General features: G+C 45.0%; 2 protein-coding genes across 4 annotated transcripts; one reads left to right on the forward strand and one right to left on the reverse strand.

Moving 5' to 3' along the window:
• Nucleotides 1-60,805: 60,805 nt before the first annotated feature.
• Nucleotides 60,806-173,320, reverse strand: LOC137438847 (adhesion G protein-coupled receptor F5-like). Of its 3 annotated transcripts, XM_078767330.1 has the most exons (25): nucleotides 173,191-173,320; nucleotides 168,510-168,627; nucleotides 164,801-164,846; nucleotides 144,206-144,361; nucleotides 135,732-135,953; nucleotides 135,621-135,653; nucleotides 129,362-129,424; nucleotides 129,010-129,113; nucleotides 122,695-122,753; nucleotides 113,694-113,839; nucleotides 107,843-108,013; nucleotides 102,914-103,129; nucleotides 101,901-102,053; nucleotides 100,351-100,395; nucleotides 97,373-97,573; nucleotides 88,824-89,024; nucleotides 88,445-88,582; nucleotides 87,991-88,190; nucleotides 87,510-87,698; nucleotides 85,764-86,258; nucleotides 84,787-85,644; nucleotides 81,661-81,702; nucleotides 76,977-77,027; nucleotides 74,215-74,263; nucleotides 60,808-62,667 (listed from the first exon to the last, which is right to left on the reverse strand). In XM_078767330.1, the coding sequence occupies exons 2-25, from the start codon at nucleotides 168,612-168,614 to the stop codon at nucleotides 62,618-62,620; spliced, it is 3,993 nt and encodes a 1,330-aa protein (XP_078623456.1). In that variant the 5' UTR covers nucleotides 168,615-168,627; nucleotides 173,191-173,320; the 3' UTR covers nucleotides 60,808-62,617. The 3 variants fall into 3 exon arrangements, with proteins under 3 accessions (XP_078623455.1, XP_078623454.1, XP_078623456.1); XM_078767329.1 differs by lacking the exon at nucleotides 173,191-173,320 and adding an exon at nucleotides 172,905-173,004 and having other exon boundaries at nucleotides 60,806-62,667; nucleotides 135,621-135,953; XM_078767328.1 differs by having other exon boundaries at nucleotides 60,807-62,667; nucleotides 135,621-135,953.
• LOC137430656 (uncharacterized) lies at nucleotides 116,880-118,112 on the forward strand. Its single transcript, XM_068121447.2, has 2 exons — nucleotides 116,880-116,980; nucleotides 117,119-118,112. Exons 1-2 carry the CDS (start codon nucleotides 116,924-116,926, stop codon nucleotides 117,965-117,967), a joined length of 906 nt encoding a protein of 301 aa, XP_067977548.1. The 5' UTR covers nucleotides 116,880-116,923; the 3' UTR covers nucleotides 117,968-118,112.
• Nucleotides 173,321-222,159: the final 48,839 nt, after the last annotated feature.

Here is a 222,159-nt window from a genome sequence, read left to right on the forward strand (position 1 = left end):
GTCGCCAAGGACTTGCGACACCTGTGGGGGCCCCCTCATCCCCGACACCTGTGTGTCACAAGTCCTCGCTGTCCAAATCCAGCCCGGGGCCAAAAGACCCCCCCCCCCCCCCAACTGGGTATTCAGCTTCAGAGTCTCTGGTGCCCAAATGTGGTGAGGGTCCCCTGGGTCACTTTAACCTCGTCTTGAAGATGCTTAACGGACCGACTCACCTCTTCCCTTAAGCTCTCTCGGACCCGAGGAACCTCTTCTTTGATGGTATTGTCCCAGGTCTCCAGTTGCTCCTGCATCAAATCACTCACCCTTCCATCAGTCATTTGCGGCCCACACAGGCCTCCATCAACAAACACCCGCTCCTGCTCGGTTACGCGGGCTTCCAACCCTTTTACCTCTTCGGCCAATTCACCATTCTGTTGTTTGAGGAGTCCCCATTCCTCACTCTGTTTCTGCATTATGGCATCCACCCAGCCCGATAGCCTTCCAGGTCTCCATTTGCTTTATCAATTCGGGTATTTGTGGCACTAATTCTGTCCTCCAACTTTTTCCCCATTCGGACAGCCTGGGTCATGCCCTCCTCTACTTTTAATGTTAATTCCTCCCGTTTAAGTTCAATTTCTACCCCCATGGATTTTTCTATTTCCCCTAATTTAGTCTCTACTTTAACCTCAAATTCCCCCAGTCTGTCCATAATTTGGTTCTGCACTCCCCCCTCGATGCCATCAATTCGTTCCCCCAGCTGCTGTGCCATTTCCCCAATTTTTCCTTCCAATTGTTCATTCATCCCCCTTATTTCATCCCCTTGTTCATTCATTTGCTCGTTCATTCCCTCCATCTTCCCCTCCAATCCATCACTTTTATTTTCCATTCCTTCAATTTGTCCTTTCAATCCCTCCTTTAATCCATCAATTTGCCCCTCTAATTCTCCCTTCAATCCTTCAATGTTTTTGGTTTGGGCATTCAATTCTCCCTTCAACCCATCAATTTTGTTTTCCATCCGCTCACTCCGAGCATCCATTTTGTTTTCCAGTCCCTTCATGTTTCCCCTCAATTCATTCCTTTAGGTATCCATTTTTCCCCGATATCGTTATTTTTTGCCAAAATGGATACCAAAAATGGATACCTAGACACGTAGGTTCAGGAATCCCACCATTAAAAGCACCACAAATAGCATTTAATAAAACATGACCGGAAGAACAGACCGGAAGTGGCCGCGCAGTATTACACCATGGCAATGAAACATCGAGCTGATTGCCACACCGACTGACGTGCCACACTGATTGGCCACCGGCCGATGACGTAACACCAAAGGCGGGAAGCACTCGGCCTATCAGAGAGCAGTGCGCGAAAGATGAGCAAGAAGCAACACACTGATTGGCCACCGACCGATGGCATGACACGAAGGGTGTGAAGCGCTCGGCCAATGAGAGGGGATGGACGCGAGCAGAAGATTCGAGAGGTCAACAAGCGACGCACTGATTGGGGAGAGGGAGAGCTGACGTCATGAGATGGCCAGTAAAACCACTTGCTGGCCGATATTTCCTTCCTCTCGTCTTTGGATTCCTTCCTGCCCGGACCTGTCTTCCCTTCTTGCCTTCTCTTTCCATTGGACCCTTGCTTGTTGGACGTTGGAAAGACATTGGAACGCCGATGATACTCTTACCCGGCATTTATGCACGGGACCTCGCGAGCGACCGCGCGGGGACGCGAGGCTTGCTGTGCAGCAGCGTACATGGGCCTGGTGGAGCGCGAACGAGGGCGCCTCGAGGCCTAGTTCCCACCGACCGGAGCCGCGTCCGGACTGCACGCTTGGGGCCTGGACGACCTGCACGGACCTGACGAACCCTGACACACCTCAGCTAGACGGAGATAAGCCCACACCCACAAACACAACGCTTATTTTACTTTATCCTCACCATTTGTCTGTTATGCAAGTCTGTGTGTAAGAGCGCTCACTAGGGGTTTTAGATTTTTTTATTTTATTTTTTTTCTGTACTGAATCGAGGCTCGTGAAAGAGCTGAAGCTCGTGCTCGTGAGCTCGTGAAAGCTCGTGAAAGAGATATCGTCGCGTTCTTTGTATCGGGGTTCGGCAACAAAGCCACATTTATTTTTGTATATAAAATCCGCCTCGATTTGAGTTTCTTTTCAAAGGGTGAAGACGTCACCAAGGCCGGCCAGATAAGTCGGTATTCTTTATTCCGTCTCACGTATCATTCGCCATCAATTGGATAACGCCTCAAAGTAAGCTCGATTAGCCATCCGTGGCGTAATCTCGGTTAACTGAGAGCCAGCCACAGGACAATATTTTATACCCTCATTCACCATGATTATAGTCATGGGACATCGGAAGGGTCTTTGACATCTCCGAACTCAAAGATGTGGCAGTCTCATGGCCAGGGATGTACCTCAAGTGCTGCCCTGTCCAAACACCCCCTACAGGTCGTTGATATTAATTCTGGATGTGACAGCCACAGCTATAGAACAACTACATCAGTGTTTACTGTGCAGAGAGTTACTTTGTGGAAAAATTGGCTTGCAGCACCAGTTGTGTGCAGGAGCATTTGGGTATCGTATTATTCATGGCTTTGAAGAGAAAGCTGGCTTCTATCTTGTTAATAGCTGCCCAAAACATTGGGTCTACGTGTGGCAACTATGAGCTTGTGTGTTGTAATCTGCACAGCGCATGCCTTTCCAGAAAGGCAAAGACTTCCGACATGTTGTTTTTAATGACAATAAACGTCTGCCAGTTTGTTTGGTGGGCGATTTGACCCTTCAACTCTTATTTTGACTACTTCACGCTTCCTTCTTTGTGATTTCAAGCTGTTCTCCAAATAACAATGCCACACTATATCCACTCGACTAGCCCTTTTGATTTGGTCCTGGGTTGTACGAAGAACTTCATCGCATAGACAAAGGTTTTGGCACCAGCTGGTTTCACGATGTTGACAACTACAGCCGTTCTAGTTATCTTATGTTTCCATTACACAATCAGAAATAAAAGATACAAAATAACTATATTTTGCAAATTAAGATGAAATGTGGAATTGTCATAGCTTCAACGAGCGTCGTCCACATTTTTTTTTTTTTTTAATTTTTGTTTTGTTTTGTATACAAGATCGAGGCTCGTGAAAGAGCGAACATTAATCACACAGAAAGACAAACCGAAACCGACACATAAAACATATAACATCGGGAGCGGTAGACAAGATGGGGAGAGAGGGGGAAGGACACAAACACAACATTTGAGAGCAGGGACCGAGAGACATGGAGACATCGAGAGATCTGAGAGAGGGCGAGGGCTTTGGGGGGGGGGGGGGCATGGGAAGGGGGCGGTGGGAGAGGTATAAAACATATGGACACTGCCAGGACTTCCAGGAAAGAAGTTGGAATTTCAAACAAGGTGGATCTGGGGTGAATTAGCGGGGGTAGAAAAGATCAAGGTTTTGGATGGGGGAAGATAAGAGATGGTGGTGAACAGCTGTTTTAAAGACCTGGAGGGAGGAGTGGGATTGAAGGGAGTGAGGGAGTTTGTTCCAGAGGCGGGAGAAAAGAAGAATGAAAGAGTGAAGGTGAGCAGAGAGCCGAGATTTCGGCAGTTTAACCATCAGAGGGTTGCTGGCAGATCTTGTGCGACCTGTAGGAATATTTGGGGGACAGAGCACAGAGAGAGCTGGGGGTGCAAGGCCGGAGAGGAGTCGGTAGAAGACAGAAAGACCACCTACCTGCCTGCGGTGAGTGAGTGAAAGGCCCTCAGAGATAGCTTCATCGCGGGAGATTCCAATAATTCTGAAAGCTTTGGTTTCAACAGCGTGAAGCCGAGCTAGGTGTGAGGCAGGAGCACCAGCCCATAGGGGAGAACAGTATTCCATTGAGCTGCGGATGAAAGCCTTGTATGTGGTGAGGAGCTCAGGTGTGCCGAGGAAGGACTTCGCACGACGGAGGATGCCCAGTCGGCGACTGGCTTTGGAGGCCAGCTTGGAAATGTGGTTTTCCCAAGAAAGATCATGGCAGATAGTGAGACCCAAAATCTTGAGCGACAGAACTTGGAGAGGATTGTTGAGAAAGTAGATGGGAGGGTTGTCCAGTCGATCTTTTCGGAGAGACATAGTAAGAGTGTGAGATTTGTCAGGATTGAAAGACATGTTCCACTTGTTTGACCAGTCTGTGATTTTGTCCAGGTCTTCAGAGAGTGAGGAGGCAGCAGACTGCCGATCTGAGGGAAGAGGAATGGAGCGGCAGAGAGTGGAGTCATCAGCAAAGAGATAGAGAGGATTTTCGAGAGAGTCAGAGAGATCATTGATGAAGACCAGAAAAAGCACGGGGCCCAGAACACTGCCTTGGAGAACTCCAGCCTGAACAGGAAGAGGAGATGAGAGAAACCCATTCAGGGCCACACGTTGACGACGACTAGAGAGGAAGTCCGCCAGCCATGCGTGGAGATTTCCATGGATACCAAAGGAGGAGAGTTTGGTGAGCAGAGCGGGGTGCCAGACCGTGTCGAAGGCACGTGATATGTCGAGGGAGACAGCTCTAATTTCCTGTTTGGCATTGAGGACCTCCATCCATTGTTGAGACAGCAGAAGCAGCATGTCCAGAGTAGAGTGACCTGGTCTGAAACCAAATTGATGATCAGAGATCAAGCCATTGGAGAAGAGGAAAGATTTCATATCCGAAGCAATGATGGATTCCATGACTTTGCTGATAATTGGGAGAAGGCTGATTGGTCTGTCGTTGCTAGGATCTGTTTTTGCACCTTTTTTGTGCAAAGCGGTGATGTTGGCTGATTTCCAAGCAGATGGCAGTTGACCTTGAGCAAAAGAGAGGGTGAAGAGAACAGAGAGAGGGTGAGATAGAGCGGCAGAGCAGGATTCTGCCATGAGAATTGATTGCATCCCATGTTGCTTACTTCTCCAAAGTAACGTGAGTAGTGAGGTTTCATTAGGGCTGCATATATAACTTTGCACGATTTTTTTTCTCCATTTGAGCCTCAATGAAGCATGGTGCAAGTGAAAGTACGAGACATAATTACTGAAATTATAATTTGAATAAAGTTACAAATCAGTGTCAAGAAAATGTCATGCAAAAGCAAATTATACCTTGTGTTGATATTGTGATATTGAAACCTTGGTGTGTTATACTTTTATCAGAGTGAAACGATATCTGCATGGAGTTGGAGCTTGATGTGATGATATTTCCTTCATCGGCAGATTTGCACATTGTGAATTCCTGTTGAGTTGTGCTTGTGTAGGCCACACGTAACCAATCATATGTGCAATCAGTAGAAGTTTCCAGATTCAGATTCACCACAGTCAGCACCACAACATATCCAGCAGGTGCCGTTACATCCCAAACACACTTCAATAAGTCTTTATAGTTGGAAGGGTAGCCGGGTGAGGCAAGCCAGCCTTCTGCCAAAAGGTTTCCTCCGCAGGAATCTGCATGTCAAATTAAACAGCATTATCACCATCGTAAGATGTTGAAGAAACATTCAATATCGATGAAAATGAATATTTTTCACACTAAATGTATTGGTTTTAACACAGTTGGGCGCCACTTTGGACCAAATTTCCATTGGTCTTCACGGCCTTAGAGCATGCTGCTTGAGGTTTTAAAACATGAGAATTCTTCCAGATTCTTTGTCGTGAATTAGCCCCATAAAGTCATGAGTTGATGATGATAATTTTGCTGTCTCACTTCACGACAGAAAGCTCCAGTAGAACTCAACAAAACAAGCCACACACACACACACACACACACACACACACACACACACACACACACACACACACACACACACACACACACACACACACCTCGTCCAAGAACAGTAGATTAAAAACTTAAAACTAGCACACCAGTTGTAGAGAGAGACATTTTCTGTCGTACATATATTGTGTAGATCTCATAGATTTTCCTGCGTACCTGTGGTGAGACTTATTTGGACAGGTTCACTTGTTCTTTCATTGAAGAGAGTTGTTATGTCTGCAGAATAGATTGTTCCTGGAGAGAGGTTTGTGAAGTTGAAACTTGTTGTGTTGATTGTTTTCATCACCATCACAACGCCGTCTTGAGACAATGCCACTTTGTATTCATAACTTCTGCTGTTTGTATCGTTGGGGCCTTCCCACGATAGTGTGAGATGAGTGGTGCTCTGCTGTGTGCTGGTTACATTCACAGCAGGAGAAGGATCTGAAATAAAAATATTTAATAATTGTTGAGAAAGCCACATATAAGTTGCACATTCACAATTTTTAATGAAATTCTGAGTCTCTTTCGGGATATTCTTTATGGTGATTTGCCTGATGAAAAATATATTTGAAACATTCAGATAATTTCAGGTTTTTTTTGCAAGACGGGAATTTTCATTATTTGTTGGAGTGACTTGTCGAGGTTATCTGAATAAAATAAAAGCTCTCTCAAACAAGCCAAAAATAACTAATCCTTGTTATATTTGTCAAAAGGGAACATAAAAAAATGACAAAAAAGAAAATGAGATTTTTCCTAAATTATTTGCAAAATATGTCGATTTAACGTACATGAAATTTAAACATGCACACCATTTGGAGAAACAAATTCTGTGGTACACTTGGCGTGCGGATCTCAAACATATTCTTGCATACCTGTGGTGAGACTTTTTTGTACAGGTTCACTTGTTCTCTCATTGAAGAGAGTTGTTATGTTTGCAGAATAAATTGTTCCTGGAGAGAGGTTTGTGAAGTTGAAACTTGTTGTGTTGATTGTTTTCATCACCATCACAATGCCGTCTTGAGACAATGCCACTTTGTATTCATAACTTCTGCTGTTTGTATCGTTGGGGCCTTCCCACGATAGTGTGAGATGAGTGGTGCTCTGCTGTGTGCTTGTTACATTCACAGCAGGAGAAGGATCTGAAATAAAAATATTAAAATAGGTGAGATAGCCACATATAAGTTGCACATTCACAATTTCTAAAGAAATTCTGAGTCTCTTTCGGGATATTCTTTATGGTGATTTTCCTCATGCACAACGCATTTGAAACATTCATATTATTTGAGGATTTTTTTGCGAGAGGGGAATTTTCATTATTTCTTGGAATGACTTGTTGCTGTCATCTGAGGAAAACAAAAGCTCTCTCAAACAAACCAAAAACTGAACTAATACTCATCATACTTGTCAAAAGTTGTTGTTCGCCTCTTCCCTTCATAAGGAGTGAGGTCCAACTGTACCAAATCTCCTGCCCTGCCTTGACCACAATACTCCTCCACTCCCCTCTGTCCTCAGCCAACTCTCTCCACTCCCCAACCACCCACACTTTAGGCCTCTTCACACAATCCTCACATCTCAACTGTTGTCTACCTCTTTTCCTCCTACCTACTTCCCTCAACCCATCCACTCTCTTTGCCATTCTTTTTTCTCCAATCTGCACCAAATGTCCAGTGCATCTCAGCCGGCAATTCACCAATCTCCCTTCAAGCTCATCTGCACACCAATCTCAGTTCATCCATTCTCCTTCTATGCACCAGTTTCACTCCCACAATCTTTCTGACCCAGGTGTTCTCGCAAACCTGCAGCCTTTGTTGTTGTCTCTCTGTGAGTGCCACCGTCTCCAGACCGTAAAGGTACTCCGGCGTTACACACGACATCACAACCTTCCCGTTCAATCTTCTTGAAATTTTCTGTCTGCTATTTCACCCTCCATCCTCCTCCACGCATTCGCACCCTCCTGGAACCTCCCCCGAACCTCTGCCTCGACTTACCATCCCCGTCACTGTTCCCCCCAGATACTCAAACCTATTTCCCCGTCTGATCTCCTTCCCCTCCGATCTGATATTCATTTATTTTCTCTGCTACCCAACCCATATCACCTCCATCTTCTCCAGGCTCATTTTCAGCCCATGCTTTTCAAATGCCTCCATCCACTCCCGCAATACTTCCTGCATATCCCTCCCACTCTGCACCACAACAGCCAGATCGTCCACATAAAATATCCTCCCCAGAATATCTTTCATGTTTACCTTCCTGCTTATCCTTATGAAGGCTAATAGCATATATGCTGATTATTCCTGCTTATCAGCTCCGTCACCATGATAAACATGAGTGGGCTGAGAGCGCTTCCCTGCCTCATACAGATCTTCACATTTAACTCTTCCGACATCCCAGGACAAACCAAGACTCTTCCCTTGAACATTCCTTCCACCAACCTAATTTCTGCATCCATCACTCCCATCCATATCAGTGTCGCTATCACCATCTCTCTCGGGACATTGTCGTAGGCCTTCTCCACATCCACAAGATCCACAAATCCCAATGCCATTTCACCTTTTACCTCCAACCTCTTCTTCACCAGCTGTCTCAGTGTGAACATCCCATCTGTCGTTCCCCTACCATTTCCCAATCCCTGCTGTTCTTCACCAGCCTCCTTCGCCAATATCTTCCCTATCCTCTCATCCAGAACCCTCCCCAGCACCTTCATTACAGGACTAAGCATTGTTGTGTCCCTGTCCTTTCCCGGATCTTGACCATTCCCCTTACGTATCAGCACAATTAGCCCTGTCCGCCACCCCTCTGGAATTGACCCATCTCTCATTAATACATTCAACAACCTCTTCATCCACCTGACTCTAACTTCTCCCTCTGCAATTAACATTTTTGTACTTACCTCATCAATGCCCTTCCCTTTTTCATCCTCTTCAATGCTGTCCATACTTCCTCTTCCGTAATCTCCATCAACTCCACTTTTCCCTCCACATAACTCGGTCGCTCCAGCTCGTTGTTGCTTCCTTCCCAGTTCAACAGCTGTTTGAAATATCCTTCCCACACCTTCAATACTGCACCCCTCTCTGTCAATTGCCTCCCGTCTCCATCTTTGATCACCGCCCCTACCTTCATGTCCTTACTCTCCTCATTCCTGTCACGAGCCAATTTGTTGATCATCTTCCTCCCACTATCCTCTTCAAATGTGTTGTACACCTCTTTCATATCATTCCTCACCTTATTTCAGCTCTCCTTGCTACTTTCTTCTTCTGCCATACAGGTGCAGCAACCCCGCATCCGGTTGCCTCCCTTTATCCTTGATCTTCTTTATCCTCTTCCAAACCTCCTTCTTTTCACCAACTGCCTTCGCTACTTTCTCTGTCCACCATATCTGGTTTATATCCCTTGACGCTGCATCACCTCCTGATTTCTGATGTCCTTGCAAACAACACTTCTGCAATTCCATGAAATGCCTCTCCGCACTTCTTCCATTCCTTCTCCAAACCGTCTGCTTCTTCGCTAAGTTGCTCATACATGTCCCTCACTCTCTCCTTGTACTCTTCAGTGACGTTTCCCCTGCACTTCCCCTACCTAATAACCTTCTGACCCCTGCTCTGAAGCTCACTGCTTTTCTTCATCCACACCACAAACAGCTCAAGCTTATGCTGGGTGGTAACATGCCCTCCTGCCACTGCCTTGCAATCCTTAACCCTGCACAGCTGTCGCTTCCTTGCCACCACCAAATCCAGTTATGTTCTGTGCTGTCCACTACTACAGGTAATCTTGTGGCTTTCCTGCTTTTGAAAGAATGAGTCAGCTGTGGCCATCCCATTACTTGCCATCAGCTCCACCAGCTCTTGACCCTCCAGATTCTTTTTTCCCCAACCAAAGATACCAACACATTCTTCTTCACCTGGCTCTGCTACTCCGACATGCACGATAAAGTCCCCCACAATGCACAGCATCACCTCCATCTCAAAGATTTCAATCATCCTGTCCAGTGCATTCCTGGATTCCTGCTTCTCCATCCTAGACTGTCCCATTTGTGGCCCATATACCAAATATCTATTTCACCTCTGCCTCTGACTTACCATCCCTGGTCACTGTTCCCCCCAGATATTCAAACCTATTTCCCTGTCTGATCTCCTTCCCCTCCGATCTGATATTCATTTCTTTTCTCTGCTACCCAACCCATATCACCTCCGTCTTCTCCAGGCTCATTTTCAGCCCATGCTTTTCAAATGCTTCCTTCCCCTCCCCTTGTACTTCCTGCATTTCCCATCAAAAGGGAACTTTAAAAATGACAAAAAATAAATTGAATGTTTTTTCTCAATTATTTGCAAAATATGTTAATTTAACATTTCAAATTTACACAAGCACACCACATGGAGCTCGACATTTTTCTGTTGTACATTTGTTGTGGAGATCTAATGGATTTTCTTGCATACCTGTGCTGAGACTTATTTGGACAGGTTCACTTGTTCTCCCATTGAAGAGAGTTGTTATGCCTGCAGAATAGATTGTTCCTGGAGAGAGGTTTGTGAAGTTGAAACTTGTTGTGTTGATTGTTTCCATCACAATCACAACGCCGTCTTGAGACAATGCCACTTTGTATTCGTAACTGCTGCTGTTTGTATCGTTGGGGCCTTCCCACGACAGTGTGAGATGAGTGGTGCTCTGCTGTGTGCTTGTTACATTCACAGCAGGAGAAGGATCTGAAATAAAAATATGATAATTGTTGAGAAAGCCACATATAAGTTACACATTCACAATTCTTAAAGAAATTCTGTGTCTCTTTAAGGACGTGAAAGCTTTTCTTCTTTCCAAATAATTGCAGTGTTTTAAATGCAATTGCAGAAACAAATAAACTGTATGCTAACTGGTGTATCCCTCCCTGGCCTCTCAAAATACCTCCATTTTGTTGCACTGTTTCAGATGTTGAAAAATTTCCATCATTCTGTGAAGTCAAAACAACAAAAGCAATTATATTCAGAATGATATTTGCCATTAATGGTGAGATTTATTGGCTGAAGTTGTGTTAAGAAAGGCATTTGACTCTCTCAATGAATTTCATTTTTATAATAATTTGGCATTTATTCTATTTATCTGTGTGATGTAAACACAGGTTGACTCATATATGTACGGGAAAAGGAGCCAAGTATGTATGGCACTGAATTTCAAGCAACATCACACCACTAAATGTGAACGTAAATATTTTACCATGGTTTATCGCCTGTTAAAATGACAGTAATGCAGTTAAAATTGAAATTGTTTCTTTGTCTGTATCATAACCGGAACGCCAATTCACGTGATCTAACGGAATGACGTCACGGTAACGAGAACGGATATGATGATACAGTCAGAGGGTCTGACTCGGACAGCACGGCCCGGGAGGCTAAGTTGCTTCATCAGAGGTGGCAATTACCCTGTGCTCGCGAAGCGAAAAGCACGGTTAGGCAATCGGTTACGTACATACACGCACGTCTGCATTGTAACAATTTTTTTTCTCGATAACCGTTGGTCCCATTGACACATAATTTCACCATAGGAGCGCTCCCTCCGCTAAAAAAGAGAGCTTTTTATTCATAATTATGACGTCATAGATCACGTGGTGCGGACGCCATCTTGGAAAAACGCGACACCCCTATATCTACTAAACCGCTCGAAGGAAAAAAAAAAAAATGAAACATAGCTCATTGTCAAGTACTCCCCATGGGGAATAAGATATGTTGATGATGATGTCATCGGTGCCTTCATGATGACATCATAATTCGACAAGTTTAATGTCTCTGCAACTGTTAGTCTGATGGACATGGACTTTTGACCATAGGAGCGACTCCTCCTGTATAATTTTTTAAAGGATAATTATGATGTAATAAGTCACGTGGTACTGGTGCCATCTTGGAAAAACTTCACACCTTTATAATCTCTGAAACTGCTGCATAGAAAATTGAAACATGGCTCACTGTAAAGAACTCCGCATGCGGATTAAGTGTTATTAACGATGATGTCATTGGTGCTTTAATTATGACATCATAATTCGACAGGGACAATGCTTCGTCTGATCAGTTTGAAATTTAGTGAGCATGATCTACACAACAATTATATTGGATCAGCCATATTGGATCAAAGAAAAAAAACCTTCAAAAACAGAAGAGTTCGCCCACACGAAGTTGACTGCGCAGGGTAAGTATTGCATGAATACCATCTCGTTGTTTTGCTGCAATTTGTAACTGACGTGTATTATGTTGCGCAAGTGCCACGAACAATCATACAAGCGAACTTGCGTGCGTTGTTGTAAATCGTAGATGAACATTTGTGGGGTTATTGGAATGCTTGCTTGTTGCGTTGGGGCCTTGTCTCTGTGTTCGTGAGTGACTTGTGATGACACTGTTACACCCAGCAATACCATTGTAGAGATTGCAGAGTTACGAAATGCCTACCGTATTTTCTGTGTGGATTTAATGGCCCTGTTTCCTTTTGTATTTGCAGTGCGTGTGTCACTGCCATTTTTCTTTCATAAAATAAATTGCCTGGGTGTATCTACCAACAAAGAACACGGGAGAAAGGAATTCATTTACCATTACATAAAGTTGATGCATCCGGCAATCCAATTACGGAGGTGAGGCCTGCAGGTGAAAAGGGTAAACTTTTGCACATCTTTGCTCTTTCATCTTTAATCAAATTTGAATAATTAATTGTCAATGAGCGTATTTTATGTTTACCTTTTGAGATCATCGTAGCTCTGAATTTGTTTCACGCTTTTGTTTGTGCATATTACGCCTCGTTTGCTAAGTCTTTCCAATTCTGGAATATGAGGGGCCCTCAAAAGATTCAACGGATGAGTTCCACGACTCAAAGAGAAGACGCAATCATTTTCATTTTTCAATTTAGATGTGTATATATCTTCTATTATTTTCTATCTTCTATCTATATTCTATTATAGAATTTCTATTATATTCTATTATAGTGAGTATATAAATTGTGTGAGTATATAAAAGTGAGTGAGTGAGTGAAAAAATATATATAAAAAAATGATGAAGATGAGATACAGAGGATGAGCCCTTGGAAAGCACGTGACGCACCTGAGACGAGCTGCGTGATCCAGGAGAGGAGAGAGGGATGTCCCATGAGCTTTGAACCACCGCAGCTTTAAACCACCACAGCTTTGAGCTTCGACGGCAGTTTCGACCGTGGCCGCGAAGGAACGGCGGCTGCTGAACGTGCCGATCGAGAAGGGGGCGGCGGCTGCTCACTCCCGGCCCGACCGTGCTCCGGTTCCAGTTGGACCTTCCCCTCCTTCCAGCCAATCGTTCCTGCCTTCATTCCCCAGTCGTGTAAGTGTGCTCATAGTCTGTCTTTTGTCTTGTCCTGGGGTACTAAGTAAGACTGCATAGGTAAGCTAAGGTGCACTGTGTCTGCTACTTCTTCTTCTGTTTTTATTTTATTATCCTTCCTCCTCCTTGGTTTCTTTTAATTGTGTAAATATTAGTAATAAATTATATTTGTCCTACATACCTTTTGTCTCCTTCTTCTTCACATCCTCCGTCTTTGTCTTTTGACCCCTCCTGGGTACACGTAACTCTGGCAACAGACACAATCTCGGACATCGGCCGTCCGATTAGCCCGATCCGCGAGTTTGTCCGCTTCACGTGGGCGCTTAAGGATGAACTTTAGCCAGGGCGGCATTATGTATTACACGTTACACCACCCCGGTATGATACCGCCGCCCGCGCGCAGGACACATTTACGCGCGGGAACGACGTTCCCACTGGCCTAGCGCTACTACGTTTAGGCCAGACAAAGGCACACTCCGCAGGCACCGTGCCACGATGCAATCAACGTTTTTTTTTTTTTTTTTTAAATAGTGAGTATATAAATTGTGTGAGTATATAAAAGTGAGTGAGTGAGTGAGTGAGTATATAAATATATAAATTATATTATTATATTCTATTATATTCTATTATAGAGGGTTAGAAAGCAGTATTCAGGATTGCAAAGCAGATAGCGAAAGAGAGGTGTGATGTGATGGGGGTGAGTTGCTTGAAGGATGAAGTGGGACAAATCGTTGTCGACCCAGATGGAATTAAAGGAAGATGGAAAAGATATATGGAAATGCTGTTGAATACAGAGAATGAATGGGATGGCAACATAGAGAGTAACCCAGTTTTAGGACTGGCAGAGAAGATAACTGAGAAGGAAGTTGAGGAAGCGATAAAAGCAATGAAGGGTAGAAAAGCGGGAGGGCCGACGGGAGTTGTGGGAGATATGTTGAAGGCAGCAGGAAGTTGGGGTGTGAAGAGAATGACAGAGATCTGTAATCTGGCGGTGAAAGAAGGCCGCATTCCAGTGGTTTGGGAACTGAGTACCCTCGTCCCTCTATAGAAGGGGAAAGGCGACCCTCTGGAGTGTGGCTCGTACCGAGCGATAAAGTTATTGGAGCATGGAATGAAGGTATTGGAAAGGGTGTTGGAGAGGAGGATAAGGAAGAAAGTGAAGATCGACGAAATGCAGTTTGGATTTATGCCAGGAAGAGGAACGACAGACGTGCTTTTCATTGTGAGGCAGTTGCAGGAGAAGTACATGGAGAAGAGGAAGAAGTTGTTTCTTGGGTTTGTTCATCTGGAGAAAGCATTCGATTGGGTTCCACGCAAAGTATTGACATGAGCATTGAGGAAGTTAGGAGTGCAGGAATGGTTGATCAGAGTAGTGATGGCAATGTACAAAAGAGCGCGCACAGCTGTAAGGACGAAGGACGGGAACAGTGGTGAGTTTGAGGTGAAGGTGGGAGTGCATCAGGGGTCGGTACTAAGTCCACTACTATTTGTAGCTGTGATGGAGGTGCTGGCTTAGAACGTAAAGGAGGGTTTACCATGGGAGTTGTTGTATGCAGATGATCTGGTGTTGGTTGCGGAAAGTATGGATGGACTGAAGGAAAAGATGAACAAGTGGAAGGAATGTATGGAGACAAAAGGTCTGAAGGTGAATATCGGAAAGACGAAGGTGATGGCAAGTGGTAAAGCATGTGGTGGGGTGGAAAGAACTGGGAAGTGGCCCTGTGCTGTGTGTAGGAAGGGTGTCGGAGTGAACTCCATTCAATGTACAATGTGCGCTGAGTGGGTTCATCAAAAATGTAGTGGTCTGAGAGGGTCATTAACCAGTGTGGCAGCTACATTCAAATGTAAGGTGTGCACAGAGGAGCTGCAGATGGAGGAAATGTTGAGTTGGATCTTGGAGACGGCGTGAAGCCGGAAGGTGTGAAAACATTTTGCTACCTCGGAGACATGCTGAATGGAGAAGGTGGATCAGACTCGGCAACAGTTGCTAGAGTGAGATGTGCATGGAAGAAGTTTCGGGAACTGAGTGGCATGCTGATGATGAGGGGAGTGTCATTGAAGCTGAAGGGAAAGGTGTATGCTGCATGTGTGAGAAGTGTTATGATTTATCGGACCGAGACATGGGTAATGAACGTAGAGCAGCAACAAAGGTTGGAAAGGGTGGAAATGCGAATGGTTCGACGGATGTGCGGAGTATCGTTGAGAGAGAGGAAGACAAATGATGAATTGCAAAAGATGATGGGAATAGAGCCTGTGATTGATGCTGTGAAGAGGAACAGGTTGAGATGGTTTGGTCATGTGTTGAGGAAGGATGAAAGTGACTGGTTGAGAAGAGTGATGGAAATGAATGTAGAAGGAAGTAGAGGACGGGGAAGACCGAGAAAGACTTGGCTAAAGATGGTGGAAGAAGAAATGCGAGCAAGGGGGTTAACAAGGAGAGATGCAGAAAATAGGGCAAAATGGAGAAGATGTCATGGGGACCGCAAGGCTAACCCCCGCTCTAGTAGGGAAAATGGCCTTTAAAATGCATGTTGTTGTTGTTGTTGTTTGTATCTGTATTCTATTATATACAGTCAAGTGAAAAAGTACGTACACCCCATGTAAAGTTTTGACTTTTTCAACATATTTCAACATACACCTATTTGATCTTCATTTCAACAATATTGAGAGATAAAGGCGATATAATATAACAAACATCATGAAACATTTACATTTTGTAGTCCATTGTATAATTTAAATAAACATAAATGCAAATTTCGCATGTGGAAAAAGTAAGTACACCCTTGGCTCTGATAGGTGGTATTGCCCCCTATGGCAGAAACAACCTCAAGTAGGCATTTCTTATAACTGTCTACCAGTCTCTGACATCGACTGGGAGAAATTTTTGTCCACTCCTCCATGCAGAATTCTTTCACTTGTGCAATGTTTGAGGGGTTCTTGCATGCACAGCTCGTTTCAAATCCCCCCACAACATCTCGATGGGATTTAGATCCAGGCTTTGACTTGGCCATTCCAGAAACCTCCATTTCTTTCTTTTTCGCCATTCCTTGGTGGATTTACTGGTATGTTTAGGGTCATTGTCATGTTGCAAGGTCCAGCTTCGGTTGAGCTTCAACTTTCCGACATGGCCTCACATTATCGTCAAGCACCCTCTGGTACAATGAAGAATTCATAGTGGATTCTATGAGGGTCAGCTGCCCAGGCCCTGATGCAGCAAAGCTGCCCTAAACCATAATATTTCCACCACCATGCTTTACAGTTGGTATCAGGTTCTTGTGGTCAAATGCTGTCTTTGGTTTTCGCCAAACGTGTCTTCTGGTACTGTCACCAAATAGCTCTACCGTTAACTCATCTGTCCAGAGCACATTGTTCCAGAAGTGCTGCTCTTTGCCTCGGTGTTCATTGGCAAACTTTAGTCTTGCCCTGATGTTCTTTCTGGACAGCAAAGGTTACCTCCTGGCATACCTCCCATGTCGATCAAATTTGTGCAGCCTCTTTCCAATGGTAGACTCGTGCACTTTGACATCAACAGTGGCAAGTGCTACCTGTAGGTCCCGTGATGATATTCTGGGGGTTCTTAGAGACTTCTTTCAGCATCTTGCGGTCTGCTCTCGGGCTGAACTTGCTGGGGCAGCCTGGCCTGAACAAGTTGGCCGTTGTTTAGAATCTTCTCCACTTGTAGATGATCTTCCGGACAGTCGAATGATTGATTTCAAATTGTTTGGAGATCTTTTTAAATCCCTTCCCAGACTCGTAGGCATCTATAACCTTCTTTCTGAAGGCCTCAGCGAGCTCTTTTGATCTCGGCATTGTGACGCCGGACACTTCAACAACAAAGAGCAAACCAAACTAAATGTCTGAGGTTTAAATAAGGCAGGTTCCTCCAAGATCCTCTCTGACGATGTTCTAATCATTTACACCTGAGCTGGTGCACCTGATTCTAATTTTAGGTGTTTGAAGTAGTAGTGATATATGTAGAGGTGTGCTTACTTTTTCCACATGTGAAATTTGCATTTATGTTTATTTAAATTATACAATTGACTACAAAATGTAAATGTTTCATGATATTTGTTGTATTATATCACGTTTATCTGTCAATATTGTTGAAATGAAGATCAAATAGCTGTATGTTGAAATATGTTGAAAAAGTCAAAACTTTACATGGGGTGTACTTACTTTTTCACGTGACTGTATATAAAAGAAAGTTTTTGTTTGTTACTTGCAAAATCGAAGATTTTTCAAGTGTATTGGTCGGTTGCGTTTGTGGTTCTGTCTGTCTGTCTGTCTGTTTGTTTGTCACCAGCAACATTACACTTGCACTAAACATCTACCAATGGAATAACTAGGCAATATTACTCCCATTATTCCATATAATTTTGCTGCAACGATATTTTCATTTTACATTCCGGGATTTGTAGACCTGAGAGATCAATGACTGATTTATACTCAAATATGTAAAACACTACACAAAATTTACAACACACTTTGCACTGAACTATATATTTTATGCAAGTCACCTCAACCATCACAGTTGCACACTACCTCACCTGTGAGGTCGTTTGGGCATGTGTCCAGCTGGGCCCTGAAGCCAGAAATAAGAAACCACATAAGGGCACAAGGCAGACCTTGTGCATCGTTCCTCTGGACCTGACAAACGAAAGAAAATATTGTTTATGTCAAGGAAAAAAATCTTTCAGGAAAGGAAAACAAAATAACTCCACATTATTGTTTGTTCATTCAATGCATGTGTATGTATTGTTATGAATCTGGGTAGAGGAATATCTAGAGCCAGGTAGATCTGAATAGGTATCATGCTTCGTCTGTTGGGATAGTGAATCTACCTGTAATAAGTTCTGTGTGTTAGGTGGTTTGTCGGGGTATGTGTATACCTGTGAACATACAAGGATGTTCGTATGTTAAATAGTTGTAGGGACTAAGATAAGACCCCTGTGTGTTATACCTGGTGATCAAACCTGTGTCCCTTATGGCATTGCAGACTCACATAAACACTTAGATAGGTCCTTAGCACACATTAAATAATTCCCCTCCACCACAATGACTTTGGAAGAAAACAGGCAGGAGGCCAGATCGGGGCACCGCCGCATGGGGCCGCAGCCAGCCATACCACCAGCTGGCCTAGCGACGAACATCGTGGCAGGCTGGAGCCACACCTAGGGAACATGTGATTGGTTGAGGCGAAGGCGTGAAGATTCGGCCAATCGGGGCGGAGGGCGCCAAGCCGCTCCTTAACAGCGGATTGCTGATTGGAGGACAAGCGCCGGTGGTGGGAGAAGGTTCGAGAGACCACGAAGATACAAGGCTCTGGTTGGGGCAGAGAAAGGATTGACGTCACACGCCAGGTGACAAAAGGACTCGCTCGACTGCATTTTTCTCTCTGCGATCGACCCTTCGTGCTTGTGCTACTCCGCGCTGGACCCTTCGTGCTTCGTTCTTGGAGATCTGTTGGCTCTTCTTCCCTGCGTGGTCATTGGCATCTTCCCTGAGTCTTCTGGGTGCTTTTGATTCGTTGTGGTGCTTGGAGCGGTGCTCGGTCCTTCGCGGTGCTTTTGGTGCTGGGAGCGAGGCTCGGTGCGGTGAACGAACGGACCTCGTGTGCGACCGACGAGGAGCTTGGAGCGGGGCGTGCCGCTGAGCGGGTCACTCGGGGCTTGGCGGAGCGCGCGAGCGAGGCGGACTGAAGTTTCTTCGTGCCGGCGTCGGGGCCGGACAGGGCCGCATTGGACGATGGACGCACCACTGCAGACAAAGATAAGCTCGCACCACATTTCACAAATACACGACGATTCTTTTATTTTATTCATTCCCCTTGTCCTGTATATGAAGTCTGAGTGCGGGATCCCGGTTTAGGAACCATAGTTAGTTCTTCCGTTGTGTTTCGTTGTATCGGGTTCTGAAATAAACCTGTTTATTTTTGTACATTTTACCCCGGATTCCCATTTGAGTTCATTCCGCATTACAGGTACGTGCTTGCCACTTCTTCCTCGTCATTCTTCCTCTCGTGCTTTTATAGCCGAATCCGAGTTGATAGTCGCCTCGGAGTTAAAGCCCGTTTGGTCATCCGCGAGCCCTGGTATTAACTGAGGGATTCGCGCGACATTATGTATGCACGTATGTATATACAGTGGGGAGAACAAGTATTTGATACACTGCCGATTTTGCAGGTTTTCCCACTTACAAAGCACGTAAAGGTCTGTAATTTTTATCATAGGTGCACTTCAACTGTGGAAGACGGAATCTAAAACAAAAATCCTGAAAATCACATTGTATGATTTTTAAGTAATTAATTTGCATTTTATTGCATGAAATAAGTATTTGATCACCTACCAACCAGTAAGAATTCCGGCTCTCACAGACCTGTTAGTTTTTTCTTTAAGAAGCCCTCCCATTCTCCACTCATTACCTGTATTAACTGCACCTGTTTGAACTCGTTATCTGCATAAAAGACGTCTCCAGACCGTCTCCAACCACAAAGACCGCAAAGACCGACCGCAAAGCCGTCTCCAGACCTGTCCACACTCAATCAATCAGACTCCAACCTCTCCACAATGGGCAAGACCAGAGAGCTGTCTAAGGACATCAGGGACAAATTTGTAGACTTGCACAAGGCTGGGATGGGCTACAGGACAATAGGCAAGCAGCTTGGTGAGAAGGCAACAACTGTTGGCGCAATTATTAGAAAATGGAAGAAGTTCAAGATGACAGTCAATCTCCCTCGGTCTGGGGCTCCATGCAAGATCTCACCTCGTGGAGCCTCAATGATCATGAGAAAGGTGAGGGATCAGCCCAGAACTACATGGCAGGACCTGGTCAATGACCTGAAGAGAGCTGGGACCACAGTATCAAAGAAAACCATAAGTAACACACTACGCCGTCATGGATTAAAATCCTGCAGCGCACGCAAGGTCCCTCTGCTCAGGCCAGCGCATGTCCAGGCCCGTCTGAAGTTTGCCAATGACCATCTGGATGATCCAGAGGAGGAATGGGAGAAGGTCATGTGGTCTGATGAGACCAAAATAGAGCTTTTTGGTTTAAACTCCACTCGCCGTATTTGGAGGAAGAAGAAGGATGAGTACAACCCCAAGAACACCATCCCAACCGTGAAGCATGGAGGTGGAAACATCATTCTTTGGGGATGCTTTTCTGCAAAGGGGACAGGACGACTGCACCGTATTGAGGGGAGGATGGATGGGGCCATGTATCGCGAGATCTTGGCCAACAATCTCCTTCCCTCAATAAGAGCATTGAAGATGGGGCGTGGCTGGGTCTTCCAGCATGACAACGACCCGAAACACACAGCCAGGGCAACTAAGGAGTGGCTCCGTACGAAGCATCTCAAGGTCCTGGAGTGGCCTAGCCAGTCTCCAGACCTGAACCCAATAGAAAATCTTTGGAGGGAGCTGAAAGTCTGTGTTGCGCAGCGACAGCCCCGAAACCTGAAGGATCTGGTGAAGATCTGTATGGAGGAGTGGGCCAAAATCCCTGCTGCAGTGTGTGCAAACCTGGTTAAGAACTACAGGAAACGTCTGATCTCTGTAATTGCAAACAAAGGTTTCTGTACCAAATATTAAGTTCTGTTTTTCTGATGTATCAAATACTTATTTCATGCAATAAAATGCAAATTAATTACTTAAAAATCATACAATGTGATTTTCAGGATTTTTGTTTTAGATTCCGTCTTTCACAGTTGAAGTGTACCTATGATAAAAATTACAGACCTCTACGTGCTTTGTAAGTGGGAAAACCTGCAAAATCGGCAGTGTATCAAATACTTGTTCTCCCCACTGTATGTATTGTTACAGAACAATATATTCATTTAATTGTGCTTTGGTGAAGGTTGTATTGCCTGTTAAGTTTCATGTGAAGTCACCACACCAACAATACCAACAACAACATGAGAAAAAGGCATGGACTGTTTTCAGAACAGAAAGAGAAAAAACTACAAGGAGAGAAGGCATTAACACATTCTCTTGAGCTGCCACACTCTGTTTCAAGCTGTGCATGTCATTTTATAACTGACATACCAAGTGAAGGAGGAATTGGGGGTCTTCTGTATGTGAACCTGGGCAGGTTCAGTGACTCGCCTCTTCCCTGCCCATGACGAATCGACTTCAAACCGCTATGCTTTGGTCTGTGGAGATTCAGCTTCACTTTTTATATCATACCCTGTGAGGTATTCTTCGCTGAACTCCCTTTACTCGTGGAACCTACCTGTCGAACATTGCACTGCTGTTATCTCGGTGATTATTTCAAAGTTTCTCCATGTCCTTTCGGGTGATTTACGCACCATTTCCGAGAAGGCACTCAGCTGTTTGACTGGTGCATTCCCTTGGAGCTTATTTCTTCCTCCAACCTCTCCTGCTCTTCAAGTAAGACATTGGCCTTTACAGCTTGGAGTTCCCGTATTCGAGGTCTCCAAGGACCCAGAAGACCCCAAGGGCTCTCAAGACCCAAAAGACAGAAAAGCAATTGTAAACCCAATTGACCCCAAACAGCCAAAATACCTGGAAGACCCAAAAGACTGAAAAGACCCCAAGACCCTTAAAGACCCAAAATACCTCAAAGTCCCAAAAGACAGAAAAGTATTTGAAAACCCAATTGACCCCAAACACCCAAAATACCTCGAAGACCCAAAAGACCCCGAAGACTCTTAAATACCCAAAAGACCACAAAAACCCAAAAGACACTGAAGACCCCAAATTCCCCAAAGACCCAAAAGACTGAAAAGACCCCAAGACCCTTAAAGACCCAAAAGACCACAAAGACACAAAAGACCCCCAACGACCCTGAAATACCCAAAATACCACGAACACCCAAAATACCCTGCAGACCCAAAATACCCCAAAGACAGAAAAGTAATTGAAAACCCAATTGACCCCAAACACCCAAAATACCCGGAAGACCCCAAAACCCCGAAGACTCTTAAATATCCAAAAGACTACAAAAAACCCAAAAGGCACTGAAGACCCCAAAGTCCCCAAAGACCCATAAAGACCCCGAAGACTCAAAAGACTGAAAAGACCCCAAGACCCTTAAAGACCCAAAATACCTGAAAGTCCCGAAAGACAGAAAAGTCATTGAAAACCCAATTTACCCCAAACACCCAAAATACCTTGAAGACCCAAAAGACCCCGAAGACTCTTAAATACCCAAAAGACCACAAAAACCCAAAAGACACTGAAGACCCCAAAGACCCTGAATACCCAAAAGACTGAAAAGACCCCAAGACCCTTAAAACTCCAAAAGACCACAAAGATGCAAAAGACCTCCAATGACCCTTAAAAACCCAAAAGGCACTGAAGACCCCAAAGTCCCCAAAGACCCATAAAGACCCCGAAGACTCAAAAGACTGAAAACACCCCAAGACCCTTAAAGACCCAAAATACCTGAAAGTCCCGAAAGACAGAAAAGTCATTGAAAACCCAATTGACCCCAAACACCCAAAATACCTTGAAGACCCAAAAGACCCCAAAGACTCTTAAATACCCAAAAAGACCACAAAAACCTAAAAGACACTGAATACCCCAAATTCCCCAAAGACCCCGAATACCCAAAAGACCACAAACACCCAAAAGACCATGAAGACCCAAAATACCCCCAAAGACCCTTAATTATCCAGAAGACCCAAAATACCCCAAATACCGCAAGACCCTTAAAGACCCAAAAGACAACAAAAACCCAAAAGGTCCTGAAGACCCAAAATTCCCCAAAGACCTATAAAGACACCAAAGACCCAAAACCACTGAAAAGACCCTAAAAACCCATAAAGACCCCAAGACCCTTAAATACTTAAAGCACCCAAAACATCTCAAAGACCCTTAAAGACCCAGAAGGCCAAAAATACCCAAAATATCCCAAAGACTCAAAATACACCAAAGACCCAAACACCAAAAAGACCATGAAGACCCCAGAGACCCAAAATATCCCAAAGACCAATAAAAATAAAAATCGAAAAGACCCAGAAGACCATAAAGTTCCTGAAAACCCAAAATACTCCAAAGACCCTTAACGAGCAACAGAACCAAACAATACAAAACACCAAAAAGACCCCAAAGACGCTGAAGACGCAGTGGAACCCAAAGACCCAAATTACCCCAAAGACCCAAAATACCTAGATGACTGAAAAGACCTGAGGACCCCAAAGATGCAGAGGCCCCAAATAACTCAAATGACCTAAAATACCCCAAAAAGCCAAATGAACCAGAAGATCCCAAGGATGCAAAAGAGCTTGAACACCCAAAAGTCCCAAATGAATCAGAGGACCCAAAATACCCCGAGGACCCCGAAGACCCAAAAGAAGAGTAATTATGTCTCTTACATTGGAATTGTAGATGGTGGCTTGCAAACCGAGCCTCAAGGTCGGTGATGGAAGCGTTTTTTTTTTAAATCACAATAAATACAAGGCACAGGGAGGTGACATTCGCTGAACGTGATGTGCAAAGTGCGCAGAGAAACCGAGTGTTAATTTACGTCTGTAGAATATCTAATAAATAAAGAAGATAAAAGCACACCTGACACTAGACCCAGGCTTCAGACTTTGGCATGCTTACGTGGCTGCACCGTCAAATAAACTGTTCCAACCCGTCATTTTTGACGGGCTTTATGCTAGCATGTATGTATATGTGTATATGTGTATATATATATATATATATATATATATATATATATATATATATATATATATATATATATATTTTTTTTTTTATATATATTTATATATATATATATATATATATATATATATATATATATATATATATATATATATATATATATATATATATATATATATATATATATATATATATATATATATATATATACAGAGTGAGCCAACCAATCATTTTTGACGGGCTTTATACTGGTATAGCCATAACACTTTAATCTCAATGTTGTGAATGGAAAGTTGATGGATTTAAGCGGTATAACCGTGGAAGTAAGGAATTCACCTCGGATTTTAAAAAATATTATAATTTTCGTAATAATAACGTAACGTTATAACATAACGTATTATTATTATGGTAAATCTAATCGTAACACTAATCCCTTTGTAGTGACTGCACCATTACTGGAGGTTAAATATATATCTTGTATTTATTAAAGTAGCAGAAGTTTTGTGTCCGGCCGTCATGCTACGTCATTACGTATATGATGTCATTACGGCGTAAACACCTGCTCACTTCGAGAGCGGCAGGAAAGGTCATTCCTATTTGGGGTATATAGATTACAGTCTCTCTATGGTCGGGTCTCAAGAACATTGGGTGTGTGTTCATGTACCAAGTTTCTTGTGGAGAGATCGCTAAGTGGTTAAAGCATTCGAGCAAGCACTTCATTCAAAACCGTTAAGGAACGGCTGGCTTGGCAAGCGCTAGCTAACTGCTTGGAAAATGAGCACACCTCAAACCATTGTGGGGTATATAGATTACAGTGGATCTTCGCTCAGTTCTGTAAGTAAAACTTACCTTATGGATGTCGGGATTCCTCCATATTTCTTTGTTTAATTTTATAAACAGCATTAGCAACTGTTAAAAAAGCTAATCATGTGTGTTTGTGGTTTATAATATTTTACAAGCCCTGCTACGCTGCTGTTAGACTTTTAGTCTTGTTTTTATAGTGTTGGTTTGGTCCCCAACGAGGTTGGAATTTGCTGAAAAAATACTATGCTGATGCAGATTACAGACTCACCTCTGCGCTGGCTCACCTGCCTCACACCGAGCTGAGCTTAATGCCTTGGAAACAAAGACCTTCAAGATCATTGGAATTTACAATGTGCAAGTTGAGTCTATGGGCCTATCACCTCCCCATTGCACACAAGTTGGTGGTTGTCTAGTCTACCACCTCCTTTCTATTATTGTACCCTCTGATCTTTCTGTTATAAGACATCCTCCTCCTCCACCAGGTTCTTGCACGGTTAACACAGTCCACCATCAACCCCCTTCTGGTGAAACTCCTAAAATCCAGAATAACTGCTCACCTCCACTCATTTGTTCGTCTTTTTCCCAACCTGTGGAACCAACTTCCACAGCCTCTTCGAGCTCATTCTGTCCTTTCCTACACCCTATTCCTCCCCACATGCATTGTTTGGTCAAGTCTCCTTCTGTTGTCCTTCAACTTCACTGTTGTTGTTTCCCCTCCCTTTCACACTTGTTATAGCTCCGTCACTGAAGGTGGGTGGAGATTATATTTTCACCCCTCTGTTTATCTGTTTGTCTGTGAATAGGATATCTCAGTTGTGGATGGATTTGGGCGAAATTTGATGGAGACTTTGGATGTGTGACACAGACGAAACAAGAAAAAGAGCAATCAGATATTGCAAACCCTCGCCAGGGCGTATTTTCAGTGGTTTTTAAAGGCTTTTGTGTTAAAACAAATATGGCGGCCGAACCACGTGACTGATGACGTCATCATTTTTTTTATAAACAAATTTATTCTTAGATTATGCTCATAAAATTTCATCTTGATCGGATGAAGTTTTGTACTTGTCGAATTATGACGTCATAATGGAGGCACCTATGACATCATCATTAACATATTTTATTCCCCATGGAGAGTTCTTTACAATGAGCCATGTCTCAATTTTGTCTATTCAGCGCTTTCGGCGATATGGAGGTGCAACCTTTTTTCGGGTTTTCCAAGATGGCGGCCGAACCACGTGACCTATGACGTCATCATTTTTTCTTTCCTCTACCAGTTTATGCCGACATGGCGCTCAAGAAATTTCATCTTGATTGGATGAAGTTTTGTACTTGTCGAATTATGCCGTCATAATGGAGGCACCTATGACATCATCATTAACATATTTTATTCCCCATTGAGAGTTCTTTATAATGAGCCATGTCTCAATTTTTCTATTCAGCGCTTTCAGAGATATAGAGATGCAAAGTTTTTCGGGTTTTCAAAGATGGCGGCCGAACCACGTGACTTATGACGTCATAATTATAATTAAAACATTCTACAGATGGAGTTGCACTTATGGTGAAAATTTCATGTCGATCGGACCAACGGTTGCAGAAAAAATAAAATTTATTCTGTGCAGACAAACAGACAAACAAAGAGACAAACAGACAGACAAACAAACGGACTCAAATACAATACCCTCCTCTCTGGCGAGGGTAATTATTAGATTTAGATGAAGATCTGGATACCAATTATTTTTTTTGTGATTCTTCACCATTCAATGATAAAGCTAAAACCGATGTATAGCGTGAAATCTCAAAAGGTTATGGACATATTCGGATGAAACCTCGTGGATAGGTTAGGTTGGGTGTGTGACAAGGATGGATCGATTTGATTTTGGTGAAGATCTGAATCCGGAAACGGATACGACATTTTAAAACATTTTAAGGATTCTTCACCATTGAGAGATGGGGCCAAAAATGGTAAATGGCGTGATATTTCAAAATGTTGTGGACAAGTTATGATAAAATGGCCTTCAGAAAGTATTCACACCCTTTGACTTTTTCACATTTAATATACAAGAAAACAAACACGACATAACAACAATAAGGCCGAAGCTTTTTGTGCAGTACTCCTCAAGGCGAATCACAGCAAAAGACTGGAAGGGGTGAGAGATATTTCATTTTTAGTATGTCTATGTAATAGCGACACCGAATGGTTCATGCGTCATGACGTCATTGGTATTGTGAACTCCCATTGGTTTTCTCAGTCACCACTATCTCTGGTTCCAATTGGCTGGAGTGGAGTTGTTAGTGATAGTGATGACACACGATTTGCATCAATACCTTCGAGAGAGGGGGAGGTGGGGTTCTCCAAAAGCCGGGAGCTCCACATTGCAGACATAGCATGGACAGCGGTCGGGGCAAGAGCCGCAACACCTTTAATGTTTCCATGTTTTAAGAGAATGAGAGAATGTACAAATTCCTTTTGACGGCACAATGTAGGGTCCGTGTACTGGATGAAGGTTGCTTCTAACATACGTAGATGTAACGTAGTCCGACCTCATCTCAATGTTTTGAACATATATCTGCATTGTACTGGTCTGCACAGCACAGTTAAATCTCAATTTAATCCATTTTAAATTCAGTCTGTAACACAACAAAATGTGAAAAGGTCAAGGGGTGTGAATACTTTCTGAAGGTGCACTGTCGGTAGATGAGTTGGGTAGGTTACAAGACCAAGCCGATTCGATTTTGGTTCAGGTCCGGATCCAGATCCGGCCTATGAGTGTGATGCAAACGTTGCGGCTGAAGCTGCTCGCAATGATATGAACAGGTGTACTATATACATATACCTGCAGTTCTTCCCCACTCCAAAGGCAATCCACAGTAGTTAGACATTGAGTTTTGTCATGTTGGAGACACAAAGAACGACACGCACGTGTCTCCACGCTATCAAGCTTGGATTTGAATCCTGACCCATCTATATTTTCATCCCAGTGTTTCACAGACAGGTTGATTCATCAATCTGTGTACTGTCCCTCGGATGGACGTTAAACAGGCGTCCCTTCTGCTGGTATTAGTTATTGGACATTAAATATCCCTTCATGGTGTCCCTCCTGAAGAGTAGTGGAGCTATCGCCGGCACCGTGAACAAATTTCAAATTTCTGCCTCAACCAGCAGAGGGCACTGTATCAGTGGAACAGCCAAACCCTCCGCCATTGATACTGCCCTGCATCTTTGTGCTGCATATGAAAGGATAAGGAACAATAATATCTGTCAACAGTTGTTATCATTGCTCGATTTATTTTTGAATACATAGTCGAAGCTGGAGGAAGAGCCCGTATTGGTACACTGGATGGATCAGGACGTAACAGGACAAATAGTCTAGTCCTGAATTTGGAAAAAGGGGCTTTATAAGACCATAGTAGGTGTTTTTGAGTAAAAGTTGGAAGGCATTTTTCCCAGGGGATTTTGAGGTGGTGAATTAATTTCTGATGTCCGCTAAGATGAAAAACGGATAGTTAAGATCTTATAGGCAAAAAAACAAAATTACCACCACTGAAACTAGACCATTTGTATAACAGCAGTATACAATTGGATAATGGCCTAATCTATATAAATAAAACACAGTTTGTGTGTGTGTGTGTATGTGTGTATGTTACCGATAGACTCCTAAACGGAGAGGCTCACGTACTTGATATTTGGCATAGACATGTCCATTGAGCCTGGGAAGGACATGGCCTACCTAAAAATATTTGACGAGATCCATATTTTTTATTCATATTTACCTCAGCGCATTTCAGCGAGGAACATTATACACGGAATCTCAGCCGGTGCCAGAGCAGCTCGCTGATTCGATCAGAGCGATCACGTGATGTTCCATCCTCACTGCCAGACCACTGAACTGAAAATATATAGAATGACCATTGCCATTCACACCACATAGGTGGAGATGCAGCTACCGGGCGCCATCTTGGTTGGCACTCGATGCTGGGCGATGGTGATTTCCGTCACACGTTTGCACGTAATTCAGAGCGAAAAGCGATTGCGTTTTTCCACCTTTTGTGCGATCGTGTTTTGTGGCGATTTTGGCGATTTTGTGCGATATGAATTAAACGACTTTGAAACAGCTGTGAAACGTCTTTCCACAACCCTTCCGTGACCGATTGGAGCAGTTTATTGCCGCACAAAATGGCATTTTAACAGTTGTCTGGCTTTTAAAATCTGGGACACGTTCAAAACAAACGAGATCCGCGAAGCGAGTCGGTCGAGTTGGTCGAGTCGTGCTAACCAAGATGGCGACACGGCGGCTTCACTTTTCACAGAGTATGAGCGTTCTATATATTTTCAATTCAGTGCGCCAGACTCGCTCACGTACATGATTTGTGGCATAGACATGGCCATTGGTCCTTCACGGTGTAATTTGTGCGAGGCTTTTGTCCGAGTGAGCTTGAGTCGAGAGGGCGAATGTACGGGTCTCCCTTCCCCCGCCCGGCAACGCCGGTACCGGAGGGCGTCACAGGATCGGTGAGTCTCCAAAATCCGCTTTGTGCTGTTGTTGCGAAGATGCAGGACGATGTCGCGATTGTTGTGCTGCTCTCCTCCCATGAGAACTGCAACGTCATTGTTGACTGGCCCTCCCCTTCCCCCTCTCCCTCCCCTCTCCTCCCCTCCCCCCTCTGTCCTCCCCTTTCCCCCCCTTCCCCTCCCCCCTCCCCCTACCCTTCCCCCCCTTCCCCCTCCACCCTACACCCTCCCCTTTCCCCTCCCCTCCCTTTCCCCCCTCCCCCTCCCTTTCCCCTCCACCCTACCCCCTCCGCCCTCCCTCCCCCTCCCTTTCCCCCCTACCCCTTCCCCTTCCCTCCTCCCCCTCCCCCCTCTCCTCCCCTTCCCCCCGTTCCCCTCCCCTTCCCCCTCCCCCGCCCGGCAATGCCGGGTACTTCTGCTAATACTCCATATTATTCATTTCCTTTTTGTCCAGGCTGAGGCTTGTTTACTTCTTCACCGATGATAAATTAGTGCTTTTATTTTATTATATTCAATAAATGGGATGAACCTGAAAGTCGCAAAGTAAACATCAATAAAGTTATACGCTATATGGTACATACATTTCGTTTCACTATTCCACTTGTCCCAAAACAAAAACAATGTGTGTAATATTGAACTATCAGTATTAAGATTGTTGTCAGTCGCTCATGAAGTAGTGGTCTTCGCTAGCCACAAGACAGCAAGGATGAAGGCAACCTTCTCATCACATGAATGTTCACCAAGATCTGCCATACATTGTAACCAAGGACCTAGCCACAAAGGAGATTGAGCGGATCTGCTGGAATCGCGCTATAAGGGACAAGATCAACTGAACAATTTTGTAGAGGAAAGGCCAGCCTTGTGCTGAAAGAAAGGCCAAATTCAGAGATCCCTTGCCAAAAACACGGTTCCTTACTTTCACCTTATTGCTTCAGGTGGAACACTGATTCAGTTACATGGAAAATGAGGTCATTTCAAGGCAGGCAGAAACCTACTACAACGTTTGATCACTGCCTATGAAGCTACGTGCGATGTCAACCTCTCTGAAGTATTAAAACATGATCATTTGCCAGTGCCACAGGCTCTATCAGAAATAAATCGAAGCCCAAGAACTGTCGGTCAAAGGCAATACTGCCCAGGTACTTACTGCAGGGATCCTTTGCCCCTCTATCATTTAAGCTACAGATCTTCATGGTGAAAAGGCATCACTTATTAATTATTGATGCTCAGACACTAGTGATTGCCATAAGGAAACCTTAGGGAGCTGCCACCTTTGGGGACCTTATAATGATGTCGAGTCTCCTCGGGAAATGATGCCATTACCTTTCTATGGCTGGTACACATGGGTTAACTGTATGTGGTGTGGACAGGGGGTCACCACTCCTCTCCGTCTCTCTGCTGGCGGTTGGAGAATTCATCCTCTTCCGCCCGTGCTGTTGGAGTCGACTGGACTCTCATCCACCAGATGTGCAGAGCCATCTGCCAGTTAAACCGCCTGGCTGCGGACCGTTACCCTGGTAAGGCGGTTGACAGGTAGTACACCTTGCCCACAGGTGACCTGGGGTTATGCAAGGCAGGGGCACCCATCTCACTGAGGTATCAGAATACACCCACCTACTCATGAGGACCTTGTTGGGGACATTACTGATGTATTTGTTGGAGTTGCTGTGCAAAGTGGAGCACCATATCGCAAATTGGATATACTATTTGACAGATACTATGAGGCTTCAATCAAAGATGATACCGGCAGAAGACAGTGTCAAGGTTCAGGAGCAATAAGGAGACTGATTGAAAGTAGGCCTTCAAAGTGGGAGAACTTCATAGCACACCCTGACAACAAATCAGATAAGGCAAGATTCCTCTTTCAACAGTTGATGTTACATGTACCAGACAACAAAATAATTGCGGTCACGAGTGGATTCAGCAATGAAGAGAGTGTTGAATAATCTGACCCTGGAGTAAACACTGAGATGCTGGATACCTGACACGAGGAACCTGACACAAGAATTATCATCCGTTCTGTAGAAAAGCAGGCATCAATCATCGTTGTTGCTGCGAGGGACGTAGATGTCCTTGTGTTACTTTTGGCTCATTTTCAGACAATGCGATTTTTTAAACCGTGGCTCAAGGCTGGGTTCTGCTAAGAAGAGGAAGTACATTCATATTCATACAACATGAGAGCACATGATGCTGGCACAGGATGTGCTGGAAACAATTCATGCATTTAATGCTCATTGCAAGTGACACAACCTCCTAATTGACTGCACATACCAATAATATAATAATTGCATAATATTATTTGTGCAATTTTTTTTTGATTTATCAGACTATTGTTATTAAACTTTGCAACACAAATACCTGTAAAATTCCTCACATACTTTTGTTGGCCACATTCCTTCTCTATGCTAACTGTGTATAACATGCGCAACAGTCAATGTGAAAAATGTCAAAAGTATTGGTGTTGTTTTACATGATGTGCGCTAAAGTGATTATTTACTGTAATAAAATAATTCATTCATAAATAATTCACAAGGACATCGTTGGTCAATCACCATATTCCATGAAAACAAACCATGCTAACATAATGCCACTGTTTGGTATCATGTACACACACACACACACACACACACACACACACACACACACACACACACACACACACACACACACACACACACGATTGTTGTAATAGTCTCGCATCCCCTTCAGGAAGATACTTGATACTAGAGCGGCACTCGGTAGCGCGCACAACTCTACCAGGTTGAACGGTTTACATTTGCTAACCCACTGCTAGGTCAGCTTTGGATCTGGACCTGAACCACGTCCATAACGTTTTGCGATATCGTTTTTGGCCCGAAGTGTCAATTGTGAAAAATAACTTTTTAAATCCTAGTATGAGGTTGTGGATTCAAATCCTCAGCAAAATTTCAAGAATTTGTTCTCATCACCCACCCAACAGGTCCAGCAAGTTTTGTCTGAATCCGTCGATTTGTCTGAAACCTATGAAGGTACGTTCCAGTCAGTCGTCTGTGGAGGATTTCACATCAAATAACACTCATTAACCCTTTGTATGCTGCATCTTTTTTTAATCAAAATTTTCATGTAAAAATTACATTTGTTTTCATCGTTTAAAAAAAACAGAAAGAAGAATTTTCATCAAGTCACAATTCTGCGACAGCAGCACGCAAAGGGTTAAACCTTTAGTTCATCATATTTTGGACAAATGTTTGGACAAAAATATCCCATTTGTAATTCTTTTCAGGGAGTAACTCAAATTGAGTTAAGCTCAGCATTTTGTTCAAACACGAAGCGACTACATTTCGAAATGGGAAGGTCCATGACACCTCAAATTTTGCATAACTTGAAAGGATTCCACGAAAAGTACACATAAATGCATATTTGCGCATTGAGCAATGAAGTGCCAAGAGGGGTGGGCGAGACAACGACTGCAAATCGGCCTGATTGGGGCGGGGCCGCAAGACACATTTGACCGTATGTACTATTTAGAATTTTAGATCGTCGATAAAGTACATACAGTGCTGTACCATTACAATGTGAGTATGACTATAAAGTTTGGATGACTAGAATGACACTGGAATGGCACTCGGTGGAGAGCATACCTCCCCCAGGCTGAACAGTTTGCGTTTTGTATCCCACTGATAGGTCATATCTGGATCCAGACCTTGAATAAAATCGAATCGACTTGTGATTGTTACTTACCCAACTCATCCACCAAGTTTTGCCATCAGTCATCCACATATTTTTGAAATACCATGCTAAATATTGTTTTTAGCCCTTTCACTCAATGGTGAAGAATCGCGTAATAATTTTTTTTTGAAATTATTGGTTCCAGATCCGGATTCGAATTCACCAAGATTAAATCAAAATTTATATATATATTTTTGTATACAGAGTCGAGGCTCGTGAAAGAGCTAACATTTATCAAACAAAAAAATCAAACAAACAAGCAAACAAAGTATATAAAAAGGGGAGCGGTCGACAAGATGGGGAGAGAAGGGGAGGAAGCACACAAACACAACATTTGAGAGCAGGGACATCGGGAGATGTGTGGGAGGGAGAGGGCCTGGGGGGAGGCAGTATAGGTATAAAACGCAAGGACACCAAGGACTTCCAGGAAAGAAGTCGGCACCTCAAAAAGTGGATTTGGGGTGAAATTAGCGGGGGTAGAAAAGATCAAGGTTTTGGATTGGGGAAGATAAGAGATGGTGGTGAACAGCCGTTTTAAAGACCTGGAGGGAGGAGTGGGATTGAAGAGAGTGAGGGAGTTTGTTCCAGAGGCGGGAGAAAAGAGGAATGAAGGAGTGAAGGTGAGGAGAGAGTCTTGATTTTGGCAGTTTAACCATAACAGGGTTGCAGGCAGATCTTGTGCGACCTGTAGGAATATTTGGGGGACAGAGCCCAGAGAGAGCTGGGTGAGCAAGGCCGGAGAGGAGTCGGTGGAAGACGGAAAGACCACCAACCTGCCTGTGGTGAGTAAGTGAAAGGCCCTCGAAGATAGCGTCATCGCGGGAGATTCCAATGATTCTGAATGCTTTGGTTTCAACAGCGTGAAGACGAGCTAGGTGTGAGGCAGGAGCACCAGCCCAGAGGGGAGAGCAGTACTCCATTGAGCTGCGGATGAAAGCCTTGTGTGTGCTGAGGAGCTCAGGTGTGCCAAGGAAGGACTTCGCACGACGGAGGATGCCCAGTCGGCGACTGGCTTTGGAGGCCAGCTTGGAAATGTGGTTTTCCCAGGAAAGATCATGGCAGATAGTGAGACCCAAAAGCTTGAGTGACAGAACTTCTTGGAGAGGATTATTCAGACAGTAGATGGGAGTGTTGTCCAGTCGGTCTTTTCGGAGAGACATCGTAAGAGTGTGAGATTTGTCAGGATTGAAAGACATGTTCCACTTGTTTGCCCAGTCTGTGATTTTGTCGAGGTCTGCAGAGAGTGAGAAGGCTGCAGACTGCCGATCTGAGGGATGAGGAATGGAGCGGCAGAGAGTGGAGTCATCAGCAAAGAGATAGAGAGGATTTTCAAGAGAGTCAGAGAGATCATTGATGAAGACCAGAAAAAGCACAGGGCCCAGAACACTGCCTTGGGGAACTCCAGCCTGAACAGGAAGAGGAGATGAGAGAAACCCATTCAGGGCCACACGTTGACTACGACTAGAGAGGAAGTCCGCCAGCCATGCGTGGAGATTTCCATGGATACCAAAGGACAAGAGTTTGGTGAGCAGAGCGGCGTGCCAGACTGTATCGAAGGCACGTGATATGTCGAGGGAGACAGCTCTAATTTCCTGTTTGGCATTGAGGACCTCCATCCATTGTTGAGACAGCAGAAGCAGCATGTCCAGAGTAGAGTGACCTGGTCTGAAACCAAATTGATGATCAGAGATCAAGCCATTGGAGAAGAGGAAAGATTTCATATCCAAAACAATGATGGATTCCATGACTTTGCTGATAATTGGGAGAAGGCCGATTGGTCTGTAGTTGCTAGGATCTGTTTTTGCACCTTTTTTGTGAAAAGCGGTGATGTTGGCTGATTTCCAAGCAGATGGCAGTTGACCTTGAGCAGAAGAGAGGGTGAAGAGAACAGAGAGAGGGAGTGAAAGAACTGAAGAACAGGATTTTAGGACCCGTGGGCTGATGCCGTCAGGTCCAGTTGCAGAATCAGAGTCGAGAGTGGACAGAAACTTTTCCACCTTATCAGGAGGAAAGGACACAGAGTCCAGGAGCAGCTGGGTACGACTGGGTACGGTGGGTACAGAGAGGGATGGGTTTGGGACACAAGATTTAGAGGCAAACACAGAGTTGATGCATTCAGCTTTTTCACATGCGGAGTCAGCTGTGTAGCCGTTTGAGGTAAGGGAGGGGATGGAGGGGGAACAAACAGCAGAAACAGATTTGACCAGACGCCACCAGGATTTGGAAGAGGGAGACAGATAAGAGAGTTCGGTCTTGAGATTCTTCCTTATCACACACCCAACCAGTCCACCAAGTTTTGTCCGAATCCATCCACGACTTTTTGATTTGTTGTTCTATATATCGTTTTTCCCCCCAATCCCTCAATGGTGAAGAATCTCAAAAAATTCTTATGTCCAGATCCAGATCCGGATGTTCACCAAATTATATTCATTTCGTCCTGTCACATGCCCAATATCTCAACCAAATTTCGTCTGAATCCTTCCCCAACTTTGAGATAACCTGTTAAAAAACAGACAGACAGACAGACTGACAGACAAACAGACAGGGGTGAAAGCATGTAATCCGCAGTAGAATATATATATATACAGTGCATTCAGAAAGTATTCAGACCCCTTCACTTTTTTCACATTTTGTTATGTTGCAGCCTCATGCTGAAATCGTTTAAATTCATTTTTTTCCCTCATCAATCTACACTCAGTACCCCATAATGACAAAGAGAAATCAGGATTTTAGAAAGTTTTGCAAATTTATTAAAAAGAAAAAACTGAAATATCACATTGACATAAGTATTCAGACCCTTTGCTATGACACTTGAAATTTAGCTCAGGTGCCTCCCATTTCTCTTGATCATCTTTGAGATGTTTCCACACCTGGATTGGAGTCCACCTGTGGTAAATTCAATTGATTGGACATGATTTGGAAAGGCCCACACCTGTCTATATAAGGTCTCACAGCTGACAATGCATATCAGAGCAAAAACCAAGCGATGAGGTCGAAGGAACTGCCTGCAGAGCTCAGAGACAGGATTGTATCGAGGCACAGATCTGGGGAACCCACAAAAAAAATTCTGCTGCATTGAAGGTTCCCAAGTGCACAGTGGCCTCCATAATTCTTAAATGGAAGAAGTTTGGAACAATCAGGACTCTTCCGAGAGCTGGTCACCCGGCCAAACTGAGCAATCGGGGGAGAAGGGCCTTGGTAAGAGAGGTGACCGAGAACCCAATGGTCACTCTGGCTGAGCTCCGGAGATCGTGTGTGGAGATGGGAGAAACTTCCAGAAGGACAACCATCACTGCAACACTCCACCGATCTGGGCTTTCTGCCAGAGTGGCCAGACGGAAGTCTCTCCTCAGTGAAAGACACATGAAAGCCCGCTTGGAGTTTGCAAAAAAGCACCTAAAGGACTCTCAGACTGTGAGAAACAAGACTCTGTGTGCACTGTATATATATATATACTAGTGTCGATACTGAGGAACGGGCTTATTTTAACTGAGGCTAATGACTGTACCTGAGTTGCTGTGTTGTCATGATTTTCACCAATCATAATACAAACAATTACTTTGCACAAATGTATTTGTTGTGTTTGTGATATTACATTTTTATAGGCAATTTAGGTTGAAGATTTAGGTTGAATGTTTTTTTTTCAAGAAAGGACCCCTCAGTACATACATAGGGGAGGAGGGGGGGGGGGGGGAGTTGCAGACTGGAAGTTTGGGACGATTACAACTCACCACCACGTAATTCAAAACACCTCACCACCACGTAATTCAAAACACCTCACCACCACGTAATTCAAAACCCCTCACCACCACGTAATTCAAAACACCTCACCACCACGTAATTCAAAACACCTCACCACAAAGTAATTCAAAACACCTCACCACCACGTAATTCAAAATACCTCACCACCAAGTAATTCAAAACACCTCACCACAAAGTAATTCAAAACCCCTCACCACCACGTAATTCAAAACACCTCACCACCACGTAATTCAAAACACCTCACCACCACGTAATTCAAAACCCCTCACCACCACGTAATTCAAAACCCCTCACCACCACGTAATTCAAAACACCTCACCACCACGTAATTCAAAACACCTCACCACAAAGTAATTCAAAACACCTCACCACCACGTAATTCAAAATACCTCACCACCAAGTAATTCAAAACACCTCACCACAAAGTAATTCAAAACACCTCACCACCACGTAATTCAAAACACCTCACCACAAAGTAATTCAAAATACCTCACCACCACGTAATTCAAAATACCTCACCACCAAGTAATTCAAAACACCTCACCACCACGAAATTGAAAACACCTCACAGCCATAAAACACGTAATAAAAACACCTCACAGCCATAAAACACGTAATAAAAACACCTCACCACCACGAAATTAAAAACACCTCACAGCCATAAAACACGTAATAAAAACTCCTCACAGCCATAAAACACGTAATAAAAACACCTCACCACCACGAAATTAAAAACACCTCACAGCCATAAAACACGTAATAAAAACTCCTCACAGCCATAAAACACGTAATAAAAACACCTCACCACCACGAAAATAAAAACACCTCACAGCCATAAAACACATAATAAAAACACCTCACAGCCATAAAAACACGTAATAAAAACACCTCACCACCACAAAATTAAAAACACCTCACAGCCATAAAACACGTAATAAAAACACCTCACCACCACGAAATTAAAAACACCTCACCACCAAGCAATTAAAAACACCTCAAAGCCATCAAACACGTAATAAAAACACCTCACCACCACGAAATTAAAAACACCTCACAGCCATAAAACACGTAATAAAAACACCTCACCACCACGAAATTAAAAACACCTCACAGCCATAAAACACGTAATAAAAACACCTCACAGCCATAAAACACGTAATAAAAACACCTCACAGCCATAAAACACGTAATAAAAACACCTCACCACCACAAAATTAAAAACACCTCACCACCACAAAAGTAAAAACATCTCACAGCCATAAAACACGTAATAAAAACACCTCACAGCCATAAAACACGTAATAAAAACACCTCACAGCCACGAAATTAAAAACACCTCACCACCACAAAATTAAAAACACTTCACAGCCTTAAAACACGTAATAAAAACACCTCACAGCCATAAAACACGTAATAAAAACACCTCACCACCACAAAAGTAAAAAACACCTCACAGCCATAAAACACGTAATAAAAACACCTCACAGCCATAAAACACGTAATAAAAACACCTCACAGCCATAAAACACGTAATAAAAACACCTCACCACCACAAAAGTAAAAAACACCTCACAGCCATAAAACACGTAATAAAAACACCTCACAGCCATAAAACAAGTAATAAAAACACCTCACAGCCATAAAACACGGAATAAAACACCTCACAGCCATAACACACGTAATAAAAATACCTCACAGCCATAAAACACGTAATAAAAACACCTCACTGCCATAAAACACGTAATAAAAACACCTCAACACCACAAAAGTAAAAACACCTCACAGCCATAAAACACGTAATAAAAACACCTCACAGCCATAAAACACGTAATAAAAACACCTCACAGCAACGAAATTAAAAACACCTCACAGCCTTAAAACACGTAATAAAAACACCTCAACACCACAAAAGTAAAAACACCTCACAGCCATAAAACACGTCATAAAAACACCTCACAGCCATAAAACACGTAATAAAAACACCTCACCACCACAAAAGTAAAAACACCTCACAGCCATAAAACACGTCATAAAAACACCTCAACACCACAAAAGTAAAAACACCTCACAGCCATAAAACACGTCATAAAAACACCTCACAGCCATAAAACACGTAATAAAAACACCTCACCACCACAAAAGTAAAAACACCTCACAGTCATAAAACACGTAATAAAAACACCTCAACACCACAAAAGTAAAAACACCTCACAGCCATAAAACACGTAATAAAAACACCTCACAGCAACGAAATTAAAAACACCTCACAGCCTTAAAACACGTAATAAAAACACCTCAACACCACAAAAGTAAAAACACCTCACAGCCATAAAACACGTAATAAAAACACTTCACAGCCATAAAACACGTAATAAAAACACCTCACAGCCATAAAACACGTAATAAAAACACCTCACAGCAACGAAATTAAAAACACCTCACCACCACATCATTTAAAAACACCTCACCACCAAGTAATTCAAAACACCTCACCACCACATAATTAAAAACACCTCACCACCACGTAATTACAAATACCTCACCACCACGTAATTACAAATACCTCACCACCACATAATTCAAAATACCTCACCACCACGTAATTACAAATACCTCACCACCACGTGATTCAAAACCACCACAACGTTATTAAAAACATTTCACAACCATGGAATCAAAAGTTTGAGGGAGTCGTTAAGTGAGAACACAGACACTGCCCAGAAGTGTAGATATATAGATAAATGACTGCACCCAAGTTGCCGTTTTGTCATGGTTTAAACCAATCATAATTCAAACAATTATTTTGCACAAATGTATTTGTAATATGCGTGATATCACATTTTATAAACAATTAAAGTTGAAAAAAAAAATTCCCCCAAAAATTCCCCAAAAATAAAAATTGGATAATTTTTCAAATCAAATACCCTTAGGACATACCGACGGGAGAGATATGTGCATTCCAGAAGTTTGTTACGATTTAACAAAAGTTTGAGAAAGTAGTTCAGTGACAACACAGGACAACACAACACAACACAACACAACACAGGACAGACGCTGCACAAATATATATATAGATATATATGACAGATACTATGATACTATATATATACAGTCACGTGAAAAGGTAAGTACACCCCATGTAAAGTTTTGACTTTTTCAACATATTTCAACATACAGCTATTTGATCTTCATTTCAACAATACTGATAGATAAAGGTGATATAATATAACAAATATCATGAAACATTTACATTTTGTAGTCCATTGTATAATTTAAATAAACATAAATGCAAATTTCGCATGTGGAAAAAGTAAGTACACCCCTACATTTATCACTACTTCAAATACCTAAAATTAGAATGAGGTGCACCAGCTCAGGTGCAAATGATTAGAACATCGTTAGAGAGGATCTTGGAGGAACCTGTCTTATTTAAACCTCAGACATTTAGTTTGGTTTGCTCTTTGTTGTTGAAGTGTGCGGCGTCCACATGCCTAGATAAAATGAGCTCTCTGAGGCCTTCAGAAAGAAGGTTAAAGATGCCTACGAGTCTGGGAAGGGATTTAAAAAGATCTCCAAACAATTTGAAATCAACCATTCGACTGTCCGGAAGATCATCTACAAGTGGAGAAGATTCCAAATAACTGCCAACTTGTTCAGGCCAGGCCGCCCCAGCAAGTTCAGCCCGAGAGCAGACCGCAAGATGCTGAAAGAAGTCTCTAAGAACCCCAGAATGTCATCACGGGACCTACAGGTAGCTCTTGAAATTGTTGATGTCAAATTGCACGATTCTACCATTAGAAAGAGGCTGCACAAATTTTATCTACATGGGAGGTGTGCCAGGAGGAAACCTTTGCTGTCCAGAAAGAACATCAGGGCAAGACTAAAGTTTGCCAATGAACACCGAGGCAAAGACCAGCACTTCTGGAACAATGTGCTCTGGACAGATGAGTCAAAGGTAGAGCTATTTGGCCACAGTACCAGAAGACATGTTTGGTGCAAACCAAAGACAGCATTTGACCACGAGAACCTGATACCAACTGTAAAGCATGGTGGTGGAAATATTATGGTTTGGGGCAGCTTTGCTGCATCAGGGCCTGGGCAGCTCACCATCATATAATCCACTATGAATTATTCATTGTGCCAGAGGGTGCTTGAGGATAATGTGAGGCCATCTGTCGGAAAGTTGCAGCTCAACCGAAGGTGGACCTTGCAACATGACAATGACCCTAAACATACCAGTAAATCCACCAAGGAATGGCTGAAAAGAAAGAAATGGAGGGTTCTGGAATGGCCAAGTCAAAGCCCGGATCTAAATCCCATCGAGATGTTGTGGGGGGATTTGAAACGAGCTGTGTATGCAAGAAACCCCTCAAACATCGCACAGCTGAAGAATTCTGCATGGAGAAGTGGGAAAAAATTTCTCCCAGTCAATGTCAGAGACTGGTAGACAGTTATAAGAAACGCCTACTTGAGGTTGTTTCTGCCAAAGGGGGCAATACCACCTATTAGAGCCAAGGGTGTACTTACTTTTTCCACATGCGAAATTTGCATTTATGTTTATTTAAATTATACAATGGACTACAAAATGTAAATGTTTCATGATATTTGTTATATTATATCACGTTGTCTATCAATATTGTTGAAATGAAGATCAAATAGCTGTATGTTGATATATGTTGAAAAAGTCAAAACTTTACATGGGGTGTACTTACTTTTTCACGTGACTGTATGTATCCAAATTAAGTGAAGAAACAGGTACTACAAACATTTAAAATAGAATGGCACTCAGCAGTTTGTTTTGTATCCCATTGTTTGGCTTAACAGTTTGTATAATCTGGTTTCGGATCTGAATCCTAACCAACTCATCCACCCTGTTTTCTCATAATCCGTCCACGTTTTGAAATATCTTGCTATCTATCGTTTCTGGCCATATCACTCAATGGTGAAGAACCACTTGAAGAAATAATAAAAATCGGATCTTCATCCGTATCCGGATCTTCACCAGAATGGAATCGATTCTTCCTTGTCACTCATCCATACTCTCCCGCGAATCCATCCATAACTTTTGGAGATATCCTCCTTACAGACAAACAGACAGGCTGAGGTGAAAATATAACGTCCGCCCACCTTCGATGGTGGGAATAATGACTTATGTGTCCACAAAAAAAAAAAATCCTCGTTTTCCTCAATAAAACGTGTAAACTATGGTTGAAATGCCTTTGTATGAGATGATATCATCATCACATACGAGTAGGCCTACTTTGAGTGATTGTCAAGTTTTAGTTTCAACTCGTATTTTTTTACTGTTAATCAAGAACAATTTTCACCATTTCTCCTCTTTCTCACTTTATTTCATGCCTTTCTCAGATGGTCTTCTGCCATCATCTTGGAAAGGTACAAATGTCATCCTTATTAACAACTTGGGTCATCCGATCAAGATCGGGTTATTTGGACTGCAGTAAATCATCAAAAATATTTATGTTCAAAGCTGTAGCAAAAATTAACCTGGGAGTGAAACTCAGCAATGTTTGGCCAAATGACCCCACTTTCTTGTTTTGAGGTCAGTTTCTCCTCAGCCTCGTGTTGTCGTTTTTTTCTATTATTTACAGACATACACACATACACAGATACACAAACAGAAAATTACCCTGTGGAGGAAGGGGAATTTATTTTTGTGCCCATGACCTGATTCTGCATATTCCCAGCACGTATGTAAAATTTGGTGGAGATTAGCCCAGCCATATTTTTCAATGATTTTCAGACGTACACAAACATACATAGAGAATTTCCTTGTGAGGGACGGGGAGATTGGTGTTGGGCCCATCACCTGACACTGCATACACTCAGCACGTATGACAAATTTGGTGGAGATTGATGAAGTGGTATGGAATACGACTTGGAGGAAGGGAATACGACTTGGAGGAATTCTCTTGCTTGTTTTTTACTCGATTATTAGAATGGCACTCATAGAGTGGAAAGTCTCACGTCACACGCTAATCTGACTAAAAATACATATTTTCTTGTTACTCCTCAGTTTCGAAACTATGTGACATCGTTTATGTCACATAGTTTCTTGGCATGGGTTGTGAATGTCATAAATTTAATTCTTCACTCGCATTGGGTCATATCTTACTATAATTCACCAAATGTCCGTCTGTCTGTCCGTCCATCCGTCCGTTCGAACGTACCGCAAAAACGGCTAAACCAATCGCAATGATATTTTGGGTGGGTAATCCTGGGATCCCCTCGAGTAAAATAGGCTATATTGTTTTTCCAATTTCAGCTTTGGCCTCCAACATTTTCAGGTTTGGACTCCCGCATAACGTTATTTTCCCGGGTGCCGCACAAACGGCTGCACCGATCAGACTCGGTGACCTCGGACAAAGACCTTTTATAAGGACATGGGTTGAATCCCTGCTTGAGAGAATGCCAACCCCCTCCTCACCATCACGGTCGTCTCTCCAACTCACAATCCTACAAGATATGCGGAAAGGACGACCCAAAACCAATTATCTTCTTTTTGATTCATATATAAACATCATTAAAAGTAAATAATGACCTCGGCCAAAGTTCAAACGACGTGGGTTGAATCTCCACATGAGAGAATTCGACATAGCTATTTGGGCGGTGTATAAGCCAACAGATCGCTGTCTCCATTGATCTTGCCAAGGCCGTAACACCTATCGGCTCAAAATCCTTTTAACTGTTGACTTGGTAGTTTTTACAATGAAGGAAACACGTATGGGGAGTACATACGATGTAGCGATTGTGAATGTGACAGCTCTGAGACGTCTTTCGCTTTGCATCAAATTATTCATTACATTCATTATATTCATTCATTCATTTAATGATCAATGAACATTATTCTTATGCTCATTAAACGTTCATTAAACATTAAACGTTCATTAAATGATTACGAAAATAAAAACGAAAAACATTACGAAATTACGTTCATACTGTCACATCAAACACTACCGTGAACACAAACATCGTCGCAACATCGTCACAATGAAAACATCGTCACAAACGTTACGTTACGTAATTCAAACCGTGAACACATCGAATATTGGAGAGCCCATTGCCTAAATTTGAAACACGATGGAATAATATTTACCCATATGAACAGTGATGTGGGTTTTATTGAAATTCTACAAATACTGTTTAGATTTTGATGATTTGCGTGTGATATGATTTAACGGATGTTTATATAAATCGTTAAAAAAATAATAAAAAGCCTTCAATTTCTGATATTTTGCCTTTTCATTTGGGCCTTCCAATTGAAGCCCCGTCGGTAGGGCGGGTACCGTTGCTAGTATCAGATAAATGAAGTTTCAGATTTTTTGAATTATGATTTCAATTCAACCAATTTTGTCTGGGATACCACTTCACGGATGACATCATCATTATGACGTCATCCTCTATACCCCATTTTGGGCATTCATGACATATGCCAAGTTTCAATTTTTTCATTGAGCAGTTTTGGAGAAAAAAATGTCAATTTTTTTTTACTTTAATGCAGTATGGCTGCCATACCATTTGACCTATGACATCAGAGTTATCAATAATATATTTTCCAAGGGGTGTCCCTCCTATGTTTGATGTTTCGCATCGATTGGGCAAGTGGTTGCATAGAAAATCATTTTTAAAGCGAAAATATTTAGATGTGGAGACACAGACAGACAGACAGACAGATCGGGATGTTGCAAAAGTCTTGAATCCCCTTCGGGGTGAGAAAAGGAAGGATTTCATATTAACTGTAATGATGGATTCAATGACCTTACTGATGAATGGAAGTAAACTGATTGGTTTTTAGTTACTAGGGCATGCCCGTACTATATATACGTATATCTAAAATTATATCCCCCCCCTCTATTTACATGAAATGGTTTGGTCCAAAGCGAACGGCTTGCGAGTACGGTGACAATCCCCCCCCCCTCTATTTACATGAAATGGTTTGGTCCAAAGCGAACGGCTTGCGGAGTTTGGTAAAGAAATCGCCATAGCGTGCACAAACGCGCAGGAAAGCGAAAGAATCGCAAATTAGTTTTAATTAGTTTTAAAACATAGTTTAACGCCAACATACCGCCAACATAGTTTGCCAACGTGAAATAAATGAATACGCTCTCAAATGTGCCGTCCGAGGCAGAGTCTGTTCGCCACGTTCGGCACACGTGATAGCTCGCTGCTCTCTGATTGGTTGAATCGTTTTTTGGACATAGCTCGGTAACTACTTGTCCGATTAATATGAAACCTTGAAAAGGCACATCCTCGGGTCCCCAGCAATATACCTGGCAAGTTTCAAGTATATCGGACCTGTGGTTGTCGAGAAACAGCGGTCACAGACAGACACACAGAGATTACTGGCATTATAGATAGATGAGGATCGGTTTTTGCATTTTTTTTTTACACTGCGCATGCTCAACGAAAAGCGGAGTGAAGCAATTGGTTCATGTCCGCTAATCCGTCTGCCCATACGATCAGTTTATGATCGACAGTTTATGATCGAGGAACAACTCATTTAAATCTAATGTAATATTTTGATCACCATTCGGAAAAAACATCAAACATGAATCGGAAAACGAGCCTGTAGTTTGGCTCTGAATTTGTCCCAATCACACATGCGCAGGGAGGAGTGAGATCATGTTTTTACTGACTGTCTGTCTGGTAGGAAAACAAAATTGCAAATCATTCCAAACAGGGAACTTGCTGTTTGAAGGATGTCTGTCATAATGGACACATACAAGATGCATGAATAACTAATGTAACATGTTCTGATATGGTGGTGTAATAGACACTGTGGTAAATAGCTGTAAAAGCGGAATTAATTTACTAATATGACTTGCCATCTTTATTTTCTGAAGAACTGCGTACTTGAAGACCATAGAACACAAATCGTCTGCTATACTGCTTCCAAGAACCTTCAGTTTTACAGTACTTCAATTTGAATAAAGGTTATTCGGGGTGGTTTGTAACGATGCTGTTCAGGACTGCTTCTTGACTGCTTCAATAGCACGAAACTTTCGGATTTTCTTTTTATCGATCATTGAAATCATTATTTTATTTGAACTGAAGTAGCACTGCATGGGGTATCGTGCCCTATGAACTCTCCAATATGTAATTCTGTGATGTTAGCTGATTTCCAAGCAGATAGGAGATGACTTAGGGCAAATTGCAGGGTGAAAAGGGCAGACAGAGGATGTGCAAGAGCATAAGAGCAGGTTTTTAGGATGTGAATTGATGCCCTCTGGTCCGGTTGCAGACTTAGAGTGATCTAGTCATGTTGTCATCTAGATCTCGTCAAAGTTGGTTGAAAGATTATCCTTTCTTGGCTGCATGAGCTGCATGAAGATGAGCAAGACTCATCACATATTGCATGCCGCAAGTCAATTATTGTCGAGCAGTGGCCCTGATGATATCTTCATTGAGTGCACCATACTTGTAAGTTGTTTACCTTCTAGAAAGAATGCTCCCACTTCATTCTTTGCCAACAATGCAAACAGTTAAGCTTTATTTTCATCTCTTCGTGGAACGCTCTGCTAATTTACACGAAGCATTCCATGGTCCACAACTCATTGATGCATATCATATTTATGCATATCTCTCGTGGTTTGCTTCTGACTGTTCGGAAAAATACCTATCCCATACAAACAACATCGAGACACTTGAGAAATTGTGCTTGTGACATAACATTAGAGACAAAAGGCTGGAGTTCCCCAAGGCAGTGTGCTGGGCCCTGTGCTTTTTCTGGTCTTTATCAATGATCTCTCCAACTCTCAGCAAAGGACTTCTGTGACTCACTGGGATTGACACAATCTGTCAATTTCCCGACCCGGATATCAGCCAATGGAGTATCTTCTCTTCTAGACTTGGTTATGACAAACTTCCCTGCTAATGTCTGCTGCTCTTCTTCTGCTCCAATCGGTTCTTCTGATCATGTGCTTGTCAAAGTGGACATCTCTCTGGCCATCCTCAGAGAGCCTCCTCAGCGTCGACGAGTCTGGCATTTCACTCAGGCCGACTGGGACGGTCTTCAAGCAGCCATCAATCGTCTGGATTGGTCTCCCATCTCCACTGCCTCTGACATCAATTCTTCCTGGGAATTCTTCCAAAGCAAACTGCTCTCTCTCATGCACAGATTTATCCCATCTCGTCTTCAGTTGTCTTACCCTTCCTCCCGTCCATGGTACACTGAATCTTGTAGTGAGGCAGTTGCCCTGAAACAACTTGCCTTTGCCTCTTGGAAGGCTAATCCAACTGAAGGCAATCTCAGTTCCTTCCACCAAGCTCGGAACAAGTGTGTGTCTACCCTCAGGAGTGCCAGGAAGCACTATCTCTCCTCACTCAAGAATGAACTCTCAAACCTGTCTCCTTCCTCCAAATCCTGGTGGCGTCTGGTCAAATCCGTTTCTGGTGTTTGTTCCCCCTCCATCCCCTCCCTTACCTCAAATGGCCACGCAGTTGACATCGCACGTGACAAACCCGAATGCCTCAACTCTGTGTTTGCCTCAAAATCTTTAGTCCCAAACCCATCTCTCTCTGTTCCCACCTTTCCCAGTCGAACCCAACTGCTCCTGGACTCTGTGTCCTTCTCTCCTGACAAGGTGAAGAAGTTTCTGTCAAACCTCGACTCTGATTCTGCAACTGGACCAGACGGCATCAGCCCATGGGTCCTAAAATCCTGCTCTGCCGCTCTATCTCACCTTCTCTCTGTCCTTTTCACCCTCTCTTTTGCTCCAAGGTCATCTGCCAGCATCTTGGAAATCAGCAAACATTACCGCTTTACACAAAAAGGTGCAAAAACAGATCCTTGCAACTACAGACCAATCAGCCTGCTCCCAATTATCAGCAAAGTCATGGAATCCATCATTGCTTCAGATATGAAATCTTTCCTCTTCTCCAATGGCTTGATCTCTGATCATCAATTTGGTTTCAGACCAGGTCACTCTACTCTGGACATGCTGCTTTTGCTGTCTCAACAATGGATGGCGGTCCTCAATGCCAAACAGGAAATCAGAGCTGTCTCCCTTGACATATCATATGCCTTCGATACGGTCTGGCACCCAGCTCTGCTCACCAAACTCTCCTCCTATGGTATCCATGGAAATCTCCATGCATGGCTTGAGGACTTCCTCTCTGGTCGTAGTCAACGTGTGGCCCTGAATGGATTTCTCTCATCTCCCCTTCCTGTTCAGGCTGGAGTTCCCCAAGGCAGTGTGCTGGGCCCTGTGCTTTTTTTGGTCTTTATCAATGATCTCTCCGACTCTCTGGAAAATCCTCTCTATCTCTTTGCTGATGACTCCACTCTCTGCCGCTCCACTCCTCTTCCCTCAGATCGGCAGTCTGCAGCCTCCTCACATCTCTGAAGACCTGGACAAAATCACAGACTGGTCAAACAAGTGGAACATGTCTTTCAATCCTGACAAATCTCACACTCTTACTATGTCTCTCCAAAAAGATCGACTGGACAACCCTCCCATCTACTTTCTCAACAATCCTCTCCAAGAAGTTCTGTCGCTCAAGCTTTTGGGTCTCACTATCTGCAATGATCTCTCTTGGGAAAACCACATTTCCAAGCTGGCCTCCAAAGCCAGTCGCCGACTGGGCATCCTCCGTCGTGCGAAGTCCTTCCTAGGCACACCTGAGCTCCTCACCACATACAAGGCTTTCATCCGCAGCTCAATTGAATACTGTTCTCCCCTATGGCTGGTGCTCCTGCCTCACACCTAGCTCGGCTTCACGCTGTTGAAACCAAAGCTTTCAGAATCATTGGAATCTCCCGCGATGAAGCTATCTCTGAGGGCCTTTCACTCACTCACGCAGGCAGGTAGGTGGTCTTTCTGTCTTCTACCGACTCCTCTCCGGCCTTGCTCCCCCAGCTCTCTCTGTGCTCTGTCCCCCAAATATTCCTACAGGTCGCACAAGATCTGCCAGCAACCCTCTGATGGTTAAACTGCCGAAATCTCGGCTCTCTGCTCACCTTCACTCTTTCATTCCTCTTTTCTCCCGCCTCTGGAACAAACTCCCACACTCCCTTCAATCCCACTCCTCCCTCCAGGTCTTTAAAACAGATATTCACCACCATCTCTTATCTTCCCCCATCCAAAACCTTGATCTTTTCTACCCCCACTAATTCACCCCAGATCCACCTTGTTTGAAATTCCAATTTCTTTCCTGGAAGTCCTGGAAGATGGCAATGTACAAAAGAGCGCGCACAGCTGTAAGGACGAAGGACGGGAACAGTGGTGAGTTTGAGGTGAAGGTGGGAGTGCATCAGGGGTCGGTACTAAGTCCACTACTATTTGTAGCTGTGATGGAGGTGCTGGCTCAGAACGTAAAGGAGGGTTTACCGTGGGAGTTGTTGTATGCAGATGATCTGGTGTTGATTGCGGAAAGTATGGATGGACTGAAGGAAAAGATGAACAAGTGGAAGGAATGTATGGAGACAAAAGGTCTGAAGGTGAATATCGGAAAGACGAAGGTGATGGCAAGTGGTAAAGCATGTGGTGAGGTGGAAAGAACTGGGAAGTGGCCGTGTGCTGTGTGCAGGAAGGGTGTCGGAGTGAACTCCATTCAATGTACAATGTGCGCTGAGTGGGTTCATCAAAAATGTAGTGGTCTGAGAGGGTCATTTACCAGTGTGGCAGCTACATTCAAATGTAAGGTGTGCACAGAGGGAGCTGCAGATGGAGGAAATGTTGAGTTGGATCTTGGAGACGGCGTGAAGCTGGAAGGTGTGAAAACCTTTTGCTACCTCGGAGACATGCTGAATGGAGAAGGTGGATCAGACTCGGCAACGGTTGCTCGAGTGAGATGTGCATGGAAGAAGTTTCGGGAACTGAGTGGCGTGCTGATGAGGAGGAGAGTGTCGCTGAAGCTGAAGGGAAAGGTGTATGCTGCATGTGTGAGAAGTGTTATGATTTATGGGAGCGAGACATGGGTAATGAACGTAGAGCAGCAACGAAGGCTGGAAAGGGTGGAAATGCGAATGGTTCGATGGATGTGCGGAGTATCGTTGAGAGAGAGGAAGACAAATGATGAATTGCGAAAGATGATGGGAATATTGCCTGTGATTGATGCTGTGAAGAGGAACAGGCTGAGATGGTTTGGTCATGTGTTGAGGAAGGATGAAAGTGACTGGTTGAGAAGAGTGATGGAAATTGATGTAGAAGGAAGTAGAGGACGGGGAAGACCGAGAAAGACTTGGCTAAAGATGGTGGAAGAAGAAATGCGGGCAAGGGGGTTAACAAGGAGAGATGCAGAAAATAGGGCAAAATGGAGAAGATTGTCATGGGGACCGCAAGGCTAACCCCCGCTCTAGCAGGGAAAATGGCCTTAAAATGCATGTTGTTGTTGTTGTATCCAAAACCTTGATCTTTTCTACCCCCACTAATTCACCCCAGATCCACCTTGTTTGAAATTCCAATTTCTTTCCTGGAAGTCCTGGCAGTGTCCATACGTGTTATACCTCTCCCACCCCACCTTCCCATGCCCCCCCCCAAAGCCCTCTCCCTCCCACAGATCTCTCGATGTCTCCATGTCTCTCGGTCCCTGCTCTCAAATGTTGTGTTTGTGTCCTTCCCCCTCTCTCCCCATCTTGTCTACCGCTCCCGATGTTATTTGTTTTTTGTGTCGGTTTGTCTTTCTGTGTGATTAATGTTCGCTCTTTCACGAGCCTCGATCTTGTATACAAAAAAAAAACAAAAAAAACAACAAAAAACGTTTGTTGCATAATCCTCAAATTATTTGCAATTTCCAGGATGCAGCATGTGGACTATACAGTCATGTGAAAAAGTAAGTACACCCCATGTAAAGTTTTGACCTTTTCAACATATTTCAACATACAGCTATTTGATCTTCATTTCAACAATATTGATAGATAATGGTGATATAATATAACAAATATCATGAAACATTTACATTTTGTAGTCCATTGTATAATTTAAATAGACATGAATGCAAATTCCGCATGTGGAAAAAGTAAGTACACCCCTACATTTATCACTACTTCAAATACCTAAAATTAGAATCAGGTGCACCAGCTCAGGTGCAAATGATTAGAACATCGTTAGAGAGGATCTTGGAGGAACCTGTCTTTTTTTTTTCTTTTTTTCTTTTTTTTGGATACTGAATCGAGGCTCGTGAAAGAGCTGACATTTACTTCACAAACAAATCAACCAGACAAACAAAATATATAAAAAGAGGGAGCGGAAGACAAGAGAATGGGAAGCACACAAACACTTGAGAGCACACAACATTTGAGAGCAGGGAGTTTTTTTCGGAGGGAGAGGGCTCGGGGGGAGGAGGCGTGGGAAGGGGGGGGGGGGGTGGGAGAAGTATAAAACACAAGGACACCAAGGACTTCCAGGTCAGAAGTTGGTATTTCAAAAAGTGGAATTGGGGTGAAATTATGATTTAAACTTCTGATTTAAACTGATTTAAACTTCAGACATTTAGTTTGGTTTGCTCTGATTTGCTCTGAATTTTTGCTCTGAGTTTGCTCTGAATCTGATTTAAACTTCAGACATTTAGTTTGGTTTGCTCTTTGTTGTTGAAGTGTGCGGCGTCACCATGCCTAGATCAAAAGAGCTCTCTGATGCCTTCAGAAAGAAGGTTATAAATGCCTATGAGTCTGGGAAGGGATTTAAAAAGATCAACAAAAAATTTGAAATCAATCATTCGACTGTCTGGAAGATCATCTACAAGTGGAGAAGATTCCAAACAACTGCCAACTTGTTCAGGCCAGGCCGCCACAGCAAGTTAAGCTCGAGAGCAGACCGCAAGATGCTGAAAGAAGTCTCTAAGAACCCCAGAATGTCATCACGGGACCGACAGGTAGCTCTTGCCACTGTTGATGTCAAAGTGTATGAGTCTACCATCAGAAAGAGGCTGCACAAATTTGATCTACATGGGAGGTGTGCCAGAAGGAGGAAACCTTTGCTGTCCAGAAAGATCATCAGGGCAAGACTAAAGTTGGCCAATAAACACCGAGGCAAAGACCAGCACTTCTGGAGCAATGTGCTCTGGACAGATGAGTCAAAGGTCGAGCTATTTAGCCACAGTACCAGAAGACATGTTTGGCGAAAACCAAAGACAGCATTTGACAACAAGAACCTGATACCAACTGTAAAGCATGGTGGTGGAAATATTATGGTTTGTGGCAGCTTTGCTGCATCAAGGCCTGGGCAGCTCACCATCATAGAATCCACTATGAATTCTTCACTGTACCAGAGGGTGCTTGAGGATAATGTGAGGCCATCTGTCGGAAAGTTGCAGCTCAACCGAAGGTGGACCTTGCAACATGACAATGACCCTAAACATACCAGTAAATCCACCAAGGAATGGCTGAAAAGAAAGAAATGGAGGGTTCTGGAATGGCCAAGTCAAAGCCCGGATCTAAATCCCATCGAGATGTTGTGGGGGGATTTGAAACGAGCTGTGCATGCAAGAAACCCCTCAAACATCGCACAGCTGAAATAATTCTGCATGGAGGAGTGGGCAAAAATTTTCTCCCAGTCGATGTCAGAGACTGGTAGACAGTTATAAGAAACACCTACTTCAGGTTGTTTCTGCCAAAGGGGGCAATACCACCTATTAGAGCCAAGGGTGTACTTACTTTTTCCACATGCGAAATTTGCATTTATGTTTATTTAAATTATACAATGGACTAGAAAATGTAAATGTTTCATGATATTTGTTATATTATATCACCTTTATCTTTCAGTATTGTTGAAATGAAGATCAAATAGCTGTATGTTGAAATATGTTGAAAAAGACAAAACTTTACATGGGGTGTACTTACTTTTTTATGTGACTGTATATACACATTCTAATTCACATTCTAATTGTAAATACTTTATACAAGTACTCACTTTTTAATTGTTCACACTTTATAGACGTACTCAAATTCTAATTGTACATATTGTTGCGGTTTTGAGTTTGTACAATAAAGGTTAATTTTCCCCCTCATAGCTTAGTCACACTATAACACTTAGCCTCGCGATTGTGCAGTTATTTCTTAGTATGTGTAAGCATTGTCCTTTTCTTGTGTTAGTCTTGCGTTGAGTAGAATAATGAGAATAGGTCCTTTCATTGCCTTCATTGCCTTATGCCGCCTCTATTGCCTTATGCCGCCTTTATTGCCTTATGCCGCCTTACGCCGCCTTATGCCGCTTTGGGTTTTTGGCGCAAATTAACACGAGGGAGGCCTGGCAAATCGAGGCAAGACCGAAGGAGGGCGGAGGAGAAGCTGACAGTAAGCGTGAGCCGCCAATCAGGGCTCAAAGGGAGTGGCTGCGGCACTGCGTCACAAGGCGTGGTTGGAACATTCGAGAGGGCTAAGGGGGTTCGCCATATAACCCGTTGCGCGAAGCCCCCACAGCAGTTCGGGGAGAGGTGAGCTTGTGTGTTGAGTTATTGGAGAGGCGCTTGTTGAGAGAGTTACGAGTTCTGAGAGAAGACGCGCATGAACCCAGCTATAAGCGCTCTTACAAAATTGGACGCTCGGTTGAGCTTGAGGCCGAGCCTCCATTGGGTTACGCGAGTGATAGCGCGCCGGTAACTAAACGCGCTTTGGAAAACCGCCAAGCCGGCGAGAGACGTGTACATTTCCCTCCTGCCTGCTGTGCCCTTTGTTGGAGAGACGCGCTACAAGGATCCCTTCCACCGTCTGCTGGCCTTCATCGCGGGACGTGCTGTGACCGTGGAGAGCCACGCCGGGGGGGGGGGGGGGGCAATCCTGGACGACCAAGGCAGCGTGGGAACATCATCCTGCCTGCATTTCCCCTTTGTGAGTGTGATCGGGCCCGTGTCTGGAGTTAATATAAGACTGATTAAGGCTGCTCTATGTCTCTGCTTTCTACCGACTTGTACATATAAGTGTAAATAATAATTAAATCGTGTTCTTCCTTTATTCGACCGTCTCGTCCCTTCCATCATTGACTAAGCGTGGTACGAATAGAACCGCTCCAATCGGGTTCCAATGCCAGAAAACTGCACGGACCACGTGTACACAATCCGCTCGGTGTACTCAAATTACACGTGGCTCGTGCGAGGCTTGCTTCCCCACTTCCACGGCGGCGCAGGTATTTAGGTACGTGCGAGAATTGTCCTGAAACCCTACCTTGCATTTGCCCGGGAGTGGCGTTTCAAGTCTCGGTTGCGCCGACCCAAGAAGAACAAGGGGCTTAATCTCCTCTTGGTAAGGGTAGGAAGGGCGGCGGAAAACCGTAACTATTTTATAGACGCACTCAAATTCTAATTGTACATATTTTATCGACGTACACAAATTCTACATGCTCATATTTTATAAACGTACTCAAATTCTAATTGTACATATTTTATGGACGTACTCAAATTCTAATTGTACATATTTTATGGACGTAGTCAAATTTTAATTGTACATATTTTAGCGACATACTCAAATTCTAATTGTACATATTTTATAGACGTACTCGAATTCTAATTGTACATATTTTATAGACGTACTCAAATTCTAATTGTACATATTTTATAGACGTACTCAAATTCTAATTGTACATATTTTATAGACGTACTCAAATTCTAATTGTACATACTTTATAGATGTACTCAAATTCTAATTGTACATATTTTATAGATTTACTCAAATTCTAATTGTACATATTTTATAGACGTGCTCAAATTCTACATGCGCATATTTTATAGAGGTACTCAAATTCTAATTGTACATATTTTGTAGACGTACTCAAATTCTAATTGTACATATTTTATAGACGTACTCAAATTCTTATTGTACATATTTTAGAGACGTACTCAAATTCTAATTGTACACATTTTATAGACGTACTCAAATTCTAATCATACATATTTTATAGACATACTCACATTCGAATTGTACATACTTTATAGTGGTACTCAGTTGAAAAAAAGAGGACCTGTACTACTGGCTACCACTAGGTGACATTTGTGGCGCATTCTGTGTGGACAAACAAACAGACAGGCAGACAAACAAATGGCCTCAAATATAATACCCTGTACTCCAGCGAGGGTAACTACAGCAGCACTTGTAGAACACCTAATCTCACCTCGTGCGTTCATTCTGAACAAAAATGCCATCGTTAAGTGAACACGCTACTATCATGGCCAACTTTTATTATGGCCCACATACCCATATCATCCATGCACCCTATTTTGTCACACAGTTTACTGGCATGAGTTATGAACGTCATAAATCGAATTCTTCACTCACATCAGGTCATAGGTCAAATATATGAAGTTTCATATTTTTTGGATAATAATTTAAATTCAACCATTTTATGGCTGGAACACCACTTCTCCAATGACATCATCATTACTTTTTTGTTTGTTTGTTTTGTATACAGAATCGAGGCTCGTGAAAGAGCTAACATTTATCACAAAAAAATAATAAATCAAACAGACAAACAAAATATATAAAAAGAGGGAGCGATAGACAAGATGGGGAGAGAAAGGGAAGCACACAAACACAACATTTGAGAGCAGGGACATCGGGAGATGTGTGGGAGGGAGAGGGCTTGGGGGGAGGAGGCGTGGGAATGGGGGGGGGGGGGGGCGGTGGGAGAAGTATAAAACACAAGGACACCAAGGACTTCCAGGAAAGAAGTTGGTATTTCAAAAAAGTGGATTTGGGGTGAAATTAGCAGGGGTAGAAAAGATCAAGGTTTTGGATGGGGGAAGATAAGAGATGGTGGTGAACAGCTGTTTTAAAGACCTGGAGGGAGGAGTGGGATTGAAGAGAGTGAGGGGGTTTGTTCCAGAGGTGGGAGAAAAGAGGAATGAAGGAGTGAAGGTGAGCAGAGAGTCTTGATTTTGGCAGTTTAACCATGAGAGGGTTGCAGGCAGATCTTGTGCGACCTGTAGGAATATTTGGGGGACAGAACCCAGAGAGGGCTGGGGGGGCAAGGCCAGAGAGTAGTCGGTAGAAGATGGAAAGACCACCAACCTGCCTGCGGTGAGTGAGTGAAAGGTCCTCGGAGTTAGCTTCATCGCGGGAGATTCCAATGATTCTGAACGCTTTGGTTTCAACAGCGTGAAGACGAGCTCGGTGTGAGGCAGGAGCACCAGCCCAGAGGGGAGAGCAGTACTCCATTGAGCTGCGGATGAAAGCCTTGTTTTACTTGTTTTACTGATGGGAAGTTGATGAGGTATGCCAAGTTTTAATTTTTTCCATTGTGCAGTTTTGGATAAAATTGGTGGATATATATCCGGATATTGTACTTACTTTTTCCACATGCGAAATTTGCATTTAGTTTTATTTAAATTATACAATGGACTACAAAATGTAAATGTTTCATGTTATTTGTTACATTATATCACCTTTATCTATCAATATTGTTGAAATGAAGATCAAATAGCTGTATGTTGAAATATGTTGAAAAGGTCAAAACTTTACGTGGGGTGTACTTACTTTTTCACGTGACTGTATATACATACATACTGTTACGAATTTGGTAGCGCAATATGTAGGGCAGAGTATATCTGAGTAGGTAACATGCTTCGAGATGTCGCGATAGGGAACACTTCCTGTAATAAGTCATGTGTAGGCGTTTGTCGGGTTATGATGTATGATTGTGAATCTACCAGGAGATTTGTGTGTTAGTTAGTGTAGGGAATAATAAGTAGAGCCCTTGTATGTCTCACCTGGTAGTCGAACCTTTGTCCATTTTGGCACTGCACACCACTTAAACATTAGTTAGGACCTTTAGTACAGCACTAAATGACGCCTTCTTCCCTGACATGACTTAGGAAGAAATCAGGCTGGAACACCGCCACAATTGGCCACCACCATTTACAACTCCGAGAGGCCTACCCACCTCGCATAGCACGTGCTATAACACAAGGACCACGGAGTAGGGGACGAGAGTTGGAGTGACGCAGTGGGCGTGCACAGGGGCGAGTCGGTGGAGGCTCTGATTGGCAGAGCAGTGCACCAATGCTGACGTCATCGGCCAGAGATATTAATGAGGGCCGGACGCCATTTCGAGCAGATGAGATCAGAGCCCTGACCTGAGTTGGACCAGAGAGAGGAGTGCAGATCTGATCCTGGGCAGAGCAGTTGAATTCCTGGCAGTGCAGTGCAGAGCCCGAGTCCGTTTTGAGCAGTTGGGTTTGAGACGCGGCAAGAATTTGGGTCCGGTCGAACTCGTGTGGAGCCGCTGGCCTGCGTGGGATGCGTGGCGCTTGGAGCGAGGCCTTGTGGGACTTGGAGCGAAGGACCTCGTGGTGTGCGGTCGGGGCCGAACGGAGCCTGTGCTGGACAGCAGCGGAAGAAGATGACAAGACAAGCTAAGCCGAGCTCCACGTGTACATTTTACAAGACGTGCTTCTTTCTTTAATTCATCTCCCTCGTCTCGTGTTTGAAATCTGTTGTGTGTGGGATCCCAATTTAGGCTTCTTATTAGAGTTATTATCGTGCTTTTCCTGTCCTTGCTTTTCCGAATAAACACTTGCATTACTTTTTGTATATAATACCTGAACGCAGTTTACCAGGTGATTGATTTGATAGTTAAGGCTGCGGGGACTTGTGCTGTTTCCCTCCATTCCACGCGCTTAGGTGTTTTCGATTTTGGAATCCGCCATTGAGCTTCCGCCTCAGAGTTAAAGCCTTCGTAATCGGCAATCCGCGACTGCCAGATATTAATTTCGGCGGTTGCGTGACAATACACACACACACACAGACACACACACACACACACACACACACAGTCACGTGAAAAAGTAAGTACACCCCATGTAAAGTTTTGACTTTTTCAACATATTTCAACATACAGCTATTTGATCTTCATTTCAACAATATTGATAGATAAAGGTGATATAATATAACAAATATCATGAAACATTTACATTCTGTCGTCCATTGTATACTAATTTAAATAAACATAAATGCAAATTTTGCATGTGGAAAAAGTAAGTACACCCCTACATTTATCACTACTTCAAATACCTAAAATTAGAATCAGGTGCACCAACTCAGGTGCAAATGATTGGAACATCGTTAGAGAGGATCTTGGAGGAACATGCCTTATTTAAACCTCAGACATTTGGTTTGGTTTGCTCTTTGTTGTTTAAGTGTGCAGCGTCACCATGCCTAGATCAAAAGAGCTCTCTGAGGCCTTCAGAAAGAAGGTTGTAGATGCCTATGCATCTGGGAAGGGATTTAAAAAGATCTCCAAACAATTTGAAATCAATCATTCGACTGTCCGGAAGATCATCTACAAGTGAAGAAGATTCCAAACAACTGCCAACTTTTTCAGGCCAGGCCGCCCCAGCAAGTTCAGCCCGAGAGCAGACCGCAAGATGCTGAAAGAAGTCTCTAAGAACCCCAGAATGTCATCACGGGACCTACAGGTAGCTCTTGCCTCTGTTGATGTCAAAGTGCACGAGTCTACCATTAGAAAGAGGCTGCACAAATTTGATCTACATGGGAGGTGTGCCAGGAGGAAACCTTTGGTGTCCAGAAAGAATATCAGGGCGAAACAAAAGTTTGCCAATGAACACCTTGGCAAAGACCAGCACTTCTGGAACAATGTGCTCTGGACAGATGAGTCAAAGGTAGAGCTATTTGGCCACAGTACCAGAAGACATGTTTGGCGAAAACCAAAGACAGCATTTGACCACAAGAACCTGATACCAACTGTAAAGCATGGTGGTGGAAATATTATGGTTTGGGGCAGCTTTGCTGCATCAGGGCCTGGGCAGCTCACCATCATAGAATTCACTATGAATTCTTCATTGTACCAGAGGGTGCTTGAGGATAATGTGAGGCCATCTGTCAGAAAGTTGAAGCTCAACCAAAGGTGGACCTTGCAACATGATAATAACCCTAAACATACCAGTAAATCCACCAAGGAATGGCTGAAAAGAAAGAAATGGAGGGTTCTGGAATGGCCAAGTCAAAGCCCGGATCTAAATCCCATCGAGATGTTGTGGGGGATTTGAAACGAGCTGTGCATGCAAGAAACCCCTCAAACATTGCACAGCTGAAAGAATTCTGCATGGAGGAGTGGGCAAAAATTTCTCCCAGTCGATGTCAGAGACTGGTAGACAGTTATAAGAAACGCCTACTTTAGGTTGTTTCTGCCAAAGGGGGCAATACCACCTATTAGAGCCAAGGGTGTACTTACTTTTTCCACATGCGAAATTTGCATTCATGTTTATTTAAATTATACAATGGACTACAAAATGTAAATGTTTCATGATATTTGTTATATTATATCACCTTTATCTGTCAATATTGTTGAAATGAAGATCAAATAGCTGTATGTTGAAATATGTTGAAAAAGTCAAAACTTTACATGGAGTGTACTTACTTTTTCACGTGACTGTATATACACATATATACATACATACATACACATACACACACACACACACACACACACACACACACACACACACACACACACACACACACACACACATGCATACACACACACACACACACACACACACACACACACACACATACGCATGTATACACACACACATATACACACATGTTAACACACACACGATTGTTGTAATAGTGTCGCATCCCCTTCAGGACGATACTGAATACCAGAAAGGCACTCGGTAAGGAGCACAACTCCACCAAGTTGTTTAGTTTACATTTTCTATCCCACTGCTCGGCCGGATTTGCATCTGGACCTGAACCACGTCCATAATGTTTTGAGATATCGTTTTTGGTCCTTTGTCTCAACTGTGAAAAAATAACTTTAAAAATCCTAATATCATGATCTGAATTCGAATCCTCAGCATATCTAAATAATTTGTCCTTGTCACACACCCGACGGGTCCGCCAAGTTTTGTCTTAATCCGTCGATCACAACAGATAAACACAGACAAACAGGAGTGAAAACTTAACCTCCATCCTCCTTCAATGGTGGAGGTAATTATAACTTATAATTATTTGGTTTTGCTGCATGTTCTCTTGATTGTCGGCCTACAGTTAATGTTAAACATTGTTTTTTTGTGAAAAAGTATGTCAAACTTTTAAAAATATGACAGAGGAGCGATATACGACTTACCTCGACCACGATGATCTCGACTGCTGATCATCCGACTGGTTTTTGAGATTCGATGAAAATATACATTGCTTGTTGAAAAGCCAAATAATGAACCTCCCTCTTCCATGTTTCTTGCTCATGCAAGATCATATTTCTTGTTCATCCAGTTTGCAACATCAGCATTTTTTACTCAATCCCCAACATAATCTCCAAAGCACAATCAAGTCTCAGATCTGGCATATTGAATCTTCGACTATATAAGAGAGCCGTTGGTCTATGTGTCTGTGTGTGTGGGTGTGTGTCACGATTTTTCTCAGAAATGGCGGAACAGATCTCCGTCAAACTTTCAGAGGTTCATCAGTGAGTGCCTGGGAATGTTTTAGGCAAAAAAAAACAAAAAATTTTTTTTGAAAAGAAAAAGAAAGTCCATGTTGACATCTTAATTGTTTCTGTTATTTGGACACACGCTGCACGTGTTTCCTGTTTGCCAGATATGTTCAGGCCATCTTTAAAACAAACTTTTGGCAGGGATTTTTGTCAGCATGAGGATTTGATTTTGACCCAAAAATGTTTTGACTATGATATTGGTTATGAACTTCCTCAAGCTCAAAACTAATGATGCTTGAAGAAGATTAGGAGAGGGAAAGATGTGAAAACGGAGTGGGGCAAACCTAGAGGTGATGGGGAAGCAAATAAATGGAAGTGGGAAAGGGAAAACGATATGTGATAAAAGGCGATGGAGTGGAGGAAGGGTGGCAGGGGATTGAGTGCGGTGGGGGGTGGTGAAATTTGTCAATTTTTACTCTGATATGTACCTCAATGTTGTACCAAAGTTTGTTCACAGCATTAAAAAAAAATCTGGACCTAAAGGGGTCAATCATTTCTCCTTAGACATGCATTTAACGATGTTTTCAAGCTTAGCACACAGATAAGGAATTATGGCTTTACATATGCACGTCATTTGTTTTCGAGAACAGATCTAAGATGCCCGACTGGCGGCCATTTTGTTACTCATACGTGTCTCCAACAATTTCTCGGACACGCATGGTCCGATGTTGTTCAAACTTGGCACAAGCACAGTACATGATGGCATACACGTGCACCTCACTTTATTTTGAGATCTGATCAAAGATGGCCAACTGGTAGATTGACGGCCATTTTAGTTGAAAAAACCCAATATTGAACACGTCCGCAACATTTTCTTGGACATGCATTTACCGATCTTGTTCAAACTTTGCACACAGATAATGAATGATGGCTTACATATGCGCGCCATTTATTTTCGAGATCAGATCCAATATGGCCGACTGGCAGCCCTTTTGTTACTTAAACGTGTGCCCATCCATGTATCGGACATGCAAGAACCAATCTTGTTCAAAATTGGCAAAAAAGGCAATACATGAGAGTATACATATGCAGAAAATTTTGTTTTGTCATCCAATCAAAGATGGCTGGCTGACAGCCTCTAACTCCGTTCAGCAAAGTTACTAAAACCATGGGGGTATGACATTTTATGCCTCTTTCTTCTTGTTTTATTTCGTAGTGGATTGAAACCTTTGTCATTCCCTGAATTTCAACAGGTGTTACATAATGACCTTTAAAATGGAGACACTGCATTTCTGAGTTTGGCCTAGGATGACGCATACCATTCGTGTTTTGAAATGCTTGTCAGGTAATAAAAAGCATGATAAACTCACACAACAGTGCTTCATTTTCCACAAGGTCAACAATTAAACACTTGTTGCAACAAAAGAACATTTCAATAACATATCCTCTGCAATCTAACTAATTCAAAAGGACATGTTATACCGATGAAAATTGATGACGTTACAAGATGTACAAAGCCAAGGTCTAATGGGAACTCAGATCATGTAACAAAAAAACTAAAAATGACATTAAAAAATGAATTCGCACAAGGTATATTTTAATAAGAAACTGTGTATGCTTTATTGTACAAAGTCAAGTATTTTGAGCAAAATAGCCATATAACAAAGATTATAGTGGCCATGCTAATAGAGTTTTAATTTTTTTTACAAAGTGTTCATTTATTATGTCTATACTATTGGTTATACAGAATAATGAATGAATGATCGTTTTAAGGCCGTTTTCCCCGCTAGAGCGGGGGTTAGCCTTGCGGGTCCCATGACAATCATGGTTCCCTGTTTAAGGCAATGTTTTTATGGCCGGATGCCCTTCCTGACGCCAAGCCTTGGTTGCGCTCTTACGATGCGCAGGGATACGGTGTGCCTATTCTGAATCGGGGTACACACCGTGGTCATTCATCCCAGCAAGCTGGTACTCAATTTGCCGACCTCGGAAGGATGACAGGCTGAGTCAACCCCCCTGGCGTTAATTCAGCGATCGACCGGGATTCGAACCCAGGATCCTAGGATCCCAAGCCAGCACCCTAACTGCTAAGCCAACGCCAGGCTATACAGGATTGGTTATACAGGATTGCATAAATTAATGACATATGGTGTCCTTTTTTTTTTTACACTTGCAGTGATTGCCATGTTACATCTTGCATGGTTTTTCATTAAACAGTTTAGAAGATGACAGTTATGGTCCATAAGAGAACAGCGAGCATACAGTCACCATCTGGGTCGAAACAGAAATCCTTCAGCCACCTTGTTCCCTCCATTGCAAGATGGAGGCTTCCCTATTCTGATGTTGAGAGGTGTTTGGCGTCCTCGTCATGGTTTCCAATCGTGGTTGGTGAGAGTGCACAACCATAGGAATATGAAATGCACACCCGCCAGTGGAGAAAGAAACAAGTCTTTAACCACTCAACCCAACAGCCAGCACTCTCTCATCCAAGTAAATAAATAATAAACTCTAATGAAGTTGAAAAGTATTTGGTTATCAACTCTGGTTTTATTCCTCTAAATATTTGATTGCAAGATATTGATATTTGACAGGTTGTGCTTTAGGCGTTCTTAAATGGGATCCTCATCAACATGTTCAAGGTCATTGAAACGATTTTATCAGGCAAAATTAAACCATGGGAGATGATTTAATAAGTTACTGACGTTTTTGTTTTGAGATGAAACGGCTGCACGTGTGAGTGTGATCATACTACAGTGTGAGCAGATGAGCCATCCTGCCGGCTGTGTTCACAATGGTGCATATTTCTCAGGCACAGTGCTGCGAGGTTTGCTTTTTGCTGCAACGACAGGGAGATAGCAAGTCAGTTGGAGATCCATGAACAACAGTCAGAAAAAGCTACCTTGCATTGGGATAATCAATATTCACAACGATTAAAAGAAATCAAAATGTCAACAAGTCTAATTTAAAGGCAATTCAGTGCCTTAAGCTTCTGTGGATTTTTTTTACTTGTCAACAGGACATGTTTGATTAGGCATGCTTTTCATATTTTGAGAGATTTGCATCGATTAATTGCATTATTACTATTGTTACGTTTGTGGGGGTAGCGATACTTTAGTCCAGGTAGATTTGTATAGGTAGGTGCTCCGAATGTCGTGTAGAAAACAATGATGTAATAAGTACGTGTTTAGACCATGTTATCGGAGTAAGCTTGTAGTTGTATATACGTCCCCACCATGGTGGGGGGGGGGGGGGGGGGGGGGGGGAGGCAGGGCATGTTGATTAGCTCAGGGATTATGTTAATCAATTCCTTGTATGTTGTTCCCTCTGTGATTTATCCCTATGTCCCTTATTGTACCGCATTAGACACTAGTTATAATGGCGCATTTAATGGCACTAATTAATAATAAAACCTAACGGAAGCCAGGACATTGAGCCTTATCGCTGACAACCCCGACTTGGGAAGCACACATAGAACGGGCAGGCAGAGGCCACTCCCCGAGGAGTCGTGATTTGTCATGGTTTTGATTGACACAAGGACGTGTAAGAAGCAACTCGCTGATTGGAAAAGCAAGACAGATGACGTCAGAGCCTGGACGTTAAAAGAACGCTCTGACCGACATTTCCCCCTTTGTGTCTTCTCGTCCTGGTTTTCATCGTGAAAGGTTGCTTATTACTCTTCTCTGGACTCTCTGGCTCTGAGTTTGGCACGATTGAAGTGGCGGATATTTTCGTCTTCTCGTGGTTGTTCTTCTTGTGGCCCTTCTCGCTGTGGATGCATTGTGAGCGGTTGCTTGTTGAGTTATTCGCTTTATTCTCGGGTTGGTTTTCTTCACGAGCACGAAAACATTCGATAGTGCTATTAACAAAGGACGTGGGTTTGGCGCCGATCGTGTGGCGAGGTGGTCGCAGCTCGTGGACTCTGTGCGAGTAGCTGAGCTTCGTGCATCTGGGGGCCATGCCGAGCGAACCAAGGAGGCAGCGGGACGTGAGCAGACCGCACAGTAAGGCGAATGAGGTCTCAGTGAGGCCTAATTCCCATGCACGAGTTCACACCAACCGGCGTGCATTTCCCACCAAAGGCGGACGATTCCTGACAAGGTTCAAGCAGCTCGCAGATAAGTGCCAACCACACGCCTATTATTTTTGATTGCATTTATTTTATCCTTCGTCTGTGTTTGTGTCTGTCTGTGGGGACATCTCATTTAGGAACATTATTTATTATCGCGCATTTTATTTTGTATTACCGGCATTCCATTAAACAAAGCCGGCATTTTTGTACATTTTAATCTCGCCTCGGTTTGAGTTATTTTCTGCAGGGTTTGGAGACTGCCGGTGGGATCCGTGCAAGTAAGTGCACTTCAGCATCCTCCTGCCCCTCCTCCCCGTGCCCCTCCCCCCACCCCCCGCATGTATTAACTCCACCACATATTGAACTGAACGCTTCGGAGTAACAGCTTGTTCGGCTATCCGTTCCTTGGAAAAAATTTTATCGCCAGGAACGCGACACTATTAAACAATCACAATTTAAGCTCAGAATCAAGATAATATGAAGATACTTGTGGCAAATTTATTTGTACTAATACAAAACGAGCAGATGTTACGGATTTGTCACTTCCGTTGTTGTGGTTCTCATCCACTGTAAACATTTTTGGTTCCATGTACTATTATTTATTGTTATTGTTTAAGTGAATTGGAGATAACTGTTTTCAAAAGGTAAAAAAAATTAATGTTTTAAAAAGAAACCGGAAACCGGATCGGGACCCGGACGAAGAAGAAGTGGAAGCAGAAGAGGAAAAGGAGGCGGAGCGAGTAAGGTGGAGCAGAAGCCGAGCTGCTTGGAGGTCTTGAACAAACGCTGGGGAACGGGGGTCACGAGTGAGCTTTGGGTTTCCTGCGACAGAGTTGTTATCGCTGTGACAGATAAACCTGTGTGACAGGTTTTGCGGTTGATTCTGAAGAGAATCATTGGAGTGCCGTTACGTCTCGAGAACGGACCGTTGGCCATTTTGCCTCGCACCCGATTTCGCATCGCTCTAGGCTCTTCACCTCGCTTCAACCATTTCACCGCATCCAGACGTTCACCTGGTGTGTGTGTAACATGGATTTTGGAGTGGGAATTTGCGTTTCGCCGTTTGGGAAATCACACCTTCGGGTATGGACGTTTGATGGCTCACAGTCGCCTCTTGAGGGTACCTTTGCCTATCTTTGGCAGTGTGACTGTCAACCGAACGGGATTCTGGTCTCGATACGACATCATTCTGACGATCACTGGAGCGTGGATCGACTTTGGCTTGATGCCGAGATAGAGATATTGGGAATGTTCTTTTCGCTCACTTGGAGCACAATGGTTTTTTTTTTTGTTTTTTGGTTTTTTTTTTGTATACTGAATCGAGGCTCGTGAAAGAGCTAACATTTATTTCACAAACAAATCAACCAGACAAACAAAATATACAAAAAGAGGGAGCGGAAGACAAGATGGGGAGAGAAGGCGAAGCACACAACCACAACATTTGAGAGCAGGGAGAAGTGTGGGAGGGAGAGGGCTTGGGGGCAGGAGGCGTGGGAAGGGGAGGGGGGGGGGGGGGAGAGGTATAAAACACAAGGGGACCGAAATTAGCGGGGGTAGAAAAGATCAAGGTTTTGGATGGGGGAGGATAAGAGATGGTGGTGAACAGCTGTTTTAAAGACCTGGAGGGTGGAGTGGGATTGAAGAGAGTGAGGGAGTTTGTTCCAGAGGCGGGAGAAAAGAGGAATGAAGGAGTGAAGGTGAGCAGAAAGTCTTGATTTTGGCAGTTTAACCATAAGAGGGTTGCAGGCAGATCTTGTGCGACCTGTAGGAATATTTGGGGGACAGAGCCCAGAGAGGGCAGGGGGGGCAAGGCCAGAGAGGAGTCGGTAGAAGACGGAAAGACCACCAACCTGCCTGCGGTGAGTGAGTGAAAGGCCCTTGGAGTTAGCTTCATCGCGGGAGATTCCAACGATTCTGAACGCTTTGGTTTCAACAGCGTGAAGACGGGCTAGGTGTGAGGCAGGAGCACCAGACCAGAGGGGAGAGCAGTGTTCCATAGAGCTGCGGATGAAAGCCTTGTATGTGGTGAGGAGCTCAGGTGTGCCAAGGAAGGACTTCGCACGACGGAGGATGCCCAGTCGGCGACTGGCTTTGGAGGCCAGGTTTGAAATGTGGTTTTCCCAGGAAAGATCATGGCAAATAGTGAGACCCAAAAGCTTGAGTGACAGAACTTCTTGGAGAGGATTATTCAGAAAGTGGATGGGAGGGTTTTCCAGTCGGTCTTTTCGGAGAGACATCGTAAGAGTGTGAGATTTATCAGGATTGAAAGACATGTTCCATTTGTTTGCCCAGTCTGTGATTTTGTCCAGGTCTGCAGAGAGTGAGGAGGCTGCAGACTGCCGATCTGAGGGATGAGGAATGGAGCGACAGAGAGTAGAGTCGTCAGCAAAGAGATAGAGAGGATTTTCAAGAGAGTCAGAGAGATCATTGATGAAGACCAGAAAAAGCACAGGGCCCAGAACACTACCTTGGGGAACTCCAGCCTGAACAGGAAGAGGAGATGAGAGAAACCCATTCAGGGCCACACATTGACTACGACCAGAGAGGAAGTCCGCCAGCCATGCGTGGATTTCCATGGATACCAAAGGAGGAGAGTTTGGTGAGCAGAGCAGGGTGCCAGACCGTATCGAAGGCATGTGAAATGTCAAGGGAGACGGCTCTAATTTCCTGTTTGGCGTTGAGGACCTCCATCCATTGTTGAGAAAGCAGAAGCAGCATGTCCAGAGTAGAGTGACCAGGTCTGAAACCAAATTGATGATCAGAGATCAAGCCATTGGAGAAGACGAAAGATTTCATATCTGAAGCAATGATGGATTCCATGACTTTGCTGATAATTGGGAGAAGGCTGATTGGTCTGTAGTTGCTGGGATCTGTTTTTGCACCTTTTTTGTGCAAAGCGGTGATGTTGGCTGATTTCCAAGCAGATGGCAGATGACCTTGAGCAAAAGAGAGGGTGAAGAGAACAGAAAGAGGGAGTGAAAGAGCGGAAGCACATGATTTTAGGACCCGTGGGCTAATGCCGTCAGGACCAGTTGCAGATTCAGAGTCGAGGGTTGACAGAAACTTTTCCACCTTGTCAGGAGGAAAGGACACAGAGTCCAGGAGCAGCTGGGTACGACTGGGTACGGTGGGTACAGAGAGGGATGGGTTTGGGACACAAGATTTAGAGGCAAACACAGAGTTGAGGCATTCAGCTTTTTCACGTGCGGAGTCAGCCATTAAGCCGTTTGAGGTGAGGGAGGGGATGGAGGGGGAACAAACACCAGAAACAGATTTGACCAGATGCCACCAGGATTTGGAAGAGGGAGACAGATAAGAGAGTTCGGTCTTGAGAACGGTGAGATATTGTTTCCTGGCTCTCCTGAGGGTGGACACACGCTTGTTTCGGGCTTTGTGAAAGGAAATGAGATTTCCTTCCGTTGGATTTGCTTTCCAGGAGACGAAAGCAAGTTGTTTCAGGGCAACAGCCTCACCACAAGAATCCGTGTACCATGGACGGGAGGAAGGGTATGACAACTGAAGACGACAACTTGTGAGAACTCTTGGGATGTTGGTAGGCATGTGAGGCTGGTTCCACCCTTCAATAAAAAGGAGGTAGCCAAGTTCTTTTTACATTTTGAGAAGGTGGAGAAAATGGCCTGTGGGGTCCTGGACTATGTTAGTGCAAAGTGTTCTGGTGGGTAAAGCTCAAAATATCTATTCGGCTTTACCGATTGACCAATGTGCAGATTATGAGATAGTGAAGAAAGCCATTCTCAAAGCCTATGAATTGGTCCCTGAAGCTTACCGGCAAAAATTCAGGAATGCCAGGAAGAGGGAGAGTGAGACCCATGTGGAGTTTGCCAGAATGAAGGAAACCATGTTTGATAGGTGGTGTGACTCGAAGGAGATTGGGAAAGACTTCAACCTGTTACGACAATTGATCTTGGTGGAGGAATTCAAACAGTGTGTCCACGTGGACATTAAAGTACATCTGGATGAAAAAAAAGTCCCGGAGTTGTATGAGGCAGCAACTGTGGCAGATAACTATGCGTTGACACACAGGATGGGGTTCCACAAACCTAACTTCCCGCCTAGAGTTAGCCAAGGGAGTTATGGTAAATCAGGTTCGGAGAACAGATTTTCATGGAAGCGACCTAGAGAGGACTATGGGGACAAATCTGATACCGCGACTTTTAGGTATCAGAAGACTGCAGTTCCAAGACATACCTATCTTCCAGGGGGCCTGAGGCAGACAACGAGTTTTTCCTTTGGGCCGACTTGTGCTTTTTGCAAGAAACCTGGGCATTTGCTGTCCCAATGTTACACCCTGAAAAGGAAAAATCAGGAGCGGAGTCAAACTAGTGCAACTCCGAATGCATTGGCCAATGCGAGAAATCGTCCTTGGAGGACAGTGCCTTGTGAAGGTTCCCATGCCAAAGTTACTGCATCACAGAACGACCTTGTTCAAGAGGGTTACAAACCTTTTATTTCAGAGGGGTTTGTGTCACTGGATGGAGACTTAACGAACCAGAGACCTGTTAGGGTATTGAGGGACACAGGAGCACATCAATCTTTGATGCTTGAAGGCATTTTGGCATTGTCAGAGAAGGCGGCAACTGGTGTGAGTGTTCTTTTACAGGGGGCTGGGGGCTATGTTAAAGCTCCACTTCATGTCATCCATTTGAAGTCTGATTTGGTGTCAGGACCGGTCACCGTCGGTTTACAAGCCACTTTTCCTGTAGAGGGAATCTCTTTTATTATCGGGACTGATTTGGCCGGTGGTCGAGTTTCTGGTAATCCAATGTTGGTTGAAAAGCCCATTATGGAAAATAACACCGCACAGTTAGAGCAGGAGATTCCAGGTATCTTTCCATCCTGTGCAGTGACTCGTGCTATGGGTAGGAAGCGCTCTGAAGAGAAGGAGAAGGAAGGCGATGTGGATTTGGGTTCCTTCGAGGTATTGGAGGAAAATTCAAAAGAGGAAATGGAGTGTCCTTCGGAGACATCTGGGAACGAGGTTGAACAAACGGTGCTGGTCCGAAAGAGACTTGTTGAAGAACAACACGGAGATTCGGAGCTCTCCTCCGGTGTTTAATTGGTAAAGCCTTTTCAGAGGAAGAGGCCATGGAGATACCTGTTGGTTACTTCATGAAAGGGGAAATACTCATGAGAAAATGGAGACCACCAGAGGTGCCAGCAAACGATGAGTGGAAATCTCATTGCCAAATTGTGGTGCCACCGCCGTACCGGAAGGAGATATTGAGTTTGGCGCATGAGACACCTTTGGCCGGACACCTTGGAGTGAACAAGACATGTGATAGAATATTGGTACATTTTTTCTGGCCAGGATTGCGATGTGATGTGGCGGAGTTCTGTAAATCTTGCCACTCTTGCCAGCTGGTGGGAAAACCTAATCAGAAAGTCCCATCCGCACCTTTAAAACCAATTCCAGCTTTTGAAGAGCCATTCAGCCGAGTCATTATTGACTGTGTAGGCCCTTTACCTAAAACTAAGACTGGACAAAAGTATTTGCTAACCATCATGTGCACTTCCACAAGGTTCCCAGAGGCAGTGCCTCTTAGAAAAATTACTGCGGCAGTTATTGCGAAGGCCTTGATTAAAATTTTCACTTTGGTTGGCCTACCTAAGGTCATCCAGTCTGATCAGGGCTCCAATTTCATGTCAACACTTTTTCAGCAAGTGGTACACCTGTTGGGAGTGGAGCAAGTAAGATCAAGTACTTACCATCCCGAGAGCCAAGGGGCCTTGGAAAGGTTTCACCAGACATTGAAGAATATGATCAGAACGTATTGTTTTGAATGTGACAAGGATTGGGATGAAGGAATACCCTTATTGTTGTTTGCTACGAGGGAATCTGTTCAGGAGTTATTGGGATTCAGTCCTTTTGAACTTGTGTTTGGACACGCAGTGCGAGGACCATTGAAATTGGTGAAAGAACAGTGGCTACAGGAGGAGTCACAGTCAACAGTGGTAGAGTATGTGTCAACGGTTTGGCACAGATTGGCAAAGGCTTGTGAAGTTGCGAGAAGAAACTTGAAAGTGACACAGGATAAAATGAAAGTGAGACATGACAAGAAATCTCAGATAAGAAATTTCAGTCCTGAGGACCGAGTGTTAGTGTTGCTTCCTGTTCCAGGTCAACCACTACAGGCTCGATATTTTGATCCCTATGCAATCGAAAGGAGGGTTAATGAAACAGATTACGTGGTGACAACTCCCGACCGACGGAAAAAGCGGCAGCTGTGTCATGTCAACCGACTGAAGAAATATTATGAGAGGAAGTCTGTGGGGAAAATGGTTCCTGTCTCACCTGTCGTGCCTGTAGTCGGGGTGCAAGAGAATCCAGAGGTTGAGGCCAGTGTGAGGTTTGATAACTTTGATGACCAGGCTTGTCCCAGATTGATGAACACAGAAGTGTTGAGTCATTTAGATGAGAAATTAAGTCATTTGACGAGGGAACAACAAGGACAACTATCCAGCCTAATTTTTGAGTTTGCACATTTGTTCACAGATGTACCTGGTCGTACTGACCTGGTATATCATGATATTGAGGTGGGGGAAGCCACTCCTGTGAAGCAACACCCCTATCGGATGAACCCTGTGGAGATGGAGTATCTTTGGAAGGAGGTTCAGTATATGTTGGAGATTGACATCATCGAACCAAGCAGCAGTGAATGGAGCTCACCATTTGTGTTGGTTCCAAAACCCGATGGCAGTTTTCGCTGTTGTACGGATTTAAAATGGGTTAATGCAGTGACCAAGACCGACTCATATCCCATCCCGAAGATTGATGACTGTATTGATAGAATAGGCCCAGCTAAATTTGTAACTAAATTTGACTTGCTGAAAGGGTATTGGCAGATTCCTCTTCCTGATAGAGCCAAGGAAATCTCGGCTTTAGTCACACCAAATGGGTTGTATCAGTGCAAGGTTCTTCCCTTCGGATTGAAAAACGGGCCTGCTACATTTCAACGGCTGATTAATAAGCTTATTGCAGACCTTGAGGGGGTGGAGGCTTATCTGGATGATGTCATCATCCACACCATGACCATGGAAGATCATATTAAACAAATTCATGCATTTTTCAAGAAACTGACCGAGGCAGGGTTGACCATCAACTTATCTAAGAGTGAGTTTGTAAAAGCACAGGTGGTGTTCCTAGGCCATGTAGTAGGTCAGGGTCAGGTGCAACCGGTGACAGCGAAGATAGAAGCCATTGATCGCTTCCAAGTTCCAAAAGGGAAGAATGGAGCTTATGAGATTCTTGGGTATGGCTGGTTGGTACCGGCGGTTCTGCAGGAATTTTTCTGATGTGGTAGCCCCTTTAAAGAATTTGCTGAGGAAAGAGACCAAGTTTGTTTGGGATGACAAATGTCAAGCTGCCTTTGCCCACGTCAAAGCGATATTAGTGAGCTCTCCTGTCCTAGCAGCCCCGGATTTTCAAGAACCATTCAAGTTGGCCATTGATGCAAGTGATGTGGGGGCTGGGGCAGTTCTATTACAGGAAGATGGCGATGGAGTGGATCACCCGGTGTGCTACTATTCGAAAACGTTTAACAAACATCAGGCAAATTATGCCACCGTGGAAAAAGAGACCCTTGTTCTCCTGCTAGCGCTTCAGCATTATGAGGTGTATCTGCGAACTACTACCTTTCCTGTAAAAGTCTTCACTGATCACATCCCCTTAAACTTCATTCAAAAAATGAAAAATAAAAATCAGAGGTTGATGAGATGGAGTTTGGCTTTGCAGGAGTTCAACTTGGAAATTGAGCATGTAAAGGGCAGGGACAATGTCATTGCTGATGCTTTATCCAGAGTGAACCAACTTTGGAAATTCCTGTAGGTTGTTTGGAAGTTTTGTTGCTTTATTTTGGGGAATATTAATTATTGTTGCTCACGTGAATTGATCATTTGGGGGTGTGTTTTACTTTTGTTTGTTAAAAGAGTTTTTGCATGCAAAGAAAGTTTTCACTATGTTCCAACTTTCTTTCTTGAGGGGGGGGAAGTGTTACGGATTTGTCACTTCCGTTGTTGTGGTTCTCATCCACTGTAAACATTTTTGGTTCCATGTACTATTATTGTTATCGTTTAAGTGAATTGGAGATAACTGTTTTCAAAAGGTAAAAAAAAATTAATGTTTTAAAAACAAACCGGAAACCGGATCGGGAACCGGACGAAGAAGAAGAGGAAGAATAAGAGGAAAAGGAGACGGAGCGAGTCAGGTGGAGCAGAAGCCGAGCTGCTTGGAGGTCTTGAACAAACGCTGGCGAACGGGGGTCACGAGTGAGCTTTGGGTTTCCTGGGAAAGGGATTCCTGTGACAGAGTTGTTATCGCTGTGACAGATAAACCTGCGTGACAGGTTTTGCGGTTGATTCCGAAGAGAATCATTGGAGTGCCGTTACGTCTCGAGAACGGACCGTTGGCCATTTTGCCTCACGCCCAATTTCGCATCGCTCTAGGCTCTTCACCTCGCTTCAACCATTTCACCGCATCCAGACGTTAACCTGGTGTGTGTGCAAGGTGGATTTTGGAGTGGGAATTTGCGGTGAGCCGTTTGTGAGCCGTCAATTGTCCATACCCGAAGGTGTGATTTCCCAGTCGCCTCTTGAGGGTACCTTTGCCTATCTTTGGCAGTGTGACTGTCAACCGAACGGGATTCTGGTCTCGATACGACATCGTTCTGACGATTACTGGAGCGTGGATCGACGTTGGCTTGATGCCGGGATAGAGACATTGGGAATGTTATTTTCGCTCACTTGGAGCACAGTGAGTTACATTGTACGAAACTGAATGTAACATCATAGGAATGATATATTGGTTGTACAATTGATTAATATTGTTATTGTACTGTTATTCTTGTGTGACCTTAATACAATACTTGTTTGTTGGTAACAATTGGTGTGGTTTCACCATTGTTCTTTGACACACAGAATAACACATCTTTCTGCCGTGACTCCTCTCGGGGCTCGGAGGTACACCGTGACCGGGGTTTGGGGAGGAGCACGTAACACAGATGCCCGTGGTAAAAATACCACGACAGAAAAGCCCTCGTGTATTATTATAAAGAAGGAGAAGAAAAGTACGGTCACCAAGCGCCACTCCCCCCGGAGAAGCAAAGTTCGCTATGACATTGCACATTGTTTCTCAGCATACTAATGGAGAGACGGGGCAGGAAGACTGCGTGATGTGAACAGCCGGCCCAGTTTGGGTAATGTCAGCGCAATCGCACTTCCTCTCCCCGGAGATGCAAGGTTGGCATTCTTAGCGATATGGATGCCGATGATGATGGGATGCCATCCCGCATTTAACATAGGGGTGGGGGCGGAGGAAGGGAGGGGGGATGTCGGGGTGGGGGGGGGGGAGCCTTTAGCTCCATAACGATGGACCTACCTCGACGATGGACCCACCTCTATGCCTGATCGTATTATTATTTGTTGAAAATAAGTGATTAAATAAAGAAATAAGTGAAACTTAATTTTGCCAAAGTAAAATAAGTTCTGAAAGTGCCTAGAGAGCAGAAATATAAGATATCAGATGAAGTTGAATACTTTGTACTTTCTTTCATTCCTCTGTGCATGAATCGTTTTCCACATGTTTTTTCTGTCCCTGTTTGTATTTCTTTGCTACTTTCTGTCTTTGCCGTGAAAGCTTTTGTGTATGTCCAACACCCTTGTTTTGACAGTCCCCTTCAGCTTTTAGGACTTTTTGCATAACCCTACTTTTTCCCCTTGATGGTGAAGATATCAAGTTCAAAACAAGACCGTCTTGGACTAGTGTTGCTATAAACTTTTGAAAATCGATGTGATCATCATATATTGCTTCTTTCGGGTGGTGGTACATGGTGATGCCCTGTAGCCACCTCTTTTAAAGAATGGTAAATAATTATATTCTGGATATAAATCTGCATCTATGGCCATATACTCCACGATAATTTAGTTTTTCAGAGCACATGACGAACTCCCCCTCCTCCCACTCCCCTACCCCGCACCCCGCCCCCCATACACCTCTTCCCCACCACCTGTGCTCTAACCTCTCAAGATCCTGGAGCTATTTATAGTATCTGTTCTGAAAAGTTGCAGTGGAATTTAACCACCACCTTAGATATGAAGTATAAACACGTGCATTGTATCCTACTTGCAGTTTCATGTGCAGAGACATTATGTCAGTAGCTGCTGAAGTTAGACAAGTAAGTTTAGCTAAAGCTAAACAATGTGAAGGTAGCTGATGAATGAGCTCTCAAAAAGAAAGGAACTCGAAGGAGATAGAATATGCACTTTAAATGACAGTAAATGAGGCCATTTATGACTTACTTTTGGTTTTTGGGGCGCCAGATTGTGGACTTTGACTGGAAGAAGGAGCCTGCAAAACATTTTTCAATATTATAATGATTTATTTAGACATGTCATTTCTAATATTATAATACCACGTTTATATAAGCCAGACAGATGTGTATATTAAGGTTCAGGAGTCCAATGATGGGTTTTATTGCAGGGAATCATTGCAGCGGTTTTATTTTTGCAACAGTATGTATTGTTTTGTGGAAAAGTGGATTGTGTTAACAATCGTATGGACCATGTGACTGAGTAGGGTAGATTTACCCTTGTATTAGATATTTGTCAGAGGTATGTTGTATGTGCATTGAGTCGTATGCATTATGTGCATGGAGGGGGCAGTGATTGTAAACAATGAAACAGAATAGGGTAAGCTTGTATGGTTTAAAACCTCCTGTACAGGAGAGGTCAGAAGAGGACTTTGACACAAAAGACACCCGGATCGTGCATTGCGCTTTTAATAGGAATATAATCAACACCAGCCGTTAGGCCAGAAAACTGCAACTCATGGCATTATAGTAAGCTGCAAAGCCCTGGCTGAGAGAGGACCAATTATACGAATAACGGGACCCCGCCACACATGAAGGCGGCCCCAGCAGAGAAGAAGGCCATGTCTGTGCGTTCACATGGCAGATTAGTTTGGGGACCAGAAGAGGAGACATCTCTCTATATCTCTCTCTCTATCTATCTCTATCTCTATCTCTATCTCTATCTCTATCTCTCTCTCTCTCTCTCTCTCTCTCTCTCTCTCTCTCTCGGCCTTCTCATTGCCATTCTTCCGGCCCAAGCCACACTTTACTCTCTGCCACACGAATCTGCATGACACCAACTCAAGGCCAGCTCGTGCCTACCTAAAGTCATAGCCTGCTCCCTTCGTTATGTGAATCTGGTGTTGTCGTCACCATATCGTGAAAAGTTCTCATTGTATGTAAGATCGTGTTTCTTTTCCTCATTCCTACTTGTGTCGGTCGACAGTTTGGTTCACTCCATTTATTTATTCATACCTTCCTGTCTATCCTTATCCCTGAATCTATTGTAAATAAACTCATTTTAAGTACTAGTTCACCCATCCCTATGGGAGCAGCAGGAAGACCCATTCTTCTCTGGGATATATAGATTACAGTAGATCTAGGGTCAGATTACAGTAGACCGCAAAAACATCAGTGGTGTGTTCAGTTACTAAGTTTATCGTAGAAAGCCCGCCAAGTTGTTTAAGCGTTCGAGCAATCACTCCATTCAAACCCGTTGATAAAGAACGGCAGGCTTGGAACTTGCTAGCTAGCTGCTTGGTAACTGAACACACACTAGGTTTCCTCCCTTTCACTTTAGTGTTAAACAGCAGTAGCAATTGTTTCAAAAGGTAATCAAATGTGCTTGTGGTTTGTAATATTTTTACTTCTGGTAGGGGTTGCTTCCACCAAAACAGCACCATAAGATGTTCATACATGTTGACACGGCACTTATCAAGGAGGAAACATCCCTTGGAGAGACAGTATATTATTAGTATTAATATTGTTTTGTAATATCATTAATATTATGCTATTATCATTAGCATTGTTATTAGAAGCGGCCTTGGAAAAACGCCAAGAAAAACACGTTAGCGGCAGGATGGGCCATGTTGTTAACCCTTGTGGGGTATATAGCTTACACTAGATCTTCGCTCAGTTCCGTAAGTAAAATTTGCCTCACGGAGGTCGGGATTCCTTCAAATTCCTTTCAGTTTAGTACAACCTTCATTGTGTGACCCTTAGTCCTCCTGTCAAGTTTGGTTGAGATTGGATAAGTTTTGACCGAATGTATCACGGTCAACATTGACAGACAGACACCAAATTGCATATTTTAGTATGAATAAGAAACATCTCCCTGCCTTTTTTGCCTTTCCACATGAATACCGCCAGTTTTGGCTTTCATTTAAACCTTCCTCAGGGGATTGTAATTGTAATGATGAATGCGGTACAAATTTGGTAAACCTTGTGGTCTTCAGGAGTAGCAAAATGCCTGACGCGATGGATAACATTAGTCAAAACCTTTAACGCAACAGTATATATGTACAGTATATATGTACAGTAAATATGTACAGTATATATGTACAGTAAATATGTACAGTATATATGGACAGTATGTATGTATGTTCATTCTCTTTGCTAACCCATCCCTCCACCCCACCAACTCCCCTCACCTTTCTCTCTTATTTTCTCCCCCCTCCCCCAATCCTCACTCTGCTCCCCTTCCTTTCTCTCCCCCCTCTCTTGATATTCCTGTCAGTGAAGCAACTCTGCGTTGCCCGGAACCATGACCAAATTCCTGCCAAGATAACTAGTCCAACGTCAGGCCGAGCCAGCTGGTTCGTTAAAACGTGGGCCAATCTTCCCCCTGCTGACCCCACAACAAAAGGTGGGTTAATAATGGCCGTTAAAAGAAGAGGAAGAAGAGTGTCATACAACCCAGTCAATGATAGGTTAATATCGGTGAGGTATAGGAATAGGTCCCCATTACAGTAGCTCTTCATTAGGAGTAGGTCCTCCATTACAGCGAGGAGCAGATGCGGAGGTAAAATTAAACGGCTGGAAACCATTTTAGGCTCTTTGACTATGTTGGAGCTAACTTTGTCTTGGTGTGGTTCACTAGGTCTGGTCTGGATCTCAACCTGCCTTCTCAACACTCGAAATTAGACTACGAGCAACACGTTCATTTCATGCAAAATCTGTTGTGGACCAGAAAAAGCAAAATGATTCACTCACGTTTGAACCCCACGTATGTCCACAGATCACCCTTCTCAATGCCTTTAACACCTATGAACAAATAATTCAAAATGTTCAAACCGGCATCACATAATTCATTCAACATATAACAGACAAATCCATTTAACTCTGTTTGGAATTTAAATCTTAGCATGTCCATTCCCAGTTATTGGACAAAGCAAGAAATGGAACAAACATGAAAACCCAATAGATACCAACACAAGATAGTGCTATGATTTTGAACAAACTGAGATACAGTTAATTTATTTAGGCATTTTTATTTAATCAACTCCTTCAGCCATGATAAAAATATACAGGGTGTTTCAAAAGTCTGTAATCACAGGGATATTTATTTTACAATTTTATTAAAATGAATGCTGATATATTGTGAGCCACTGACATGCATACACACATCAATTCTCCCCAGTATTGTCATCTATAATCCCTCAGCGTTGATCCTTTCCCCCTCCTTGTTCCAAAAATATACATAAACAACAAAAACTTTTCTTCACTCCCAAAAAAGAACAACAAATGAAAACACAAACTCGGTCTACCATGCACAGTTCCTCCTTCATTCTCTATCCTTTCTCTTTTTCAATATCCCCAAAATAAAACTTCTTTGAAAGAAAAGTTTATTCATTTAAAAGTTCTTAATAACATTTTTTAAACTCTTTAAAAAAAAAAAATTATATATATATATGTATATATTTATATATATATATATATTTAAAATGCCCCACTCTCCTTACTACACTCTCAGGAACAACCCATGTATTCTTCTTCATCACAATATATTCCTCTTCTTTCCATGAGGTTTACAGGGTGTTTCAAAAAGATTGATACAACTTTGACTTCCTTCCATTTCTTTGTTTTTTTGACCTACACCGTTTTCCTTTTCAGGGTTTGGTGGTGTTATCATGGTATTTGTTCTCCGGGATTTTAGCTTCGTAGCTCAACTATGCCATTGATAGCGGAGCGGAAGACAAAAATGGTGGCACTGTGGTCTGAGACAAAATCATATGTCGACACCCACCGGGGAGGCTCACGTCGCCAGGAATACGATCTCAGAACACGTGATGGACCCACAAATTGTGCCATTCAACATATTGTGAAACATTTTGAGCACCAGGGCAAGGGCACCAGTGGCAGGCCAGCATCAGTAACCAAGAGCCAAGCCAACATCGACGCCATGCGGGATTCTGCAGTGGACAATCCCAAGAAGTCCCACCGCCAGCACTCCCAGGAGTTGGGCATCAAACCAACATCAGTCTGGCGTATCCTCAATAAGGAACTGAAGCTTTTCCCATACATCATCTGTATTAGGCATAAACCGAGTCAAGATGACATGAGAAGGAGACTCGATATGTGCAATTGGCTCAGTGACAGGATGGAGCGGTACCCAAACTGGATCAACCTGATGTGGTTCAGTGACGAAGCCCATTTCCACTTGAACGGTACCATCAACAACCACAACAACATTTTCTGGGGTGCAGAACCATCTGAGACCTACAGGAAAGTTGGACAGAACTTTGGAATCAGGATCAATGCCTGTCTGAACCACTGAGGGGCACACATCGAGAACGTCAATTGCAAGGATTTTGCGTAAATACCAATTTCAGACCTTGGCCTCTCACTAACTCTAGCAGTAACTTACTACAATAGTAATCAGTGATAGAAAATACCATGTCTTAAGCTTTCAACAAATGTTTGGTTCATGTTCCTGAGGTTTCTGTTACTTTGTAAATAAACGTTTAAAGTTGTATCTCTCTTTTTGAAACACCCTGTATTTCCCAAAACGTTTTCACTCTGAAATGTTTCGTTCATCCACCTTCTCTCGTACCTATAAGAATGATGCAAAGTAAATTTTGCAGAGGTTGCGTGTACAGATCAATAAATTCCCCTTCCCGTCCATTAATGGTGTAAGTTACCCCTCCATGTCAGTACCGTCCACATCCTCTACATCCCGTTCACACCGACCCCTCAGAGTTCCCCAACCCTCCCCTGCCCAGCCTTTCCCTTACTCCCCTCCTCACCCCCTCCCTCCACAAAACCAGCCTCCCCGCACCCTCCCCGTTGCCCACCCATCCTGCACATTCCCAGCCTCTTTTCAGCCCTGCATCCTACCAGCTTTCCCCCACCCCATGCCTTCCCAGGTTCCACCCTGCCGCACCTCTTCCCAGGTTCACACTGCCTGCCCCTCTCCTTACTCCTTTCCATATTCCTGCATTCTGCCAGCAGCTGCTCCTCCCCTGCCCCTAAATATGTAGATCTCAAACATCCAAATCCCCCGTCGTGTGTCTTCATCATTGAGAGATTGGACCAAAAACAATGTATAGCATGATATCTCAAAAAGTGACAAAACTTGGTGGATGAGTTGGTTAGGTGACAGGGCCAAGCCGATGAGATTTTGATTCAGGCCCAAATCCAGATCCGGCCTATCAGGGGGACACAAATTGTAAACCGTTCAGCCTGGCAGAGGTATGCACTTTCGTGATTGCCGTTCTAGTTTGTCTGTGTTGTATGGTCTTTCAAGCAGTAACAACTCCATGTACAAGTCTCTCTCAGACACCATGGAGCAACCTTTAACCACTCATCCCAACCTTTCCTCATATGTGGCGATTTCAATTGTCACCATGCCAATTGGCTGGGTGTTGGTACCTCTCACAGGCATGGCACTTCAGCAAAGTACTTCTGTGACTCCATGGGACTGACTCGATCTGTAAACTTTCTGACAAAGATTTCTGTCAATGGCAAATCCTCCCTTCTGGATAGGGTTATGACCAATTCCCCACTAATGTCTCCTGCTCGTCTTCTGCTTCAATTGGTTCATCTGATCATATGCTTGTAAAGGTCCACATCTCTCTAGCTATTCTCAGAAAACAGCCTCAGCACCGTTGATTGGTCTCCTATATCTACCGCCCCTGATATTAAGTCAGCCTGGGAATTCTTCCACAGAAATCAGCTCTCCTGTATGTGCAGATTCAACCCATCTCATCTTCAGTTATCATACCCATCCTCCCACCCATGGTATACGAATCCTGTGGTGAGGTAGTTGTCTTGAAACAATGTCCCTTTTCCTCCTGGAAGGTAATTCCAAATGAAGGCCTCCTCAGATGATTTCACAAAGTCCAACAAGTTTTTGCCCACACTCAGAACGGCCATAAAACAACATATGGTCAACCTCAGGTTTGAGACTTCAAATTTGTCTACCGACTCCAACACCTGGTGGCGCTTTATTTGGCACGTCTCTTTAGTATGTCCCACTCCATCCCTTTCCTTTCAAATGGTAACACAGCAGGCTCCGCTCATGAAAAGTCCGAATGCATCAATTCTGCATTTGCTTTCAAATAATGTGTCCCCAACCCCTCACTCTCCGTACCCACCCTACCCTGTCATACTAAATTGCTCCTGGACTCTGTATTTTGCAGGTGAGAAGGTGGATACGTTTCTGGCAACCCTCAACTCTGATTCTGCAACTAGACCGGATGGCATGGCTCACGTGTTCGAAAAACATCAGCCATTAGCTCACGTGTGCTCTGTTGTTCTTACACCTCCTCTTTCTATTCTGTCAACCATATTATTTGCCCTAGGTTATCGTCCATCTTCTTGGAAGTCAGCCAACATCAACATATTACATAAATAAGGTACAAAAACTGATCCCCTTAACTACCGGTACATACCGATCAGCTTACTTTCAATCATCAGCAAGGTCATGGAATCCATCATCACAATAGACATCGTATCCTTCATTTTCTCCAACCGTCTGATCTCTGATCAACAGTTCGGATTCAGACCAGGTAACTCTACCTTGGGCATGTGGCTTTTGCTCTCCTAACAATGGTTGGAGGCCTTCAGTATCAGACAAGAAATCAGGGCAATTTCTCTGGATATATCAAGCATTCAATACAGTCAGCCCTGCTCTCCAAACTCTCTGACTATGGCACTCAAGGCCAACTCTATAGTTGACTTGCTGACTTCCTCTATTCATATCCACTCTCCGTCAAGACTGGAGTGCCACGTTCTGGGAACTGTCCTATTCCTAATATTACCTCAGTAATTGCCCCAGAACATCTATCTATAATTCCAGTAATCTCTGTTTGTACGTTTGTCTGTGACCGCTGTTTCTCGACAACCACGGGTCCGATATACTTTTAACTTGCCAGGTATATTGCTGGGGACCCGAGGATGTGCCTTTTCAAGGTTTCATATTAATCGGACAATTACTTACCGAGCTATGTCCAAAAAACGATTCAACCAATCAGAGAGCAGCGAACTATCGCGTGTGCCGAACGTGGAGGACACACTCTGCCTCGGATGGCACATTTGAGAGCGTATTCATTTATTTCACGTTTGCAAACTATGTTGGCGTTAAACTATGTTTTAAAACTAATAAAAACGAATTTGCGATTCATTCGCTTTCCTGCGCGTTTGTGCACGCGATGGCGATTTCTTTACCAAACTCCGGAAGCCGTTCGCTTTGGACCGAACCATTTCATGTAAATAGAGGGGGGGGGGGGGGATTGTCACCACTCGCAAGCCGTTCGCTTTGGACCAAACCATTTCATGTAAATAGAGGGGGGGGATATAATTTTAGATATATATATAGTACGGGCATGCCCTAGTATATAATAAATGTACATGGATTACAGTCGTATTTTCCTTTAATTTGTTGCAAGATACTTACCGCTTTGTCCATCATAAAATCCACAATCAGGATCAGTAGTCCCTGAAAAGAAGCAAACACAGACAGGATTAGTAAAATAATCTACTTGACTGCTCAATGGAAGATAGAATATATTGAATGGGTTAAAACTGGTGCTATTCTGGATGTGTTTATCAGGTCTGACCTGGAACACCAGGCATATATAGACTGCCAGGTGTGTAACAGCTGTGTAAAATAAGTTGGATTTAAAAGGCACAATGAAAGGCTGCAAAGGAGTTGCCTTACAGAAGGAGAATGTGAGTTGTTTTCTTCTGAAGACCTCATCTTATACATCAGTGTGCAAGGCTCAGAATAATAGACGGAAATGTCGAATATGGGATGGAATCAACTTGTGAAGAAGACAAATTGGTCCAATGTAACATAATTTATCGAACTAATGAAGAATCTGGTCTTGAACCTGAATATTTTTGCCTGAAATGACAATCTCTTAAGCTTTGGTGGAATTAAAACAGCAAGCTAGTATAAATGAAGGTTTTAAGTTGACTCAGATGTATGATGATAATAATAATAATAATAATAATAATAATAATAATAATAAAAGGCAGTGTGTGTGTGTGTGTATGTGTGTTAGTCTCCTCCATAACTCCAAAACCATGAAACGGAGCGGCCCCAAACTTTGCAAGCATACGTATTGACCTCCAATGGAGTGCATGAATGAAAACTGAGTGTTTGGGTGTGTTTAAACACCCCTTTTTAAGTTAACTTACGGGGTGTGCAAAACAAAAAACAACAAAATTAGCCTTACCAAAATGGCGGTGTGCCATCTTGGTCAGCCCTCTGTCACATCGCTGCGTTCTTAAGCTGCCAATTTGTTTAGGCCTATTCGTACGTGCCTTGGCTTGGAAACACGGTCTGCTCTCACAGACTAATTAAAGTAGAATCAAAATCTGGATTCAGATTTGAGGAGCAGATCCCTTACACTGAGTAAGTATCAAAATCTGAAAAATTTAAGACATTAGCGACTCTTATACCTCGGTTTTATGACTAAGCTTTAAGCAAGGCTGTCCTTCCTCCTTCATTTCGCCAATGCAATATACTTGACCTTTTCTAATGTTCCAACAATTCTATTGAGTGAAGCAAATATTAAGGAATGTGCCAAAAAGTGTAATTTCATTGAGTGTAACGAAAATAATTAACCAGCAGGTCACACCTGGCTACTCCTGGGTACTCTAGAGTTATGAAGGCAAAATAAATCAAATTAATGATTGAATTAAAAGAATGTGGCCTTCTCCCTCCTCCTGCTATAGTATATTTAATTTATTTCCTTACATTAAAAAGTAGAAAGCACATCGATCGATGACCAAAGGCCTATTTCACGGTAAATATTTGGGATTGTCATTTTGATGTGCTTTATGTGCGTGTAAAGACCTGTTTCAAGGTAAACCTTTGGCGTTGTCGTTTTGTTGTACTTTGAATGTTTATGCTTTCCTGCAATGTAATTTCGAACAGGCCGCTGTGCCTGGCTCGCAAAGGTCCACTCGCAAGCGCTCATATGGGAGATTATTTGTGTGTGTGTGTGTGTGTGTGTGTGTGTGTGTGTGTGTGTGTGTGTGTGTGTGTGTGTGTGGTCATTAAGCATAACATATCATTCTCTTTGCTAACCCACACCCCTCCTCCCTTCACCTTTTTGTCTTTTTTATTTCTCCCCATCCCCCTCTCTCTCTCTCTTTCTCCCCCTTACCCCCCCCTCTCTCCACCCCCCTCTGTTTCTCCCCTACCCTTCTCTGTCTCTTCCCCACCCTTCTTCCTCTCTCACCCCCACCACTATCTCTTCCCCACGCCTCTCTCTTCCCCACGCCTCTCTCTTCCCCACGCCTCTCTCTTCCCCACGCCTCTCTCTTCCCCACGCCTCTCTCTTCCCCACGCCTCTCTCTTCCCCACGCCTCTCTTCCCCACGCCTCTCTCTTCCCCACGCCTCTCTCTTCCCCACACCTCTCTCTCCCCACGCCTCTCTCTTCCCCACGCCTCTCTCTTCCCCACGCCTCTATCTTCCCCACGCCTCTCTCTTCCCCACCTCTCTTTCTCCTCCACCCCTCTCTCTCCTCCACCCCTCTCTCTCTCTCCTCCACCCCTCTCTTCCCTCCACCCCTCTCTCTCTCTCCTCCACCCCTCTCTCTCCTCCACCACTCACTTCCCTCCACCCCTCTCTCTCCCCCACCCCATTCCCCACCTCCCCTCACCTTTCTCTCTTTTTAATTTTTTTTATTTCTCTCCCCTTCCCCCTCCCTCTTTCTCTCTCTCCCACTCGCCACAAACCCTCCCTCTCTCTCCCCCCCACACCTCTCTCTCTCACCCGCACTCCTCTCTCTCTCTCTCTCTCTCTCTCTCTCTCTCTCTCACCCCCACTCCTCTCTCACTCTAACCCCTCTCTCTCCCCCCACCCATCACCCTCCCCCACCCCTCTCTGTTTCTCCACCACCCCTCTCTTTCTGCCCCACTCCTCTCTGTTTCTTCCCCACCCCTCTCTGTCTTGCCCCCACCCTTCTCCCTCCCTCTACCCCACCACTGTCTCCCCACTCCTCTCTTTCTCACTGACCCCATTCTCTTCTCCCTCTCCTCCTTCTCCTCTCCTTTCCCTTCCTCCATTTCTCTCACCTCCCCTCTCCCTCCCCCTACTCATCCTCCTCCCTCCCCTTCTCTCTCTTTCCCCTCCACTCTCCCTCTGCTCCCCCTCCTCTTTTCCCCCTCTCAATATTCCCATCATTAAACGACTCCCGGCCCAGCAATCCCGGTTACCTTTGCTCGTTCTATAATAACATGTTACAATAATTATTTATATTGGATATTACATTGTGCAGAATACAAGACCAAACCAAAACTATATTTTAATATCATTATCATTGTTATTTTACTGTTATATTTCAAGAAAGAATGTGAGGCTCAAATAAAATAATTTATTTGGATGCATCTAGATCATATGTATGCAAATAGATGACAATTATTGACACTTTCACCCCCCCCCCCCCCCCACCCCTCACCCCTCCAGGTGTTCCACATAGTCTCCCCTTTTCTGCCTTTAATTTGAATTGTACGAGGTAATGTTTGTCTATGTTTCAGTTGCAGTACTATTTGAGTAATGACACTTACCTGAAAGGCATTCAAAATGGCAAAAGTGTAATGAAGGCCTTCATTCTGTGCAGCTCCTGGTGCGAAAGCAAAAATGCCAATTCCCCAAGTGGTGCCCAGGACGGGCATCTTGATGGCGAGGCTGCGCATGATACGCTGCAGCTTAACGATGTCGTCTTTGTTAGTGCTGACTCCCATCCTGCCCTGCGTGCAAATCTTGTACAATACCACCACCAGAAAGATGAAGTTTATCCCAACAATGATGAAAGCTGGAACGATGAATGCCAGTAGAGCCCGTGATTGATCCCAGTTTAACCAACAGGTTTCTTCACGTCTGTAGATGTTTCTCGGCTGTGTGACCGCAATGGTTGTCACGGTGATGATCGTTGGACAGACATATCCCAATATGAACAAGTATCTTGTGATGATTGTTGATGTGGCAAAATGGAAAGGGAAAGCAACTTTGTAAAAAAGAAAACTTCCATCGCAAAGCATCCAAAAGAAGAGGCCCATGTAGAAGAAGTGCATTAAGAATGTTAAAGCAATGCAGAAACTCTCTTTAGCCAGTGGTGATGCAGCCATCAAGAACCAAATGTCAGCAAAAAGCAAAGTGAGGCAAATGTTCACGAGAATGATGTGACGGATCTTGGAGATCTGGTCCTTCTTTACAAAGCGCCAGATTAAGATTTCAATGATGAGGGCCACAACGAGGGCTCCGATGGAGATTCCCACACCAACATAAGTGATAATTTCTAACCCAAGGGAAGTTACAGTTTTTGGAGAAATCAGCACAGAGAAGCTCGTTAAATGGTTGCAAGTGCACATTGTTTGATTTCCTTCCACGGTCTCGTTGCAGCCTGTCGAGGACCATTCCCCGTTCTGAAATGCAGGTAAGACATTAATTAGAGGTCAGTATTGTACAGCAGCTGTTGTGTTATGGTCCTTAAAATATGAAACATGATAAAAACAACAGTTTGAGGAATATATTAGTTGCTTACTGCACTGTAGTCCCAAAATGTGCAAAGAGAATCGTATGGATTAGAATTGTTGCTGAAGATGGTGAAAGCCATTGTTATTTCCATGTTGTTGTTGTTGTTATTGTTAGTGATGACTGTGCTCAGGACAGCGCTACCCACAGAATAATTCTTATCCAATGTTGGGAACCGCTTGGGCAGGATTTTGGACATTGTTGGCAAGTATATACTTGTTACTGTAATGTTCTTGCTGGAGAGAAACTCACTTGGAATCAAGATACTTGTTTTATCAGGAAACTTTTGCTGGAAGCCACTCTCAGGATTAACAAAGCGTTTCCCTTTTAGTTCAACATTCCTTGCTAAAATGCTGAAATCATCTTTGTTTGGCCTATACAATTTGGTAAGACCTTCCACTGACTTAAGGATTTCGGAACCACCCGATTTGCTATTCTCGTCAATTTTCTGCCATAAATCACTGAAGTCTTCATTCACCAAAGAATCCGTAATCATCACCACATCCTGCAAAAGGACAAAGGACAAAGTACATGAGTTTCAAGTTTTTTCTTCTTCTTTATAACAACATATTTCATACCAAACAACTATTCTTCACCTCATAATGAATTCTGAGTCAATTTTCTCTGAAAATGTTCGATTTACATGTGCTGTATAATATTGTCTCCTTGAATTGAGGATAGTTGAGTATGTTCACAAAGGCAGGGTTACTCAGTTTAATACCTACTACAGTTTTTCTTTCATTTGATTTAAAAAAAAACTTTTTCTGTTAAAATGTTCCCATGTAAACAATATAGAGAGTTCATGGAATATCTTACCCCATGCATCTTGAGACAGAAGGACATGGGCGGGGTCTGCGAGTGGCAAATTTGATTGATCGTGATGACTTAAAATTCCATAATATTTTGTCCAATTTTCAAATTTTCAATCCAATTACTAAATGGAAAGGTTTTAAAATTTTCATAAAGGCGATTTGTGTTCTACAGTGTTCAAGTATATAATTTAATTGAAATAAAATAAAGATTTTAATGGTTGTAGAAAAAAACAAATCTGAAAGTTTATCGCCGTTGATGCAGCGTCTTTTACACCACCTTATTTAACACGTTCCATGCGTTATTCGTACCTGTTATCTGTGTCCTTTATGATGTCTTTCAAAACAGTAAGTTTTCCTGTTTGGAATGATTTTCAATTGTGTTTCATTGCCAGATAGGCAGACGGAGTACAAAATTATCGCACTCGTCTCTGCGCATGTGTGATTGGGACGAATTCAGAGCCAAAGTACTGTTAAACTACAGGTTCGTTTTCCATTTCATGTTCAAAATATAACATTCATATGAAATTAAGTTGTTCCTCGATTATAAACTGACGTTTGTAGATAGACAGACGGCCAAACAAAGTGAACCAATTGCTTAACCCCGCTTTTCGCTTTCCATGCGCAGGGTAAAAAAAAAAAAAAAAATCAACATCACATTCTGCTTGAAAGTGCCTCTTTTGTTTGAGTAATATCATAGGTATGTGTTGAAAAGCAATATCAATCAAAACTCACCTGCATCAATCTTTAAACTGCTTATCTAAACTGAAACCCCATGCATACCCAGTCTCAGAAGATCAAATCTACTTAAAACTTCTTTTATATTTTGTGAAGATGCTTACCTGAACACAAGAAAGATCCTGCCAAGTCATCCTGACAAGTCCCATAAATCACATCCAGAGATTATTTTTTGTTGTTTTTAGTGTAAAGCTTCAAGTAATTCTCACCTTCATTGTGTCATCAGTTATGATAACATCGTTATCTTCAGAGACCGAAGTTAGGATGGCGAGGATTTCACTGGCTACTTGGAGCTCTCCGAGGTACAAATTCCCTTGGCTCGTATTTGTGAACTTGTGCAGCTTTCTCAAGAGTTCTTTGACCTTATTGGTGGCATTGCCAATTCCGGCCTGCAACAACTGACCCGCAACGTGCATGGTTGTCAAATTTAGATGATAAAACATTGGTGGGATGCGAACACGATTACCTCCTTTTCCAAACACAAATTTATTAGTTACACTAAAAACATAAACCATGGACAAGAATGTGCATAAATCTAAAGATTTCTTTAATTCAAAATTAACTTCAAAACAGCTCTGTTTAACATCAGAAACATTTTGATTGCTTTGTGTATTTCACGCACATACAAGTTAAAGCTTTGACTTTTACGTAAAGTAGCTAAAGTACATATTAAAGCTTGGAATCACTTACTTTTGCATTTTCTTGGATTCCTTGAAGATCTTTCGAGATACAGTTTTCAATTATATCTCCTGACCATTTTTCCCTGTCGCACCACTGTGAGACTTTCCCTTCGGTGCCAACAGGACAATATTGGTAGGCCATGCTTTCAGCTTTAGTTTTTTCCCATTTGTAATCGCCCATCAACGTCTGAGAGCAAAAGCTTTCATTTCCTACACAACAACACATTAGTCGTCAGGATATATTCCATTGCCCATCTCCGAGATAAAAGGAAAGAATGTGTTATTTGTACACCCTGAAATGAAATAAATATTGGGACAGGTTCATCATATGAGGCCGTATATAAATATAACGGCAACTTTAAGATTTTTATAGGCTTTCTGTATTTGGAAATGACAGCTTGTGCGATGAGAACCTATGAAACACTTCGTCGCATTCTCAAAGTTGGAAGAAGAGAAACACAAACCCGATATGATGGAGATGGTGATGTTTTCCATGGCACTTCCTGCTACATTTGTGAAGGCGCATTTAACGCTCTCATTTTGAAGGCAAGGATTTGAAATTTGCAGTGTGAAGGAAGAGCAATTGTTCTTGATTGTTCCTTCTAAAATGAGATGAACATTTAAAGCAAAAAATATCCTCACAGTATAGACACCGTCAATAAGATATTCATACATGGACAATTAACCTTGCAAATGGGAGGGTTTGGTTCAAATAAAGTTTTCAAAGATTAATTGTCAAGGATGTTTTAAGTTTTCATGGGTGAATAAATAATTGCCTGCTCAATATAAGAAGTAAATTCAGGCGCATAATTTTTTAAATAAAGAAATAAAATAATAAAGTACCATTCGTAATCATCCTCCATGTCCAGCTGATGTTGGTGGGAGATGAAGAAGTCGCACAACACTCGAGGGAAACTTCATTTCCACATGTTTGTGTGAATGGTAGGGTTGACTTTGTGATTATTGGCTTGGCAATCACTCCAATTAGTCTGTGCTTTGCTTCGTATGTTTTAAGGTCTTGAACGGCACTGCAGCTGTACTCTCCTGCACAGACGGAGCACGTGTTGGTGTTTGTAAGCAACGGGTTGAATATAAGCAATATGACTGTGCCTAGATGTTTTAATGAGCTGTTAATCCCATTTTAAAAGTTATTGTGTCGTCATTCAGATTGAACACACAGCATCATGTACAAAGTGATGGGCAAGAAAGCAGAAAAGTGAAGTTGAAAGTGATGGGCAAGAAAACAGATAAGTGAAGTTGGAAGTGATGGGCAGGAAAACAGATAAGTGAAGTTGGAAGTGATGGGCAAGAAAACAGATAAGTGAAGTTGGAAGTGATGGGAAAGAAAACAGATAAGTGAAGTTGGAAGTGATGGGCAAGAAAACAAATAAGTGAAGTTGGAAGTGATGGGGAAGAAAGCAGATAAGTGAAGTTGGAAGTGATGGGCAAGAAAGCAGATAAGTGAAGTTGGATCATTCATATCACAATGGTGCTTTGAATCTGAATGGTCTCTTTTTGACTGATGTTTTTCAAAGATGGTGGGGGGAACCTTTCTTTGTTGGAGAGCCGTAACATATATTGACAAACTCGCTGTGGGCCAGTTATCGGTTATATACATAGTGATGTGTTAATAATTTAAACAACACATATGCAGATAAGATTTTTTGTCGAGATGCTTGTAATGAAATTGTGTATAAGTTGAACCGAGGTGTTATTCAGCTTCTGTCCACTGCGCGACAGTGATAAGAACTCAGACAGACAGCGCTACGATTATTCCTGTGCCATTTATCGTGTGTAATGTTGTGCATACTTAGATGGTGCGTATTGCCTTTGTTCCAGGCTTGCTTGTTCTAGTTTGCGAATCCATTACTGAATGCTGAATATTGATATATTGCTTGTTGGTTTTCTTACAGGTATTGCTAGAGATCGATTCAGAATTAAACTCACAATCTGGGACAATGTTGTACCTCTGGTTTTTACAACAATTAATTCTGAATCCCTCTCTTGTCTTGAACGGGATCACCATGACTCATAAGCTGATACAAGTTCCGATCTTTGGAGCGGACCCTCAGGCACCGGACGCATCTGCTCAGCTCCTGCACTGGTTAAGTCTGTTGACCAGCTACCTGGGAGCACAGGAGGGTCTTACCGATGCAACCAGGCTCGCGGTGCTGTACTCCCATGTGAATCATACAGTTTTTAAGTACATATCCCAATGCGCCACGTACGACGCCACTGAGGAAGAATTGCGTCGGATTTATATCAAGACTCGGAGCATGGTCTATACTCGATACCTCCTCACGTCTCGGTGACAAGACCCATCGAAGACCATCGACCACTTTGTTCAGGACCTCCGCCGGTTAGTAAAGGACTGTACGGCAGAAACACGGACACATGCACAAGTATGTGATGATTTAATGAGAGATTCATTTATTTCTGGTCTTCACTCACCTATCATAAGACAGAGATTGCTGGAAGAAACGGATCTGATGCTCGGAAAAGCTCATAAACTCTCGCTTGTGTACCAAGAAGCACAGGCACAATCGGAAGCGTACGATCGTCCGTATGTCACTGCGGGTTTAACCGACGTGATACGACCGGAGAGAGCTACCGTGGAGCAAACGGATGCTGCACCTCCGCCGGAATCGGGGACAGTGGATACTCTCGAGGATCCCGGGCCGAGTGTGACAGCCACCGCCGCTGCCGCTCCAGCTGCCGGAAGTAATGCTAAGAGCTTTTTCTGCGGGAACCGGAATCATGCAAGGTCAGTTTGTCCGGAAAAAGAAGCAACGTGTCATTCGTGTTCTCGAAAGGGACATTTTGCAAAGGTTTGTCGCTTGTCATGGGGCCGGCGAACTCGCTCGACTTTGTCTGTGATTCTCTCTCCGCCCGAGAGACAATCGGCGCACTGCACGGCCTTGATTGGGATCACCTCCCCGTGCGGGCCCCGCACAGCTCGCACGACCTTGACTAGGATCAACGTGCCGACGAGATAATCGGCGCCTCGCTCGGCTCGAACGCCATTGACGGGGACCACCTCCCCACGCAAGCCTTGCTCAGCTCAAACACCCTTGACTGGAATCCTTTCATCGCCCAAGCCACGTTCGGCTTTGGATTCACGATCGATGCTAGCTGGCGTCGGGTCCACGCGCGTGGCTCGAGCGCCCCCTCTGGACGACTCGAAGACTACAGGACCACCTGGACTGTCCAGCGCTGTTATTCCGCTTATGATTGAAGGGCAGAACGCAAATGCCTTAATCGACACGGGTTCTACGGATAGCTATGTCGATTTACGGCTCGTTCAGAAGCATGGCTGGCCGATTCACGGGACAACACGCAGAATTTTCATGGCTTCCCAAGGAATTTTCATGGTTCCGCACTTGAGGGGAATGCCGACTGAAGCTTGTGATTAATGGCCGAATGTTTCTGGATGTGCACTTAATGGTCTTACCAGCATTATGTGCGGAAGTGTAGCTGGGACATGATTTTCTCCGTCGGCATAGGCGTTTGGAAATGGAATTTGGAGGTGCTGATACTCTTGCTGTGTGTGCCCTTGCAGGGATGGAAATTGAACCACTGTCGCTGTTTCCCAATATGACTACTGACTGTGCACCGGTTGCCGTTAAATCGCGATGCTATTCACGAGCTGATACGTAATTCATTGCTGAGGAGACTGCGCGGCTATTAAAGGAGAGCATAATCGAACCTAGTCGATCGCCTTGGAGGGCTCAAGTTTTTCGGAAATTTTTCTGAGAAGCTTCGTCCCCTTGTGGATTGCAAAGAGTTCCCCATGAATCATGCTGCTAAGGCCACTTTCCATGGCCTGAAGTCCGACATAGCTGGCGCCGCTGTGTCGTCTATTGATGAAAACAATTCCTTTGTTTTGGAAAGCGATGCACCGGATCACGCGATAGCTGCTACACTCTCTCAAGGGGGGCGACCTGTGGCTTTCTTTTCAAGGACTCTCTCCTCCGCGGAACGAAGACATCCGTCTGTTGAAAAGGAGGCATATGCCATCATTTAGTCTATTAGGCGCTGGCGGCCATATTTGCTTGGCAAATGTTTTGAGATCATTACGGATCAACAAAGTGTTGCCTTTATGTATGACACGCGCCATGCTCAGCACATTAAGAATGAGAAAATCACTCACTGGAGGATTGAGTTAGCCGATTTTTGTTGCACTCCCAGGGCAGGATAACCTCGTAGCAGATGCATTATCAAGGCCAGCGGTGTGTGCGAGTCTCACCTCTTTTGAGGATCTGCGCGTTCTTCATGACACATTGTGCCATCCCGGCGTGACGCGTTTAGCTCATTATGTGCACACCCATAATTTGCCTTACTCCATTGAGGATATTCGTCAGCTATGTCGCACTTGTTCCGTTTGTGCTGAACTCAGACCTCGCTTCTACAACCCTTGGATGGGTACGCTGGTCCAGGCTACTCGGCCGTGGAAGCGATTGGCCTTGGACTTCAAAGTGCCCCTGCTGCCTTCGTGTCTACCATCTTGTCAGGGAATACCGGCTTCGGGTAGTTCTCGTTATCTTCTCACGATAGTTGATGAGTTCTCCAGATTTCCCTTTGCTTTCCCGTGCGGCGATATGACTGCTGCCACGGTTATCTGGTGTCTGCGGGAATTGTTTTCTATGTTTGGAAATCCGGCCTATCTGCACACTGATCGTGGAGCGGTGTTTTTATCCCAGGATGTGAGAGTATTCTTGCTCCAGCGTAATATCGCTTCTAGCTATACTACTCCGTATAGGCCACAGGCGAACGGACAGATGGAACGATTTAATGGCATTATATGGAAAGCCATTGCTCTGAGCCTTAAATCCCGTGGACTAGGGTTGGACCGATGGACCTGGGTGGTACCCGGGGAGCTAAGCTCGATAAAGACTTTATTGATCACCGCTACTAATCAAACTCCCCACGACCGTATGTTTAGTTTTTCGCGTCGTTCTGGCGGTGGCCGTTCTTTGCCAGGCTGGCTTGCTGAACCCGGACCGGCTTTCCTCAAACACGTGGTTCGCTCAAGTAAATATGACCCCCTCGTTGACAAGGTTCGTATCCTCCAAGCCAACCCTGAGCACGCTCAAGTGCTGCTGCCGAATGGACGTGAGTCTACAGTCTCGGTGTGCCATCTTGCCCCATGCGGGGATGCTGTTGGGCTGATGATAGAGAATCCACCGTCAATCCCACCACCACATGCGCCCGATCTGGATGGCTTTGTGGAGCCACCGCCGTCACCCGAGTTAGGCGGTTATTCCGACGTGGGGGAATTCGGTCTCGAGGTAGAAGCAGTCCTGATGCCTATCGGACGCGTGCCGGAAGAGAAATTCGCCGCCCTGATCGCTACAGCTGGGACTGACATGGACTGCTGCAAACTGATGTTTCTATGCTGCTATAGCTCGCTAGCTTGTTCTCCGCCACTAGGGGTAGTGTAGTTTTAACGCCAGGGAGAATGTAATGAAATTGTGTCTAAGTTGAACCCAGGTGTTATAAAAACTCAGACAGACAGCGCTACGATTATTCCTGTGACATTTATCGTTTGTAATGTTGTGCATACTTAGATGGTGCGTATTGCCTTTGTTCCAGGCTTGCTTGTTCTAGTTTGCGAATCCATTACTGAATGCTGAATATTGATATATTGCTTGTTGGTTTTCTTACAGGTATTGCTAGAGATCGATTCAGAATTAAACTCACAATCTGGGACAATGTTGTAACTCTGGTTTTTACAACAATGCTTACCTCAAAACAAGGAACATTCTGACAAGTCCTATGAATCACATGCAGAGTTGTTTTTTTTAGTCTGAAGCTTCAAGTAATTCTCACCTTCATTGTCATCAATTATGATCATTAGTTATGTAATTAATCATTCTGACTGTTTTTTTTAACTGCAGACATGAAAATGATAAACACACGTTTGGTACTACAGAACTTTAATAGACAAGAAAACAAACACGACATAATAACAATAACCGAAGCTTTTCCTGCTGTACTCTTCAAGGCTGTTCACAGCAAAAGACTGGAATAGGTGAGAGATATTGCATTTATAGCATGTCTAAGTAACAATGACACCGATTGGTTCATCAGTCATGATGTCATTGGTATTCCAAATGCCCATTGGTTGACTCAGTCACCAATATCCCTGGCTCCGATTGGCTGGAGCGGAGTTAATTGCGATGACACACAATTTGCATCATTACCTTGCAGGGAGGGGATGTTTCCCCAAAGCTGGGGACTCCACATTTGCAGACATATCATGGACAGCAGTTGGGGCAACACCTTTAATGTTTCCATGTTTTAAGAGAATGAGAGAATGTACAAATTCCTTTTGACGGCACAATGTAGGGTCCGTGTACTGGATGAAGGTTGCTTCTAACATAAGTAGATGTAACGTACTGCGACCTCAGCTCAATGTCTTGAACATATCTGCATTGTACTGGTCTGCACAACCGGGGTTGGCAACCAGGTGCCATGCAATGGCAGAAGAAGAAGAAGAAATGGCTGAGGATCCTTGAACGTTCTTACATGCTCGTACTGGTTGAGTCCTCACTCCCAAGTTCTTTCTTTCGGGGGACATGTTGTTTGATACGATCAGCCAACCTTTGGGTTGTACGGCCCACATACCGAGCTTCACATCGGCACTTAAACTCATGTATAACTTTGCTGATTTGTGAAGTGGGCAGCACATCCTTCTTGACTGACGTGAGCAGACTGTGAGAGGTGAAGATTACTGGAGGTTGCACCACCAGGTACGTGTTTGATACCGTATGTTTGATTTGTTCTTCAAACCTTCATGAATATTGTCCTTTCCATGGCATCCTGATATATACTGGACATTTGCCAGGACTGATCTTATGTTTTTTTGTTGTGTTGAGAAACTTGTAGCTACACATATCTCTTGATTATAAACTCCGGATAACCATTGTCGCCAATTATATTCATACTTTTGTCCATTTCCGCAGTAAGATTACAAGGTGAGCAGATCATCCGAGCTCTGTTCACAAGGATGTTGATCAAGGCAACCAGGCTCGCTTGTATTCCACTGGTATTCTTACATCTCGTGGAGCTGTAGGAATACCAGTGAGTATATTGCCCAGTGAAGGTAGGCTTCTGGTAGATGGATGTAGTGAAACCATCAAAAGATCCGCACATGGTAGTTGTTAGTGTTATTGTACACCGCTCCTTTCCTATTCCATCTCCAGGCGCTCATGACGTCATTGCCGGGCACCGAAGGGGGCGATGAGACTCACTGAAAGGGAGTACTCAGTTTTCACTCCGGTTTCTTGTTTGTTTGTTTGTTTTCTTTTTTGTTTGTCCAGGCGATATCTCAGCCATCCTTTGAGCTGGGAAGCTAAAATTTGGGCACAATATTGAGCATGTGCTTTGGCAAAAAACAGTATTTTTTGTTTTTGATTAATCAATTAACGATAGTGACCAAGTGATGTGGCTATAAAGGATATTTTTGATTTGTTGATTCATCAAATTAATCGATTTATTATTTATTGATTAATCAATTAATTATTTTTTTTGATTAATGGCTTATTTAATTTTCAAAAAGTTACAGCTTCGAATGAAACTGGTGGTTGAGGTATGCTGAAGCCAATTGATTAAGAAAATATTTTTACAATTACAATTTATTGATTTTAATTACTGTTGATTTTTACTGTTGACGCAGTGTCTATTACACCACCCTATCTAGCACATTACATTAGTTCTTCATGCCTGTTGTTTGTGTCTTTTATAATATCATTAAATCAATAAATTTCCTGTTTGGAATGATTTTTTATTTTATTTGACTACCAGAGAAGCAGAGTAAAAAAGATTATCTCACTTATATCTGTACATGTGTGATCGGGATGAATTGTGGCAAAGTATGCTTCAAAATTGAAAGTCAGAACACAAAATCCACCAAATCATCACATTTCTCACCATTCTTCATATACACACTGCAGAGGAAGCTAAAATTAATTATATGTTTTGTTCAATGTAGAGGTTGTGATTTTAGATCTCATATGACGTATACACCAATGTAATGTTGTTTTCAAGTTAAATGGATATTTGAAACCTCAAGCTATATGAGCCCACCTGTATTCTTCTCTTAAAGCTAAGTGCAAATTGTTGATAGTAGGAACATCATGTACTGTATATATATTTGCAGGATGGCCTAGAGGTATGCACACTTGGCTCTGAGCCATCTTGTCTGAGTTTAAATCTTGGCCCAGCATCAAATGGTCATCCTGGTCTCTCGCATATGCCGTCACTCAGATGGACATTAAACTGGGTGTTCAATCTGCCGGCATTAGTTGGTGGACATTAAAGATCTCACTGTGTCCTTCGCAAAGAGTCGGTTAGCTATGGCCGACACCCTGGCCAAATTCCAAATTCCTCCTCAAACCTACAGAGGGTGGGTGTTGCATCAGCGACACAGTGCTATACCCCTCAGCCAATGATGCTATTCACAACCAAGGAAGAATAAGAAGCAATTCATGGTGCAGTTTGAGTTCTGCGGGATCACGTGCACTCTCCACAAGAAGATCTGCATCAGTGAAAGTGACTGAATACCGGGCACTTGCTTCCACGACAATTGCTCTAAATACAAACCAACAGCACAAACCTCGATAAGCCGGTTACTCGACACTTCAATCTTCCTGGACATTCCTTCAGTCATATGGCAGACTCTGATATTTGTCTCCATTACAGCAGTGCGGACGGACAGTCATAAAAGCAAAGAGCAAACAAAGCCTTATCTACATGATGGAACGTTAGATCCACACTGGATCACCGAGCACTTTTCATTCACTTCTACCTCCTGTCTCTTACTTTTTAATCCTTCCCCTCTCTCCATTTCCCTCTGTTCTTTTACTTTATTTTGTTATCTATCTCAGCTCTCCTTTTTTCTTTCCCAATCTCCTTCCGTTTTCTTTTCTTTCTCCCGCCCCCCTTTCTGTGTGTTTCAGAGAGTACAAATGAGATGGAGGTTCACTAAAAATTCACCTGGCCAACTACTTTTGCACAATTATTGTCACAAACCAGCAAGAAAATATTTTTTTCTTTGCCTGGTCATATTCTTTCTCTTCATTTCGGAGAATTTTTTGTTGGCACTGAATTTTCATAGTCTCCATGTCCATCCCGGGTTGGCCTGAGGGCACCAAGAGTCAAAAACAATTTAATGACTAGTGCCAAGTGTCAATCAAACCAGGTAGGATGGGCATACATTACCCCTTCCCTGAAGGTCATAAGTGAACCAGATAAGTTCTTACCGACAGTCCGATAGTGACGATGTTTCTAAAGATTACAATTCAAACTCAGATTTTAATGTACAATCAAGTATTATACTTGACTCAACATTCAAATACTTCTCAGAAGTTAAGATGTGTAACATAACCAACCTTCGTATGCCGGTTTAATGCCCTTGATTTCCAGCAGGGAAGTAGTGTTGTTTATTTGGTTGATTTTAAAGATTGATCCATTCGCGATGCTCGAGCCGTCTATGCGCCATGTTGGTGCGGTGGTGGCAACGGGCATTTCACAGATCAGCTGAACATCATCCGACTCTTTGATTTCTCCATCTGGAGCGATAATCCTGGTTCCTTGAAACATGCATTCAAGAGTCCTTACACACAAGGCAGCAGAGATCACCTCGTTATGCAAAAGGCGTACCAAAAGATTCTTTTTTTGATCCCCATAGCCAGTTTTTGCTGAAAAAGGATTTTGTTTGAATGACTTACCCAATCGATTGTACCAGAGATTCTTTGATCAGTTCCTTCGTTATACCAGAGTGTTGACATTAAAGCAATGCTAACGAGAACGGCATTCAGTAAAGTACATACCTCCGCCAGGCGGAACAGTTCACATTTTGTATCGTACTGATAGGCCGAAGCTGGATCTGGACCATTTGTCCTTGTCACACAACAAAATCTAGTCGGCTTGTTCGTGTCACCTACCCAACTAATCCACCAAGATTCATCCGAATCTGTCCACAACGTTTTGAGATATTGTGTTACATATCGTTTTTGGCCTATCTTTCAATGGTGAAGAATCACTTTGAAAAATCACTTAAAAATAATTCACTTTAAAATAATTACTCCCGCCAGGGAGTAATGCATTTGATCGTGTCCGTGTGTGTGTGTGTGCGTGTGTTTGTGAACAAGATATCTGGAAAAGTTCTGAAGGGATTTGGATGAAAGTTGGTGGGATGATTGCCCTTGGGATAAGGAAGAATTGATTAGTTTTTGGTGAAGCTCAGGATATTATTCCCGATCCAGGAATTTTTTGAAGGATTGTTTACCATTGGAAGATAGGACTCATTTTTTTTAACATTATCTTCTATATATTCTATATTTAACATTGTGATATGAAAATAGTTTTCATATTTGTTGTAAATGTAGTTTAAACTCGTGGTTATGCATTAGAGCAGTGTATTTTGTTAGTGGCGTCGTCTTCAAGGTTTATTTATTTTTCTAATAAAGACATATTCTGTCATTTTAAAACCACCAAAGTGTGTATTAGGTTTCCCCGTTTCATAAAATGTATCGTTTGATACGTATAATGCTTTAAAACTTATTTATTTATTTATTTATTTCTACCTCTGAAGAGATAATGAGATATCAACATTTACCTCAGCGAATGTCAATCGCGGTGTCAGAATTTGATGAACTTATAAAGACTTAGGTGAGTTATAAGTGTGACAAGCATGTGCACGGGATTCTTCCCAGAAGAATGAGGTCGCATGAGCTTGTACGACTTAAAATGAGCGAGTTTTGTTTTGACGTTTGGGCCAGTTTTACATGTTGTATCCCTAAGGAATGAAACGAACGTTTTTCCTGGCTAACAATTTTATTTGAAGTCACACATGCCTCAAAATACACTCACTTATATAGAATTGAACGCTGAATCCGGAAATGTAAGTGCAATTGCCTTGTTGTTTTTTTTACATTATCTTCTATATATTCTAAATATATATATCTGTGCAGTGTCTATCTTGTCTTGTGGTGTCACTGAACTACTCCCTCAAACTTTTGTGAAATCGTACTATTCCAACTTGACCCACTGTGGGAGTATGCGCTCTACTGAGTGGCGTTCTAGTTCACTTAAAAATAATTCACTTTAAAATAATTCACTTTAAAATAATTCACTTTAAAATAATTCAATTAAAAATAATTCACTTTAAAATAATTCACTTTAAAATAATTCACTTTAAAATAATTCAATTAAAAATAATTCACTTTAAAATAATTCACTTTAAAATAATTCATTTTAAAATAATTCACTTTAAAATAATTCACTTTAAAATAATTCAATTAAAAATAATTCACTTTAAAATAATTCACTTTAAAATAATTCACTTTTTAAAAATCACTTTAAAATAATTTACTTTTAAAAAATTCACTTTAAAATAATTCACTTTAAAATAATTCACTTTTAAAAAATCACTTTAAAATAATTTACTTTTTAAAAATTCACTTTAAAATAATTCACTTTAAAATGATTCACTTTAAAATAATTCACTTTAAAATAATTCACTTTAAAATAATTCACTTTAAAATAATTATTGAATCCGGATCCAGATCTTCACCAACATCGAATCAATTAGTCTTTGTCACACACCTAATCACACACACCTAATCGATCCCTGGTGTTGGGCTAGCGGCTAGGGTGCCGGCTTAGGATCCTAGGATCCTGGGTTCGAATCCCGGTCAATCGCTGAATTAACGCCAGGGGGGTTGACTCAGCCTGTCATCCTTCCGAGGTCGGCAAATTGAGTACCAGTTCACTGGTAATTCTCTGCTTGTCGTTAAAGGCGGCAAAAAGGGTTGGCGTCAGGAAGGGCATCCGGCCGTAAAACATTGCTTCAAAAAGGGGACCGAAAAACAACAACAACCACAGTTCCCGAAAAAGGCCAACCCCCGCTTGTGGGGAAAAATGGCCTCTAAAGGTGGTTTTTTTACACACCTAATCTCTCCACCAAAATTCAACTGAATCCATCCACAATGTTTAGAGATTTCTACTCACAGACAGACAAATAGACAAACAGACAGACAAGGGTGAAAACATAACCTCCATCCACCATTATTGGTGGAGGTAATTAATGGTAAGAACAAGGTGCACTGCAGCACAAGATTATACTCGTATAATATTCCAGAAAACTCTGTCCTACCTTCTGAATACAAAATACCCAGAAATACAGAACTGACACTTGTCTGTAAACAATGAGATGGGTTGTCTTTTTCCACCTATCAATATCGTCCACAAGGAGAGACAATATTCATAAAAAGACACGAGATACTCCTACTCATTCTGCTCCTTACTCCTTATTAAGTGAATGTGAGTGGTAGTGTAGTCTGCATGAATAATTAATGATACTCACCTATGGTTGTTGTTGGCGTTGTTGGTGTTGGTGTTGGATTAGTATCTAAGGAAAAACGTATACAAAGTGAATCAGCTGCAGCAGTATTTTATATGCCAAATGAAGCATCACTCTCGAAGGAAATATGTATGTATGTTTTTTATGTATGTACACTACATGAACAAAAGTATGCGGACACCTGAACATCTCATTCCAAAATCATGGGCATTAATATGGAGGTGGTCCCCCCTTTGCTGCTATAACAGCCTCCACTCTTCTGGGATGGCTTTCCACTAGATGATGGAACATTGCTGCAGGGATTTGCTTCCATTCAGCCACAAGAACATTAGTGAGGTCAGGCACTGATGTTGGGAGATAAGGCCTGGCTTGCAGTCAGCATTCCAATTCATCCCAAAGGTGATCGATGGGGTTGAGATCAGGGCTCTGTGCAGGCCAGTCAAGTTCTTCCACACCAATCTCGACAAACCATTTCTGTATGGACCTCGCTTTGTGCATGGGGGCATTGCCAATTGCCATGCTGACATGGGAAAAAGCCTCCCCCAAACTGTTGCCACAAAGTTGGAAGCACACAATCGTCTAGAATGTCATTGTATGCTTTAGCATTAAGATTTCCCTTCACTGGAACAATGGGGCCTAACCCGAACCATGAAAAACAGCCCCAGACCATAATTCCTCCTCCACCAAACTTTACCGTTGGCACTATGCATTTGGGCAGGTAGCGTTCTCCTGGCATCCGCCAAACCCAGATTCGTCCGTCGAACTGCCAGATGGTGAAGCACGATTCATCACTCCAGAGAACGCATTTCCACTGTTCCAGAGTCAAATGGCAGCGAGGTTTACACCACTCCAGCCAACGCTTGGCATTGCGCATGGTGATCTTAAGGTTGTGTGCAGCTGCTCGGCCATGGAAACCCATTTTATGAAGCTCCCGATTAACAGTTGTTGTGCTGACGTTGCTTCCAGAGGCAGTTTGGAACTCGGTAGTGAGTGTTGCAATCACGGACAGACGATTTTTACGTGCTGCACGCTTCAGCACTCGCGGTCCCGTTCTGTGAGCTTTTGTTGTTTACCACTTCACGGCTGAGCTGTTGTTGCTCCTAGACGTTTCCATTTCACAATAACAGCACTGACAGTGACCAGGGCAGCTTTAGCAGGGCAGAAATTTGAGGATCTAACTTGTTGGAAAGTTGGCATCCTATGATGGTGCCACGTTGAACGTCACTGAGCTCTTCAGTATGGCCCATTCTACTGCCAATGTTTGTCCATGGAGATTGCATGGCTGCGTGCTTGATTATATATACCTGTGAGCAATGGGAGTGGTTGAAACAGCTGAATCCACAAATCAGAAGGTGTGTTCACATACTTTTGTTCATGTGGTATATCTATCTCTCTCGAAGAAAAGATTTACAGTTGAGAGTAACATCACATGAATTGATATTGAGTTATTTAACTTTAAAGGTGGTTTGAACATTAAATAAGCTTTTAGACTCGTTAAAATAGAAAGTTTAGATGACTTATTTAAAAAAACAAAAACATTTTTGTGGACTTACATGGTAAGTGGAACTCGGCATGGACTTTACCACTCACGTTGAGTGGAGAGATGGAAAATGTGCAAATGTACGTTTCTAATAGGTTTTCATGACGTTGTGTGTTGTTCACCATCAAGAAAGTACACTTTGTTGCGCTGTCCCCTTTCATTACCTCTGTCAGGTGAAAAATCAGAGCATTCTTATGTTTTTTCAAAAAAAAAGTTTACAATGTTGGTTGTACATTATAAATATATCCAAAATAGCAATGAGAAAACACTGTAGTTTGCTGTTATCACTCGGCGTGCCTACCTGTCACTTCGCTGTTTGGGTTTAATCAAAAGGCAGGATGTTGTTCTTCACAAACATATTGCCTGTCTGTCAGTGAATCTCAATGAAGATGCAAAATGAAGTAAATGAATATGAAATGAATGTATCTTTTATAACACGTAGTCGTAGGTAATTTGTGTGCTTCCTCCGTGTCCATCATACTTTATTCTAAAGGGTTATGTCACAATTTATGTCATACATGCAACCTATTTTTACAGGCCATATATATTGTTACTTATGTATGTGGAGAGAAAGGAGTGTATGCTAAGGCATAATTAATGATATGTTTTGTGGGAGGTGGTGGTTGGGTTGGAGTGGTGGCCTGGAGGGAATTGGGGATGGCTGGTGGGAAGAGCTCAAAGTTTTCATCATATTTCTGGTAACAAGGTGACTCCTAATATAGCCAAAAGATACATGCACAGATAAATATTTCAGTGCCGCATATTGTTCTTGTTTTTGGTTTGTATGAAACTGACGCAATGGACATGTTCATACGGAGGAATAGCATCATTCCACCAACCCACCGATGGTCATAAAGCGTTTGTTGTTGTTGTTGTTGTTGCTGCTGTTGCTACATATTGCTTCAGTTTGTGGCCACCTCTGTTGTACAACTAATGGAAATAAAAATGACAACTTTATAATGGAGTTTTTACTGTGCCAGGAAACTAGTGTTCATGATGATGATGTGACTCAAGTGTGCGTTCAACCTTTCCTCAGTAGAGTTCCAGAGAGGTCGTGCCAAGTCACATTGAACGGAACGTTGTGATCGGGCCAGTCAATCAGACAGCAGGAGACATTCCCAATCTCTCCAGGGTTCAGACTGACATTGTTGGTTTTGATATTTTTTGGGAACTCCACAACGTGAATGTCTACATTGTCCACATAAAGGGTATTGTTCGCGGTAATTTCACAGATGTACATCCCTGCAGCAGAATGCAGTTAGAGAGATAGCTTGATAAAAATAATAACTAGAAAGCATCTGAAAATGCAAAGCTTATCCATGTCCGCTTTGTATTCAGACTTCTTACATATGCTAAACATGATGAAAACAGCTAAAAAAAAAAGACTACAAAAAATTGACGATTTTAGGCGACCTTGACCTTTTGACCCCAAAAGCAATAGGCTTCAGTGATCCAATATGCAAACACTGCTAAAATTTCAAGTCAATCAGATGAAAATTGGTGACTTTGTGACCTTATTTTGTCCTTTTGACCTTCTTGACAGCACACAGGTTCCACTCGATTAATTGGATCATATTGGGTCACTGACATATTGATATTTTATGCAACTTTGATCTTTGCCCTTTTGATCTGAAAAAACAATCAGTTTCTAGGTTTTGATTGGTGAACCAATTCACTGACCCAATGTGCAAATTCTTAAAATTTCCGATCAATTGGATAAAAATCGTTTCATCCAATTGAATGAATTGGAATTGGATGACTCGTTCACTTCCGCTTCCGGTCCCTCAAGCGAGGAACCTTACTTCGATCTCTCCACGGCATCAAAGTTTAAGTATTTTCCCATTTTGTCTTTGTCAAATTTCCACTGGATATTTTATTGTGTATGTGTTATTGTGTGTTTCTAGTTATCTTTGCTTTTGTAATTATTGCAAACTTGTGTGCAATTAGTCGCTTTTTGTTCGCACCTTGTGCGTGGCCTGGTCCCGCTAGGCTCTCTGCCCCTCCCCCCCCCCCCCCCATCGGTATTTTGTGAATACAAGTTCTTTCCTTCACTGTATTTGCCTGTTTCTTTGATTTTCTTTCCTCCCCCTACCTCCCACGAACATCTTACCCTTTGTCTAACGTTTTAAGTACAAAATTTAAATACAAATTAAAAACGTTATTATTTCCTTCTCTCCTCGAGGACACGTGCTTGTTCTCTCGCCCCCTTTATCTCCTTTTTCTTCTACCTCTCCAGCCGATACTCACTTTTCCAATTCTAGTTTCCACCATAATCATTCAACCCTTTCTCCTTCTTTCTCAATTCCACGTCCTCACATCAGGGACTTTTCCCAGATTGTTTTTCACGGTTTTGTTTAAATATGTTTAAACTTTCCCCTGCAGTGTTTTATTCAGTGATTTATTACAACACGTTGTTTTTCTTCCTATTTAAAAGGCTTCATTCAATTTCCTCCAATTCATTCCATTTCAAAAAAAATATTCAAGTTCTTCCTTTCTACATTCTCTAAACTCACCTTCATTCCACCCCTCCTCTATCGTTTTTAAACAGATCTCTCACTTGAAAATCACAATAAACCCAGTTTATAATAAATGTTCGTTTTTCATGAATCATCCACTTTCTAAACACCCCCCTCACACCTGCCCTCCAAAACTCCCCTTCCGCAACCCTCCACTTCAAAACTCCCCCTCACCTCTCCCCTCCAAAACTACCCCTCACCCCTCCCTTTCAATTCTCCCCCCTCGCCCCTACCCTCTTTAACTCCTCCCTTGCCCCTCCCCTTAAAATGTCCCCCCTCCCCTTCAAAACTCCCCCCTCAATCCTCCCCTTCAAATCTCTCCCCCTACCATCTTTCTCCAATTCTCCCCCCTCCCTCCACCTCCTCAAAGCTGCCTCCTCCCCACTTCGTCTCCCTTCTATCTCACACCTCCACCTCCTCCAACCTTCTACTTTGCTCTGCCCTCCCTCAAACAACTCATCACTGTCCCTCATCCCATCACTATCAAACCTTTTGTCCTCCTCATCCTTCCCTTTCTCCTCTGCAACTCTTCTGCAATCTCCGACACACTATCAACAGCTCTCCCTACCTTCCCCTCTCACCCTTCATCTTACCCTCCCACTCCCCTCCCCTGTCCTATACCCGATGCTCCCCCTCCCTTTTCCTTAATGGTATGGACTTCAAACATCCGGGGCCTTCGCTCAAACCTGAATGATCTCTCCATACAGGTTGCTTCTGACAAACCAGACGTAATCTGCTTAACAGAAACTTTCCTCCTTCAAGATGTCTCTGATACCTTAATATCTCTTCCTGGTTACTCCCTCCTCCGGTATGATAGACCTGAGCCTCATTCTGGTGGTGGGGTTGCTATCTTTATTTAAAAAATCTGTTCCTCACTCTCATTGCACTGCCCCTCTTTCTGCTCTGCCGCTCTTTCACACCCTCTCTCTATTCTCTTCACCCTCTCTTTTACTCAAGGTCATCTGCCATCAGCTTGGAAATCAGCCAACAGTACTGCTTTACACAAAAAATGTGCAAAAACAGATCCATGCAACTACAGACCAATCAGCCTGCTCCCAATTAATTATCAGCAAAGTCATAGAATCCATCATTGCTTCGGATATCAATTCCTTCCTCTTCTCCAATGTCTTGATCTCTGATCATCAATTTGGTTTCAGACCAGGTCACTACTCTGGACATGCTGCTTCTGCTGTCTCAACAATGGATGGAGGACCTCAATGCCAAAAAGGAAATCAGAGCTGTCTCCCTTGACATATCACGTGCCTTCGATACGGTCTGGCACCCCGCTCTGCTCACCAAACTCTCCTCCTATGGTATCCATGGAAATCTCCACGCATGGCTTGCGGACTTCCTCTCTGGTCGTAGTCAACGTGTGGCCCTGAATGGATTTCTCTAATCTCCCCTTCCTGTTCAGGCTGGAGTTCCCCAAGGCAGTGTTCTGGGCCCTGTGCTTTGTGCTTTTTCTGGTCTTCATCAATGATCTCTCCGACTCTCTGGAAAATCCTCTCTATCTCTTTGCTGATGACTCTACTCTCTGCCGCTCCATACCTCATCCCTCAGATCGGCAGTCTGCAGCCTCCTCACTCTCTGCAGACCTGGACAAAATCATAGACTGGTCAAACAAGTGGAACATGTCTTTCAATCCTGACAAATCTCACACTCTTACTGTCTCTCCGAAAAGAACGACTGAACAACCCTCCCATCTACTTTCTCAACAATCCTCTCCAAGAAGTTCTGTCACTCAAGCTTTTGGGTCTCACTACCTGCCATGATCTTTCCTGGGAAAACCACATTTCCAAGCTGGCCTCCAAAGCCAGTCACCGACTGTCGTGCGAAGTCCTTCCTTGGCACACCTGAGCTCCTCACCATATACAAGACTTTCATCCGCAGCTCAATGGAATCGTGTTCTTCCCTCTGGGCTGATTCTGCTGCCTCACACCTAGCTTGGCTTCACGCTGTTGAAAACAAAGCTTTCAGAACCATTGGAATCTCCCGTGATGAAGCCGATTTTGAGAGCCTTTCACTCACTCACGGCAGGCAGGTTAGGTGGCCTTTCTGTCTTCTACCAACTTCTATCTGGCCTAGCTCCCCCAGCTCTATCTGTGCTCTGTCCCCCAAATATTCCTACAGGTCACACAAGATCTGCCTGCAACCCTCTTCTGGTGAAATTGCCAAAATCAAGACTCTGCTCACCTTCACTCTTTCATTCCTCTTTACTCCCGCCTCTGGAACAAACTCCCCCACTCTCTTCAATCCCACTTCCCCTTCCAGGTCTTTAAAACAGCTGTTCACCACCATCGCTTATCTTACCCCATCCAAAACCTTGATCTTTTCTACCCCCGTTAATCTCCCCAGATCCACGTTTTTGAAATAGCAATTTCTTTCCTGGAAGTCCTCGTAGTGTCCATGTGTTTAATGCCTCCCCAACCCCTCCCCCTTCCCATGCCGCCTCCCCCCAAGCCCTCTCCCTCCCAAAGATCTCCCGATGTCCCTGTTCTCTACTGTTGTACTTGTGTACTTCCCTCTCTATCCCCATCTTGTCTCCCGCTCCCTTTATGATATGTTTTATGTGTCCGTTTTTTTTCTTTTGTGATTAATGTTAGCTCTTGCACGAGCCTCGATATTGTATACAAAAAAAAAAAAAATTGACCATTTTATGCAACCTTGACCTTTGACCCTTCAATTAAAAAGAACAATTGGCTTCACGCTAACGACGGGCTAATAAAGGGAACGATGTGCCAGTTACAACTTATCTAGTTCGGAGACTTTTTGAGTGACCATGATTAATGCAATGTAGTACATATCGTGTTTTGTACCACATCCAGCACAAACATGATCTTTACAACTATTAACATAATCACCCGAGTCATGAAAAAAGCAAATCTTAAAAATTTCAAGAAAGGTTTCAAGAAAAAATTTCAAGAAAATTCCAAAAGTTTCAAGAAACAAATCTCTCACTAAAGTTAAGGACACATAAGTGGTTACATGGATTCATAAAGCTGAATCATTCAATATAAATATCTCCATGCTGTTTCTTGGTGGCAGTACTCCTGATTTGTAAACAAATTGCTCATTTCTGGAGCAGAGCTTTCATCTTGGCCTGGTTGTTGTAGCATCTCAGCAATTGCCTCAGGATGCTGCAACCCAAACTCCTAAACGCCGTTGCTTTTTCACTTTGCTATTATTGATTGTGTTGTGTTCGGAAGGATACACAAAGGTACACAATGAAATACACAAAAAGGTGGAGAAACCCATATTTTTATGATAAGAGAATGAATTTTATGATCAAAATTTGAGCTCGGATTGTAAGTGTAATTGATTCAGTAAAAATAGAAACTTAAAAACTCTTAACAGTTCTCTGGATGAGAATAACCTGGGCATTTATAATGAGAAATGTAGGAAAGAATTGGGCAGCACACAGGTGTGAAAGATGTATTACCGCTGTCTGCAGCTCTCAGATTTGATTTTGTCCAGTCACTCTTGCTTGACAATAGTTTATCTTGCTTCCACCAGCGCAGGCGCTGACGCACAGTAGTTGGGTAGAAGCAGCTGAACACGGCCTCCTTGCCATCTTGATACATTTGGTGTTGTTTGGGACTTTTTATGATGCCTACAATAGATGAAAGAAAGAAACAAATTCGTCCTCCCCCTCCTTACAGTTTGTCAGCCTCATGGAAGAGCTGGCACACACAAATCACATGCTCACGTGCAGACAAAGACAACAGACAACCCTCAACTTCAGACAAATGTGGCCATTGACCTTGGGGGAAGTAAATGCGCTGAGCACACTTGGTGCTGGTGGAGCAATATAGTGGTGGTGCTTCTCTCTCCACCATCAGGAGAGACTTTTAGGGAGAAATCCACATCCCCATCCTTTTTTATCTGCCCTCCATCTTTTTTTTAATTCTGAGTCAGGAAAGGAAACAGCAAGTACCATTTTAAAATTATTCGGTATGCCTCGGCCGGGCTCGTGATTGAATGGCTGACCTCCCAGACTCAGAGCAGACATTTCAAGCACAATGCTAATGTGGTTAGAAATATTCCTCTGAAACTCCTCTCTTTGTCTCTCTTTCTCTTTCTCTTTCTCTTTCTCTTTCTCTGTCTAACTCTATCTCTCTCTCTCTCTCTCTTTGTCTATCTCTTTGTCTAACTCTCTCTCTCTCTCTCTCTCTCTCTCTCTCTCTCTCTCTCTCTCTCACTCTCTCCCTCCCTCCCTTTCCCCCTGCTGGCTGTCGGTGTGTTTGGGCATGGCAGCTGTGCATGTGTGGTGAGGTATGAGCTGCTCTGTTTTTCGACCTTTCTCTCCCTTTTTCTCGTCGTTTTCACCTTTTCTTCCCCATTTGTTTTTGTTTATCTTCACATTGTCTACTCTCCATCTGCCCCCACCACTCCCTTTCATTAAACCCGATACCACAACCCTCACTCTCCCATCCCATTATCCTCCCCATCCCCAAGCTCCACGCCTGTTCTCCCCTTCCTCTGCACGTTTTGCCCCCTCCCAACCCCCCGCCTGTCCCCACTTTTCTGACCTGAACGGTTTTATCGACACGGCAAGAAACATCATCCGACGGCCTTGTGACCACCATTTCCCAGAAGCCCAATGTAGCAGGCTAAAAAAGTACATTGTGAGAGCAAAAGATGAGCTAAAAAATGAGTTTTGGAAGCTTAAATATAAATGGCGGTGCGAGTCAGTTGCATAAACTCCAAGTGGTGAACCTTGCACTACAGAAAAAGTTAGACATACTTTTCTTACAAGAGACCCACATGACTCCAGCATCCCATGCAGAATGGAACCGGATGATGAAATCGACCAATTTTTTTAGCAATTCCAATTCCCGAACTGCGGGAGTAGCTTTTCTTTTGAACCACCATTTCTGCCCATCAAAACTTTCCTTTAAAAATATAATCCCAGCGCACTTAGCCTCCCTAGAATTTGTTATTAATAACATAAATTTTACTTTGTCAAAACGTTTATGCCCCTTCAAATAGCATGGACCAGCAATGCTTCTATGCTAGATTAGGGCCTTATATGAGGCAAATAGACCTGCACAGGTGTATTATAATGGCAGGTGATTTTAACTGCACTCTGCAACCAAACCTGGACAGGAACGGTGCGGAACCTCATCCCGGACCAGCTAAATTATTAACAGATATAATAAGTGATTTTAAGCTTCAGGATCTTTGGGGTCAACAAAATCCCACGACGCATCAATTTACCTGGAGCAAGATCACAAACAACCAAGTATCCCAAGCTCGGCTCGACCAGATCTATATAAATTCACCCTTTTTCAATCTCTCCCCTACCATTGGAATTTCACCCTCCAGTTTTTCAGATCACCATTTAATTACTGTGAATTACCACTCACATCTGTTTTTGAATCGCCATTCTTTCTGGAAACTTAATGTCACCATCTTAGAAAACCCCTCCTTTAGGGCTGCCTTTGAAGACGTATGGTCTGTTTTATTAAATCAAAAACACCAGTTTACAGATCAGCGTTTGTGGTGGGACAATATAAAGGCCCAATGTAGAGGATTTTGCCAACAATTTTGTTTCTTAACAACACAAGAGGAATGCAGAATAAAGCCCAGTTTGGAAAGGCAAATTCTACAAATTCAAACAAATTAAAAAACACACTCTCCCCCCACCCCCCACCCCCCAGCAAGAACTGAGACTGAAGGAAAAGAAAGCTTTCCTTTATACAATGATTGAGAATCAAACCCAATGGGAATTAACAAGATTACGTTTTCAGCAGCTCAACCGTTTGGACACGCTAACCCGATACTTCTTTGATTTTGAATCTAAGATTCCTCACCCCCAAATTACTGCTCTAAACTGCCCCGACAATTCTGTCATCACTCACCCTGAAGGAATCAAGAGGGAAGCTAGACTCTTTTTCTCCAACCTTTACAAAAGAAAGGAAGTTGATTTAAATGGTGTCTCTCACTTGTTTGATGGTGTTTTCACCTTAACCTCAGAGCAAAGGCAAAGCCTGGAGAAACCACTCACACTTGAGGAACTCTCCATCGCATTAACAAGCCTTGGCAAAGGAAAATCACCTGGCATCGACGGTTTACCGACAGAATTTTTTGAATCTTTCTGGAACCTAATTTGCCTTGAACTGCTCTCAGTCTTCCAGGAAAGCCTGAAAAGAATGAACTCCCATTGAGCTGCAGAAGAGCAGTACTTACCTTGCTTCCCAAGAAAGGCGACCCTTTACTCATCTCCCAGTGGAGGCCGGTATCATTACTATATACTGATTACAAGATATTTTCCAAAGCTATCGCCTTGCGCTTTTCACCCTTCCTAAAGGACATTGTAAACATGGACCAAACGTATTGTGTCCCTGGTCGTAATATCCATGACAATATTTCTGTTATTCGTGATCTGATTGATGTTTATGATATCCATCATGAAAGTGTTAGCCTTGTTTTCCTCGATCAGGAGAAGGCTTTTGATTATGTTTCTCATGGATACTTGTCCGAAGTCTGAAATCGATTTGGCTTTGGACCTTTTATTTTATCATGTATACATTTATGTTATTCAAACATATCTGCCCTGCTAAACGTAAATAATGAGCTTGTGCCCCCTTTTTGTATTAAAAGAGGTTAGGCAGTGCTACCCACTTTCAGGTGCTTTATACACCCTAGCCCTTGAACCCCTCTTAAATACTCTTCGTAAGTCTTTGTCTGGTTTCACTGTTAGAGGTTTAAACCACATTATAAAGACCATCGCCTATGCAGATGATATATGTGTTTGTATCAAAAACTCTGATGGCATTGCTAAGATGATGCATGCTTTAGCACTTTTTAGCAGAGCCTCGTCAGCAAAAATCAACTGCAAAAAGACAGAGGCACCGTGGCTTGAATCCCTTACCTAACCCCACTTTCCTCCCACTTACCCCACCTTCCCCTCACCCCCGTCTCTACCCGCAAATATCGCTTGGAGAAGAGATGTGATCAAGTTTTTGGGAGTTTTCCTTGGTCCGGGAGATTTCATGAGGCATAACTGGGAAGGTTTGCCTGAACGCATTGAACTGCTTTTAATAAAATGGAAAGGCCTACTCTGCCAATTATCTTACCATGGCAGAGTATTGGCCAGAACAACCTGGTTATCTCTATTTTGTGTTACAAGGTTTTGCTCTGCAACCACCCGCTGGGTTAGTCGACAGAATACAAAAGAGTGTCACTCATTTCTTCTGGTCTGGTAAACATTGGCTACGACCGGAGAGATTGAATTTGCTGATATCTGAGAGTGGTCAACTTGTCAACATAAAATGCAGAATCATAGCTTTTCGTCTTCGCATGATATGGTCCTTTTCGCATGAGCCTATTGTGCCTTGGAGGCACCTTGCATATCCTGTATTTTGGGTCAAGTTGAGAATTTCGGTCATGCTAAGGAGCTCTTCCTTATGGACTTGACCAAGTTTGATTTCTCTTCAATCCCTTCTTTCTGTCGAAGTTTTTAAAATGCATGGCAAGCTTTCACAAGCCATCGCGATCGTACTGCGTATGAGAGATCCATGTTTTTTTTAATGCGCCACTGTTTTACAACTCACTTTTTGAAGGTTTTGATAACAACAGGGTCTTCATTCAAAAGTTTGTTGATGCATCAATAACTAAAGTGTGCCACCTTAAAAACAATGCCAATGATAAGTGGCTAAGTGTTGCTGCTATTGCTTCAGCGACTGGCGTGAGGTCATCTCACCAAATAGACAGATGTTTAAGGGTGGTGCTTCGTGCCTACGGTACCTCCCAACCTTGGTTGGTACGTCCTGTACCTCCCTCTGAGCCGAGTCTCTCTCCTTTCCCCAACTTTCTTTTGTCTGCCTCTGAAAACTTGGAGCCAATAAATCTTGGCCGCTCCTTTTCCTCTTCCAGTGATAACCATAAAATCTTGTATCTCCAACGATTAAAAACTCTTTTCCCCTCCTTGTCTACCCCAGCACCTTGTAAGTGGTCTGCAGTCCTGCCACACACTCCTTTCTCCAAAACCTGGGGATGGTATTATAAAAATCCTGTGCCAAAACGTGCTGGTGATCTCCAATGGAGAATCACACATTGGATAATACCTACAAACTCTCTTATTCACCGCTTTTCACAAGCGATAAGTGAGCAGTGTCCCTTTTGTGGACAAAGTGAAACCTTGTCCCATGCATATATTCGATGCAATCGTTTAACTCCTCTTTTTATTTTCTTGAAAGTGCTATTTGCACGTCTTTCTCTTGGTTTCAATTTTCCAATTTTCATTTTTGGTCTAAGTGGCCCCTTTAAAGCCCCTGTCACACCTTGACGATTTAGCCAGCGTATGCCGACGTATCAAAATTGAGTGCTGGTGTGAGTCATATGCTGGCATACGTCGACAAATTTTGTGCATGCACGAAATTTGTCGACGAGCTCGGCGTACTACAACGTATGCCAGCGTGCTTCAGCGTGCTCTTAACGTAGCCAAAATTTTCATACGTCGGCATACGCTGGCTAAAACGTCAAGGTGTGACAGCGGCTTAACATCCAAGCAACAATTCTTGCAAACTTTTTCATTTCCAAAGCAAAATTAGCAATTTACAAAACTAGGAAATCAAAGATAAAGAATGATTTGTACAGTACAGATGCTGTAGCAATGTTCAGAGCACTTTGTGAAAGACGGATAAAACTTGATTTTCACTGTTACTAGCTTTCCAGCCAACTTGAACTCTTTGAAAGAATGTGGTGTATAAATGATTATTTTTGTAAAATATGTGATGGCTGCTTGGTGCTTTCTCTCTAGTCTTTACTAAATATCCTTTGTGCTTTTTTTTCGTATTAACGTTTTGTTGGTTTTGATTTCCCCAGTGGTAAAAAATTGTATGTAACTAGTTTTTCTTTTTTGACTGTAAGGAATCTTTATTTTATACTTTTGGAATAAAAGGACATAAAAGTCAAGTCTCTCTCTCCCTCTCTCTATGTCTCTCTATGTCTCTGTGTCTTCTCTATCTCTGTCTCTCTTCCTCCCTCTCCTCCCTCTTCCCCCTTCTACCTCTCTCTCTCCCACCATCTCTCTCACACACACACACCATCTCTTTTCAGACTGGGAAACATAATGACAAATCCTCTTGCAAATACAACAGACTTGTTGAGGCAAATAGCAGCAACAACAGACAAAAACAAGAGGCAAATATATCCATAACCTCTTGCAGGAACATTGCATCATATTCATAAAGGTGTGGTGCCATTTTTTAAATCCAACGTGGCTCTCAGGAATGAGCGAGGGAATGTCACATAATGTAACAGAAAAGTAGTGATGATTAACATACCGAATTTCTCTATCACTGGCAGCTTGATTGAAAGGATGTCATTTTCCAGCAGGTTTTGCCTCAACTCCACTGACGTTTTGTTAAAGATGTCTTCATCGGTAATGTTATTTCCTTTCACTTGATATTGTATCAAGACACTTCCATTGCTGCAAACAAGAATGAGTAATGTTCACGCCACAAACAAAGCAAAGAAGAATACAAATTATAAACATCCCTTAAAAACAGCCTAATATTACTTTCACAAAAGCTTACACACAAACACACACACACACACACACACACACACACACACACACACACATTCTCAATCCCATCCCTTCTTATATTATCCTTTCAATCCTGGTATATTGAATAGTGTGGGTAAGGTAGGCAGTTGCATTCAAACAGCAGCTCTTTCGACATGGAAACCTAACTCAAATGTGGCCAATTTTAGGCCACTTCCATATCCTTAGGCAAGCCAGACAACATATTCTTGCAAATATCAAGGCTGAACTTTTCAGCCAGTCTCCTTCCTTAATATCCTGGTCGAACCTTGCCAAGTCGATGTCTGGCGTATGCTCTCCAACCTCGTGTCAAAAAGCCTCAGCTGAGAGTCTGCTCAAGACAAGGCAGAATGTCTCACCTTGGTGTTTGCCAACAAATATCCTCTACCCAACCCATCCTGCTCTGTGCCCACCATACCCAATCATACCTACTGCTTACTGGACTCGGTGTCTTTCTCACTTGTGAAGGTACGGAGAGTTCTGTCCATTCTTGACCCTGTATTATCGATGAGCCCACATGACATTAGTGCCGATTCTCTTAAATACTGCTCTGCTGCTTCTCTACCTTCTCCACTGTCTCTCATCTGCTCGAAAGACAACTCACATCACTCTTATTCCAAGAAGTGTCCATGAACAGGTTCTATCAACTACAGACTTCTTAGCTCATTTCCAATTATACATATAGTCTAGTAGGAAGACTAGGTCCCCCTGCACCCCCCGGAGATATACTTCTAATCAGTGTTTCTAGATTGGAAAAAATGTGTAGAAAATGACTAGCTATGGCCCCAAGCTGAAAAAATGTCCCACATACCATTTTTATGCAAATTACTGCTGCCATTATCAAAAAAACGATTTTTGACATATCTCAGCCAATATTGCAGATAATTGAAAAATGAAGGTGTCTAGACCCATGTTTTGAAGGGCATAGATCATGATAGAACTATTCATAACATGATTACATGTGTCTATGGTATACTAGTATGCATATTAATGCTGTAATTACAAAATAATCAGTTTTACAAATGATAAGGATACGTTAATACTGCAGATAACTTAACATGGTACATAAGGGGTCTAAACCCAGGTATTTTCAAGGTTAAATGTCAACAAGATGCTCCTGAGTCTTGCATAGGGGCGGGACATTGGCAGTAACATTGGTACCACTCAACTTTTCTTCCCACCATTGACTTTGTATTGCGAGAGATTTTCACTTGCTTATTTAAAGGTTTCTCACCCAGCCCACGTAAAATCTACCAACTCCTGCTGTTAACTCCCAAACATATTTTTTTATGTTATCCAATCACAGTGCAGAAATGACAGACTAGAGATCCAAATTAGAGCTGCTATAGCTGCCATTTTACATTTCCATCCATGTAACATGCGCGCTCGCGCGCTCGTATCAATTGGTAATGTCGCGCGCTCGTATCAATTGGTAACGTTGATGTTATTGAATACCTCAGTTGAAAGTTCAGTCTTCCATTCCATCTGTGTGTTGTTCTTGGTATTCATCCTCCAATCTAGCCAGGTAAGATGCTAACTATAATGTTTGGAGTTGGAAACTGCTCTCGCCAAGGTCCTGGATGAAGTCTCAACTTATCGTACACCACAAATTGTGACAGGAGAGGGCAACCTTGTATTCCACTGTGAGTGGGACAACTTGAATAAAACCACTACCAGTGTGCACGGCAGCAACATTGTAAACAGTGCTGGAGGAATCATGGTGCAGGAGGTCAAGCCCGGGTTCGAGAGCAGCAAGGACCGAATGCTACCTACCATCAATAGGTCACAACAGCGTAGCCTGAAGGTCGACACACCAAAAACTCTCCCACCCTTGCACTTTACTCGCGTTGGCCCGAAGTTCCCTGAAGGCTCATCATTCACACCGCCAGCAGAGAATGACACAGTCTATGCCACTACGATGCAAGAGTACTACATCTGGCTCTTCATCAGATACATCGGAAGCTGTGGCCTGCAGCCTGTGCCTGGGCTAGGGGGTTTCACCTCTGCAACTGGTTCTCCCCCACCCAGCAAATCAACAGTCGACTACTGCACGCCTATCCACCAACCGATCACAGACAACGCAGTTGTTCGTGAGCTACTGAAGCGTTCCGAGGCAGCAACTGCTGAGGTGGGTCAGAGATGGGTCCTGAATACATTTGATCTGGGTGTCTGCATGAAAGCCCTTCCCATCATCTGGCGCTGGCCAAATGAATTTGCTAGTCATGTAGTAACGATTGGACCCTTCCACACATCCATGAACTACATCGGGATGCTCACTGGACACAAGATGCGTGGTTCTGGATATGCAGAGATTCTCTTTGAGGCACAACTAGTAACAAGTGGATCTCTCAAAGGTGTTCTCAGTGGAAAGGCCTACGCAAAGTCCCTCTTTTGCCTCAAAACAGTGTGTGAGGCAATGGAGAGGCTGTTGATGGAGAGATTCACTGAGGAGGAGAACATCATGATCTCTGACCCTGCTGTGCTTCTCAGAATGACCCAGTCTTGCAACCGAGAGCACCTCGATGAAGCCCTCAAAGACCCCTCAACTCTACTCCTCATCAAAAAGTACCATGCCTTTGAGGAAAAGGTGCGCAAGGGCCACCTGGGGAAGACAGCTGCCTTCTGGATGTCGTTCATTACCCACTGCCATCTTGTCTTCATGCTCCTCCACTCTGTGAAGACCAACAACCTCCAGCTGTTTCACAAGTGTAACGGAGAGATGGCAGATATCTTCTTCGCCTTTGACGGACACAACTACTCCAGGTTTGTGTAGCATACATGGTAAAATGTATAACCATCACTGAGTAGATTTTAATTGATACTTGGGTTCATGTATTATGAGAGGAGCTATTCCAATAAATGTCTACAGTATTTCCCTCTCTGTACTTTCCAGATATCTGACTTGGCCAGCTTCTTCTGAAAGTGTGGAGTGGACAAGAGGCAGCTACCAGGCTGGAGAGAACAGAGATGGCTGTGCTGATCGTGGAGGGGAAGGCCCACCAACTTGCCTCAACGAATGGCAAGGTAAAATTGAAAGCCCTTCGTGAATGGCGATTCAATTTGTAATTTTTCCTGAAAAAAAGGTGATTACCTGTGATGTTTGTCTAGATCTGAAACTGGCAGTGACTGGTGATTGAAATGCGGTGCCTTTTTGTGTTTCAGGTCGAGGTACGTGAACTCCCCACGATCTACAGCAACCAGGAAGAGACTGATACCAGGGTGGTTCTGTACCTCCATCATGCTGCTACCATCGGATACAAGAACGCTGTAGTCAGAACACCGGACACAGACATCCTCCTGATCCTGCTCCACCATGCCCACAACATCAAGCTGACGGTGTACCTGGATACAGGGTCAGGGAAGCATCGCCAACTTGTCAACGTCTCTGAGCTGGCAGAATCCCTGGGAGAGGACTACTGTGCCACTCTCCTGGGGTACTATGTGTTCAGCGGAGAAGACTGCACCAGTGCCTTCAAAGGGAAGGGAAAAGTCGGGCCCTTGAAAAAGCTGGAGAAGAATCCCAGGTTTCACAGGGCATTCGGTGAACTGGGTGACAACTGGGATGCCAACCCTGAGGTGGAGAGGCAGTTAGAAAAATTCACCTGTGTGATGTACGGCCAGAGTCGCGAGTCATCAGTGGACATTGTCCGTGCCAAGCTGCTACGAAAAATGGTGGGAGAGGACAAGACCCTCACATCCAAGTCCAAGGTTGATCTGGCTCGCCTTCCTCCATGCCAGTCTGCCCTGAAGCCGCACATCCAGCGTGTGAACCACCGCGTAGCATTGTACAAAAGAGCCGATCAACCTATCATCGAAAAGCCAAAACCTTATGAGGAGCAAGGATGGATAAGGACTGATGAAGGACTGTTGAAACCAATGTGGTCCAGTGGTCCCATCCTACCAACCTCACTGGTGGATCTTCTGAACACAGGAGAGCACGAAGAGGAGGAGGAAGAGGAAGGAGAAGAAGAGTTTGACTCTGACGATTTCGATGAAAATGATGATGACTGACTCAGTGTAGAATCACTAATGCTAATGATGTTTATCTAAAACAAGCAAGAGAAGAGTGGTCACATTGAGTGCTAGGACTATTTTGACAGTTGTAATATTTAGAAAAATAAAACTTTGTGTTAACGTCTGTGTAGACGGACCTTAATATGAGTCTATTATTTCGTAAAACTGTGATTATTTTGTAAATAAAGCACTAATTAGCATACTAGTATACCATAGACACATGTAATCATGTTATGAATAGTTCTATCATGATCTATGCCCTTCAAAACATGGGTCTAGACACCTTCATTTTTCAATTATCTGCAATATTGGCTGAGATATGTCAAAAATCGTTTTTTTGATAATGGCAGCAGTAATTTGCATAAAAATGGTATGTGGGACATTTTTTCGGCTTGGGGCCATAGCTAGTCATTTTCTACACATTTTTTCCAATCTAGAAACACTGATTAGAAGTATATCTCCGAGGGGTGCAGGGGGACCTAGTCTTCCTACTAGACTAATAAAGTACTGGAATCTATCATCGCTGCCAAAGTCAATGATTTGACTTTTTCAAAGCCTAATATCTGACCATCGTTTTGGATTTCATCCTGGTCACTCATCCTTTGATATGCTGCTGCTTCTCTCCTAACAATGGTCAGAGACCCTGAATCTCAAACAAGAGGTCAGGACTGTCTCTGAACATATCTCCGGGAATTGGCAGTCTGGGATGCTACTCTGCAGGCCAAACTCGATGCCTGCAGCTTCCAGGCTGCCTTCATTCCGGGCTTTCTGATCTTCTCTACTTATGTGAACAACACGTTGCTTAACAACTAGAAGGGGTGCCTGTTTGTGGTGGTTGTACCCCCTCCCCCCAAACGCAAGTACCACCTCCATTCTTCCTTGCTGCCTTGATTCGTCAGGGCAGCGCAGTCACAAGCAGAGTGCCGATCGGTCCCCATGTACCGGCCCTTTCCCTCTTCTCTCTCTCTCTCTCTCTCTCTCTCTCTCTCTCTCTCTGCCCCGCCCCCCCCCCCCCTCTCTCGCTCTTTCGCTCTCTCTCTCTCTCTCTCTCTCTGTTGTGGCCCTGACTTCATGAAGGTGGCGGTACACCATCCTGGATGTGGGGGATCTCTGGGCCACTCCTGCGATATTGTCGGCTGTCACCGTGCCCGGGCTTGCTCGAGCATGTTGCTTATCTTCTTCCCTCTTCTTCCAGTGTAGGTAAGGCTGGCATGTCCCAAACACTTAATCTTGGGTCCATTCTTTTTTCTCATATACATAAATGACTTCTCTGATGCTCTGTAAACCCTCTCTTTCTCTTTGCTTCCAGGACTTTAGAGTTTTCTGTGCATTGCCATGTAACCCACATGAGCCTCTCTACTCTCATTGACCCCTGCCATATTTCTTGTCTGCTACTCCCCACATTGTGTTGTACGAGTACAGGAACCTGCCTCTCACTGACAGGCAGTAGCTGTATTACTCTCTGTGGATCTGGAATTGATTACAAGCTTGTCTGATAAATGAAATGCATCTTTCAATCCTGGCAAATGCCACAGTCTCCGCATGTCATTCCAGAAGGATTTAAAAAATATATACCTATCTATTGTCATTGTCAGCCACTGGAAGAGGTTCAGCTTTGCCATCAGCCATGCCTTCTCATGGGCCAACAAATAGTCAAGCTGACTTCCAAAGGAAGCTGCAGATTGGGCATTGTCCGTTATTCCAAATCTTTCCTTGATAAGGCAGAACGACTCTATCTACAAGGCCTTTGTCGATAGCTCAATGGAGTACTACTCCCCTTTATGGGCTGGTTCCCCAGCATCACATGTGTCTTCTGAACGCTGTGGAATTTAAATCTCTCAACATTATGAAAATATCCCATGTAAAGCCCTATTGCTCTCACACTGCAAGTAGACTGGTGGACTTTCTATGTGCTTTTTAAAAAGCTGCCTTTCATATGGTCTTACACCCTCTGCTCTTTTAGCCTTCAACCAGTCTCCTCCCACTCCGGCAATTTCAGGATTCTTCCACTCCACCTGGTCAAATTCCCAAAATCTAGGCTCATCAGACACTTCTGCTGTTTTGTTCCTCTGTTCTGAAAATTTGTGAAACGGCTTTCCTGAAGCTGTTTGATGTCACTCTTCCCTCCCTGGCTTCAGGTTGGTGTTGCAACACCATCTTGTCATCCTCATTCCTGCCTGTGATATTTTTCTACCAACATTTGTGGAATATTTCCTACCCACATTTGTCTTTTCTACACCCCTTCCCCCCAAGCAGAACCCAACACTTCTTTCCAGTTATGGGTATTCGTCATTTAATGCAGTAGTTGCATTCCCAGAATTTACCACGTTAGTTGAAAATGCTTTTATGTTATTCTTTCCCTTGTTTGTTGTTACCGCTTGCCCGTATGATTCCTTCTTGCCCTCTGCCATCTTGCCCTTCAGTGAGGGTTTATTTTGGTTTCAAAACAGGAACACATTTTCCACTGGATGTTTGAAAAGGTCTTCACTAAAGCTCTTAGATTTCCTTTCCATTATTGTTGTAAGAGGAACACAGACTATGGTATTTCCACTTCATATACCATACTTCCTTTTTAACAGGAAACGCTGACATGTCCAGCATTGAACCCTTTTACAAACTGAGAATTATTGCACAATTGACCTGATGATTAAAGTTTTGCTGATGTGACTTTGGTCACGAGAAAGATCGCTACACTGACATGGATCCAGATCGGAGGCCTTTTACCGCCTCTCTTACGGACTTGCCCCTCCTGCTCTTTCTTCCTTCAGCACATCCTCTGCAACTCCATGTCCAACGTGCTCCACCAGAAATCCAAACCTTATCCTCCCTCACTGCAAGATCCACCCTCACCTCCATTCAGTCATCTTACCTTTGTCTCATATATGGAACCTTCTCCCCAAGTCTGTTGTCTCATGCTTTAACTTCCAGGACTTTAGAGTTTTCTGTGCATTGCCATGTAACCCACATGAGCCTCTCTACTCTCATTGACCCCTGCCATATTTCTTGTCTGCTACTCCCCTTCATTTACTGTAGTGCCTCTACGCATTTCTGTTCACCTGGTCCCCTCAGTCTTTCTGACATTCTGTTCACCCTTTGTTGTCCCGCTATCCCAGGGGCCTTAACTCCCATCTACAAAAGTGTTTACCTTCAATGAAAGGATGGTTAGTGGCTTTCCTGATTCTGGATTGGGAATTTTTAAAATACCTTTAATACCCTGCTCAGTCACTGTTTGTGATGAACTATTTTTGGAATTTTCTGTCCAGTAACTGTTCCACTTAATTTTCTCACAACACAAACATTATCACTTTATATTCATACGGTTGGCTTTAATTTATTATAAAATACAGAAAGGCACAAGTTGTACTTAAACCAAACATATTGTGAAACTAAACTTAAACTAAACAAACACACTGAGTCAGTGTCCAGATCCCACTCCTATGTCACCAATTGTTACAGCTGTGGCCCGTTCCAGTTACCCGGTTTGTGTTCTGCGTGTCGTATCAAACTGACTGCAACCGCCAGCGAAGTTCACAACCCCGAGTAAATTCGCGGGCCTGTTTGCCACGTTACAATACTTGTGGAGCCAGTGGGATTAACCCAAGAAAGCGCCAACAGGCAAGCGCTCGTGACTTTTCAAAACTAGCCGAGCAACCGTTGGTCCCGAGCTCCGCCTGTTACTGGGTTGAGCTGGTTTTCTGAACTAAACTAGAACCAATCTAAACAATCAAATGAGGCAACCAGAGCTAGCAAAATCCAACCCTGAGACCAGGTGTATTTGTTAACAATGTAAATGACACGGGACAAGGAATCACAGAAAAGAAGAAATCATTGAGCAATGACAAATAAAATAAATCATGTAATCAACAAACTAATGATCTCCTACTGGATATGTGCTCTTGAAACGATCTTTGTGAATGGACGGCAAATTACTTAACGATTTTTTATCTTTTGGCGAGTTCTTTTATTCATTTGACAAAGACAGTACAGTACAGAGAAATACACAACTATGTCAGGAGGTTGTTTTCAAATCCAGTGGTTTCAAGGCCATGCAAGAGTTATGTAGCATAGATCGGCATGTCAGCAGCTAACTCCCAGCGTAACCGCTCTTACTCAATGAGGCGTTACTTAGTGAAAACCCTCTGCTCCATCGCAGCGTTCTCAAAAGGTATTTGCTGTCATGATGACAGGTGTTTTCAGCTCTCCACACTCCTGCAGTAAAAGCTCTGCACACTCATTCTCAGCTCTGCACTCTCGGTCGTTCTCCTCAAAGCTCTTTCTCCCCTGGCGCTCTCAGGTGTATAGGTCTCTCAGCGTGAGCCGCCGTTATCTGTCAATCACGTGAGATCAGCCGCCAAGCCTCCCTTGGTGAAGCTAATTGCTGGCTTTCACAATGCAGATTCGACATGGATTCTCCTGGTGTCTTGAGCGGCAAGGCTCAGATGTGCGTGTTTGGAAAAGATTCAAACAGAGGGAAATAACATAAAAACACACAGCCAGAGGTTTGATGTGGGTGATTTGACAACAGGAGGGCAGAGAAAACAAACCTCTCGCTGCACGTTGTCACGACGCATATCTAACATCACAATTTTGTGATTCTTATTCTAAACAAATATTAAGGAGATAATGAATGATACAAGCAGTTGTATTAACCCCGAAGGATCATTCCCACAACAATATGTCAGATGTAATTAGATACTGTGGCAAAATGATAAAATTTCACTCACCAGAATCCCAGGATTTCCACCTGTGCAAAGCCAGGAATCCCTTTGTATGTGTTGGTTAGCTGCCAACACAAACAGGCAAGCACAGTTACCAAGGAGCACGGTGACCGGATTCTGAGACCGGTCGGGGTGAGGGTTAACTATCAACCAATATACACCTTGAGACGTGCAATGACCAACGTCAAAGACAAAATAATGACCGCACAGGTGTGGTATACACAATTTTTTTTTTTTTTGTATACAAGATCGAGGCTCGTGTAAGAGCTAACATCAATCACAAAAAACGGACACACAAAACTTACAATAAAGGGAGCGGGAGACAAGATGGGGAGAGAGGGGGAAGAACACAAGTACAACAGCAGAGAACAGGGACATCGGAAGATCTGTGGGAGGGAGAGGGCTTGGGGGGAGGAGGCATGGGAAGGCGGGGCGGGGGGGGGGGGGGGTCGGGGGGTGGGGTAAGAGAGGTATAAAACACATGTTATAAACATATTTGTATATATATATATATATGTATACATAAACTATTCTATATATAAATGAAATATATAAACATATAAAATATATAAACATATAAAACATATAAACTTTTCCATGTAACTGTGGTGGAGAATACATAGGCGAGACCGGAAGAACCTCAGGCCAGCACATTAATGAGCACCAGAAGGCCTTTGAGTGTAATCACCCGGAAAGATCTGCTATTGCCAAGCATGGAATAAGGACGTCCATGTTCCTCTATGGGACAATGTAAATGTTGTGGTGGCATCCCCGAACCGTATGTGTGTGTGCATGTATATATATATATACAGACTTGGCATTTAATATGGAATAATTTTTTTTTCTTCACTTGGGTTTACTTTCTTAACTCAGTATATCAATCTGGTGAGTTTCATTTACACTTTGGTGATTTATTTGTTAAAAGAACCATGTCACTGATTGTCTGTCGCAGCAGGAAGTCAACAACAGGATTATATCACAGGTGGCGTGGCAAAATGTATGGACAGGTGCATTTGATGATTGGCTTCACAGTCGGGTATGCAAGGGTTGTTGCGTTCTGTATTAGTGGAAAACAACTGCTGCACATCTCCAAAAGTTATTGCCGCTTCCTCTGGAGATGGTCCGTCAACTCAACAATGCTGTTTCTCATGGAGTGGTGGCTTTACGAAATTACGGCATGAAACAGCGTGCTATTGTTCGGCAGTATGGCATCACTCAAGGTCAGGTGTCAAAGATCCTGAAACGAAATGCTCAGAGGGGTGTGCCTACTCCAATACCGAGGCCAGGACGTCCCCGCAGAACCACAAGGAGGGATGATCGCCAGCTGCACCGGTTAGTCCGCAATGGCCGTACCAAGTCAGCTAATCGGCTTAGGGCTGAGTGGCAGAAACTGACAAATGTGCCTGTATCCAGAAGGCTAGTCAACCAACGACTGGTTCAAGCAGGCTATCGTGCCAGGCATCCCCTGAGAAAGCCACGCCTGACTAGACAACACCGCCAGCGCCGATTGCAGTGGGCCAGAGAGCACCGTCAATGGCAGCCAGGACACTGGAATCACGTGATCTTCAGTGACGAGTCTAGATTTCTGGTCTATCGTCAAGATGGCCGTGTCCGAGTGCGCAGACAAGTGCATGAAGCCTACAACAAAGATTGTATAGTGCCAAGAGTCCAAGCTGGAGGTGGTGGGGTGACCGTTTGGGCTGCTTTTCATGCAGGGGGCAAAACTGACCTGGTTGTTCTGAATGGAAACCTGAACCAGTTCAAGTACAGGGCCATTCTGGAAGAAACACTGCTTCCATTTGCTCGTGCAACCTTTCGAGGAAACTTTGTCTTCCAAGATGACAATGCACGGCCTCATCGTGCTCGCATGATCCAACACTTTCTTGCTGACCGTGGTGTAGAGCATATGGAGTGGCCTGCCATGTCCCCGGATATGAATCCGATAGAGAACTTGTGGGCAGAATTAACGCGTCAAATCGACCACTTGGACCAGCAGCCGACCTCTGTGCGTGAATTGCAGCAGGCTATTGTCACTGCATGGCAAGCGATTTCTGTCCAAACCTTGGCAAATCTCGTGAACAGCATGCCTCAACGTGTACATGCTCTCCTGAATGCTCGTGGGGGTTACACGAAGTTCTGAACTGTAATTTTATGTCAATTTTACTGTTCGTAATCCCAGTCGTAATTTAACTTTTGTTTTTGTTAAAAAAATTTTTGGCTAATGTGCAAAATAAAGAGATACTTCTGGAAAACGTACAGAAGTTTAACACAGTACTGTCCATGAATTGAGTTCGATATCAGTTTACATCACTTTCAAGGATCAATTTATTTGTTTCGAAATGTCAAATGTGGTTTTTGTTTCTTTTAAAGGTCACATTAACAAAATATAGAATAATTTCAACATAATTCCAATGAACTTTTGGTTCGAAGACATCTTGAAAAGTAAGTTAACCCCCACAAAAAAAATATTCCATACTAAATGCCAAGTCTGTATAACAACAACAACAGGCATTTTAAGGCCATTTTCCCTGCTAGAGCGGGGGTTAGCCTTGCGGGCTCCATGACAATCTTCTCCAATTTGCCCTATTTTCTGCATCTCCCCTTGTTTACCCCCTTGGCCGCATTTCTTCTTCCACCACCTTTAGCCAAGTCTTTCTCGGTCTTCCCGGTCCTCTACTTCCTTCTACATTCATTTCCATCACTCTCTCAACCAGTCACATTCATCCTTCCTCAACACATGACCAAACCATCTCAACCTGTTTCTCTTCACAGCATCAATCACAGGCTCTATTCCCATCATCTTTCGTAATTCATCATTTGTCTTCCTCTCTCTCAACGATACTCCGCACATCCACCGAACCATTCGCATTTCCACCATTTCCACTCTTCTACATTCATTACTCATGTCTCGCTCCCATAAATCATACACTTCTCACACATGCAGCATACACCTTTCCCTTCAGCTTCAACGACATTCCCCTCCTCGTTAGCACGCTACTCATTTCCTGAAACTTCTTCCATGCACATCTCACTCGAGCAACCGTCGCCAAGTCTGATCCACCTTCTCCATTCAGCATGACTCCTAGGGAGCAAAATGTTTTCACACCTTCCAGCTTCACGCCGTCTCCAAGATCCAACTCAACATTACCTCCATCTGCAGCGCCCTCTGTGCACACCTTACACTTGAATGTAGCTGCCACACTGGTTAATGACCCTCTCAAACCACTACATTTTTGATAAACCCACTCAGCGCACATTGTACATTGAATGGAGTTCACTCCAACACCCTTCCTGCACACAGCACATGGCCACTTCCCAGTTCTTTCCACCTCACCACATGCTTTACCACTTGCCATCACCTTCGTTTTTCCGATATTCACATTCAGACCTTTTGTCTCAATACATTCCTTCCACTTGTTCATCTTCTCCTTCAGTCCATCCATACTTTCCTCAACCAACACCAGATCATCTGCATACAACAACTCCCATGGTAAACCCTCCTTTACATTCCGAGCCAGTATCTCCATCACAGCTACAAATAGTAGTTGACTTAGTACCGACCCCTGATGCACTCCCGCCTTCACCTCAAACTCACCACTGTTCCCGTCCTTCGTCCTTACAGCTGTGCGCACTCTCTCGTACATTGCCATCACAACTCTGCTCAACCATTCCTCCACTCCTAACTTCCTCAATGCCCATGTCACTACTTCACATGGAACCCTATCGAATGCTTTCTTCAGATCAACAAACACAAGAAAGAACTTCATCCTCTTCTCCATGTACTTCTCCTGCAACTGCTTTGCAATAAAGAGCGCGTCTGTCGTCCCTCTTCCTGGCATAAATCCAAACTGTATTTCGTCGATCTTCACGTTCTTCCTTATCCTCCTCTCCAACACCCTTTCCAATACCTTCATTCCATGCTCTAATAACTTTATCGCTCGATACGAGCCACAGTCCAGAGAGTCACCTTTCCCCTTGTATAGAGGGACAAGGGTACTCAGTTCTCAATCCACTGGAATGCGGCCTTCTTTCACCACCAGATTATAGATCTCTGTCATTCTCTTCACACCCCAACTTCCCACTGCCTTCAACATATCTCCCACAACTCCCGTCGGCCCTCCTGCTTTTGTACTCTTCATTGCTATTATCGCTTCCTCAACTTCCTTCTCAATTATCTTCTCTGCCGGTCCTAAAACTGGGTTACTCTCTATGTTGTCATCCCATTCATTCTCTGTATTCAACAGCATTTCCATATATCTCTTCCATCTTCCTTTAATTCCATCTGGGTCCACAACGATTTGTCCCACTTCATCCTTCAAGCAACTCACCCCCATCACATCTCGTCAGGTTCACTATGTTAAGAAATATAATTTCGTTCAGAATTTTGGTAGATTAGCAAACCTATACATTTTTGGAATCATCAGAGCATGGTGAATCCGAAAATCAATGTTGGCATTTGCACAGACACAGATTTTGGATTTTCAAAATGGCCACCATAAAATACATATTTTGTGCTATCTCGGCTTCTAGTCAACCTAGAAACTTAATTAAATATGCTAATCCTATGTTATCTGGGTCAAGGAATCCAATAAAGGCCTCAAAATAGTGCTCAGGGTTATAGAAAAGCAACAAACAAAGGTAATTGAAAACCATTGTCTTTATATTTGTGATATAACTGTATTACATAATACATGATATTGCAAGTCCTTTGAAGTTATAGGTATGGGTTTATAAAGCAAGAAAGCAGCCTTGTTAGTATCAGATTGAACTATAAGTCCTCTACACAGGATCTACTAGGTCTATACCGTTCAGGAATATGCTTTTACACATCTTCATCACTGTCCTGAGTGTCATTTTCGCAAAGGTGTCTACGCAAATGCCAACATTAATTTTTGGATTCCTCATGCTCTGAATATTCCAAAAAATGTGTAGTTTTGCTAATCTCCAAAAAATTTGAACGAAAAAACGTAGTGAACCTGACTAATCAATCGCACCTCTCTTTCGCTATCTGCTTTGCAATCCTGAATAGCGCTCTCTGATCCTCTTCCGAATCCAAGCGTTCTCCGAACATTTTCCTACATGCCTCCTGCGCCTTTGCTACCTCTTTCTTTGCAGCCATCTTGGCTGCCTTATAACTTTCATGCTCTGCCTTTTCTGCCCCCATACCCTTCACCTTCTGCCACTCCTTGAACTTCTTCCTCTTCTCGTCAATCCTCTTTCCAACCTCATCCCACCACCATGTTTCCGAGTGCCTCGGTGGTCCTTTAGTCCATCAACATTCCACATACCTCACCAACGGCTCCCAACAGACTAGCTTTCATTGACATCCAAACACTTTCAAGCTCAACCACATCATCCTCTACCATACTCAGCCTCTCATTTAATGCCTCCCTCACTGTCACCTCTTTCAACCTCCACACCTTCATTCTCGGTTGGTACTTCACCCACCGAGCTCTCCTCGCACCTTTCACCCTTATGTCGCAGACAACCAAGTGGTGCTGTGAAACAGCCTCCTTCCCCGGGATCACCTTTGTGTCCCGGAGGTGCCCCCTTTCCTCGCCTATGCTCCAGCAGGTAGTAAACGGTTGTCGTCGACCCACCTGACGTGTATGTAACAAGCTTATTATCCTCTTTCTGGAACTGAGTATTACAAATCAACAAATCAGCTCCATCAGCAAACTCCAAAATCCTTTCACCTTCTCCATTTCTCACACCATATCCGTAACCCCCATGAACTCCCTCAAAACCATCCATACTCCTTCCCACATGTCCATTCAGGTCTCCTCCCACCACAACAACTTCCTCATCTTTCACGTTTTCCATCAGCTTCTCTATCGCACACCAGAACTTGTCCCTCTCTTCATCGCTCCGACCGACCTGCAGAGCATATCCCTAGATGATGTTCACCAAGAGCTTGCCAATCATCATTTTCACCATCATCAACCTTTCACTCACTCTCGTCACACTCACCACACTGTCTATTGGCCAAGAGATCTGAGCCTAGATCTACTGTAATGTATATACCCCAGAGAGGATAATAACACTAGTCTCCTGACACTCCCTCAGGGAGTGGGTGTACTAGTAAATAAAATGAATAAGGATGCTTTTGGGTTATCAGGTCAAGAGATCAATAGGTGTAAATATGTGTGTGAAATAGTCTAATTTAACCCTCAAAAGAGTTTTATTTTCAACTTAATGGTGAAAGTTCAAAAAAAAATTTGATGGAAAATTAAGCAAGGCAAGGTAAAGCTACTACACTACTTGTAAAGGAGAGTACAAAATCAATTCAGAGATTATAGTTTGCGCAATGCAATAACTCACGAGTTCTTCCATTAACTTTTTCAAACACTTGAACTCTCTCGACGAAGCGTTGTTGAACTCGGGTATGAAATCCATGTCGATGGTCAGGTTTATCGTAGCTGCAACTACACAAGCAGGGCAAAGCATAGCTAGGGTTGAATCTATACTGGGAATGTTTTCTTAAGTGACAAAGTGCAATGAGCGGGTGTAAAAAAAAAGAAAAAAAAAAGACAGAAGATGTCAAGAAGTGTTGGGCGTAAGCATCAATCGCGTTTAACATTTCAAAAATCAAAAGCATTTAGAAATCTGGACACTCGTCTAAGATGACGTATTACAGAACAACCTTTGTTGGAGATGAACCTCTTAAACTCACCCTCAAGCTTGTTTGTTGAGGGGAAGGTTGAAGTCATTGAAGCTTCAGTTGGAGTTTGAAGAACTGGGTTGAGACAAATAAGTAAATGAATAAAGTGAAATGGAGAGGAAGCAGATCTGTTAAGAGAGGCCAACACTTAACTTAAGAGATCAATGGATCTTAACTAAAAGCACACTTGAGTACATTAATTGCCTTGGGAAATGAGGTGTGGTTGACATATCGACCATTAGCCCTTCCTCAGAGCAAAAAAAACAACCTTTATCCATATTTTAAATGAATTTTTGCTCTCTCGAAGTTTGAAACACCAATCACAGTCAATTTCCCACACTTCATTTATTGTAATCAATGTTTAGTTGATAAAATCGATTGTTCATCTTGTCCACCCACACATATACTGTAGACAGAAGCCCTAACGGAGATGAGTATTCCGTGGTATAAAGACATATCTGTTTGTTCGTATTACATGTTAAAGGCAAATTGTGATCCATTGAAGATTGGAAGTTTTCCATCCGAGCGCATTACTATTTATGGGTTGATTTTGTCCTGCGTTACGTTGTGTTGATTTTTTTTCCAGTCGTTACAGAGATTCCTGAAGTTGGCATATACAAACTTCCAGAACATCTCCAACAGGTAACAAACCACACCTCCAAAACAAATCACAATCCCCAAGAATACTCTTCCTGATGATGATGATGATGATGCTGTAGATGTTCACTATGTGGTTTCCTGCGTAGTTCTTATCATGTTTGTATCATTCAAACGTATCGAGATGGCAAAACAACAACCACTATATGTCAACAACAATTATTTGTTTTTGGCATTTGGCTTTTTATTGGCAGCTGGGGAGGGTAGGGTGAGAGGGTGAGAATTCCCCTTTTAAAAATGGCAAATTTAACTTTTTTGCTCATATTATATTAACTCTTTCCAAGGAAATTTTATGTTTATAACATGGAAAATAACTTTTGATTTTATGCTAATCTGTCAGCATTTTGGAGAGTTGATGTGGGCTTTGGGGGTGGATAAGGTCAATCAAAGTGTCCCATTGGAATAGGAAACAAACAGCAAAGTTAATTTCAAGTCATTCTAATTTTTATTCATGACTTGTAACGTTGCATCTTGCAACGTTGGATTTTCATGATTTTGTAACGTTTTTATTCACGTTGGACAAACATGACCTCTAAAATTGCTCTGTTTGACATGCAAATTACTTCTCAGGTTCACTAAAGTTTTCAATTTATTTTGCTTTGACTGGAAAACAAGCAACTCAGGTTTTATTCTTGCAAACATTATTGCAAATGTGGCCTTCTCTTTGTCGACAATATTATCCTGTATTTTTAGAAAAATTAATTATTTTCTTTTTATACCATCTATTTAACATATGCACAGATTTGGTGGAAATTTATACCCCCCTCCATTCCCCCCCCCCCCTCACCACTTCCTGCATGCATTGATATAAAAACACCACCCCATAACCCTCTTCAAGGAGTGGAGCGGGTTACCAACTTTTCTAACTGTATGAACTGTTCAAACCCTCATCCCAGATATGGCGACTCAAGTCAGACTCGAGTCGCAAAATTTTGCAACTTTACTCTAAGTTGATGGAATTGACTTGAGACTCGGACTTGGTACTTGGTGTCTGGGGACTTGCTTGCAACTTTCATGCGACTTGAGTTAACAATGACTTGATCACAAGGTTCAGAAAATATTGTTGGATAATGAGCGAATTAAAACCAGGTTTAAAATAAATGGTGAATTATTTTCTGTCGTGCCCATGCACAGTTCTGTCGATGACGACATATACCGTGTACGTACGTGTACGGCATACCAGCGTTCACAGGCCACAGGGGCCGGTTCGCATAGAGTTCACCACTAAGGTTAAAAAGGAGTGTCCACTCTTAAGACAAATTTTCAGAAAAAAAAAATCGCTGAAAAAAATTACATACCACTTCCAAGCGGAAAGCTCTAGTCTTACCAATGTGGCTATGTGTGAAACCATTTTATTCGAACAAGAACATTCGTTCCGGGAGAACGACTGTAAAAATATTTTGGAAATGTAAAAATGTACATTATCTTCAAAGACAACAAATGAAGTTAACAAGCCATAGGTTTCATTTTCTCCAGTACTGTATACCGACCCCTTCTTGATTCCCCAGAATTCCACCTCTTCCTGATTCCCCACCTTTCTTCCTGATTAAACATTCTATGTTAACGTACATCTATATACATATTTTGAAGTGTTTGTGCGTTTGTTTTTGCGTTTGCGTGTTTGTGCGTTAGTTTTTGCATTTGTTTGCCTGTTTGTTTGTGCATTTGTTTGTGTTTGTGCATTTGTTTGTGCATATGTTTGCACGTTTGTTTGTGTGTTTGTTTGTGTGTTTGTTTGTTTCTTTGTGCGTTTGTTTGTGTGTTTGTTTGCACATTTGTTTGCGTGTTTGCGCATTTATTTGTGTGTTTGTGTGTTTGCGCGTTTGTTTCTGTGTTTGTTTGCGTGTATGTTTGTGTGTATGTTTGTGTGTATGTTTGTGTGTATGTTTGTGTGTATGTTTGTGTGTATGTCTGTGTGTATGTTTGTGTGTATGTTTGTGTGTTTGCGTGTTTGTTTGCATGTTTGTTTCTGTGTTTGTTTGCATGTTTGTGTGTTTGTTTGCGTGTTTGTTTGTGCATTTATTTGTGCATTTATTTATGTGTTTGTTTGTGTGTTTGTTTGCGTGTTTGTTTCTGCTTTTATTTGTGTGTTTGTTTGCGTGTTTGTTTGTGCTTTTATTTGTGTGTTTGTGTGTTTGCACGTTTGTTTCTGTGTTTGTTTCTGTGTTTGTTTGCGTGTATGTTTGTGTGTATGTTTGTGTGTATATTTGTGTGTATGTTTGTGTGTATGTCTGTGTGTATTTTTGTGTATGTTTGCGTGTTTGCGTGTTTGTTTGCATGTTTGTTTCTGTGTTTGTTTGAATGTTTGCGTGTTTGTTTGTGTGTTTGTTTGCGTGCTTGTTTCTGCTTTTATTTGTGTGTTTGTTTGTGTGTTTGTTTGCGTGTTTGTTTGTGCTTTTACTTGTGTGTTTGTTTGCATGTTTGTTTGTGTTTTTATTTGTGTGTTTGCATATTTGCTTGCGCGTTTGTTTGTGTTTTGTGTGTTTATTTATGTGTTTGTTTGCGTGTTTTGTGTGTTTGTTTGTGTGTTTGCTTGAGCGTTAATCTTTCAGAGCCAAACCGTAGCACTTAGAGGCCACCTCCCCTCTGTCTTGAGCAGCACCGGGTGGCCACTGCTGGTAATAAATATACAGTACAAGTGAATTGTGAAAATCTCCTTTCCCATTCCACATTGAATTCTTTGGTTCTACTTATAACATTTAAACATAAGCTGAGATTACTGATATGTCTCATGTACATAATATGTTCAAGTAGGTACACGAGATATCAGAAGTAAATATAACATAGAATTATTTTTGCAGGGGACAAAGCTAAAAATTTCCACTGTATAAAGTTGACAAATAAAAGCATGAGTTAAACAGCTTTTCAGAACATACATTGCGATAAATTTATAATTAATTGTGGGACTTGACACAAGTTGAAGTAATACCGTGGTGATTTGAGCCCTGACTTGAGACTTGCCCTTAGACTTGAGACTTAATTGAGACGACTTGTTGACATTTCTGCCACATCCTACCCCCTGCCACCAGCTCTGACCTCCATACAATACATCTTTTCACACCAAATCATGTCGTAATGTTTTTTTTTGCCTTTCCAAAATTAAAGTTCAAATATAAATTAAATAAACGGCTCACCATGAAGGTTGCACTACTTGTCACCCACCTACCTCATGCACAGATGTGTGTGTATATATATATATGAGTTCATTGTTAATTTTGACAAGTTCATTGTCGGAATGAGCTCAGTAAAAAGAGGAGGAATAGCGTTATTAGAAAGGTGATAGCTTCTTAAAATCAGAATCAGCATTTATTTCAAACTCCTCCAACTCCACTCCGCCCTTCCCCATGTAGATCTAATCTATAATAATAAAATGCTGTGTCTGCGTGTGTCTGCGTATGTCAGTGTATGCGTGTGTCAGTATGTGCGTGTGTCAGTGTGTGTGTGTCACCTCCATAACTCCAAAACCATAAAACATAGCGCCCCCAAACTTTGCATGCACACTAAGGAACTCCAAGAGAGTTTATGAATGAAAGCTGGGTGCTTCGGTAAATGTGAACACCCATTTTAAAAAGATAATTAACGGGATTGCGCTCTCCAGGCTGTTTTTCCAAGCCATGGTGATACAGTACACAGCACCAATTATATATATATTTTTTTAACCTATGCCTCCCAATGGCCTTACACACTTATTTTAACTCAAATTCGATATCTGTTTTCATTTCTGGCAGATGCTAAAGTGGATTAAGACTCAGTGAAAACAAATTCGGTGAAATATGTGAAATTGTTTCATGAACTTTAAAATAACCAACGCGAGACCTTGAATCACTTTTAAAGGGGTAATGTATGCTATGCATTTCACGGCTTGGCCTTGAATCACCTTCGGGGACTGCTTATTCATGTGGTCTACTCGGCTTGTGTTTACATTTTAGAGGTCCCTCGATGTGCTTCACACAAACTAAAAACAAATCTGGTGAAAAAAAAAAATGAAATCACATCGTTCCATGCACTCTGCAAGCAAATACCAAACACCATGACACTAACTGCAGCGCGTAGGCTACACGTGAGGATGGTACACTTGCCCTTAAACAAGTTTTGGGAATCTGATTTTTTTTGAGGGATTACACACCTTGATGATGTAGTAGAATTTGCATTTTGAGGCCTCACTGGTGAAGGTATTTATCTCGATGATTTATCTAGATGAATATGGTAAGATATGGTAATATGGTAATCCCCCTCCCACGCCTCCTCCCCCCAAGCCCTCTCCCTCCCACACATCTCCCTGCTCTCAAATGTTATGTTTGTGTGCTTCCCCTTCTCTCCCCATCTTGTCTTCCGCTCCCTCTTTTTATATATTTTGTTTGTCTGGTTGATTTGTTTGTGAAATAAATGTTAGCTCTTTCACGAGCCTCGATTCAGTATACAAAAAAAAAGAAAAAAGACTGGCACTCACATACTCCTGCATCCAGGTCACCACACCTGCTCCCAGCTCACCCCTCCTCTTGCTCCCCATTCACCCTTCCTACCGCACCCCTCTCACTCTCCTCCTGTTCCCTGCTCACCCCTCCTGCTTTCCTCTCCTTCTCACCCCTCCTCCTGATTCCCACTGTACCCCTATTCCAGGTCACCCCCTCCTGCTCCTCCCTCACCATCCTTCTGCTCTCCCACCTCCCTGTCCCCTTGCTCACTCCTGATATAATCCCCTCCTCCATTCCCTCTCCCGCACTTCCCTCCCCTCTTTTCTCTCCCGCTTCCCCCTCCTCTTTTTATATTCCTGTCAACAAAGCAATTCTGCATTGCCCAGCAACGCCGGGTACCTTTGTTAGGTACCCTTCCCCTCCCCTTCCCCCTTGACATCCCCTTTGACCACATCCCTTTCCTCTCTCCCCCCTCCCATCCTCTCTCCCCCTTCCCCTCCTCTCTCCATATTCCATCAGTGAAGCGACTCAGCATTGCCTGGCAATACTGGGTACCTTTACTCATAATCTATAAAACAGAGCAGTGTCTGTATGTATGTTTGTCTCTCCGGTAACTACTTCGAAACTCTCGGGCTGATCGGCACCAAATTTACATGGCATGCTCAGGTTTTCCTACTTCGGTTTTTCTGCAAAATATTTTTCAATTTTCTTTTTATTCGATTATTCTTTGAATTGTTGGATTTTTTTCGGATTTCCCAAAGGCCTTATTTCTCAAAATTATGATATGGAGTATGCAATTGTGATCAATAAAATGTATTCCATACATGACAAAAATTAAGTGTAGTATTTCCAATAATATGTCGCAGCACATTGCCCACCGAGAGTGGACCAAGAAGGAAACCGAGTGCACCCACCAGTAAGTAATACATTTTTTCAAGAAAAGGGTATTTCAAGCAAATAATGAAATATCTTTTGGGACTATTTCAAGGTCTCCAAGGGGAATTCCTCATTTGAATATGATAAATTTCCTATTTTTAAAAGATCAATGTATGACAAGCTCTAACGGTCAACTTGAATACTTTTTGTATAATTTCAGAGAGAAAAAGTCTTACCAATTAGTCTCTATTAAAGCATCAGCATAACCTAAGCCACCATAACAATCACAAACCAGAAGAAAGGAAAGAATTATTCATTCTCACCCAGGGGTGCTGATAAACAAGCTTTGAAAGCATGAGCTCTCGTAGATGTTGAGAAATGTGTTGTCAACGTCGGAGCCATTGTAGATGTTGAGAAATGTGTTGTCAACGTCGGAGCCATTGTAGATGTTGAGAAATGTGTTGTCAACGTCGGAGCCATTGTTGTAGGGACCATTGGCTCGCAATCGAGCATAGTAATGTTTGTGTTACTAGCCGAAGCACACGTGCAGGGACTATTCAAAGGTGAGCCACAGCCATAGAGTGAGCACACGTTTGGAGGAAATCTGTACATTGAACCGCACGAACAGTTCAACTCTTGAGGGTAAATCGTGCATTCTGTGTGAATCAGGCAGACACATGAGTTTGGGGACCATTAGAAGAAAACAAACAACGTCATACCTTGTAAAGATGAATATATTGTTGCGGAGATGAGGACTGTATATTTTTTGATTGTGTGCTGTATTATTATTATTATTGTTTATTCTGCGCCCCCCTACCTCCGGAGCTGTGTAAAGGTGAAAGGGCATCCCATAATTAGTCCACAAGCATACACGTCAGCCAAGTAATAGAATACCCCTGTTGATAGTTATCTCTTATTCTGTGTTCTAGGGTAAGGCTGTGTCTCCCATTAATTGAAGTACTCCATTGCACCAGTGAAAGAGAATAGATCCCCTTTCATTCCCATCCCCAAAACCTCCATTTCCTATCACATCCCCTTTCGTCATTGCCGAGCCTCGATTGCCCATATTACATCCCCTCTCGTCATTGCTGAGCCCTCGATTCGCAATCACCTCCCCTCCAATAACCGCCATTGACCACAAGGCTCGGGTCGGGGAAGAAAGGCGTGTCTCCACCTCGTCATAGAGGGGAGGAGGGGCGTACCCGCCCGTCGTCATCGAGGGCGGAGCCCGAGGGTCGCGCGACCAACCAGGGCCGAGGTGAGCACCCCGATGGGCGTGTCCAAAACGCCGGCGGCTGAATCGCTGGAGGCGCTATAAAAGGCGCGCACGGAAGTGAGTTGTGAGTTGGTCTGAGTTGGTTGAGAGTCGGTCGTCAAGTGGAGAGTGGTGAAGAGTCAGTCAGTAGAGGTGGTGGTCAAGTGGTTGCGGTGAGGAGTCGGTGGTAAAGAGTGAGGGACCAAGAAAGAGTTGAGGGTGTGGACCAACGAGTCAGACAAGTCCTGGGAACGCAGCGGAGGCCGCAGCAGCAAGAACACCCAACAGCCAAAGGGGGCCTGAACGGCGGTTTGGAGCAGGACCGTAAAGGAACGGCGGCTGCTAAACGCGCCGGTTGAGCTGCAGGACCCCCTTGGACCTTTCCTCTCCCTCCAGCCATCCACCTCCTGCCTTTCCACCCTTCTTGTGTACATGAGTTTGTTTTGTTTGTTCTGTCCCTGGGTATTTAATTAAGTCTGTAGGTAAGCTAAAATTTGCACTGTGTCACCTGCGTCTTATGTGTTGTAAATAAACCTTGATTGCTCCTTTTTGCTTGTGTAAATAATAAATCCAATTACTCTTCTGTCCGTCTATTCGTTTTATTCCTTTTCCTCTTTGCATTCGTCGTTTTAGTCTTTTCCCCTCATTGAGCAGCTGCGGTGCGATCCGGCCAACGTTTGGGTGGAATCGGGTGAGTCGGGGATCCTGTTAGGTCGCGGTAATACACCACCGCTCGGTCAATATAACATCTGTCCGCGATCTGTAACAATTGGTTGTCAGGAGTTGGATTCGGACCTGGGACTAAATTTGTTAGGCCCAAATTTTGGAACACCAATTGTGTTATTAAGTAACAATTGGTGTCTGGGAGTGAGATTCAGGGCCCGAACCAAATTTTTAAAACATCTAGGAAAAAAATTTGGTCAAAATTTGGAGCGGCCGAAATTTGTTTTGTTTTACAAAACCCGAATTTTGAAATCGCGCCATGGCTGGTCAAGGCGACGGGATGCCGGTGGGAGAGATAGACGGGGTAGAATCGACCCAGGACCTCGGGGAAATGTATGTGGAGGAAAGGGAGGAGGAGAGCAATGAGGTGGTTGAGGGTGTATCAGACGCACAAAATGGCGCTCTCGCGCACGAGGTTTCAGGCGCGCAAAGAGGCGCCTCGCACGAGCGCGCGGTAGCCGAGCCCACTGTATCAGCGGGCTTTAACATGCAGCAGTTCATGGCACGGTTTAGCGAATACATGGCACAGTCGAAGTGCGACAACGAAAAAAGAGCCAGGGAAATGGAGGGAATGGAAAACAGAATGGGGGAGCGACTAGGAAATCAAATCGGGGAGTTAGACAAGAAATTTGGGAAGTTAGACAATAATTTTGAGGAGTTAGACAAGAAATTTGGGAAGTTAGACAATAATTTTGAGGAGTTAGACAAGAAATTTGGGAAGTTAGACAATAATTTTGAGGAGTTAGACAAGAAATTTGGGAAGTTAGACAATAATTTTGAGGGGTTAGACAACGGGATAAAAGAGGTGAGACATGGGTTAACGGGGGTGGAAAATAGAATGGCTGCCCAGGAGAATCAGATAGAGGGGATGAAAAATGGGTTAATGGGGCTAGAAAATAGGATGGAGGACAAATTGCGGGAGATAGGGGAGCAATCCGCCAGGGAAATCAAACGAATGGGAAACCAGATAGAGGAGGTGCAAATCGGGTTAGAAAGTAAACTGGATGCTCAGAGGGATGAATTGGGACAGATGAGGGTGGTATCTACAAAAGAGATGGGGGAGATGAAAGAGGAGATACGACGAGGTGTGGGTGAGGAGGTCTCGGGGCTACGCGAGGAGGTAAAGCAAGGTGAGAAGCGTATGGAGAAAGAAGTGAGAAATAATACGGCTAGGTTACAGGGGGGAATAGAAGATCTGACTGAGGAGGTGGAGCAGCTGACGGAGGGACAAAAAGAACTAGTGGAGCAGGTTCAAAAGAACACTGCGGTACTAGGAGGGTTAAAGGCGACACAAAAAGAAATTTAAAACGAATTAATAGCGACGCAGAGGCAATGTCAGATGGTACGTGAGGAACTGACAATGAGGGTGGACGAGGTGACAGAGATAATGGAGACAAAGGACCGGCAGGTGAGGATGCACATAGAGACGGTCACGGTAGCCTTAGAGGACGAACTTGAGGAGACGCACCGAGAAATAAAAGAGGTTAAACAAAAATTAGAGGAAGTGGAAGAAGAGGTGAGTGAAATTAAGAAGGGACGGACAGAAACTAAAAGAGAAATCCAGGAGGAGGTGATGGAATATGTGCAAGGTCGGTGCTCAACTCATGATGTGATGCTCACTAACCGAATAAAGAGTTTGCAGGTGGCAAAGGAGGTGCGACGACGAGGTACGGAGGTGAGTGGCAATGTATATGATGTGAGGAAAGCTTCAGTCGGCTTGGGGATTGGTTTGGATCCGGGTGTTCGTGAAAGGCCGTTGGTGAAGTGTGCGACAGGTCTGGTGTGCGAAAAAAGAGGTGTGCGAGAATGTCCGACCATGGGGTGTGTGAGGAAAAAGTGCGCGCCGACCAGTGAGTGTGCCGTCAAGAGTGAGTTGGTCGAAGCGCGTGTGCGAGGGGGTACATGGAAGCGCGGTGTGGTGAGTGTTACGGAGGAAGTAACGAGAGAGTGTACACCTGTGGTGAGTGTTACAGAGGATGTAACGAGGAAGTGTACGCCTGTGGTGAGTGTTACAGAGGATGTAACGGGAGAGTGTGCGCGAGAAAGGTGTGTAACTGACGGGTGCATGAGGAAAGAGTGTGCCGTCGAGAGTAAGGGTGAGTGCGCTGTCAAGAATGGAGGTGAGAGTAGTGAGAGTGGCACGGAGCGTGAGTTGGTTGTGACAGGTGAGCGAGGATGTACACCTGGAATGGAAGGATGCACACCTGGAATGGTAGAGCGTGAGTGGGAATGCACGCTGGAATTGGTAGTGAGGCACGTGGTTGGGTGTGCGAGTGAGAGCACACCTGTGATTGTCACAGAGGAGGTGACCGAGGAGGGGGCGCGAAGAGGTGTGTTGGTGAGGTGTGCGAGCGACGAATGTGTGCCAAGGTGTTCGGTGGTCAGGTGTGTGACCAAGTCGGTGAGCGGAATGAGTGTACCGAGGTGTGTAAGAAGAGGTACGACGAGGAGCATGGAAACGGCTGCATGTATGAGCAAGAAAGGGGTAGCGTATGCATGTAAGCGTCCAGGTGAAGCATCGACGGTAACCGGGTTAGAGGTTAGAACGACTTATAGCCGAATCGGGCCCTCGGTGCGCGTCGGGCAGCTTCGCGTGCCGCGAGGACCAGCGGGGATCCGAACCACGGCGGTTTCGAAAGAACCGCCGTACGCGATCCACGCTGTGCCTCGCTTGGAACGGCCGCGTCCGGGCTCCACTAGGCGGAGCGGGCAGCCCGATAGGAAGGGTCGTCATGGCGACCACTTTCTATTGAGACGTGCCGGCAGGTCGAGATCGGGACATTGGATGGCTCCACGCCGAGGTGGTGCGTGGGATCTCGGCCCGGGTAAGCCCCCGTCCCTGCCCCGAATGCGGGACGTATCCAGCCGCTGGCACAAAACGACCCGCGTTCATTGCTCGGCTGTACGAAGCCGGGCTGTAGACGTGAATTGGCGCACCGAGAGTGTAATAAGTAGACGGGTGAGGAGGATAGTGTTTTGGACTCAAAATTAGAAAAAGGCGAAATTTGATGATTGGTACGGTGATTGGCAGATGATTGGCAGAATTTTGGATTGGTTGGATTTAGGTGTGCCAAATTGATAGTAGGACCTCCCCGATGTGGTGGGATGGCAAATCCACCATCCCTCACAGAGAGGTGGGGGCAAATGCGCAATAGTTTATGGGGTGGCTATGACAACCGAGCCAGGGAGGGCTTGGTTATATTGATAGGGATCTAGCGAAGATGACATTAGGTAACGTTAAGGATTAGTTAGTGACTGATACCTGTAGTGGGGACGCAGGTAGATTAGTATGGATGATAATGACGTGGGAGCGCAATAGTTTAAAGGGACGACTGGGAAGCGCAAGTTTCAGAGGGGAGTAGTTAGCTGAGATGATGCCGTGTGTGTGAAGATTGAACAGGTGAGAATTGAACAGGTGTGATTGCACAGGTGTGCAACTGAACAGGTGAATGGAGCAGTGTATGAGGGAGTAGTGGTGATTGCGTGTTGTGTTGACCAAATGGTCCAGGAAGGAGGAGGGTGCAGGTGGCACCAGGTAGGATTGCACAGGTGTGCAACGACAGGTGAATGAAGGACAGGTGTATGGAATAAATGGTATGGAGTATTGGAATGGATGGTCGTGGAGTGAGTATGGTGGAAATTGTGGAGTGGAGTGGATGGTGCGAAGGTGTGAATGGGGGAAGAGTGGACCCCCATCACGGATACCCGGGGCGGGTAGTGTAAGTGTTAGGTAGAGGGTACATGTAAATTGTGGTTGGATATTGGCATCTGTGGTGCGGGTGAAAGAATGGTCTTTGGATGGGTGCATTAGTGTTGTGGAAATGGCTGGGCGTGTAGCCTGTTAGTGTGTGTAGTTGGTTGGGCACTCCACCACTGTGAGGATGTCGGCCAGGTGAGGCCGCAGGTGGGCTCTGGGAGCCGGTAGTAGTTGTTGTGGATGGGGCCCGAGGATCCGGAGGACGGACCCGGGTAGCCCAGTGCCAGAGGGCACCATGGGGTGACAGAGCCAGGAGGGGCTGTCCCCAGTTAGTTAGGTTAGGGTGAGGAGCTAGGTAAGCTCGGGTGGCAACTACAGTGGTGGAGGTGTGCAGGTGGGTAGACCTGCTGGGAGAGCTACACGTCGCAGCCCAGAAATTGTGCGAGAGCACCGGGAGATGAATCGGGGGAGTGAGACCCCAAATTGAGAAGCACCACAGGTTGGGTCAATGGGAATTGGTTTTTAGAACCCATAGTGTAAGTGGGCCAATGGTTTGGCAGGAGAAAGACCCCGGGTAATGTAAAGTGTGTTAATGTCATTTAGAAAGTAGTTAGGATGAAGTCTCCTCGCACCATCTGCATCCACTCACCTGAGGTGACAGGTACTCCGCACCATGCCATGTTTTGTTATTTTTACTGTGCAAATGTTTGGATGGTGAGACGCATCATGACGTGGGTGTGACATTGTGCTTTGATGTTCCATCTCTGCCTCCTTATGAGGATTGATGATGAATTTGGTGATGGCAAATTTTGAAGTAGAGGGATTGTGGAGACGAATTTGGTATAGGGGAAATATGGGGAAGACGTGACAGTAGTGACGAATTTGTAAATGTGTAGATTTTTGTACATATGGGGTAAGGGCAAGGGTAGGGTAGGTGACAGGGGGGTGACGTACGGTAGGGACGAGCTTTCTCACTTCGCCCTCCGTACGCATTTCGCCTTGCATTGCCTTATTGATGTGTACCCTTGTGACCTTACCCCTCGCTCAATTGTCTTTCCCCTTTTGTCTCCCACATGACCTGTGCGCCATTGGGTGCCGAGGGGAGCGTGCGTGGGTCGGCCATTGTGCGCCCGAAATTCCCAGAACCAGCTGTCTGCATCGATGCACCACATTATGGACCACATGTCTGTGGCCGAGCACCACTTATGGACCCCATGGGTTGGGGCATGGCCCCTCTGCTGGAACCGGCCATGAGGGCCCGAAATCTTGCTGGCGGACCTTGGCCACAGGGCACCGATGCCCCACAGGTGAACCACACGTAGTCGGCCCCTGTGGGCCATAAATAAAATAAATAAAAAGGACACATTGGGTGCAAGTTTTAATACAAATAGGCCGCCAGTAAGCAAAGCAAAATAATGACAACATCTGGAAGACCAAATAATAATAACCAGCAGAGGGAGCCGAAGAGCAAGAGATCACCTGCAGGGTTAGGGGTTGTTGGTTTATTTTTATTGATGAACAATGGTGACTGCACCGATTGGTGCTTGGGTGCGTTTTTGGGTGCTTTCATGGTGCGTCGATGCAGAGCAGACTGTCTCCCCCCCAAAAAGAACAATTACAGGTCCTGGGTTAGTCTTGTAAATAAAAGTAGCGTCAAGTGTAAATAATGCTTCCCACCATCAGTGTGTAGTTTGAAGACCATTCCGCGATTCGGTTAACTGTGGGCGTAAGTCTGTTAGGCAGGGTGCAATGGAGCAGCGGGACACATTTATTTATGTTTTTAAAAAAACTGTCGCACTCAGGGTCAGGTTAAAAGTAGAGGGAACTACACCTACGTGTCACACTAAAAATAAAAGTTGTAGGCCCGGGACGTGCCTAAGAGGAGGAGGGTGCAGTGTTGCGGAGATGAGGACTGTATATTTTTTGATTGTGTGCTGTATTATTATTATTATTGTTTATTCTGCGCCCCCCTACCTCCGGAGCTGTGTAAAGGTGAAAGGGCATCCCATAATTAGTCCACAAGCATACACGTCAGCCAAGTAATAGAATACCCCTGTTGATAGTTATCTCTTATTCTGTGTTCTAGGGTAAGGCTGTGTCTCCCATTAATTGAAGTACTCCATTGCACCAGTGAAAGAGAATAGATCCCCTTTCATTCCCATCCCCAAAACCTTCATTTCCTATCACATCCCCTTTCGTCATTGCCGAGCCTCGATTGCCCATATTACATCCCCTCTCGTCATTGCTGAGCCCTCGATTCGCAATCACCTCCCCTCCAATAACCGCCATTGACCACGAGGCTCGAGTCGGGGAAGAAAGGCGTGTCTCCACCTCGTCATAGAGGGGAGGAGGGGCGTACCCGCCCGTCGTCATCGAGGGTGGAGCCCGAGGGTCGCGCGACCAACCAGGGCCGAGGTGAGCACCCCGATGGGCGTGTCCAAAACGCCGGCGGCTGAATCGCTGGAGGCGCTATAAAAGGCGCGCACGGAAGTGAGTTGTGAGTTGGTCTGAGTTGGTTGAGAGTCGGTCGTCAAGTGGAGAGTGGTGAAGAGTCAGTCAGTAGAGGTGGTGGTCAAGTGGTTGCGTTGGTTGCGGTGAGGAGTCGGTGGTAAAGAGTGAGGGACCAAGAAAGAGTTGAGGGTGTGGACCAACGAGTCAGACAAGTTCTGGGAACGCAGCGGAGGCCGCAGCAGCAAGAACACCCAACAGCCAAAGGGGGCCTGAACGGCGGTTTGGAGCAGGACCGTAAAGGAACGGCGGCTGCTAAACGCGCCGGTTGAGCTGCAGGACCCCCCTTGGACCTTTCCTCTCCCTCCAGCCATCCACCTCCTGCCTTTCCACCCTCCTTGTGTATGTGAGTTTGTTTTGTTTGTTCTGTCCCTGGGTATTTAATTAAGTCTGTAGGTAAGCTAAAATTTGCACTGTGTCACCTGCGTCTTATGTGTTGTAAATAAACCTTGATTGCTCCTTTTTGCTTGTGTAAATAATAAATCCAATTACTCTTCTGTCCGTCTATTCGTTTTATTCCTTTTCCTCTTTGCATTCGTCGTTTTAGTCTTTTCCCCTCATTGAGCAGCTGCGGTGCGATCCGGCCAACGTTTGGGTGGAATCGGGTGAGTCGGGGATCCTGTTAGGTCGCGGTAATACACCACCGCTCGGTCAATATAACATCTGTCCGCGATCTGTAACAATATGTTGTGCAGTCATTCTGTGGGAGGTAAAATGCAACTCACTTGTCATTAGTTCTGCTGATACAAGGGTGGTCGTCTGGTTTGCTATGGAAATGGGGAATTGAGTTTGTAATAGACTTATTATGTCATCCTGTGTGATCGATAGGTTGTTATTGATGAAATCGATTTCCAAGTTGAAAAAGAAACTGGAGTTCGTATCTACAAAACAAAAGAATCATTGAATTGTCAGGACATTTGAGTATTTTTGAGTAAATTTGAGTGAGTAAATTTGAGTAAATGCACTTTGTGATTCGCAAGTGAATTGGATTCATGCTTACCTGGATGTTGGGCGACTGAGGAAAGTGTTGAGGTGTGTGTTGGTAGTGAATACAAAAATGTTTTCTTTACTGGAAATGATGCAACAAGCAGCCACCATACACAGTATTTATTACCTGAGCTTGCCCAAACTCATGCTGTAAGGATGAGACTCTGTGCACACCTGTGCATCTCCTTACATCTCCCGGCTCATGGTGGATGATCAGTTAGCAAGCTCATTCCTTCATTCATTCCCTCAATCAATCTCAACATCAGCATATCATTCTCCGTCAACACTCATTCATATAGAGTACTGTACAAGAGCTTTGAGTACTGTACAATGCAGGTAAATAATGATTCAAATTTTTGGGAAAGCAAATTTAATATCACAGTTACATTTAAGTATATAAAATAAATTAGGAAATCGAAAAAGTTTTATTTTTGTGATACCGGCACATATTACCATGTGCTATTAATATCCACTTACCACAAAGAAAATGCTGTCTATGCACGAAACAATTAGTGCATTTTTGTACAGTGAATAATAACAAATTATTTAAGTAATCAATACCAGTTAATTAATGTACAACAACAACAACAACAGGCATTTTAAGGCCATTTCACTGCTTGAGGAGAGGTTAGCTTTGTGGGCTCCATGACAATTGCTGTGTCTGTTGGTTCGGGGAACCACGTGATGGTGGGGGGGGGTGGGGTAAAGGAGGAAGGGTGCGCGTGCGCATGCGCAGAAGGGAGAGAATGCCGAATAAAGAAAGCCTCTTGATTTATCGTTCCTGTTTCTGTTGCTGTTTACTGAATCTACGGACACTACAACTGGCGACGAGGTAAACGGTTCTGGCGAAGATGACGGCGGTAGGCTCATTGGAGACTTTCGAGGGCGACGATTTTGAAGCATACAAAGAACGCTTGGAAGCCTATTTCATAGCGAACGACATCGGACAAGTCGAGGTGGGCGCCATTGCTGCCGTGATTCAAGCGGCCGACAGGGAGAAGGTGGCTACTGTGATCTCACTGATCGGTAAGAGTACTTACACTACTTTGAAAGACTTGTGTCTCCCGGAAATACCTTCTGCTAAAACGTACGAGCAGTTGTGTGAAATGCTATGAAATCATTTCAAGTCGCGAGTGTTGGAAGTGGCGGAAACTTATCGTTTTCACCGGACGAACCAGAGTGAAAACCAGAATGTCACGGACTATGCAAACAAGCTCAAACGTTTGGCCGTCACTTGTAATTTCGGAAACCACCTCCCACGTGCTTTACGGGACCAGGTTGTTGGAGGTGTACACAGCCAGTCCGCCAGGAAAAAGTTACTTTCCGAGGACAGAACATTCGAACAAGCTGTGGCTGTGGCTGTGGCTGAGGAAACGGCTGAAAAGGAAGTAAAACAATTCAACTATGGAGTGCCAGGGGTGTCGGGCTCTGTGGGTTTTACGAGTATAAAAAAACAAAAATGGTCGTGGTTCTCGTTTCAAGGATCGGTCGGAAAAAATGACCCGACCGTCTCCAAAGGAAAAGCGTTGCTACAGATGTGGCTCTACGGAACATCTGGCTGATACATGCAAACATGCTCGTACCATCTGCGGATACTGCCGACGTGAGGGCCATTTGGTGAAGGTGTGTTTGAAGAAACAGCAAAATGTAAAACGTGTTTTGAAACGAACCCATCATGTTATAACTTCGAGCGATGAGTCGGAAGACGAGCTGGATACGGTGCATGCAATGCATATTAACTCGACATCTGTTTCAAAAAACACGACTCACTACCAACTCGAAATCTCCATCAATGGAAGTCAGGTTCACGATGTTTTTTCGTTCAAAATTTTGGTAGATTAGCAAAACTATACATTTTTGGAATATTCAGAGCATGAGGAATCCAAAAATTAATGTTTACATTTGCGTAGACACCTTTGCGAAAACGACACTCAGGACAGTGATGAAGATAGTCAGGTTCACTATGTTAACAAATATAATTTCTTTCAAAATTTGGGGATTAGCAAACCTGTACATTTTTGGAATCTTCAGAGCATGGAGAATCTGAAAATCAATGTTGGCATTTGCACAGACACCTGCATGGCCGCCATTTTGGATTTTGAAAATGGCCGCCATAAAATACATGTTTTGCGCGATCTCGGCTTCTAGTCAACCTAGAGACTTAATTAAATATGCTAATCCTATGTTTTCTGGGTCAAGGAATCCAATAAAGGCCTCAAAATAGTGCTCAGGATTATAGAAAAGCAACAAACAAAGGTAATTGAAAACCATTGTCTTTATATTTGTGATATAACTGTATTACATAATACATGATATTGCAAGTCCTTTGAAGTTATAGGTTGTTATAGGAAGTTATAGGTAGTATCAGATTGAACTATAAGTCCTATACACAGGATCTACGAGGTCTATACCGTTCAGGAATATGCTTTTACAGATCTTCATCACTGTCCTGAGTGTCATTTTCGCAAAGGTGTCTACGCAAATGTAAACATTAATTTTTGGATTCCTCAGGCTCTGAATATTCCAAAAATGTATAGTTTTGCTAATCTACCAAAATTTTGAACGAAATTATATTTGTTAACATAGTGAACCTGAGTAGAACAGAGATTCCAATAGAAATTGATACGGGAAGTTCAGTTACTCTACTAAACAGTCGTGATTTTCAACGTCTGTCTGGTGACATCAATACATTGAAACCAACTACAATATTACTGAAGAGCTACATGGGTGATGTCATCAAATGCTTTGGTGAGAAATAAATGTGTGTTCAAATTGGGGAGTAATGTGGTTTTGTTGCAGTGCATGTGGTCGATGGAGCAGGACCTTCATTACTGGGTAGAGATATTATTTCAAAATTTTCCCTTCCCTGGAAAAATATTTTCAATGTTGCCATTCCCAATCACCACCGATGACATCGTCAAGCAATACCCCAAGTTGTTTGAAAACAACGCCTTGGGAAGGTTGAGAGGGGTACAGGTTACGCTGAAGGTGCGGGACCATGATCCAGTATTCATGAAAGCTAGAACTGCTCCGTTTGCCATCCGTGAAAGGGTTGACCAGACTTTGGACAAGCTGGAAAAGGATGGGGTCATTGAGAAAGTTCGGTACTCAGAATGGGCCTCACCCATTGTGCCGGTCATTAAACCAGATGGCCAGTTGCGGATTTGTGGTGATTATTCAGGCACCATAAAAAAATTTCTCAGTTGGAACAATACCCAGTACCTACGCTGGAAGAACTGTTACACAAACTAGTTGGTGGGAAGAAGTATACGAAGCTTGATTTGTCCCATGCTTACCACCAATTAGAGTTGGCCCCTGGGAGCAGAAAGTATACTACGGTAAATACACACCGAGGCCTGTACCAGTACCGAAGGATTTGGGGTAAACACAGCCGTTCCAATTTGCTAAAAGATCTTCCCGGATGCTGCGTGTACATTGATGATATCCTAGTGACGGGAGATAGTGTTGACAACCATTTTAAAAACCTTCACAGGGGTTTGAAAAGGCTGGAAGAAAACGGAATTACATTAAAACGTGACAAGTTCCACCTCATGCTGGATGAGATTGAGTATGTTAGATTTGTTATTTCAGCTGCATAGGTATTCCCGACAAAACAGAAGCTTGAAGCTATCCAACAGGCAGGCGTTCCCGAAAACGTGGGTGATATACAGTCACGAGAGAAATACCCGTGCTACGCACGGGTGGGAGGCCAGAAGCAAACAGGCAATGCAGATATGGCGAATGCTAAAGCATGAAACCAATAAATTCCACATTCCTGTAGCACCTTCAGTCGCACGTCAGACATGGACAGCAAGTTCGTGAAGGACTTCCATGAAAAACGTACCTGTTCGCAAACAAACGGGTACGTTCACGTAGAGAAACATTGATCATGGGTCCGTGGCGAATCTGCATATGGCGATGGCAAAATATCAGAAATTGAAGGCTTTTTTATTTTAAACGATTCATATAAACATCCGTTGAATCATATCACACGCAAGTCATCAAAATCTAAACAGTATCTTTAGAATTTCAATAAAAGCCACATCACTTCATATCGGTAAATATTATTCCATCGTGTTTCAAATCGTGATCGATACACTATGATCGTGATCGCGAATCATGATCGATAATCGTGTTCACAATCGCTATGTCGTATGTACTCCCGATACGTGTACCAAATTCCCGAAACGTGTAACTGTACCAAATCAACAGTTAAAAGGATTTTGAGCCGATAGGTGTTACGGCCTTGGCAAGATCGATGGAGACAACGATCTGTTAGATCTGATCCTCCTTCATGCCGAAGTGCAGATCCTCCTTCATGCCACATCCGATCGATGCAGCTGTGCAGCGATCGGTGCAGCCGTTTGTGCGGCACACGGTGCAGCGATCGGTGCAAACGTGGACTCCCACACTGCCACATCCTGCCGATACTTGCTCCCGCATGACATTATTTTCCTGGGTGCCGCACAAACGACTGCACCGATCGAGATTTAAGGGATATTTATATAAATCGTTTAAAAGAAAAAAAACCCTTCAATTTCCGATATTTAGCCTTTTCATTTGGGCCTCCCAAATGAAGCCCCACCCGTAGGGCGGGTACCGTTGCTCGACGTAAGAAGACGTCACAATGAACGTCATGCAAACGCGAATGTCATGCGGGAGTCCAAACCTGAGAATGCTGGAGACTAAAGCTGAAATTGGGAAAACTAAATAGCCTATTTTACTCCTGGGGATCCCAGGATTATCCACCCAAAATATCTTTGCGATCGGTTCAGCAGTTTTTACGGTACCTTCGAATGGACAGACAGACAGACAGACAGACATTTGGTGAATTATAGTAAGATTCATTGGCCTCGCAAATTTCTTTCGTCGTTTTGTTCCAGATTTTGCCGAAATCACGTCTCCTTTGTACAAGCTACTCAAAAAGGAGGTGGAATGGAAATGGGGAAAGGCTGAGAGTAACTCATTTGAAAAAATTAAAGCTGCTTTGTGCTCCAGAAACGTATTACGTCATTACAACCCTCATGCCTACTTGGTCCTTCAGGCGGACGCATCCTCCGTGGGTGTAGGGGCATTCCTACTTCAACCCAGTCCAGAGGGTGAGTTAGAGCCGGTGGCCGACGCATCGAGAACTCTGAATGACGCGGTAATAAATTACTCCCACATTGAGAAGGAGTCTTTAGGAATAGTTTTTGGAGTGACAAAGTTTCGGCAATACCTCCTGGGGAGACATTTCACGCTAATGACAGATCATAGGCCTCTGATAACTCTGTTTAACGAGCACAAACCTGTGTCACAGTTAGCATCAGCAAGGATAAAGAGATGGTCCTTATTGTTGGCAGCTTACCACTACACCATACAGTTCATCACAGGCAAGATAAACGTTTATGTGGATTTCCTCTCATGAAAACCTGTATCGGGTCATCCTACAAAGCCTGAACAAGTGACTGTTGAGGTACTTCTGGTGAAAAATGATGAAATTGTGAATGCCGCTGTCGTCGTGGCTGAAACAAAGAAGGACCCAGTTCACTGCAACATACTTAATTTCGCAAAACATGGTTGGAATGAAAATCCGGAGGAGGTGATTCGGCCTTATCAAAACAAAAGGCTGGAAATTTCTGTGGAAGATGATATTGTACTGTGGAACTCTCGGGTGGTTATTCCCACATCGCTTCAGCAAATTCTACTCACTGATTTACATGCTGAACATTCAGGCATGGTAAAAATGAAACAAATGGCCAGGAGATACCTGTGGTGGCCAAATATCGACAAGGATATTGAAAGCACCGTGAAATCGTGTGTAATGTGTCAGGAGAATGCGAAGGCTCCCCCGGGGAGCCAGCCCGCATCGTGGTCTTGGCCTGCCGGTCCCTTGAAACGACTTCATCTAGACCTGGTGGGCACCTTTAAAGGAAAAATGTTTTTGGTTCTGGTGGACGCTTATTCAAAGTACTTAGAAGTAATTCCCTTGGTGAACACTACTGCCACGACCATTATTCAAAGCCTCCGACATGTTTTCAGTGTTTTTGGTCTGCCGGAACACCTTGTGACTGATAATGGCAGCCAATTTACCAGCGCCGAGTTCAAAGAGTTTCTTACGACAAATGACATTAAACATACCCCGACTGCCCCAGGACACCCTGCTACGAATGGTTTGGCAGAACATTATGTCGGTCATTTTAAGGAGAAAATGAAAAAAATTGGAGATACCGGAGAGCTGTTACAAACCAAACTGGACAGATTCCTGTTGACATACAGGGCCATGCCTACCTCGTTTGGGAAATCACCTTCTGAACTGTTAATGAACAGACAACCTGGAATAAGGCTCAGTGCTCTTAGAGCTAACCAAACCAAACAACAAGTGAAGGTGTTCCAAGAGAACCTCGGACATGTCCCAAAGTTCCAGCAAGGCCAACTCTTGTTTGCGTGAAATTTTGGAAAAGGTCCGAGCTGGGTTCCTGGGACTATCTTTTGGGTCAATAGTCCAATAAATTATGATGTGCGAGTAAACGGGTTGGTGTGGAAGAGACATGAAGAACAACTACGTCCCCGGAATGTGACCACCTCTTCATGTTTACAATCCGGTGGTGAAATGGGGGCCCCCGACCAATTCCCATTCTCGTTTTATGGAGCCTTGTCTCCAACTGGTCTTGATGGGAGGGGAGTCAGGAAATGTCTATTCCATTTACACCGCCTGTGGAACGAGCTGCTCTTCCCGATCAGCATTTTGATGACTCGATTTTTTCTCCACGGGTTGATCAATTTGGGAACCCAGAACTGGTTGTGGATGAACCCATGCCTTCCCCATCATCTGTTCAACTACCTCATCGCGTTGGCGAGTCCAGAAGGTTTCCGGTGCGAGAAAGGAAGAACACGCGAAGACTAATTGAACAATGCTGAGTCTGTGTATTTGCCTACCACCTGGTTGGATGAGAAATTTGTTTTTTGACCCCCCTGGTCTAACATTTGTGAAACCGAGTTAATTGTAGGTTGGTTAATGAAATGATGAACAGCTTGATGTGATTATGTTATCTGGTTTATATGACAGACGAGTACAGTGATCTTAATGATTAACTACCTATTTGTTGTGAGATTTAAAGAGGGGGGCAGTTGCTGTGTATGTTGGTTCGGGGAACCACGTGATGGGGGGGGGGGGGGGGGTTAATGGAGGAAGGGTGTGGATGCGTAGAAGGGAGAGAATGCCGAATGAAGAAAGCCTCTTGATTTTCGTTCCTGTTTACTGAATGTACGGACACTTCTCCATTTTGCCCTATTTTCTACATCACTCCTTGTTAACCCCCTTGCCCGCATTTCTTCTTCCACTTTAAATTTTAATAATTTCAATAATTAATGAGAATTACAATAAACTGCAATAAAAGTTGCAAATTGGTGAATATGTGAAATTAGTTTTCATCAGCTGGTTCCCTTGCTTTAAATTCCATGAGTGGGTCCGAATGACACGAAGAAAGCAGATTTCAACAGAACAGCGTGTGAAGATCCAAACTCTTCGAGAAGAATGGTACGCTATAAAAAATATACCAGAAAAGCTGAAGATCTCCTACAATGGTGTGAAGTACACTTTGCAACGCCTGAAAGAAACTGGCTCAGTAAAAAGACAAAAAAAAGGCCAGGAAGACCCAGAAGAACCTTCCCAAGGCAAGCTAAGCACTTTAAGTTGCTCAGCTTATGCAAAAGAAGAAAATCAAATCAGCAGCAGACAAATGAAATGAGAGCAGGCCTGAACATTAACATCTCGTTCAGCAGTATGTGCACAATTAAGGCTGATCGCAGCAAGACTCGATAGCGGAGTTGCAGCAAAGAAACCACTGCTGAGACCACAGAATAAGGTGAACATAAACGAGATAGCAGCTAACACCAGCAACTTTCATGCACACACATACAGTCACGTGAAAAAGTAAGTACACCCCATGTAAAGTTTTGACTTTTTCAACATATTTCAACATACAGCGATTTGATCTTCATTTCAACAATATTGATAGATAAAGGTGATATAATATAACAAATATCATGAAACATTTAAATTTTGTAGTCCATTGTATAATTTAAATAAACATAAATGCAAATTTCGCATGTGGAAAAAGTAAGTACACTCCATAAACCACCTTTAGAGGCCATTTTCCCCACAAAGCAGGGGTTGGCCTTTTTCGGGGACCGTGGTTGTTGTTGTTTTTTTGGTCCCCTTTTGAAGCAATGTTTTACAGCCGGATGCCCTTCCTGACGCCAACCCTTTTTGCCGCCTTTAACGACAAACAGGGAATTACCAGTGAACTGGTACTCAATTTGCCGACCTCGGAAGGATGACAGGCTGAGTCAACCCCCCTGGTGTTAATTCAGCGATCGACCGGGATTCGAACCCAGGATCCTCGGATCCTAAGCCGGCACCCTAGCCGCTAGCCCAAAACCAGGGTTAAGTACACCCCATGAAATGTTTTATTTATATTTTTTAACATATGTGGACATATCAATATTTGATCTTCATTGAAACAGTATCTATAGATAAAGGTGATCTAATTGAAGAAAAAACAATGAAAAATTGACTTTGCAATAATTTATTCAACAACAAATTGTTGCACAGCATGCACAATTGCATGCACAGCTCGTTTCAAAACCCCCCACAACATCTCGATGGGATTTAGATCCGGGCTTTGACTTGGCCATTCCAGAACCCTCCATTTCTTTCTTTTCAGCCATGCCTTGGTGGATTTACTGGCATGTTTAGGGTCATTGTCATGTTGCAAGGTCCACCTTCGGTTGAGCTTCAACTTTCCGACAGATGGCCTCACATTATCCTCAAGCACCCTCTGGTACAATGAAGAATTCATAGTGGATTATATGATGGTGAGCTACCCAAGCCCTGATGCAGCAAAGCTGCCCCAAACCATAATATTTCCACCACCATGCTTTACAGTTGGTATCAGGTTCTTGTGGTCAAATGCTGTCTTTGGTTTTTGCCAAGCATGTCTTCTGGTACTGTGGCCAAATAGCTCTGCCTTTGACTCATCTGTCCAGAGCACATTGTTCCAGAAGTGCTGGTCTTTGCCTCTGTGTTCATTGGCAAACTTTAGTCTTGCCCTGATGTTCTTTCTGTACAGCAAAGGTTTCCACCTGGCACACCTACCATGTCGATAAAATTTGTGCAGCCTCTTTCTCATGGTAGACTCGTGCACTTTGACATCAACAGTGGCAAGAGCTACCTGTAGGTCCCGTGATGACATTCTGGGGTTCTTAGAGACTTCTTTCAGGATCTTGCGGTCTGCTCTCGGGCTGAACTTGCTGGGCGGCCTGGCCTGAACATGTTGGCAGTTGTTTGGAATCTTCTCCACTTGTAGATGATCTTCCGGACAGTCGAATGATTGATTTCAAATTGTTTGGAGATCTTTTCAAATCCCTTCCCAGACCTGTAGGCATCTATAACCTTCTTTCTGAAGGCCTCAGAGAGCTCTTTTGATCTAGGCATGGTGACGCCGCACACTTGAACAACAAAGAGCAAACCAAACGAAATGTCTGAGGTTTAAATAAGAATGGTTCCTCCAAGATCCTCTCTAACGATGTTCTCATCATTTGCACCTGAGCTGGTGCACCTGATTCTAATTTTAGGTATTTGAAGTAGCGATAAATGTAGGGGTGTACTTACTTTTTCCACATGCGAAATTTGCATTTATGTTTATTTAAATTATACAATGGACTACAAAATGTAAATGTTTCATGATATTTGTTATATTATATCACCTTTATCTATCAACATTGTTGAAATGAGGTTCAAATAGCTATATGTTGAAATATGTTGAAAAAGTCAAAACTTTACATGGGGTGTACTTACTTTTCCACGTGACTGTACATCTATATATATATATATATATATATATATGGAATTTAATATGGAATATTTCTATTTCTTGACTTGTGTTTAATTTCTTAACTCAGTAAATCAATCTGGTGAGTTTCTTTTACACTTTGGTGATTTATTTGTTAAAAGAACCATGTCACTGATTGTCTGTCGCAGCAAGAAGTCAACAACAGGATTATATCACAGGTGGCGTGGCAAAATGTACGGACAGGTGCATTTGATGATTGGCTTCACAGTCGGGTATACAAGGGTTGTTGCGTTCTGTATTAGTGGAAAACAACTGCTGCACGTCTCCAAAAGTTATTGCCGCTTCCTGTGGAGATGGTCCTTCAACTCGACAATGCTGTTTGTCATGGAGTGGTGGCTTTACGAAATTACCGCATGAAACAGCGTGCTATTGCTCGGCAGTATGGCATCACTCAAGGTCAGGTGTCAAAGATCCTGAAACGAAATGCTCAGAGGGGTGTCCCTACTCCAATACCGAGGCCAGGACGTCCCCGCAGAACCACAAGGAGGGATGATCGCCAGCTGCACCGGATAGTCCGCAATGGCCGTACCAAGTCAGCTAATCGACTTAGGGCTGAGTGGCAGCAACTGACAAATGTGCCTGTATCCAGAAGGCTAGTCAACCAACGACTGGTTCAAGCAGGCTATCGTGCCAAGCGTCCCCTGAGAAAGCCACGCCTGACCAGACAACGCCACCAGCGCCGATTGCAGTGGGCCAGAGAGCACCATCAATGGCAGCCAGGACACTGGAATCACGTTATCTTCAGTGACGAGTCTAGATTTCTGGTCTATCATCAAGATGGCCACGTCCGAGTGCGCAGACAAGTGCATGAAGCCTACAACAAAGATTGTATAGTGCCAAGAGTCCAAGCTGGAGGTGGTGGGGTGACCGTTTGGGCTGCTTTTCATGCAGGGGGCAAAACTGACCTGGTTGTTCTGAATGGAAACCTGAACCAGTTCAGGTACAGGGCCATTCTGGAAGAAACATTGCTTCCATTTGCTCGGGAAGCCTTTCGAGGAAACTTTGTCTTCCAAGATGACAATGCACGGCCTCATCGTGCTCGCATGATCCAACACTTTCTTGCTGACCGTGGTGTAGAGCATAAGGAGTGGTCTGCCATTTCCCCGGATATGAATCCGATAGAGAACTTGTGGGCAGAATTAATGCGTCAAATCGACCACTTGGACCAGCAGCCGACCTCTGTGCGTGAATTGCAGCAGGCTATTGTCACTGCATGGCAAGCGATTCCTGTCCAAACCTTGGCAAATCTCGTGAACAGCATGCCTCAACGTGTACATGCTCTCATGAATGCTCGCGTGGGTTACACGAAGTACTGAACTGTAATTTTACTGTCCGTAATCCCAGTCGTAATTTAACTTTTGTTTTTGTTAAAAAAAAATTGGGCTAATATGCAAAATAAAGAGATACTTCTGGAAAACGTACAGAAGTTTAACACAGTACTGTCCATGAATTGAGTTTGATATCAGTTTACATCACTTTCAAGGATCAATTTATTTGTTTCGAAATGTCAAATGTGGTTTTTGTTTCTTTTAAAGGTCACATTAACACAATCTAGAATAATTTCAACATAATTCCAATGAACTTTTGGTTCTAAGACATCTTGAAAAGTAAGTTCACCCCCACAAAAAATATAATCCATAATAAATGCTAAGTCTGTATATATATATACAGTGGTACCTCGGCTTACGAGTGCCCCAACGTACGAGTTTTTCGGGATACGAGCCGTCGCTCGGGCGGTTTGTTGCTTTGGGATACGAGCCGAGATCCGATGTACGAGCTCAAAAAATTTATTTTTTTGAATTTTCCGGTTGTGGCTTCCGGTTCCGGTCACGCGGTTATCTTGCCGTGAAAGCATCTCTGCTTGGATATAAAACACGCAATCGTCGAAATACATGAGCGAGGAATCTCCTTGCTCCAGCCGGTGACGTCATCGGCGGGGATCCCCGCCTCCAGAGTGGCTGGTCACGTGACCGCCAAAGCGTGTCGCGCGTGCGGGTATAATGAGCTACACCTGTGGATCACGTGACCACGGAAGCACGCCTCGCTTGAGAGGCATGGCTTTCGGTTTGCGTTTTGCTTTATAAGGCGCGATAAATGGGCTTTTGAGTGTTAGCGGTTCATGGCGTTGACGGTTCATGACGGTTCATGGCGTTGACGGTCAAAAACCCATTACATCAATTTTACCAGGCACTGTACAGTAAGTACAGTGGACACCAAATGCACGGTGGAAGGCTAGAAGTAGAAGATCGTCCAAGACAAGTGAGAATAAGCCATACTTTGGAGGAGATGACGTCATTCGCTGGTCCGATAACCAAAGATGTGGTATAAAAAACCAGGTGAGCTAACAATGCAGCAATGAAGGAATTCGGCCAAGGCACCGGCACACAACGACCTACCTACATCGAAAGACTCAATGCCAATGGTGACAGAAGCCAAGACGGCCGGCTTAAACACCGCCGAAAGACCACGGTGTACCAACTTACGATGCAGAACATCTTGCACTTAATATGATGACAACAGGTGCCATCCTCTGACGTACCATTACAGGTACAGGTACAGTACACGTGAGCACAGAGCAAAAGTTCACTGAAACCGAGATTAAGAAAAAAGAAAAAACACCTCGTGGTCCGTGCTCGATATCCGAGTTTCAATCTTTTCAAACACATGATGCTCTCGGTCACGGTATCTCCTGCGAGCTGCTTCTCCTTCAACCACACAAACAACAACTTCTCCATATCTTCATGGATAGAGGTCCGGAGCTTTGAAATAATCGTAACGCCCTTGGCTGGCGTTATAGCCTTTATGGACTCCTTCTGCTTCAAAATCGTACATATCGTAGAAGGAGTACGATCGTACTGCCTCGCCAAGTCGACAACACGCACACCTCACCTGGCATGCTCTTCTCCTCTGCTTAATAAAACCAGTTTATTTCTTTACATTCTCTTGTATTATGTACAGTATATACGAGGTCGTGCTTGTTTATACATTATTTGTTATTTATAAAGTACATTTTTGTTATTTAAAAGCACCTAACAAAAAAAATTGGTGTTTTTTTTTTGAGGCTGGAACGGATTAATAGCATTTCAATGCATTTGAATGGGAAAATTTGCTTTGACTTACGAGCGATTTGGCTTACGAGCTCCGTCACGGAACGGATTAAACTCGTAAGCCGAGGTACCACTGTATATAGTTCCCCATCTTTAGATATATATATATATATATATATATATATATATATATATATATATATATATATATATATATATATATCTGTGCAGGGTCTGTGTTGTCTTGTCTTGTCAGTGAACTACTCCCTCAAACCTTTGTGAAATCCTACCAAACTTCTGGTATGCACCTATCTCTCCCGTGGGTATGTCCTAAGGGTATTTTTCTTCGAAAGAATTCCCCCGTTATTTTTATGGGGGGAATTGTTTTTGAAATTTTTTTATTTTTCATCTTAAATCTTCAAATTAAATTGTTTATAAAATATAACATCACATATTACATTTTTTGAAAAAATTCCCAATTTTTTTTTTGGGAGAATTTTTTAGAAATGTTTTTTTTTTTCAACTTAAGTCTTCAACTTCAATTGTTTATAAAATGTAATATCACGTATATTACAAATACATTTGTGCAAAATAATTGTTTGTATTATGATTGGTGTGACGTGTAAACCATGACAAAACAGCAACTCAGGTACAGTCATCTATCGATATATCTACATATCTGGGCAGTGTCTGTGTTGTCACTGAACTACTTACTCCCTCAAACTTTTGTTTCCGTGGTTGTGAAGTGTTTTTAATAACGTGGTGGTGAGGTGTTTTGAATCACGTGGTGCTGAGGTGTTTTGAATTACGTGGTGGTGAGGTATTTTGAATCACTTGGTGGTGAGATGTTTTGAATTACATGGTGGTGAGGTGTTTTGAATTACGTGGTGGTGAGGTGTTTTGAATTACGTGGTGCTGAGGTGTTTTTCATTATGTGGTGGTGAGGTGTAAGCGTTCCAAATTTCCAGTCTGCACCTACCCCCCCCTATGTATGTGCTGAGAGCTTCTTTTGTGCAAAATAATTGTTTGTATTATGATGAGTGTAAATCACGACAACACAGCAACTCAGGTGCAGTCATTATCCTCAGCTAAAATAAGCCCGTTCCTCAGTAACGACGCGTGGAGAGGCGAGCGTAGCGAGCCGAGCCAAGCTAGTATATATCTATATATAGAAAACACAGTTTGTGTGTGTGTGTGTGTGTGTGTGTGTGTGTGTGTGTGTGTGTGTGTGTGTGTGTGTGTAATGTTACCGGGGTAGACTCCTAAACGGAGAGGCTCACATACTTTATATTTGGCCACAGACATGGCCATTGAGCCTGGGAAGAACATGGCCGACCTAAAAATTTATTTCATAATATTTTTTTTCCATATTTTTACCTCAGCGCATTTCAGCGAGGAATATTATGCACCGAATCTGACCGGTGGCAGAGCAGCGTGCTGATTCGCTCAGAGCGATCACGTGATGTTCCTTGCCGCCATTAACTCAGTTACGCGTTCGCACGTATTTCAGAGCGAAAAGCGATTGCATTTTTTCACATTTCAGCGAGGAACATTGCCATTCACACCACATAGGTTTTTTTTTCTTTCATCTTTAGATCCATATTTTTTATCAGCGAATCTGAATCGGTGGCAGAGCAGCGCGCTGATTCGCTCATTCACGCTCATTGATAACGATCACGTGATGACGTGATCACGAATGATGTTCGTGACGCGATCACGTGATGTTCCTTGCCGCCAGCAAGTAGCATAGATTTTATTTTAGCATGATTAGCATTTCGCATGATTTAGCATGATTTAGCATAGATAGTAGCATGTTTCACATAGATTTTTTTTCAGCGAGGAATATTATACACGGATTCTGACCGGTGGCAGAGCAGCGCGCTGATTCGCTCAGAGCGATCACGTGATGTTCCGAATAAGCACAATCAATTGAGTGTGCCGCATGAGTCTGCGATGTGTTTAAAGTAAAGTAAAAAAAAAAAAAAAAAATGTTAACGTGCCGTTCTTAGCCTATTCATGTATAGTTTGTGTTGTATTTAGCTGTGGCTGAGCTAAGATGTAGCTGAACTTCAGAGTCGTTGACTCTGGTATTCTTTGACCTCTTAATCACCTTGCTCCATTGGGACAAATCCAAGTAATAAGCGCATCGGCATGTAAATCCACCGGAGCGAGGTGAAACAGCTCTCAGGTTGAAATAATGTGAGTTATTCCATCCCCGCCGCCAGTTGGCTTCACTTTTCACGCAATATGAGCGTTCTATATCTATCTATAATTCCATTAATCTCTGTGTGTATGTGTGTGTGTATGTGTGTATGCGACAACGATTTCTCGACAACTACCGGTCCGATATACTTGAAACTTGCCAGGTATATTGCTGGGGACCCGAGGATGTGCCTTTTCAAGGTTTGAAATTAATCGGACAAGTACTTACCGAGCTATGGCGATTTAGCCGTTCGCCGTTCGCTTTGGCGTTGCGAATGGACCAAACCATTTCATGTAAATAGAGGGGGGGGTTCTGTGGTCGTTGCGAATGGACCAAACCATTTCATGTAAATAGAGGGGGGGGATTGTCACTGTACTCGCAAGCCGTTCGCCGTTCGCTTTGGCGTTGCGAATGGACCAAAACATTTCATGTAAATAGAGGGGGGGGATATAATTTTAGATAGATATATAGTACGGGCATATATATAGTACGGGCATGCCCTAGTATTTTCAATTCAGTGCGCCCGAACTCGCTCACGTACTTGATTTGTGGCATAGACATGGCCATTGGGCCTTCACGGTGTAATTTGTGCAAGGCTTTTGTCCGAGTGAGCTTGAGTCGAGAGGGCGAATGTACCGGTTGGGAATGTACGGGTCTCCCTTCCCCCACCCGGCAACGCCGGTACTGGAGGGCGTCACAGGATCGGTGAGTCTCTAAAAGCCGCTTCGTGCTGTTGCGAAGATTCAGGACGATGTCGCGATTGTTGTGCTGCTCTCCGACCATGAGAACTGCAACGTCATTGTTGACTGGCCCTCCCCTTCCCTCCCCCTTCCCCCTCCCCCCTCCGTCCTCCCCTCCCCCTCCCTTCCCCCTCCACCCTACCCCCTCCCCTCCCTTTTCCCCCTCCCCCTCCCTTTTGCCCCTCCCCCTCCATTTTCCCCCTCCCCCTCCCTTTTCCCCCTCCCCCTCCCTTTTCCCCCTCCCCCTCCCTTTTCCCCCTCCCCTCCCTTTTCCCCCTCCCTTTTCCCCCTACCCCTTCCCCCCTCCCCTCCCCCTCCCCCTCCCCACAGCACCACAAGAAGGGATGATCGCCAGCTGCACCGGTTAGTCCGCAATGGCCGTACCAATTCAGCTAATCGGGTTCGGGCTGAGTGGCAGCAACTGACAAATGTGCCTGTATCCAGAAGGCTAGTCAACCAACGACTGGTTCAAGCAGGCTATCGTGCCAGGCGTCCCCTGAGAAAGCCACGCCTGACCAGACAACACCGCCAGCGCCGATTGCAGTGGGCCAGAGAGCACCATCAATGGCAGCCAGGACACTGGAATCACGTGATCTTCAGTGACGAGTCTAGATTTCTGGTCTATCGTCAAGATGGCCACGTCCGAGTGTGCAGACAAGTGCATGAAGCCTACAACAAAGATTGTATAGTGCCAAGAGTCCAAGCTGGAGGTGGTGGGGTGACCGTTTGGGCTGCTTTTCATGCAGTTGGCAAAACTGACCTGGTTCTTCTGAATGGAAATCTGAACCAGTTCAAGTCCAGGGCCATTCTGGAAGAAACATTGCTTCCATTTGCTCGTGCAGCCTTTCGAGGAAACTTTGTCTTCTAAGATGACAATGCACGGCCTCATCGTGCTCGCATGATCCAACACTTTTTTGCGGACCGTGGTGTAGAGCATATGGAGTGGCCTGCCATGTCCCCGGATATGAATCCGATAGAGAACTTGTGGGCAGAATTAACATGTCAAATCGACCACTTGGACCAGCAGCCGACCTCTGTGCGTGAATTGCAGCAGGCTATTGTCACTGCATGGCAAGCGATTCCTGTCCAAACCTTGGCAAATCTCGTGAACAGCATGCATCAAACGTGTACGTGCTCTCCTGAATGCTCGTGGGGGTTACACGAAGTACTGAACTGTAATTTTACTGTCGGTAATCCCAGTCGTAATTTAACTTTTGTTTTTGTTAAAAAAATTTTGGGCTAATGTGCAAAATAAAGAGATACTTCTGGAAAACGTACAGAAGTTTAACACAGTACTGTCCATGAATTGAGTTCGATATCAGTTTCCATCACTTTCAAGGATCAATTTATTTGTTTCGAAATGTCAAATGTTGTTTTTGTTTCTTTTAAAGGTCACATTAACAAAATCTCGAATAATTTCAACATAATTCCAATGAACTTTTGGTTCTAAGACATCTTGAAAAGTAAGTTCACCCCCACAAAAAAAATATTCCATATTAAATGCCAAGTCTGTATATTTTAGATCTATAATTCCAACTGCCTGTGCATGCTAATCCACTCACTAAAGCATTGTCAACATTGATACATTGAATATTTCTGATTTTCTTTGATCGTATCTATGTAAGGTTAGTTATATCCAATTACGAGACCATAGGGAATTCACATTTTGTGTAGTAGCCTTTTTTTTTTGGGCTATCTTAGACACACTTCTTCCCCCACTGCAATGCACCTTGATGTTGGATTAAAGACACCCCACCTTAGAATTACATCATGTTTTGTGAGACCACCCCCCCTCCACCCCCCCCCCCCCCCCCCATTGCCGCATGGGTTGGCTCACCACCCACTGCTCTTCAACCCCACTCCCACCAGAGTTTAGATCCGGGACGACTGTAAAGCGAATATCACAGAAGAACGTGAAACAATTTGACAAGCGATACTTTTGTGACAGTGAGGATTTTTTAGTTGTGTTCCCTGAAAAAGACTTTTAATTGTGGATATCGACTTTTTAAAACCAGATCGACACTCAGTAGAAGGCATACCCATGCCAGGTTGAACAGTTTACGTTTTGTATCCCTCTGATAATCCGGATGTGGATCCAGACCTGAACCAAAATTGAATGAGCTTGTTCTTGTCATCCACTCAAGCTGTCCACCAAGTTTTGTCCGAATCCGTCCACAACATTTTGAAATATCCTGTTCAGTGTTGACAGACAGAGGCAAACAGAACAAAACAAACAAACACATGGGTGAAACATCACCTTCGCCCACCTTTGGTGTTGAAGCCAATAAAATGGAGAGGCTAACAAATGACTGCATGAGCAGTTTAACTGGTGGGTGTAGTTTTGTACACTGTTTGTGAATCATGTGTGACTCAGATGTTAAGCACCATTAAAGGATAACATCAGATGTTTTTAAAATGTCCATGGGGATAATGTAGCTGTAGGCCAAATACAATGTCAACAACAACAACAGTGGTTATATCATGATGAGCCAAAACGTTAAAAATGCTCACCCAGGGTCAAAGCCTCTGAAACTAGAACAACATTCGGTAGAGCGCGTACCTCCGCCAGGCTGACCAGTTTACGATTTGTATCCCAATGATAGGTCAGATCTGGATTCTGAACTAAACGAAAATCAAATCAGCTTGCTTTTGTCACCTAACCAACTCATCCACAACTTTTTGAAATATCGTGCTGCACTGTATATCGTTTTTGATTGCATCTCTCAATGGTGAAGAATCACTTAAAAAATTATCGTATCCAGATCTTCACCAAAATCGAATTATTTCGTTGTTGTCACATACACCACCTCGACACCAAATTTCGTCCTAATCCATCTCCAACTTATTGAGATATCGTGCTAAATATTGTTTTTGGCGATATCTCTTAATTATGAAGAATCACTTTAAAATTCTAGTATCTGGATCCAGATCTTCACCAAAATCAAATCATTTCGTTGTCACATACGCCACCTCTACACCAAATATCGTCCAAATCGGTTCACACCTTTTTGAGATATCCTGTTCAAAGAGAAACAGACAGACAGACCACCTTTGGTGGCGGAGGTAATAATGCACGGTGTGGCATATTCATTATTTACAGGAAATTCACATTGTAGTTCATGTATTAGTGCTTCCAATGAGAGGGATAACTAATAAATTGTGATCACAATGTCCAACTCCGACTCGTTGAAGAAACTTTGTTTCATATCTGGAATAAGAATAGCTCGTTCCTTTTCTTGAATGGCACCTTTTGTTTTTAAATCTTCACAACATCTAATTTGAGCATACCATTTTCATGTCCCGAATCCAAGGGGTCACCGGTCACCCAGGGTCCAATTGACATTTTTGGCTATCTTGAGGACCCTTCGCTGCACCGTAACTTCGGGAACGAGGCAAAACGTTGTGTCCTCCCCGGGAGTCAGATAATTAATTTTACTTTCTGCCATTCAGCCTCTAAAATTATAGATGCGTATGATTCAAAAACGGAAGTAATTCCAGGATTGCAAAACTAACCACATTTATTATATAATAAACTACACCCAATGATAAACATTCAACGTAAAAGATAACATTTAGTCCTTTTCAATTTGGCTCCTCCACGACATTCGACATTAAAATAAGAACCTTCTCTCATGACCTTTTTTTTTTTTTTTTTTCTTTCATTGGATTTTGCTGAACCTCGGTATCCACCCTCCTCCACGTACTTCCTGCATCTCCATATAATTCGTCCTCCAATCCTCCATAGAATATCTTTCATGTTTACCTTCCTGCTTACCAGCTCCATTACCATGATAAAGAGGAGTGGGCTGAGAGTGCTTCCCTGCCTCAAATCGATGTTCACACTGAACTCTGATATCCCAGAACCAACCAAAACTATTCACTTTGTTCCCTTGCACATCCTTGTGTTTAGTTAGATCTCTTCAGAAAGTTCATTTGGAAAAATTATTTCTATATAATTTGTAATTCATCAAAATGTAGCATTGTTGGTAGGGGGGTGAATACTTTTGCAGGACACTATAGATATAATAGATTTTCATGGAGTAACACAGTTTGAAATCGTTATATTTTGCCCTCGATTGAGACAAATGCAACCTCCGCCACCAGATGTTGCACCATCATTTGCGGTGATTGGTATGTTATAAATAGTTCACAGCTTTGGTTCTGAGAAAAACCAATAATGCAACACAATTAACCTTTTTGAAGTCCATAAAATAATTGAAATTGAATATTAACCGAAACTTTCCCCCATCACTGGCGAAGGGTACTTTTTCATGCTTTTCCCATCACTCGGGCCGGGTAGTTTTCCAAGTCTGTGTATAATCTGATAATGTCAAAGTACATGTCAGTGAAGCATTTCATGGTGCAATTGAATTTCTCATATTGTGTTGCAAGGTGGATTGGATAAAACTATTTGAACTTAGAAGAGTTTGTTGTCATGTAAAAATACCTGTTAAAAGTGGTACGTCTTCAGATGTAAAAGATATTCCCTCAGTCTGTAAAATAACAATGATCACACAGTGTTATGGTTATGACATAAAACTCAGTAAATCACTACATGTCAGAAGACTCAATGTATGACTTGGATGGTCACAGTGTGTTCCAGAAAATTAATGTTAATCAGCATTTCAAAACATTGATTGGTGAAGGAATAAAACTCAAAAGAGGTAAACATGCAGAATGAATTCCTTTCATTGTTGTCGGATTTATTTGTGACATTCTCCAAATTCAGTCGATGCTTGCCAACAAAATTAACTATATTAATTACTTTCGGTGTGTTACTCACATAAAGTATACAGTTGTTTTAACAAAAGTGCTTTCTGGCATTTACACATTCAAATGATGGACAACTGCAGACTTCGGTCACATGGAAGCTTAAAGAAAGGGTTGAGTTCATTTGGCCCATTAAAGCTGTGCTGGATGAAAATTGTGTGAAGGATCAATTTCTTAACTCCATCAGTTTAACCGATACTTCACCCCACAGTACGTCAGTAGTCCAATCTAGTGCGCCACAGCACGTCATTAGTCCAATCTAGTCCGCCACAGCACGTCATTAGTCCAATCTAGTCAGCCACAGCACGTCATTAGTCCAATCTAGTCCGCCACAGCACGTCATTAGTCCAATCTAGTCAGCCACAGCACGTCATTAGTCTAATCTAGTCCGCCACAGCACGTCATTAGTCCAATCTAGTCAGCCACAGCATGTCATTAGTCCAATCTAGTCAGCCACAGCACGTCATTAGTCCAATCTAGTCCGCCACAGCACGTCAGTAGTCCAATCTAGTCCGCCACAGCACGTCAGTAGTCCAATCTAGTGCGCCACAGCACGTCAGTAGTCCAATCAAGTCCGCCACAGCACGTCAGTAGACCAATCAAGTCCGCCACAGCACGTCATTAGTCCAATCTAGTCCGCCACAGCACGTCATTAGTCCAATCAAGTCCGCCACAGCACGTCATTAGTCCAATCAAGTCCGCCACAGCACGTCATTAGTCCAATCAAGTCCGCCACAGCACGTCATTAGTCCAATCAAGTCCGCCACAGCACGTCATTAGTCCAATCAAGTCCGCCACAGCACATCATTAGTCCAATCAAGTCCGCCACAGCACGTCATTAGTCCAATCAAGTCCGCCACAGCACGTCATTAGTCCAATCAAGTCCGCCACAGCACGTCATTAGTCCAATCTAGTCCGCCACAGCACGTCATTAGTCCAATCTAGTCTGCCACAGCACGTCATTAGTCCAATCAAGTCTGCCACAGCACGTCATTAGTCCAATCAAGTCCGCCACAGCACGTTTGTATTTGGGGTTATCTATATTACAGATACCATGATATCTTTGGCAATCGGTCGGTCATTGTGTACAGGTAACTTAGCCAAATCACCTAGCTAAATGTTAAAAATTAAGTCAGATCAAGCTAATGGCCAGAATGGAAGGTAAGTAAATGGATATGTAGGATTAAGTTAACACAGGGTTATCCCCAGAAAACGTAACCCACCTTTTATCTAATATATTCCGTCTTACTAATGACAACCTGTTGCTTTTTCAGGTGATTTGACGAAGAATGAGCCGCAAGAAAGACTATGGAAGTTGGCGATAGAAGACTTTTCTTAAAACGGACTCCTAAACAAGAAGACCCAAATCGAGTTTTAACGTGAGTTTGGAACTTGCGCTACGTCATTGATATTTACTTGGGTCAAAAAGTTAGGAACGTCGCATTAGAGACTTCCTTAAGATGTAAAGCTTCCTGAGAACATTGACCTTGTTGGTGATTCAGTCGGCAAAAGGCCAAAGGGATCTCTCAGGTGTCGGAGTCTAGAGCTTGGAATCTCCCGCGAATCAGTGCGAAGAATTCTACTTCGATCTTGTTTTCTGGTGAGACCCATTTCCTTCTTTCTGGGCTTCTCAACTCCAAGAGCTGTGTATCCTGGGGATCAACACCACCGATCTAGTGCTCGAGCGATCTTTCCCGCTCAGAAAAATGCACTTCCTGGGTCGCAATCGGTAAACATGGAATCTTTGGCCCTTTCTGGGTTAAAGGCCACACGTGGAAGGCATCGACTATCAATAGAAAACGGGAAGTTTTGGAGGCCCCTGGACAGTCACATGGGAGTTTTATGAGAGGAACGATGTTTTCAACGGGATGTTGCCAGACTGCCAGAGCAACCTTTGCCAGAATCCAAGTTGAATCCAAGTGCACTTGCAGTGCCGTGGCAGACATCTTGAGCACGTCATTTTTTTTTTTTTTTTTTTTTTTTTTTTTTTGTATACAAGATCGAGGCTCGTGAAAGAGCGAACATTAATCACACAGAAAGACAAACCGACACATAAAACATATAACATCGGGAGTGGTAGACAAGATGGGGAGAGAGGGGGAAGGACACAAACACAACATTTGAGAGCAGGGACCGAGAGACATGGAGACATCGAGAGATCTGAGAGAGGGCGAGGGCTTTGGGGGGGGGGGGTGCATGGGAAGGGGGCGGTGGGAGAGGTATAAAACATATGGACACTGCCAGGACTTCCAGGAAAGAAGTTGGAATTTCAAACAAGGTGGATCTGGGGTGAATTAGCGGGGGTAGAAAAGATCAAGGTTTTGGATGGGGGAAGATAAGAGATGGTGGTGAACAGCTGTTTTAAAGACCTGGAGGGAGGAGTGGGATTGAAGGGAGTGAGGGAGTTTGTTCCAGAGGCGGGAGAAAAGAGGAATGAAAGAGTGAAGGTGAGCAGAGAGCCGAGATTTCGGCAGTTTAACCATCAGAGGGTTGCTGGCAGATCTTGTGCGACCTGTAGGAATATTTGGGGGACAGAGCACAGAGAGAGCTGGGGGTGCAAGGCCGGAGAGGAGTCGGTAGAAGACAGAAAGACCACCTACCTGCCTGCGGTGAGTGAGTGAAAGGCCCTCAGAGATAGCTTCATCGCGGGAGATTCCAATAATTCTGAAAGCTTTGGTTTCAACAGCGTGAAGCCGAGCTAGGTGTGAGGCAGGAGCACCGGCCCATAGGGGAGAACAGTATTCCATTGAGCTGCGGATGAAAGCCTTGTATGTGGTGAGGAGCTCAGGTGTGCCGAGGAAGGACATCGCACGACGGAGGATGCCCAGTCGGCGACTGGCTTTGGAGGCCAGCTTGGAAATGTGGTTTTCCCAAGAAAGATCATGGCAGATAGTGAGACCCAAAATCTTGAGCGACAGAACTTCTTGGAGAGGATTGTTGAGAAAGTAGATGGGAGGGTTGTCCAGTCGATCTTTTCGGAGAGACATAGTAAGAGTGTGAGATTTGTCAGGATTGAAAGACATGTTCCACTTGTTTGACCAGTCTGTGATTTTGTCCAGGTCTTCAGAGAGTGAGGAGGCAGCAGACTGCCGATCTGAGGGAAGAGGAATGGAGCGGCAGAGAGTGGAGTCATCAGCAAAGAGATAGAGAGGATTTTCGAGAGTCAGAGAGATCATTTCAGCATTCAAAGTCACCTTTGCCAAGAATTTTGCCATTTGAGGGATAAATTAGGGTTTTATTAAGTAGTATGGGTTAATGTTTTTTTGGGGCCACCCTGTAGGTTATGGATAATTTTATAGCACAGGCACCTGGAGGCCAAATGGCTTCTACATCATTAATTTTATTTGTATCTAATGCTGCCTTTGTTTTAAGCATGAGAGACTCACCTGCCATTCACCTGCCAATTGTGGAATACTTGTTTCACTGAACACTGGGAATGTGATCAGGAGGATGTGGAGGAGGATCACAAACCATGGCCGTGCATCATGCATCGTGGTCTCAGGCCTGGAAGTACAAGGTGTATAAATTGGGAGATGCAAAATTGTCTGGTACAGAAATAATGGTGAGGTGTCATTGGGGAGGAGGGTGATGCAATTGGGGAAAGTGGGGGTGGTGATTGGGGTGAGTGGGGTGATTGTGGGAAGTGGGGTGATTTTGGGGGTGATTGTGGGAAGTGGGGTGATTGGGAAGTGGGGTGATTGGGAAGTGGGGTGATTGGGGCGAGTGGGGGGGGGGGGGGGAGTGAGGGGGTGATTGGGGCGAGTGGGGGTGATTGTGGGAAGTGGGGTGATTGGGGATTATTGGTGGAAGTGGGGTTATTGAGGGGAGTGGGAGGAAGTGGGGCAAGTGGGGGTGATTGGGGGAAGTAGGGGTGATGGGGAGATTGGGGTCAGTGGGGGTGATTGGGGCAAGTGGGGGATGTAGGGGTGATTGGGGGAGGGAGTGGGGGTGTCGGTGGGAAGTCGGGGTATTTGGGGGGAGGATAGAGGGGAATGTGAAGTTGTGTGGTGTACAAGCACAAGGAGGAGAAACAGAAAAACGAGTAATTTCGAAATAATTTCCAATTAATTGCACAATATGCATTAGAGATAATGGTGTGGGACAGATAAGTTTGTAATGTTTGTTTATTTAAATACAACACAACACAACAGGCATCTTAAGGCCATTTTCGCTGCTGGAGCGAGGGTTTATTTAAATAGAACCACCTTTAGAGGCCATTTTTCCCCGCAGGGCGGGGGTTGGCCTTTTTCGGGCACCATGGTCCCTTTTTTGAAGCAATGTTTTACGGCCGGATCCCCTTCCTGACGCCAACCCTGTTAGTCGCCTTCTGCTACACATTGGGAATTACCAGTGAACTGGTACTCAATTTGCCGACCTCGGAAGGAATGACAGGCTGAGTCAACCCCCCTGGTGTTAATTCAGCGATCGACCGGGATTCGAGCCCAGGATCCAAGGATCCCAAGCCGGCACCCTAACTGCTAAGCCAACACTAGGCTCAAATTTAAATAGGGGTTTATTTAAATGTCCCTTGGTAATTATTATAAGTGCTAAGGAATATTACAAGTAGGGGCATAATAAGTCCACCCGTGGTTCTCTCCTAACTCTCATCGTTACCTGCATTCCTTGTATGGCCGTCTCCGTCTACCTTCTCTCTGCTATTGGCGTTCCCCTTTCTCTTGCTGTTCCCTTTGTCATGTTGTGTCTTGATCTGTTCTGTGTTTTAGCTCTATCACAAGCCTAGATCATCAATACAGAGGAACAAGTAAACGAAAAAACATGTTTTAAGGCTACACACGTTAATTTTTTGTAAAAAGTTTAAAACCTATTTTTAAAATTTTTTTAAAATATTTTTTATTATTTATTTTTTTAAATTAAATTTTGATAGATGAACATGTACCAGAAAAGAGCACCGTGGGCTAAATTTCAGTTCTTTAGGACATATGGAACCTAGAAAATGAACGGCTCAAATATTTGAAATGGGACAAACAAACAAAGTTCAGATGAAGTTAAAAAAGGAAGGACTGCATAATGAAACGCATCCTACAGGACAGATATGTAGGATGTAATAGGATATACACAGATGTAGCATCCTACACAGATATGTAGGATGCATCCCAGAATAGGATGTATATCCTGTAAGATCCATGTCCTGTAGAATGCATGTCCTGTGGGATGCATGTCCTGTGGGATGCATGCCCATCATGTAGGATGCATGTCCATCATGTAGGATGCATGTCCATCATGTAGGATGCATGTCCATCCTGTAGGATGCATGTCCATCATGTAGGATGTATGTTCATCCTGTAGGATGCATGTCCATGCTGTAGATGCATGTCCAGTATGATGCATGTCCATCATGTATGATGCATGTCCATCATGTAGGATGCATGTCCATCATGTAGGATGCATGTCCATCATGTAGATGCATGTTCATCCTGTAAGATGCATGTCCATCATGTAGGATGTATGTTCATCCTGTAGGATGCATGTTCATCCTGTAGGATGCATGTTCATCCTGTAGATGCATGTCCATGCTGTAGATGCATGTCCAGTATGATGCATGTCCATCATGTAGGATGCATGTCCATCATGTAGGATGCATGTCCATCATGTGGAATGTGGATGCATGTCCATCCTGTGGAATGTAGATGCATGTCCAGTAGGATGCATGCCCTGTGGGATGCATGTCCTGTAGGATGCATGTCATGTAGGATGCATGTCCATCATGTAGGATGCATGTCCATCATGTAGGATGCATGTTCATCCGGTAGATGCATGTCCATCATGTAGGATGCATGTACATCCGGTAGATGCATGTCCATCATGTAGGATGCATGTACATCCGGTAGATGCATGTCCATCATGTAGGATGCATGTACATCCGGTAGATGCATGTCCAGTAGGATGCATGTCCTGTGGGATGCATGTCCTGTAGGGCATTTGTAAAGGATGTAAACATTTGCCTCTGCTTTGCATCTTACTCCTCAGCCACGAGCGGATCCAGGGGAGGGGTGCAGGGGGTGCGCACCCCCTCTTCGGATTTTAAATAATAAATTATAAGCTATGAATATTCTGGAACGGCCCGAGTGTCCACATTATTTTGAATAAGGAACGTTCCATGCAGCTTAGCAACGTTCAAAGGTTTTAAATCACTTTAGCTTTATTATAAAACTCCAAGTGCGACGACGGTAAAAAAAACCATGCTTTCATCACATAAATTTTGTCACCGGAATTCTTCCGGATTATTTGTAGTTAATTAGCCTAATTAACTCAGGAGATTATAACAATCATTTCGGAAGAACTACATAAATCATAAATTTCACATCAAAAAGCTCCAGTGGAACTACACAAAAACATGCGGCACACACACACACACACACACACACACACACACACACACACACACACACACACACACACACAATTTACACACACAATTTACACACACACACACACACACACACACACACACAATTTACACACACACACACACACACAATTTACACACACACACACAATTTACACACACACACACACACAATTTACACACACACACACACAATTTACACACACACACACACACACACAATTTACACACACACACACACACACACAATTTACACACACACACACACACACACAATTTACACACACACACACACAATTTACACACACACACAAACCACACACACACAAAAACATGCGGCACACACACACACAGACACAGACAGACAGACACACAGACAGACACACAGACAGACACAGACACACAGACAAACAGACAGACACAGACAGACAGACAGACACACAGACAGACACACAGACAGACACACAGACAGACACACAGACAGACACACAGACAGACACACAGACAGACACACAGACAGACACACAGACAGACACACAGACAGACACACAGACAGACACACAGACACACACACAAAACAGCACACAGAGACACACACACACACACACACACACACACACACAGACAGACACACAGACAGACACACAGACACACACCAACAGCACACAGAGACACACAGAGACACACAGAGACACACAGAGACACATACAGAGACACACAGAGACACACACAGAGACACACAGACACACACACACACACACACACACACAAAGACATAGACACACAGACACAGAGAGATACACAGACACACACAAAAAAAAACAGACACACACAAAGACACAGACACACAGACACACAAACACATACACACATACAAAATTCATCAATTTATAGCAGAATGAACAGCTGGGCAAGTCGGTTCACTAGTTTGTCGATCTGGACATTAGTCATCGCGAATCTGCTGAACTGTTGGACCAAGGAAGAACTCGAGGAACTGCAGAAACTTCCAAAAACGCAACGCACTCGATGCTGTTTCTGACGATCAATTTTTAAAGATTTCCTGGTGGGCTACCCCCAGTTCCCCCAGGTCCCCCTCCATCCCTCCCGGCGCCATGGCTTCGTGCACCCCTCCGTCTTTAAATTTCTGGATCTGCCCCTGTCACCCATAAATCCATCGATCTCACAACTCACACCTGGATAGGAGTAACCACTCACCATTGTACCAATGCTAAAAGGACAGAGTACCTACTGAACAAAGGGGCAATAATACCTGAGTACAAAGCGTTCAAAACAAATGTGGTTTGGATTGAACTAGTTAGGAGTCGGCATGTTGAGTGAATTGGATGAGTGGTTGTGGGGGGAGGAAGTGATAGGCTACAGGTAGACACATCAGTACAATGCTTCAACACCTTACCTTTAGAAGTCAAATAATCACCGATGTTATCATTTCAACAAGCCCTCAGAACAACAAACAGGGAGAATGCAGACTCGGTAACATTCACCATTGCTCTCCAGTTTCCTTACACTATTTAGAACAAACAGTAATGGTTCCTCTTGTGACATAAACAGGAACGACATCATCGGTTTAAATTTTCGATCATTTATCAATCATTAAACCTCATGCTGCTTCAATTGCCATTACCATTCGATCTGGTCTGTAAATCGATGTTTTAGTTACAACCAACTGATGCCAAACTCACCCGATTGCTTCACGTGAGTGCGAATTCTACGCAAGATGTCTTGTGAGGTTTTCGGGGATGAGTACAAAGGGCTCCTACCCAATTGGTTTCGTACTGTAAACGGTGCTTTCAAGTAAAGGTCAAGTTTCTTGTTTGTCTAGATTATGAAAAACTTCACGTTTTACTGAACATACTTGCTATGTGACATTTTTGGCGTGCTATGTGACATCCTCAACTTGGCAACCACACCCTGCACCATAAACTTGTTTGGGTTCGATGTCGTCAAGCCTGCTGGGCGGAATAATATGTTCACAACCCTCCATCTCCTGTACCCTCCACGTAATCTTTGAGTAAAAATTCACATAACTTTGATGTTGCTATAATCTATGTTCTGACTCAAACTGACTCAAGCTCAGGTGTAAGACCGAGCATCTCCATTTTGGCCAATATGCCATGGTACTGGTATCTCACATCATTCTCAGCCTTCACAAACTGGCTGCTTTAATATTGGGTAAAACCTAGCATGTATTAATGAACTAACATTGTCAACAAAAGTTAGCCCAATAGCAACTACAATGGCACTCGGTAGAGCGCATACCTCCGCCAGGCTGAACAGTTTATGTTTTGTATCCCACTTATAGGCCGGATCTGGATTCAGACCTGAACCAAAATCGAATCGGCTTGTTTTTGTCACCTAACCAACACATCCACCAAGTTTTGTCATAAAACTGTCATAACTTTTTTAAATACCATGTTATGTGTCGCTTTTCGCCCGATCTCTCAATGCTGAAGAATCACTTAAAAATTAAATAATTCTCGTATCCGAATCCATATTCAGATCTTCACCAAAATCGAATCGATTAGTCCTTGTCAGACACACAACCGGTTCACCAAGTTTCGTCCAAATCCGTACATAACTTTTTGAGATATCCTGCTATTTATCGTTGTTGGCCCGATCTCCCAATGGTGAAGAATCACGTTAAAAATTCTAGTAGCCGGATCCGAATCCGGATCTTCACCAAAATCTAATCATTTTGTCCTCGTCACATAAACCACCTCTCTGCCAAATTTCATCCGAATCCGTTAACAACTTTTTGAGATATCTTGTTCACAGACAGACAGACAGACAGGGGTGAAAACAATCATCCACCTTGGTGGCGTAGGTAATTACTGATTAGCAGCATCTCAAATGGGTTTGGATATTTTATACTTGTTGGTCAAATCTGCAGCTGCCGCTTCTTCAACCCCGTTAAAGGGAAAAAAAAAATCTTTACCGGACCAAGCATGTTTTCTGTTGTATCTTCACTGTGTCGCCGTTTGTGTTTCCTTCAAATTTTCCATGTTAAATTGTTCCTTGTTGTGCTGTATGTGTCGAGTTTGTTTTTGTGTTGTTCAAGGCCGACTCCTCGGATAGCTGCTATGAAAAGTTTGTGTCCGTGTTCCTCGTTTTGCTTCTTTCTTCCCAAATATTTTACTTATACCTCCTCAACATGATCTATTTCCCCTCCCTGCCTCAAAAAACATAAAAATATGAACCTTATTTTTCCACTCCACAACAATCTCATTCTGCTTGAATTTCATTATGCCTGTACTTCCTATTCTCCTTTTCCCTCTTTTCTAAATATCTCCAAACTGAATCTTTATTGAATGTAAACGATTCTTCCTTTAAAAACATCGACAAACCTTTTTTTTAAATATTTCACTTTCCTCATTTCTCCATCAGGAGTACCCCATGTGTTCTTCTTCACCACAATTGTTTCCCCTTTCCTTCTTCACAAAAAATATTTTCCAATACTGCTTGTCAACTAAGCTCTTGGTTCACCAACCTCCTTCCGCACCTACAGCACTTTCGCACCTACAGCACCTACAGCACAGAGCCTTTCCCGTTGCTTTCACCAAAAATGATTACCTCCCATCCCATGATCTTTATCTCTGTTTGTCCAATTTAGGAAGTTGGAATCAGTATCCACCCACTTCATGATTGCTCTTTTTGCTTGCCCCTCACTTCACCCCTCAAAGCTTTGTGTTCTCCCTTTCTGCATCCCTCCTCGCACATCCTCTTTTTCGTATAGATTAGCAAGGCTAGTGGAAGAGCGAGCACATTGAACGGATCAGGACATAACAGATAAAAATAGGACGCAAAACACGAATGCCTGGTGAAGGAAACTCCAAGGAGGAAAAACTGGAAAATCGGAAGGAAGAGGGATTTGCGTAGCGTTAACTAGGGTAGAAATGATCATGGTTTCGGGGTGGGGTTAACGAGGGTAGAAAATATGGTTTTGGATTGTGGATATTCTGAGATGACCATGAACAGCTGTCTTGAAGACCGGTAGGGAAGAATGACATTGAAGAGGATGTGGAAGTTGTTCCACAGGTGGGACGATAGAGGACCAAATGAGTGGAGGTGAGAAGTGACCCTGGATTTAGGGAGTTTTATGAGAAGATGGTAGATTGTGGACCATCTGAGCCCTGCGGAAACCTGGGGGAACAAAGCATGGAAGGAGCAGAGGGTGCATGACAAGAAAGGAGGTGGGAGAAGACAAAGAGACCACCGGCCTGTCTGTGATGGTAAAGTGACAAGCGCATCGACAGCTTCATCGTGAGACATTCCAATGATCTCAAAGGCCTTGGTTTCCACAGCATCAAGCTGAGCAAGGTGTGAGGCAGAGGAGCCAGCCCATAGCGGGAGAGCAATACTCCATCAAACTGTGGAAGAAAGTCATGTAGGTGGACTTGGGTTCAGCTTTACCAAGGAAGATCTTTGTATGATGGAGAATGCCGAGTTAGTGGCTCGCTTTGGAGGCCCATATTGAAATGTGGTTTGCCCAAGAAAGACTATGGCTGATATAGTGAGACCCAGGAGTTTGAATGACTGAACTTACTCAAGAGGATTGTTAAGAAAGTAGATGTTATGAAATCAAGTCGATACCTCTGGATCCAGATACGAGGCTTTATTGAAATCTATCTCAACATACCCGATATACACAGAACAAAGAATAATGTCAGAACTACAGCAAAGATTCTACCAGCATTTCATCGTTCATAAGCAAGCAAAGAATGCATCCCCACGTCATACTTTCTCGAGCGTCCGCTCACAACAGACAGATATGAAACCAAAACCTCCTCCTTCCACGGCAACCCATTATGTTCCCTTCTCAAGGTAATTTCCATTTGAATCCTCTTCTTCATTTTTATAACAGTATATTGGAGGGTTTGTGTCTTTATACAATAAAAGGTGTCATTGTTTATATCTTGAAGATGTGTCCCTCCGTCCTCAGAGTAAAATAAGCAACAATTAGGGCATGGCAGCTTTCTACAACAAGGTTTTGTCAGGCATTTACCTGCTAGCTCAGGCATCCCTAACCCTAACCCTAACCCTAACATAAATACTGCATTTGTTTTTCAAATGCTTTTTATATCCTACTTGGCACCAGGGAAGCAAATACAATCCTCTTGATATAATCCTTCAGTTTGGAATTCGTCATCTGTACATAGCAATTTTAATCTCCGTTTTCACATCCGCCTAATGTTTAATATTGGCTTTTGTTTCATGGCTTAATGGAATGACTTTAAACCTTTTATTTTCCCACTTACACACCCAAATCCACATCAATACAAAACCCAATTTTATCTGTAACATTTGCAAATGTCTGTGGCACCACAACTTCATCCCGAAGTACTTCTTATATTCCCTTTTCCCCCCTGCCCTCTACTCATTCCTCCTATTCTGTATTATCCTCACATATTAGCCTTCCATACTAATGCCCTGTGGATATTTCATTCCATAATCCTGTCTTAATTTCTGATTAGAGTTTTCCTCTTCTCCTGAATCTTACATATACTAGAGTCCCTGTATAAAGAGAGTTGCGCCATGCGCTGACCCGAGATTTCTGGTCACGTGATTTCGTGGCGCCATTTTGTGTCTAACTTCACCGTGCGTGAACGTCAGCTTGGTACGGGAATGTTGTTTATTGCCAAACAAAATGACTGGTTGTTCTGCTTTTGGTTGTTCAAACCAATCTGGGAAATATAAGATGTATAGATTTCCAAGTGATAAAGTCAGAAGACAAATTTGGGAAGCGAAAGTCAGACGAAAGAGCTGGAAAGCGATCGACTCCTCGAGACTCTGCTGACTTGCAGCTTGTTAAATCATTACAATGGAAATTGAATATAAATGTCGATAAAACTAAAGTTGTACACTATAGAAATATGGCAATACCACGTACAGAATTTGTTTTAAGTGTGTTAGACTATATGTCGGCTGGAAGTCCTACACCGGAATTGCTCTCGGCACCCTTTAAAAAATATTGGATATGCCCACACTCCTTTCTAAAAGTGATTAAAATTCAGAGAACGACAGCATTGGTTTGTCTTACTTATAATGTTAGCTCTTATATGCAGTATTGGCTTGTAATATGCATTGCCATACCACTTTTAATATCACCACACAGCTCTTTTTCACGGCAATAGCTGAGTTTTTGACAAAACAAATATCACCTGTATGTAAATAATAAGACTAAATATGTGTAGTAATTTTTTTTTTAGCAGGTTTAGAATATATCACCCCATATCGCGAATGTACATGTATATCTAATCCGACACACTTAGACACAAAATGGCGTCCAAATTTGAGTTGCCACAACTCTCTATATACAGGGACTCTAACATATACTAGCAACGGTACCTGACCTATGGGCGGGGCTTCAATTGGGAGGCCCAAATGAAAAGGCAAAATATCAGAAATTATAGGCTTTTTATTTTATTTTAAACGATTTATATAAAGATCCGTTAAATCATATCACACGCAAATCATCAAAATCTAAACAGTACATGGCGCCTATTTTGAAAAAAAGATTGAATTATGCAAAAGGGAAGCGGCCGCTACACGTCTTTCTCAGTCGCACGTTTATGTGTGAAGAGTGCGTGCCGAATCTGTAACACGGAAGCGGCCGCTACACCTGTTTCTCTGTCGCTTTGCACACGCTGCCATGTTACTTCGGAGCCGCACATTTATATAGGAAGAGTTCGTCAGGAGTCGATCTACTCTCTCCTGGTACATAGAATAAATAGTATTTGTAGAATTTCAACAAAAGCCACATCACTGTTCATATCGGTAAATATTATTCCATCGTGTTTGGAAAAACTGGATATTTGGAAAAATTGGATAAACAATATAGCCTATTTTACTCACAGAGGTCCCATGAATACCCACCCAAAATATCGTTGCAATCGGTTGAGCCGTTTTTGCGGTACCTTTGAACGGACGGACGGACATTTGGTGAATTATAGTAATATATATGTTGGAACCCATCTGTGGATGCACGATAAATGACAATGCAGACCCATCGGCCGATGGGTCTGCGCCATCTGCGGATGTGTTGTTCACCTTGAAGGAATGTGTATGCATCAATGGTGGATGAGTATGTTTATTTGAACCTAAAAATAAGCAATTGATGTCATAAATGTTTATAAAGCAGTCCGTGACATGTGGTTTGTCGATAACCGTTTGTCGATAAGATAAAAATAAGATAATGTAGCGGTTACCGCTGGATGCACACAATCGCCTTGCACCGGCCAGAACACGGCCAGACGCGCCTCTCCCGGGCATGCCCGGACTCACTGTTCCCGGGCACGCCCGAACCTCCCGGGCACGCCCGGTCTCGTCTTTCCCGGGCATGCCCGCTCTCGCCTTTCCAGGGCTCGCCCAGAGCGTCCGGGCATGCCCGCTATCGCCTTTTCAGGGCTCGCCCAGAGCGTCCGGGCATGCCCGCTATCGCCTTTCCAGGGCTCACCCAGAGCGTCCGGGCATGCCCGCTATCGCCTTTCCAGGGCTCGTCCAGAGCGTCCGGGCATGCCCGCTATCGCCTTTTCAGGGCTCGCCCAGAGCGTCCGGGCATGCCCGCTATCGCCTTTCCAGGGCTCGTCCAGAGCGCCCGGGCACGCCCAGCCTCGACTTGCCAGGCCGCAGCCAAACACGCCCGGGCAGGTCCAGACTCGCCTTTCCAAGGCTCGCCCTTGACACCCGGGCATGCCCGGTATAGCTTTTGCCGGGCAAACTTCCCGACATAAGTGTATATATATTGCTGCCCGATAAACGGGCTTGTCAGAATACCTGAGCTGTTTTGTTTCAATAAAGCAACTCGGACGAATTCCGTCTTTGGTCGCGTCAATTCTTTCGACTCGCGTTGGAGCGCAGTTCCTTCAATAATGTCGCTCCATTTAAAAACGCTGGTCTACACTCGCCATTGCCTTTGTTAAAACCCTGTTGGAAGGTCAGGATCCTTGCCACCAAAACTACATTTACCCTCGCCATCACCTTCATCAGCACCTGCCACTCGCTACCCTGCCACCATTCCCCTCCGCCATTATCAGAAGAACACCTCATGTTTTGTATGAATGTTGAGTATGTTATGTAAAGCTTTACTAAAACTGCCATGTATCTGTTAATTACAAAATGTATAAATAGATGGGTAGAAATAGATAATAAAACATTTAAAAATCATCTCTGTTAAATTCCTACCACATGTAATTCCAATGACTGTGTACCTGATTGAAGAGCACCATTCTGTCAACACATTCCTTCAAGGTGAACAACACATCCGCAGATGGCGCAGACCCATCGGCCGATGGGTCTGCATTGTCATTTCTCGTGCATCCACAGATGGGTCGCCCATCGGCCGATGGGCGACCCATCTGCGGATCCGCAAACGGGTCAGACCCATCGGCCGATGGGACCGATCCACAGATGGGTTCCAACATATATATATATATATATATATATATATATATATATATATATATATATATATATAATGTATATACATATATATATATTGTTACGGACACGACTTAGATGTTATGATGGGCCGAGCGGAATGGCCGCCGTGTTCGCACAAGTTACCCGATTACACTCGAACGTTGGCCGAATCGCGTTATGCTAAATCAATGAAGGAAAGGACACAACGGCTGGGATTAAGGCAACGACACAAGGGGTACAGTTCTCAAGACCTCCGGAGGAGGATATAATATTGGTTATGCAGAACGGTTAGATTACACGACAAGAGGTACAGCACAGAAAGATAAGCACTTAGACACAGTCTTATCTTATTCCCGACAGACCACAGACAAACGGGACAAGACTGACTCACACAGGGATTGATGGCTGGGAAGGACAGGCAGTCGATAGCTCAAGGTGCACCTTGGCTCAGGGGCAGAATCGACCCGGTCCGGTCCAGAGATGCGGGGAGGTATCGTCGCGCTGGAGGTGGCGTCCTTTTCTCTCCAAGATGAGGCGCATCTGACGTCACCTCCGTCTTCCTGCGCATGTCCAGCGGGGAGTGACACGCCCTCGGCTCGTTAGCTCTGCCCCAGATGGAATCGGTCCGCCGCTTCTTATTGGGTGCGGGGGGTTACCGGGCTCCGCCCTTGACGAGGAGCTGACAGTGAGCCCCTGCGTGGTAACCCCGTCGGAGCACATGTTCAATGGCGGCTAACCAAGCCGGAGTGAGGACGCACACTCCCCGCGCCGTCGCCGCGCCGCCGCCGCTGTTGTTGTTGTTGGTGGTGTTGTTGTTCCATGAGGAAGAGATGCGGGGAGGTATTGGGAGGTCCTAAACTTACTAACGGTGCCATACAATCACATTCTGGTGCAACGAAGAGTCAGAATTAATGGGAACGAGTCCTTAACTGACATAGACTAAGAATAACTAGCAAGATGTCCTATAGTTGTCTACGTGAGATGCGGTGAACCTGGGCACGACATTTAATGGGGGAAAAAGGGGAAGGTCGGGGCTACAGAGTGTTGTTTACAGACAATGCGACTAGGGAATGGGGGGATTGGGGATAGTTGGGGAGTATTGGGGAAATAGGGGAATATTTACAAGCAGATATGGATGGAGGCCAAATCCCATATCCGCAACATTGCACCCTTCTCTACCTCGGGGCGTCCCGACCCGATAAATCTTTACCTACGTCAGTGTGGCACTCAGATGTAGTTCCCTCTACTATTAACTTAACCCTGAGTGCGACAGTTTTACAGATGTTCACAAATGAGTAAATATGTCCCCCTGCGACGTTGCACCCTTCTCCTCACAGAAACACACCCACAGGATAACCGAATCGCGGAAAGAATCCTCAAACTAAACATACAGCTGGTAGGGAGCATCATTTATACAAGACTACACTGATATTTACACTACGATCCAGGACCTGTTTTTGGAGGAACACATGCAGATGTTATGCATAGAGAGAGAGCACGCATGCCAGCATCGATACACCAACCCATGAGTGCTCTGTGGCCTTACGGCCTTTAATAATGTGCAGAGCACCCCATCCAAGCACCAAAAGCACCACCCCATAACACAGTCAGCACCATCCGGTGCACCAACAAAGTGTTCGATAGTCACCGGTGGTGTCGCAGCCGGCCGATGTTCTGCCGCTGGTCTTGCCTTCATGTGGTGTACTTGGCCTTCTGGCTTCTTTAAAAATAAAGAAAGGCGCCAACCGCGTCCATTTCTAAATTGTGGCCGTCAGGGGCCAACTATTAGTGGTTCACCTGTATGGCATAGGTGCCACGTTGACCCATAGGTCCATCAACGGGTGGTGCTTGCCCGCAAAAGAACTGCGGTCCATGGTGGGCGGCCACAAAATTGCGGTCCATATGGTGTATCGATCCAGGCAGCAAGCAGCGAAAGTGCAGGCCCACAACTGCGGAGTCAGCACCTCTCTCTCCTCTCTCTCTGCCCCAAAGCCAGATCCTCGGAGGTGGGAGACAAAAGAAGAAGACAAGTGAGTAAGGTGGTAAGGGCGCAAAAGTGCACGCAATATAAGGTAATGCACACTGGGGGCACATGGGAACCAGGTGAGACAGGTACGTTCCTACCGTACACCCCCCCCCACCCCCCAGCAGGTAACCTACATTGCCCCTCCCTTACCCCTTACTGTATCCACAAAACACAACACTACCCATAAACATCTACTTTACAAATCAACAAACGTCCCTACTGTCTTCCCCGTTCCTCCCATAAACCAAATTCGTCTTCTCTCCCTCCTAACCAATCAAATTTGCCATTTCCAACTCTCATCACAATTTGCCATCTCCAACTCAACATCAAAATTTGCCATCACCAATTCATCATCAGTCCCTCCTAAGGAGGGAGAGATAGAATCACCCCAATGTCTCATCCACGTCGTGATGCGTCTCACCAATCCACACAGCAATTCTCATTTCCTGCACACAGAACAAAGAAACACAGGTGTGGAGTCATCATCACCACAGGTAAGTGGCTGCGTATGGTGCGACAGGTTCATCAATCCTAACTATTTCCTAAATGACTTTAACAACTTTACATTACCCGGGGTCTTTCCCTGCCAATCCATTGGCCAACTTACACTATGGGTTCTAAAAAACCAATTCCCATTGACCAATCTGTGGTGCCTCTCAATTTGGGGTCTCACTCCCCCGATTCATCTCCCGGTGCCCTCGCACAATTTCTGGGCTGTGACGTGTAGCTCTCCCAGCAGGTCTACCCACCTGCACACCTCCACCACTGTAGTTGCCACCCGAGCTTACCTGCTCCTCACCCTAACCTATCTACCTGGGGAAGGCCCTCTGGCGCTCTCCCCACGCGGTGCCCTCTCTGGCACTGGGCTGCCCGATCCACACCCGGGATCCTCAGGCACCCACTGACACTAACGGCTCCCAGAGCCCACCTGCGGCCTCACCTGGCCGACATCCTCACAGTGGTGGAGTGCCCAAACCAACTACACACACACTAACAGGCTACACGCCCAGCCATTTCCACAACACTAATGCACCCATCCACAATACCATTCTGCAACCGCACCACAAATGCCAATATCCAACCACAATTTACCTATACCCTCTACCTAACACTTACACTACCCGCCCCGGGTATTCGTGATGGGGGTCCACTCTTCCCCCATCCACACCTTCGCACCATGCACACCACTCCGTACCACTTACTCCAACTCTCTCCACACACCTGTACTTGCACACCTGTGCTCTCACTCTTGGTGCCGCCTGCACCCTTCTCTCCCCAAGCACATTCGCGCTGATCCACAACACTCACTACTCACACACTGCTCCACACACCTGTTCAGTTGCACACCTGTGCAATCACACTACAACTCACAATCATTTACTCATACCCTGCTCAATACACGTCCAATCCTCAACCACACGGCATCATCTCATCTAACTACTCCCCTCTGAAACTTGCGCTTCCCAGTCGCCCCTTTAAACTATTGCGCTCCCTCGTCATTATAATCCACACTAATCTACCTGCGTCCCCACTACAGGTATCCTTGTCACTAACTAACCTTAACGTTACCTAATGTCATCTTCGCTAGATCCCTATCAATATCCTAACCCACCCAGGCTAGTTTTCACTGCCATACACCCCATAATCTATAGCGCATTTGCCCCACCATGGGAAGGGTGGCAGGGATGCCACCCTTACCCACCGGGCCCATCGCTCACTACCAACTTTTGCACATCAAATTTCAACAAATCAAAAATTTGCCAATCACTACTCATCATCTGCCAATCATTACTGCCAATCCTTTGCCAATCATCAAATTTTGTTTTTTTCAAATTTTGGGTCCAAAACACTAACCTCATCACACAGTCTACTCACTAATGCCTCTCGGTGCGCCAATTCACTTCTAAAGCTCGGCTTCGTACAGCCAAACCATGAATGCGGGTTGTTCTGTGCCAGCGGCTGGATGCGTCCGGCATTCGGTGCAGGGAAGGAGGTTTACCCGGGCCGAGATCCCACGCACCATCTCGGCACGGAGCCATCCCATGGCCCGATCTCGACCTGCCGGAATGCCTCAACAAAAAGTGGTCGCCATGACGACCCTTCCTATCGGGCTGCCAGCTCCGCCTAGTGGAGCACGGACGCGGCCGTTCAAAGCGAGGCCCGGCACGCACCGAGGGCCCGATTCGGCTATAAGTCGTTCTAACCTCTAACCCGGTTACCGTCGATGCCTCACCTGGATGCTTACAAGCATACGCTACGCCTTTCTTGCTCATACATGCAGCCGTTTCCATGCTCCTCGTCGTACCTTTTCTTACACACCTCGGAACACTCATTCCACTCACAGCCTTGGTCACACACCTGACCACCGAACACTTTGGCACACATTCGTTGTTCGCACACCTCACCAACACACCTCTTCGCGCCCCCTCCTCGGTCACCTCCTCTGTGACAATCACAGGTGTGCCCTCACTCGCACACCCAACCACGTGCCTCACGACCAATTCCAGCATGCATTCCCACTCACGCTCTACCATTCCAGGTGTGCTTCCTTTCTCACCTGTCACAACCAACTCACGCTCCGTGTCACTCTTACTACTCTCACCTCCACTCTTGACAGCGCACTCACCCATACTCTCGACAGCGCACTCTTTCCTCATGCACCCGTCCGTTACACACCTTTCTCGCGCACACTCTTGCGCACACTCTCCCGTCACACCCTCTGTAACACTCACCACAGGCGTGCATTCTTCCTTGCCTTTGACAGCGCACTCTTTCCCCATGCACCTGTCCGTCACACACCTTTCTCGCGCACACTCTTGCGCACACTCTCCCGTCACACCCTCTGTAACACTTACCACACCGCGCTTCCACGTGCTCCCTCGCACACGCGCTACGACCTCACTCACTCTCGCCAGCACCCTCACTCCTTGGCACGCACTTTTTCCTCACACACCCCAGAGTCGGACTTTCTCGCGCACCTCCTTTTTCGCACACCAGACCTGTCGCACACTTCACCAACGGCCTCTCACGAACACCCGGGTCCATCTCGACCCCCAAGCTCATTAAATCACCTGGCGCATCATACGCACGACCATATTGGTCACCACTTACACCGGGTCCTCTTCCTCTTCGCTTCTCCTCCATCACCTGCGAATCCCTCATCCGGTTAATGAGCACATCATCACGATCCGAACACAGACTTTGGACCAATTCTTTTATCTCCTCTTTTATCTCTTTCTTATCTCCTCTCCGTCGCTTCTTAATTTCGCTCACCCCTTCTTCCACTTCTTCTAATTTCTGCTTCACCTCTTTTATTTCCCGGTACGTCTCCTCAAGCTCGTCCTCCAAGGCTACCTTGACCGTTTCCATGTGCGTCCTCACCTGCCGGTCCTTCGTCTCCATTACCTCTGTCACCTCGTCCAACCTCGTTGTCAGTCCCTCACGTACCATCTGACATTCCCTCTTCGTCGCTATCAAGTCGTCTTTTAGTTCTTTCTGTGTCGCTTTTAACCCTCCTAGTACCGCAGTGTTCCTTTGTACCTGCTCCACTAACTCCGTCTGTCCCACCGTCAGCTGTTCCACCTCCTGCATCAGGTCCTCTATGCCCCCTTGTAACTTTACAGTCCCCTTTCTCACCTCCTTCTCCATGTGCTCCTTACAGTGCCTCACCTCCTCGCGCACTCCTCCGACCTCCTCACTCACACCTCTTCTGATCTCTTCTCCCATCACTTGCATCTCCTGCCCAGATGCCACCCTCATCTGCTCCATTTCCTCCCTGTGAGCATCCAGTTTGGTTTCTACCCCCATTCTGACCCCCTCTATCTGCTGCCCCATTTGTTTAACTTCCCTTTCCGCTTGGTCCCTCAATTTGCCTTCCATACTGTTTTCTAACCCCTCTAACCCATTTTTCACTCCCTCTATCTGATTCTCCTGGGCAGCCATTCTGTTTTCTACCCCCATTAACCCCTCCTGTATTTCCCCTAATCTATTGTCTAATCCCTCTATTCTACTCCCTAACCCTCCGATCTGGGCCCCCATGTCCTCCCTCAATTTCTCGCTATTGGACCCCATTTCGCCCCCCATGACCCCCAATTCGTCCCTCATTGCCCCCATATCCTCCCTCATTTTCTCGCTATTGGACCCCATGTCCTCCCTCAATTTCTCGCTATTCTGGGCCATAAGGGCCTTCATTTGTATTAAAAAAAGGTTCAAATCTACCAGCGGCGCTACTACGGTCGCGGGCGTGGTCGCCGTGGCCATGTGCGAGGCGCCATTTTGCGCGCCCGTAACCTCGTGCGCGACGACGCTATTTTGCGAACCTGCCACCCTCACTGCTTCGCTCTCCTCATGTCCCTCATTTTGGTCCTGGATCGACCCTGCCTCACTCTCCTCTACCGGAACCCAGCCGTCTTGATCTGCCATAGCGCAACTTTCAAAATTCGGGTTTTTATTTTTGTAAAACACAATCAAATTTCGCCGTTATAATTTCGAGCGCGTGAAACGCGCTCCGGATCGAATCCCACTTCCCGACACCAAATGTTACTCTAAAGTCTAATAGTACAATTGGTGTTCCAAAATTTGGGCCTAACAAATTTAGTCCCAGGTCCGAATCCAACTCCTGACAACCAATTGTTACGGACACGACTTAGATGTTATGATGGGCCGAGCGGAATGGCCGCCGTGTTCGCACAAGTTACCCGATTACACTCGAACGTTGGCCGAATCGCGCTATGCTAAATCAATGAAGGAAAGGACACAACGGCTGGGATTAAGGCAACGACACAAGGGGTACAGTTCTCAAGACCCCCGGAGGAGGATATAATATTGGTTATGCAGAACGGTTAGATTACACGACAAGAGGTACAGCACAGAAAGATAAGCACTTAGACACAGTCTTATCTTATTCCCGACAGACCACAGACAAACGGGACAAGACTGACTCACACAGGGATTGATGGCTGGGAAGGACAGGCAGTCGATAGCTCAAGGTGCACCTTGGCTCAGGGGCAGAATCGACCCGGTCCGGTCCAGAGATGCGGGGAGGTATCGTCGCGCTGGAGGTGGCGTCCTTTTCTCTCCAAGCTGAGGCGCATCTGACGTCACCTCCGTCTTCCTGCGCATGTCCAGCGGGGAGTGACACGCCCTCGGCTCGTTAGCTCCGCCCCAGATGGAATCGGTCCGCCGCTTCTTATTGGGTGCGGGGGGTTACCGGGCTCCGCCCTTGACGAGGAGCTGACAGTGAGCCCCTGCGTGGTAACCCCGTCGGAGCACATGTTCAATGGCGGCTAACCAAGCCGGAGTGAGGACGCACACTCCCCGCGCCGTCGCCGCACCGCCGCCGCTGTTGTTGTTGTTGTTGGTGTTGTTGTTCCATGAGGAAGAGATGCGGGGAGGTATTGGGAGGTCCTAAACTTACTAACGGTGCCATACAATCACATTCTGGTGCAACGAAGAGTCAGAATTAATGGGAACGAGTCCTTAACTGACATAGACTAAGAATAACTAGCAAGATGTCCTATAGTTGTCTACGTGAGATGCGGTGAACCTGGGCACGACATTTAATGGGGGAAAAAGGGGAAGGTCGGGGCTACAGAGTGTTGTTTACAGACAATGGGACTAGGGAATGGGGGATTGGGGATAGTTGGGGAGTATTGGGGAAATAGGGGAATATTTACAAGCGGATATGGATGGAGGCCAAATCCCATATCCGCAACAATATATATATATATATATATATATATATATATATATATATGTATGTATGTATATGTATGTATATATATATATATATATATATATATATATACACATATATATATACATACACATATATATATACACACATATATATATACACACATATATATATACACACATATATATATACACACATATATATATACACACATATATATATACACACATATATATATATACACACATATATATATACACACATATATATATATACACACATATATATATACACACATATATATATACACACATATATATATACACACATATATATATATACACATATATATATATACACACATATATATATATACACACATATATATATACACACATATATATATACACACATATATATATACACACATATATATATACACACATATATATATACACATATATATATATACACATATATATATATACACATATATATATATACACATATATATATATATATATATATATATATATATATATATATATATATATATAGTGTATATATAGTGTATATGTATATATATATGTATATATATATATATATATATATATATATATATATATATATATATATATATATATATATATATATATATATGTTGTTGCGGATCCCGGGTCGGTCGACGTATTAAGGGGGGTTTATGACCCCGTTCCCTCTCAAATCGGGTGCACAGGCCGCCGCCACGACTAAACTCGTGGTTGATGGGTTGCTAAGCAACTCCAATCGCCAATCTCCCACGCCACGCGCCGAAGAGTTTGCTGGTCAATGAATCCCAAATACCTTCGAGACTCGTGGCCGAATAAATTGGGGAATGAACCCTCGCTTCCACACACCTTATGGCGTGCCGAGCAGATTGCATGGTGTGGGAAGCAGCGTCACCGTGCGTGACTGATGGGCCTGATTCAAGCCAAATTCGGTTTCGGATGATGCTAGGCCAATGGAGAAAAGGACAACACGAGCAGGTTTGAAAGGAACCAAATGTACAGCCTTTTATTTCCAGGCAAAGAGAAGGAGACGGAGGGGCAGTCTTATCAATCCTTACCTACCTAATCCCAACAGGCACCTTCACACACACACACAGGGGATGACACACAGGTTAATTCTTGTACCGGGAAACGTGCAGATGACGTGGTCTGGCAGTTCCCACACGAAGCTTGCAGGAGCTCCACAGAACGAACCGCCACTTCGAAGTCCGCACGAACGACAAACTTTAGCGCAGGAAATACGACCAAGCACGTCGGACAACCAGCTTCGAGATGAATCGTGGAAGCGATGAATACTTGCAGGTCGGCGAAGGCAGCCGGATCAGAGAGGGAGAGGGAGAGGGATAGGGAGAGAGAGAGAGAGAGAGAGAGAGAGGGAGAGGGAGAGAGGGAGACGGAGAGGGAGACGCCGAGACGGAGAGGGAGACGCCGAGACGGAGAGGGAGACGCCGAGACGGAGAGGGAGACGGAGAGGGAGACGGAGAGGAGACGGAGACGAAGGCAATGAGCCCTGGGTTATATCGGACCCGAAAGGCTTCCCAGAATGTTCCACAGCCTCCCATTGGCTGAGGTTGGTCACGTGCGGTCATTCAGCCCTGCCTCCTTCCAGGAAGGTTTCATTCCTCCATTCGGGGATTTTACAACCCACCATTGGTCGCCTGCCTGTGACGTGTCCACGACCCCTCATTGGTCGTTTGCTGGTGACGTGGGCTTCGACCTGATTGGTAGCCTGCTGGTGACGTGACCACGACCTCTCATTGATCGTTTGCTGGTGACGTGGGCTTCGATCTGATTGGTCGCCTGCTAGTGACGTGAGCGGTTCCTTTAGCCATGCCTACCTGCACATCGTTTGAATTCCTGCCTATCTCAACGCATATTCGTGTGGATTCACTAAACATCTGGAGAAGAGCTAATCTTTACATTTAATAAGAAATAACTAACTACTGCAGGCAGGCTACATGTTGTCGTGCTATTAACTTTATGCCTTTATGGTAAAACCGCAACTATATATATATATATATATATATATATATATATATATATATATATATATATATATATATTTGCGGTTTTAGGAAACTGCTACGAAGTAACGGCAACCACCATACAGGTCCCTTAGAATAGTTATTTCATAGCAGAACATCATCACAGTCCCTTCCCCTTATACGGGTTAGTATGTCATGTATTGCGGAGGGAAAGACATGCCCTCCACTCATAAGGGGATAATTTGCCAGGCAATGCACACAGGCTTTTTTTTGTTTGTTTGTTTAATGCACACAGGCTCAAAGGCACACCATCCAAGCGTCAAAGTAAAAGTCCCTTTGCCAAAGAGTGTCATGGTAAAATTCCCTTCGACAGAGCTTATGGGGGCAGGGTGACAAACTCCACTAATCGGCAGCCCAGAAAACACCCAAAAACAGCCTGACAAAAAGGCCTGGGATACTTGATTCTCTCTCTGCTGGCTGGACTGGACTATCTGCATGTGTCTGCTCTCTGCTGGACTGGCTTACTCTGCACGAGATCACGACGTGCTCACTCTCCACGAGTCCCTGGCTTGCTCTGCACGAGATCATGAAGTGTTCACTCTCCACGTGTTACTGGCTCTTACCTGCACGGTTCCCGATGCACTCTCACTCTGCCGAGTTTCCGACGCTTTTTGCCTGCTCAAGTTCGTGCTGGGGATTGCCTTTACCTGCTCAAGTTCTTGCTGGGGATTGCCTTTCCCTGCTCAAGTTCATGCTGGGGATCTCCTTTACCTGCTCGTGGTGCTTGGTGGTGACATCAAGACAAAGGTCGTCGTGAGGAGGAGCATCAGGTAACATTGTAACCATATGGTAACAGGATCCCGACGTTTGTTTTCCCCCTCCATCCCCTGTGAATGGGTGCTGGGCGCCCTTGTCTGTCGTGTTTTATTTGTAGTAATCGTCATCAGGCATTGCTTAAGCTAAGTTTCTGCCTCTTGTCCCTTTTTCTTTCCTGTCGCTAAGTTCCACTGTACATACCGGTACTTGTAAATAAATCGAATCGTTAAAAGTTTCTTTTCCAACTGTCCGTGAATGTCCTTTCTTTCATTGGTCTGGCACCATTGCTCGCACCTAGTGAACGGGAGGTTATCTGTCCCCAGTTAATCGGCTCAGAGCATCAGCCCGGTGGTTACCAAACGGTTGCTCGCCCATCCAAATTTCCATCCAGGAACAAAAGTGGTACACCGCCGGAGGGTACATTCCCCGATTGGAACCGTCACGTAGTACAGGTAAACGGTGTCAGACGGTACGGACCCTGCTATTGCGCGACGGACCAATTGGCGTTCGTAGTTGCTGGTTCACAACCTTCCGAAGTACGAAGTTATTGTGCGAGGCAGCCTCAGGTCCAGTAGGTTCTGGAGGGAACAGAGGCTAACCCGCTCATAGTAGACCCGAACTTCACGACCGTAACAATATATATGCAGTGCCTATAGAAAGTCTGCACCCCTATCAAATTTTTCACCTTTTGTTTCCTAATAGCTTGGGATTAAATTGCATTAAATCAGACTTTTCCCACTTTTATTTACACTTCATAAGCCACAACTTCCAAGTGAAACACAAATCCTGCAAATTTCAGGAAATGAATTAAAAATACAAAACTAGAATATGCATGCAGGATAACCTAGGGGTACTAACACTCACTTTGAAGCTGTGTAGGCTGGGTTCGAATCCCGACCCATCTATAAACTTTCATCCCGTTGTTTCACAGGTAGGGCGATTCATCAATTTGTGTCCCGTCCCTCGGATGGACATTCAGCTGGGCATCCTGTCTGGTTGGTGGACGTTAAAGATGCCACCGTGTCCTTCGTGAAGAGTAGGTGAGCTATTGTCGGCACCATGAGCAAATTACAAATTCCTGCAATAACTACTGCTGCGAAGGCAACGGCAAATAACCTGGTATAACTCCTGACAGGAGACTGCATCGGCAGCACCGACGCTCTGTAACAGAGTATGGTACATCGACATCAGAACATAGTGCAAGACAAAGTACCATGTAAGTGTCTGTATTGAGCGGCAGGATGTACTTTTTACAGTCTGCACTCATGAGGAGTTTTCTCCTTATTTTAATTGTTTAGTGCAACTTTCATGACTTCTGGTAAATAATTTCAAGACCTTTCACCAAACATGTTCGAGTTAACATTTTAGTGTAATTTATCCTTTGTGATCTCTCAATTCAAGTAGATATTGTATATGGATGTCACCTGCTTTGTAAGGTGCTCAATTCCTAGATCCAATAGATCAGTGGTTCCCAAACTTTTTATCTATGCAGGAAAATTTGAAATCACATTCGTCTCGTGACCCAAATTGTGCAGGTACCTACTTGGTATCAGTATCTACGATAAAAATTGTCGCAGAAAGCATTTTCGACATGAATCGCCCTCCAACCCCCTCAAAAACAGGATTTTTCGGGGCTTTTTCAATTTTGGGTCATGACCAAAATTGGGAACCTGCAATAGGTGAATAGTTTGGGAACCCCTGCAATAGGTGAACATTAAGGCAACTGGTGATTTTTCATATGTTGAGGGATATTTTAAAAATCACTGCTTTGATTTATCCATTAATATATCCCATCTCATTATACTGAACTTGACAGGAGGACTAAGGGTGACATTATGAAAGTTGTAGTGAATTCATTTGCCCACCATCCCAAGGTCGTTTTCCCCACCAATGGGGCCGCGTATTGAGGTGTATATATACGTGTTGAAATAGCTTTATCGTGGCATTTTTACAAGGCCGCTTCTAATAACAAAAGCATGACATTGAAGGAACTGCGCTCCAACGCGAGTCGAAAGAATTGACGCGACCAAAGACGGAATTCGTCCGAGTTGCTTTATTGAAACAAAACAGCTCAGGTATTCTGACGAGCCCGTTTTTCGGGCAACAATATATTTATGTCGGGAAGTTTGCCCGGCAAAAGCTATACCGGGCATGCCCGGGTATCAAGGGCGAGCCTTGGAAAGGCGAGTCTGGACCTGCCCGGGCGTGTTTGGCTGCGGCCTGGCAAGTCGAGGCTGGGCGTGCCCGGGCGCTCTGGGTGAGCACTGGAAAGGCGATAGCGGGCATGCCCGGACGCTCTGGGCGAGCCCTGGAAAGGCGATAGCGGGCATGCCCGGACGCTCTGGGCGTGCCCTGGAAAGGCGATAGCGGGCATGCCCGGACGCTCTGGGCGAGCCCTGGAAAGGCGATAGCGGGCATGCCCGGACGCTCTGGGCGAGCCCTGGAAAGGCGAGAGCGGGCATGCCCGGGAAAGACGAGACCGGGCGTGCCCGGGAGGTTCTGGCGTGCCCGGGAACAGTGAGTCCGGGCATGCCCGGGAGAGGCGCGTCTGGCCGTGTTCTGGCCGGTGCAAGGCGATTATGTACATCCAGCGGTAACCGCAACACACGCCCCTCCAGAATCGACCTGCACCGGCAGGGTCAATTTAAGGGGGGTCCGGATGACCCGGCCGAAGCGACCCCTGGAGGGTCGTGGGGAGGGGTCTGACATGGTGGTGGGTGGTCGAGCGGGGGGAACTGTGGACGGGGGGCGGCCTCGCCGCGGAGGAAGGGCCAACCGTGGTGGTCGGTCGACGTCCATGTGCGCCGGTTTGAGGCGGTCCACAGAAATCCGGTCCGGCCGGCCGCCGAAGTCGACGATGAAAGACTTGTCGCCCCGTCGCAGGACCCGGAAGGGCCTGTCGTACGGCGGCCGGAGTGGCCCCCGGTGCGCGTCATGACGCACAAAGACGTACTCCGCTGTGCGAAGCGCCGGGGGGACGTAGGACTGGGGGCCACCGTGGCGGGACGTCGGCACGGGGGCAAATCGTCGGGCGGCCTCCTGGAGGTCCGAGCGCTGGCGAGCGGCGGACCAGGGACTGGTAGCGTCAGGCACGAATTCGCCCGGGACGCGGAGTGGCTGGCCGTAGACGAGCTCGGCGGCGGACGCCTGGAGGTCTTCCTTGGGGGCCGTGCGAAGGCCCAAAAGGACCCACGGCAGCCGGTCGGCCCAACCGTCGTCCTGAAGGCCGGCCATGAGTGCGGCCTTCATGGAGCGGTGAAACCGCTCGCACAACCCATTGGCTTGGGGGTGGTAGGCCGTGGTGCGGTGCAGCGTGACCCCCAACGAACGGGCGACCGCGCCCCAAAGCTCAGACGTGAACTGTGGGCCGCGGTCGGATGAGATGTCCGCTGGTGCGCCGAAGCGCGCGACCCAGGTGGCGACGAACGCCTGCGCCACGTCGGCGGTGGTGGTGGAGGTGAGGGGCACGGCCTCCGGCCACCTGGTGGTCCTGTCCACCATGGTGAGCAGGTGGGTGAACCCCCGCGAGGGGGGCAGGGGACCCACCAGGTCCACGTGGACGTGGTCGAAACGCCGTTCAGGCACGGCGAAAGGTGCCAGCGGGGCCTGGGTGTGGCGGTGGACCTTGGCTCGCTGGCAGGCCGTGCAGGCGTTGGCCCAGTCGCGGATGTTTCGTCGAAGGCCGTGCCAGACAAAACGCGCCGACACCAGCTTCTGAGAAGCTTTCCGGCCCAGGTGAGAAAGGCCGTGGATGGAGGCGAAGATGCGGCGCTGCCAGGAAACGGGCACGATGGGGCGAGGCTGGCCCTGGGAGACGTCGCAGAGCAGGACGGTGCCCGCGAAGGGGATGTCGGCCAGGCGGAGGCCCGTGTCCGCCACGCGGAGTGCCTGCACCGAGGCGTCGGTGGTCTGGTCGGCCGCCATGAGCGTGAAGTCCACGCCGAGGTGGACCGCGTTCGCGCTGGCCCGCGAAAGGCAGTCGGCCACGGCGTTGTCTTTGCCGGCGACGTGCTGGATGTCCGTGGTGAACTCCGACACGGCGGAGAGGTGGCGCTGCTGGCGGGCCGACCACGGCTCCGTGACCTTAGCCATTGCGTAGACCAACGGCTTGTGGTCGACGAAAGCCGTGAACGGGCGGCCCTCCAGGAGGTGTCGGAAATGGCGAACGGCCAGGAATAGCCCGAGCAGCTCGCGGTCGAACGTGCTGTAGTTTAACTCGTTCGGCCGGAGTTGCCGGCTGAAAAAAGCGAGTGGCTGCCAAACCCCGTCCACCCATTGCTCATGGATGGCGCCCACCGCGTAGTTGGAGGCGTCCGTAGTGAGGGCGATGGGCGCGTTGAGCACCGGGTGAGCCAGCAGTGTTGCGTCGGCGAGGGCCCGTTTGGCACTGGCGAAGGCCGCGTCCATGGCCGCGGACCAAACAATGTCATGCTTGGCCGGCTTGCCCCGGAGGGCCTCGTAAAGGGGCCGCATGAGCTGAGCAGCACGGGGCACGAATCGGTGATAAAAATTCACCATGCCGAGGAACTCTTGGAGGGCCTTGATGGAACGGGGACGCGGGAACGTGGTGATGGCCTCGACCTTGGTCGGCAGCGGCACGGCCCCGGTCTTGGTGATGCGGTGGCCCAAAAAGTCAACGGTCGTCGCGCCGAAGTGGCATTTGACCGGGTTGACAATTAAGCCGTGCTCGCTGAGGCGACCGAACAGTGTTCGGAGGTGGAGGAGGTGCTCGGCGCGGGACGTGCTGGCGACGAGGATGTCGTCCAGATAGACGAAAAGAAACGGCAGGTCGCGCAGCACGCCGTCCATCAAGCGCTGGAACGCCTGGGCCGCGTTCTTGAGGCCAAACGGCATCCGCAAAAATTCGAACAGGCCGAACGGCGTGATGACGGCCGTCTTCGGGACGTCGGCCGCCCGGACAGGTACCTGCTGGTAGCCCCGTATCAGGTCAATTTTCGAAAAGATGACCCGTCCCACCAAACGGGCGGAAAAGTCCTGAATATGCGGGATCGGGTACCTGTCGGGGGTGGTAGCGTCATTGAGACGGCGGTAGTCGCCACACGGGCGCCATCCACCCCCCGGCTTTGGCACGATGTGCAGTGGCGAGGCCCACGCGCTATCGGAGCGCCGCACGATGCCGAGGTGCTCCAACGCGTCGAATTCGGCCTTTGCCACGGCGAGCTTGGCTGGGTCGAGGCAGCGGGCCCTGGCGTAGACCGGCGGGCCCGTAGTGGGTATGTGGTGCTCGATCCCGTGCCGCACCGCGACGGCCGAAAACGTCGGCCGCGTGAGGGCCGGGAATTCCACGAGCAGGCGAGCGAACTCGTTCGTTGCCGGGAGGGCGCACGCCAGTTCGGTCGGCGCGGAGCTGCTCATTGTGCACGCCAGGGAGCTGAAGGTCTCGGCGTGGACAAGGCGACGTCGTTTGACGTCGACCAGCAGCCTGTGCGCGCAGAGGAAGTCGGCGCCCAGCAAAGCCACGGGGACGCTGGCGGTAACAAAAGTCCATTGAAAGCGCTGGCTGCCGAAGCAGAGGGTGACGACGCGTGGGCCGAAAGTGCGTATGGCCGAGCCATTAGCAGCGACCAAAGAGGGGCCGCAAACTGCGTCCAGCCTGTCCTGCTCGGAGGCAGGTATGACGCTCAGTTGGGCGCCGGTGTCGCACAGGAAACGCCGTCCAGACGCTTTGTCCCGAATAAACAGCAAGTTGCCTGAGTGGCCGGCGCTCATGGCTGGGAATGAACGCCGGCCCGGCCGTTTCCCGACCTGCCGAAAGTGCACGAGGGCCGGCACGTCCGAGCCTTGTGTCCGAACCTGGCGTGGTAATAACACCACGCCCGGTCAGGTGGAGGCCCCGGCCGTCGTGTCGGAAGCGGGCGGTGCGGCGTGGCGGCCGCCAGTTGCACCGGCAGTTCGGCCTCCAACCGCGCAGGGCGTCGTGGGCGTCGCCTCGGACGGCGGCGGGCTCCAGGTAACCGTGCCGATGTGCTGGCCCGCCGAGGAGATCTTATCGGCTTCCCTGGCGAGGGCGCGGGAATCCGTGATCAACGTGCCAGCCAGGGCGAGGCGTACCGGGTTAGGCAGCTGACGGAGGAACAGCTCCCGGAACAGGAATGCCGGAGAGTGCTCGCCGAGCAACGAGAGCATATAGTCCATGCGCTCGGACGGGCGCGTGTCGCCGAGCTCGGGCAGGTCAAGCAGGCGCCGTGCGCGTGCTGCCGGTGAGAGGGCGAAAGCGCCGAGGAGGAGCGTCTTCAGCGCGTCGTATTTGTCAGCAGCCGGCGGGTGCTGGAGGAGGCTCAAGGCGCGGGCCGCGGTGGTGGAACCGAGCGCCGCCACAACATGGTGGAAGCGGGTGTCGTCCACGGTGATGCCTCGCAGGGCGAACTGGGAGTCCGCCTGGGCGAACCAAACAGCCGCGTGAGTCTCCCAGAAGGTAGGCAGTTTAAGCGTCACTGCCGTATCCATGTCGGTAGGTCATCAATGAAGGAACTGCGCTCCAACGCGAGTCGAAAGAATTGACGCGACCAAAAACGGAATTCGTCCGAGTTGCTTTATTGAAACAAAACAGCTCAGGTATTCTGACAAGCCCGTTTTTCGGGCAACAATATATATACACATTTATGTTGGGAAGTTTGCCCGGCAAAAGCGATACCGGGCATGCCCGGGTATCAAGGGCGAGCCTTGGAAAGGCGAGTCTGGACCTGCCCGGGCGTGTTTGGCTGCAGCCTGGCAAGTCGAGGCTGGGCGTGCCCGGGCGCTCTGGGCGAGCACTGGAAAGGCGATAGCGGGCATGCCCGGACGCTCTGGGCGAGCCCTGGAAAGGCGATAGCGGGCATGCCCGGACGCTCTGGGCGTGCCCTGGAAAGGCGATAGCGGGCATGCCCGGACGCTCTGGGCGAGCCCTGGAAAGGCGATAGCGGGCATGCCCGGACGCTCTGGGCGAGCCCTGGAAAGGCGAGAGCGGGCATGCCCGGGAAAGACGAGACCGGGCGTGCCCGGGAGGTTCGGGCGTGCCCGGGAACAGTGCGTCCGGGCATGCCCGGGAGAGGCGCGTCTGGCCGTGTTCTGGCCGGTGCAAGGCGATTATGTACATCCAGCGGTAACCGCTACAACATTAATGTTATTCCGAAACAATATTAATACTAATAATATTGTTGTGGAGATGAGGACTGTATTTTTTTTATTGTGTACTGTACTATTATTACTATTGTTTATTCTGCGCCCCCCTACCTCCGGAGCTGTGTAAAGGTGAAAGGGCATCCCATAATTAGTCCACAAGCATACACGTCAGCCAAGTAATAGAATACCCCTGTTGATAGTTATCTCTTATTCTGTGTTCTAGGGTAAGGCTGTGTCTCCCATTAATTGAAGTACTCCATTGCACCAGTGAAAGAGAATAGATCCCCTTTCATTCCCATCCCCAAAAACCTCCATTTCCTATCACATCCCCTTTCGTCATTGCCGAGCCTCGATTGCCCATATTACATCCCCTCTCGTCATTGCTGAGCCCTCGATTCGCAATCACCTCCCCTCCAATAACCGCCATTGACCACGAGGCAGGGTCGGAGAAGAAAGGCGTGTCTCCACCTCGTCATAGAGGGGAGGAGGGGCGTACCCGCCCGTCGTCATCGAAGGGGGAGCCCGAGGGTCGCGCGACCAACCAGGGCCGAGGTGAGCACCCCGATGGGCGTGTCCAAAACGCCGGCGGCTTAATCGCTGGAGGCGCTATAAAAGGCGCGCACGGAAGTGAGTCGTGAGTTGGTCTGAGTTGGTTGAGAGTCGGTTGCCAGAGGAGTTGGTCGTCAGAGGAGGGTCAGTGGTTGCGTTGGTTGCGGTGGTGAGAAGTCGGTGGTGAGAAGTGGTGGCGTCGAGTGGTCAGTGGTTGCGTTGGTTGCGTTGAGTTGTCGATGGTGAGGAGACACCAGGGCCAAGAGAGAGAAGGTGCCAAGGGCCATTACCAACAGTTGCGCCAGAGACGGCAGACGCGCCCTGAGCTGAGCCAGAGAAGCAGCTTTGGCTCCACAAGCAGCGTTGACTCCACCAGGCAGCTTCAACCTGTTACCCCGCGGGGACCAAATAGCGGTGGCATCGGTGGCCGTCGAGGTCCAGCCGACGTCCCGTGCGGGATCAAGCCCGAACCATCTGCCCCAGCTGAACCTTCCCATTCCTCCTTCCAACATTCATTCCATTCCATCCTTCTTGTATACGTGAGTTTGTTTTGTTTGTTCTGTCCCTGGGTATTTAATTAAGTCTGTAGGTAAGCTAGTATTTGCACTGTGTCACCTGCGTCTTATGTGTTGTAAATAAACTTGATTGCTCCTTTTTGCTTGTGTAAATAATAAATCCAATTACTCTTCTGTCCGTCTATTCGTTTTATTCCTTTTCCTCTTTGCATTCGTCGTTTTCGTCTTTTCCCCTCATTGAGCAGCTGCGGTGCGACCCGGCCAAAGTTCTGGGTGAATCGGGTGAGTCAGGGATCCTGTTAGGTCGCGGTAATACACCACCGCTCGGTCATCATAACATCTAAACCGCGATCTGTAACAATTGGTGTCAGGAGAGGGATTCGGACCTGGGACTAAATTTGTTAGGCCCAAATTTTGGAACACCAATTGTGTTAGTACAGTAACAATTGGTGTCTTGGAGTGAGATTCGGGGCCCGAACCAAATTTTTAAAACATCTAAAAAAAAAAATTTGGTCAAAGTTTGGAGCGGCCGAAATTTGTTTTGTTTTACAAAACCTGAACTTTGAAATCGCGCCATGGCTGGTCAAGGCGACGGGATGCCGGTGGGAGAGATAGAGGGGTTAGGAGTAACCCAGGATCAAATGGAGGGGAGCAATGAGGAGGCGGTTGAGGGAGTATCAGACGCACAAAATGGCGGCCTCGCGCACATGATTATTGTGGCGCCAAATTTAGCTGCGCCCGTGACCGTAGCAGCGCCGCCGATGGATTGGGGCCTATTTATGGAACAAATAAAGGCGCTCATGGTCCAGACAAGTGAAGACCTGAGGAATGACTTGGGAAACCAAATGGGGGTAATGGGGAACCGGATGGATGCTCAGAGTGAGCAATTGGGGGTAATGAGGGACGAAGCAAGGGGTACCGGTGAGGGATTAGACAAGAAATTTGAGGGGTTAGACAATGGGATAAAAGAGGTGAAAATGGGTTAACGGGGTTAGAAAACAGGATGGAAGGCAAATTGCGGGAGATAGGGGAGCAATCCGCCCGAGAAATTAAACAAATGGGAGAGCAGATAGAGGAGGTAAAAATCGGGGTAGAAACCAAACTGGATGCTCAGAGGGATGAATTGGGACAGATGAGGGCGGCATCTACAAAAGAAAGGGAGGAGATGAAGGAGGAGATACGACGAGGTGTGGGTGAGGAGGTCTCGGGGCTACGCGAGGAGGTAAAGCGAGGTGAGAAGCGTATGGAGAAAGAAGTGAGAAATAATACGGCAAAGTTACAAGGGGGAATAGAAGATCTGACGGAGGAGGTGGAACAGCTGACGGAGGGACAAAAAGAACTAGTGGAGCAGGTTCAAAAGAACACTGCGGTACTAGGAGGGTTAAAGGCGACACAAAAAGAAATTAAAAACGAATTAATAGCGACGCAGAGGCAATGTCAGATGGTACGTGAGGAACTGACAATGAGGGTGGACGAGGTGACAGAGATAATGGAGACGAAGGACCGAGAGGTGAGGATGCACATAGAGACGGTCACGGTAGCCTTAGAGGACGAACTTGAGGAGACGCACCGAGAAATAAAAGAGGTTAAACAAAAATTAGAGGAAGTGGAAGAAGAGGTGAGTGAAATTAAGAAGGGACGAACAGAAACTAAAAGAGAAATCCAGGAGGAGGTGATGGAATATGTGCAAGGTCGGTGCTCAACTCATGATGTGATGCTCACTAACCGAATAAAGAGTTTGCAGGTGACAAAGGAGGTGCGACGACGAGGTACGGAGGTGAGTGTCAATGTATATGATGTGAGGAAAGCTTCAGTCGGCTTGGGGATTGGTTTGGATCCGGGTGTTCGTGAAAGGCCGTTGGTGAAGTGTGCGACAGGTCTGGTGTGCGAAAAAAGAGGTGTGCGAGAATGTCCGACCATGGGGTGTGTGAGGAAAAAGTGCACGCCGAGGAGTGAGTGTGCCGTCAAGAGTGAGTTGGTCGAAGCGCGTGTGCGAGGGAGCACAGGGAAGCGCGGGGTGGTGAGTGTTACAGAGGATGTAACAAGAAAGTGTACGCCTGTGGTGAGTGTTACAGAGGGTGTAACGGGAGAGTGTGCGCGAGAAAGGTGTGTAACGGACAGGTGCATAAGGAAAGAGTGCGCTGTCGAGAGTAAGGGTGAGTGCGCGACCGAGAGTGGAGGTGAGAGTAGTGAGAGTGACACGGAGCGTGAGTTGGTTGTGACAGGTGAGCGAGGATGTACACCTGGAATGGAAGGATGCACACCTGGAATGGTAGAGCGTGTGTGGGAATGCACATTTGAGTTGGTCGTGAGGCACGTGGTTGGGTGTGCGAGTAAGAGCACACCTGTGATTGTCACAGAAGAGGTGCCCGAGGAAGGGGCGCGAAGAGGTGTGTTGGTGAGGTGTGCGAGCGACGAATGTGTGCCAAGGTGTTCGGTGGTTAGGTGTGTGACCAAGTCGGTGAGCGGAATGAGTGTACCGAGGTGTGTAAGAAAAGGTACGACGAGGAGCATGGAAACGGCTGCATGTATGAGCAAGAAAGGGGTAGCGTATGCTTGTAAGCATCCAGGTGAGGCATCGACGGTAACCGGGTTAAAGGTTAGAACGACTTATAGCCGAATCGGGCCCTCGGTGCGCGTCGGGCAGCTTCGCGTGCCGCGAGGACCAGCGGGGATCCGAACCACGGCGGTTTCGAAAGAACCGCCGTACGCGATCCACGCTGTGCCTCGCTTGGAACGGATGCGTCCGGGCTCCACTGGGCGGAGCGGGCAGCCCGATAGGAAGGGTCATCATGGCGACCACTTTCTATTGAGACGTGCTGGCAGGTCGAGATCGGGACATTGGATGGCTCCACGCCGAGGTGGTGTGTGGGATCTCGGCCCGGGTAAGCCCCTGTCCCTGCACCGAGTGCCGGACGCATCCAGCCGCCGGCACAAAAGAACCCGCGTTCATGGCTCGGCTGTACGAAGCCGAGCTTTAGAAGGGAATTGGCGCACCGAGAGGATGTAATAAGTAGACGGGTGATGAGGATAGTGTTCTGGCCCCGAAATTAGAAAAAAAACCAAATTTGATGATGGTAGAGTGATTGACAAATTTTTGATTTGTTGGAATTTGGTAAGCAAAATTTATAGTAAGAGATGCCCCATGCGATGGGATGGCCAATCCACCATCCCTCACAAGGTGGGGCAAATGCGCAATAGCTTATGGGGTGTATGGCAGTGAAAACTAGCCCGGGTGGGTTAGGTTATATTGTGTGTAGGGATCTAGCGAAGATGACATTAGGTAACGTTAAGGTTTAGTTAGTGACTGATACCTGTAGTGGGGACGCAGGTAGTTTAGTGTGGATGATAATGACGTGGGAGCGCAATAGTTTAAAGGGACGACTGGGAAGCGCAAGTTTCAGAGGGCAGTAGTTAGCTGAGATGATGCCGTGTGTTTGAAGGTTGAACAGGTGTGATTGAACAGGTGTGATTGCACAGGTGTGCAACTGAACAGGTGTGTGGAGCAGTGTATGAGGGAGTAGTGGTGATTGCGTGTTGTGTTGACCAAATGGTCCAGGAAGAGGAGGAGGGTGCAGGTGGCACCAGGGGATTGCACAGGTGTGCAACGACAGGTGAATGAAGGACAGGTGTATGGAATAAATGGTATGGAGTATTGGAGTGGATGGTCGTGGAGTGAGTATGGTGGAAATTGTGGAGTGGAGTGGATGGTGCGAAGGTGTGAATGGGGGAAGAGTGGACCCCCATCACGGATACCCGGGGCGGGTAGTGTAAGTGTTAGGTAGAGGGTACAGGTAAATTGTGGTTGGATATTGGCATCTGTGGTGCGGGTGAGAGAATGGTCTTTGGATGGGTGCATTAGTGTTGTGGAAATGGCTGGGCGTGTAGCCTGTTAGTGTGTGTAGTTGGTTGGGTGCTCCACCACTGTGCGGATGTCGGCCAGGTGAGGCCGCAGGTGGGCTCTGGGAGCCGGTAGAGTTGTGGATGGGGCCCGAGGATCCGGAGGACGGACCCGGGTAGCCCAGTGCCAGAGAGGGCACCGAGTGGGGAGAGCGCCAGAGGGCCTTCCCCAGGTAGTTAGGTTAGGGTAAGGAGCAGGTAAGCTCGGAGGCAACTGCAGTGGTGGAGGTGTGCAGGTGGGTAGACCTGCTGGGAGAGCTACACGTCGCAGCCCAGAAATTGTGCGAGGCACCAGGAGATGAATCGGGGGAGTGAGACCCCAAATTGAGAAGCACCACAGTTTGGGCAATGGGAATTGGTTTTTAGAACCCATAGTGTAAGTTGGCCAATGGATTGGCAGGGAGAGACCCCGGGTAGTGTAAAGTGTGTTAATGTCATTTAGAAAGTAGTTAGGATGAAGTCTCCTCGCACCATCTGCATCCACTCACCTGAGGTGACAGGTACTCCGCACCATGCCATGTTTAATTATTTTTACTGTGCAAATGTTTGGATTGTGAGACGCATCATGACGTGGGTGTGAAATTGTGCGTAATTCCATCTCTCCCTCCTTATGAGGATTGATGACGAATTGGGTGATGGCAAATTTTGAAGTAGAGGGATTGTGGCGACGAATTTGGTATGGAGGAAATATGGGGAAGACGTGACAGTAGTGACGAATTTGTAAATGTGTAGATTTTTGTACATATGGGGTAAGGGCAAGGGTAGGGTAGGTGAAAGGGGGGTGACGTACGGTAGGGACAAGCTTTCTCACTTCGCCCTCCGTACGCATTTCGCCTTGCATTGCCTTATTGATGTGTACCCTTGTGACCTTACCCCTCGCTCAATTGTCTTTCCCCTTTTGTCTCCCACATGACCTGTGCGCCATTGGGTGCCGAGGGGAGCGTGCGTGGGTCGGCCATTGTGCGCCCGAAATTCCCAGAACCAGCTGTCTGCATCGATGCACCACATTATGGACCACATGTCTGTGGCCGAGCACCACTTATGGACCCCATGGGTTGGGGCATGGCCCCTCTGCTGGAACCGGCCGTGAGGGCCCGAAATCTTGCTGGCGGACCTTGGCCACAGGGCACCGATGCCCCACAGGTGAACCACACTAGTCGGCCCTGTGGGCCATAAATAAAATCAAATAAAAAGGACACATTGGGTGCATTTTTCAGTTCAAATAGGCCGCCAGTAAGAAAATGAAGGAAAAGACAACAACTGGAAGAAATAATAATAACCAGCAGAGGGAGCCGAAGAGCAAGAGATCACCTGCAGGGTTAGGGGTTGTTGATTTATTTTTTATTCTTGAACAATGGTGACTGCACCGATTGGTGCTTGGGGGTGTATGGGTGCGTTTTTGGGTGCTTTCATGGTGCGTCGATGCAGAGCAGACTGTCTCCCCCCCAGAAAGAACAATCACAGGTCCTGGGTTAGTCTTGTAAATAAAAGTAGCGTCAATTGTAAATAATGCTTCCCACCGTCAGTGTATAGTTTGAAGGCCATTCCGCGATTCGGTTAACTGTGGGCGTAAGTCTGTTAGGCAGGGTGCAATGGAGCAGCGGGACACATTTATTTATGTTTTAAAACTGTCGCACTCAGGGTCAGGTTAAAAGTAGAGGGAACTACACCTACGTGTCACACTAAAAATAAAAGTTGTAGGCCCGGGACGTGCCTAAGAGGAGGAGGGTGCAGTGTTGCTTGCGGAGATGAGGACTGTATTTTTTTTATTGTGTACTGTACTATTATTACTATTGTTTATTCTGCGCCCCCTACCTCCGGAGCTGTGTAAAGGTGAAAGGGCATCCCATAATTAGTCCACAAGCATACACGTCAGCCAAGTAATAGAATACCCCTGTTGATAGTTATCTCTTATTCTGTGTTCTAGGGTAAGGCTGTGTCTCCCATTAATTGAAGTACTCCATTGCACCAGTGAAAGAGAATAGATCCCCTTTCATTCCCATCCCCAAAAACCTCCATTTCCTATCACATCCCCTTTCGTCATTGCCGAGCCTCGATTGCCCATATTACATCCCCTCTCATCATTGCTGAGCCCTCGATTCTCAATCACCTCCCCTCCAATAACCGCCATTGACCACGAGGCAGGGTCGGAGAAGAAAGGCGTGTCTCCACCTCGTCATAGAGGGGAGGAGGGGCGTACCCGCCCGTCGTCATCGAGGGGGGAGCCCGAGGGTCGCGCGACCAACCAGGGCCGAGGTGAGCACCCCGATGGGCGTGTCCAAAACGCCGGCGGCTTAATCGCTGGAGGCGCTATAAAAGGCGCGCACGGAAGTGAGTCGTGAGTTGGTCTGAGTTGGTTGAGAGTCGGTTGCCAGAGGAGTTGGTCGTCAGAGGAGGGTCAGTGGTTGCGTTGGTTGCGGTGGTGAGAAGTCGGTGGTGAGAAGTGGTGGCGTCGAGTGGTCAGTGGTTGCGTTGGTTGCGTTGAGTTGTCGATGGTGAGGAGACACCAGGGCCAAGAGAGAGAAGGTGCCAAGGGCCATTACCAGCAGTTGCGCCAGAGACGGCAGACGCGCCCTGAGCTGAGCCAGAGAAGCAGCTTTGGCTCCACAAGCAGCGTTGACTCCACCAGGCAGCTTCAACCCATTACCCCGCGGGGACCAAATAGCGGTGGCATCGGTGGCCGTCGAGGTCCAGCCGACGTCCCGTGCGGGATCAAGCCCGAACCATCTGCCCCAGCTGAACCTTCCCATTCCTCCTTCCAACATTCATTCCATTCCATCCTTCTTGTATACGTGAGTTTGTTTTGTTTGTTCTGTCCCTGGGTATTTAATTAAGTCTGTAGGTAAGCTAGTATTTGCACTGTGTCACCTGTGTCTTATGTGTTGTAAATAAACTTGATTGCTCCTTTTTGCTTGTGTAAATAATAAATCCAATTACTCTTCTGTCCGTCTATTCGTTTTATTCCTTTTCCTCTTTGCATTCGTCGTTTTCGTCTTTTCCCCTCATTGAGCAGCTGCGGTGCGATCCGGCCAAAGTTCTGGGTGAATCAGGTGAGTCAGGGATCCTGTTAGGTCGCGGTAATACACCACCGCTCGGTCATCATAACATCTAAACCGCGATCTGTAACAATATCTTCCCATCCCCCAAAGGGTATTTCCTCCTTGAACAAACGCCATGTTAACATGTATTAATAACTTATCATGGCGTATCATGGGGACAACTGCCTCAGCCAGAAGTAAAAAATATTAGAAACCACAAACACGTATGATTACCTTTTGAAACAGTTGCTTCTGCTATTTAACCCTAAACGGAATGGGAGGAAACCCAAGGTGTGTTTACTTACCAAGTAGCTTGCCAGTGCTTGCTAAGCCAGCCGCTCCTTATCAACGGTTTTGAATGGAGTGCTTGCTCAAATGCTTAAGCCACTTGGTAAGCGCTGCACAAGAAACTTGGTAACTGAACACAGCCCCGATGTTCTTGAGGCCCTACCCTAGATCTACTGTAATCTATATACCCCAGAGAGGAAAGATCTTCCTGACACTCCAGTAGGGAATGGGTGTACTAGTACATTAAAGTTGTTGTTGTTATATCAATCCCACAAGAGCGACCCAGAGATCCCCAACTTCCAAGATGGTGTATCCCCGCCTTCACAAAGTCAGGAGAGAGAGAGAGAGAGAGAGAGAGAGAGAGAGAGAGAGAGAGAGAGAGAGAGAGAGAGACAGACAGACAGACAGACAGACAGACAGACAGACACAGAGACAGACACAGAGACAGACACAGAGACAGACACAGAGACAGACACAGAGACAGACACAGACACAGAGACAGAGACAGACACAGAGACAGACACAGAGACAGACACAGAGACAGACACAGAGACAGACACAGAGACAGACACAGAGACAGACACAGAGACAGACACAGAGACAGACAGAGACAGACAGAGACAGACAGAGACAGACACAGACACAGAGACAGACACAGAGACAGACACAGAGACAGACACAGAGACAGACACAGAGACAGAGACAGACACAGAGACAGAGACAGACACAGAGACAGACACAGAGACAGACACAGAGACAGACACAGAGACAGACACAGAGACAGACAGAGAGACAGACACAGAGACAGACACAGAGACAGACACAGACAGACTGACACGACTTTTAAACCCTTTTTATTATAAAAGTATAAAACAAGAGTAACACCAAAGCATGCTTCAAGGAAATTCAACAAAGTCATAGAAATCCCGAAAGGGGAAAAACAATCAGTGCACTGCAATCCAAACAACAGAAAAGGCGAGAATACCAAAAAAAACACAAGGAGAAAAACTAGGCATAATTTCTAATACTTTTCCCAAAAGATGTATTACTTTTATATGTACAAATTTACATTTGCATTTGCAAACATGAGGAGAGACGGAAGAAAGAAAGAATAGGTCAAGAGAAGAGGGGAAAAAAAGAGACTGGCAAGAAGAAGCACAGAACAATGTATTGAGAAAAACCGAAATATATGATAAAGAAATTATTAATTTGTTATCTTGGACTTTACAAATCCCTTCAACACACCAGGTCACAATTAATTTTGCAAGGTCGTTTGTAGTTTGGGCATAGTTGAATTCAAGTTTGAGCCTCGCTGACATCAAAGAACTAAAAAAAAACATAATACTACATTCTTGCATGGGTTTACCGCCGAGTTTCGCCTTTCGTGACAGGTATACGGCAAGTTTAGCAGTGACGGTTAGGAAACCGAATACAATAGAAATAGGTTCATTTTTGGGAGGAAACCCAAAGATGTAAGCCTTCTTAAAGAGGTAATCTACAATTTATGGGAAATAAAATTTAACCAATAAAACAAAGGAGAAAGTCTTTCACAGTTAATGAAGGCATGAAACAAGTATTCCCTTTCCGGACAAAAGGGGCAACAGCCGGAAATGGGGGGGGGGGGGGGGGGGGAAACGAATAACAGCATTGGAAGGAACAATCCAGTGGGCCAAACGCCACTGGAGGTCACCTGTTCTTTTAGATATAAGTCCAGCATGCATTGTATCCCATAAAGGCTCAGGGGGGGACCAGTAGGCAAGAGACCTTTCCACCAGGTAATCCCAGTTAGAGGTGGGTCCCCGAGAAGTAGTTTAACACAAGACCTATAGATGCTCTTGCTACTCATTGCGTAGAAAGGGGGGGGGGGTGACCTGTACTCAAGGGGGGGGGGGGGGGGAGATCATTTGGGGTAAAAAACACAATTAATTCTGGTGCTGTGGGATCTCGTCAGGTCAAAATACTCAGGTGCATTCATTATTGACTTTGCGGTGCAAATGAATGCTGCTAAGTCAGGAAATGGTCTTCAATTACGATGTGACGGTGACGAAACGTTTCGTCAGGGAAGGTACGAGTGAGTTGAGGGGATACCTGTGAGTGACCTGTCACCCATTGTGGCAGCTCGGTTGCCTCAATGTCATCCTCAGACTCAGACACGTCAGATAACATGTCGTCAGAATCTGGGGTATTACATGTCGCCCCCGCAATCTTGTCCGGTGGCACCTTCACAAGTTTTCCAAGGTGTTCCCGTGAGCACTTGTCAACACTTTGGTGGATATTTTTTGTATCTGGGATTGGGGCTTCGGTTTGAGATCCCAGCACCCTCAAATTTACTGGCCCCGTTTGCAAAATGGGAACATTTATTGAATCCATTATCTGCTCGGTATTTAAAGGGGAAACAAGCGGAAAAACATTCCCCAGCTCGGAACTGTTAATTTCACTGGAAGTTTCGCACTCGGAAACTTCCAGGTGAGAGGTACTAATTATATTTTAGGCTCATTTACATAATGAGACTCGTTAGTATCGTTAGCAACGGTATTTATATCCTCAGTTCGTGAGGGAATGTCGGAGGGACACTCGAACACTTGTGCACCGGAAATGGTGCCGCCCATGACCGCCTTCTTTGCAGCACCAGCGAGATTGCTTAGCTCTGGTGCTCTTCGCTTTTTAGAATACACTATGGATTCTTCGTTCATGGGTTCGGGAAAGGGGGAAATGCTAGTTGTGTCAGTCACATCGGTGGGTGTCATCACATTGGAATCAGAGAGCACCGGTGTGTCAGAAAACTCAGTCGGGGTGTCAGAAGGTACAGTCAGGATGTCAGAAGGTACGGTCAGGGTGTCAGAAGGTACGGTCAGGGTGTCAGAAGGTACGGTCAGGGTGTCAGAAGGTACGGTCATGGTGTCAGAAGGTACGGTCGGGGTGTCAGAAGGTGCAGTCAGGGTGACGAAGGTACGGCAGGGGGTCAGAAGATATGGTCCGTGTGTCAGAAGGTCCGGCAGGGGTGACGGAAGGTACGGTAGGGGTGACGGAAGGTACGGCAGGGGTGACGGAAGATACGGTCCGGGTGTCAAAGAGCACGGTCGGGGTGTCAGAAAGCGCGGTCGAGGGATTGACCTTTTTGGTTCACGAGTTATCAAACAGTGACCACTATATTCGTCATGGGTGTGTGTCTGTCTGTCTGTCCGCAGCATAACTACCTGATGATATCATCCGATCTTGATGAAACTTGGGTGGGAGGTTCATATCATGATCTAATTGTGTCCTGTGTAGAGTGGGCGTTTTGCGCCCATTGTGGGCGGAGCCACGCCCGAAAAAGATGTATTTTTAGGGGGTAATCGAGTTCAAGCTACATCTTCTCCGAGGGGTTTGGTGGAATCTGACAGGGGTTTCGATATTTTGTTAGTCCAATGTCATGTGTCTAACCCCACGGAGCTCGGTTTTTCATTTTCGCCCTAAGGACAAGGTCACGAAATTTAGAAAAGTCGATTTTTGGTGGTTTTATTACATTGTTCGCTTCCTGATCGGGTGAAATGTCGTACTATGATCTTATATTATCACATACATCATGAAATACAAGTTTTCCGACAAATTTCAGAATCTTCGACCTTTGACCTTTGAAGGTCACAAAGGTCAAGTTGTCAAAGTTGTCGGAATCGAACCGCATTTTCAGTATTGTGTAGCTAAATAACCTCATAGCTGATTATACATTATTTTCTATCATTTCAAGGTCAGTAACCTTCGTTTTGACATTTCCAGGCCAGCACCACACACAATTACGTACAGCTGGCTCTTAAAGGCCTGCGCACGCAGCGCATTGGGGCCCTTTGTAAATAGGCATGTACACCACATGTCGGGGGCCGACACCTGCCACGTGGGCCCCCGACCCCCCAGTCCGGGCCTGTTTCGGTTTTAGTCCGTCCTTTGTCATTGAATACCGCTCGCTCGTGAACCATCGTCATCTCCTGACTTGTTACAATCTCTTTCGTTATGTCCCGATTCACCACACTTTGGACAAGAGGTCTTGGGACAAAACCTTTTGACGTGTCCGAATTCTCCACAATTAAAGCTTGTTAAGGAGGCTGAGGAAGCATACATGTGGTATTCCCGATCGTCCATCGATACTTTGAAGGATATATTTAAACCCGTATCGGCTCCGCGATCCGGGAGAATCATGTACACTTGCCTCCTAAAGCTCATTACGTGTTTGACACGATCGCTGCGACACCCGAGCGGAATCATTGAGATTCGGGAAACAATTTTACCATAACGAGACAGAACGGATAGGACTTTCTCGCCTGGCATGAACGGTGCAGTGGCGGGTGCAGGGGGGGTGCGCACCTCCCCCTTCGATCAGGGAGGAGGGTGCAGGGGGTGCGCAACCACCCCCCACCCCCCCCCCCCCCCCCCTCCAACGTAACGGCATGGATGTGCTGGAGGCATACTCTATGATTGACGACAAGAAGGACGCGCTCACTCAACTACGGTCAAATGCTGAAACTGAATTATTTCTGTGGTTCGATCACGCTAAGGCCATGATAGAATCTGTAGGAGGTGACGTCACAATGCCGAGAGTTGTAAAACGACAAATCCATGGTCCAAACACTGCCGCCAATACTCCCTTGCTCTTCTACCTCAGAAACATGACCATTCCATTTCTCGACCACCTCAGCCAGGAAATGGCCACCCGATTCTGTGCTGAAAATCGGGAAGGTAGTGATCTGTTTCTGCTGATGCCATCTGCAATAATCGCCGATACCTGCGACATTCCAGCCCGACATCAGAAGCTGTTGCGTTGGAAAAACGACATGGAACATCCCGCAGGACTGATAAATGAGCTTAGAGACTGGCAGATGTTTTGGAGAAGGAGGCCCAACAACTCGCTTCCACGCACATTCATGCATTGTTTCTGCGCAGTAGATGGATACGAATTTCCATCCATCAAAGTCCTACTCCATATTGGATGCACCTTCCCTGGAGGCTCCTGTGAGGCCGAACGCTCATTTTCCTGCCTGCGTCGTCTGAAGACCTTCCTATGATATTCCATGGGAGAAAGTCGGATGGCATCTCTGGCCCTCGTGAACATACACCATGACGTCACCATATCCCCACATGATGTGTGTGACATTTTCATTCAGAAACACAAGCACCGTCTATTCCAAAATAGCATAATTTACGATTAATAAAATAATCCACAATACCGCTGTCCTATCTGATCTCTTTTGTGGGAAGAACCCCCTGCCTTGAGCTAAACAACCTCGGCACATGGCGGTGCCGGGCTTTGCCCAGCACCTATTAAACTGCTCAATACACCTTAACATGGCGTGCGTTTACAAACATGGGAATTCTTCTGGATTCTTTGTAGTTAATTAGCCTAATTAACTCAGGACATCATAACAATCATTTCGCGAGAACTACACAAATCAGAAATTCCATATCAGAAAGCTCCAGTAGAACTACACAAAAACATGCCGCATGCATGCACACCACACACACACACACACACACACACACACACACACACACACACACACACACACACACGCACACAACTACAAAATTCATCAATTTATAGCAGAAGGAACAGCTGGGCAAGTCGTTTCACCAGTCCCTCTATCTGACCATTAGTCATCGCGAATCTGCTGAACTGTTGGACCAGGGAAGAACACAAGGAACGGCAGAAACTTCCAAGAACGCACGAAATTTCCTGACAAATCTCACACTCTTACGATGTCTCTCCGAAAAGACCGACTGGACAACGCTCCCATCCACTTTCTGAATAATCCTCTCCAAGAAGTTCTGTCACTCAAGCTTTTGGGTCTCACTATCTGCCATGATCTTTCCTGGGAAAACCACATTTCAAATCTGGCCTCCAAAGCCAGTCGCCGACTGGGCATCCTCCGTCGTGCGAAGTCCTTCCTTGGTACACCTGAGCTCCTCACCACATACAAGGCTTTCATCCGCAGCTCAATGGAGTACTGCTCTCCCCTCTGGGCTGGTGCTCCTGCCTCACACCTAGCTCGTCTTCACGCTGTTGAAACCAAAGCGTTCAGAATCATTGGAATCTCCCGCGATGAAGCTAACTCCGAGGGCCTTTCACTTACTCACCGCAGGCAGGTTGGTGGTCTTTCCGTCTTCTACCGACACCTCTCCGGTCTTGCTCCCACAGCTTTCTCTGGGCTCTGTCCCCCAAATATTCCTACAGGTCGCACAAGATCTGCCTGCAACCCTCTTATGGTTAAACTGCCAAAATCAAGACTCTGCTCACCTTCACTCCTTCATTCCTCTTTTCCCCCGCCTCTGGAACAAACTCCCTCACTCTCTTCAATCCCACTCCTCCCTCCAGGTCTTTAAAACAGCTGTTCACCACCATCTCTTATCTTCCCCCATCCAAAACCTTGATCTTTTCTTCTCCCGCTAATTTCACCCCAAATCCACTTTTTTGAAATACCAACTTCTTTCCTGGAAGTCCTTGGTGTCCTTGTGTTTTATACTTCTCCCACCCCCCCCCCCCCTTACCACGCCTCCTCCCCCCAAGCCCTCTCCCTCCCACACATCTCCCGATGTCCCTGCTCTCAAATGTTGTGTTTGTGTACTTCCCCTTCTCTCCCCATCTTGTCTACCGCTCCCTCTTTTTATATATTTTGTTTGTCTGTTTGATTTTTATTTTTTTGTGATAAATGTTAGCTCTTTCACGAGCCTCGATTCTGTACAAAACAAAAAAAAAGCCGTTTCTGAAGATCAGTTTAAAAAAATTTCCTGGGGGAGGACCCCCAGACCCCCTAAGTCCCCCCCTCCCCATAGCACTTTTGTCTCATGCACCCCCCCCCCCCCCCGTCTTGAAATTCCTGTATCAGCCCCTGCGGTGGTACATTGGATATTGTTATCTTGGTAGCTGGCTTATCCATAGGGGATACTCTCATAAAATGACCTCCTTTTAGGGTTAGACCGGTGCTAACGATGTCATGAACGAACCTTTCTTCTGACATGAACATCACAAACTTCTGGTTCCTTCGTGATACCCCTCGAACATCACTGTCTCCTATGTTGGATCCCAGGCGAGGTTAATGTCCTCAGTAGGAGTTCCTTCAGGCGGAACGCATGCGAATGCATGCTTCCGTGTTAGATTTTCGAACGCCTCGTACCGAGAGCATGTATTCGCCATACCAGCGAATTTTACACAAAACCGGACAAGGACCGAACCGGACAAGAAGGTATCAAACCTAAATTAATCAAACTAAAATAAATAATAAACGTGCATTATAAGCACAAAAAGGCTTACAAAGCATCGTCGAAGCCGGTACGGTAGGCCACACCCAAAATGGGCCCGCTCTCAATCCTCTCTCTCTTGAAAACAAAGGTGCAGAAGAGGATGAAAAGCAAACGCCAAAGCACACAGGATGGAAAAGGAGAGGGAGGGGGGCAGGGGAGGACAGGAGAGGTGAAAAACACACAGAGGGCTCACTACAAAACAGAGCAGCTGCATACGGCGGCCATGACGCCACACCCAAATCACAACAGCCAGCAGGGGGCGAGAGAGAGAGACAGACACAGACAGAGAAGAGGGAATGGGCCGGTCGATGGGCACTGATCACCGATCGGCACTTTGACCGTGATCGCAGTGCATTGACGAATCCGGGCAGCAAGGGAGAATGGGAAATAATTGCCCCAGACTTGCGTTGGGTGGTACAACCACTGACAAGAGGAGTCCCCAATAGTTGTCATGCATTTAAGTAGTTTATATTGATGGACATCTACACCTTTTGTATTCATGTCATGTTTACATTCTTACTTTGTTACACTTTTTGACTGAGACATTTTTCACCAACGTTTTAGAATGAGGCAATTGAGGTCAATACAATACAGACAAATATAGTGAAGATTTAGTGTTTGATCTTATTACCATGAAATGAGTGTTCCTATTCTTCATCTTAATTACATGTGCAGTGCCTATAATTATCCGATTATCCGATTGCACTGCACCGTCTGACACAGAAAGTGGACGTAACCAAGGAAACGGACTCTGCACACGGGGTGGTTCCCATTAGCGGTGAGGACAGGAATTTGGAAAATTAGTCAAGGTACCTGTACACGGTGCTGCTCTGTTGGAAATGCGCTGTGGACTTTTTACTGTCCAAGTGTGACAGTAGAGTTGGGATCACCACCTCAACACCGACCTAATGAAAGGTACAGCATACTCTGTGATGTAATGTCTACCTGCAGAGTCAAAGCCATTTTCGTTTGGAGTCACGATCTGAGTCAGTATTCGATATCTGAGTGATCCAATCAATCGGTGTTATTAGCAAGTGAGGGCTAGGGTTAGGTTTAGGGTTAGGGTTAGTTTTAGGGTTAGGGTTAGGTTTAGGGTTAGTTTTAGGGTTAGTTTTAGGGTTAGGGTTAGGGTTAGGTCTGTATGAAGCACACATCCTGATAACTATTCGACCTTGAAACAAGTTTTATTTCTAAAAATTCATAATCCATTAAATATTGTTGTGGATATGAGGACTGTATATATATTTTTTTTATTGTGTGCTGTATGATTATTATTATTGTTGTTGTGCTGTGCCTCCTGCCTCCGGAGCTGTGTAAGATCAAAAGGGCGTCCCATAGTCCACAAGCATACACGTCAGCCAATCATAGGATATTCATGTTCGATAGTTATATCTTATTCTGTGTTTTAGGATAAGGCTGTGTCTCCCATTAATTGAAATACTCCATTGCACCAGTGAAAGAGAATAGATCCCCTTCCATTCCCATCCCCAAAAATCCCCATTTCCTTCACATCCCCCTTTCGTGATTGCCGACCCTCGATTGCCATATTACATCCCCTCTCGTCATTGCTGAGCCCTCGATTCCCAATCACCTCCCCTCCAATAACCGCCATTGACCACGAGGCTCGAGTCAGGGAAGAAAGGCGTGTCTCCACCTCGTCAGAGGAGGGGAGGGGCGCGCCCGCCCGTCGTCGTCCGGGGCGGAGCCCGAGGGTCGTGCGACCAGCCAGGGCCGAGGTGAGCGCCCCGATGGGCGTGTCCAAAGCGCCGGGGGCGTGATCGCTGGGGGCGCTATAAAAGGGCGCAACCGGAAGTGGAGCGGAAGAAGAAGAAAGGGAGATGCACTCTGGGTTGGTCGGAGAAAGAGAGAGAGAGGAGGAGTTGGTTGCACCGAGAGAGAAAGAGAGAGAGAAGAGTTGGTCTGAGTCAGGTGCCAAAAAGGAGGGTCAGTGGTCACAGTTGGTTGCGGTGGTGAGAAGCGAGTAAGACAAGGCCTGGCAAGGCAACTGCAGGCCGCCGCAGCAGCGACACCCGGCAACCGCAAAAGGGGGCAGGAACGGCGGCTGCTGAACGCGCCGGTTGTGCGGCGGGACCCCCCCTTGGACCTCTCCCTCTCCCTCCAGCCATCCACATCCTGCGATTCCTGCAATTCCCCGTGTGAGTCGTCTTTGTTTGTTCTGTCCTGGGTAATAAGTTAAGTCTGTAGATAAGCTAAATTTGCACTGTCACCTGCGTCTTGTACTTGTAAATAAACTGAATTGCTTTTTGTTGCTTGTGTGTAAATAGTAGAAATAAATTCAGTAGTAATATTTCAAACCTTTTTTTTGTCTCCGTTTTCCTCTTGCATTGCGTCGCTTTTGTCTTTTCCCTCATTGAGCAGCTAGGGTGCGATACAACCAACGTTCGGGTGGAATCGGGTGAGTTTTGTTAGGTCGCGGTTTTAAACCACCGCTCGGTCTATAACATCCTAACCGCGATCTGTAACAATTGGTGTCGGGGAGTGAGATCGACCCGGAGCGCGCTTCATGCGCTCAAAATTATAAAGTACGAAATTTGTTTTGTTTTAAAGGAAAAGCCCGAATTTTGAAATCGCGCCATGGCTGTCCAAGGCGACGGGATGCCGGTGGGAGAGATAGAGGGGTTAGAAGTAACCCAGGACTTCGGGGAAGAAAGGGAGGAGGAAAATGGCAATGTGGTTGCGGGAATATCAGGCGCGCAAAATGGCGCGCTCGCTCACGTGGTTGAAGGGTCCCAAAATAGCGGCGCCGCGGAGGGCGAGCCTGCGGTGGCGGCTGGGGACGCTGGGCAAACCGGGTTTGACCTCAGATTATTCTTGACCCAACTGAATGCAAAAATGGATAGAATGGGAAACCAAATGGGGGTAATGGGGAACCGGATGGATGCTCAGGGTGAGCGATTGGAGGGCCAAATGGGGGTAATGAGGGACGAAGCAAGGGGTACCGTTGAGGGGTTAGACAATAATTTTAAGGGGTTAGACAATAATTTTAAGGAGTTAGACAAGAAATTTGAGGGGTTAGACAATGGGATAGAAGGGGTGAAACATGGGTTAACGGGGGTGGAAAATAGAATGGCTGCCCAGGAGAATCAGTTAGAGGGGGTGAAAAATGGGTTAATGGGGTTAGAAAATAGGATGGAGGACAAATTGCGGTAAATAGGGGAACAATCCGCCCGGGAAATCGAACAGATGGGGAACCAGATGGAGGAAATACGACGAGGGGTGAGTGAGGGGGTCTCGGGGCTACGCGAGGAGGTAAAGCGAGGCGAAAAGCGTATAGAGAAAGAGGTGAGAAATAATACGGCTAAGTTACAAGGGGGAATAGAAGATCTGACGGAGGAGGTGGAACAGCTGACAGAGGGACAAACGAAGTTAGTGGAGCAGGTTCAAAAGAACACTGCGGTACTAGGAGGGTTAAAGGCGACACAAAAAGAAATTAAAAACGAATTAATAGCGACGCAGAGGCAATGTCAGATGGTAAGGGAGGAACTGACAATGAGGGTGGACGAGGTGACAGAAGTAATGGAGACGAAGGACCGGGAGGTAAGGACGCACGTAGAAACGGTCACGGTAGCCTTAGAGGACGAACTTGAGGAGACGCACCGAGAAATAAAAGAGGTTAAACAAAAATTAGAGGAAGTGGGAGAAGAGGTGAGTGAAATTAAGAAGGGACGGACAGAAACTAAGAGAGAAATCCAGGAGGAGGTGATGGAATATGTGCAAGGTCGGTGCTCAACTCATGATGTGATGCTCACTAACCAAATAAAGAGTTTGCAGGTGGCAAAGGAGGTGCGAAGACGAAGTACGGAGGTGAGTGGCAATGTATATGATGTGAGGAAAGCTTCAGTCGGCTTGGGGATTGGTTTGGATCCGGGTGTTCGTGAGAGGCCGTTGGTGAAGTGTGCGACAGGTCAGGTGTGCGAAAAGAGAGGTGTGCGAGAATGTCCGACCATGGGGTGTGTGAGGAAAAAGTGCACGCCGAGGAGTGAGTGTGCCGTCAAGAGTAAGGGAGAATGCATGCCTGTGGTGAGTGTTACGGAGGAAGTAACGAAGAAGTGTGCGCGGGAGGATGCGCGAGAAAGGTGTGTAACGGACGGGTGCATGGGGAAAGCGCATGCTGTCAAGAGTAAGGGTGAGTGCGCGACCGAGAGTGGAGGTGAGAGTAGTGAGAGTGAAACGGAGCGTGAGTTGGTTGTGGCAGGTGAGCGAGGATGTACACCTGGAATAGAAGGGTGCACACCTGGAATGGTAGAGCGTGAGTGGGAATGCACGCTGGAATTGGTAGTGAGACACGTGGTTGGGTGTGCGGGTGAGAGCACACCGGTGATTGTCACAAAGGAGGTGACCGAGAAAGGGGCGCGAAGAGGTGTGTTAGTGAGGTGTGCGAGCGACGAATGTGTGCCAAAGTGTTCGGTGGTCAGGTGTGTGACCAAGGCTGTGAGTGGAATGGGTGTACCTGGGTGTGTAAGAAAAGGTACGAGGAGAATGGGAACGGCTGCATGTATGAGCAAGAAAGAGGTAGCGTATGCATGTAAGCCTGCAGGTGAAGCGTCGACGGTAACCGGGTTAAAGGTTAGGTCGACTTTTAGCCGGATCGGGCCCTCGGTGCGTGCCGGGCTTCGCGTGCCGCGAGAACCAGCGGAGATCCGAGCCACGGCGGGTTCGAAAGGACCGCCGTGCGCGATCCACGCTGGGCCTCGCGTGGAGCGGCCGCGTCCGGGCTCCACTAGGCGGAGCGGGCAGCCCGATAGGAAGGGTCGTCATGGCGACCACTTTCTATTGAGACGTGCCGGCAGGTCGAGATCGGGACATTGGATGGCTCCACGCCGAGGTGGTGCATGGGATCTCGGCCCGGGTAAGCCTCCGTCCCTGCCCCGAATGCGGGACGTATCCAGCCGCTGGCACAAAAGAACCCGCGTTCATTGCTCGGCTGTACGAAGCCGGGCTGTAGATGTGAATTGGCGCACCGAGAGGATGTAATAAGTAGACGGGTGATGGTGATAGTGATAGTGATTTAAAACGAAATTTAGAAAAGTGAATAGAATTGGCAGTAAATGGAAAATTTTTGAATTGTTGGATTTGGACGAGCGAAATTGGTAGTGAGAGACCCCCGATGTGGTGGGATGGCAAATCCACCATCCTTCCCATGTGGGGGCAAAGGAGCAATAGCTTATGGGGTGTATGGCAGTGAAAACTAGCCCGGGTGGGTTAGGTTATATTGATAGGGCCCTAGAAGATGACATTAGGTAACGTCAAGTTTAGTTCGTGACTGATACCTGTAGTGGGGACGCAGGTAGATTAGTGTGGTTGATAATGACGTGGGAGCGCAATAGTTTAAAGGGACGACTGGGAAGCGCAAGTTTCAGAGGGGAGTAGTTAGCTGAGATGATGCCGTGTGTGTGAGAATTGAACAGGTGTGATTGCACAGGTGTGCAACTGAACAGGTGAATGGAGCAGTGTATGAGGGAGTAGTGGTGATTGCGTGTTGTGTTGACCAAATGGTCCAGGAAGAGGAGGAGGGTGCAGGTGGCACCAGGTAGGATTGCACAGGTGTGCAACGACAGGTGAATGAAAGACAGGTGTATGGAATAAATGGTCTGGAGGATTGGAATGGATGGTCGTGGAGTGAGAATGGTGGAAATTGTGGAGTGGAGTGGATGGTGCGAAGGTGTGAATGGGGGAAGAGTGGACCCCCCATCACGGATACCCGGGGCGGGTAGTGTAAGAGTTAGGTAGAGGGTACAGGTAAATTGTGGTTGGATATTGGCATCTGTGGTGCGGTTGGAAGAATGATGTTTGGATGGGTGCATTAGTGTTGTGGAAATGGCTGGGCGTGTAGCCTGTTAGTGTGTGTAGTTGGTTTGGGCACTCCACCACTGTAAGGATGTCGGCCAGGTGAGGCCGCAGGTGGGCTCTGGGAGCCGGTAGTAGTTGTTGTGGATGGGGCCCGAGGATCCGGAGGACGGACCCGGGTAGCCCAGTGCCAGAGGGCACCATGGGGTGACAGAGCCAGGAGAGGGGCTGCCCCCAGTTAGATAGGTTAGGGTGAGGAGCTAGGTAAGCTCGGGTGGCAACTACAGTGGTGGAGGTGTGCAGGTGGGTAGACCTGTTGGGAGAGCTACACGTCGCGGCCCAGAAATTGTGCGAGGGCACCGGGAGATGAATCGGGGGAGTGAGACCCCAAATTGAAAAGCACCACAGTTGGCCAATGGGAATTGGTTTTTAGAACCCATAGTGTAAGAGGGCCAATGGTTTGGCCGGAGAAAGACCCCGGGTAGTGTAAAGTGTGTTAAAGTCATTTAGAGGATAGTTAGGATGAAGGATCTCCTCGCACCATCTGCACCCACTCACCGGAGGTGACAGGTAACTCCACACCATGCCATGTTTTATTATTTTTTATTGTGCAAATGTTTGGAATGTGAGACGCATCATGACGTGGGTGTGACATTGTGCTTTGATGTTCCATCTCTGCCTCCTTATGAGGATTGATGATGACTTGATGATGGCAAATTTTGAAGTAGAGGGATTGTGGAGACGAATTTGGTATAGGGGAAATATGGGGAAGACGTGACAGTAGTGACGAATTGGTAATGTGTAGGTTTTGTACATATGGGGTAAGGGCAAGGGTGGGCTAGGTGACAGGGGGGTGACGTACGGTAGGGACGAGCTTTCTCACTTCGCCCTCCGTACGCATTTCGCCTTGCATTGCCTTATTGACGTGTACCCTTGTGATCTTACCCCTCGCTCAATTGTCTTTCTTTTGTCTCCCACATGACCTGTGCGCCGTTGGGCGCCGAGGGGAGCGTGCGTGGGTCGGCCATTGTGCGCCCGAAATTCCCAGAACCAGCTGTCTGCATCGATGCACCACATTATGGACCACATGTCTGTGGCCGAGCACCACTTATGGACCCCATGGGTTGGGGCATGGCCCCTCTGCTGGAACCGGCCATGAGGGCCCGAAATCTTGCTGGCGGACCTTGGCCACAGGGCACCGATGCCCCACAGGTGAACTACACTAGTCGGCCCTGTGGGCCATAAATAAAGTAAAAATGGACACGTTGGGTGCATTTCATTTTATGCTCAAATAGGCCGCCAGTAAGAAAATGAAAGGAAATGACAACATCTGGAAGAAATAATGATAACCAGCAGAGGGAGCCGAAGAGCAAGAGACACCTGCAGGGTTTGGGTTTGTTGGATTTATTTTAATTGATGAACAGTGGTGACTGCACCGATTGGTGCTTGGGTGCTTTAATGGTGCATTGATGCAGAGCAGACTGTCCTCCCCCCAGAAAGAACAATTACAGGTCCTGGGTTAGTTTTGTAAATAAAAGCAGAGTCATTGTAAATAATGCTCCCCACCGTCAGTGTATAGTTTGAAGACCATTCCGCAATTCGGTTAACTGTGGGCGAAAGTCTGTTAGGCAGGGTGCAATGGAGCAGCGGGACACATTTATTTATGTTTAAACTGTCGCACTCAGGGTCAGGTTAAAAATAGAGGGAACTACACCTATGTGTCACGCTAAAGCTAAAAGTTGTAGGCCCGGGACGTGCCTAAGAGGAGGAGAGTGCAGTGTTGTGGATATGAGGACTGTATATATATTTTTTTTATTGTGTGCTGTATGATTATTATTATTGTTGTTGTGCTGTGCCTCCTGCCTCCGGAGCTGTGTAAGATCAAAAGGGCGTCCCATAGTCCACAAGCATACACGTCAGCCAATCATAGGATATTCATGTTCGATAGTTATATCTTATTCTGTGTTTTAGGATAAGGCTGTGTCTCCCATTAATTGAAATACTCCATTGCACCAGTGAAAGAGAATAGATCCCCTTCCATTCCCATCCCCAAAAATCCCCATTTCCTTCACATCCCCCTTTCGTGATTGCCGACCCTCGATTGCCATATTACATCCACTCTCGTCATTGCTGAGCCCTCGATTCCCAATCACCTCCCCTCCAATAACCGCCATTGACCACGAGGCTCGAGTCAGGGAAGAAAGGCGTGTCTCCACCTCGTCAGAGGAGGGGAGGGGCGCGCCCGCCCGTCGTCGTCCGGGGCGGAGCCCGAGGGTCGTGCGACCAGCCAGGGCCGAGGTGAGCGCCCCGATGGGCGTGTCCAAAGCGCCGGGGGCGTGATCGCTGGGGGCGCTATAAAAGGGCGCAACCGGAAGTGGAGCGGAAGAAGAAGAAAGGGAGATGCACTCTGGGTTGGTCGGAGAAAGAGAGAGAGAGGAGGAGTTGGTTGCACCGAGAGAGAAAGAGAGAGAGAAGAGTTGGTCTGAGTCGGGTGCCAAAAAGGAGGGTCAGTGGTCACAGTTGGTTGCGGTGGTGAGAAGTCGGTGGTGAGAAGCGAGTAAGACAAGGCCTGGCAAGGCAACTGCAGGCCGCCGCAGCAGCGACACCCGGCAACCGCAAAAGGGGGCAGGAACGGCGGCTGCTGAACGCGCCGGTTGTGCGGCGGGACCCCCCCTTGGACCTCTCCCTCTCCCTCCAGCCATCCACATCCTGCGATTCCTGCAATTCCCCGTGTGAGTCGTCTTTGTTTGTTCTGTCCTGGGTAATAAGTTAAGTCTGTAGATAAGCTAAATTTGCACTGTGTCACCTGCGTCTTGTACTTGTAAATAAACTGAATTGCTTTTTGTTGCTTGTGTGTAAATAGTAGAAATAAATTCAGTAGTAATATTTCAAACCTTTTTTTTGTCTCCGTTTTCCTCTTGCATTGCGTCGCTTTTGTCTTTTCCCTCATTGAGCAGCTAGGGTGCGATACAACCAACGTTCGGGTGGAATCGGGTGAGTTTTGTTAGGTCGCGGTTTTAAACCACCGCTCGGGCTATAACATCCTAACCGCGATCTATAACAATATTATACTTTTTGCTCTAGCACAGCAGCGTAACGATCTTAAATAAAAATAATGACATCTTCACAAAAGCAGATGGCTCACCATTTATCAGTTTTAACATTGCAAAAAGCA

The sequence above is a fragment of the Myxine glutinosa genome, chromosome 13 (genome assembly GCF_964187855.1).
Source record: "Myxine glutinosa chromosome 13, kmMyxGlut1.1, whole genome shotgun sequence".
Classification (NCBI taxonomy): Eukaryota; Metazoa; Chordata; class Myxini; order Myxiniformes; family Myxinidae; genus Myxine; species Myxine glutinosa.

What these genes read in the sequence shown, in the direction of transcription:
- LOC137430656 (XM_068121447.2), top strand. Translation starts at nt 116,924, where the DNA reads ATGGCTGTGCTGATCGTGGAGGGGAAGGCCCACCAACTTGCCTCAACG. An exon ending in TTGCCTCAACGAATGGCAAG is followed by an intron (nt 116,981 to 117,118) that starts GTAAAATTGAAA and finishes TTTGTGTTTCAG; the next exon opens with GTCGAGGTACGTGAACTCCC.
- LOC137438847 (XM_078767329.1), bottom strand. Translation starts at nt 168,614, where the DNA reads ATGCATGATGCACGGCCATGGTTTGTGATCCTCCTCCACATCCTCCTG. An exon ending in TCTGAGAGCTGCAGACAGCG is followed by an intron (nt 103,130 to 107,842) that starts GTAATACATCTT and finishes ATTCTGCTGCAG; the next exon opens with GGATGTACATCTGTGAAATT. An exon ending in TAACTGATGACACAATGAAG is followed by an intron (nt 86,259 to 87,509) that starts GTGAGAATTACT and finishes GTCCTTTTGCAG; the next exon opens with GATGTGGTGATGATTACGGA.